This window comes from Coloeus monedula (assembly GCF_965178545.1).
Source record: "Coloeus monedula genome assembly, chromosome: 15".
NCBI classification, from domain to species: domain Eukaryota; kingdom Metazoa; phylum Chordata; class Aves; order Passeriformes; family Corvidae; genus Coloeus; species Coloeus monedula.
The window spans coordinates 16371615-16578402 of NC_138795.1; the positions used below are offsets into that span (position 1 = coordinate 16371615).

At 49.2% G+C, this 206788-nt stretch overlaps 10 protein-coding genes across 22 annotated transcripts; 5 read left to right on the plus strand and 5 right to left on the minus strand.

Moving 5' to 3' along the window:
- Positions 1–1393: 1393 nt before the first annotated feature.
- On the minus strand, positions 1394–7564 carry HBEGF (heparin binding EGF like growth factor). The gene is made up of 6 exons (XM_082291337.1): positions 7490–7564; positions 7071–7247; positions 4973–5150; positions 2944–3099; positions 2736–2828; positions 1394–1642 (listed from the first exon to the last, which is right to left on the minus strand). The coding sequence occupies exons 1-5, from the start codon at positions 7530–7532 to the stop codon at positions 2756–2758; spliced, it is 627 nt and encodes a 208-aa protein (XP_082147463.1). The 5' UTR covers positions 7533–7564; the 3' UTR covers positions 1394–1642; positions 2736–2755.
- Positions 7565–10321: 2757 nt separating this feature from the next.
- Positions 10322–22490, plus strand: SLC4A9 (solute carrier family 4 member 9; the record flags this gene model as incomplete). The annotated part of the gene is made up of 20 exons (XM_082291475.1): positions 10322–10590; positions 12159–12319; positions 12518–12667; positions 12783–12844; positions 12943–13100; positions 14764–14848; positions 15130–15284; positions 15879–15995; positions 16176–16350; positions 16589–16722; positions 16824–17095; positions 17750–17805; positions 17902–18084; positions 18230–18343; positions 18964–19125; positions 19278–19456; positions 19699–19771; positions 20678–20746; positions 21602–21775; positions 22167–22490. The coding sequence occupies 20 exons, from the start codon at positions 10322–10324 to the stop codon at positions 22488–22490; spliced, it is 3072 nt and encodes a 1023-aa protein (XP_082147601.1).
- Positions 22491–23200: 710 nt separating this feature from the next.
- Positions 23201–124528, plus strand: LOC309578709 (ankyrin repeat and KH domain-containing protein 1-like; the record flags this gene model as incomplete). Of its 13 annotated transcripts, none has more annotated exons than XM_082291509.1 (38): positions 23201–23555; positions 37992–38145; positions 43299–43322; positions 58022–58145; positions 58951–59098; positions 59971–60118; positions 61184–61417; positions 62940–63034; positions 65444–65681; positions 65882–66073; positions 67500–67609; positions 76048–76135; positions 76750–76877; positions 77038–77181; positions 77862–77964; positions 86465–87208; positions 93975–94120; positions 94233–94344; positions 95102–95247; positions 96716–96858; positions 97675–97888; positions 99109–99284; positions 100084–100246; positions 101330–101425; positions 101723–101839; positions 102856–103030; positions 103383–103836; positions 104267–104344; positions 106472–106618; positions 108049–108159; positions 109712–109861; positions 110166–111781; positions 116662–116856; positions 117951–118202; positions 119167–119342; positions 120267–120431; positions 123968–124141; positions 124312–124528. In XM_082291509.1, exons 1-38 carry the CDS (start codon positions 23277–23279, stop codon positions 124453–124455), a joined length of 8103 nt encoding a protein of 2700 aa, XP_082147635.1. In that variant the 5' UTR covers positions 23201–23276. The 13 variants fall into 13 exon arrangements, with proteins under 13 accessions (XP_082147635.1, XP_082147641.1, XP_082147630.1 ...); XM_082291515.1 differs by lacking the exon at positions 43299–43322 and adding an exon at positions 120869–120915 and having other exon boundaries at positions 57989–58145; positions 124312–124450; XM_082291504.1 differs by lacking the exon at positions 43299–43322 and having other exon boundaries at positions 57989–58145.
- A 695-nt stretch (positions 124529–125223) lies between these two features.
- On the minus strand, positions 125224–126873 carry SRA1 (steroid receptor RNA activator 1). The gene is made up of 5 exons (XM_082291359.1): positions 126817–126873; positions 126447–126572; positions 126024–126238; positions 125729–125837; positions 125224–125621 (listed from the first exon to the last, which is right to left on the minus strand). Exons 1-5 carry the CDS (start codon positions 126839–126841, stop codon positions 125389–125391), a joined length of 708 nt encoding a protein of 235 aa, XP_082147485.1. The 5' UTR covers positions 126842–126873; the 3' UTR covers positions 125224–125388.
- A 148-nt stretch (positions 126874–127021) lies between these two features.
- On the minus strand, positions 127022–131250 carry APBB3 (amyloid beta precursor protein binding family B member 3; the record flags this gene model as incomplete). The annotated part of the gene is made up of 13 exons (XM_082291604.1): positions 127022–127243; positions 127338–127520; positions 127647–127762; positions 127904–127987; positions 128131–128218; positions 128305–128419; positions 128502–128552; positions 128625–128752; positions 129103–129243; positions 129425–129482; positions 129742–129818; positions 130149–130339; positions 131202–131250. The coding sequence occupies 13 exons, from the start codon at positions 131248–131250 to the stop codon at positions 127022–127024; spliced, it is 1503 nt and encodes a 500-aa protein (XP_082147730.1).
- A 7237-nt stretch (positions 131251–138487) lies between these two features.
- Positions 138488–152998, minus strand: LOC309578513 (histidine--tRNA ligase, cytoplasmic-like). The gene is made up of 13 exons (XM_082291217.1): positions 152909–152998; positions 152126–152215; positions 150358–150477; positions 150081–150176; positions 149216–149341; positions 147106–147213; positions 145314–145412; positions 143042–143135; positions 142777–142904; positions 142450–142692; positions 141199–141315; positions 139686–139832; positions 138488–138997 (listed from the first exon to the last, which is right to left on the minus strand). The coding sequence occupies exons 1-13, from the start codon at positions 152984–152986 to the stop codon at positions 138938–138940; spliced, it is 1506 nt and encodes a 501-aa protein (XP_082147343.1). The 5' UTR covers positions 152987–152998; the 3' UTR covers positions 138488–138937.
- A 168-nt stretch (positions 152999–153166) lies between these two features.
- Positions 153167–158836, minus strand: LOC309578838 (histidine--tRNA ligase, cytoplasmic-like; the record flags this gene model as incomplete). Its single annotated transcript, XM_082291758.1, has 12 exons — positions 153167–153809; positions 154030–154176; positions 154489–154605; positions 155297–155539; positions 155624–155751; positions 155889–155982; positions 156294–156392; positions 156833–156940; positions 157095–157220; positions 158009–158104; positions 158427–158546; positions 158636–158836. 12 exons carry the CDS (start codon positions 158834–158836, stop codon positions 153753–153755), a joined length of 1536 nt encoding a protein of 511 aa, XP_082147884.1. The 3' UTR covers positions 153167–153752.
- An 85-nt stretch (positions 158837–158921) lies between these two features.
- ZMAT2 (zinc finger matrin-type 2) lies at positions 158922–168966 on the plus strand. The gene is made up of 6 exons (XM_082291262.1): positions 158922–158973; positions 162759–162852; positions 163315–163438; positions 164471–164544; positions 166519–166664; positions 168147–168966. The coding sequence occupies exons 1-6, from the start codon at positions 158956–158958 to the stop codon at positions 168288–168290; spliced, it is 600 nt and encodes a 199-aa protein (XP_082147388.1). The 5' UTR covers positions 158922–158955; the 3' UTR covers positions 168291–168966.
- Positions 168967–178871: 9905 nt separating this feature from the next.
- Positions 178872–183222, plus strand: LOC309578482 (protocadherin-10-like; the record flags this gene model as incomplete). Its single annotated transcript, XM_082291164.1, has 4 exons — positions 178872–181358; positions 182509–182567; positions 182672–182760; positions 182975–183222. The coding sequence occupies 4 exons, from the start codon at positions 178872–178874 to the stop codon at positions 183220–183222; spliced, it is 2883 nt and encodes a 960-aa protein (XP_082147290.1).
- Positions 183223–201515: 18293 nt separating this feature from the next.
- On the plus strand, positions 201516–204217 carry LOC309578484 (protocadherin alpha-6-like; the record flags this gene model as incomplete). Its single annotated transcript, XM_082291166.1, has 1 exon — positions 201516–204217. The coding sequence occupies one exon, from the start codon at positions 201516–201518 to the stop codon at positions 204087–204089; it is 2574 nt and encodes an 857-aa protein (XP_082147292.1). The 3' UTR covers positions 204090–204217.
- Between the last annotated feature and the right edge of the window lie 2571 nt (positions 204218–206788).

Here is a 206788-nt window from a genome sequence, read left to right on the forward strand (position 1 = left end):
CCCTCTCCCCTTGGCCGCAGCTGTGTCCATCAGCCCCATCACAGGAAGCACTGGAAAGCTCAGGTATTGCTGTTCCCCCTTCCCATAGCCCAGGCTTTGCCACCACAAAGCTCACCAGCTGCACAACCATGATGATCCCCCACACTTGCCTCCTATGCAAGCTTTATGCTCACTGACAGAGGAGTTTATTTCATACTTTATCAGAGCTCAAGTTTGGGCAAATTAGGCCAAAAAGCTCTGCAGATTCCTTACTACCTGGCTTTCATGCACACGGTAGAAGCTGGTGTGGAAAGCAGCTTTTCAGCTCTCCCCTTTGCTAACTGGAGTTTACAGATGCTGAGGGCAGGGGAGAGCAGGTTTCTCTCTGCCTCAAGGCTCTCTACCAGAGCCAGCAACTCCCCCGAGCTCACTTCCCCCAGGGGAGAGGAAAGAACTGATTAAGAGGTTATTTTTACTGCAAAAAAAGAATCATTCCTGACCCACTGTATGAAGTGATACTTGCTGGAATTACCTCAGCTCCAGGAACCTGCAACCACCCCAAGAACAGCTGGGATTCCTTTCAAGAGAGGTGGGAATCCACCTCTGGAAATTTTTTTTGCCAAATCATAGAACTATTGTAAGATTATTTGGGTGGAAGGGACATTTAAGACAATCCAGTCCACCTTCCAGGAGACCAGGTTGCTCAAAGCCAGATTCAGTCTGCCCTTGAACACCTCCAGGCATGGGGCAGCCACAGCTTCTCTGGGCCATATGTGCCAGTGTCTAAATTGCAAATGCTGGCTTAAAACCAGGGACCATTCCCATTTGAATGGATCAGTGGCCAGAGTGGCTTTATTCATACCGGAGGCAGCTTTGCTTGGTGAGCAGACCCACAAACATCACACCCCTCCCAAGCATCGGCTGGCAAGGATGAAGAAAATCTCCAAAACAATCCCCATGGGGCCAAGCCGGGATGGATCCTGCCCCCAACCCCTTACACCACCACTGCTCCCCAAGGGTGGCACAAGCTGATCCAGCAGCCCTGACCGCACATTCAGGGTCTGTGCTGCTGACGGTAGTACCCCACCAGCATGGAATTGGTGCTGAATGCAGCCTTCAGAGTTCCGACTCCTTTCCGCCTCCGTGATTAAATTAACAACCCAAGTGTTTGTTACAAAGTGTTATTTATTAGAATATTGCATTGCACTTAAAAAATAAGGGAGGTCTGACCCTGTCATCTTGACCTACATGAAGGATGCAGGGTCAGACCTACAATAAATATAAATACTATGTACAGTTTATCTAAAATAAATATATAATTTAAAATGAAAAATATCTTGTTAAATAGCTGTTACCCTCCCCCCCTCCTGCGGCGAAGGAAGCCCCGAGCCCGGTCTCCTCCCTTTCACAGCTTGTTCCTCGGCACACAATGCAGTGGACGGAGAGCCGCCGGAGAGGCCCTGTGCCCCCGGTCAGCACCGCTCCCGAGCCCGCTCCGTGCCGGAGATGCCCACGGAGCTACCGCGCTGCCGCCGCTGCCCGACCGGCCCCTCCGCGGGTGCCGTCCTGGTGCTCCGGCGAGCCCCCAGCGTGCCGCAGCCCCGTGCCGCTGGCGCCGCGGTCTCGCCTCTTCCAGGAGGTAGAAGTGCATTAGTGCCGACCCCTGCAAGAGAGAGGCGGGAGAGTCACACCACGATCCTGGGCTGCTCTTCTGCCACAGAGCAATCCCTGCACGGTGGGACAGAGGTGCCGTCTCACCCAGCCCGGCGGGAGAACCTCGTGCCCACCCAAGCCCCAGCGGCCACTCACCGCCTCTCGGGGCTGGACCCGGGAGAATGGGAGCCTAAATACCCCACCATGCTTCCCTTCCAGGGACCACAGCACTTTTTCCCCCGGACACATCCACCCCCGTAGTGCCCAGGGTAAAGGGGACAGTGAAGAAAGCGTTGTGCCAAGTTTCCTTCCCAAAAATTCAGCTCCTATGAACAGCTAAAATTCCCACCCCCAGCACTATGACGAACATGACAGAAATTCTCCAAAGGCATTACTTCATCTTCACAAAGAACAATGACTTTTCTTTTTTTTTGAAGAAGAGAAGTAACTGTAATATGCTGGACCACATCTAACGTCAGGATTTAGATCAGACCAGAGGAAGTCTGATATCTTTTCAGCACCCAGCCCTGCAGCCACCCCTAGGACAGAGCACACACCCCTACCCAGCCAGAGGAACATGGCATGGGCTGGCAGCAAGATTCCCCTGTGCCAAGCTGGTAGGCACTGCTCTGGTGCAAGTAATAAGAGTGGGAATGAAAAGGAAAGGGGCTTTTTACACATATATATAAATAGAGGCAATATCTAAGGAGGGGAAGTGACTCAGAGGGTCAGAGAGGGAGCAAAACAAGTGGGAAAAAAACCTAAACAAAACAGACACAGCTTCCCTACTATCAAACATGCCCAAAGCATGGAACACCAGCACAGAGCAGGGACTTGGGGTTAGAAAGAAGGAGATAGGAGTGATAGCAGTGTCAGAGGGACAGGGATTTCAACAGGAAGGGGAGAAAAGAGGGCTGGAGCTCCACAGCGCAGCCCAGGCTCTCTGGCCAAATCCAGCCAGCTGCTTCTCCAGGCTCAAGCTGCCTTCAGCTCCCGCCTAGCTCTGGCGCAGGATCCACACAGCAGTCCCAGCCAGCAAGAACAGCAGAGCCCTTGGATGTCCACCAGCCCCACTGCTGCCCCGTGCCCAGCCAGGGGCTCACCTCGCCAGCACCTGGCATCCTCAGTGATTCACAGTGATGCCCAGCTTGATTTTCTCTTCGTTTTCTACATCGTAGCCACCCCTCTTGTGACACCTGTGAGGCCAAGCAAAGGGATGCTCAGGGCATGGAGAAGTCCCTGCCACCCTCTCCTCTTGCACATGGTGTTCCCCGGGACACAGATCTGAGAGCTCAGTCCCATCCCACTCACCTGAGCATCAGCAGAGCTGCGATGATGACAAGACACAGGGAGGACAGGACAACAGCAACGACAGCCAGGGCTGTGGTGTGGTCGTACGCACTGGGTGGGTGCTCCACTGGCAGCAAGAGGCCGTGGCAGCGCTCTCCATGATACCCTGGCTGGCATCTGGGCAAGAAGAAAAGTCATAAAGGTCAGTGATGAGCAAGGACAGGAGGTCTTCGTGTCCCCCACACCCCATTGGAAGGCGATGCCTGTGTGCTCAGCCAGCCAGCAGACTGCTTGCTCCCCTTGGTCCCCATGCCCTTGAGCTGGGAGGTCTGGGGTCACCATCATCTCTATTGTACTGGTAAATTAGGCTTCTCCTGCACCAAGTGAAGACTCCTAGAAAGGTTGAGCTCTCCTCCAGTAGAAGGCACTGGGGTCAGTGCTCTTCCCAGCCACCCCAGGCAGACACAGGTTGGCCAGACCACCTCTGGAAATGGCAAGGGAGCAGTGAGGCAGCTGGCCCAGCATTTCCCATGGAGCAGGATGTCCCTGCACACCCTGCCAGCTGAGAGGTGTCCCATCCCTGGAGACTTGGGAGGTTGCTCATGTAACAGAAATAATGCTCCACATAGGCTGAGAGGCTTCCAGCCCTCCCTGAGCCACATCGCACTGATGCAACCAGATATATATATATCCCTCTATATCCAGCACCACTGACCCTCAGGCTGATCTCCAAGCCACACTCAGCCCAACCCTCCTCCTGGGCTCACAATGCCACATGCCAGCATCACCTCCCAGACACAGCAGCAAGGCTGGACACATGGCAAAGGTGCAGGACCCACTCCAACAGCATCCTCATTCCACCCTGTGCCCCAGGAAGCAACACTCCAGGAGACCCTGTGACAGAGGCACAGCCAGCCACCAAGAGCAGCCACAACCAAGTGACATCAGTGACCATGAGGCTTCTTTATCAGTGGAGACTGGGGAAGCTGGCCACTGTTACTAAAAGGCAGCTCCCAAAACCCTGCTGCTTGCCTGTGTCCCAGGTTCTCTCCCAGCCCCAGGGATCTGCTCAGGGGACACCTGGCTGTCCCAGTCCTAAGCAAGGGTGTTGCAACCCACATTGTGCTGGGTCACTAACCCAAACTGAGCCTGCAAAGATCTCCCCTCACTGGCAGTCCTGAGTCCCCCATGCAAGGGCCCAACTTCGTGACAGCTTCCACAGGGAGAAACTAGGGGGTTAGAGGAGCTCTGTGGAGCTTGATCCCTGCGGACTGCAGATCCTGTGGGCACCATAAGCCAGGGAGCTATTATCTTCCCTAGGCTCAAGGCTGGGTGGCTTAGAGGATTGATAGCGAAGAACAAAGCCTCTTACATATCTGCCAGCTCAAGTCCTGCCCACGTCAGCGGGGATCAAATATGCACCCCGGGGTATCTCCCGCAGTAGCAGTGCTGTATCCAGGTGCCCCAGCAGCAGGCAAACACTTTCTCCTCCACTTGCCTCATCTAGTCCCTGCTTGCTCTGCATCCTGGGGGGTGGGCAAGGAGGGGTACACAGCCCTGTCTTTCATCAGGCCGAAAGGACAGCTCAGGCATGGCTTTGGTAGCCTGTCCCCAAAGGTGCTGCCTCCCCTCTGCTTTGCTGGTAGCATGGCAGAGATGCTCCTCCCACCTGCACTGATGCACCCTGACAGATGCAGGAGCCCCGAGATGTCAGAGTGGGGTATATATAGGATGAGCTTTGCCACATCAGACCTGCAGAAGCCCTCAGCTGCCAGACCCCAGCCCTACACACCATTCTGCAGCCCCCAGCACAGCAGCTCGGCCAGAGCTCACCGTGCTGGCAGGGAATGCTGGCTCCAAGGCCGTAACAGGTTTTGGGGGAAGGGTGGACATTTCTCAAGAAGTACAAGGAAGAGGCCAAGTCAGAGTTGTCCCTGCTCGGATAGGGAACAAGCACTAAAAATATCTCTGCTTTTCCTCTGCCCAGCCTGGAGAATTGAAGGAACCGTGACTAAGGCTCCCCCCGCACAGGCACACGCCAGCAACTCACATGCAAGAGGGAGCTCCCAGCTCTCGGATGTACTTGCACTCGCCGTGAATACAGAAATCCTTGTACTTCCGCAGGCACGGGTCTCTCTTCTTCCCCAGGCCTTTGCCTTTTCTTCTTTTATTGCCGTTCCCTTTCTTCTTGGGAGTAACGAGGCCTTGAGGCTTTGACAGGAAGGCAACTGGAAAACAATTTGGGAAGGAGAGAACAGCAGTCAGATCAGCTCCACGTGCCAACCAAAGGGAAGACAGAGCCACATCCCAGGGCTGCCACAACTGCTCAGCCGTGGCTCCCACAGCCCTTTGTGCTGGGAGCTGCCCCCGAGCCCGGGGTGGGGGGGGCATTTTTTTCAGCTCCTCACAAATATCATGGCCTTTCCGATTCATAAGAACAATTCTCAAGGAAAGAAAGGAGTCGGGCAGGGGGAACAGAGCTTTATACATCTCAAATGCTGCTATTATATGCACCAGTTTCCACTGAATACAGAACATTGCTAATTGCCCCTTTATCTGGCCTTTATTTCCCTGACAAGCGCAGGCTTTTCTAAGACCCTATTCATGGCTCTGATGGACTCTCCTTCCCGTGGGCACAAGGATGCCTTGCTCACCCCAGGGCAGGATTAAAAGAGCAAGCCTGCCTTAAATTTTGGTTTTGCAGAGCCAAGGAGATGGTGAGGGCATCGTTCCCGTGAATTACAACGGGATGTTTTAATTGTGGTGCAATAACCAGCGGCTTTTGGTGCCAGGCCAATCCCCTGCTGGGTTGGTGGAAGCTGGAGCACCAAGCTCCTCACTCATACACAGCCCAACACCAGCAACGGTACTGGAATGGTTTTTAAGATGAGCAGATGCCCAAAAAAATCAGTTCCCAGCTTGATCTCACTAGGTGCTAAGGAGTTGGAGAGCACTCACTGCTCCAAGGGGGATTTTTTAGCCCCCCCGAGCTACAGCGCTCAGGAGCTCCAGTGAACTAAGCCCTGGGCTGCTCGGGGAGGAGAGTGCAGCAGAGTCCAACCTGGCAAGCTGTAACCTGCCCAGTTCCTTCCCAGCAAATCCTGACAGAACCAGCGCCTCTCATGCCGGCACACACCGGTTGCACACCTAGCAAAGTTATTTCGACATCCTCCACACTGCGCTGCACGCTCCACACCGGAGAAAACCGATACTCCAGGAAACTCTGTGGCTTGAAGAAACCCCCAGATGAGGCTGACAGCAGAGGCTGTTCCGTCCCCTGCGCCCCATCTCCCAGCCATAGCCAGCCGACACACACTGCTGCTTTCCCCGAGGGCTGAGTCCCCCGGTGCGAGTGGCTCAGCCCGGTTTTGCCAGCTTTTTGTCACAGTCTGCTGGCACAGCCAGAAAGCAAAGAAAAACACGGGAAAATGGGAGGGCGAGCTGCACGGGACAGAGCACGCTCCTGGTGCCAGGTACTGCCCTCGGCACGCCGCGTGTTCGAGGCACAGGTACATGTCACCACAGGTACATACATGGTCCCCCGAGCAACCCCCACGAGAGTCCCCGGGACACTCTCTGGTGCCAGCCCGGGGCAAGGAGCCCGGTGTGAGTGCTCGGGAGCCCCAGAGAGCGGCAGTGCCCCCACCGCCCCCGTGGCGGGGCCGCCGGCTGACGAGCCCTGCCGCGGAATGAGGAGCAGCCGCGCGTGGGCGGCGGTGACTCACGGCGGTCCCCGCGCCACGGCCACCGCCGGGAGGGCAGCGCGGCTGCCCGGACACGGCAACCCCGCCACGAGGGGCTCTGCCTCCTGCCGGCCAAGCAGCTGAGGCCCGGGACCCCCTGGAACCCGCCCTGCCGGGGACTTCAGAAACACGGACAGCCCCTGGCAGGAGCTCCACTGCTCCGTGCTGGTGCCCCACGGGCGAGTCCCACTCGGGTCTGCTGCCGCCGGGGCTCGGTACCTGGGGACTGCTCCTACCCACCACTGCAAGTCCCTCCGAGGCGGAGCCGGAGCTGCTGCTGGGGCACCCGCGGGACTGAGGCGAGCTCAGCCCGGCGCCTTCGCGACCTCTCCGGCTCCAACTGCCCCCAGCCCAGCCCGTCCCGCGACCCCGGCCCCGCCCTGGGACCCCTTATCCCGTCCATACCTCTCGGCAGCTCGCTGAAGTCGTTCCCCGAGGCCGCTCCGCCGCCCTCCTTCTCCGGGCTGCCGCCGAGCAGCGGGGCCGTGGCCGGGACCGGCACCCCGCCGCCGCCGCCCTTGTGCAGCACCTCGTTGTGCAGTTCGTCCCGGCGCAGCCCGCCCGCCGCCGCCGCCGAGCACACTGCGGAGAGAGCGGTCAGGAGCGGGGGCTGACGCTGCCCTACCCAGGACCGCCCCACGCGGGACAGGGGTCAACCTTCCCGTCCACCCATACCCAGGAGCAGGACCGCGTTGCCCGCGCCCAGGACCGGCCATGCCCGCGTTGCCCAAGACCATTCCCCCCACATGCTCGGGATCCTCCAGTCGAGCACGGCGCTGGGATGCGTTACCCGCAGCCGGGACCCTCCCCACGCCAGCCCGTACCTGCCGCCAGCAGCGCTTGGATCAGCACCGCCCGCCCGTCCATGACCCGCGGGCACACACGTCCAGCCACCACCGTGCTCCGCTCGGTCCCGCGACAGTGCCCGCTCTCCGGTAGGGCGGCCCCGCCGCGGGTAGAAAGCTGCGGGCGGCGGGGCGGGGCGGGGAGGGGCTGAGCGACCGCCCCGCCCCCGGGAGGGTTTCCCCGCCGCCCCGGGGCCGTCCCGCCGGCCGAGACCGGGACCGGGACCAGGGTCGGGGACCGTGACCTGGGCCCGGTGGGTTCTCCTCGCTCAGAGGGTGGGCCAGGGACTTAACAGCCACCGCCGCCCCGGTGCCGCTGCGGGATGGGCTGGGCGGTGAGAGCCTGAGGAGAAAAGGGTCTCTGCAGGGTGCAGAGGGCAGGAGATGGCCTGGGGAAAGTGTGGCCCCAGCCAGGGTGAGAAGAGGGGGATCCCGATGGTCCCCGTGGCCCCAGGCCCCGGCTGGCAGGTGCCCGAGGTGGCCCGAGGGTGCTGGGGGAGCGGGTGCACCTTGCAAGAGGAGCATCAGGTGAGAGGCAGGACCCCAGGAGTGAGGGCTGCACCTCTTCCTGGCCCTGGGGATGGGATGACCCTCAGAAAGGGGACAGACTGCCACCCGTGTGCCACTGCATCAGCGGTGGGACAGGGAGGTGGTGGCAGTCTGAGATGGCAGCAGAGACCCTTTCTGTCCCCAAGTCCCCCTTTGGGCCCCTATTGAGGTCCCTATGTGATTGGGTCACAGCCTCGTCTCACAATAACCCCCCCAGCCAGCCACTGTCCTTGTGCCTGTCTCAGCCTGCTGTGTTTGGGTACTGCCAGAACTTCCCCATCCCCTTCACCGTGCTGGCAACCGTGTGCTGTGTTTGGCCCCATCCTCAGCACAGGTGACAGCGCAAGAAATGTCACTGACGTCAGCGGTGGGCGAGTGCAGGGTCCTGCCCCAGCTCCCCTTTGGGCCAGCAGAGGCTCCTGGCTGGTTCCTCGAGGTCCTGAGCTCCCAGGCCCTGGCCGGTTTGGGCTCAGCTAGTCATGAGCAAATATTCCTGCCATTGTTGTTGCTGTCTCCAAGGAATATCACTGGATCTGGCACCCCCCCCCCCATCCTGCTCACGCCCTCCTTCTTGCTCAGACTTGACTTTTGCAATTGTTTACTGGTTGTTTTTCCTTCCGCCTCCTCTGGCCATCAGGAGCCCAAAGCCTTTGGCAGCGGAGCAAGGTGGTGGCACGGGCGAGGAGCGTGTCCCTGGGCAGTCCTGCACACTGGCTCCTGGGGAGGTCCTCGTGTTGAGATGGAATTTTTTGCCCCTGCCAGTCCCCCACCACGTCCCCAAGGCCAGGCTGGGTGTGCACAGGCAATGTGTGCGGGCAGCATTGCCAGCTGACCTGGCAGCTCGGGAGAGGGAGGTACCAGCTCACGTCAGCCAGGGAGGCTGTTGGCACAGAGGGTTGGCAGCGGGCAAGGGTGGGGGGGGGAGATACGTGCAGGCTGCTGATCCTGCCTGCCTCTGCTTCCTGCCTCTGCCTCCGGCTGCCTCTTCCCCTCTGCCTCCCACAGCCTCCCACGACCCCTGCCCATCTCCTGCAGCCCCTCACAGCCTCCCTGCCTGCACCTCCTGCCAGTTAAGCCCCATCTTATGCTGCTGAGGCAGCCCCCACAGGAAGGGGAGGTGAGCGCTCCTTATCGATGGGCCCTTCTGCCAGGGGCCTTCCCGTGGTCCCTACCCCAGCTAAGGGCACCCCTCCACACACCGTGGAACCCACTGGTATGGCAGAGCAAACAGCCTGGACACCCTGAGCCAGATCCTTGGCCTCAGTTCCTGCGAGGCAGGTACCAGGACCTCAGGAACCCACACTCGCACCCACACTTCCCCAAAACGTGAGTCTGCCGTGGTGGTGCCTGGCCCTGCTCCAGCTGTTCCTGGGGTGGATCCTGCCGGGTCCAGCGGGCTCCAGCACAGCCCGGCCGTGCCGCAGCCGCGGGTGTTTGCGGTCCCGCCGCCGTGTTTGCAGTGCACACAGCCCCGCGGTTTGTTGGCGGGGGGGCGAGGGGCCAAGCGCGGTGGAGGTGGCGGTGGGCACAGCGAGCACCGGCGCTGTTCTCTGCTGGCAGCGCTGTGCAGGCCCTGCCCTGTCCCTGTCCCTGGCCCTGGCAGGGTGCTGCAGCTGTGCCTACGTCCTTCCCCCTGCATCTGCTCACCTGCTGCAGCTCACACAGAAGCCTTCCAAACACCGTGCTGTGCCCACGGCAGGAGGGGTGGCACGGCTCATGGCAGCTCCTCCTGGGAAAGCGGATATGGGGACGTGCTCTGGGGAAGGATGTGGCACCGTTGAGCAAATCCAGAGTGGGGAAATGAGGGGCTGCCAGTGGTAGGGCTGACAGCAAGGGCCAGGACGGCGTCAGGGCTGTGGCCGTGCCACCCCTCCTGCCATGGGCACAGGCACAGACACCGATACTGCCACCAGCTATCCAGGGCTGGCCCTGCCACCCCTCACCAGTGCCTTGCAGGGTGCAAACAGGACTGGGAACACACTGGTCCCCATGAACATCCTTGTCCACACAGGTCACCTGCAGGAGGCAGGTGGGTGCCCTGGTGCCTGGCCCAGGTGGGCGGCTGGACGTGGCAGGACACAACCGTACTGGGACCTGTGGGGCTGACCCTGCTGTTTTGAGATGGTTGTTTTGGGCTTGGCTCCTGTGTATTGGTTTGTGGTCAGTTTAAACCAGTTCACAGGTTTTATAAGGTGTGGGATGAGTGGGATCCTGTGAGTGCCGGAGGGGAGCCCACGCCTGTGGCTGCCGGTGCCGGTGGCCATGAGAGCCCACGTGCCCGGGGCGGGTGGCACGGCTCTCCGGGCAGCAGACAACTGCTCACAGCCCAGACCAGAGTGCAGCAACCCTGGAGCTCCCTCACAGGCTTTCGGCTGCAGCATCTTCCCCTCCGGCACGGCCACAGCGGCCAGGAGAGCTGGTGCCGCCCTGCAGTGGGAGGAGAGGGGGGACGTCACCTGCCCGCCGCTCTTCATCCAGCTCAACCAGCTCCTCAGCAGCCCGGCGGGGCTGGAGTGGAGGGAGATGGCCAGGTAGGCACACCTGAGAGACAAGCTGCTGGGCCACGCTTTGGGAGCCCAGCCTTCCAGCTCAGCATGTCCCGAGGCTGGCGGTTCCTCAGCCTCAGCCCCAAGGCAGGGCTCTGCCCCCCAGTACCTGCGCTGGGCTGACTTAATCTCATGGGAGAGGGCAGGATGTCAGGCAGGCCAGGCACAGCGCCCTTCCTCCTGCTCCTCTCTGTCGCCTCTCCAAGGCTCCAGCGGCTGCGCCGGGGCTGGGATGTCCCCGTGCCCCATAGCACCCCTCCACCACCCGGCAGGGGCACGGGGACATGGGCCACGGGGGTCTGGGGACAGCAGTGGGTCTCCGCTCGGGGTCGGGGGGTCTGTGGGGACCAAAGCCGCCGGGCTGTGGCTCTCCCCGGCACCCAGCCCCGTTATCCCCGCACGGCTGCCCCTCGGCAGGAGCCTGCGGTGCCGGGGCACGCTCTGCCCGTGCAGCACGACGAGCACCCCGCGGCTGCGCGCCCACCCACGGGGACAAAGGGAAGCTCTGTCTGTGCCCGGCGTTAAAATATTTGGCATGGCCCGAGCGTGGAAACAGCTCAAGACGCTTCTGTTCTGACTCCAGCAAGCGCTGCTAATGGCAGGGCCACCCCCAGCCCCAGCACAGCTGGGGAAATGGATGGGCTGGGAGCAGCCCTGTGGAAAATGTCTGGGGGTGCTGGTGGGTGACAGATGGGACATCAGCCGGCACTGTGTGCTCAGAGCCCAGAAAGCCGAGTGTATCCTGGGCTGCACCACGGGCAGCAGGGTGAGGAGGGGGTGCTCCCTCTGTTCTGCTTTGTGTGACACCCCCCTGGGGCACCACATCCAGCTCCTGTTGAAGTGCATCCAAAGGAAACCATGGAAATGATTCGAAGGCTGGAACAGCTCTGTTGGGCAGCTCTGCTATGGAGACAGGATGAGAGAGGTGGGGTGTTGTTTAGCCTGGAGAAGACAAGGCTCAGGGGAGACCTTAGAGCCCCTTCCAGTGCCTAAAGGGGCTCTAAGAGAGATAGAGAGGGACTTTGGACAAGGGCCTGGAGTGACAGCACAAGCAGGAATGGCTTCCCACTGCCAGAGATCAGCATTATGTGGGATATTGGGAAGAAATTCTTCCCTGTGAGGGTGGTGAGGCCCTGGCACAGGGTGCCCAGAGAAGCTGTGTCTGCCCCATCTCTGGAAGTGTTTGAGGCCAGGTTGGATGGGACTTGGAGCAACGTGGGATAGTGGAAGGTGTCCCTGCCCATGGTGGAGGGGTTGGAATGAAATGAGCTTTAAGGTCCCTTCCAACCTGAGCCATCCTGACGTCTCATCACAGTTGGAATTCCCCTTATCAGATCTTAGCGAGGTGCGGGTCTGCAGGAATAGGGGCGTGACCACTTTGTCTGCCCAGCTACCCCTATGCTGTGAACCAGCTGCAGGCCCCTCTGAGCCACCCAAACTCCTCCCTGCCTATGCAAATCTCAAAATTGGACCCAGGCTCCAGCTCCCACTGCTTGGCATGGGGCGCAGCACCTACCCTTCTGCTTGCTGACCCCCCACATCTCCCTGGGCAGGTGGATAAAGTTCGAGGAGAAGGTGGAGGATGGCGGGGAGCGCTGGAGCACACCCCATGTCCCAGCTCTCTCCCTGCACAGCCTGTTCCAGCTGAGGACATGCCTGCAGAAGGGGACGATGCTCCTGGACCTGGATGCCACCAGTTTCAAGGAAATAATCGGTACATGGGTAATGCAAAGGTCATCTCCTGGGATGGGCTGGTCACCAGAGAGGGACAGGCCACCAGGAGATGCCTGTAGAACAGCACTGGTACCTGGGGGGCTTGTCTGCTTCTCCAGCTAAGGGGGTTTTCCCCTGGGTAGCTCCCCAATGGGCAGTGAACCAGGGGGACTCAGAGCTGTCCCTGTCCTTGATGCAGACAAAGCACTTTGTGGGCAGCCCGAGGAAGCAGAGCTGCAGCCTGCACTAAGGGAGCGCCTGGCAGCCCTCCTGCTCCTCCAGCCACAGCACCAGCCTACAAAATCCCTGCTGCAGCTCCTTGCCGAGCTTGGTCTCTCTCCCTGCCGAGGTAGGAAACCCCACTGTCCCACTAGGCATCCTCCCACTGCCTCCAGCCCGGGGCAGTACCCATGCTGGCCGTTCGCTTGCACATGGACTTTGCTGCTTCCTCTCTTTCTTTGCAGGGAAAGCCAAAGGCAGGTCTGAGCCCAGAACCCAAATCTCCAAAACGCCTCTTAAGGAGCAGGTACGGCAGCATGGAGCTGGGCTGGGAGCAGCTACTGCATCCTGAATACCCAGCCACGGCATCCTGAGTACCCAGCTGCTGCATCCTTTTCCTCTCAGCTGAGAAACAGATTTAAGAAGAAGGTCCTGCCGGGGGCCGAAGCAGCCCATGTTGCTGTGGGGGAAGTTGAATTCCTGGAAAAGCCCTTTGCTGCCTTCATTCGCCTCAGATGTGCGGTGTCCCTCGGCTCACTGGCCGAGGTTTCTCTTCCAAGCAGGTAACAGAGCACGGCCGGGGGCCCTGTGCTCCCCCCCCCCCCCCCATCCCTGTCTCTCCATTTCCTCCCACACCAGACAAGGCTTTGCCTGTCCAAAGCAAAGGGAATGGCACCCAGCGCCACATGCATTTCCAGAATCCTGTCTCACTGCTTCCCCTCCTGCTTTTCCCAGCTTCTTAGCAGCACTCCAGAACGGACTGAGTGTGGAGCATCTGTTAGGCAGCCTGGAAGGGACATCCCCTGTGTCATTCCCACTGGGCTCTGCATTCCCTGTCCTTAGTTGGTTCTGGATGCTCTCTGCTTACTGCCGGGAGCATGGGGGCTGGCGGCGGGGCGGGATGCAGGTTTTTAGAAGCCTCTTGCCCTCCCGCTGTTCTCCTGACGGGTGGGACGGGGTGGGGGGAGAGGAGCAGGGCAGGAGGTCCCCATGGTTTCCCGTGGCTGAGGAATGCATCGTCTGAAGCCGCGAGGGGAAATGGGCAGCGTGCCTTCAGCCGGGGACTTGCTCAGGCAGCGCGCAGAGGAAGCAGCCGGGGATCAGGAGGGACATTGCCACCTCCTGGTCAGTCTGCCCAGAGCAGCCGTCCTCCAGGAGCTGCGAGGAGCAGGACACACATCCACCTACCTGCTGCTCTCTCCTCCGCGGGAGTGGGGTGGCAAGTCCCCGTGAATGCCCCTGGGTCTCGAGGGTTTCATGATAACCCCTCGCCCCGTATTTTCCTCTCCCAAACCAGAGGGGGAGGGAGACTTTGTCCCTGCCCATCCCTTTGCCCAGGGTGCCATCCCCTTTGCTGGCCATGCCAGTCTGTTCCACAGGTGCAGCCACCACCTCAGGGTTGTCTCTCATCCAGATCCGTCTCTGGCGTCTTAAGGTTTTGCCATCGCCTTGCTGCAGATGCCCGGGTGAAAGCAATCCCATGTGGCAACTTGTGCCTTTGGAGCAGGCTCCAGATGCCTCCAGCATCAGGGGGTTCTGTCAAGTCCCACTTGCACTGCCAGAGGAGTTTCCCTGCCCCCTCTCTGGGGGTTTGCTCAGGCCATGGTCACTGGAACTCTTGACAACCTCAGGCTTTCAGGACTGTAACCATTTCTGCCAATTTTGGAAAGGCTTGGAGGACTCAGTTAAACATTTGTCTGGACTGTCCCTCTGGAGATTTTGCACCATCCTCTGAAGTGTGGGATTTTCACCTTATTTTATCAAGGGCTCTGAGCTCTCTTTCCAGTCTCCTCCCGTGTCCCCTGGGTCCTGTCAAACCTGCTGCCCGTGCTGCTGGCAAGCTCTCCTTCCCTAACACTCCAGCATCCTGCCTGCAAGCAACATTCCCAGGAAAATTATGCCACAGACACCCCCAGATGAGGATTTCTCCTCCTCTGTCCCAAAGACCTGTTCCCCCACACCTCCCAGTCTGGATTTCTGCAGACCCTTGTGATCCAGCCAGGGTCCTGGTGTCCCATGGTCTCTGTGAGGTTTCCATGCAGTGGCAGCAGACACTGCAGACGTGTCCTGTCTTCTGCCCCTGACAGCACTTTTAGGGTGGCAGAAGCCACCCAGGCTTGCCTAGCCACCATCCCCAGCATTGCCACATCCCTATGGTCCCCCCACCCAGAGAAGCATCCCCTGGGGAGGAGAGGCCTGCTCTGGAGATGTGCTGTCTTGCCACAGGTTCCTCTTCATCCTGCTGGGCCCCCCCAAAGTGAAAGCCTACCACGAGGTTGGCAGGGCCATGGCCACACTGCTGACAGATGAGGTGAGCCTGGTGCAGCACCCATGGATGGGATGGGCCTGGAATGGGGACACCAGGACTCCTCTCCTCTGCAGGCTGCAGTGGAGAGCAGAGGATGGGGCGAGCTGGTGGCCTCCCTTGCCCGGGATAAGAAAACAAAAGCTTGGGTGGGTTTGCAGGATGTAGGGCACCTGTTGCCCTGAAGTGGATGGGTTTGTTTCCTGGTGATGGCTGCAGGCCGGGAGGAAGGTTCCAAGTGGATTAACGCAGGGACATGGTGGCTAAACCACGGCATCTCCCCACAGCTCTTCCACAGGGTTGCCCGGCAGGCTCAGCACCGAGAGGACCTCATCACAGGGATAGCAGCGTTCCTGGATGAGCTGATTGTGCTTCCTCCTGGGAAATGGGACCTTAGCACCCGAATTCCTCCACCAAGCCATCTGCCATCTCCACGCAGGAGGTGGGCTGGAGGGAGGGTATCCCAACCCCTGCCAGCCCCTCTGCAGGGTCCTGCAGGGATACCTCTCCCTGTAACATTGGAACTTCCATCTCGGTGGGGATGAAGCTGCCCAGGAGCAGGGGTGTCCTCCCAGCCAAGCCCCTCCACCCGTCCCTGCTTTGGTCCCTGCTGCTGTTAGTCCTGCTGTCCCTGTTAGTCCTGCTGGCAGTGGATGGCAAATTCCCACCACATGTCCTCCAAAGGGAGCTGATGGGAACACTGGGATTCAGCACTTGGATGTGAAACTCATCCTCCGAGCAGGACACCCTAGGCTCTGCCCAGCTCCTCCACTAAAACTAGCCCTGCAAGGGCTGGCTCCAGGGCTTGCCAGAGGGAATCACGGTTGGGTTGGAAGAGACCTTTGATGATCATCATCTGCCATCTCTCCTCCTCTTCCTGATCATTCTCCTCTCCATTATCAGGGGACACACATGCCCTGTTTGCATCCCTGTCCTCTCTCCATTCTCCCTTTCCCTTCCTAGTGTCCCCTAAATGTGCCTGGGTCCTGAGGGTCCCAACCTGAAGCTTGTTGTCTCAGGCTCTGCTCTGCCACAGGACCGCTGTGGACCCACTGGACCAGCAGCCACATGGTAATGGGGACACGACAGCAGCTGGGGACAGAGCCAGCGCAGGGCACCCACACTCTGGGGAGGAGTTGGAGAGGACAGGCAGGTCAGTGTCTGGAAGGGCAGTGGGAGGTGCAGCAGGGTGCTGGACTTGGGGCAGGTCACTGATTCTCATGGGGCAACTGTGTCCAAGCCCCTCTGAGCCGCTGTATCCAGGGGAAGGGATTATCCCTTGCCGTGCATCTCTCCGGGTGGTTTGCTCTGAGATCTCCCTCCTCCACCCCAGGCTTTTTGGGGGGCTGCTGCGAGACATCCAGAGGAAGGCACCATGGTACGGCAGTGACTTCTCCGATGCCCTGCACCCTCAGTGCCTCTCAGCAGTGCTCTACATCTACCTGGCGACAGTCACCAATGCCATCACCTTCGGGGGCATGCTGGGGGACGCAACCGCCAACATGCAGGTCAGTGCAGCTGTAGGGTGCCTGGTACCAACCCTACTCAGCCCAGTCCAGAGGGCCCCTGGTTGCCCACCTCCTACCAGCATCCCCAGGACATCCTGAGCATCACCTCAATTCTGCCTCCTTCCCCCGTGGTCCCCAGTACTGACCCTGTATTCTTCTGTGCTGCTGTGGGGGAGAGGCCCACAAGCCTCCTCCCTGCCATGTGCCTGGCACCTGGCACCCATTCCCTGCATTTCAGGGGGTGCTGGAGAGCTTCCTGGGCACAGCCTTTGCTGGCTTCATCTTCTGCCTCTTTTCGGGCCAGCCCCTGACCATCCTGAGCAGCACCGGCCCCGTGCTCGTCTTTGAGCGCCTCCTCTTCTCCTTCAGCCAGTGAGTTCGCTGTCAGGGACAGATCCTCAGCCCACTGTCACAGGCCACCATCACTCCAGGCAGGTGTCATTGGCGAGGCTTTGAGTCACCCTTTCACCCAGGGACCACAGCCTGGACTATCTGGAGTTCCGCCTCTGGATTGGGCTCTGGGTGGCCTTTTTTGGTGTGGTGCTGGTGGCCACCGAGGCCAGTCACCTGGTGCGGTACTTCACCCGCTTTACCGAGGAAGGCTTCTGTGCACTCATCAGCCTGATATTCATCTATGACTCCCTGAAGAAGATGCTGAGCCTGGCAGATGCCTTCCCCATCAACTGGCAGTACCGGCTGGACAACGTCACCTCCTACAGCTGCACCTGCAACTTGTCCAGCCCCGGTGAGCCCAAGCAGCCGTGGGCGGGTTGCTGCTGCCCCAGGATCCCGCTGGGAACCTCCCCCCTCTTTGGATGGGGGAAGGCACTGGAGGATGAGGCTGCCTAATCCCATCCTCGCCTGCCTGACCACACTGCACCATCCTCCACTTCCCTCCATACAGTCTGTCCATCTATTCCTGCCTCCCAGAACTGCCCAGGAACCAGGCAGGGCAGTACAGGGAGCAAGGAGAGCCTTGGCCCATCTCCTACACCTCCAGAGGCTGGCTGGAAGGGGGCACCTGGATGGGTTTGCTCTGCCATTTCTCACCCAGTCTGTAAATCAGGGGGTCTTTTCTGGAGCTTAAAGACACAACCCTGGAAATTATACGACCCACACTGACCCCAAAGGGACCTACACCATGTGCCAAACATTAGTGCTGGCCAGCCTGGGGTCAATGGTGCCTCTGAGTGTCTGGTACTTTAGCCAAGCCCTTCACAGGGATAACCCCCCTTGGTGCTCCCTGGACATCAGCCAGAGCCAGGGCCTCAGAGGTTCCATGGGGCCCCATCCAGCACCCTGAGCCCTCAGGAAGAGCTTGGGGACCCAGCCTGATGGCAGCATCTTCCCAGTTATCCTGATGAAACCAGCACCAATCTGACCCCCTGTCGCTTTGCAGGTCACAGCTCTGCAGGGAATGACACGTCGCTGCCCTCACCCCTGGCCACCCGGCAGGTACAGCCCCTGCTCCCAGGCAGGCGGGTGAGGCGCTGGGGTGGGCCCAAGGTGTCCATGTGTGACCCTTCCTCACTGCCTACATTGTCCCTGCAGCCTCCTGCCACCCCAGAAGGGCTGAGCAGGAGCCAGTGCCTGGGTCGAGGTGGGCACCTCTTGGGTACCAGCTGCCATTACGTGCCTGATGTCACCCTCATCTCCTTTCTGCTCTTTGGGGGCACCTTCCTCTTCTGCACCGCACTCAAGCGCTTCAGGAGCAGCCGCTACTTCCCTGTGGGAGTGAGCATCTTTCAGCCACCCCAGTGACGTGGCCACCTATCCCACTGGTGTGGGGATGGCTCTGGGTGCTGCATCCCAAGGCTGCTCCTGGAGCAGCCCCCACCCCAGCCAGCCTGGGCTAAACCGTCTCCATCTCCATCTGCAGGTGCGGAAGCTGGTGAGCGACTTCGCTGTCATCCTGGCCATCCTCGCCTCCTGCGCTGTCGATGCTGTCCTGGGCCTGGAGACCCCCAAACTTCTTGTCCCCAGCGAGTTGAAGGTGCCAGCAGGGTGGGCACAGCACTGTCAGGGTTTGGGTCTGTGCCCACCACAGTAGCCCCTGAAGTCACTGTCCTTCTCATCACTGGCTCCAGCCCTTCGGGGTGCAGGCTGCACCCCAGCAAATGAGAAAGGGTTGAACACAGCTGATCCCATGCACTGTAAATAACCTGGCTCAGTCCTGGACTATACAGATCACACTGGAGCAAGAGCCACAAGCTCAGCTCTGGGCTTGGGCTTCTCGCCCTGGGTGTGGAGCTGGGCTGGCAGTGTCCCAGAACAGCTGGCGCTCAGCACCACCTCCTCAGGCTCACTGTCATCGCTGCCCAATGCCACCTCTTCCACCTGCTGTCACGGGCAAATGCCCAGCTCCTGGCTTGGGGTGTCCAAGAGCAACACCCTGCTCTGCCACAGCCAGGGTGTCCTGGTGGAGGGCTGGTGGGGCACTCTGCCCAGCTGCATCCCCAGGATGAGTGAGGATGCTCTTCCACTCCCGAGGTGGGGCATCCCTGGGTGCCTGTAGGGCTCCAGCCTGGGCACCTGGGGCTGGTCCCATCACCCAGCTGCACTGCACACCCCACAAATGGGTGGCAGCTGCCATGACCCTCCTGCTCTCCACAGCCCACAAACCCAGCACGGGGCTGGATTGTTTTCCCCTTCGGAGCCAACCCATGGTGGGTCTGCCTGGTGTCTGTGGTGCCTGCTGTCCTCGTCACCATCCTCATTTTCATGGACCAGCAGATCACAGCTGTCATTCTCAACCGCAGGGAGTACAAGCTGCAGGTGAGCAGAGGACAGGGAACAGGCAGCACCAGCCAATGCAGAGGACCCAGGTCCTGGCTGGGCCCCACAGAAGCAGCCAGGAGAGAGCAGAACCTCAAACTAGCCAGGAAAGTGGGAAGATGCCCCCAGCCCTGCTGCCTTCTCCCCTGCAGAAAGGAGCAGGCTTCCACCTGGACCTCCTCTGTGTCTCCCTCCTGATGGTCATCACCTCTGTCACCGGCCTCCCCTGGTATGTCTCAGCCACCGTCATCTCCCTGGCACACATGGAGAGCCTGAGGAAGGAGAGTGAAACCTCAGCCCCTGGCGAGCACCCCGAGTTCCTGGGCATCAGGTAAACAACAAGCCTGGGCCCCACTCTGGGGAACCCCTTGCCCATGGCTGTGGAGCCAGGGGACAGGGACATGCCCACGCTGTCCATCAGACCTGGCTTTGGGGATCTCCCCAGAGCTGACCCCTTTCCCTGTGGCCATCAAAACTGCAAAGTGCAGAGACCCTGGGGGCCAGCAGGGTAGGTAGGGGGGTGGGCTCCCAAGGGACCCCGGGCACCTGTGCCACCTGTGCTGCCACCCACAGGGAGCAGAGGCTGACAGGCCTGGCTGTCTTCATCCTGATGGGAGTCTCTGTCTTCATGGCCCCCGTGCTCAAGGTAGGAAGCCTGGCTGGGTTGGCCTCTTTTCCGAGGCGCGGGGTGGCCGTATCCTGCAAGGCTGGAGGTTCCTCACCCTGACCCGTCGAACCAGCACAGGAAGCCTGTCTGGCAGGCAGGGAGCTGTGCACTGTGTGGGTAGGGACTGGGCCAAGGGTTTGTCTCCAGTGCCACTGGAGGGCTGGGATACAAGGCACTGTGGCCCCATGTCACCTGTCCCTCCTCCCCATGTGTATCAGGGTCCTTGTGCTCTCCAAACACACCCCATCACTACCTCTCCACACTGCCACATGGATGACCTGGCTGCTGTTGGCTTTCACCGCTGCCACTGCCGTGCTAGGAGAAGCCCCTCCAGTGGCCCTGGATTACCTGTGGGCAGACAGGAGGTCTCTTTTTCTTGACCTCTTTCCTTACCTCTGAGGCTGGTCTTGTACAGCCTTTGATATGGGACCCTCCCAGCAGTCTCACCTCCAAACTGGATTTGACGGAAGAACTATTAGACGGATCAGGAATTGCTTGGATGTTCATGACCAGAGATTTACAGTCAGTAGCCCAATTCCAAACAGAAATTAGTAACAAGTGGTGTCTTCCAAGTGTTCCTACTGGACAAATACTATTTAATATCTTCATCAAAGGCATAGATAGCAGGATGGGCCACATTTGCAGATGGCACCAAGCTGAGGTGCAGTGACACACCTGGGGGATGAGATGCCATCCAAAGGGACCATGAAGGAGGACATGGGCTCATGTGAACCTCAAGTGGTTCAATAAGGCCAGGCTGGGCTGTTGGGAACAAAGGAGGCAAAGGCTGTGGACACACCTGCAGGCTTTTACAGGAGAGGACACTTAGCAGGCATGGAGCCCCAGGGAACAGCCCTGCTGATCCCCCATCCCACTGTCTTGCAGCATATCCCGATGCCGGTGCTTTATGGGGTGTTCCTGCACATGGGGGTGACGGCGCTGAACAGCATCCAGGTGAGGGAGGGCTGCACTGAGAGGGGGTGCTGGTGGGGGCTGGTTTGGGTTTGCTCAGCAACAGCTGCCACTGCACAGCAGAGCCTGGATTTTAGCTCTGTGTGGTGTACAGCCTGGCATGGAGCTGTCTGCCACCAGGACAAGGGGGGAGAGAGGGACCTTTCTAGAGCAAAGGAAAGGGAAAAGCAGGGGTCTGGGATGCTGAGAAGCAGGAGAAACTCGTGCACTGATGGCTCAGGTGGTTTGGGAAAAGTGGGACCAGTGGATAATACAGGGATTTCCTCACCTGGGAGCTGCAGGCAGAGCTGGGACATGACAATCATTTGGTTCCGGTATTGCTGCTCATGTGCCAGTTCTGTTCTTCTCCCAAGAAACCAACCGAGGGGGAAAAAATCCCCATTCCAGAATTATCTACACCACTTTTTACTCTAAATAGTACAGTCTCCTTGCAATTACCCTGCTCTGGATGACAGGTTGGGAACCTCCCACCCTCTCTCTGCTTGGGAAACCCGGAGTTGTGCTCTGGATGAGGCTGCAGCAGTTTCCTGTGAAGTGAGGGGGATCAAGGGGTGTTATCTCTCAATTAACCCTATAAGGGCAGCTAGAGTTCTTTCTAGAGGTCTGCCTGGAAAGCGCTCCCCTGGCCTGGGGTGACGGTGGTACCAGGACCCCTGGTCTTGCAGACAAATGCACTGGCTCAGGCATCAGCTGGGGGTCAGCACAGACAGCAGGAGGGCTGAACTGCAGAAATAATGGTGAAACCCCATCCTGCTGGCCCTAGTCCCAACAGGAAGGTGGGTGAGAGTTGCCCAGTAGTTGGACAGGTGTGACCCACTTGCCATCCTCTCGCTGCAGCTCACGGACCGTGTGCGGCTGCTCCTGATGCCAGCCAAGCACCAGCCAGACCTTGCCTACCTCCGCCATGTGCCCCTGCGCCGGGTGCATCTTTTCACCGTCATCCAGCTGCTCTGCCTGGCCCTGCTCTGGGTTCTCAAGTCCACCATGGCCGCTATTATTTTCCCAGTGATGGTATGGCACCCCTTGAATCAGCAGCACGGCTTTGGTGCTGGGCTGGGTGCTGCCCACCCTGAGCATCACCGGGCCGGCATGATCCTTTGGGAGCGGACATGAGCACTGGGGGAGGGGGGGTGCATGGAGGTGCTCAGACACCCAAGGGCTGGCAGAGGCTCTCTGGGGCCACTGCGGGGCTTTGCCACCAGCCTTCACACCCTGGGCTGGGGCCGTGGGGCTGTCACCAGAGGCTGAGTGTCACTGCTGGGCAAGTATGGTTCCCTGGGACAGAGCCGGAGAGGTGACAGGCCACCATGGCATCTCCTGGGGTGACAGAGGGCTGTGACAGAGAGATGCTGCCTGTCCCCCGGCCCCAGCGATGCTGACCCGTGCCTGGCCCCGGCCGCAGCTGCTGGCGCTGGTGGGGATCCGGAAAGGGCTGGAGCGCATCTTCTCCGCGCACGACCTGAGCTGGCTGGACGGGCCCCTGCCCGGGCCGGGGGCGGCGGGGACACACCCCCGGGAGCGGCCGGAGCAGGGGAGCAGAGCCGAGGAGGTCGGTGGTGTCCTGGGAGCCTCGCTCGGCCGCAGCTGCCCCGGGGGCCGAGCCGCTGGCGGAGCTGGCGCGGGAGCGCCCGGGGTGGGCGCGGAGCCAGCCCCGAAATCTCTACTCCCCCCACAGTGCGAGCCGATGCACCGCCCGGGACCTCAGATCAACCTCTCCGTGAACTAGGCCGGGGCGGGGGCCGGGGCTGTGCGGGGACATCGCCCCGGGCCGGGGGTCGCAGGGCCCGAGACCCCCGGGGGACCCGAAAGCCCCCGGCCCGCTGGGCCACGTGGCCGCGCGGTGACGTCACAGTGGGCGTGGCCGACGGAGCACAGAGCCAGGGCGCCCAGCCTATGGCGGCCTGCACCCGGGAGGGGGCGTGGCCAGGGGGAGGCGTGCCCTTCTCTTTGATTGGCAGCTCCACGACCCAATCACCGCTCGCGACAGGCAGGCGTGTGACGGTATCTCGCGCTGACGGAGCCCTTCAGAGGGGTTCGAAGGGGAGGCGGGCCCAGGGCACGCAGAAGCCAATCGGAAGACGCCAGACGCCGTGGGTTTGAGCGATGTGCCTTTGGACCAATCAAAACCGTGATTCCTGGATGCGCTTTGATCGACAGCCAGTTTGCCCTATCGGCGCCCGCAGCTCCGCCAAGGCACATGATTGATGTTCACGGGGACCAATCATATCCCGCAAAGTTGAGGAAGCGAGGTTGTGCGAGCGGGGCGGGGCGGCGCACTCTTACCGCCTCGGCGTGCGCTCTCAGGGCAGCATGCTGGGAGCGCGTGACGCGTCCCTGAGTGGCGGGCGCGGCAGCCAATAGCGCGCCGCCCCCGGCCCAGCGCGCCCAATAGGCGTGCGCGGAGCGGCGGGGGGGGGCGGCGCGGCGGCCGCGGCCGGGTAGGGTGTGAGAAGTTAGTGGCGCTGCCGCGGTGCCGTGAGGGGACGGAGACGGCCGGGCCCGGACCAGCGCGATGCTCACGGACGGCACCGCCGCCGCTGCCGCCGACGAGGAGATCGACTCGGTCGCGCCCCGCGCGCCGCCCGCCGCCGCCGAGCCGCCCGCCGCGGCCGGGCCCTCCCCGCTGGGCCTGCGGGCCGTGCGCCTCTTCGGGGAGGCCGGGCCCGGCGGGCCGGGAGGCCCCGGCGCGCCCGCGGCCGGTGAGGCCGCCCTCGACTTCAAGCTGGCGGCCGCCGTGCTGCGGAGCGGGGGCGGCGGCGGCTCCGGCAGCGACGAGGACGAGGTGTCCGAGGTGAGCGATCCTGGCCCGCCCTCCTTCCCCTCCGCCGCTTCCTGACAGGCCCGGCCGGGGCCCGCCCGCCCTCCCGCTCGCCGCGCCGGCCGCACCGCACCCGCTCGTCCCGGGCCTCCCGCCGCCATGGGCGGGTCCCGGCGGCCGCGCACGGCAGCGCGGCCCGGGGCCGTGGAGGAGGCAGCGAGGGCGGGGGTCTCGCCCCGCCGCGCCTCTCGGCGGCCCCGGGGACGGGCCGGGGGCGGCCGGGCCCTCTGCCCGCCGCGGCCGCGGAGCGGGATGAGGATGTGTCCTGACCTCAAGGAGCGGCTTCCACCTGGGAGCAGGTTTGGAGGGGGAGGCGAGATCCTGCACCCGACGGAGAACAAAGTGAAGCCGTCAGCCCCACTGTTCCTGCCCTGGACTCGGGGTTCCCAGACACGGATAAATTCCTGTAGATATATCTATACACACACGCTTTTATGCAACAGAAATATTTTGTACCCAACAAAATGGAAGAGGGTAATGGAGGTGTCTTCCTTTGATCTTCCAAACCTGCGGAGAGGTTAAAAGGGAGGGTGTGGAGGTGGGACGGGGGCCTTATCCCAACCCAAATGGAGCGTTGTTGGACCTGTAAACTGGCATCCAATGGTGCTTTATGTAGCCTAGGGAGAGAAGATAAATGAAGGCTTTTATCTGACACTGCTTCACCAAAGGGTGAATCTTCTTTCCTTAGTAGTTTCTTAGCAAAAGATGGGATCACAGCTGCATCACAGTCCTTACCTAGTTTTAGCAGAAAGCAGGAGAAAGTGGCTATTGCTTGCAGGCTTTTTGCAGTTCCTTTGGGCTTCTACAGGAGGAAGAGAATAGCCAAGGTGATGCATACCATTTTTAATTTGGAGGCCAAGCAAGTGTACTTCAGGATGTGTCCTTGTTCCTTTTGAAGAGATGGAAGGAGGGGAGCCTGCAGTCATCCTCCTGTGGCTAAATTTTTTGCCTTCTATTGATGACTGTCTTGTGTCCAGCCCTCCTGAAACCTGAACCAGGTCTTATCTGAATAAAAAAAGTGATGAAACTGATGCAGATCCACATTTGCATTTTGCTCATGGCCACCTAAGCTACATTAGAAGCGGTGCTAACAGCAGGTCGTTTAAGTAAACTCAAAATCTAATGATCAGGCAGATGAGCACTTGTATGTGAGCATTCCTTGTGCGATTGATGTCCTGGACAGACACGTTCAGTCCCATATGGAATTAGGTGTTCCAGTACATACCTGTTTTGGGGAGCTGGAAGACCTACCGTAGATAGAGTAGGACACAAGTAATTGATGAGTGTCTGCTCTCTAGGAGGTCTTTTATGTCACATTTTAATGTATCTTTGAAGATACAAAGCAGTAGCTACAGAACCTGGAAAATGATGGGAAGTGGGCTATATCAGGGTGTTTATGGCTCTTTACAAGGTGAGCAGAGTCCTACTTTAAAAGTTTATCCCTTTTGAACCCACCCCATTATTTAAGGGATGTGAAGATTGGACAGGTAGGGTGTTTACTAAGCACTCTTTTGACTAATAGCAAGTATTAAGAAAGACGGCCTATTATAAATAATGTGTCTGGGAGGTTGGCATTGAGGTCAAAAAAATAAAGGTTCCCAAACAGCTGTTAAATGTTTCAATGTTTCGTTGGAAAAACCTGGGGAAACGTTCATTGTTTAAAATATAGAACAGAAGATATCAATTGGAATTGAAATACTTGAAGTTTTCCAGCACACGCAGAGAGGAGGTGGGCTAATCTCAAAGCTGAAATTGCCTGGGGAGTTCTTCTGTCTTGTGTTTCTGGTTGTGGAGAGTTACCTGGGGAAGAAGCATGGGTGGGAAGAATGTGCCTAGGCTAGGCTACATGGCTGGGAGCACCAAGGGGGAATTCTTTTTTTTTTTTTTTTTTTTTTTTCTGAGGACTAAGGAAGCACCTGTTGTGAATGGTGGGGGTTTCTCTTTGTTTGTTTGTTTTGTTTTCTTTTTTGAGCAAAGAAAAGGCAGTTAAGGTCCAGGGATGGAACACTGCAATTCTTGAACAGCGCTGCTTTGAGAAGCTAGTCAGTCACTGTTTGGACTGTGGTCTTGTGCCATGAGTCACTGATTTGGGTGTATGCCTTCAGCTATTACCAGTGGGTGGAATTAGTGAGAACTAAAAGGGAGAATTAAAAATAAAAAAAAAAAAAAAAAGTGAGTTTTTGCCATGCTGCCTTGATCTGTACTCTCCTCTCTACTTTTGAAGCCATAAAAAGAATGGTACAATATTCTGTAGGCTCTGCTGCATGTCTGCAGTGGTATTTAGGTTTTGTGTCCTTGTATTAGTCCGAGTTTTAATATGCTAAAATAATTGGACTGGTCAAAATGGCAAAATAGTTAAAAAAGAAAATTACCAGGGAAGTGCAGGACAAAGGGTGTAATGAAGCATTTATCTAGAGAATGAAAAGAGAAATATATTTTAACCTAACCTTTTTGAAAATATATTTCATTTCTTAGATCAGATCTCCATGTACTTTACAGTGGAGAGTACTGTCCCCATTTTACAGGTGAAGAGGGTGTGCCCCATTTATCCTGGCCTGCAGAACTGGGAGAAAAATCTAAGTTTTCTGGTTTCCTAGCTCAGTGTCTGCCGATGGTAGTGACCAGGCTCTTGGTTGGGAAACCAAGGACTAAAGTGGATCCTGTACAAATGAGTTGTATCAGGTCCACAAGGTGAAAATTAAATGCAGCTGTGCAGAATATTTTCTAGAATTACCAGTTAAAATTATCACATGCAAATAGAAACAATTGCAAGCTGAAGCATGTCTTTTGGCATGGAGGGACGAGGCCAGGAGGTTTGCGCTATTCCTGTGTAAAGCAGGCTGCTGTGAATCTCCTGGGTGCTCGGAGAAACTTCCACCGCTGGTTGTAGCCTGAGAAATGAAGTGTTTTTGACCTCAGTGTAAATAGTTGCTTAGTTGCCTTCCAAGCCTGATCAGGGTGTGAACACAGCCTGCAACTTGTTTAGAGTGAAATTTTTGGTGTGACTTTAAGTGTATTATTACCACTCCTTGTGAATTTTGCTGGCACTTACAGTGGTGCCAAAGGCACGAGCATTGAACAGCCTCCTCCACCCTGGCTGGGAGTGCTGTAGGTCAAGGTGAAGGTGTGCAGGGAGGGCAGTGCTGAGTAGTGCATGTCCATGGGGTCTTTGGTGGCCACAGAACATGCAGGTCCTCCTCAAAACCCTCACAGCAGCAAAGTGTGGCAGGCAAGAGTTGAAGCAGGTGATAAATGTGGCTGTGTTAGTGCTTGGGCACGGTGCGTTTGCTGAGCTGTTGTAAATCAAGTAGGAGAAGCTGGCGGTGCCGACAGAAGTACCAGGGGATCTGGGAGCTTGGTTCAGTAAGTGGCCTTTGGCAGTGAGTGTACAAATGTAGCAAATCTCTCATATTCTGTAATTCAGGGGTTTGGAGGCCCTCAATGACAACTGGAGCTCAACCAGCCCTTGGCTATGGAGTCAGCTCAGCTCTCGGCTTCCCTCTCCTGAGCTGCCTCCACCAGCTTGCCTTACTTAAGCCTGTACCTATTGCATAAGCCTCTGGGGATATTTACATAAAGCATAATTAAAAATCAGACATAACATACCTCCTACAAGGAGTAGGATGAGTAGTTGAATGGCATGCACTCCACAGCAGTTCAGTATACCTGGAGATTTTTTCTGGGGCCCCCCTCGCTGCAGTCTGAAGTCTCTTAATTGTTAAACTGGGCTTGGAATTCAGAATAAATATGTAGTTCGTTTCAAATTAGCAGTGTTGTCTATTAAAGTCATTGCTGTATTGTTGAACCTTAACATGGATCTGCTTTGTAAATGCTGTGCACAATGCATCTTTTGACTTCTGAGGTTAATGTAATGCTCAGACATTTTAGTTTTCATTGTATTAGAAACAATGTAAATAGCAGCTTTTTCTTTACTGTAAGGAATAGAAATTCAAAAAGTGGATGCAAATTCAGGTAGATAGTATTAAGCAGAAAAGCCTTTTCTCTGAAAAATGTAGTTTTCAGTTTAGCAGTTGATATTTTTCTTTTGACAAGGTCTTTCAAAGTTGAGGAGGTAAGAGGTGGAAGAAAATGTAACATTTTCTTCCAGGAATAATTCACTGATTAGAAAACATCAAGGGATAACATGTTCAGGTTTCCAGAAGTATTGAGGTGACTCTTCAGGATGCAGAGAGCTGGTTAGTAGAGTGTTCATTTATTCCCAGTCTGATTAGGCATCTAGGTTTCAGAAAAATCATGGTACATATCTCAGTAACTTTGCAAGTCTGGGCTGTGCTAACCAGAAACAAGCAGTGTAATTATGGTTAATACTATTCAATAACATTTTACAATGAACTGGTTTCTAAGGTTTCTTGCAGAACTTGGGTCTCCCTTTAGTGCAGCTTGACCCAGTTGAGTACATGACCTAAAATAAATGTCAGCAACTGTTTTCTAATGATAGGTGTAGAAAGTAAAGATGTGAAATACTACTGTATAATTACATAAATATGCAGTGCAACCCCTTGGGAAGGAGAGATTTTCCAAATTTAGCAGAACATCTATATTTAGGTACAAATTTGCACATAGGTTTCACCAGTCAACTAGTTACAGTCTGGTGGGGGGTGGGAAGGGTTTGTTTGAGCGTTAATGGTGAATCATGGGTTTTTGTGTTCTGATTTAAATTGGGGCTACCCAGCTGCTCCCCCATGGGCTTGATATTGGGCTGCTCTCCTGTCTCCTTTCCTTGCCTTGAGGGATACTGAAATCCAGCTGCAAGGACAGCTGGATGGTGCCATTGGGACATTGTCCTCTGCTTGGAGCTCAAACCATCCCTACATTCACTTGACAGAAGGGTCAGTGTGAAGGGAAGGGAATACACAGGCACTCCTTTTTCTGTGCACACGTGTGGCCTGGCCTTTAAAACTGGGAGCAGCTCCAGGACTGAATTGGGGTGTTTGTTGGAGTTCACAGCTGGGGCTCGGACCCTGCAGGTGAGGAGGCTGCAGAGCTTCGATCTTAGTAGGTCATTTTGAGTTCTTGTACCATATATGAAGATTCCTTTAAAATATTAAGCTGTTATTGTGGAATAAAAGTGATTCTTGGATTTAAAACAGAGGCAAGTCTTGACTCATGGAAAAAGGAACTTTTCTTAGGTTTCTTTCCCACTGAAAACTTCACGAAGCAAGGAAAATAACTCCTGCATCTTGTTTGAGGACTCTTTGCAGCACTCTGTTTAAGTTAAGCTCTGAAGCCTCACTCTTCAGCAGGGTGCTTTCATTTGTCTTCTGCGGATGCTTTCTTGCCCAGCAGCCCCCCATGTGCCATGCAAACACCACCTAAAGGCCCCATGTGAACCTTATCTTCCTAGTGGGAATGGCCTTCTGCTGGAATGGGGTACTGTAAGCAAACTTCAGAAATCAGTGATTTGTGCAAGTACTTAGGTAAATTAGGAAGTTTTAACCACTGAGGCCAGGCACTGTTCATCTCAAATAGAAACTTTCTTGCTGATACCTCTATGACCTTGGTCTACGATAAACTAAAGATTAGTTTGACTTTGAAATGATACAAATGCTTCTTTTTTGTAGGAACAGACTGCAGTAACAAGGTTGCAACCTTTGTGTTATAAAACCATGCTGCCTCTGAGAAAGGGGGGTACAGGTGAATTAATGTTTGAATTTAGGGGTTCATTTAGTTAGGATGATATGCTGTAGTTCATAATATACACAGATATATATTGTAATAGAATACAGATAGTTTGGGGTTTTTTTTTTCCCCCCCAACAAGTAGTTCTCCCTTTTTGTTGTGAAAGTGCAGAGGTTTTATGTAGCCTATTTTTGGAGGAATGCTGAGCAAGTGAAATTTATGGAAATGCATCCTATTATAGGATAGTATCTTCTTTTTACTCTTGCAACTCATTGCTTAAGAATTTTTTTCTTATGTAATGTTGATTATTTGAAAGTTTTATAAAATACTAGAAAATTTTCTCAGTTTTTGCAGTATTGTGTATCTTCTGCTCAAGTCCAGGTAGAAAGCACTTATTATGATAAAACATAAATAAAAGAATTGCTCCTGTGCTTGATCCTGTTACTTCTTTCCTGCTTTTTGTGAGATGAGACCCCTTACTCATTTTTGTCCTTTGCTTTCAAGAGGGAGTCGAGATTTTTTTTCGGAAGTATTTTCATCTTTAGCTCTTCCAAAGCATCCCAGAATCTGTAGGAATAGTGCTGTAGGCTGAGAGGGATTGCTCACAGTTGAATTATGATGATGTGTTTGTCCGAATGCTGGTGGTAGCTGAGAAGAGACAAGTGTGGCTGGCCCTTCTGGCCAGGGGAGCTTTTCAGAGGTTCCAAGCTGCATACCCATCTTACAGGAAGAAAATATTCCCTAATAAAAAAAAAAAAAAAAAGAGAATGTTTTATGGACTGATGGACAGTGGGCCACCAGAAAGTCATCTCACGTATTTTTAACATTTCATGTTTTAGCATTAGGTTTTAGCTGGGTCCCTAAGTTATTCTCCCTTGCCTTCAGTAAAACATAGGGATTACTAATTAACTAAGATTTTCTTCTAGGAAAGTCCCTAAACCTGTTGAACTTTTCCCTTTCCAAAATCATGAATAAAACTAACAGTGTCACATGGCAGGTAGGTCGTAAGTCAGTCGTATTTCAGACCAAGGGAAGAGGGGAGATCAGTATTTGGGGCTGAATGATCTGCTTCCAAACTGATCATCGGTCATGGTGACTTCTGAGCATCACCTGTTTGTAGAGTTCCTCCACAGCCTGAAAGGGAGCCAGGGGAGAAGGGAGTCTCTCACATGAATGCTTGACATTTAGGATTTCTTAGGATAAATCCAACAGTTTAGATAAATGTCTCTCTTTTAATTGTTTTTATAAAATAGTTACATTTTAAAGCCCTTATAGTGCTACATATTGAATTTTCAGTGGATTATAGCTTAGGCAGGGCTCTCTGATAGTTTCTTTGAAATGACTAAGTGATGGCTCAGGAGTTACATTGGGGTTTGTGCTGCTTTGGCAGTAGAACAGCATGCACAGACCTGTTTATCCAGGCCTTGAAAAGAATAGCTGCCACTAGCTTGGGCTCTGAGAGGGGCAGAAAGCCCAGGATGATTTGCAGTTTGCTATAAGCCTCTAGATAACTTAATTAGTCACTTTAAATGTTGAGACTCCTCTGTCTGAAATGTATAGGTTGGCCTGGAATCAGATTATCAAATTACTATTGTATTCAAGATCCACTTGTGCGATTTTTTTGTCTGTTTAGGCCTTGTCCCCTTGGACTGAAAAGAGATCTTAAAAGGTCATTTCCAAGAAGGTGGCTCAGAATGCTTCCCATCTTGGTTGGGTGTGAGCTTTTACATCAGCAAACAAATGCATCTATTCTTCTGTCTTAAAAGTTGCCTTCACTTTGTTTTAGTGCCTGGGATTTAATACTTGAGCAAGGACACCATCCTGAAAGCCCTGGCTAAATTGATGCAACAATTCTGTTTTATATTCTAATAACTCAGAATACTGAGTTACGCCAGCTGTGAGGAAAGAAGAGGGGCTATTTCTGTGGGAATATTACATAGAAAAAAACAGGTGAGGAGGGAATTCCAGAGCACGTGGGGGAGATGGAGCACCGAAAACATGATTTAGAGTGGACTGAGATAGAATACAAGAAAATAAGGAGTGCTTAGTGCAAGTGGTGCTTATTTTAGTAAAGTTTCCTGGTCTCCATTCAAAGGTTTTCTTTGGTATAAAGTACAGGTCAAGAATTGGCACTTGATTTACTGGGATTGATGTGAATTTTGAATAAGCTTCAGTTGTCAGTTCCAGTTCTGTACATGACAGCTTGCTGCAAAAGATTGTTTTGTACATTGGGAAAATATAGTCATAATTATTTTTGTTTATCAGACATTTAATATGTGGTAGCTACAGGCTGGTTTTAACAGTTCTTTGGGTTTTTTCAGTAGTTACTGAGATGAGTAAAGCTTTCTTTTCTGCTCTACAGAAAACTTTGTAACACTGCCAGTTTCTCGTACCAAGAGGAGTCAACCTGTGTGTTCTGAGCCTTAATTCTGTGAGGGCTAACAGGGTGCAATCATGTTGCTTATTGTTGTGAAACAGTGTTTTAATAAAAATAAATTGTAGTGTTCCTGTTTCTGGAAGATCCATAGATCAGATGGCTCTTTCCAGAAGCATGTGATAAGGGGTAGTTTGTAGTATTCAGAACTACTTAAATAGCATAGTGTCAGTTGTTTGCTTAAGAGAGAAATCAGGTAAGTGGTTAAATTGACATGAACCTTTTGACAGGTGCTTGTCCAGGAATGTTTGCTTATGGTTCAGTACGAGTGCAAGAAAATTGAAAACCAGGGTCAGCAATCTCTGGAACGGAAGAGTAGTACTACAATACATTAATTCTGATTTATTGTTTTATCTGCATGTTTCAAAGAACAGCTGTAATTTTGAGAACTGACTGGTGACTTGGGGTGCCAGGCTTGAGACCCTGAGGTGGAGCAGCCATTAAGATGTCACTCCTTGCTCACTGCCTTCTGTTTCTCCCATCATTTTAGTCAGCTCGTGTGGTAATGCATCAAGAACATGGTGTTACACGTACAGATGTTGGATTCATGGCCTACACTGTGTGTGTGAGGGCCTTTCCTTGCCTGCAGCAAGAAATCTTGAGGTTGTGTCCACCTGTATTTACACTGTATCTATAGCAGCGTCTGCAACATGAACCTTTTCTGAAATGAGCTCACCACAGCCCAGATCCTATAGCTGCTCGTTTCATTAGCCGGTAATTGCTTAATATCTATGGGAATAAAGGCTGTCCTTTAGATAATCCTGCCTCCAGTCAGTCAGCTTTCTATTGCAATCAGAGCTAAACAGATTTGCACCCCTTCTCTCCCCATCCTCCCAATCTAATGCCCTGCCTACAGAACTGCTGCTGCAGGTGCTGAGCACTGACAGCTCCACTTAAAGGTGGAGCTGTGGTCAGATTTATGGCTTCACAGGGAGCTGAAGTGATCTAATGCCTTTCTGTTCCCAGAAGAATGATCTTCCAGCTTGTCAGACCCCTTTGTAAGTCCATGAAATTTAGTAAAGTGGTAGAAAAATTACTTGTTTCCTCCCCTGAGTTTTCTCCCTTTTTGATGTGTTAAAGCAACCTATGAAAGTGTCTGACAGCTGCCTGACTTGTCACAAGGTGAGCAGTGACTGGAAATGATGCTTCATGTACTTTATGCTCTCCATTGAGGTGGTGATGACCCCAAGCACGCTGTGCCCCCCTGGGCTTGCAGGATGCTGTGTAATCACAGCATTCATAGTGCTGGACAATACTCTCTTGGTGATTCACAGGTCACGACTGTCTTCATGGCTTCTGTCTTCTTGGGCTGGAACTTCTGTTTTTTAATGGAAGAAACTGTCTTCAGAAATTACAGCTCAAGCCAAACAGAGTGGGTATGGTTTTATATCATTAATTATGTCTGAATTGTTGTTCCCATTGATTCTATGTTGTTTCTAGGTACTGACTCTAGAGTACTTCCCTGAAATGTTTATTTTCTTTCTGTAGCTTTGAAGTGCCAAGAAAGGACAGTGTCCTGAGACCCCACTGAAAGGTTTTGTGAAAATACCCACATTAGTGTGTGGTTCTTCCTCTTGCTTTACTCCATCTCTTGAAACTGAAATGGTTGTGCAGGAAGGCACCTTAAGCAGGTGCAAAAATGTTTGGCTGGGCTGGCAGGGGAAGAATGTTGAAAAGTGCATCTTCTGGTAAATCAAAACCGGGCCTTTTGGTGGTGTTAAGTCCACACCAAGGTGGTAGTGCTGCACTTACTTGTTGCAGGGAGCATCTAAGAGTGTCCTGTCAGGGACAAAGTCCTTCACTTTACTTTCTCCTTGGAATAATTATGGTTTTGAAGCTGACATCCTTTATATGTGAAATTTAAAGGTGTTTGATGTCAAATTTGAAACACAAACTCATTTTCAGTCTTGACTTAGTGCTGTGTCCTATCACCATTCCTCAATACTTTTAGAGCAGGATTGCAAGTATTAATCCAATATTGACATTCAGTTTAATAAAGGACACGACACCATAAACTGTTAGAGGTTGGGTTTATCAGACAAATCCACACGAACTTTCTAGTGTGATTCTAATACAGCATCGCACATGTTGTTAATTATGGAATGAAAATGTCCAAATGGAATTGTTATAGAAATAATTAGGAAGGGTTTCCTAACACAAAAGAGAAATTCAGGTACTCATTTATTTGCATTAAAAATAGGAGTTCAGGAGTCCCAGTCGAGAGCTTGGGACTCCTTATTTGTTAACACTCCACGAACAGAGCAAAGAGTATTGTTACCCCAAAAAAGTGTTCATAGCTCAAGAGGTTCCTGGAAAATACAATTTCAAGGAAATAATTTCACAGCACCTTTCCTTTCCTATCAACACTTTTTGTAAAGATAGTGTTCCCAGGGGCACTAGTTTGGCACAAACAGAAGGTAGAATGATCTGTCTCTGCTGCTGCCCTTGCCTGCAGGAGGAGGAGAGAACAGTGCTGTACAGCTACCCAGGAAGCTTTTCCATCGTCTGTAGCCTGTCAGGAACAGGCTATTTGTGAGCAGGTCCAGGCTATTCTGGGAAAAGTACTTTGCAGTAGTGCAACATAAAGATGATCAGTTTAGATTTAATATTAGAAATGTGTTGTAACCCTGCATGTCATTGTCCATCTCACCAGAATTGCCAGTGTTAGTGGCGATGTTGGTGCCTGCAAAGTCCCTTTGCTACCCCTGACCTGCAGTAAACTCAGTCGTGGAATTAAGATATAGACACTGATGGAGTTGAGGCCACGTAGCTGCGATGTAGCTGCTCTGGAGGGAGGACCCAGGGGTGTAACTGGATCTGCAGAGCTGTGAGGCTGCTGCAGTCCTTGGCAGAACGTCAGGCAAGGTCCATCATTGCTGTGGAAGAGCACGAGACACACGGTGTGCTGAAGCCCTGCCCTCCGGCCCTGTGCAGCTTCTTGGGTTTTGACTGGGAAGGTGAAATTGTTTTGGCAGTTAGGATAATATCTTGAATCCATGTGTTCCTAATGAGCCTTCCCAAGTAAGATGCTTATTAGCTGCCCAAAGCAGCTCGCAAAATAATCCAAAAATAGCACAGTGACTGGTTACTCTATCACTTTGCTGCAGATCTGATTAGAATAGAGCAGAGTGCCTAAATTTTGCCACATGAACAGTGTATTATGTCTTCCAGGAATGCTAACATGAAATATGTTTGGGTTTTTTACTTGCTTGTTTTGATTATTAAATAAGTTTATTTTTTGTTTGAAAAGCCAAATTTGTTTGACATATTTGGGATAGTGTGATTTTTAAAACAATTTATTACTAATATGTGATCATTGTAGGTCACGTCCATTCACAAGAGGCATCTGATGAATTAGGTGATTTCTCACTCTGCTGTGAGTGATAAAATATCCAACTCTTCATTCTCTCTAGCTTTGTCTTAGTGTGTGAGAAACTGCATTGACTTACAGAAACGTCAGATGTTCTGACTTGAAAATACATTGAAGTTTGTTCTGGGAGACTGGCGGTGATGCAGCTATTTTAACATTTTGCATATGGATTTTCAGTATTTTCACACTGAAGTTATATTTGTATTGTGGGTATGTTATTAAGCTCTTACAAAAAATCAAAACAAAACCTAAAAATTGATGCTTAACATGTGCAGTAATAATGAAAGCATCTGCTTTCCTGTGATATAAAACTATGATGAAAATACTGTATATGAAGCAAGATTTTTTGTGAGATTTTAAATGTGCAAGGTCTCTGGAAGTACAGTTGCTGGTGTAAGGAAGAGCAGAAAGGCAGGAAGAGTTGAAAAGAGCAGACTGCACCAGTACTACCCAAGTTGTATTCTTAAGTACAAACTGTGTGTGTAATTCACTTTAATTAGTAGTGTTTGCACAGTCATTGTTAAAAAGACAGACTTGTTTAGAGGTTCCTGTAAGGAAAATGTATTCCCTGTTGGGGAGAGAGAGGTTCCTTGCAAGCTGAGTATTTGTGAATAGTGGATTAACACTGATTTAGGTTCAAGGGGTGCACTGTTGCCTGTAATATCCAGTAAACATATCCCAGTGAGCTTGGGCTGGTAGCAGTTGGGAAGAAAATGGTCCATATCTTTCCTAAAGTGTCAAAACCATGAAGTTTTAGAACTTGCAGCAGGGCAGCTTCTGGCAGGTTGCTGCAAGGCTGCTGTGCTTCCCTTTGCCTGAGGGTTGCCTGGCTCTTCCCAAGGCTGAACCCTGGGGCTTGCCAGGAGCCACTGAGTGTTTCTTCAGTGCTTGCTGTTCTCAAGTGCAGTTGCTTCAGTGGTAGGTGACTTTTTTGCTCCTTTTGGTGTGTCCTCAAAAGGGAGGACTGCTGTTAAATATAGTGATGTAGTTGACAAAGAAAGATGTCCATAAGCATCTAATAAAATTTTTGTATCTAGTTCTCAGCTGTATATAATGAATTTTCATGTACATACAGTGGGATTTTCTGCCCTTCACCAGATCACACAAACATGTTGTAATAGGAATAATATTTCCATCATATTAGTACCTTGTGTAGTCTTGTGGGAAAAAATGAAAAACCCTGAAGTACTCACGTAGGTAAGGGTGAATTTTCCTAGAAGTCAGTTTTGCATCAGAGCTCATGAAAGCAGGGAGTCTTTAAGCTGGCTATGGACTAACCTGGAATTTGAGTTCTGCTGAGGGGCATCTTACTGTAGGGATGCATTTTGCTGTGAGTTGTAAATAGCTCTTCTTTGTAGTACAAATGTGTATCACTGGTTTAGGTCGCTATTTTTCTGCTCGTTTAAATGTTCTCTTTCTTGCAATGACAGTTGTCTTGTTTTAGGACCGTTGCCCGGACTAACCTAGAAATCTTGCTTCTCTGAGCACCAAATCAGAGCCTGCTGCCTTACCTTTAATATTTGTGTGTGGTACACAAGACCTACTATCTGTAAGCTGGCCAGGATCACACATATCCACTGAGATGTGGACCTCATGGTTGGTGTTCCTAAAAAGTCATACTTGTTCCCTGATTCCCATTATATTCCAATGTTAGCATTTCACTGACATACAGGGCTGGCTTGGACACCAGGGGATAGTGTTACAGCCATTTACATATCAAAAAGGGGAAGAAATGAGCGAACCCAAGTTGCTCTTGAATAGCAGTGCTCTGTGCTGCTCCCAGATCCTGTTAACATTGTTCACACAATGGAGCGCTTAATGAATTTGCAGATGGCCTGATTTGATTCTTTTTTTTTTTTTTAAGTATACATTTTCCCTTTCCAGGGGAAACGAGACGGTAGTTTTCTGCTGGGGTGAGAAAAATAGGGGGAAGTATTTTGTGGAAAACTGAGAAAGGAAGATGAGGCTGGGGTATGAAGTGGGAGAGGGCAGTGGTGGCTGAGTAACAGGAATGTCTCATTTCTATGGCATATCTAAGGCACCAGTAGTGTTGGTACAGATAACCTCTAATTATGAAATAGTGTTTTTATCTTAAAATATTACTGAAAATAGAGGGAATTATGTCTGAACTTGGGAGATTCTGAAATGCAGCTCTGCTCTCATTAGAGTGTGAGTCAGGTATCCTCCTTGTTTACTCTGGCAAGCTGTCATAAAACTGCAGTGTGTTATGTTGAGTAATTCCATGGGCTTGTGTTTGGAGGTCACGTGGGGCACTGGTGGGACAGCATTATTGCTGCTCGGTTGGAATACCTGCCTGCTTAATCGTTCTGCAGATCTGTTCTTGTCCAGAAAGCAGTGCAGACTGGGGTAATACTGAGTGCCAGCTTGGAGACAGCTGTTTTGGGGTTGAGTTTTGGTCAACTCTTGTGTTCATGATCAAAACAAACAAAATCTTTGTGCTACCTCCATTGAAATTACTTTTAAAAGAGAGGTGAAAGGCATCTCGGGAAAACATTCCATCTTTCCCTGGCATTCAGGTAGGTTCAGCTGTACCAAAGTCATTACTGGTGGCTTTTATTAATAACGTGGTAGATGAGCTTCTGGTGACGAAGATGTTACAGCCTCTTGTGGCTGCCTGCTTGAGTTGTTAACTGTGCAAACATGCATAACACTTATTCAGTATTTAATCTGAGTTCACCTTGCTGTATTTAAGGTGTTTTAAACTGTAATTTTTTGCAGTATTTTTTTTTTTATGTAGGGTTTTAGGGGTTTTTTTTGTAATTTTTAACTACCTCTTGAGTGAGTTTACCAGATGTTTTTTGCAGGTTTGTTCTATGTTCTTGGCAGATAAAACACAATTATGATAGTACAGTTAGATTATTTCTGTGGTATTTTTTTGGTAATATTTTAGATTTACTTTAAAGCTTCAAAAATAGTAAAACTGTTTTTCTAACTTGGCAAACAGGTTGAATCATTTATTTTGGACCAAGAAGATCTTGATAACCCAGTACTTAAAACCACATCGGAGTTATTCTTATCGAGTGCTGCAGAAGGTGCGGACTTGAGAACTGTGGATCCAGAAACACAAGCAAGACTAGAAGCCTTACTGGAGGCAGCAGGTACTTTCTTTGTATAGTTTTTTTCTGAACCTGACTTGTACATGGATCTGGCAGCACATGAATTCTGACACTAGCAAAGTGTTCAGGAGTCTGGAAATTTACCATGATGAGCAGAGCACGGAAAACAAGCTCATAACTCTTACAACTCTTAAGTGTTGCAGGTTGCTTGGCCCACTCTTTCTGTACATACAAAGTTAGAAAAATAAATTAAATGGTATTTCATTGACTTGAGATTACGTATGTTACCAGAGGGAGGATTAATGGGGAGAGAATAGAAGGAAGTAGACTTGATAAAATGACTTTTTTTTTCCTGCGGCTTTGGTCAATATATAATTATTAATTCATTACTCCAGAAAAAATACTTTCTTCTTTTTTTTAATTTTCACAAAAACATTTTTGCATTCTGTAGTTCTGAGGTTATCAGTGTTGGAAAATACATATTAAACATTCCTGGTTTGGAACCAGACTTGATGAACATAGTTGCCTCTACATTTATTAGCTTAAGAGTGAAAGCTTGACTAATTCAAATCCTCCTATGATTTGTTACTGGGGTGTTTGCATTGGATTTGAAAATTATTTGTTAGTTTCAAAATTCCAAGGACAAAAAGATGTAAAACCCCTGCTTTGAAACAAATCCCATGTGATCATCATGGGTGTATACTCAGACTTGTAGTGGTGTGCTGAAATTGGAGTTTTCAGATGTTACTTTGGAACACTTAAAGAGCTGCATAAAATAGCTCTTATTTGCAGATGTTTAGATGCTAAGCTGTGTACAGTCTTAAAGGAGAACTTTATTCTGAGGAAGCAAAGGGGGCAGGGATTTGGGATTTGGGTTCTCTTTGCATTTTGGATTTGAAAAAACCCCAACGTAGAACACAGCATAGCTCTTGTCAGCAGGAAGTTGCAGCAGCCTATCTGCTGTAACTCTTGAGGACCAAACTTTGTTTTGCAGGGAAGACAGTCTGTTCCTGGGATACTCCATGCACTAAGGGAATTTGAATAATTTAGTCCTTTTTAAGCACTTTTAAAATTAAAAATTGGGTCTTCTCATGTACCTGGTGGCTGCTGTGTCCCAAAGCCTGTTTCTGGCTTTATAAATTGCCAGTGGATCTGGCTGGTTATGGGGCAGTGCATCTCCGAGGTGCTTAGAGCTGGGGCTGCAGTGCTCACAGGGATCTCACAGTATTTGACATATGCAGGAGGTTCCTTTGCTGCTTGTAACACCTGTGAGAATGCAGTCTGCAGATTTCTAAGCAGTAGTTGGGTATTTGTCCCCAAGATTAGATGATTTGTTTTTAAGCTGAAGTTTCCCTGCCTTGGTTTTCCCAAGTACACGGGGAGAATGGAAGGAATCTGGAAAGAAGCACAAATCAAAAAAAGAGTGCCTTTGTTTAAGGACTTTGTTTCCCTTTCTAAAAAGACTGGACAAAATTAATGCCACTTGATGAATGTGTGAGATCAAAAGAGTGAAAATACTCTGGGGAAAGTTCTCTAGTTAAGCTGTGCTTGTCTTTCCCACTGTGAATTGGAACACTAAAAATATCAGGTTAACCTAAAGAAGATGGCTGTGAATCTGGTAGTTCATTAATAAAGGCCATAATTTGACAGTGGGTGAAAAAGAAGTTAGTGTTTCTGGGAGATGTTCTATTATCTTCACTGGATTTATCTGCCTGGTTTTGCTGAAAATACCCTTTTTAACCCTAAGTGAGCTTCTCGGCTTCCATCGTGGCAGCCTAGTGTTGGGCCTTTGTATTCTTTTGCAGTTTGGCAAAAGCAGGTGGTTTCTGCTGTTGTTTTAGTCCCAGTTCAGTCCTCAGCATTAAGGACAGCTTGGAAAAGTAGATGACAGAGCTATGGCTCAAACATGAAGTTAATTTAAAGCCTTGTCTGTAGTTTCCAAGGGTAGCTTGGCCTTGGTTGTGATGGTCCCCCTCTCCTGTGATAGGCTTGATTCTGCCTTACAACCTAGAGGAAAATCAGTTTTGTATTTAGTGTCTTGGATTTCTTGGGGTTTCTCACATGCCAGATCTGTGGCTGTGTCATTAGGATCTTAATGAGTATGACTTGCAAAACTAGTTTTGCTCATTCTTCCTGAATCCTTTAGTGCTCAGATCTCACATGGACATGTCGTTTATTAGTCCTGCAAAGTAAGCTCCAGCGACTGCAGCCACATGGGATATTGTTCTTCAAAGTACTTGTGCAGAAGTGGTTTTCAGCTATTGTGTACTGTAGGATTTGGAGGAGTTGTGTTTTGTTTGTAAGTAGCTGTCTTGATTTGAGAGCTGCTGCGTACGCGAGTGTAGAAGCCAGAGGTTATTTGAACTGCTTGAAAATGTTTCTATGTATCTGTATATATATCTGTATTTACCCACCATGAGAGTGCTGGATATTTTTTCACTTGCTTGTTCAACTTGCTTATTCTTTTTCAAGGATTGTGGATGTTGAAGGTGACAGCCTTAAGCCAAATTTCTATAGCAAGAGGGTTGTTCTCACCCTTCTTGGCATAGCAGCAATTACACACATGTACATATCCATGTGCACCCAAACATAGATTTCTTGTGTTTGCCAGGTCCTCTGAAAACCTGCCTGATGAGCTTCAGTTTAGACAACCATACTTTATTCTGTGAAAGAACAGGCACTTTATTAATGAACAACTATCTTTAAACAACTGTCAGTGTTTGTATTATTTCACAAAAAATAGTTTTACAATCTGAAGACCAAGAGAGCATTGTAAATATGTTTCAACCTTCAGAAATAGAAGATAAATTAAAACAATTGAATCCTGTTGTTTGGCAAGTTTTAGCCTAAGCAAACCAAATCTTGCATATCTTCCTTCAGTTTAACTCCTATTAGCAGAGATGGGATATATAGGTAAAATAACCTATGGAATGAGAACCATCCTGTTTGGAGGTTGTTTCCATTTTTCAGGCTGTAACTAAACAGATTATTGGTATTCTGAGAGTGGAGTCCTGTTCTGCACTAGAAACATTTTTCTCCACTGTTAATTAGGGTACTGTTGATTTCTTAAAATACCAGCTTTGAAAAGTCATGATTCTTGTGTGGATCTTCAGTAAGAAAGTCCATTAAAAGCCCTTTTTAGGGACAGTAGTTGATAGCTGGAGATGAGAGCTCTTTGCTACTGGGAAGGAATGGTTAGAGTGTTGAAAGCTCTTGCTCTTCTTGGCTTCCTTGTGGGTCCTCAACATGTGTTGATAAAAGGGCAAAGTGGGGAAATTTTGACAGGTTAAACCCGTTTCATTTTCTGTTCCCAACTTGTATCGGCATCAGGAAGGGGAAATGACTCTCTTGTGTTGTGCAGTCCTCTTTCTGTGAGTTGTTTTGTAGGACAGAGAAAGGCGTGGTTCAGGCACGTGGCCAGATAAAAATCCTGGATGCCCATTTGGTGAATTCTGCACCAAAACCACAGAATTCTACAGAAAGCTGTGAAATGTCAAAATGTAAATCCCTGCAGTTATATTACCCTGTTGATAGTGTTTCAGCATGGTTTGGCAGAGTTTTCTGGGAAGTCACTTGAGGAAATAGCTTGAGTGCCTGTGTCCCTACCAGCAGAGATTTTAAGTGTGTTCAATCTGAACGTTGAAACACTTTGACAATAAAGCATCAAAAAAAGATGCAGAAGAAAGTGGTAAAGAAACTTTGGCCGCCTTTGGAGCACATGATGTTCCTGTTGAGTATCTACATAGGGAGGAGTTCTGTAAGCAGTGAGTTCTTCAGGGCTCCTACTATTGTTTGCAAAGAGGCTTGTGAGGAAAATATTTTGAGAGGGAGAATGTTGAGCCAAAGGTTTGTTTAGTGAAACATGCGAATAGTCCATCCTTATGTTCAAACAGGGAGCAGAGTTATGCACATCCTTCTTTTCTGTTGAAGTACAATATTAAGGTGGCTGGAGCCCCTCACATAAATGGTTTGGTGTTTTTGAGACTTTGAGGGATTAATTGTAGTGTAAATGGTGAAAGAGAAGTCGAGTTCTAATAATGTGTCTGTTAATACCTGTGAATTTCAATAGTTCATTCAGGCCTGAGGGCCTGATCCTGCTCTTTGGAAAGCTGGTATGGTGATGGGGAGGAGAGAATAGATTGTGTATTTTGTAACTGGGAAAGGCAAGAAGTGGAAGTGATCACCTCCTTAGTGGGAATATAGAACACAGATCAAAATATGAATGAGCCCAGATGAGATCTACCTGCTTTAGGATAAACTGAAAGGTTAGAGTAGATTCAGCAATAGTGAAATTGAGTGCTTTCCTCTGTGTATGCTATTTCTATCCCAAACCTGCTTTTTTTTATCCTTGGGATGTGATCAAATCCATTCATTATCACTAACAACAAGGGTTACCAGGGAGTGAGCTGTGGTCTAAAAGAACAGTGCCAGAGAGGCACAGCTTGCTTTCATCCTGCATCCGAGGGAGCCCTTGGAAAGTGTCAGAGACTGGGCTAGAGAAATTCTTTGATTGTGTTATTTGTGATGAATAAGATTCATGTGTGGACTTGGTGTTTCTTTTTGTAGGGCTGATGGGTAACTAAGCTGTGATTTAAATGAAGGTGGGCATTAGAAACTTAATGTCTGAAGGGTTGTCCAAGCTCTACTTGAAACTATAGAAGTGGAGGTCTGCAGAAAACAGATTCATGTTTGTCAATTTATTGGTTGCTCCTGTGTGCTTGTGGAATATAGCAAATGCATATCTAGATCTGTATTGGTGTTATGAAATAATAAAAAGAGAAGTAGGGTCTTTTTGGGGGGGAATCAGAGAGGATTGTTGGAATTTGAGCAGAGATGTAACTTTATTGTAAAAATGTCGCAATATCAAATTTGAAGTGTGTTTAGCCTCCTTCAACATGGCCAAAATCTTACCTTAGTCCAGTTATTGTGACAGATTGTAAACCAAGAAAGGTTTTTCACCATAATTTGATCTGATCTAAAATACTTGGTGTTGTATGGACATGGTGTACAGACCAAATACGAGAAACAGTTTTCCCTACGACAGTTGGAATAGGCTTCATGGTAGGTGTTTCTTTAGAGATAAAAACTGCACTGCCACTGAAATCACCCCTGTCATGCTAACTGGACAGCTTCATCCTTTTGAGATACTGGCACATTACAGTGACTTACTCACTTTCTTTCTTCACCATCTAAAGATTCAGAGTGGGAAGGAATATATGGTATGTGAAACATACAGATATGTTGTGCTTTTGAGTAAGTTGGATAAACTGAATTGTGTGCATGTAATTGAGTTATTAATATTATATTTCTCTGAGATTTTGCATGATTTAAATATTTTTTTTAGTCTACTAGGCTTTTAGATTAGAAAAAGTCTAGTCTAATCCTGCTCTTAGTCAACTTAACTTCCGTGCTTTGACAGTGTGTTAAATGTACCAGCTTCATATTTTTTAGCTGTTTTCCAGATGGATTTTGCTGTGAAGAACAGTCTCATTGTCATAACACTTAAATTGATGCCTTTAGGTATCAGATGGCTAAGTTACCTTACCAGCTCTGAAAGCTATACTTTTGGAGTTCTTTGGCAAAGATGATTTTAACCTTTCTTAGAGGGGATGGGGAGTGGGGAGAGATGAGAGAAAAATTACCAGTTTTATTTTGTGAAGTATAAAAATTGGCCAGGGTTCTCCTCAATCTCTCAAGTTGACTACGTATTTATATATATCTGTGTATGTATCTCAGAGGTATCATAAGTAATCAGCAAGTTCTTCATGATTTTACCGTAAACAATTTGTGCAATCCTCCTTTTATTCAGGATTTTTTCAGTCCTGAATATAGTTTGTATTAACTCAGCTTCTCCTTTCTATTTTCCTTCTGCTATATTTTATTTTTCATGCGATTTGGATTCTTTTGTAAGATAGAACACACTTTGCTCTCTTGTTCCAATATGGGGAACATATTCTCGCTGGTTAAAAACTATTTTCCATTCAGTATTGATTTCAGGACTTCTTCCTATTTTAGTGCTTGGAGCAGCCTCAGCCAAAAGGAATGTAGGGAGAGTTTGGGCAGGAGAAAAGCAGCAGTGCTTTGTTGACAGTCCTGGGTAGTGCCTGAATTGAGGCAGGATGTACCTGGTACAGAGTTGTTCTCTTTGGTTTCAGAATTGTTCTCTTTGGTCCCTGTCTCTGCTTCCTCTCTCAGCAGATGGCTCTGGTGTTGTGCTGTCCTTGGGATGGTGGGAGACAGGGGAGCAGAGTTGGGAACTGTGGGAAATGAAACTGTTACGCTCTCAGAAGTTTGAGTTCCCGAGAATGTAACTCTTCTAATGAAATGTGTCAGGAGAGAGTGAGAGAGTAGTGAGGAGGTAGACAAGCCTCAATCTCTTGCTTGTATTTCCTGCGAGAAGAGTCTTAGGAGTTTATTAAAAAACCTCAATTACACTGACTTGAAATCTATGTTTGCGTTTTTTATTGTTGTCTGCATTTGTCTGTCATGTCGTTTCCTTAGCACATGGTGATAAAATCAGAGTTTAAGAGTGTTCAAAAGAGAGTTTGAGCATTGGCTGGATGCCTTGGAGTGTGCAGATGATCAGATCTGAATCAATCTATCAGATTTCCCTTTTGGGTTTGGTTGTTTTTGTGGTTTTTTTTTTTTTTTTTTTTTTAGTGTTTTTTTTTTTGTTTGTTTGTTTTTGTTGGTTGGTTGGTTTTTTTTGTTTTGTTTTGTTTTGGGGTTTTTTTTGATGTTCTGTAGCTTAATATTCAAGCGTGGTGGCAGTAACCAGTGCCAGCCACTTAGCTTCATACTGGACTAACTGGTAAGTCAGGTTGATAGTCTGGATGTAGAGCCACCCCTCCTGGAGCTGATGGAAGTGTCCTGTGAGGACTCATTGCATTAGAGCAGGGCTGTTTGCTGCCAAAACCGCCTGGGTCGTGTGCTGTGAGTGTCTGGGGACACCTGAGAGGAGTTACTGGAGCTCTTGGTGTGGGCTATAACACAGCTATCTATAACACCTTTGACAGTTTTATACTCTTATCAAATATTTGGGGTCTTTTAAAGTGTCAGAAGTAACAGATTTACTGACTCATCAATACTTTGCAGAGTAACACATGAATCAGTTGGGTTTTTTAATTGTTTACTCACCTTTGACAAAATACTACTGTTGTATGTTTAGGAAGTAATTACAAGCAGGTTTCTAAGAAAATAAATGCCAATATAGTATATGCATAGCGTAAGTTATTAAGTTCTGCTTATTTCTAGAAAGTCAAGCTACTTTTCACCAGGTGAATGAAAAAATATGTAAAAATATACTGCCACTCATCTTTGATTCTGCTTGTGGAAACAAGTGGCTTTTTTTGCAATGGGGTACGAGCATCTTCATTTCCTGCTATAAATTATTTTGTGCTGTTTTACAGACCTTACTTCAAAAGCTAAGAACTTAAATCTCTAGATTTAGAATGAGTTGTAGTACATTAAACATCTTGCCCAAAAAGGCAGATTATATTCTTTGTGAATATGAATTATTTAAATACTTAAAGATTGAATACATACTAGAATATGTTAAAAAAAAATTATTGCATTGCATAAAGTTATCCTGCTTGTATCCATAAGGAAAGTAGTTGTTGTGGGAGCAAAATGCACAGGGCAGTTCTTCAGGGACTTTTCCCCCTGTGTAACAACGCTTGCCTCCAAACCAAGAATTGTTAACTTGGCATTTAGGCATCACTTTTCTCTCAAATTCTGTACAGCTTCTTTAAGGTTTTTTAAAAATCTGGCTGAAAAAAGTCTCAGTAGCTTCAGTTTTATCTTCTTCTCTTCCTTCTCCCCAGGCAAATTCAACTGTGCTTGTGCCATTCCTGACAGGTGGCTTTAGGAGCTGGTTAGACAGACTATCTCCAGTGCTGGAAGCTCCACAGCATGCCAAGCCCACTGCACTCCTTGGGATGAGAAGGTTTCTTGGACTGCCAGCCCTCAGGGTTATGTACTGAAATATGTAACTCAAGGGTGAAGGGAGCCCTGAGCTGCTTCCTTTGGAAGACCTTCGGGAGGGAAGGAAGAAAGATGTAGTAAAGCAGTTGATGGTTTTTAGTGGCTTTGTCTGCTTGTTTAAATGCATCTGTCTGGGTTCAGTGTTCCCTTTTCCAATGCAGCCATCCTTAGAGCTGGCTTACAGACTGATATCACCCTCAGTTATGGGGGTTTTTTTTAGTTTGGTTGGTTTTGGGTTTTTTTGCTAAATAACATCGAACCTTTCTCTGCCCTTATCTCATGTTCTTTAGACTTTCATCTGCTCTTGTTCTCCCCTGGAGTCTCTGTATGTGATCTCTGTTCTTCATAACTTTATGCCCCAAATGAGTCGTGTTACTGAAGTTGAGCTCTATTGATGCATGGAGAGAGGAGTGTTATTTCATCTGTCCTGCAAGCTGTGCTTTTGTTTATACATCTCCATTTGTTGTCTGCCTTTTGCCTTTGGTTTGCAAGTTGAATTTGACTTTAAATCTACCACTACTTTTCTGAAGTACTGTTACAAATTATTCCATGTTTGTGCATTTGATTATTCCTGTGTGTGCAGTTGGCTATTCCTGTGTATGTGTGTGTATATATATTTTTTTTCTGACACTCATGTTTGAATATGTCCTTTAAAAAAGCTTCTCAAGTCAGAATCATTATAAAGGCTAAAATTGTCTTTGCTTTCAAAGAATTAGTTGGCTATTGAGTAGCAGAGGAAGACCACAGTAAGCAAGAATGTTCTAACCAACCTGTCCTGACTTTGTCTAGTATTGCCAGAACCAAGTAAGCAGCATGCTTTGGAAGTCTCTGAAGGGAAAGTAGGAAGATTTGCTAATGAAAAGAGGATAAACTTGCACTGTGGCTGTGCTTTTGGCTGTTAGCCTTTGCCTATAGTGAGCACACCCAGTGCCTGATCCTCCCCAGCTGTAAAGACACAGCAAGAGGCAGAACAACTTTATTTTAGTCTTTACACAGATTAAGAGCAAAGACCTTTGCTTTAAAGAAGCAAAGAAGTTTGCTTTGGTAGAACCTCAGTTGGCTGGATTTTTCCATACTCACTATTGGAAGCAACTCCCTCCATTGGATTCATGCTTGTTACAGTTTCTCTCTGCATTGTTTTACTAAGTTTCTCATTGCATCTGAAGAAACTTAGTAAAACTTGTTCTCTGTGGTGCCACGTGTTGGATTCTCTGGTCTCTGATGGACAAAATCTCCCATCTGAAGCACCAGAGCTTCAGACACATCAACCTGGATGGAAGTTCATGTCTTCCCTATTGTTTTTAAAACTGCAAGAGGATGCTGCAAAAAAGAAAAGATGGGATGAGCCCCCTATGGCTGTTGTTGTAGAGGGTTAATAGCAGATGGGCGTGTTCTTTCTTCAAGTTGGGTCACGGTAAAATAAATTCCGTATTTTCTTTCTGAAGACTCTAAGTCTCCTGATTTTTGGTAGTTTGGTACTCCAATCTACCTTGGCATTCTCAAAGGTCTTACTTTCAGGATCTTTTGTTATGCAGCGTGTATGTCATGATGACAGTACGCTGAAAGGCTGTGGATCATTTTAGGCAGAGGAGAGGGTTTTATGAAGAGTTTCTCAGATGTTCAGTTTGAAACACGAATTTATACACTAGTCTGTGCTATACGCCATTAGTGTGGTGATTGTTTTTAAAAGAAATGCACTTGATCAGTCTCTGAAAATACTCAGTATTTTGGCTTGCTTTGCCATACATAATTGCTGTAAACTGGGGGCTAGAAGTCTGTGGGCTTCCGAGTTAAGTCAGTGATGTTACTGGCACTCAGCTTACTCTTAGATCTTTGCTTGAAAATGTAGTACTATTTTCAGATTTTTTTTTTTTTTTTACAGATAGTCGTTGAGTACTGTACTGAGTCAGAGTTGCTTGGTGATTCAGGAACAGCCCCTTGGGGCTCAGTTTCCCACTGACTGCCAGAAATTTTGAGAAGAGTTCAAGTGGGCTGTTTGCCTATAAATAGCACTCAAAGGTTACTTGAGTTCTTGCCTTCCTGCATCTCTGTTGTGCAGGGGGGTCATATCCTGGCGTCAGTCTCCATAGATACTTTCCCTTCATAAGCTTTAGGTTACTCAAAGAACAGAAAGTAATTCTGTCCTCTTCTCCTTGTCCCGCTGAATAGGTGGGAGTGGCTGTAAAGTAACTTGTTTTCAAGGGACAGAAGCCCTAAAGAGGACGAGACGTGGAATGCTGGGCTGAGTTAGAATGCTGGAAGTTAAGAACAGGAATTCTGTGCACCTTTCTCAGCGTGAATATTTTTTTTCTTCTCTTGATGTTTTCCAGGGATATGTGAGGTTTTTCTTTGCTTCTTACCCTCCCACTGTGGACAGTGTCATTTCCATGTTCCTCCTTTCCATGTTTCAGTAGCAGTCTTAGCTCTTTGACATATATCTTTCAGATTCTTGGAGCCAAGCAATTGTCAGACTTGAAATGAGGAAAATACTTCTCTCTGATAAGGCATGAAAGGAGGAGCCAGGAAATGAAGAATAATTGCCAACCATTAGCTTTGATATTTTCCTGTAAAATAATTACATGAACTGTGTACATTTTCCCATAGTTCATGCCACAAAGTAAAAAATTCATAGGTTTCTTTACAGAGGTCATAATCTCTGGTTCTGGATCATTTACCGAGTTGCCACCTTTCTAGTCGTGTGGGTAAATATTGTACACACTACAATCTTAGCTTAAAATAAATTCTCCAAGAGTGACTTGAGGGTCAAAAACTACTTTGTGTAACCACCCAGAAGCAATCAGATTCTTTCTCCTCAGTCTCTAGCCTGGACACTTCCTTGACATACAGGAGTGTCCGAGCTGATGCCCAAAGCTCAGAATTTGAGCGGAGCTCCTGTGATTCTGGCTGGGCTCTGGGTGGGTGACGGCAGCTCCCCGTGTCCCTTCAGTGCTGCGTGCCTGGCTCTGTGCTGCTGGATGTGCTGGGATGTGCTGGGATGTGTGTGCTCACACTCTGCTGGGCAGGCTGGGAGCAGGTGACTGCCCAGCTCGGGAGATGTGCTGACTCTGCTGTTCAACTGTGTCCAGTTCAAAGCCAGACAAAGCCAGGCGAACAATTCCGCCTGTGGCTGAAGTTTTCCCTTAGCTAATCACAGCGAGGCTGGCAAGCGTGATACAAGCAAAAGAGCATTTGTTTTAGGTTTATAAGTACAAATGGAGTTGGATACTCGCTGGTGCTGCAGCCCTGTGGAAGGTGTGGTGGGATTGTTGCAGGAAGAGATAGCGAGGGAGGAAAGAGAAGACTGGAAGAGAAAAGGCACTGGACACCCAAGTAGTTTGCTGTGGTTTTGCTGCTGTGGCAAATCATTCTGGGTGTGTATTGTTGGCTTTTATCTGTGCTAAGGGTGAAAAAAAAACAAACCTAAAAAAGAAATCCCTGACTTGGTCATTGAAAAAGATTTTTAAAATGAAGTGCTGAGCTCCAAGTTAACTGTGATATCCAGTAACTCCCATTTAATCCCAGCAGAGCACCAAAACAAATTCAGGTTTTTCAGAGTCACATAGGTGTTTATAAAGCACTGTTTGATCCCATTCTTTTCCTTTATAATTTGAATTAAAGTTAGTATTGTGTTTTAAATATTTTTCTCAAATCTTATATTTTCTTGCAGTCAAAAACAAGTTGGGAAGAAGGTCTTAGTTGACAATGGGTAAAAGTGCTTTTTTCATTTAAAAAAATAAAAACCAAACCAGAACAAACCCCAACAATTTACTGGAGCTGGCAGAAATAGCTGTTACTCTCAGACAGAACTGGCAGTTGTTTTCACTGTAATATTGCTTCTGTCCTAATTGTAGCTGCTGCTTTAAAACACAAGGTAACCCAAGAGTCAGAGTTCTCTTCCAGATGCTCACCTGCAGTGAGATGGGTAGAAAAGCTGCTTGCTGCTGCTGAAGTACATGTGTCATCATGATGCCAGAGTAATTCATGATGCTTCCATATAAACTACATGTAATATGTATGGGATCAAAGTGCATTTGGTTGAGTGATCAGCACAATTTTATGCACATCCATGATGAGAGTGTCTGGAAGTCGTGGTTCCTGTAAGGAATCAGCAGTGTTGAGGGCTGCATCTGGGAGCTTGTTGCCTTGTAGTAAGCCAAATGTTTCCTTGACAGAGATTCAATAGGAGCAAAATCTTGAAAAATTGAAAGATTGGATTTCTTTATAAAGATCCTGGATTAGGAAACAAACATTTGGAACAGACATTGTGAATGAGTGGCGGGGAAGGTCCGTGAGGTGGGTAGGGTGGTTTAGTGGCTGTTTGCTGTCATAGTCAGGCAGTAGTCTGCTGTCCTGCATGGTTTTCTCTTCTTTTACCAGTTCTGGTGGTGCCTACAAAGACCTTTTGCTGGTCAGACTTATCTTGCTGTGCTGAGAGAAAACTCCCTCTTCTTTCCGCCAGTGTGAGGGCAGTGGGGTTGCTGGGAATGCCTAGGGAAACACGGGGAGAGGAGGAGCACAAAGTCATTCTTCTGGAAGTGGCCAAAGGTTAGATTGGCACAGAAAAGCTCATGTTATTTTAGCTTTAGAAAAGGTAACTTAATGTTCATACCTGGGAGAAAATGGATTCCTAATGAAAGCTTGGGAAAAAATCAAACTGAAGGAAAAATTGAGAGTTCTGCCCTAGCAAAGTCTGGCATGGTCAGGATTTTAAATAAGATGAGGAGTATTGAGGAGGTAGTTATGTGGATAATTTTTCTGGTATTATTCTGTCCTATTTGGCCTCTCATATGGCAACAAATCTCTGCTACAATGTTTAAACCAATCCTTTATTTGAATATTCTAAACTAAAATATGTCTGATATTCCCTATCTGTCAAATACCTGTATTCTTCCTTGCATTCTGAAAACAAAGGAATGTGGTGGATTGGCTTGGTGGAGAGGAATTAGGTGAAATTGCAGACTCTTTGGGAAGATTGGGATTTTTCTAGAAACATCTGTAAATCTATGTAGAGCTGATTTTCATTGCTGAATTTGCTTACTGGGCTCCCAAGCTTTACTAAAAGTGGGAGTTGGTGGCTGAGGTAGTGAATTCCCTGACTAGGTAACCCTTATTGAAGTGACAGGAGACTAAATTGAAATCTAAATTTCTAGACTGAAACCTAATGAATCTTAACTTCTCAAAAGAAATGTTAATAAATATTGACTAGTTAATCAAGGATTCGTGTTTGTGTGTAATTTAAAATTAGTTTTCAGATTTTGAGATATTTGAGTACACTGATGTAAAAGGAGATGATCTCAAAAAGGAACCCTTGCCATCAAAATGTTACTGAAATAACAGTAAGAACTAATTGTAGCTGGAGAAGTACTTCCTGGCTTTTGATTCTGGAAAAGGAAAATCTCGCTGCTACAGCTGCCCTGCTGGAAAGTGGAGGGAATGTGATGGAGATGGCTGGCTCCTGTTCTGACAAGTGCATTGAAATGCAAGTGTAGTGTTGAGAGTTTGTAGTGTCAAGTAGGTGCAAATTAGGGGAAGTTTTCTCCAAAGGTGTGTGTATGTTGTAATGGCCTTTCAGGTTTTTTCCAGGCATCCCCTTTCACTTGTGAATGTTGCTGATGGATATTGTGGGTGATTTCCTATTATGTTTGAGAGTGTGGATTTGTGAAGAAGTGATATTTTGAGATTAAGACCATGAAATACAGTCCAGCAGAATAAATTTCTGCTGTTGCTTAGCAGATGATCTGAACGTGATTTTTCAGATTGCGCTAAATGTCATCTTTGAGTGTCAGTTTGCTGTCAGGAATATGATTTGTAGCAGTTGAGAACTCGGCTGCTCTTGAAGTCTATGTGGAGCTGTGATGGTGACACATGAAATATTGTAAAATGCTAATAAATAAAATAAACCCTCAAGCTGTAGCTCTTAATTTCGTGCTAAATGAATTTTATTTAGCATGTCCAAATACTAATTGAGAAGAAGAAAAATAAAAATTGCAGCCAGTGAGTTCTGTTTGTGCCATGCACTTGGTGAGACGGGAAAATAGTTTTATACTGAAAATTTGTATCGTGTGTATATAAAAGGATATGTTCTCGTGTGAAGAGCAGATACACCAGGGCTGGTGGAGGTGCACTGAGTTTTCATTGCACTGGAACTGTGCTGAGATCAAACCATAACTGTGATTTTCAGTGGTAGCGATTCCAAAGGCGTGTGCTTGGCTTGGAAAGACTGAAAGCCTCAGTGTAGTTTTTTTAGTGTTTTAGAAAACAAAGCTAAAATAATCCCTACTATATCAAATCTCTACTGTTCCATGTCTGGGAATAGTAGTGTTGAAATGACCCACTGAAAAATGGAGAAGCATTCTGGATAATGCTTTTCTCCAAAATAAAATGCTTACCCAGAAATCCCAAATGGCATTGCTCGGGGTATACTCTCACTTAAAACAGTTATTTTCCTTATACTACAAGTAGACTTTCCCTGTAACTCTGATGTTCTTTATGTGAATTAGGTTTTTTTAACAACACTTCATGTGAAAGTTTTTAAAAGCATATGAATTTTAGAAGATGAGTACACTAGAATGAATTATTAGTATTTTCTAATCTACTCAATATGTGGCTTTTGCTTTGAGGACTTTAGTCTGAGCAATCAGCATACAATAAGCTACATGTTAATATTTAAAATATATTCAAAAAATTGTAAATATATTTGTGTCCCTCATTCTGGTGCTGCAAATTAGATATCTGAATGCAGTGAAACTTGCAAATGACTATTCCTTTTCATTTGCTTGGCTTTGGACTGCTCTTTACAAGCAAAAGGAGGATGCTATTCTTTGGTTTACTGGCTGTGAAACTGATGTAATATGAAACTTGCGTTTGGGAAAATATTTAGACATCATCAGAGAGGAGTCGAGTGCACACTTTTTGTTAGTTACACGGGCAATTAGCCACCTGAGACCTTACAGAACAGCATGTGTTCAGTTCTGCTTGTTGCCTTCTTGTCTTGTAGTAGCTGTATGATGTGCTGGAGTTAACACTGTTCTGGTGGGGTTGCTGCTTGTTGGCACGAGGCTGTAGCAGTTGCTTTGGACAGAACTTGTCAATTCCTCTGAATGGAGATTCCAGTAAAGAACCTAAAACTAAGTTCCTCCCTGTCCTTCCTTGAACCCTCTTCACCTTGTTTGAGGTGCTACTTGTACACCAGGCTGATGAGAGCAGATTCCTGACATACTGTTAAAAAGATAAGAGATGCATTTCTGGGCCATGATTCTCATTTTGTGCTTCTTTTGGGCTTTTAAAGCTGTCCGCGTTTCTGTCACAACCTGTCTTTGGGGTGTGTAAGCCCTGAAGGACCCCCAGCTGATTCTGTATGAACTGAAGTTGAGTTAGACTTTATGATGAATGTGAGGACATAAATTGGACGTGTTACAAGTAAATGTCCTCCGGTGTGTGTTAGAACATGCAGCATGCTGGAACTGACAGGAAAAGCACCCAATCAGCACTGAATCTGCAGGGCTTTCTGAGGATTATTGGACATTAACTCTTGGATATGTTGAACTTTTTGGAGCAGTCTCCTTTGAAGTTCAAAGTATATGTTGATATCAGCTGTGTGTCCCATGAGGTGCTTAACTGTGTTTTCCAAAGACACAAACCTGTTGGTGTTTCATTTTTTTTTGAGGTGGTATCTGTATCTCTGACTTGTTAAACTCAGATCACACTGAGAAGTTACCAGATCATTTCAGTTTACCTTAAAACTCTAACCTTGGTAGTTACAAGGTGGAAATACCTTGATGAGTCCGAAAGTCAACAAGGAAATTGGAGTGGTGGTTATAGGAGTGTAGGTGTGTATCTGATGAGCAAACTTGTCCCTTGAGAGGTGAGTTCCTTGTTTTAATACACGTCTGTAATCAACGTCAGGCTAATTTAAATAGTTCAGTAATATGGCATTAAGGTGTGGAACATCTGGCCCCGAGTTCAGCCATCTCCCTCTTCCATTGTTGGGTAGTGCTGCTGGCCTTGTTCCCACTAGGGTTTGTGAACAGCTGGCACGTGGCTCCAGCAGCAGGTGTTCAGATGAAGAACTGCCCACTACAGAAGGTGTGAAAATGTGTCTGGCTCTGTGGGCCCTGCAGTGGCCCTGCTTTTTCCTGCAGAGGGTAAAGCAGGAGCATCACAGTGCAGGTGAAAGTCTCTCCACTCTTTATTCTTCCTGTTTTCTATTGTTCAGGAATATCCTGAAATAGTGACTTTCAGGGCCACTGTTCCTATGCTGATAGAAGGCACAGGCTTTGCAGTAATTCTATCCAAGCTATTTTTGGTTTCACCTTTTTGGTCTTTGCATGGCAGCTCATGTTGGATGAAGGCATTTCCTTTTGGCTCGCTTAAAAGCATACTCTTCATAATTTTAGTGGTAAGTTGTAACTTTGCATTAGAAACAACACCCTCTCCATACAATTAATGGCTGTGAACTGTTCTCAATAAAAAGCAGTGGATCCCATATTCTCTTTTCAGACTTAAACCTGCAACAGTGATCACTCCATGAAAAGATGGAAAGGATGGCCTCTGTAGAGGCTTGTGTAATATTCCAGGAAGTACAGAATGTCAGACCCTGGGTTAAATTCAGGTAGTATCAGATCAGTAACATATTAGAGAGACTGTAATAATGTGAGAAATTCTGATCACTTTTGTGCAAGGGTGCATAGAATGGTCCTGAGGATGCTTTCTGTATTTGTTGGATGGAAGGAGGCAAGAAGAATTTTGGCTCAGATCCTGCACATAAATAAGACTGCTGTGATCCCTGTGTGTGTGAGTGTGACACAAGAACAAGTGGTTTGGGCACAAAATTAAGTAAATTAGAGATTAAAAGACATATGAGCATTACAGCATAATCATCCTTAATCATAGCAAAATAAAAACTTCAAATTGTTATTATATAGTAAATTATTGAGTATGATGTGCAAAAGGGGAGTGAATGAATGGGTGTCTGCAGTGGTAATTCTTGTAGTCTGTCTCCCTTTGATCCAGCCAGCCAAACAAATGTCAGCTCTGATGTCTTCTGTGGCTGTTGATTAGTTTTGGCATGTGCAACATAAAAGTATGAAATTAAGAGCTGGGGATGGCACCTGGATTGAGCGCCAGCTGGTGAGGTAAATAAAAGGCACCTTCCACTTCCCCTCTGAAAGGCCTTGGTGTGGTTATAGCTTGGTGTTTGGAACAAAGTTGGAAACTGGAGTGAGCTGTAAGTGTGCTTTGACTGTCCAGAAGGAAGAGCCAGTGACCTGTGGTTGGTGAGTCCTCCCGGAGACCACCATTAATGGCTGTAATCCATGAAAACAGGTACTTCGGAATGGGAGAGCTGTAGTGTCAGTGTAGCGAGTTCGTTTGTCTTTACCAGGCACTGGAGATCTGTGGTGTGACTTCTGCCTTCAGAAATCCCAGGTATGAATGCCACAACAAACTGTTAAAACAGAAAGGGTATCAAGTGTAGGTGCTGCTTGTCCAGGCAACCTGTCAGTTCTACTGCCTTGGTGGGCTGAAATGATAGAGATGTCCACTGTAGTTGCAGACAGCCAGGTCACTTTGGCTTTTGGGTTGTATGGGGTTTTGGTGGTGGTGTTTTGGTAGTTTTTTGGGTTGGTTTCTTTTGGCTGGACCTCATATTTTCCACTTCTCTTGTCAACAGTAGAGCTGTTAACAGCTGTTAACTGTTGGACCCTTTTAAAGTGGACGGAAACTGCAGTTGTGATACTCCTTGTAAGCTGCATCTGTGCATTTTTAGCCTTAGCTCAGGGGTCCTGTGGATTTCTCTCAAGTACTTTTCCATGTTGTTTACCATGGTGTTCAGCTTTGGTTGCAGCAGTCCCAGACAAGGCCTCAGTGCTGAGTTGTGAAGACTTAATTCTTTCTTTCCTTCAGCAGTGCTTTATGTACACTACAAGGCAGCGTAAGCCAGCTCTGCCACCAGAAACAGCTAGTGTAAACATCTCAGCAGTTACTCTGTGAGCCATCCTGGGGAAGCAGAGCTGTATAAAAACTGTCACTTTTTTGGTGTGTTTGGTACTGAATTGATGTCTTGACCCAGCTTTGCAGTGACTGTCCCCCACTGTCCCACCTGCTCCAGCTGCAGTGATGTCAGGACTTCCAACCTTTATACACTACCAGGAAATTCAATTTACACGAGTACCTGAGGCGTGAGCTGTGGCACTTGAGGCTTGTTTATAACCTCGCTGTATTGAACAGCAATGGCCACAAGGGTGATGGCCTTGACAGTTTGGAGGTGGAAGGGAGCATGTGGCCAGTGGCCTCAAAGAGTCCATGGCCCCTCATTTTTGTGCTCAGATTGCTTTGAGCTAGCCAGCCTTCCAACCCAGACAGATGGAGCTGTGATTTCTGATTTCATTGTGGAGTGGGTAATTAGTTATAAATTGGTTTTCATAGCCCCTTGACAATACTGAAGGGATCCAGATGTAGAGTGTTGGAGCCGGGGAGGAGGTGTGCAAGTCTCTTAAGCAGCTCATTGAACCTCCAGCGCTCATTTCCATGGGCCAAGCAAACTGCTGCACCCCAGGGAAGGTGTCATCTCAATGGCAGGAGAGAGGCTCTCCATCATTTCCAGCAACACCACGTTCCAGTGCTGCCAGCTGGCACTTGGAGCACTGTGCCACCAGCCATGCAGGGTCATGTCACACAGTGTGCTTGGTGTGTGCTGGCACAAAGAGGTTTAGGGTGGAGAAATTTGCTAAGTATTGATTCTTACGTTATCGAGAAGCAAATTGGATGCTCTCAAACTGGGGAAATATGTTGTCTGAAGACAACATTCAAACTTAAAATACCATTTGGGTATTTATTCTGTAATAATTACAAGCTGGGTTGTGGGAAATGTGGTGTAAATCAAACCTGCAGAGATATGCACATACCAAATAGCAAATCTTCTGAGGGATAAGGTGCCTTGTTTCCAGAGGTTAGTATCTAATTTGACCCTTTTTAACAGTTAAGGGTCAAAAGGAATTGAAAAGTTACTGATTCATGACTGGTGAAGGTGACTGATCTATAAACCATTAACCATTTGCTTTTTGTAGCACACAAAATCAATTAATTTATGTTTGGGTTTTTTTGGGAGTGGCTGGGAGGTGCCATTTGTACATTTGTACATGAAGATACAAGCCCTGCCCACACTGCAGTGATTGCGTGTGTTAAATAGGCTGTGCTGAACTATGAGAAGTAAAGCCTGTGTGAAGTAAAACTTGAGCAAAGAAACTGTTATAAAAAAAGAAACTGTTAAGAAAGTTCCTTGAATCTAAGCATATCTACTATGTTATGTCTGCGAAGGAGAGGCATTGATTTCAAGTATACTTAAAATATTTGAAATTTCATTTTGTAACTTTTGTGGCTGTAGCTAGAACTGGGCGGTTTAAACCAATAAACTTTAAAGTTTTTTCCTACTCTTAAAAAAAAAAAAGATGTATTAGACCTCAGTGTGCTTTGTTTTGAGTGGGAAAGGGGTAATAAGTGTTTTAAGTTGAAAAATTCTTCACATTCAGAAAATATTAAATCAAGCCTGTTTCCCAAACTTCTGTTTTTGGGCTTGTTTTGGGGTTTATACTTATTTCCCCAATATGATGGTGTTGGGGTTTTTTTTAAGTTCTTCAAAGGTATGAGTTGAGACTTTGGGACAAGTAACAAAGCTGCCAGTTGAAAGTTGAAAGGGTTTTTACTGCTTTATTATAGTTAATTAACTATTCAGGTCTCAGGCAAATGTTAGCAGATAGTTTAGTTTTAAGTAGCTAATTACCTGGCATGTTTGCAAATGATCTTTAACTAATAGTGCATGTGGCCAAACTCTAAAACAGTGTCTTTGCATTTCTTTTGTGTGACTTTCATACTAACCTGACTGATGAACGAACGTGCACTGAAGGAATTGGTAAATTGTCCACTGCCGATGGCAAAGCCTTCGCAGATCCCGAGGTTCTCCGGAGACTGACGTCGTCCGTCAGCTGCGCGCTGGATGAGGCGGCCGCCGCGCTGACGCGGATGAGAGCCGAGAACAATCACAACAACGGACAGGTGGACAAGTACGTGCTGACCACCCCCAGTTCCCCAGCTACGGAATGTAATTTTATTTCAAATCCAGTTCATTTTATTGGTAGTGCTTAGTGATAGAGCCGCCGTACCTCGCAGAAGCAAAGGTGTTGCATCTGTAGGTGTAGCTACTGTCCCATCAGGTTATTGGCTTCACAGGGTAAGGGAAAAGTACAAAAAAAAGTTACTTTCTAACCTGCTGTTCTTTCTGTGTACCAGACAGTTGAGTTCTTATTCAAGAAAGGTTAAGTTCTTAGCTGTAGAAGAGTGGGTGATTGCTCTCTTAATTACAGAAGTTTGTCTGGTTGCAGCATTCGTATTAGTGGTCTCTGTGATACTTGGCTGCTGACTTTTTGGTTTTGTCTGTACTAGGAATTTGCCTTGGCACCTGCAGTCAGCAGTTTGTCATGGTCACAGCCTCTGTGTGTCTGGCATTCCCTGAAGTGGGAATAGCATCAGGGAGCTTTGCTCCTGTCTTGCAAACACCACAAAAACCAGCTTTGAGCACTCCTCTCTGCATCTGGTCTGTATTGAGAGCATATTATGAGTTAGCAACTGATGAGAACAAGCTAATTTAAACAATAAGGAAGGTGTCTATCTCCAATTCATCTGTGGAAATAATGTGTCTATATATATATATATATATACTTTAAAAAAAAAATCTATAAGGTGTATTTTCAAGTAAAGCTTAGCACTGAAGTCAAGAGCCTTTACTTAAAGGCTTCCTCCATGCCTAGGAAAGCTGCCCACCTATTGCAGGTATATTTTGAGCTCACTGTGTGGTAACTGATTTTGCAGTCGCAGTTTGGCAGAAGCATGCTCTGATGGGGATGTAAATGCTGTCCGGAAGCTGCTGGATGAAGGACGGAGCGTAAATGAACATACTGAAGAAGGAGAGAGTCTGCTTTGCTTGGCCTGCTCAGCAGGATATTATGAATTGGCACAAGTAAGTAACAAATATGGTTAGAACTAAACATTTGTGAAGCATTGTCTGAGGGGCTTCTTTAATAGGTAAACATTTTAGCTATTATGGTTATTATAATTTTATTATTTCAACAGAATATCAGTGAATACAACTTATTGTGGGTTTCCAGTTATTGTTTGGGTTTCTTTAATGGAGAATGCAGTCATATATGCCTTTAGGTTGAAGGGACTTGTCTGAGGAATGAATCCTATGTTTTGTGATGTATCTACTTTTCTGGCATTGTTCTAGATGCAGTCCAGCTGCTCTGCCAAGCAAGAGGATCTAACAGAGCAGCAAACCCAAATACTGCAATTGGTTACATTCTAAAAACTCATGTCTCAGTTGCACAGTCCTTTTGTTAAATCACATTTGTATCAACAGTGCATTAATTTCTGTTAATTTTGAGCTATACTGCTTCTGTATCTAAGAGCAGCTGCTTTGAGATGTTTAGGTGATAGTTCTCAGAAATGCCCAACTTCATGTTTTAGTGTCCAGACAGAGGACAGGGAGAGAACTTCTCACGAGTTTGACCTGTGGTTGCCCTGGTCATTATTGCCGGTGACAGTTTGTGTGCTGTCATTCTCGTCAGTGTGTTGCCCTGTGACTTTTGAAAATGTCAGTATTTCACTGGAACTTGCAGATATGAGCAAAAGCAGGAACCCAGGACTTGCCACAGCAGAGCCCAGTGCAGGCAGTAACTGTAAATGATCCTGGGGTTAGCACTGGGCTTCACAGCGGGGCTGGGCTGCGAGGGGCTGTCGCAGCTGGCTGGGGAACCAGTCTCACAAACCCCGCGGAAATAAAACCAAATGGTTTGTGTTACAATTTACTCACTGTAGTGAACGTTCCCCTAGGTGCTACTAGCCATGCACGCCAACGTTGAAGATCGAGGGAATAAAGGCGACATCACTCCCTTGATGGCAGCTGCCAGTGGAGGCTACGTGGATATCGTTAAACTCCTCCTTGTCCATTGTGCAGATGTCAATGCACAGTCCTCCACAGGTAACTGGGGAGCAAGAGCACAGTTAGTAAGGCTGGCACATAAGGCACACAGCTCTTCTGAACATCTGTGTTTTTGTCTAACACTTTCATTCACAAGAAAACGTGACAGGAACTGTTAGGAATAGACCAGATCCACAGCGAATGTGTTTGGAGTCTTAACTGGCCATTATTAAAGATGGGTTTTAATATAAATTCTGATAGAAAGCACTGTTTCTGTGAAAACCACTCTGGTGTTAGAGGGCAAGAAAAATACATGAAGCTTATCTTTTCTCATTGGTATAATCCAAAATTACCCAGTAAGATGACCATGGGATGCATCCCATCAAGACCGGTTATTTCTGTTTCTTTTTACCAAAGAGGAGTTAAAATTCTTTGAGTGCATTGAATGTTCTCTATGTTGCTGGTTCTTGAACACAGCTTAACTAACCTCACTGAGAGCATTTACCTGCAGTTGGATTCTGTTTATTAAGATAGAATTTAAACTTTGTTCAAATTTTCAAACAAGCTGTGTGTCCGAACTATGAGATATTCTTTCATCTTGCTGTTTAGCCCTGTTAAGCAAACTTACCTTAAAATTGACTGTAGCATTTAAAACATGAGCCATATGTGAGTGTCTGTCACTTACAGTACCAGAGTTTTAAATTATAAATTTGTTCTCAGCCAGCCAGTATAAGTTTTTCAGGAAATTACAGGATACAGTCTTAGGCAAAAAAAAGAAAGACAAAACAAAAAAACCCACCCCCCCAACTCTACCGTAAAAATTACTCATTGATCTCTTTGTGTGTCTTTATTTGATCTATTTTTGCGTGCTAAAGTAGGAAACGTAATATTCAAACTAAAAAAATCCTGATTTTTAATACTGGCTTAGCATTAAAACTTACATGTTACAGTTATGTTGGGATTTTATACCCAGCCTGGAATGATGGGCTGGAGTGACGTTGCTGTGAGGTGAAAGGCTGCTGCTGGTGATGTACCTGGTTTTGTTCTGAGCTGTTAACACTGATCTCCTTCCCCAAATTAGGAGAGGGTGATGGGAGGGGCTCTCATGCAAACTCTCCTCTGCAGGGAACACTGCTCTCACGTATGCCTGTGCTGGGGGCTTCGTGGACGTTGTGAAGGTGCTACTGAAAGCTGGTGCTAACATAGAAGACCACAATGAGAACGGACATACCCCCCTGATGGAAGCAGCCAGTGCAGGGCATGTCGAGGTTGCAAGAGTATTGCTGGAATATGGTGCAGGAATCAACACTCACTCCAACGAGTTCAAAGAAAGTGCACTTACACTCGCATGCTATAAAGGTATTGTCTCTTGCCTTGGTTTGTATTTTTGTTTAAATTTATTTGCTAGGATTTATCTGACTAAAACTTTCACCAATACTTTGAATATCTTCCTAAGAGTTTTGTAGTACTGGGTTTTGGTTTTAAACTCAATGTCAGGAAGTGCTCCTCTGTGGTATAGTGGTTTTAAGTCTCTGTTTGTGTCCAGATGTGGTGGATGTGTTTGACATGCTGCTGATGAAAACTTGTAACTGGCTATGTCCACAGTTATGCTTTGACACACCACCATTCTCTCCTTCCCACACTACCACATTCCCTGTTTCATTCCTGGTTCCCTCACCAGCTGTCTGTGAATTCTGGACACATCTCTGTTGGTTCTTCAAAAAAATGCAGATTTGGAATGTGTGTTTCTGTAATACCTGATGGGGTGACAATGCCTCCATTATTACTGGATTCTTTTCCTTCAGTGTAATTCGAGAGAATGTCTATGAATTCTAAAGTATTATGAACTTTTAGGGACTTCTGACTTAATTTTTTTTGCTATTTAAACTTCTGTGTAAAGTAGCAGTGTAATGGTAATCCACTGTGCTTCTGTAGTTGGTTTTCCAACCATTGTTTTTCTGCAAATAGAAACAAAGGATGTGGATTATTGTCATAGTAACTTTAGATGTTGCCTCTGTGGTTAGGATTGGAGGATACATGTTATGTATAACCTATCTGAGGACTTGCATCTGGATTTGTCATGGGTTTCCTGCAGCATATGGTAGTTCCTTACAGGGAAATTCCAGTAATAGTATCCCTGAATATGCTGAAGGGTCGTTCTTGTTTCTTGTGACCTAAAACTGAATTGAGTCATGTGCCTTGATTGACTAGAGATGTCCTGTATTATCTTTGACAACATGGTTGATTGTTTTCTTGTCAGTTTATGTAGGACTAAGTCTTGCCTTGGAGGAGAATGCTCATTAGGAGGCTAAAAGCTTAGAAGGGGCAAATTCTAAAGTGACAGACTGTAATAGAGTTGAAATCAAGTTTAGGTAAAGCTCAGTAGAAGCTTTAAAAATAGTGTCAGATAATATGATATAATGCATGTATCAGTTCTCAGAATTATGTCTGTGGGTGTTACCAAATAGCTTAAAGTTGAGTTCAGATCTACATGGACCCATCCCTAAAAGATAATTCCCCCAGCTGTATGCTGCCTTGGAACTCTTAAATGATCTGTCACTATACAGTCCAATAGGAATAAGCAGAGTTTTGTAGCTTGAAGTCACAAGGAAAGGTTCTTGTGTAAACCTGAATTAGACAGGTCTGTCTTCATCTCACAGCTGAGCAGAATCTTTGGGAAAGGCTGTCTGAAGGCTGCTGACTTGTTCACATTGGTATTTTTCTAAAGAGTACTTTAAAAGCCAAGGTTTGCCAATTATAACTTGTGAAGATTGTCATAGCAAACTGTGAAAATCTGAATGATTTCATTAAGTGTATTGTCTGTGCTACTACAAGTTGATGTTGTGAAATGCTTATTTATTTTGATCTGTTTCATTTGAAGGCCATTTAGATATGGTTCGTTTTTTGCTTGAAGCTGGAGCTGATCAAGAACACAAAACAGATGAGATGCACACGGCGCTGATGGAGGCCTGCATGGTAAATACCTTTGTTTGTACTGCTCCCTCTTCAGGGAGAGAGGAATGCAGGAGGTGATAAAATAGAGTGAGCCTTGGGTAACAAGCTGTTTGGGGGCTGCAAGAAAATGTGTGTGTTGTTATTGTAAGAAAGTGCTTGCTGTAGCTCCCAGCAGCTTCTCACTCTGACTGCTCAAAAGGAAAAAAATACTCTAATTTTTGGGGACTGATGTGTTGTTTTAAATGCTCCCTGTGTGAAGTGTAGGGGTGACTAATCTGCAGTGCAATACACTGGTTTGGGGGTTTGTTTTGGGTTTTTTTTATTGTGTTTTTTCCACCTTTGTTTTTATAAATAAAGTCTCTCCGAATATTGTGGAATGAGCCTTCCAGAAATGCACTGAGCTGGAAGTTACCCCGAAACATTGATTCATGCCTTACAATTGTCTGTTCATCACTGCAGGAAGTGTTTTACATGGAGGGATGACTTGCTCTCTTCTAGGTTTCTGTAAATGAGGTTGTGAGGTTTTTCTTTCGACCTACCATTTTATTTTGAAAAATAATGTAGTCCTTAGTTCTCTAGCAACTGTCCACATAATTTCAAAGCAGCCATTGAGGAAAAACTTCCCTATCCAAGAGCATCATCTTAATAAAGAGTGTGCTGTTGTGTGAAAGCATATCTGCAACCATTTCTGTTGTTGGGTGACCTTTTCTCTCTTCTTCAAGCTGGGGAACTTCTTTGGGGAAAGAACAGGGACCTTGTTTCCATAGGAAGCACAGCAAAAAGAGAGAAAATGAATTTTCTCCCAGTAGCCTGTAGTCCTTAGAAGATAGGCTGCAGTGTTCCTCCAGTCTGCTGGGAGCTGGAGGAATCAAGTGTTCTTTCAGTGCAGTTGTGAGGTGATGATGCAAGCGACCAAGGTCAGGTTGTAACGTGGGGAGCTGTGTCCAAGTCTTCTGATAGTTGGTAATAGTATCCTTGAATAGACTTCCTTATAGGAGAGCCTGGTGCCAGTAAGGAATTCAGAAGGACAGTGGGTGTATGCTGTCACCTAAAGGAAATTGCAGCATGACTGCAGACTAAAGGTTAATCAGTCCACTGTTCTGTTTAGGTTGGGTTTTTGTTCACTTTTTCTTAGTTTCTTGGTGAAACAATCCGAGGGCTGGCTTGACTTTGAGGCTGTGAAGCACCTCACTTGGAGGAGAGAGTTGTGATGTTTTCCTGCGTGTTTTCAGCTCTTAGGTGTTTCAGACTAGGTGTTCTGACATAAGAGTGTATTGACATTGGAAAGCAAAAGGAAGGAAGATGAGCCTTTGAAGTCCCAACTCCATAACAAGGAATTTGTTTCTTGTTATCATTTGGGTGCACCCTTGCACAAGGGAGCTGTTCCACCAAATTGTTGTGACTGTTCCCAGTCTTCATCTCTTTCCATCTAAGGAATGCAGCAGGTACAGGTTGCTGAGATGTCTGGTCTCTGATCACCAATTCTGTTGTAAGTGCCTCGGAGTTTGTTTTGGTCGGGCCAGTGCCACACTTAGGGTAATGCCTCTAATGAGGTGGCTGTTGCCTTTTAGCCAACCTCTCTGAGAACAACAGCCTGTTTAATGTGCACCCCTGATTGCTGTCCATCTCAGGTTACATACAACCTGCTTCATGGTCACCTTAAGCTTTCCGTTTTGCCAATGTTGTGACTCTACCAACTACAGCCTAGGTGAAATGTGGATTTTAGGTACTTGGTCTATTTCAAGTAACTGAGAAGTTTAACAATACTTTCTTCAGAAGCTGGCGGATGCATCTATGTGCTTTGATTGGTAAGGACTCAGACTGCTCTGGCAATCCTAATTCTCTTATTCTATGGCTTCACCCCATTTTCATGTCACCTTGAAGAGTTTTTCCAAGTCCTCTCTTCCTGTTACCTGCCTAATTGTTACCCACTTCAGTTTCTCTGCAGGTGTCTTTCCCAGGGTCTAGAAGTTGTCAGTTGGGGCTTTTTGGTTTTTTGTGTGTAGAAGTCATGAATCAACTACTACTACAAAGAATAAAATCTTTTTTTCTGATGCTTGTTTTGAGGTCTAGTCATGGAGTGGGTTTATTACTTATGACACTTGTTGGCTATCTCTAGTACTGTTGTGTCCCAAAGATTGTGCTGGGTATTTAAGTCTTATGCCATAATTCTTTTTCCCTCAAGAAATAGAAACACCAACATATATCTAGCTCTTTTTTCCTCATGCATTTAAACCTCACTTAGATGTAGGTGGAAACCTAAATGTTGGTTAGGTCCAAGTATTACCACAACTGTCATAATTAAACCATCATAAGTAAAAAGGCCCTGTCTTTGTAGGATCATTTTCAGACCTAGTATGATAGTGGTTGCAGCTACAGCATCAAGTGACTTCAATTCTGTCTGACTCCTGGGTTGCCCTTTGCTTGCAGGATGGCCACGTGGAGGTGGCACGCTTGCTGTTGGACAGTGGTGCCCAGGTGAACATGCCCGCGGATTCCTTCGAATCCCCGCTCACTCTGGCTGCTTGCGGCGGGCACGTGGAGTTGGCAGCGCTGCTGATCGAACGGGGAGCCAACCTGGAGGAGGTTAATGATGAAGGTTACACACCTCTGATGGAAGCTGCCCGGGAAGGCCACGAAGAGATGGTGGCCTTGCTGCTGGCACAAGGTGAGATCCCATGGTGATGGAGGGACACAGTGTGATCCATGACCAGGTGTCCTGTGCAGATTGCTCTGGTGGAGCTTGGGGCTGGCACTGCTCAGTACCCACCAAGCAGAGCTCAAACACCCAAACTGTGTGAGGGTGATGAGCATTCACCTTCCCAGCCGGTGTGTGGCCCGGTCAGTAATGGCTGTTTTGTTTCCCAGGGGCAAATATAAATGCACAGACAGAAGAAACGCAGGAAACAGCCCTTACCCTGGCGTGCTGTGGAGGCTTTTCTGAAGTCGCTGACTTCCTTATTAAGGCAGGAGCTGATATAGAGCTTGGTTGCTCAACACCTTTGATGGAAGCTGCTCAAGAGGGTCATCTTGAACTGGTGAAATACTTGCTGGCAGCAGGTATGTGTTCAGAGCAAGTGATTAAGCCCACAGATACCATAGACTTGATGTGTTCTGTATGATTTGGAAGATACCTGGGCTTTTGACAGTGGCAGTGGTGTAACAAGAAACAATATTCTCAGATAACTTAGCAAGAAGGAAAAAGCATATGTTGCACCTCAGTATTGTTTGATACTGTTAACAGAGGAAAGTGCCTCCTGGAGCACTGGATCCTGTTCCATATCTAGAAAGCATCCACATTCATTAGAAACATTGTTTCCAGCTATCTGCATCTAGGACAAAATTTTCATACAGATAATGCTTGGTTTTGCTTGCTACTGCAGCTTTGACTAAGCCTGGTTATCTGCATTCAGGCTCCCTGAATAACCAGTTCTTTAGGAATGGTGTGCTGGAAGTGGTGTGCAAGACAGATTCTGGAATGTGCTGAACTTCTGTGATGAATGAGCTTTACTACTACATAATACAGTAGTAAAAATTAAATCTTGCTGGAGTTTGGGGTGAAATGATGCTTCAATGTTCATCTTTCAGTTTATAAAGTTGGTAGAGTCTAAAGTGTTCTGCTTAAAATAATAAAGAAAAAGAAGCTGTATTTGGGATATCTTCCTTGTTGTGGAAGGTGATTTATTTGTATGCTCTTTTCTAAGAATAAGCATAAAATTGGGTGGATTTGTAATTTTAGAAAGTAAAGCTCCGTGCTCATCGAGGGACAGTAACAACTGTGCCACTTGGGGCATGTGACACCTGTCACCAGCTCCCTTGGAACATTCACTGCTTGCACTTCACTGCTGATAGTGTAGAAAGTTGATTAAGGAGCCTTGTTTTGGCGTCAGGGAGTCTCTAATTATACCTCACACCTTAAAAATAAGAAAATGGCGAATCACATTGGCATTTCTCTTTTTAAGAATTATGTGTTACGTATCAAGAGTCATGGGTAGTTTTCACAGAGCTGGTGTATATGAAGCTTTATATGAAAATTATTCCAACGAAATGGTTTTAAAGCAAAGGATTTTAAAGAGCAGGAAAGAAGGGAAGTTTGTAGAAGTGTATGGGTTTGTTGTATTAATACTAATTCAGTAATGTGCATTTTGTCTGGCTTCCCTTGGCATACAGCTCCAGGTCAAATGGACAGTCTGCACAACTGTCTGGATTCCCTTTTACTTGCTGTAACAACTGAAATCTTTCTTGCTGTAGAGGGACTGTAGGAATAAGTGAGCATGTAGGTTTAACTGCTTAGATTGTCAGTCATGCTTTTTCCAAGCCTTGGCTTACCCCCTCTCCTTCGAGTATTTTCACTATGAGAGCAATGCCCTTGGACTGTGGAGGCTGTTGGTCAGTAGGATACAGCTGTTGTCAGATTCTTAAGTTTATCTGATGTGAAATACTTTATAAGGACATGTGCAATAAGAAAAAAATGGTTTTTTTGTAGGAGCTAATGTTCATGCCACTACAGCAACGGGAGATACAGCTTTGACCTACGCCTGTGAAAATGGACACACAGATGTGGCAGATGTGTTGCTTCAGGCTGGTGCTGATCTGGTAAGGCTTCTGCTGCATCTTGTGGGCAAAGTGCTTTGGTTTCAAACTGTAAGGCAAAGCCTGTGTGCTTAGAGAACAGAGTGATGAGCTTAGGAATAGACATTTATGTATGGCTCTGAAAAGAGGCATGAAAGAAGCTTTAATAAAAAGCCTGCATATTCTCTTTGGTCTACAGAATGAAAGTTCTTACAGGTAGTCTGCTCTGAATTTAAAATGTTTTGGTATTAGGAACTACTGCTTCTCTGTGTCAGTGTTGGTCTGTGAACACTGTTAGTCTGTTAACTTTTGCAAACTACTACACAAAAACCCCAAACAAAGCAATGTCTTTTAAATGATCAACATAATCTGATCTTTCTAACTCTTGGGTTTAGCGCATTGCTTTCCCCATGTTTGTCTTCTGTAATGTAAACTAAGTTGTTTACATAATTGTCTTTTTTCATTATTATGTATCAGGAAACCCAGCACTGCCTTTTCACCAGCTACAGGGATGTAACATTTGACTTTTAATTACTAAAAGCAATTGATACTTTAGTCTTCCAAAGGTGTTTAGGAGCCTTGTGTCAAACAAGGCTCAAGCAGGAAAGATTGTTATTTTGGTTGCCTAGGAGGAGTATTCTCCTTTTCCCCCCCCCCCCCCCATATGTACTCACTGCTTCTGTGTTTTATTTTGCTTTGGGTGTGGGTTGGGATTTTGGTTGGATTTTCTGGAATTTTTGTTCCTTTTAAAAAACCAAGAATGCCAGAAAAGTTTCTCATTGAACCTGATAAATCAACATACTAATGAAGTTACTTTAATTTCAGTCATTAATGTAGTTTGTTTTTTTTTTTTATTTAGAAATACAAATAAACTAATGCTGTAATTGGGAATATATTTCCATTCTTTGAGATGTTGCTTTTTTTTTAGGTCTTATTAATTCTTCTGCGGTAATGTCAGTAATGTTCTGCTTTATTTGCTCTTATCAGGGAGGAAAGTCATATTAATGGGGAGGGTGATGGGATTTTTGGCATGCCTACTGCACTTAGCTCAATTCAGTGTTGGGTACCAAACATGAGCCACTCTCGTAGAGGCAGCATAGGTTTGGGGGGATTTACTGGATATTTAAAAAGAAATATTGAAGTACTTGGTTATATAAAGGTAAAACCCATGGAGTATCTCATTGCAGGGAGCAAAGCCTGAAATGGAAAAAAAAAAAAGTGCTTTGCATAAACTTTAAAACATGCAAGAGTTGCTGCTTAAATGACACTTCAAATTTTTGGAGTTGTGTCATTTTCCCCCCTCCCATCACTAAGGTGAGCAGTGCTTGTGGCCACCAGCATCAGCTTCTCAGTATTGCAGAGGACAATCTCAGTCCTTTCTAAAGTAAAGTTTTATTTCGCTGCGTTTTCTTGCACTACCAATGAAAATGTGGAACAGGCAAGGAAAATAGAGTAAGGAAGCAAAGGAAAATTGCTTTGAAAGGAATTCCTGCTATGTAAATCTGCCAGTTTTGAATTCTGATTATAAGTTAATTGGGAAATGCCTGCAGAATGGTAGCAATGCTGATGGCAGGTGCCTCTGGTTTGAAGCAGTTTCTGTTCAAACCCTTGTGTTGCTTTGCTTTATTCGAAGTTGGGAGGTGTTTTGAATAGATTTGTTATGTTTGTCATGGGCTGAGGGAGGGCTCTGAAGGGTGTTACCTCACTGCTGGGTATGAAAAAGCTTCCTTGGCAGTACCATGGGAGACTGTTCTTCTAGATTTCAATTTTCATTCAAATGAATTTAGATGTTTCCATCGAGTTGTCCCCGCAAGCTGGGAATTGAATGAAGATCTGGACTTAGACATGTAGCTGGTCTGTCTACATTTGTCCAGTTAATTTTGCTCTACTGCTGGTGTTCAGACACAGCAAAAGGAAGTACATCTGCTGTTGCTTTTCTTTCCTTCCTTTTTCATCCTGTGGCTTCTGTCTTTCCTGGGATTGCTTTCACTGATGCTTCATTGTTTTCCAGAAACTTTCATTATCCCTGAGGTTTAATTCAGAGTCACTGAGGAGCTGGACATGCAACATCTTACCCTGTTGGAAAGCAGTTCTTTTTGAGGAAGAGACTGGTTATGTCTTAAACAGTAAAATAAAACAGGAGCAGCCTGGTCTAGTGGAAGGTGTCCTGGTCCATGGCAGGGATGTTGGATGGGATGGTCTTTGAAGGTTCTGTCCAACCCAGACCATTCTGTGATTGTTTTATGTAAAGTGATTTTAGTCCCCAGTAGAGTTGTCTGAACTGGGAGTGATCATTGCCACCACATCTCAGCATGAAACAGCAAGTGAGAATGGGAACTGATGCTTTTCAGGGACTGATCCTCTGGACTAGATCTCAAATATGTAATTCAGTTCAGGAACCTCTGAAGATCTTGAGAGCTCTGTTAGATATGTTAAGCAATGTGGCTTTGTAACTACCAGGAGAATTTTTAAAAATGATGGCTGGGATGAACTTTTCAGTTTGTGGTTAATTTTTCCATAAAGCTCTGCAGTGACAAGTTGTACTAGAAATGAGCAGTGTCAGAGTGCTCATCTGTCTGCTGGAGAACTGCTCAATCCTCTATGGTACTTTGATGAATTTGTGACTAATTGTTCATGAAGTCTGGCTTGTTAACAATTCTTCTGTGCTTTTCTGATGCCCTTCTTTAAGGGATCTTTTCCATGTCCTTACAGAGTTGGCCTGTCAAAATCTGTAGCAAAACTAGCTGGCAGGCCTGCACCTTTTCTTGTTAATGTATGCATTTTGAAATCAGCTTGCTTTTGCCAAGTGTATGAATGACTGAATCTGAGGCACATCTGAAGCCTTCAGCCTGTGCTCCCATCTGTGCCATAGTTACATTCTAGTTCCCCCATCCCCTTCAGGAGCAGGAACTTCCAGTGTCTCAGCTTGAGCTCTTACCACTGGATCAAATTTAAATTTTACTTGTTTGCAACCTTTATGGGGACAGAACACCTAGATTTTCTGATCTGTGTAAGTAAAATTTTGGAGATTGAAACTCTGAAATACGAATTGATTAAAGCATTGTTTGAAAGCAGACATAGGGTTTAGTAACTTCAGGAAAAAATATCCATCACTTCAGTAATACATCTATTTACCAGTGTAGCAAGGATTGTCTGATTTCAAAGGTGAGAGGATCATTTTTCCTATAAGATTTCTTTTTTTTTTTTCTTTCCTATTTTTGCTTTGTGTCTTTCCCAGTAGTTACCTTCATCTCAAGGGTTGTGTAAGGTAAGACGTGGGAGGTACATGTATGTTCCCACAGGAACCGGGTTAAGGACTGTAAATCTCACAATGAGTATTGGTGATATTTAATGAGAGGTGATATCCTGCTTTTGAGCTGCTTACCTTTCAATAAACTAAAAGGACCTTTTTGGATGCCTGTTCCCATTTGATGTGGAATCACACCGGGATTAAAGGAGATTCTGGTGTCCCTTTTGAAGGCAGCACTGCTCTTGACAGGGTGGTTGCGTCTTTGTCTGTTTCAGTGGAGCTGAAAATGAAAGAGAGATGTTCTTTTTTGGACAGTGAGATCATCTCAGCTTTTCTCAGCTGGGAAATACAGAAAAGAGTTTTAAATTGAGATTTTTTAACCTGGATCCTCTTGCAGCTGTACATGAGGCTCTGCTACGTAGGAGTTGATCTAGTGATGAAGTTTACCTTTCTCCTACAAGATATATGGGAGCTCTTATGCAGAAATTGAGAAATGGAAGAGAACCCACGAGGAGAGCTTCATCCTTGTATTTTTCTCATTTTACACTGTCAGGGTGTCCACAAAACTCTTCAGTACTTGGTAAGATTCCACGTCTTGCTTTGCTTAGAAGACTAAAACTGGCTACCTGGCATCCACACAACTCTAATTGCAAAAAAACCCCCAAACATGCATGCCAGACTACCTCTTAATTCTTCTCCTATGACACAATGCTTTTACAGACATGTTTCTGTCATGGCAGGGATCATTGTTTTGCCTTCAGGGGATATCATCCCTCACAGTAACATGGCTCCTAAATTAAAAACTCACTTTCCTTGATGTGTGTGACACACTGTGGGTTTGATGCATTGTGTATGAGGCACCATTTAAACATCTACAAAAGCAGCCAGTCTTCTTGGATTTGAATTCAACAACTCTGGAGGTTGCTGTGTTGCTGTTACAGTGAGGAATCCGAGGTGCTGTTGTTTTTCCTTACTGGTTTTTGAACCATCAGGGGAAGGTCAGGGGTTTCTGGATTTTTTAGACTTGGCTCTTAGTCTTGTACAGATAAAGCATGGTAGGACATGTGAAGCTCATTTTTGTAGTCAACACTTTTTGGCTGTTGAAGTCTCTGGATAGTGCAAAGTACAATGAAATTCTTTGTTTTGCCAGTAGTGAACAAAAAATCAATCTTGTCTGTAACAAGATGCTGTGTCTGACCTTTGTGCTCTCTTTGTGGATCTGGATGGTTCATGGTAGGAGTCTGAACTCATGAGAGCTTCATTGCTTGGTCTTACCATTGTTCTTGCTTGCCTCATGCCAGCAAGCCAGTTTCCAGCTGGTGGATCTCATCCCATTTAAGTTCACGTTCCGGGTCTTCATGACCAGGAACATTTGTTTGTAGAACAAGAGCCGTGAGTTGTTCTTTTTCCTTCTGCAGGACAAACAGGAGGACTTTAAGAAGACAGTTTTGGAGGGCCTAGAGCCGGGCAGGCATCAGGTGAGGTTGGCCTTTGATGCTTGTAAGCTGCAGCCTCAGGACACATGCTAAGGACAAGCATGGCTTCAAGGCATCTCAGTCTCTTCAAAGATCTAGAGAGACTCACTGTATGGACTAGATGGGGCATTCTTGTCCTGTATTTTCCCTTCTGTTGGGTTTTCTAAAACTGGTTTTAAAAAATAATATCCCAACCTTCCCAAATGCAGCAGCTTGTCTCATTGATAGCAGCCCTCTTAAATCTGTTAGTTTCCTCTAAGGTCTTCCTTTTTCAGGTGTTTGCTTTAAACTAAAGGGCTAGTTGAGTTTTCAGGAAGGTTATTTGGGGCAGGTAGGTTGGTGACTGCTGGAATAGGAGTTCAGTCTTGAAAATCAGCAAAGTGTTAGGGCCTGTATTTTTTTGCCTGAAAAGCTTTCTGTAGATCATTTTGTTTAGAATAATACATAGATTTCTGTTAAATATTCACTGTTGACATGGATGAGGGGGGCTTGTTAAAGAACTGAAAAGTTGGACCTTTACTTTGAAAATACAGATTTTCTTCCTGAACTTTTAAATAACGAGACATTGGGGAAAAAAAAAACCTCAGAGAAACTATCCTAGTGATTAATATAACCATAAATATTTGTGAAGAAGAATTGTGTGGGGGAAAAGCCTCTATGTAGCTGATCTTGGAATTGCCTAAACCAGAGAACTCAAAAGGAAGAATTAAAAAATACCAGTGATTGTCATAAGGTGCTCCTGATGACTCTGCTTCTGCTCTGCTCTTGGAAGTATTGATTTGTCTAGAAAGGAAATAATTACTGCTGACTGGAATCTCATCTCCTTCTTGAGTCTCAGTGGAAAAGGTGCAGACAGTGTAAACTGCTGCCTGATTTGGGTAACACTCTCACTTTCCCTTCCTATCCGTTACCCAAACACACAGAAAATTCTTCTCAGGTGTTCTTTCTATCCCAGCAGAATTAGCAGGAGAGCACATCACCCAGGGGTTTAGAGAATGGATTTATTTCCAAATGTGGCAGAGGTGTTCTGCTTTCTTCCTCTTCCTGATTGCACTAACTACCATATTCCTCAGGGCTGGAGCAGTGACAAGAGACAGGATACTGTGGTGACTCCTACAGTGCAGAGAGGCAAGGGAATTGTGTTTGGAGACAACTTACTGGGTTTAGATCATACAAAATAAGCACTGGTGTGCACTTCATATAAATACAAGGGGAAAAGCACATTGGAAAAGTAATGGGGATGCTTTGGGACAACTTTCATTTTCTCTGTCCTGATTTTGATTATCTAATGCAGCTGAAAAAGAGATCAGATCTAGATATATATAGATATATATAATCTTTGAAATTTATGATTATTCTAGGTGAAAAGACAGGATGTGTGTAGACAAAGGCACTGTATTGTCTCAGCTTCTTATTTTGGCTTGTCCTAGATGTCTTCCCTTAAAGCTTGAGTTAATGCTGTCTGGTGGCCATTATTAGGGCTATAGAGAGTGCTGAAGTCAGAATTAATTTCATCTTAAAATAAAATATGCGTTTCCATCCTCCAATGTGAAAAATACCATCAAAATGCCATAAGTTTTGAAGATCTGCAGCAGGTGGGCACCCAAATGGTTTGGTTTGGCTGGACTGATGGTGTGCATGGTGCTGCAAGGATTGGAAGTGTGTAGTAGCTGAGGATCAAGTTCTGCCTGCTTGAGGAAGTGACAGTTGGTTAAACTGGGCAGAATCACTGCATTGCATTTAAATGAGGAAGCCTCCTGGCGTCCGTGTTTAAGACTTCCAACAGTGAAGTCTGTTAGGAAGGCAGAATGTTGCAAATAATTATACCTTACTGCCAGTTATCTGCTGTATCTCAGTGCAATATAGGAAGGTTTTTGCTACCTTGAATATAGCTAAGGTGACCTAAAATAAATTTTGCATCTTGCCATCTTTGCATCAGCGAGGATTTAGAACTGGGTGTGAGATAGTTCAGGCAGCAGTGTCCAGGTCCTGCTCAGAGCAGAGTGGTGGTTAGGAATTCTTTGCATCCACAGCTGCTTTGGGAGTGATGTGCTGGTGGAACCAGGGGTTTGCTGTGCTTCAGGCACACAGCAGCTTCTGGCTTTTTAGGATCTCTTGGCAGTGGCTGAGGAAGGAAAAACTATGCCAAATACCAGAGTAAGCGTCAGGGCTCAAGGGCACTCTGCCAATTCTTGCAATCGTAGGGCCACATGTTAACATAATTAGGTTTACAAGTCCTGCAATTCTGCCAGTTTCTGCCATGCAGACAGTCCAGAAGCAGGTATTTATTGACATCTAAGCAGTCATTGCCCTGTGGAGGGAATTTATTTAATAAACAAAAAAAGAAAAGAAAAAGATATGACTTCAGTAGTAAGTCTGTAGGGTTTTGTGTCTGCCTGCATATGATTGTGTGTTATACTACTGAATAAGTAAAGAAATCAGAGCACTACTGTGGGATTTAGCTGTGTGTTAAAGCAGTGGTGGACAGGAACACAGAGCTCTTGTGAAGGTTGAGGAGCAGAGCAGGAGAGGAGCAATGTAACCTCTTACAGTGAAGGATGGGCTTGGACTGGGGGCCAGTCTCCAACAGAAGATCCAGTCAAGAGGTTTCCTCTTCAAGTGTATGAACAAAAAACTAACTTAATGTACAGCTTGTAACCAAAGTAAGCCATATGTCAAAGGACATATGCAGTTTTCAGGAACACAGAAACTATGGGAAGGAATTGAGTTGTTCTGTCAAATCTCTTCTTGATTTGTAGCCATGTCATCCACTGTCAGTACTAAATGTTAACTTTTGCTATCAGGTATACATGAAATTATGAAGTAAAGAGTGAATTTAGAGCTTGGCTTCCCAGATATTTGATTAAAAACCACGCATTCCTAGTATATTATTGATCAGACTGAACATTATTTAAATAGGGTAATACTGAATGTAGAGTGCACATACAAATGCTCACAGGGAGATGATGTTCTCTCCCCTTTTTCTGCGGGTGGGTTGATATCATTGCTCAGCATTCTTTGTGGTATTGATCATGTCTACATAGCAGGCACATTGTCTAGTTCTGTAACTGCTCTAATACAGTTGGATTCAACCACATCTTTTCAGTATTCAGAAACTTTTTAGATTAGAAAATTGTTCTTGATCCTCATTCCCTTTTTGTTGGTTTGTATCATCCTTTTATTGTCTTTCTGCTTTATTCTCCAATCCTCTTAGAGACTTCTTGTGACCTGCAGTGATTTGTCTCATTCTTATTTCTGATCCTCTTCCTTATGTTTTATAAATGTTGTGTGCACTCGAGGCATTATTGCAGTTTTGAGGTCTGGCAGCACGTGGCAGCTCTCTGGACTGAGGCACTGCAGTTTGTGGTTATTGTGCACTTCCTGATGCTGGGTGACGTTTGTGTTCAATCTTCCACCCTTTCTGAGGAGGAAAGAAGATGTTACTGTTCTCATGTATGTTATGCATGTGAACACTAAAATAAAAAAGAGGGAGTGTAAGTATGGCAGCTTCCTGGTGTGATACCAATATGGATGTGGTCCTAATCATTTTTAACAGTGTAATTTGGTATTTTAGGTAACATGAAAATTGACTCCAGTCAGTTTATATTTATTACAGTCTGCTTGTGAGATAGATCTTCTACAAGATGGGTAATTCTGGTCCCACCACAAAATACTTCAGGAGCTGAAACAATGGTACAATTTTTTGCCCATTTATACACCTGTTATTTCTTCTCTAGGAGCATGAATCTGAAGGTGGGAGAACCCCACTAATGAAGGCTGCACGAGCTGGTCACTTATGCACCGTGCAATTCCTTATTAGCAAAGGTAAATGCTAGTTTACATAACTAATTAAAAAGCTTAAAATGCCACTTTACAGTGCCACGTGTTTGTGATCTATATTTAAAAGTATTCTGGTTATGTGGATATGAGCATTTGTCAAACACGTAAGGGTTTTTTGAATTTCATGTAGTTCATGATAGAATGAATTACAAAATATTTTGCTAGTTACTTTTCCTACTCTGTTGTGTAGATAGATTTGAAGTACAGCAGATATTTTCAGTTTCTTAAAAAAGCACTTCCTCCTTCAGAAAAGCACATCAAGTACTGTCTGAAACAGTAGCAACTGCACCATATAGTGATGTTGCTCAGAGCTCAGAGTGAACATTTGGAATTGTGCTTCTTACACCATGTGTTCCCTCACTTAACACTTAAAAGCCCACTGTTGCTGTTGCAACTGCCTTGTCTTTACAAGGTGAGGAGGAGGATGTGTGGAAGCCAATCAGTTAGTCAAAATCCCTTGCTTTTTCCCTAGAAGTGTGTAGGAAGTAATTGGATTACAAGAGTAAAGTTTGTCTCTGTTCCACAAAATACTGTACTTGTCGATACTTTCTTTTAGAAAGGATTTCTTTGTGTTTAATTCTAAGATCATTTCTTACTAGGTGCCAATGTGAACAGGGCTACAGCCAACAATGATCACACAGTGGTGTCCCTGGCCTGTGCTGGAGGTCACCTGGCTGTGGTTGAGCTTCTCCTGGCTCACGGGGCAGATCCTACTCATCGGCTCAAGGTATTTGCTTGCAGCTGTTATGTTTCATAGGTTCTGAAAGAACCACTTGGCTGGTTTTGGAGTAGTAAATTTAAATCATAGAATCATATCTTATGTGGGGATACTGCACCGGGGAGAAAAACTAATCTTCTGGCTTTTTGTTTCCAAAATCTCACTTCAGGATGGCTCAACAATGCTCATTGAAGCTGCCAAGGGAGGACACACAAATGTTGTTTCTTACTTGCTGGATTACCCAAACAATGTTCTGTCGGTTCCTGCAGCAGACTTGTCCCAGCTCACACCTCCATCTCAGGATCAGTCTCAGGTAAGGCATAAGGAGTTTTTTTTTTTAAATAGCACCATCAATGTTGGGAACAAACACTTGCTTAGTTGTTAATTTCAAAAAATGAACGTAAACAGTGGAAGGAATTTTAAAAACCCTGCACACATGAGAATGGTAGAGAGTGAGAGAACTGGTTGGTCCTAGCTACAGAGACCTGAAGAACACATGAGCTTTGTTCCCTTTTCTACTCCCTGGACAGGATAGTCCCAAACCTAGGATTTCAAAAGGATGTTGTTTTCTTTCCTGCATTTGCTCAGTATTTTGGTTCAACAGTTCTAAAGCCTTGTGGCTTTAGTAACACCCCTCACATGGTGTTACTGATTCTGTTTCTTATATAAAAGAAAATATATTGTGTAAATTCAGAGTTCTGCAGTCTGAAGAGGCAGTTTTCCAGGGGAGTTAGCTGACTAAAAGCCTAAAGCAATTAACAGTTTTCCAGTCAACACAGCCTGGGATCTCACACAGAGCAGCACAGTTAACTTTGACATATTATCCCAATAAAAAAGCACAGGACAGGTCATACCAAGAGGTAGCATAGAATACACAGTTTGGGAGGAGTGGGCTGGAGTGTGCTGTTGATCTGTACCTTTGTATTAACACCTGAAGATCTGCTCTGCCAGAAGGTGTTTTTACCTGAGCACGTGTCTGTGCCTTTGTTTAAGGTTCCCCGTGTCCCGGTGCATACGCTCGCTATGGTTGTACCTCCCCAGGAGCCTGACAGGACCCCTCAAGAGAACTCCCCACCTCTCTTGGGAGTGGTGAAAGGTCAGTATGTAGCCACTCAGAGAATATGTATGGTTTGGAAATGGATAGACTGGGGACCATTTTATTAGAGCTTATGCATAGTGTAGTCCATTTCATCAGTTCTTGAACATCTCTAATGAGGTATAATTTAAAACTATTTTATATAGTTCATAGTTTTTTCCTTATTTTCTTGCATTCTACAGTATAGCAACATTGGTTATTCTAATCTTATTATGCTTATTCTAATTTATTAGAATTATGCTTATTCAATTTTTTGTGGAAGGAAATGCTTATGGTAACTGCCATAGTGCAGACAGATAAAAAAGTTGATGTACTCTAGGTGTGGTGTTCACTTTTGAATATTGTACATTGGTCTTCTAGAATAGTTGCAGCTATTATCCATGAACTCGATGCAGCAACTTTTTCCTGTTCCTTCAGTAGCAATGCAAGCATGTTGGCCCTATAAAATACTGGTGCAGATCTACTTACAGGAGAGTTTTTGTTGTATTAGAAGTAGTTCTCTTGTAAGTAATCATAACATCAGAGTTTTTGCTTTGAACATGGTCAAACTGATTGGTTAAAACTCCTAGCAGTCATTAAATGGCAATTAAGGAGTTTGTTTCCAGCTGTGGATTCTGTAACAAAATCTTCGTATCTGCTAAGTCAGCTCAGAAAGAGAAGCAGATTCTCGAGTGCAAAGTTACGAACTGCAGCTCCTAATGATCTACAGTTTTGGATGGGGATCTTAAACATTACAGTATCCAAAGCTCTGTTAGCTAGATTGGCTTAAATCCTTTGTTTGAGGAAGCACTGAGCAATTCCAGAGCAAACAAACAACCATGAATCCCTTAGGGGCACAAATAAAGAGAGAAAAACATCGTGTACCTGCTGGTGCCTGAATGTGCAGCTGTGTCCCTCTCCATGCATATGCCATGTCTGTGACCTTTCAGATGCCCTTGCTGTCTCATTTCCTAGGATGTGCAACACTTGATACTTTGGATTTCATAAAAATGAATACCAAACAAATGAAAAGAATATACAACTTCTGGTTCAAATAACCCATCAAAAAGCTGTATACCAGCATGTGTGCCCTTCCAGTTCAATGCCTGTTAGCACTGCAGAGTGGGAGTGTTCTGGGAGCACATTTTGTGGTGCATGGGAATCAGTAAGGGATTAGTTGATGCTGAGTCAGAAGACTGAAGTTTAAAGCTAAAAGTTTCATGTTATTTAATTAAATTATGTAAGGCAAATAGTTGACTGTAGTTTAGGAAGCAGCTGTCATTACAAACACTGTATTGCCAATGTCAGCACATCCTTAGGTGTGTTTTTTGCAGTACCATGATGTTGGGACGGGCACAGGGAGATCTCATTGTTTGCAGGGGTTCAGGACATGCTTCATGCGTGTCAGCAAAACTCCTGCTGTGTTGCAGGAGATGCAGCAATCCCAAATGTGTCATCAGGCTGATGAAGCATTCCCAAAAACTGTGCAAAGCTCTTGTATCTGTCAGATCTTTAGGGGGGAAATGGTATTTTTGTGCTAAATGCTGTGTGCTCACTGGAGTGCAGAGTTGGTGTGCTGTGCTGAACTGCCATTTGTAACTTGCTACACACAAGTGGCTTTAATTCACCAGACTTCCATCACTAAACTTTGTGGGAGAGGAGGGGCAAAAGAGGGGGTGAGTTGAGGTGGTCGTTATTTCTGAGGCAAGAGAGCAGTCAAGTTCTTGCATAACAAAATTGTTTATCTGGGGGCAGAACAATTACTTGCCTTTGATTAGAAGTAGCCCCTGAGTTTTTGTATAAACTGTGAGCTACTGGGAGGCAGGAGAGCAGTACCTTGCCTTCTTAACCTTAGCACGGTAAGATTTTTTTACGGACCTGTGTTTTGCAAGAAATGCAATAATGACACTTTGTTTTCTGAAGAGTTCTTGGCAAGTCAAATGTAAAACTTGAACACATTTAAGTGTTTCTGTTACAATTCAGATATGACATGAGGTTTTTCAAGAGGAATTTATGGTCTAATTTTGAATTTTATTATTATTCTTAGTAAAGCATGAAGGCACATGGGATCATTACCATTTGAATAATTAGTCTGGGAAAGGATTTAATATCAGTGTTTAACAACTGAAAAGAGAATCATTTCAGAGGCAGCAGTGAATCCAGAGAGGCTTAGATAAAGGTGACACTCCAAGATGGTAATTTGGAAAGAACTGAAGAAAAATCAGGTAAAAAAAGGAACAGAATTAGTTATGGGACTGACCAGACCTCGGCTCCTACTTGCTTAGGAAGGATTCTTCTCAGTGCACTACATTTAGCATGTGTCTGCTGTGTCCATGTAAAAGAAATCCCAGTGCAGTTCAGCTCTTTTTGCTTCCACGGGGAGAGGCAGGAGTTGCCTTCCTTGGCAGATTCTACCAGCTGCTGCCCTTGCTGAGCAGGGGCAGGATTGCTCAGCAGCAGCAGTGGTGCAGCAGCTCAGCACAAAGAGCTTTTTGGGTACAAAACCCAAGTGTGCTGTTTCCACAGGCCCAAGGGTCCTTCCCAGGGGACCCCACAAGGGCTGTCCAGTGCGGGGCTGTGCTGCAGCTCCACGTGGCCCTGCACCTGCTTCCCTGGGAGAGGAGGAGCCCAGCCCAGGGAGCAGTCCAAAGGAATGCCACTGGATTTCTTCAGGAAACCAGCTCTTGATAATCTCATCTACTTTGTGAATGGTTCCTGCAGAGCCTTGTGCAATGTGCTGGGGAGTGCAGGGCTGGAGCACAGAGCACGTTCTAGATCGTCATCAAACACGCTGGGACAGCAAAGGATGCTCAGGGAGCCTGTGGAGGGTCGTTTCCTTAGTCAAAGTATTTTGACTAACATCAGCTGTTTACAAACATGTCAAAGTTCAAAGCAGTCTGTTTTGGGAGAATGAGGTACCAGGTTTTCAGTAAATTTTTCTCCAGATTTGTTTTACTTCATACTTATTCTGAAATTGTGCTTACAAATGAACTAATTGGCCTAAAGCGAGTACTTAAAACCTGTCAACATGCTGTCATTAGACTTTTCTACTGTCATTTTTAAGTGGGCAGTAACTTGCAGCGGGTTCTCATTTGGGGTGTGGGGTTTATTTAGAGTTCCACAAGACCCAGTAGACTTACTCAGGTGAAAGCTGCCCACATTTGCCTTTGATCCCTGTGAAGGAGACCAGAGTTCCCCTAAAGTTGACTGGTACTTTTGGAATCTATAAGCTTTCACAGCTAAATATTCAATATATGGTATCTCCTGGATCCCCATGCTAGATCTAACAATCTGATGGTGTGGAGAAGGGGAAGAAAAACAAACTCTATGTAACTTCAATGGCTACAAATTCAATAAATATTTTTTACTCTGATATCTGACTTCTATGCCTAATACTGAGTTATGTATCCCAGCAGAGATCTCATGCATTGTGTGATTTAATAAAAATAGGGGCCAGGTTTACAGTAAGTCTAGGAAGTTATATGACTTTCATGGAGGTAAAAGCATTAGTAAAGCAAACTGATATTCCAACTTTTCCAGCTTTTGCATTCTGATTTTTACCAGATTTTTCTACTGCACAGTTCCAGCTGCTTCATTGTTTAATGTGCTTCAACATCTTCTGACAACTCTTGCCATTTCCTCCTGGAAACTTCCTGCCTGGGTCAGCAGCTGGCCCAGGTGTCTGGGATGAGTTCCCAAGGGAGATTTCACCATCCGTGTGTCCTGACTTCTGAGCTTTACTAATACTTTCTTTGTAGACTCAAAGACTTTTTTCTGCAAATCCTCAGCAGTGCAGGCAGGTGATTTGACACCCAGACACGTGTAGGTCCCAGGAGCACAAATGTGTTAACAGTCTTTTCACGGTGGTTTGTGAAATTCTGCTCCTTTGAAGCTTCAGTCACCTGCTTGCCACCAACTAATTCAATTACATCTTAGCAATTTTCCAGTTATATACCATGAAGCCACCAGAGGAAACCTGGGAAGAAGACTAAGATTGGAAAGAACTCAAATTTTTGAATGGCTGAAAATTGAGTTCAGTTTGGCTTGGTTTCTTTCAGCTGTGTAGCCGTTGCCTGTTGGATAGCATTGCACCTATTCCCTGCAATTTTCCATAGAAACAGCTGCAGGTGTGATAAAGACTGGCAAAATTACTCCATGGTTCCAGGAGGGATACTGTGAACATACAAAGTCATCATTCAGCCTTCTACCAATTAACCTCTTCTTTATAAAGAAGAAATCAGTATGTATTAAAAACCACGTGGCAGATGAATTTGCTTGGGAAAAGCAGGCTTCTTTTGTTTTCCAAATCAGCAAGATTATGTAATATTGTACTTTGCATTTGTGTGTGTATGGAGCAACTGATTGTTTCTCCAGGTCCTTAGAGATGAATTTCTTACTTAAACACAGAATTTTCATGACAATTCAATATTGAGTTCATTTTATTCATGTTGATTAGGCTGGTGAGTTTTAGCAGACTGCAAATTGAACTCTCAACTTCTGAGTGAAATCAGATTTAAAAAAAAAAAAACCTCAAGTGCAAGAACAACGGACAAGCATTTCTGTTACAGAGCATACAAATGACATGGTGATTCATACAGATTTATGTAACAGGGTCTCCAGCAGAGAAGATGTATTTGAATGTACAAATGGGTATCACAGAGCTGACTTTTTTCTTACTGTCGTTTTTTTATGCTGGAAAAAATCTTTTGGACTTTACTGTTTGGATTTCAATCCACTTTTTTTTTTTCATTTAACAATGACAACAGAAATTAAGGAGCTGTCCACAAATCTCAGAATTTTGTCTAATAAAACATTAAGTATAATACAACTGAAAGGCATATAAATTAGTTCTTTCCAGGGAGAAGTGACATCCTATGGATTATCAGTCAGGGCTAGAAGAGCAAGTTCCTTGAGAATCATAACCACTCAGGAAATATGGTATGAGGCTTGTTTGTTGGCAGCAACTGTATAAATACTAAATGTGTTCTAAGCAAATTTAAATTAGAAGAGTTCAATTGCTTGAGAAAGCCACCCAAGGACTACAAAACTGAAGGCTATTTTTTGAGGTTCTTGCTCACAGTGTTTAGGGACTTTAAATGTCATTTGCAGCCATAAGCATTAAAACCTGATCATGATGTCCTCTCTGCATGTTTACTGGGTGCTCAAGAGACAGGAATGATGCCTGGGAGAGGCTCATTGTGGTGAATGGGCTGTTGCAACTCAGGTCTGTGGGAGATGGTCTTAAGTGTATGGGAGAAGTACAGGAAATTGCTATAGGAAACACCTGTCACTTCCTGGAGAGAAGTGGAGATCAGAGGAGTGGATGGGAAGCTGTGTTTGGGCAGAGTAGGTCTTACCCTGAGTCACACATGTTGGTCACAAACCTGGCTGAAGGTATGTGCATGCCCTGCAGGAATTGCGGTGAAGGCTGAGTTGTACAGGGTAGGGACCAGAACTTGGGGGAATGTGGAAATGCAAATCAAAGAGCAATTGGTCATACTGCTCACAAAATAACTGGGGAATCAGTCCCTTCTTTACTCTGTGGCTTTCCTAGCATGCCCAGTACCACTCTGGGTTTGCTGATCCATTTTTTTTCCTGTAATTGTGGTACTGGATAGCAGGTGGTATCTGTGTAGCAACATCTGGATTTCAGTCATCTTCAGTCTAAACAACTTAACTTTCATATTAAACAAGTCTTCTAAAAATGATGAAAACAGTTGCTTTAGAGGCCAGATTGACAGCTTAATGTTGCTAGGTGTAATTTGGTAGTAGGTTGATTGTGTAGATGACTGATGCTGCCCCCAAAAGATAAATGTACAAAATAAATGAAAAAAAAAAAAAGGTCGACGTGATTGTGATCAGGCCTGTGATTGGATTCTTAAGTCTTACTCTACTTACATATTTCAAAAGTGAAAGTATAAAGTATCTGTTCATAATTATGTACTAAAATGGGCACAGTATTTTTCAGGATATTGTAATATAGAGATTTGGATAAACCAGGAAATGCTACTTTTTAGTACATCCAATATTTGCATATTCAAAGCTGCCAACAGTGTAGCTATATACCCTTCTCCACCTCTGGTTTGACCTGACTCTTCTGGTGGACATGGCAGGTTTAGCAGATCTTTCTTCCTGCCCCTCGTCCTCTTCCAGTATCTCCATTTACAGGTTGCAACTGTTTTCTGGCATAGAAAGGGTGATCTGGAACCTGAAAAGTGGCCTGTCTATCTAATTAGCAGCTGATTAATGTAAATTTCTGTACTTGAGAGCCCAGCTGGTCTCCTAACACCTGTCTTCAGAAACTGTCCCACCTTTCCGTGATGATTCTCGGTTGGAGCTGCTGTCTGGTGCTGTCTGAGCCCAGCCCTGGCTCCTCAGCCCAGCCCAGCTCTCAAGGTGGGGTTGTGCTTCTGCTCTTTCCTTCCTTTTGTGCTCCTAAGAAAGCTTTCCCATGACAGGTTTGTTTTCTCCCCAGCACAGACTTAATTGAGAGGGACAACATTGATACTTTATTATTTGGGGGGCTCTTTGAACTGTAGCTTTTCTTTCCTAGAGTGATGGAAGGTGTCCAGAGCTGCTGGGTTGTGGGAATGCCTTCTGTTAGGTTGGGAATGATAGGTACAGGAACCTTAGGGATGATATTAAACAGAGCAGGGCAGAGGGTTCCCATCTCAGCTGAAGGCAGGGTTCATTTGCAGTTTGGTTATGATAGCAGTGAAGCACAGCTTCGTTTCAAAACAATGATATAGACAAGCCTTTCAGAGATTTTTGGTGAGTGCAAATTTCTCAAGAGTGTTCTCAAAAACCTGTAAGTTACACTTGTTAAAATTAAAGGATAAACCCTGAGTGTGTGACAAAGCCAAAGGGGCCACAGGTTAGAGCAGGCTCGAGCTAAACAGCCAGCACAGAGCCAGGAATTGCTGAACTTCCCCCAAATTCCTTATTGTCTGCTGAGAAATTGGCTGGGGACTCACTCATGGTTCAGAGCTAGGTAATAGCAGTGATGGGGAGAGGTGCTCAGCTGGAATTACTGACCTGCACAGAGTACAGAGCTGCGGAGGAAGTGTCCTGAAGGGTGGCTCCAGGGGCCACATGTGGGATGCTGGGCTGTTTCCTGGGATCAGTAAGATTCTTGTTGTTTCCCATCTAATTAGATACAGTTTGCTTTCACTCCTGTGAGTCTGCTGAAGGTATGCAGTGCAGAGTTGATCCAATTCTATTTTAATATTTGCTCTTTCTCTTTATAAGAGAAAAATCTCACATTTATTTGGTTTACAGTTAGTTCCTCCAAAAAAGATTCATTTCAAAGTGAAGTGTACACAACTCTTGTTTTGACAGCAATGCAAAATGAAGTTGTTTGTGAATTAGTGTATTGTGAAGGATGCCCCAGAGAGAAATAAATCTATGTTTCAGGAAACTTAATCCTTCCAGGGCTGGTGACTCCTCTACAACTTAGTTCTTGCATCCAGACTTTCACTTAACTGTGTGATGTTTTGCTAACTTTATTAAACCATGGCTCAAACTGTACATCATTTTAGTACCCCTTTTAATGATTAATTATGTGAGTCTGCTTTGTAAAACTTCAACTTTTTTTTTTTTGAAGGCTTCATATGTCAGTGTTTGGGTAAAGCGAATGAGTATTAGTGCAGAAAATTATTTAATCAAGCTAAAACCTTTCACATTTTTAATTAAAGTTCTGATACTGAAGTAATAATTGAAATCTCAGCACTTAATAGGTTCCTTTTAGTAAGATGTGACTTAGAGTTTCCCAGATGTGGCTTCGGGGAAAGTAGCCATGGTTTGCTTGAGGGCAGTCAGCACTTGGGGCAGGGCTGCCCGGCTTTGGTGGGCCTTGGTGAAGGTTATTTTTAAAGTCTTTATAATGAACAGTATTGTTCCTTTGTTATTGGAAGGGAAAGTGAGCAAGTTGTTCATTTGGTCCCAGAATTTTTAAAAAGGTGCTAAAACTTCACACTCCACTTGTAAGTACTAAGTTTGCAGTGGCAGGATTCTGCTTGTAATGTGAAGGTGAATGCTACAGTGTTTGGAGAAATCCTAGTTCAAAGTATCATCTTACTGTCAGGTTAGTCTGCTCTCAGCTATAGAGTCTTTCTGCTCGTAACCTTGCTGTTGGAAGTCAGCCTCTGGAAAATACTCTTATTTTAAGCTATGCAGAAGAACTTTGGGAACTCAGTAAATCATGTAAATTGCCTTGCTGTTCTTGCTGATTCCCCTTCCCAAGTGCATTGTCAAGTATGTCAGAAACTGTAAACTATAGCTGTGCTCTCAAAGGGTTATGAGGATCAATACTGAAAATTCCGGCTATCTGCTTTGTCCTTTCTTGTCTTAACATGGAGTGTAGGGTTTACCTTTCTGTGCTTTGACAGCTGTGCAGTGTTAGTTGTAAAGATTTTTTTTAAATTTTATTTTATTTTTTATTATTATTATTTTTGGTGGGTGAGAGGGGAGGTTTGGGGTATCTTCAGCATGGCATTTTTTCAAACATTTTTCATGTGCTTAGGTGCATCCAAGCAGAAGTCAAGTTCCCTGCAGGTAGCAGATAAGGACCTACTGCCACCTTTTCACCCATACCAGCCTTTGGAATGCATAGTAGAAGAGACTGAAGGCAAGCTGAATGAACTTGGACAGAGAATTAGTGCTATTGAAAAAGCACAACTTAAATCATTGGAATTAATTCAAGGTGAACCTTTAAATAAAGATAAAATTGAAGAACTTAAAAAGAACAGAGAAGAACAAGTACAGAAGAAGAAGAAAATATTGAAGGAGCTGCAGAAGGTGGAAAGGCAGTTGCAGATGAAAACCCAACAGCAGTTTACCAAAGAATATTTGGAGACCAAAGGTCAGACAGACACACCACCTGCCCTGCAGCAGCAGTGCTCACTTACAGGGGTCTTCCCAGAAGTGGAAGCCGATAAGGGTCTGCCAGAGGATAACTTTTCAGGGTTACCTCAGGTTGACACAATCTTGTCTAAAGATGATGAGCAACACCAGTCTCCACCACCTGCTGAACAAATAGAGTTTGTCCCTATCCAGCCTTTGCCAGCACCGCAATGTAATTTTTCTGGTAACTTAGGTTATAATGGGACAGAGTCTCTTGAACTTCAGAAAGCATTAGGGAATCAGCAGAATGTAGGACAGCAGCAGCAAATTGCTGGGCAGGGGCTCTTAGTTCAAGAACCAGACGGATTAATGGTTGCCACTCCAGCACAGACGCTTACCGACACTCTTGATGACCTAATAGCAGGTGGGTTAAGAAATATACCTATTTTTGCATTAATTTGTGTGCTCAGTTTCCCTCTCTCTCCTTCCCTCCAAATACGTCTTGGGGTTTTCCAGTTTGGGAATACTTGCTTAAGAATAAAGTTCCTGATTAGTGCTATTAATCCTAACAGTGACTTCCAATTCTAACATGATACTTTTAAATATCTTTTTTTCCAAAGTGCAAAACTTCCTGTACTGGACATCTATTTTAGCCCCTTTGGCCTCATCTGTTTCTGTGCTTCTTTAAAAAGCCTCATCATGAGTAATTAGTAGTGCCCATTAGGAAACCCAAAAGTGTGACAGATTTATATCTTCTGTAGAATTTTCTGTGCAGGCTTATCAGTGACTTTCTTCAATGTGGTAGCCATCTCTAGAAAAAGCCAAATTATTGTCACTTTTATGGACAAACACGTCCCTCTCCTTGCTGCTGGAGCTTAAGCACAGCCTGGAATCCACGCACAACCGCTCCGTTCTGTGATGGCTTGTGTTTGCAGAATCCCTGCTAAACCCCAAGCGTTGTACAGGAATATCTGCTCATTAGATGTTCCACATGGCAAAAACATGTCCTGTTAGCTGGATGAAAAGCAAAAACCCCAGCATCCTTCCACGTGTTGGTACGGTGTGAAGAGGAATGGGAATGCCCACACGTCAGGTTGTGTGAATCCCCTTGTGCAAAAACAGGGATCACTTTGGGTGACTTCATTTCGTGGACTTGACTAGGATTGAGGTTTGCTGCTGGAGGTATGTAGGATATAGCCAGTGTTGTTTGGTCTGTAGTTTCTTTTTATTCAGTGTTTTTCAACTTTTCTTTGTACCTTGTGCCTGTCCCCCTGCCCATTATTTTCCTGTCTGTCTCCCCTGCCCCTCCCGTTTCGTAGTCGCTGCCATGTCCTCTGAAGTTCACATCAAGGCTGTAGAAGTGTGCAGTGAGATCTTTGGCCAGCCATTCCTGGGAGCCTTTGGAATGGTAATTGCATCAAGCTCATGCAAGTCAAAACTACTTGTGACTTTGCAACCTCCCATGGAACCCAGAGTTGGTGGAGTAGTGGGGTGGTTGGATCAGCTCCCGTCCTCTCCTCAGTGTAATTCCAGTTGTTTTATAGAGCATTGGTCTTAGTTCTCCCTGTTCTGGCATGGCAAGCCTCCCTCCCTGCTCTGTGGTGCTCTTCAGAATACTCAGCCAACATTAAAACATTCTCAATTTTTATTACTCAGGATTTTAGTACTAGAGTGTGTAAGGAGGAAAATTTGAATGGGTAATGCAAAACATAATCAAAAAGGGATTAATCTTTGGAGTAGTTGTTGTTGCTGAGAGTTGAACGTGTCTGGCACAAAGCCATGGAGTCTGTACCCTCTCGTGGTCAACAGCTCATTCTACAGCCACAAACTCAGTGTCCCCACTGTGAAAAGTGCTGCAGTCCAGCTGAGTGTGAGAACTGTGCTGTGGGAAAAAAGATTGCAAACAACCAGAAAAACTATCATCTTAAAAATAACTTTTAAAAGTGAATAGGCATTGGTTTGTTTTTTGAAAGCAGCTACTGGTTTTGCTAAGTAATTAAAGGCATTTTTTGCTAAGACATGAGATTTACTTTTTTAAAAATCACTACAAATAGCACCTTCTTCTGCATTAGAAACTACATTTACAGAAATGCAACTTGAGGAGACTTTAGCTGTTGAGTTCCAGAGGCTTCTGCAAAAATGTATTGATGTTGCTTTATTGAAATATGTTTTCTTCTGAAATTCATAGTTTTCTTTCACTTCCCTCCAAAACAAATTGTCGGAAGATATTTTTCTCACTTTGTAAATCCAGACAGTGTAAAAGTGACCCCATGTAAATTATAATCCTACTATATCTCAGATTTATACCTGTGTAAAAACAAACTGTGAATTTATCTACTCATACTCCGAACTCTTTGATCCATATCTAAAATGCACTTTTTCCACAAACTTGCGCATTAGTCCTTAATTTTATAAAGACATTTTGAGCAATAAAAACTGTTACAAGATTTGATTTTTACATGCCTGCTGCAGATGCCAGGTAAAATGGTTCAGGGGCTTGTGCCTGGGAAGCCTGGCTCTTAGGGATCTTGTGTCCTGCACTCGGGGTGTCATTGAGGGGTCCCCTTGATCCCACTACTGGAGCTGCAGTGATGGTAGTGAGTGACTCTGGGTTTAGAAGAGGTATTAATATTTTTATTCCTGCTGAGTATTCCAGTTTTGATGGGGACTGCTTCAGAAGAACAGAAATTATTTTTCCCCCTGCCCTGAAATACCTTTTACTGTTGCTCTTACCAGTGGTGATATCCAGAGGAGGCCACAGAGATGCTCCAGGGGCTGGAACCTTTCTGCTCTGCAGCCAGGCTGGGAGATGGGGGTGTTCACCTGGAGAAGAGAAGGCTCAGGGGAGACCTCAGAGCCCCTGCCAGTGCCTAAAGGGGCTCCAAGTGAGGGACTTTGGACAAGGGCCTGGAGGGAGAGGACAAGAGGGAGTGGATTCCTGCTGCCAGAGGGCAGGGTTAGATGGGATACTGGGAAGAAATTCCTCCCTGTGAGGGTGATGAGGCCCTGAGGTTGCCCAGAGAAGCTGTGGCTGCCCCTGCATCTCTGGAAGTGTCCAAGGCCAGGTTGGACAGGGTTTGGAGCAACCTGGGACGGTGGAAGATGTCCCTGCCCGTGGCAGGGGGTGGAATGAGATGAGCTTTAAGGTTCCTTCCAACCCAAACCATGCTGGGATTCTATGATGTAGGAGGCAAATTTTTCCAAGGCTCAGTTATAAGTAAGAACTTCAATTTCTATGAAGCTACAAATTTGTATTTTGCTGACCAGTTTAACAGTGACAGTGTAGACAGATGGAGTATTTATCTTCTGCTGGGAGAATGCCTCAGGTGTGAGGTGTTCAGGTGGTGGATGTCAAGGTGCAAAGTGTCAGTGAGTCATGGCACACGTCCCCTCTTTCATAAAGCTACGCAGAAGTAACCGAGTACCTTTTGGAAGGACGGCTAAAACCTAAAAATGAAGCTGCTCTTTCCACTCCAGAATGTTTTTGTTGTAATGGAGTTTTATTTAGACACTCTGATGCAAAAATCTTGCACCTAGTAGTACATTACAGGTGTGACTTAGTCAGAATTTTAACCAGGTTTACAAAAGAGACAGAGACATGGTGCAGTTTAGAGTGGGAAAGCAATAAATTAATTTGGAACACAGCTATCATTTCTGTTGCTCAGTATCTATTTGGTTTCTTGGACCCTCTTGCATATTTGGAGTTTCATTTCAGTTCACCTTCTGCATTTACCATAGTAAATTTCTTAGTTGTAGTATCTGAATTGAGGCTTTTTTCTGATAGGGTATTAAAGATGAGGAACTTACTTTTCTGTGTTGCTGGGGTTTGTCTCTGGTTGGAATATTTACATTTCTCTTTGTTTTGCTCAGTGGTATTTCTAGTCAAGAGACTTGTGTGTGCTTTTCTGTCTCGCTCTCGTCCTGTGAGCTGATATTTCTAAACTGAAATTTCAGGTGTGTTCTGAGAAACTTTGTTCTGACATCTGGTTGTAGTTGGTGATACAGACTTATGGTATTTTAAGGTAAGGATTTGGAAGGTGACATCTGAGTTACTGTGTTGAGAATTGGTGTTTGGAGTAAAACTGGTTGCCAGGACAATCTATAGAGGGAGGAATGGTGGCCGATGAAAGGAGCTGCAGTTACCAATGTGCAAAAGCCTCTGCAGTAGCAGGTTACTGAGAAGCTGCCTGGTCAGGCTGAAAGGCTGCTCAGGCTTGAAAAAGGATGGTTCTCTCTGTCCTGAAAATCCCAGTTCCTTCGAGGAAAGGGGAACTCAAACCTAATTCCAGTATTCCTGACTGCCAATGCTCGTGTCATCACAGCGGTTGGGTAGCCACAGTTTCAGCCTACAGCTGAAATCTCATCCAGACCTGCTTGCTCCAGGTACTGTCAATGCTCCAGAGTTGTACTTGGATAAAATACCAAGTTCTTGCTTTCTTTTGTTTTACTCATGTTTCCTTTGATATTTTTTTGTAACTTTGAAAATAGTCATCCATGTCTTTAAAGACTAGCATTCAGCTTCCAACTCGTACTAAGACAGACCCTTTGGAACATTGCTAACCCTTTGTAGAACTTGGGAAACCTGGAGTTTGTCATGTGCAGGATAATTTTTTTCTAAATGCAAGTCTTTTGAGTATTGAAGTCTATGGACACGTCTAAAACCTCTGTCACAAAATTGGTATTTCCTTGGAGTCAAGGGCAAGCAGTGTCAGTGCTGCTTTCACTGCTAAGCTGTGGTACCACAGATGTTCCATGTTAATGCCACATTGGAACCATTGCTGCAAGGTCATTTTCCAGTTAAAAATCTGTATTTTGCTGTGTAACTTGAGCTGAGATAAATCAGCCCCATGAAATGGAGGCAGAAGTTCTCAGGCTTTTTTTGCTGCACAGAGCACAAATTATGCTGCTGCTCTATGGGCCCAGCTTGCCAGCCACACTGAAGAAGTAAAAAATAGCATTTAGAAAAATCCTGCCATTTTGTAAACTCAGCAGTTATAGAGGGGGTGATTAGTTGGTGGGTGTTGTAGGAATATTTGTTAGATTTTATTTTAAACCAGATTTTAGGGTATCAATGCAGGGTTTATGTTCATTTCTACTGCCTTTGGTGTTCTCTGTCATGTTTAACATTATTACTGTGCACATGAAGTGCTTAGTGCACACTCGTATGTTTCAAACACATGATGAAAATCTAAAGTATGTGAGAAATACTTTGATATTTTCAGTCATGGTTGTGAAATACAGAGAATTTGTGAAACCTGTGACAGCAATACTGAATATATTACTTTAAGACCCTTAAGCTGGCTCCAGTGGAGTCCTTCTGCACACCCTGCTCTGCATGCACAGCACATGCATGTGGGTTTGCGTTGTAGTTGCAAGATCAGAAGAAATTGAGCTGGTGTCTTCCACGAGGAAGGACCAGCTTGACTTAACATAAGTCCTTAACAGGGTGATATGGTGTCTGTATTTTGGAAGGAGTAATCTGTAGAAATCCAGTTATTATCTTGCACTTCAGTGCATTAAGCAAGAAAACAATCGTATTGCATTAATTAATGCTCATTTGCTGCTATAAGTGATAATCCATAGTGAGCAGATGAAGGTGGGAGGTTTTGTATTTGAAACTTTTAATACAAATCTGGTTTGCTCACGAAGGCTGTAACAGGAATTCAGATCTGGTACTTCATTGCTTAAATGTGGTGACCAAATGTTAATGCTGATTTTGCCTATGCACCAAGGAGAATGCTTTGCTTAAAAGTACAGCTGAAAATGGAACCTCCCCAAATTTCAGTGAACCTCCCTTGCCATGTTTCCAGAACCCAGTGACCCATATTCCCGTGCTTCAGTCTGTGTTTACTTTGTCAGGCACTGGCAGCTCTATAGGCTGAGTTAGTGGTATTAATGGTCATGTTGGGGCTTTTTCTATGACTTTTCTATCTACACCATTTTCCTGTAAGTAATTGCTGGTGTGTAATCTGTCAATGGAATGAGGAAGGTTGAGCTGGGAAAGGTTTGCAAAATTTTTTCTCTGAGTCATACACAGGTTTGAGTTCATCCTTCCTCTTCCCTAAACGCTTGGACAAAAGCAAAATGCTGCTGCTTGTTTCTTACCTGTAGCTGTCAGTGTTTTCCTTCAGTTGCTTCTTCCAGGAATACTGCTAAATACTGTGTGTTTTGGAATAACTAAAGCTCACTGCGTGTTCCAGCTGATGAGGCTGCACAATGGAGACGTTTGGCAATCCAGCAGTGACAATACTTGTCAAATCCAGCTGCTCTATGAGCAGAGATTACTGAAGCTAAAGCACACATGGAGCTAGTGTGTAGGTGTGTTAGACCTTTGTGGCAGGTAATCCCTGCTGATTACAGGGATCCGGGCTTTACTTAGACTCTCATCAGGTTCCAGAAGCAAGCAGGAGCCCTGGCCCTGCAGTGGATATGTCCAGGGAGATTTCTCTGCTTGTTGATTTAAAACTAGGTGGAAAAAAATCTGATGCTCAGTTGTTAATTTTTTTATTGTTATTTTTTTTAAAAAAAGCAGATAAAATTGTGTTCCTTGTGTCCCCGAGCAATGCTGGATCTTCAGGATGACATCTTTTACAGGCTGTGTATCAATCAGAATAAATTTTAGGGAGCACAGAGTTTTCAGCTTTCTTATTTTTGTTGACTGCCCCCTCCTGTCTGCTTCCCTTCCACTTTTCTGGGTTGGTTTAACTCTGAGACATGATTAATAGTGTGAATTGCTGTCAGTCATCTTGCTCTGAAAACTTTCTCTGGAGGCTAAGTGTGCACTAACCTTTATGTGAAAAATTTTGGGATTCCAGGATAAGACTATGTTTTTAACCATTAGGTTTGTGTGTTAGTGATAAACAATTTGCCTGCTTAAACTGAGCATATGATTGAACTCTTTTTAACAGTGAAGGTTACAATTAGAAAAGGGTAACTAATCACCTTCATAATTCACACTTGTAATGCATACAGACTAATTCATAAAATTGTTTTCTAACTTATCACAGTTTGGAGATGATGCTTACACTGTTTAACTGCCGGAAAGCTGCTTTTTGTTTTTAGGAACATTCAATTTGTTTCCCCCATTACTGTTTTGATGTTAGACCATTGCAGTTTTATGGGGCTTAATATTTTTCATATTAAATGGCACATTCCTGAGAGTGGATTAATAACCTGGTGTTTGTTTTCAGCTGTGAATAGCAGAGTGCCCAGCGGCTCCACAAGCTCCTCACACACTACCGAGTCTCCGACGCCCGAGCCCTGCCCGCAGGCAGCGAGCAGTGTGCCCTCGCAGTCCGTGCTCCCCATGTATCCATCAGTGGACATCGATGCACATGTGAGTAATCGATGTTAGCTTTGAGTGGATCTAGTACTGTTGAAGAAATACTAAAATCCTCTTTGTTTTTAATTTCTGAATACCTGCTTCTTTTTCTTTGCTATCTGCAAAGACTGAAAGTAATCACGACACTGCGCTGACCCTCGCGTGTGCGGGAGGGCACGAGGAACTTGTGTCTGTGCTGATCGCACGTGGTGCCAATATTGAACACAGAGACAAGAAGGGTAAGTGAAAGCCAGAACACAGTTTGACCATGAGCTACAGCTGGAAACAGTGAATTTCAAAATGGGAGCTTCATTCTTGCACTTCACATTGTAGCATTGGTCATACAAAGCCAGTGAGCTTCTGTCTGCACCTGAGTGGGATCTTAAGCAGATTTGTGAACCATGAGGTACTTCTGTCCTTATGACTTGTCCTCTACAAATGACCTCAGCAAGCTGGATAGAGGAGGTGATGGGGGTAACCATCCAATCTTGGCTGACAGAGCTGAAGGGTGGCAGTTGTCAAGTTGGGTATCGTTGTTCTCAGGGACAGAGTTCAGCAAAATCTCACATCTTTTAGAGCTGAGAGAACCAAACCACCATGCCACGTGCATTGGAGCTCATACTGACCACTGGCAATCAGCAACACACACAGGGCAGATGTGGTCACTGGTTGGACCTTTATTAAACAGTAATTAAGCAGAAAGCTGTGACTTCTCCAAGGAGAGGACTTGGTTGGAACTTAATCCAAACTGGTCACTTCAAGCACTGTTTAGATTTCTTTTGAAGAGCCTTTGGCTGGAATCAGAACCTCGATGTGACAGGGTTGGAAGAGAGTTGGGAAAGGCTCTGAGACTGTGGCATCCACCAGGAAACCCCCAGTCTGTGGGAGAGACATGATCAATAAGAAGTCATTGTGAATTAACCCATTTGTGAATTTCTGCTCCTTAATAACACGAGGTACTCAGGTTTGCTTTTTAATGCAATCTCATGTTACTAGGTTTTACGCCTTTGATTCTGGCTGCAACTGCTGGACATGTTGGTGTCGTGGAAATTCTTCTGGACAAAGGTGGGGATATAGAAGCACAGTCCGAGCGCACAAAGGATACTCCGCTTTCCTTGGCATGCTCCGGTGGACGCCAGGAGGTACAGATGTGTCCTCAAAGGGCTTGAGTTGTTACTTGAAGATAGGTTTTTTTGTTCAGTGTTGGGTTTCTTCTGTTGATGGTACATCTTAGTTTTTTTTCTGGAAGGTTTTTCACCTGTTTAAGTGTAGCTAATTTAAGGCTTTTTCCTCTTCCAAGAAAGAAAGAAGAAATGTCAGACTTGTTTCTTCTCTCCCTTGCCTATCCCAGTTTTGTTAGTTAATGGTCATGGTCACTTGTGATAACTTGTGGTATTTCTTCAGTCAGTGTATCCTCACAGGGTAGGTACCTCTGTGAAGGAGGCAGATATTTATTGAGTAACTTTATTCACTGAGAACTTCCCTTACCCATCTTCCCTGTTCTCAAGCCCAAAACAGCCAGTGCAGGCACACAAGGACAGAAACTAGGATTTTGTGTGGGCAGTACATGGTTTTAGTGATAATACACAGGGCTGATAAGTGCAGATGCAATGCAGGACACGTACCAGTCTTTTAAGGATGTTTCAGAGCTCTGTCAGATTTGGTGTGTGTGGTGTTGTCCAAATAAGATTTGTTAAATCCTTCCTATTTCAGTCATGTGCATAGTACCTTAGAAGATGGCATGGAGATGGCCAAGAGCTCTGGAGTAGATTAATATAAGGATTAAAATAATTGGCCAAAACTGGAAAGTTTCCACTTTGCTTTTCAATTGCAGATCTTTAACAGTAAAAGTGCTTCTCATAAAAAAAGGCAAGATCAGCGTGGCCTGTAGCAGTAGCATTATATATTGAACAGCTGAGGTCTTCTGTTCTTCCTCTTTATTTTTTTTCTTTATCCCAGAATCTACCTCTTATGTTTCTGGCTTAGCAAGACAACCTTTTTTCTGGCTTGTTTGGAAATCACCTAGCTTATGTTAATAGTAAAATTAGGCCCACTGAAGTACAGTACATCACCAAAATGTTTTCATTTTCTTCCCTGTTATTTCTCTTAAGCAACTTCTGGTAGAGGAGTCCTTCCTCATCCTGGTTCCATTAACATCAGTTGCTCTGATTTTTACCACAGGTTTTTTTGGAAAGTTGATATAATACAGCTGGTCAAACTTGGCTCAAGTGTAATTTGAATTCAAGTTGTCAGATGAGTTTTTCTGAAAGAGATGCTCAAACATTGTGAGACATTATGGGAGTGGGGCAGATCTCTTGTTTGCAAACTTAAGATTCCCAGGAAGAGCTTCACTTTAAGGCCTTGCAGTTTTATTTAGGTAAAATAATCTTTCTGGTGGACAACTGCTCAGCTGCTGTGGTCATGGGCTGTGGGGGCTGTACAGAGATAGGGAAAAGTCAAGCAGAAGAGGGTGGAGGTTTTCCTATGGAATCTTGTCTGTTGACACGGGAAACTGGTAGCACATTAGAAAGTTTGTGATAACATCCTTTCACTCCCTGGATAATAGCAAAGGCCACAATATGTGTGTTAATACATGTCCTGTCTTTTCAGGTTGTTGATTTGCTGCTGGCCCGGGGAGCAAATAAAGAACACAGGAACGTGTCTGATTACACGCCGTTAAGCCTTGCTGCATCTGGTGGCTACGTTAACATCATCAAGATTCTTCTCAATGCTGGGGCAGAAATCAATTCCAGGTAATGTACCATGTGACCAGCTGAGCTGCAGCATGGCACAGGCACTCCCTGTTGGCTCCATCCTGAGGCACAGGTTGGAATCTCAGGTGCTTTCAGATCTCCTTACAACAGTCTTTCTACACTGATGACATCTTTTATGTTCATGTTATCTTAGTGCTTCTAAATTGCCTTTGACTATCACAGACTTCACCTGACTTATACCTAAGTTTTAAGGGATTAGAGTTTGCAAATCTATTATTTCCCTTTTCCACCATTCTCAGGTCTGGAAGTCAAACTATTTCCAATAGAACCATGTCAAGGAGGCAGCCAAAGTGCTCAGGGCAGCTCTGTGTTTGAAGATGTCTTTTTCAGGCAGAGGAACAAATTTACACAGCAGTGTCTCTTAGGCCTGCTCTCTATTCATTTTAAGAAAACTTACGTATATTCTAACACTGGATAGAGCAAGAGAACTCTTAACTAGGGAAAGTTCAAGCTGCAGCTGTGCTAGAAGCATGTTTTTCTTTGAAAAAATCAGATGTAGCCTCAATTTTAGTATATGAAGCTTAAGGCTTATGTCTGCTTTGGCCATCAAAATGTCTAACAGCTGAGATGTATTTTCCTTGTTTATAAATTGCAATTGTCTGTTGCATACAGTTCCTCTGGTGGTTTCTCCTAATCAGTTAAAAATGCTACTATTTTAGGTCAGTGCCTATATTTTGTGTAGGTTACATGTTCCTTTCCAACTTACAACAAAATACGTTGTTGCTCTTGGATACACTTCTATTTCCCAGAGCTGTTCTTTGGCTGTGGGCACTGCAGTTTGTTTCTTTCCCTTAGGACTGGCAGTAAGCTGGGGATTTCTCCTCTGATGTTGGCTGCTATGAATGGCCACGTCCCTGCCGTGAAGCTGCTGCTTGATATGGGCTCTGATATTAACGCCCAAATCGAGACCAACCGCAACACAGCCCTCACCCTGGCCTGCTTCCAGGGCCGGGCAGAGGTGGTCAGTCTGCTTTTGGACAGGAAGGCCAATGTCGAGCACAGGGCAAAGGTAAGTGGGGGACTTGCCTTTCCTTATGACTTACTGCCTCTGAGTCATCCAGTTTCTTCAAATTTTCCTGTAGCTTTGAGCCTCTCTGGGCTCAGAGGAGTTATTACATCAGAGCACTTAAATGTTCTGAAATAAGTTTGGTTTCTTTTAAAAAATAAAAAAGCATCAGTGATGATGAATTTTTTTGCATTAGGGAAAAGCTGACTGGTCCTTCTGAGTTTATAATGAAACTTAGATTGACTCTTGTCTAGACTTTTTCAGGTTTAAACTTGACGTGATACTCAGTAACAGAAGAGATACAGATATTTTTACGTGCAAGTGAAGTCTAGGCAGGAACAGAATAGTGTTACTTGTGATTCTCATATAGAACAGACGTCTTGTCTACAACAGAAGTAGTGCAGTCAAACTTTGTAAAGCTTTTACATTGCTGTAGAACCCATGGCTTCAGTACTGTGACCTTCTGTGCCTCTGAAATGCTCCACAGGTCCCATCCTTTGGTGCTCTGGGACAGCTTTGTGTCTCCTGCCATAAAGCAAGCTTAAAGCTTGTGTAGACAGCCAGACTGATTTCCCCAGCACAAAGGAATTTTTGGTAACTCCTAAGGCTGCTGAAATAATTGCTGTGTCTGTCTACCCCGCCTGCTTCTGGAATGACTGTGGCTGGAGAAAAGGGGATATGGATAAAAGCCAGCTCTCAAATGGTCAGTTGGGCATGTTAGCAGCTGGTGTAAGTTTTTTTAACAGTCTGACCTGGCAACTAAGTTGGGCCCAGATCAGTCTCAGTGCCAAGGGAGGCTAGAGAAAAGCTATAAAGCCAGTTTCTGAGTATTTTTGTAGAAACACTTGTGTCTTCATTTGAATCTGTTCTAACCTCTGTTGTAGAGATCTTGTTATATACTTTGCATTCGCTGTTGAGACAGGTATCTGGTGGTTCTTAGTCAACCGTTTGCTTGGGTTTGTATAAATCAAAGCCCAAGAGTGTTTGGGTTTTGGGTTGGTTTTGTTTGGTTGGTTTGTGTGTGGGTGTTTTGTTTTGTTGTTGGGGTTTTTTTTGGTTGGGTTTTTGGGGGTTTTTTTGAGGAAGAAACTGCTTGAAGTTAGGCTCCTAAACTAAATATAAGCAGCTAAATAAAAATCTGATTTCCCTTTGTAGGAATCATTTATGTCTTATCTGAAGTATATTGTACAGATTTCACAGAGTAACTCGTTCTCTTTGCACAGACTGGTCTCACGCCTCTGATGGAAGCAGCTTCAGGAGGCTATGCAGAGGTTGGAAGGGTTCTCCTTGATAAAGGAGCAGATGTGAATGCCCCACCTGTGCCTTCCTCAAGAGATACGGCTTTAACAATTGCAGCAGATAAGGGTCACTACAAGTTCTGCGAGCTCCTCATTAATCGGTAAATCATTTCTTCTCATTAAGTGTTTAAGGCCAGAGTGGGTGGGGCTCTGAGCAACCTGATCTCATGAGTGGCATCCCTGTCCGTGGCAAGGGGGTTGGAACAAGATGAGCTTTCAGGTTCCTTCCAACCCAAAGAATCTGTGACTAATGATTAGTGGCACATTTGTTCCGTATCTGTACTCCTCTGTGGCAAGGGTGCTCTTGTTTACATTATCTTGTGCACCTGAGAGCAAAGGGAATGGGAAGCTTTGAAAGTAGGATGGTTAATCTGTTCCCTACTCTTCAGGGTTGTCCTGGAATATCTCGCTTTTGCAGTGTTAATTAAGCAAAGCAGGCAGCTGGGACCAGAGGCAGGCAGACAGTGTCTGGCTTGGACAGCTTGTTTGTGTATGAATCCAGCAGCTCCCATGTGAGTGCTTCCTCACTGTCACTTGGGGGGCAAAGCCTGGAAGTAGCTCTTGAGCTTTTCAAGCATAATCCAGTGTGCTGCTAAAATCTGAAGGGGCTGCTTTGTCCTGTGGGTAGTCACCACACTGCTAGTTTAAAGGTTGCTGGTTGCATATCTCTGGTGCAGTAGGTGACATGAAATGAATGTTCATTTCTGTCAAGGAGGTTTAAATAATCCCTGTGTCACTCCCTGCAAATGAAACAGCAAATTTCAGGGACAGAATTTCTCATATCTTGCCACTATATTTCAGTTATTAAAGTTCTATATCCAGTTGCACTCTGATGTTTTGTGGTCTTGCTCTCTGACTTCCACCTTTACTCATCCCATTTCACTTGGTTTGTGTTTTTAGAGGGGCACACATTGATGTTCGGAACAAGAAAGGAAACACCCCACTGTGGCTGGCAGCTAATGGTGGGCACTACGATGTGGTCCAGCTGCTTGTACAAGCAGGAGCAGATGTGGATGCTGCAGATAATCGGAAAATTACCCCTCTTATGTCAGCATTTCGCAAGGTAAGAGACCAAGTTCTTTTATGTTTTCAAAACAGTGCCTCTCGTTTGGTCTTGAATCTGAATGCTTGGTTTTGCAAGAATCAAATATAATGTGGCAAAATTACTACTTGGATAAAATATCTGCTTCAAAGTCATAATTACTGTACTTCACACAGATCCAGTTTCTGAGGCTTGAAGAACTTTCTTCCATACATGATGTTAGCTTTATAATTTCCGGTTGTACACTGTGCAAAAACTTTGACTGTTTGAGGTTTCCATATTTCTGCAGTCTGTACTGTTCATTTCAATCCTGCTTTTGAGATGAACACAATGCCAGTCTGCAATAAGCTGTCCTGATTCCTTTGTGCTTCTCTTGTTCTGTTCCTAATCTGTTGTGATGGGACACTGTGTAGTTGGCTCTTTTGTCACCCACTGCCTTTTCTTCTTGGCAGGAAGAACATTGCTTTGTGATGGTTCCATCAGTTGTGGTGTTGGATGCAAGGAGCATAGCTGTGACAGAGGAATTTATTAACTGTAGCTGCTTTGCCTTTAACAAAATGGCAAATAAGTGTGCAGCTTTTCTGACAAACAGTGCTGAGCTTGCCCCTGCTTTCTCACTGCCTGGCTTTCACCCAACTTCAGAAGCAATAGTTGGGTGCTTTGTGTGGTTGCACAGTGGCAGCAGAGGAATGTGCTTGCCAGGATAACATTCAGGTGGCTCAGTTCCCTGAGCTGACTTAGCTTGTAATTGAACAATCTAAGTTAGCTCCATGGGGTGAGTGGCAGGAAAGTGATTGGGTGACAGATGGTGTCTAAAGAGGGTTGTCTCATGTCTTGGCTGTTACTAAAACCATGAAGATCTGCCTCTTGTCCTTGTATTTTAAAACAAAAAATAACTTGTGGAAGAGCTTGTTGGTGGCTTTGCTACCTTGAAGCAGAGCAGTGGCTGTGCCGTCAGCACTGAGCAAGCCAAACAGCAGCTTACCAGAAATGTTCTTGGTAATTTTCAGTCCTTGCATTGAGCTAAGAGATATCACGCCTGTATTTTGATGATGAATGTTGACAATTATATACAAAAGATTCGAATTTTCTTTGCTGTTCTAGGGGCATGTGAAAGTAGTTCAGTTCCTGGTGAAAGAAGTTAACCAGTTTCCTTCAGACATTGAGTGCATGCGCTACATAGCGACCATCACGGACAAGGTGAGTTGGACCTGGGGAGAAGACCCTGGCCTGAATTTCCAGAAAAAATATCCATGGGAAATTCTTAAGTATTCAAAAACTGAACATACACGTTTGCTCATATATGTCTGATTTGGAGATTGGTGCATGTCTCCTTTTTAGTACAGCACTTAAAAAGGAAATCAACATTTAGATCCTATTCTGTGGAATAGTTTGTATGTTTATGAATGGAGAGGAGCTAATCTCATGTTTGTAGAGCAAGCCTCGCTCCTCAGTTGTTGTTTATTACTGTGGTAGTAAGACAAGTTTGCATTTCAGGACCTGTTGAAAAAGTGTCACCAGTGTGTGGAGACAATTGTGAAAGCTAAAGACCAGCAGGCTGCAGAAGCCAATAAAAATGCAACTATACTGCTGAAGGAGCTAGACCTGGAAAAGGTGAGTAGAGCATTGCTGTTGTGCAGCAGTGTTTGAACTGTGTGTGAATCTCTAGGCTGAATTTCCTTTGGTGCTTCTTGGGGCAGTCAGTCTTCATGCTTGGACTGTATGTGTGTTCCTTCCCCTAATCTATCACACAAGTGAGGCATGTAATGAAGGTGACGAATTAGAACTGACTTCTGCTTCAGCCACTTCATTGTCCTTTCTAGGAAAGCTTGCACTTACCAATAGTTCCCTTAGGCAGTAGTTCTCTGGGATCACCTCATCACAGAGGACGTGTGAGTAAGGGAGGTCTCCAGTCTCATGGTGTGGTACATGGTGTGTTTCTATGTGTGTAAATCATAGTCCATAAGCATTTTATGGACTTCTGCTCAGGGGAGTTGAGCAGATAGTGGAAAAAATCCCCTTCTCCCTTTGCTGAGAATACTGTAAATTGTTCTGGAGTACCACACTCTTGAGTGGGCTCTCATAAATGAGGTTTTTACAGTTTTTGACATGTTCCACATTAGTTTATTAAATTTTCCAGGTTGTGGACTTGTTAAACACACATCAGCTGCTGTGCACAAACAATGCAGCAGATGACTGATTCCATATATATTTTTTTAAATGGTTAAAGTTAAAGCCATATTATATTAAATACTCTTTTGAGTACTGACTTTTGAATCAAAGATGTATACATCACACCAGAAATATCACTGAGCTTATTAAATGTTTGTTTGAGAAAGGACTGAGAGGATGAGAGATTTTTCTGGTTTTTCAGTAAAACTGTATTTTTTTAATACTTCTATTTTGGCTGTTACTTTGTTATCTTCCTTAGAAGTTTTGGGACCAGCTAGTCCTGTTGTTGCATAAGGTCTGCCCAGTTTCTGTGTGATGAGTCAGTATGTGCTGAAGTCATTCTAGTTCATTGTGCTCTCCTTTCTCCTTCCCCCCAGACTTCGAGAGAAGATCTGAATAATAAGTATAATTTAGTCTGTGTGAAAATGTTTAAATATGGCTTCTTTTCTCCTACACAGTCAAGAGAGGAGAGCAGAAAACAAGCTCTTGCAGCCAAAAGGGAGAAAAGAAAGGAAAAGAGAAAGAAGAAGAAAGAGGAACAAAAAAGAAAACAAGAAGAAGATGAAGAAAACAAGCCTAAGGAAACTCTGGAACTGCAAGAAGATGACGATGAAGAAGAAAACGATGATGAAGGTAAAGAGCAACTGTTTCTATGAACAATGCAGTTGTGGGGGTGCTGCCTTCTAACCATCAAGGTAAAGGACTCTGTTTGAAAGCTGGTCTCTCCTATTTGACAGTGTTGCATGGCTGCTGCCCTGGTTTTTCCCTCCATAGTCAGAGCTCCTGGCAAAACTCCTTTGCTCATTTTTTCACCCCCTCCTTCATTCACAAAAGTCTTTCACTCTTGGAGGATTTACAGCTGAATGTGGTGCAAGTAGTCTGACAGCTCAGCAAGGAGCATAACTTCAGCTGTAGTGTGTTCAGTGAGGGCACTGATTTCTCTGTTTTGTGGGTTCTGATTGTATGTAAACTGCTTTTCTTTCAGTGGAGCAAGAAGTTCCTATAGAGCCTCCAAGTGCAACTACTACAACTACAATTGGAATTTCTGCAACTTCAACTACATTCACAAATGCCTTCGGGAAAAAGAGAGCTAATGTGGTGACTACCCCCAGCACAAATAGAAAAAATAAGAAAAATAAAACAAAAGAGACTCCTCAGAATATGCAGATAATTTTGCCAGATCAGCATATATCTCTAGCACAGCAAAAAGCAGATAAAAATAAAATAAATGGAGAGCCAAGAGGTGGTGGTGCGAGTGGGAACAGTGATTCAGATAACTTGGATAGCACAGATTGCAATAGTGAAAGCAGCAGTGGAGGGAAAAGCCAAGAGCTGAACTTCACGATGGATACGAACTCCTCGGAGCGGCGCTATGCCTCACTGCTCATCCCCTCTCAGGAAGAAAAAAACAGCACCTCGGCTTCCAAAACACCAACGAGGTGAGACTGCCCTGTTGCTTCCCTGTTGTTTTACAAGGTTCCACCTATGCCAGTGTAAATTTTCTGTAGCTTAAGCTCTACACCAACTGTACCCTCCCAGAGCCTAGAGAGACTGAGGCTGCTTTATTTGCCTAGCTGTGTTAAGTTTGTTGAACATAACCTCTTTAAAATCTTGTAAGAAGAAGATTTTTTGGCATTGTTGGCTAGTTTTTAATACTACTTGAGCAAAATGGCCTTTTCTCTTTGCACTTTTTAAGCATCCGTGTTGCATTGTCAGCTTTGTTAGAATAGATCTTAAAGGGAATATGCTGAGAATTTAATAAGGAAGTGCCAGCTTTACTTACCCACGTACAGAAGTGGTCTTGTTACCTTTTGATTATTTCATGGTTTCATCATTAACTCATTTGACTTGCAATCTCTTTCTTTTAAGGAGAGAAGAAGTTGATGACTCCGAGCATTTCACCTGCCAGGTTGATGGCCAGTTTGATATAACCTTGTCAAGCCAGAGGTGAGAGTCAGAACAACTCAGGGAATGTACAGGGGCCACATGAATGGTTCAAAAGGTCATTCAATTGCCTGGGAATGTGCTGATAACTTTTACAACACCACTTTCTGAACTGGTCTGAATCAGAAAGCTTAGATCCCATGTGGGTCTGTAGTCTTTGTTTTTACATCTAAGCAGTACAGTTCGGATCCCCCATAGTTTTGTTTTCTCTTTCCATTTTCTGCACTGGCAGGAGAGGGCATGGAGGTTGATCTGCAGGACACTGGGCTGACTGAGAGGCCAGCTTCAATAAGAACACAAGACATTGTGGCATTAAGAAGGGCAGTGAGGCAGGGCTGTTGTCGGACTGATTGAGGTGCTTGTCTGGGAGTGGAAGGAGAGTTAGGATTTTTTCTTTTTCCTATTTTTCCCCACATCCAAGTTAGATGCAGAACGAATGGATTCATCAGCCCTTGTGATTAGAGGGTGTGTGTTTTGGGCTCCCACTTAAGAGCATTAGAAATTGGAATTGGTCTCTGTTCTGTTCTACAAACATAAATTGTTTCTGCCTTGGACCTTTCATCCAAGGTTTGCTGCAAGAGCCTTGGGGTCCTGTGCAGTTCCCTGCAGCAGGACAAGCTAAATTCATCCTTCTGACTCCTTGTTGGAGGTGGTTCTTCTGTTAGATAAAGTACACTGAGGAAGCAAGACAGTATGTAAACATCAAAATGGGGCTGGTATATTTATGAACTTCTGCAGGTGGCTTCTCTGGCCTGTGCACTAGGCAGACTTTGTCTGAAAATTATTGCTAAGTTTGCTCTTTCTGAATTCCTTTTTAGTCACAGACATGCTGATGACAATGATGCTGTAATTGAAACTGCAACTCAGACTGCATAATGATGCTCTTCTGAAAAATACCTAGCTATTTTCAGATAAAGCAGGCAAAAGTTTTAATTCTACTCTGGAATTTATATTCCCCGGTGGACTTTTTTCTTTTCTTTCATATGCATTTTCTTGTTTTCTTTGCCTCATTCTTGCAGTTTCCTGAGGACAAGTTCTCCAGAGAACTTGCAGATGCCTTGGCTAGGTGTATTATCAGAGAGCTAGAACTTACTAAGCTAAAGAGAGAAAATGCTGCCATCTTAAAAACCTCATTGTTTAATCTTTGCTTTTCATGTAATCCCCATGCTTGGGTTACTGAGATGTGGTGACATCTCTGAAGTTTGTATGAAATGTAGTATAAACAGTCTGCCTGTGAGAAGACACAGCAAACATAAATGCTGTAAAGAATGGGGAATAAAGTGGATGAATAAAAACTTGAATATAATAGAGGAGTGCTGCTTACCAAGAGAGCTGAAGCAGGAGGACCTCTACATTTTTGAGCTATGCTGTAATTTGCTGGTGGAATCACACAAGGCCAGGTTGTCAGTGACTGGTGAAGACTGCTGCCTGTTTCAGTGCTGCAGAGGAACTTGTGAGCTCCCAGTGCTGCTGTTTCCACCTCCATACAGACCAGTTAGGCCAACAAGAGATTGTCTGCTCGCTCTCCCTCTTTTTCTCTCTCACCCAGACTTTATATATCAATATATGATTGCTGGAGAAGTATTAGCACAGGTAACAATATCTGGCACCTGCTTCCAAATGATGCTGCTGCAACATAAATATACCATTATGCTCAAATACCTGTGTCTCAGTTACCCGTTCATAAAGTGGGGGGTGAGGGCTAGAACCACTTTATAGGAATCTGTGACAGAGCTAAAACCCAGGCATTTTCAAGTATTTAATAAGAAAGAGATACTATTACCAAAGTACCTGTTCTTAAAAAGCTATTTAAGAAGGGAGAACACAGTATAGACACATAATCAGGAGATGCCCAAGTGGCTGTGTACCACCTATTAAAACTGTTTTATACTGATGTCCTTAGTGCTTCTGATATTACTTCATTCAGTTTAACACTCTGCTTTCTGAAGGAAGGGTATAGACTGGACTAAAAGGTAAAAAACAAAACCCTCCCCAAAGTCACCCAACAGTTGCTCATGGTAGAAAATAAGAATGGAAACAGTTCATGCTATTAGTTTTAAGCTGCAGGAATGTAAACTGTATGCTGACATTTTATTCTGTAATTTGTAATCAGCACATTTCTGTTCCCAGACTTGATGGTGAAGGTCACTCGAATTCTTTGTCGACTACTTATAAGGCTGTTTCCCTGCCTCTGACCTCTCCAAATGTGAAGCTGAATCTGACCAGTCCAAAAAGAGGCCAGAAAAGAGAAGAAGGCTGGAAAGAAGTGGTTAGAAGGTAAAGACTTTAATACTATGTTTTAAAACTGTCTGTGAGCTTTTTAGCTTGTAAATTATTCTCAAATACAAAATGTCCAGCAAGATTATATAACTGAAGAATTAACTTACAAGAAAATCCTACCCCACTTTCTCTGGCAGTGCTGGGGAAACCAGCTGCAGCCCTAATTTGTAGTAGCTCCTCACTAACTTAATGTGAACGTGACGTAAACATCGTATTTGGCATGGGAAAATAAAGCAAACCTGTGATTTTAGTGGAGTAAAGGATGTGGGGACAAGATAAAAGGAGAAGGGAGCAGAGGGAGTGAAAAGCCCCACAGCAGATGATTGCCCATGAACTAAAGGCAGAATGGATGTGAGTAGATGAGAGGCAAATGATCCCTTCAGGGCCAAAATTCATTGTGCTTTGGCCAGTGACCTTGATCACTGATTCAATGGAAAATTGTGTCACCTTAAAATGAGTGCTTAGAGATATACAGTTAGATTTAAAGATTTGCTGTAAAGCAGTCTTTTCCTTTGAAAATTTGTTTGGTTTTGGTGTATGGCCATTAACACCCCAGTATCTCTTCTGTAACCTTTGTGTTGTCTACTGATTCTAACTAGAGTGATTGTCTGGCTTTGCTTTTTTTGTTCTCTTTATCAAAAAGGAATACAGCACAAACATACAGGTGTCAGATGCTTTGGGTGCACTTAGGAAGCCCTCCTGCTTTTGTGTTCTGCAATGGCAATGACCAGATGTGCTCATTTTGGAGAATTTTAGGCTATGTGCAAAGAACATAATTGTACAGAGGGCTTAGTGCATTTGGATTAGTGGAAGCCACAGACTGTTCTTAATAAAGGTTTAAAAGGCAGTTTAATATGAAAATTTATGTATTTGACCCCTTAGAGTTGGTTTGGTCTCTGCCTTTTGATGTGGTCACCAATGGGCTCTCCACAGTGACGTGGCCTTGTTGGGTGTGTGGTGGCAGCCTGGCCCCCAGCTGGGGAGTGGTGCAGGCAGGAACCCCTCAGACAGCCCTGGCTGCCCTCTGACCTGGGGCTGCTCCTGCTCTCCAGGGGCTCTCGAGTCTCTTTGGCTCAGCCCAAATGTTCGCGTGGGTGTCGCCTGCTCTTGTGTTGGTCATGGCAGTGTTCTCGACATGGCATCCAGAACCTGCCCTATCCGCTTTGCTGAGGAATCAGGCCCTGTGCCATAAGGAATATTCCATACAGCGTTCTGCACCGGTGTTTGCTGTGCCCTGACTGATGGAAGTGTGTCCTGCCAAAGAGCGTTGTTGGTGACTGTAGATGCGCGGGTGCAGTGCCCTCCCTCTACTAAAGTCTCTCCTGGTGTCAACAAGAATTCTTCTTCCCTCTCCCTGTGAGTGACCCCCAGCTAGAAGAGATGTCTATCAAAGTAACCAATGCAAACATCCCTTCTGCCCCTGACAGGCAAGTGGGCAGAGTTTTGAAAGACCCTCCCCCCAGCAACACTCTGCAGCCAACACCAATTGAGCAATTTCAGCTGCAGAGAGGAGGGCGCTGCTGTTCTGGAGCAAAAAGGTACTTTTTGAGACACTTTTCTAGGTCAAAACCATCAGCCTTGGGAGGGAGGGAGGGAGGGAAATGGCTGTGGATGATGGGTGGGAGGGCATTGGGCACTGGGGTGGGCTCTCCTGGAAGAGAAATGCCTCTTTGAGTGGTTGCCAGAGGTCCCCAGTGGGCTGAGGTGGAAGCAGACCAAGGTACAGTCAGGAGCCTGTGAGCAATACAGGTGTTCTTGAAACTTAGGTGATGATGGAGCTCTGGTTTGGGGAGGGAGTGACTGTGATGTTTGTCTTGAGAGGGGAGCCTTGGAAGTGGAGGTGGGGAAAGAAACCCAAAGCATGAAACAGCCTTAGGATAGAGCTGGGCGCATGCACTGGGGGTTCTGGGGATGGGAAGGGCTGTAGTGTGCTGTCCTGGCTGGAATGGAGGAAAGAAAAAACACCTTGGTGAAAGCAACATAAGCTGTTGCTTTCAAACATTTCCACGTGTTTAGATGTTTAAAATAAAACAGGTTTCCTCAAAGTCCTGTTAAGTGACAAACAATTCCCTGAGGATCAAGTTACTTACTAGTTTCCAAGATTGGAATAGCTGGGTGAAGCTGGCAGCTTTTCCAGCGGGTGGTGGGGATCTGTACCACATTCAGAGGCACCTGCACCTGGGACTGCAATGGTTTCTCAAACCCCTTTGAATTCCCTGTAACTGTTCAGCATTGAGCCAGTGCACATCAGTAGCAACCCTCAAAGCAGCTTTGGGTGCAAGAAGTCCAACACACCTTAAAGTCTGGGGACAGTGGTGGCCCAGAGACCTCAGCTGAGGTCTGCCTGCAAACAGAGCTTGTGTTCAGACACTTCCCAATACTGTGTGCTTGCTCTGACCCACCAGTACCATGTGAATCAGGAAAACCCTGAACTGACTGACTTTGGTGGCAGTGTTGTGGCCTGACAGTGAGCCTGCTCCTGCAAGTTCAGGCTGCCATCACAGGGGCTTCCAGCGGCTCCCTAAATCTCAGCACTGCACATCTTCACCTGCTTTCACCCACCATTGTTTATCGGTGACACTGCACTTCCAGATCTTGAGGTCTGAAGGAGGTGGATACAAAAAGTTGTGGATGCAGGTGGTATTACAGAGCTGATCACTGGGAAAACACTGGAAAGCCACTTTCTCCTTGCTATAAACAGTCAAAGTAGCTAAGCCATGGGTTTTTATGTTAGAAGCAGCACTGCTTATGCAAATTCAGGTTGATAAGCTAAGGATTTGTCTCACTTTGGAGAGGTACCCAAGATAAAATAAAATCCAAAAGTGGTTCTGAAGTAGTGTGAGGCTCATATAGTTGTGTTACAATAGTGGTGGAATAAATGCTAGTGGAGAATCCTTGTCAGGTACTGAGGATGATGAGTACTTTGAGTGGGGGACTTTAAAAGGGGCTCCAAAGCGTGAAAAAAGGATCAGCAGAAAACCACTTACTGCCCTTAAGAATATTACTGCAGCCACTGTTAGACAGTAAAGGGGTTTTGTCTGTCTTTGAAGTCTGAATGCATTTCACAGATTTCTGATCTTTGTGATATAGGTCAAAGAAATTATCAGTCCCAGCTTCTGTCGTATCTAGAATAATGGGAAGAGGTGGGTGCAACATCACAGCAATTCAAGATGTCACTGGTGCCCACATTGATGTTGATAAGCAAAAAGATAAGAATGGAGAGAGAATGATCACTATAAGGTACAGTATCTGAAAATGAAAGTCTTGAGTTAGTCCACAGTGTCATTTATTGAAGAGTTTGTTTGCTTTCTACGGCAGGATCTATTTAGCTTCTTTGTTCTAGAATAGAACATACATTCCTGCTGCCAAGATATGCTGACAGTCGACTTCAGAAATAATCCTTAAGATACACAGAAGTCAAGGAATAACTTGCTGCACTGAACTTACAGTAGACTTACAGATCAGTGTAAGATTGAGGCTACGGAACGTTGCGCGAAGTGAGGTTTCCTTTAGCAAAAGATAAATCTGTTTGTGTTTACTCTAGGGGCGGTACAGAGTCCACGCGATACGCAGTGCAACTCATCAATGCCCTTATTCAAGATCCTGCCAAGGAACTGGAAGACTTGATTCCTAAAACTCATATAAGAACACCTGCTTCGAGTACCAAATCAATCCATGCAAACTTTTCATCTGGAGTCAGCACTGCGACTGCTTCCAACAAGAACTCGTTTCCTCTCGGAGCACCGCCCCTGGTCACATCGCAGTCATCAACACTATCTACTTTCCAGCCTCCTAACAAACTAAACAAGAATGTCCCAGCGAACGTGCGCTCATCTTTTCCGGTGTCTCTTCCTCTCGCTTATTCTCACCCTCATTTTGCCTTGCTGGCTGCCCAAACTATGCAACAGATCCGGCACCCTCGCTTACCTATGGCCCAATTTGGAGGAACCTTTTCACCTTCACCGAACACTTGGGGACCATTCCCGGTGAGACCAGTTAACCCTGGCAGCACAAACAGCTCTCCAAAGCATAATAGTTCGAGTCGTGTAGGTAGTCAGAATGGAAACGTTTTGCAGACGGAGTCTCCTGGATTAACAACGTCCAGTTGTCCCGTTACCGTCTCGTCTGTACCTGCTTCCACCCAGCCGCTGTGCGTGACCAGTAACCGGACTCCCTCCTCGGTCAGGAAGCAGCTCTTTGCCTGCGTCCCCAAGACGAGCGCTGCAGCAACAGCCATCTCAACTGTGACGAGCACCTGTAGCACTCTGCCCTCAGCTTCCTCTGCCCCCCCAAACAACGGGCAAGTGCCCACAGCGTTTCTGCCATCCACTGCTCCGCAAGCGCAGCATTCCGCCCTGAAAGCGGACTCGTTCTCGGCTGTCTCAGCACCCAAGGAGAAGGTGTCGACCCCCGAGCAGCCACCCACAAGCACGGGCACACCAGCTTCAGTCGCAAGCAGTTGCAGTGTGTCAGCCAGCAGCAGCTCAGGAGGCACCGAAACGCGCCCAGCGAGCAGCCCCGCACCGCTCAACAACGCCCAAGATGAAATACTGCCAACCAGCATGTCTGAGATCAGCCCTTCCATGTCGATGCCTTTTTCATCCAGCTCAGAAACTGCTCCTTTAAGTTTAGCATCGCCCAGGTCAGTTGTTGCAGATAATCAGGACAACAGTAACTTACCTCAAGTAGCTGTACCAGCACCTCGAGTTACTCACAGGATGCAGTCCAGAGGTTCTTTCTATTCAGTGGTACCAAATGCAAACCTCCATCAAGATCCTCAGTCTATTTTTGTTACGAATCAAGTTCCTTTAACACCTTCTCAAGGTCCACCTGCTGCAGTGCAGCTTTCGTCAGCCATGAACGTTATGAACGGTTCTCAGATGCACATTAACCCAGCAAACAAATCATTGCCTCCTGCCTTTGGGCCAGCAACGCTCTTCAATCACTTTAGTAGTCTTTTTGATAGCAACCAGGTGCCAGCTAACCAAGCATGGGGAGACTGTCCACTCTCTACCCGAGCAGCAGCTGACCCGTCTTTCACTGTTCAGTCTACCTTTCTGAGTAACTCTGTGCTAGGACATGTGGAAAACGTCCATCCCGACAACTCCAAGGCTCCTGGTTTCAGGCCACCTTCCCAACGGGTTTCAACTAGTCCTGTAGGTAAGTCATTAAGAGCATGCACTGGACAAAATTATTTCTTCAGCCATTGCACTTTGATCATCATAGTGGTGGAGAAGTAGTCAACAAATGACAGTTGGAGAATGCTCATGTACTGAGGATGGCCTGTTTTTTCCAAGTGCTTTTTAAAATGTTGGTGATTTTTTTTTCTTCAGCTCTTCTAGGCTGTCAGGTGTTGGGAAGATTGCAGGTGTTGCATTGCTTGTCCTCTGTGTGAGACAGGAATGTTCCCACCTGTTTGTAGCGTAGCATCGATTTTAGGGTTTGGGTTGGAATGGAACGCAGTGTGGGGTGACACCAAACCTGAGGACCCCTGGAGGTTCCAGCTGCAGCAGTGACTGCATGCAGGTGTTCCATATTGTATGAGATTCCAGCTTGACTCAGTGAGGGTGAACTCTCTGTGCCTTTTGATTCTTGATATGGCTCTGGGATTTTAATAAGCTTACTTCGTGGAGCTTACTGGTGTGCTGCTGCATGGGGTGGTTTATTCAGAAGTTCAGTATAGCAGTACTGGCACATCTGGATTTATTGGAATGGGTTAGGAACACTCACATTGAGCTCCCTGCCCTTGCTGTGCTCTGCCTGCAGGATTTTTGTCTTCTTAGTGCTCAAACTATGTTGCAAACAGCACTCATTTGGTTGGAAGGGACCCTCAAGAGATCTATTCTGTGCCACCCCTTTGTCCTTGCCATGATGACTGGAGTGCCTTGGAGCTGGGTGTCTGGAGAGCCTTGCTCTGGTGTCATCCTTACCCTCACAGTGTGTGTTGGGTATTTGGGCTAAAGCTTCAGGACTTGAATGCTGGGCTGGGACAAGTCAAGTAGTTCAACTTTCAGATTAAAGGAGAAGGGAGCATTTGGAAGATGTGATAGTAAGGAAAGAAGATCTTCAGCATTCCCTTTCCTCTCAGTTGCCTGACAAATGCGCAGGACTTCTACAAACCAGAGCACTTCTCTCTGACTGGCTTTAACCACAAAAGTGGGGGGTGTTTGCTATGACTGTAGTTTTCTTAATTGTTTCATTGGGGCTGTGTAGCTCTGCAAAATGAGGGCACACCTGGAACTCTGTGCCACGTCCAGTCTCAGCATAGCAAGCAGAACCAGATGTGTAAGATAAAGTAACTGGACCTTGTTCCTCAGAGACTGTTAATAAAGAGCTGACAGACCCCCAGCAGGCTCCAGAACCACTTGACAATGGCTCAGCTTTTCCTCTGCAGTGCTCTAAACTGGGGTTGGCTGTTGCTGAAATAATTCTTGGGGAAGGAAACTTACAGCAAATGGGATCTGCTGATTTCCCTGATGATGGCATCCTGCATGTGCAAACATGGCTGACTGGGACTTCCCACAGCACCAATTTTGCTGTTCCCTTATGTTAAGGTCATCTGCTTGTAATGGGGGAAAAATTCTTGTATTTCTACTTTATATATCCTTTCATACTTTATATATCTTTAAGTGACTGTAAGTATTTAAAAACCAGTGTAAATCTGTTTCTGCCTTTAGAAAGGTTAGGTAGATAGCCAAGGAGAGCTCGCACAGTTGACTTTGGGGGAGATATGTGTGAAGTTCAAAAATATTTGGACAGAACACACTTCTTCTGAGTTAGGATTTGATTAGGATATTGCAAAGTGAAGAAAAACTGTGAATAGGTAGTGTACTGCTAAAATTGTGCCTGGCAGGAGGCGACTGATTAGTTAGGTCCTTGGTTGATTTGTTTAATGTTATTTTATTTCATGCTATTTTTGATCACCTTTGTTTCAGAACCTAAATGTCCCAGGAGGAGAGGAGTTAGGGGAGCTTGAAGACAAGAGGGTGTTTGGAAGGTGTGATAGAGAGGAAATGAGTGAGTACAGTAGGTTGAGGACTTCTACTGCCTTCCCTCAGAGCCTAAGTGTGGTGTGTCCACCCCTCTCATTCACCAGCTTGTCCCAGGGGAATGGACCTTGTCCTGTGCTCAGCCCCGAGGTGGGTTGAACTGGGGACTTCCATGGCTGTTTCCATAGGGCTTGGTGACAGGGTTCGTGAGATTTTGAGAAGGGGGCAGAAGGGTCAGTCACTGCTCCTGCTCTGGCCAGCAGCAGCACAATGGACAGGGAGCAGCCAGGGCCTGGCCTGGCAGTTCCATGTGATAAGAGGGGTTGGTAATGGCCTCAGAGCAGGTGGACGCCCATCCTCTGATTTCAGCTGTGATTCTACACCTGAGGGGGCAGAGGTTTGCAATTTGTGCCTCTCTTGCACAGTGGGCCCAAGGCAAATTTTTCCACCAATCAACATTTCTAAGGGATCACCTCTAAATTGATTTGGTGAAGATTTAATGTAGTTTGGTTGTGCACTAAACCATCTTTTTCTTAACAAGTTCTCACCTCAGGGTGGAGTTTGGGTAGTCTGCTTTTCCTGTTCATGGGTAAGCTCAGCTGCAGCTTGAGTTTTCTCTGATTCACCAGTTCCTTTGAGGCACAGATGTCTCTGCAGATCTCCTCACTGGCTGTGGATCCCTTCTGGAAATGGCCTATTTGTCTCACATTTTTAGATCTCTTGTCCTGGCAGTTTGCAGTTGAGGGCAGGCTTAGCCCAGCCATGTGGGGAGGCTGTGGAGAAGACCAAAAAAAAAAAAAATCTACTTGTTATTCTGTCTTCTGCATTTTAAGGAGTTTGAGACCTTGCTTCTTAAAAGGGGTCACAAACTTGAAATATGCCAGCTTAGAAAGCAGCACATGAGTGGGGAACTGCAGGGAATGGCTGGACTCTGTTTCACAGAGTGACCAAGTGCTGTGGCCTTTTCTCTAAAGGTGCGGGTAATGTTGCAGTAACCAACATCTGCCTGGCATCTTTGATAGACTGAATTTTGAGCAGAGTTTGTGTGAGATCAATACACTCCTCTCAAAAGCTCAGTTATGCCTTCAGAGCACGATGAGGAGTTTGAGTTCATAGCCCAAGTAACTGCAGAGTATGGTATTGCAGAAGATTTTAGTATTAGGAAACCTGATTTTGTTGGTAAGTACACAAATAGGAAGCTCGTTATTGCACTTGGGATTTGGTAAGTTATTGTTCAGAGTAGCCATTTTTAATATCGAGCTAAGCTTTTCATCCACTTTTATGAAAGACAATGTTAAAAAGTGTTCTTTGTGACCTGACTCCTCTGGATTTGTGCATCTCTGGCTGTCATGCTCCCTTCAGCCCATGGAGCATATCCAGCAGTGCTGAAGTGGTCTTGACTGTCCAGTCATTGCACTTTACAAGCTGTGTATCCAAAAGCTGTGTGCCCATCATCCTACTGAGCCATCAAAAGACAGCTGGGCATTGCTCTCCTGCAGGAGAGCTGCTTTTGTCTCAATCCCTGCCTCTTTCTCTGTTTAGGAACCCAGCTGTGCCTGAGTGGCAGCAGCTCTGTTACCCTTCTGTCTGGGGCAGACTGGAGATCTTGTGTGGTTTGCCAGCCAGCTGGCAGTTTGTGTTTTGGTGCATGGTGGAATTGGTCCCCATAGGGGCCTTTTGGCTGCCACGTTTGTGGATTGGCCACAGTGTCCAGTCAGTGGCTCCACAGCAGATGCCCAGGGAGAGCCCTGGGCTGCAGGTGCCACCATCAGCTTGTGCCAGAGCTCTGTGCTGGAGCCCAGCTGCAACACCAGCCAAACTCAGGTCAACCACACTGCAGTCACAGGCACTGGCATCCTGCTCAGAGCCATGGAGTCTGTGCTGTGACAAACCCAGGGAGACTGTCCTCCCATGCTGGGGGTCCCTCGGCTGAGCACCCCATGTTCCAGCAGTGGGGGGGGAAGATGTGTTTCTCCTTGGCTATAAGGGGGACTTCTCTTTTTAACCTTCGGGCTAGTGAGAAAAATACCTCCTTCAAATCCAACAAATCACTTCTGTCCATGTGAGCAGGTTGGATCTGGCACTTCTGGAAGGAGTAAATCAGGTTGACTTGGTTGATAATACTGGGGGAGACGACCTGGCTTTCAGGAACTATCCAGGTACTGAAAGGTGCCCCTCTAGTTTCTGACCTAAGGCACTGCCTGGCAGCACTGCTGTTGGTGGTGGGGTGTATGTAGATACAACCTTCAACCTCACTCTGCAGCAATATAGGCTGGTCCTGGTTGTGGTCATTTTGAAATGTTTAAATGGTTTTGAAACTAATCTTGTTTAATAGGCCCTTGAAACTAAACCCTAAACTCAGGTGAACTTATGGCCATGCCCATTTCTGCTTTCAGGTAATAACTTGTGATAAGAGCTTTTACAACGTTTTGGAAAAGTACTTAAAAGCTTTGGCTTATTTAAAAAAAAAACTGTAATTCACCCTTGCTAGTAATTTTTGTGGGACTTTGAACTCTTTCTTCATCTCTCTCTCTTCCTCTCACACGTCCCTGGAGGAAGCAACCCCCTCCCCTGTGGTGCTGTGCCACGTCAGCCCTGTCTCTGTGGCCACAGCGTGCTCTGACTGATCTCTCCATGAAGGTACCTATGGGATGGCAAAGCCCATCCTGCAGAGAACTGCTTCCCTGGTGCTGGATTCCCCTGGGACTTTCACAGAGCCCTGTATCCCTGTTGGATTTGTTTGGCTTTTTATAAGCAAAGATCGTGGCCACTCCCAGCTTTCCTGCTCTGCCCTCCCTGCTAAGATCATTTTCTTTCAGTGACCAAAGGGATGGCTGTTTTTGTTAAAACTTGAGGCCAAACCAGAGAGCCTCCAGAAATGCCTCTGCGGTTTCTAAGGGAGAATCGTGCACCTGTAAAATGACCTTACCATGTGCAGATGCCCCCAAAGGTGATGAGATGCTTTAATTATATTTGGAGCACTAGCTTTCTCTGGTGCTTTGAAGCAGGTTCCCAAAGAGAGATATTTAATCAAATTTATGTTTATTTCAGGCTTACCCTCTCTAGATCCATCCAACAGCTCTACAACTTCTTCTTCAGGTCCTTTGACAGGCTTTTCAGCAAACATACAAGGAGCACGGGTTTACCTTCAAGGGCCAGCGCCTGTTGGGACTCCCAGCTTTAACAGACAGCATTTTTCACCACATCCTTGGACAAGCGCAACAAATTCATGTAGGAACTTCATGGGTCTGTCTTAGTTAACTATAAATTCATAGCTATTGTCTTTAGTAGATTTCTAACTTGAGGGGAACTTACCCAGTAATGCACAAAATGCTTTCCAATTGCTTTTAGCAGCTGTGAGGATGGCGTGCAAATCCCAAGCTGTGCTATTTTGTGGGGTTTTTTCCCATGCCACTAGTTCTGGTAGCATTACTAAAGGCACATTTGGGCAAAAAAATGAGTCATTGTAGGCTCTCGAGAGGAGAGGGCATGGAGCTGTGGGGGAGTGGAGGTGATTACACCAAGCTAAAGATTCCCCTCTAAGTAGTATGAGTGCAATATTAGGTGAAAATGTCATATTTGCCATGGTTTGAAGTTATACTTGCCTTTTTTCTTTTTTTTTTTTTTATTTTTTCTTTTTTTTTTTTTTTAATTGGGATCTGGAATTATACTTAAAATGTTCCAAAATCGTTAAGCATCATCCAAGGTAACAGTGGGTTTTCCTCCTAATGGAAAGAACATGGAAGTAGCTTTACAGAAAATATGGGTCTTTGATTCAGAATCTTAGCTAAAGAGGTTTTTCATGTCACTGCATGCAACTTCATTGCCACTCTGAGTTTAAGAATCAAAATGTTTAAATGAGTGCTCAAAGGAAGTTGGATTTCCCAAGGAGAGTCAGTGACACTTCTGACGTTGGCAGGACTTTATGCTCTTGGGTCACATCTGTGGCTTTGGGAAGCTGTCTGATTTCTCTTCTGCTGGAAGTGGTAGATACCAAAACCAGGCTGTTTCAATATTTATGGTATTTTGGCTGATGTTTTCACCTCTTCCTGAAACTCTTCCATGTTTCTTATTCTTTCTTGTAATTAATTTAGATACACTGCTATGTCATGAGAATGTCATGATTCTGATGGCTGAAAGCATTTGTGTTATAATGTTGATTTTAGAGTTAAACTAATTCCTAGACAGAATTTCTGTGAAAGACTTGAAGAATGCTTTCCAAAAAAGCCTTTAAAACATTTTATCATTTGCTTTGAGATAATATTGGGGAAATAAATGGGATGGCAATTATGCTTGCTATTTTGTGTGTAATTAAGCAAGAGAAATACTCTTTTCAGCAGGTGAATCTCCTATTCCATCAGTTTCCTCAGGATCATCTTCGCCCCTCTCAGCTGCTTCTGCACCTGCTAATTTGGGCCAGCCAAAAACGGGTAACACCAATCAAGATCGAAAGGTGCCCCCTCCCATCGGGACAGAGAGGCTCGCCAGAATCCGGCAGGGAGGCTCCGTCACCCCTACGCCCCTGGGAACCAACTTCACAGCTCCCGTGGGCCACAGCGGCATCTGGTCCTTCGGGGTGAACAGCGTGTCTGGTGAGTCCCTTGTACAGCTGCTGTGAAGAAACTGCCAGGGCCCCTGGCAAGGACTGCATTTGAAAGGAGGGCTGGAGAGGAGGAGGAATAAGGCTCCACAGTCTGTACTCCCTGTAGTACATCCTGAGGGGAGAGCTGGCGTCAGTGGGGGAGAGCACAGGTCAGTGGAAACGCTGTGGTTTCCCCTCCTGATGCTCGCCCGGCCTGGATCAGGTCACAGGGCACATGTGAGCCTGAAACGGTGCAGAGACCTCATATGGAGTCCTCTGAATGATCCAGAGCTTAGAGTAAACAATTTCTATCTGTTAAGGGGCCTGTTTCCAGGCCTGACTATTGGCTCTCTCTGTCCAGGTTTCTCTCTTGTTTTCCACTTATATTTTACAGTGTCAGCTGAGGTGCAGCTGATGCACTCAGGGACACAGAGCTGTGGATGCTGGGTTTTGCACTGATTTCCTTGTGACTCTTGAACAGTATGGGATAACTTCTGTTCCAGGCAGCCTTGGTTCCCAAAGAATTACTTTGAAACAGCTGAAGTTTTACATTCAGTTTCCTGGTAGTTGGATTTTGTGGAAAGGAGGAGGTGCAACGTTTGAGGTGTAGAGTGTTTCCATTGGTAACTTTCAATACAAATATTTGACTCCTGCATTTGTTATATGCTTCAGTGAAGCCCTCCACACTTTGGTTAACTTGTGTCTCAGCATTGCCATGTCTTTTCAAGAAAAGTTTGTATGTGCTTACAGGTAGTGTTGGGAGCTCTGCTGGATTTTAGGCATTTTGCAGTGGACATGTGGAACTCGCAGTTTGTGGTAGTCCCCATCTTCTCCACCCTTGTCTGGATACCTGAGATCCCTCTGTGGCTGTGTGTTCTCAGAGTGCCTTTGGGTGGACTTAGGTGTGTGCAGCTGCTGAGTTCTACTCGAGTGTCTGCAATGAATTTAATCAGCCATTTTTAATCTCTTTGCAGAAGGCTTGTCGGGTTGGTCTCAGCCTGTCATGGGAAGTCACCCAATGCATCAGCAGCTGTCGGACCCGGGCACGTTTTCTCAGCATCAGCCAATGGAGAGAGATGATTCTGGAATAGTGGCTCCCTCGAATATTTTCCACCAACCTATGCCAAATAGTTTTGTGGATTTTTCTAAAGTAAGTTACAGAGAGTTGGATTTATGAAATGATCCAGGCCTGACTTTGTTGCATCTCCTGTTCTGCCTGTTCACACTGTGTGTGCTTCTGCTGCCACTGCTCGTCACCCCAGTCCTGAACCTTTTTTCATCCCAGAACTGACCAGAAAAGATGCCCAAGCCTGGAGGCAGATCTAAACAAAGCCAGAGTTTGTAGGTTGCAGATATTCTCTGGTCAGCAGCTGAAGGCCTTCATCACTCTCCAGTGTTTTGTCTCTCTGAAGCTCAGTCGCCTGGAAATGTTTCACAAAGCTTGCTCAGCTCTTGAGGCTGATTACAAGTTTGTTTAATGCTTTCAGCACAAATCATGGCCCCAATACCACATACCTTCCTTACGGAAGTGGCAGGAGGAGAGGACTCCCAGCATATTCAGAAAGAGCCATAGCATGTGCTCTTGGCATCTGATGGCAAAGCAGCAGCCATTCACACATAGGAAAAGAATTCTCCTACTTGCAAAAAACTGCTCTGTAATTTGCTCTTTCTGAACAGGCAGAATTATTTTAGATGGCCATTAAGAATTAGAGAAAAATCTTCAACCCAGAGTGTGTTTGGCTCAGTGCAGCCCTGTGTGCACTGTGGCTGTCCTGAGCTGCAGAGAGGAGGGAGCACTGAGGTCACAGTGTTCAGCTGCTGGCCTGGTTTTGTGGGCTTATATGAAAACCCTGTGGGTGCTGCGGCCTCTGCTAGGTGTAAGTTCAGAAACATGGCTAAGCTGGCTGGAATCTCCAACTCTGAAGTCACTGTTCCATACTCTGCCCTGCTGTTCCCTCACAGTGCTGAGATTCCTGCCATTAGGGAAACATTACCTATGGAGGTGACCTGGCCCTGTCTGCTCCTGCAGCCACCCTTCCCCACATCCTTCACCAGTGCTCTCTTGTCCCCTCAGGGCCTGCCCATCTCCATGTACGGCGGCACTCTGATACCCTCACACCCCCAACTGGCAGATGGCCCAGGAGGGCCCCTCTTTAACGGGCTCCATACTCCAGATCCTGCCTGGAATCCCATGATCAAAGTTGTCCAGAACTCAACAGAATGTACTGATGCTCAGCAGGTAGTGTGGCTGCCTTTTCCCTCCTGTGCTTTCCTGGGGCTTTATCCGGTGCTGTGATACCCAGTTTTGGCTGGGTGACACGTTTGGATTTTTCAGTTCTTTGAAACTAGGATTGAAATTGTTTGCATGACTTTTCCCTACTCTGTGTGTGTGTGTTCATAAAATATCCACGGCATTATCAGTACCAAACCTTCCAGGTAAAACGAACAGCATTTCGAGACTGCTCAGCCAGGTAATGGACTGTTACAAGTGAGAGGGTTTGTATCCATCCTTGCAGGTTGTCAGTCAGACCTTGGCCAGAGCTGGAGAACTCCTGCCTTTGGACAGTCTGGTTGTATTTGGAGGGAAGCCTTATGCTCACCCTCAGTGGTAAAACACTGTTAAAGGAACCTTTATTTGTTTTTATAATAGATTTGTCTTTTTATTTCTTGCTGTAGATTTGGCCTGGCACCTGGGCACCTCACATTGGAAACATGCATCTCAAGTACGTCAACTGATTTAAGGGGGTCTGTCCTTTTTTAGCCTGGTTTGGGAATCTTTATGACCTTGAAGAACCCTGGGGATTTTTTTCATGTGCCTAACTAAGCGATTTTCTGTGGGCTGTAACAATGGAATCTCAATTGCCCGTTGTATAAGAACAAATTGACTTACCTATACAAACTGATTCTGTTCTCCAGTTAGTTTAGCCATTTCAAACTTAAAGATCAGACAAAACTAGTGCTTTTGGCTAAACACTACTGAATGCTCCTTGTATGCAGCAGAGTACTAGCTGATGACATGATTCCGACCTTTTAGGGTGGTAAATACCTGTATAATTGTTTACAGACTTAAAAGGAAAAGCTGAGTAAATTTCATGTCGTATAGTGGCTCTACTTTATGTAGCCTGTATTAATGTGAAATATTTACCTGAATACTCAATAAAAGGCAAACAGCATTTATAGGTTGTGTGTGAGAATTTTGGAAAGGGCTGTATGTTATTGTCCTCAGTAGCTGCTGCTGTGCCCAGTGATGCATCTCCCCAGGGTGACGTACTGAGCACGTGGGTGCAGTCAGGTCTGGGAGGGTTTGGAGCCACAGCTGTCTGCAGAGTCCTTGCCCCTGCCACTTGTGAGCCTTTTATTTGTGTGAACCTGCTTCTGTGTTCTGGTTTTTTCCTTCTGGATTAGTTCTGCTGCTTCTGGCACTTGCAGCAGGTGGTCACCTGAGAGATCAGGTTTTGATAGGTGAATGCAGGGTTCCTTCATCTGCCCAGAAGAGGATCTTAGAAAAGTGCTTCCCACTAGAGGAAAATGTAATAAATTCAGTTCTAAGCTTCTTGTAATGCTGTAAATCTGCTAAGAGCTCCTCAAGTCCTTTCTGTGAGGAAGAAGAGGATTTTTGCACGCTGCTTAAGATGAACATGAATTCCTGACCCAGTTCTCTACTTTCTGCACTTGGACTGTGCCTATTTCTGCTTTTGCTTCAGTGATGCAGTAACTACATGGAATGTTGGATCCATTCCTTAAGCAGAAAACTCCAGTGCACATAGTGTCTAATCTAATGGATCAGTCTCAGACTAGGTGGAGACTTCACCTTCTTCCACCTTATCCAGACAAATCCTTACATGCAGCAGCAGAGTTTCCCCAGTAAAAACATAAAGAAGTACTAAAAACTCAGACTGCACAAGCAGCATCCAAGTACCACAGGCAAATCAGCCTCGGAAGCACTACTGGATGGTATATTCAGATATTTTTCTTGGTCTTTGAGGATGAAATGCAAAAAAAATTTAACTGCTGCTGCCCCACTGGTAGTGCCAACACCAAAGGAGATACAAAGAATCAGTCACAGAAGGGTTTGTGTTGGAAGTGGCCTTAAAGATCACCCAGTCCAATTCCCTGCATGGGCCAGGGACACGTGTCAGCAGCAACTGTATTGAAAACAAGCAGTGCTGTGGTGCAGTAGGTGTGTGCTCTCAGGACGAGGTGCAGAGGAGGGATAGGGTGCCTGCTTCTATGGGTTCTTTGGCTGCAGCAAGCAGTGCCACCTCCTCCTGCCCCATCCTGGAGAGCCAGTGTCTCCCCATCCTGGCTGCAGCTCCAGGGCGGGGGGCACAGCCTCTACTCTGTGATACCAGGGGACAAGACCCAGGATGGGGATGGGGCTGTCCCTGGAACAGCCTTGGCCACGTGTAGGCAGCCTATGCATGGGTCCCTTGCTGGGTTCTCCCCTGTGCAGCTCCTTCCCTGGGGACACAGGCACTTGCTCTGGGCACCAGCTTCGAGTGGCCCCAGCAGCTTCCACTAAAGTGGAAAAGGGAACCCCAAAGTTTTGTAGGAAGATCCTGCTTGAAGTTCGGACCATCACTGCCCGACGGGTACTGGAGGGCAGAGGCAGGGACTTGTGCTTCTGGGGAGTGGGCTGGTGGCAGTGCCAGGGGGCTGGTGAGTGCAGTGCTGGTCCCTCAGGGCGGGCTGGCTGGATCCAGGGAAAGCACGGGGGCAATGCCAGAGTTCGTGCCCAGCCGAGTTCACCAGCCCAGGGTGGCAGGGCTCCCCCAGACCTGTCCTCTTTCCCCCTTCTGATGCCCTGGGTCAGCCATTGAGCAGGTCCTTTTCTTTGCTGTCTGTCCTTGGGGAAGCATGTGCCTCATTCCTGAGCTGGACATGTTTGGGCAGAGCCGCATGTGCCCGCCCTGCGGGCACTGGCTCCATTGTGTGCCTTCAATTAAGCTTCTCTGGGGTGAGAGAGCCCAGCCCGGTGCTGTGGGGCTGTGGCAGGCGCGGGCTGTGTAAGATGTTTGTGGTGCTGAGCTGGAGCTCCGGGCTCACCGGCGCCTTGGGCAGCAGCTCTGGGCTCCTGGAACCCTGGGCTGCACCCACTGCAGGGAACTGGCGCTCGGCTGCAGGGAGGGAGGGGCAGGGGATGGCAGGGCTGCAGACGTGGCACACAGGCTCTTGCGACCTCAGGCGTTGCTGGCAGGCAGTTGGAGCGTGGGGAGGAGGCAGTGTTTGCCCCAGGTGGACACTGCACACCCAGCAGGCTGGAGGAGGAGGCGTCCCATCGAACCCAGCTGTTGTCCTCTTGCAGGGAGCAGCAGGTGGCTGGCTGAGACGATGGGAACAGGGTCCCTAGGGTGCCCACAGTGGGATACCCACCCCTTGCTGCTCCACCCTGGAACAGGGCACCGCACTAAGCTGTTGCTGCCTGGCCAGCAGGCTGGGGCCTCGCTGTGTGCCCCAGGACTGGCCCTGCCCTCCAGGCAACACAGGAGTGGCCTGTGTTGGCCGCCATGGGTAGCCCTTTGGAGGCTGGACACCATGTGCTGCATCCTGCAGAGCTCCAGGAGCCTGAAGGGGAGGAGTAATGTGGGGAGTAGCTGCTGGGCAGGATGGGCATCACAGGTGCTGCCTTGTGGGAAGCCCCATGGTGGCTCCAGAGCCAGATGTGTCCATGAGCCATGGCCGAGCACTGGGTCCCACCCCCTGCTCTGGGCTGAGGTGCTCAGGGGCAGGGGTGGCCAGGGCCAGCAGTGCCTGACAGCCCCCCGCTTTTGGCAGGTACCCGCATCATCTGCGACCGCAAGTTCCTGCTGGAGTGCAAGAATTCACCCGTGGCCAGGACCCCTCCCTGCTGCCTGCCCCAGACCCCCGGTGTCACATCCCTGGCCCAGTCCAGCCTCGTCAAGCTGGAGGAGCTCAAGGAGCGGAATGAGAGCGAAGAGGCCATGCCAGGTGAGCAGCCCAGGGCCGCAGCCCCTGCCCGTGGACCACCTTCCAGGGGCATGGGACAAGGCAAGATCCCAACCTAGCCCCAGTTCCAGCTCCTGCCCCCTTTGCCTGCCCGTATCTGCCAAACCAGCCCCACCCTAACCCTGGTCCTGTATCCATCCATGCCCTTGCAGATCAAGACCAGTTTGAGATGGACATCTGAGTTTCCATCTCCCCGTCTCCAGGCCATGGCTGGGCCTGTTCCTGGGCCTCGTGGAGGTGCTGGCACCGTGACCAGCTGGCTGCAGCCCTCTCTGTTGCTGGGGATGGACGTGTGACACCTCAGGCTCTAGCACAAGTGGCTGGTGCAATTGCCTAGGAGCTCATGCTTGATCAATAAACACCGTGAAACCCCCGAGCTAACCTGGTGTGTGTCTTTGTCAGGGCTCAGCGGGGTCCTTGCCCCCAGGGAGGGACGGTGAGCAGCACCAGGAGGGTGCAGAGGGTGACACTCAGGTGGGGGGTGGTGAAGGCCTGGGGGTCTGTTCTCAGCTGTGGTGGAGGCAGCTGGTGAGGCTGCCCCGTGAACATGGGGGGAACAGCACAGTTAACACCTGACTGGGCATGTGTCTGTCCCTGGACCTCCCTGTCCCTGAGGTCACCCAGGTCTCTTGGGTTCCAGACTCAGGTCTGAGCTGTGCCAGAACAGCAGGAACCCAGATGGGCGCCGGGGCTGTGGCTGCAGCACAAACCCTGGTCATGCCAGGGGCTGCTGGCACATTGGCCTCCCCAGCCAGCCTGGACCCCTCCTGCAGCAGGGCTGGGCTATGGGGCTGCTGTAGGCCCCCCACTGCCAGATGAGGGGGCAAGCTTTGCCAGCCAGTGCAGCAAGGACACACAGTACTGCCTGCTCCAGCCAGCTGCTGCTGATCCTTCCCTTGACATCCTGTTGGGTAAGAGCACCCTGCCAAGGCCCGAGCCCCTTGGCCAAGCCTGATGAAGCAGCCATGGCCTCACCCAGCAATTCCATCTCCTGCTGACCCTGGGGAGACACAGGACCAGTCAGTGCCAGAACCTCAGGCAGACTGTGGGAGAGGGCAGGTTGGTGCTGTTTATTAAACATAATGAATCGCCACTAAAATGTCGCAATGATTAAAATCCCCTTTTCCTGGATGAGGATTGGGAGGCAGAGGGGGTGCCCAGACTCCCTCCAGCAGCAGTGGCCCTGGGCAGGGGCTGCCCCGGTCAGAGTCCACAGCCCCGTCCCTGTGTCAGGGCTCCTCCTGCCCCGGCTCGGTCGCAGTCTCGGTTGCGGGCTCAGCTGTGGGCTCGGATGCGGGCTCGGTGTCAGCGCTGCCGTCTGTTGTCTCTCCGGTGGGCAGGTCCCGCGTTTCAGCGATGAGGCGCTTGACGCCCACCATCCACTGGCTCACCTCGTTCACGTGGTCCACCATAAGCGAGCGGTGGATCTCATCAGCTGCATCCCAGTGCTGCTGCTGAAGCTCTGCCAGGACAGGGGACCCCATCAAGGGCACAGAATTCACTGTCGCGCAGGTGCCTCTGCCCCAGGGCCTGCTGCTGGTGCGGATGCAGCCCCCCTTCACCCCATACCTTGCACCAGGAGGCTCATCCTCTTCCTCACTGGTGCCGACAGCTTCCCCTGAGCCCATGCGTCCTCCAGCACTGTCAGCCGCCGCCCGATGTCATTGCACACTTGTTTCTGGAAGCAGAGATGAGCTGGGAGCGAGGGGATGTGCCCCCACCAGCTCTGGGGAGCCCCCGGGGCAGGGGCGGCTCTCTTCCCCCCTCAGGTCTCCTGGGAACAGGCAGCCCCCGCCTGGCTGCCCCGGCTGCCGCCCCTCCTGCACGGCGGGGTCAGAGGTGGCGGGAGGGGCCGCGACCTCACCTGCACCGTGGCCCGGCAGGCGTCCAGGGCTGCCCGCAGCGGGGCGAGGACGGTGTCGGCAGACACGCTGCACTCCTCCTGCTCCGGGCACGCCGCGCTCGGCCGGCCCTCGGCCCGCGGGGCAGCGCCGACAGCACCCTGCGGGGGCGGCCCCAGAGCCCGGGGGGGCGGCGCTGCGGGGTCGGAGGGGGCACTGGGCGGGTCCGGGGGGGCACCTGCGGGGCAGAGGCGGTGGTGCCGAGCTCGTCAGCTCGGAATCAGCTGGCACCGGGCCCCGCAGAAGGGGGGCCCAGAGCCCCGGCTCCGCTGACCCCAGCACCGCGGCTGGGGGGGCCGGGCCGCAGGTCCCCGCGGATCCAGGCGGGGAGCGGCCCCTGGGGCCGGGCAGGGTGGAGGGGCTGGCGGGGGCTCCGCGGTGCTGACCTGGGAGTGCCCCCGCAGGCGGGGGGACAGCCCGGCGGGTGAGCGGGGTCCGGCGGGAGCCCCCGGCTTGCGCCTGCAGCCCGTACGAGAACTGGGGGGGGTCGTTCCAGCCGCGCTCCTGGTTCCCTGCAGCGGTGAAGGGCGCGGTGAGACCGAGGGGCCCCCGCCCCGGGCGGGACCCCCGGCACGTCCCTCCCGGCGCTCCTCACACCCGGTACTGCCCTTGCATCCTCCGACACACGGGCCCCCGGCGGAGCCGATCCCCGGGCGCGGCCCCGCGGGTCCCTCCCGGGCAGAGCCGCACCGTCCCGCTACCGGGACCCCCCACCACGCACCGGAAGCGCCGCGCGCGCGCCCCGCGCCCCCTCACCCGGCTTCACGTAGGACTCCGCCATCCCGCCACGTCACGCCCGGGCCCGCCCCTTCCGGCCGCTGGGGCGGGGAGGGGCGGGGCCGGGCGCGTCCCCGCCCCGCCGGGGGCCGCGCTCGGGGCCGGAGGCGGGGCCGGGGCCGGGGTTGGGGTCCGGGGCTCCTCCCCGGCGGCCCCAGCCCCGGCCCCGGCCCGGCCCGGCCCGCTACGGGCTGTGCAGGAGGGCCCGCCGGAGGCGGAACACCTCCAGGAAGGAGAGGAGTCCCCGCTTGCGGGCCCCGGCCCCCGCCCCGCCGCCGCCCCCCCCCGCCTTGGCCGCCCCGCGGGCAGCGTCCCCCGCGGCCTCCGGCCCGACCCGGCCCCGGCCAGCCGCGCTCTTCGCCTTCGCCCCCGGTGCGGCGGCCACGAGGCACTTCTGGTACTGCACCTGCGGGGACACGAGAGGCAGCGCGGGGGGCACTCCGCACCGGGGTCACCCCCGCCCGCCCCAGGGCCGGGCGTCTCCACCCGCCGGTGCTCACCATGCAGGCGGCCTGCACTGCCTCCGAGATGGTGCCCGCGTCGGGCTCGCACCAGAAGGCCGCGCACTGGAAGCGTCGCCCCGTGTCCACGATGAGCGCGAAGGTGTGCGCGTCCCGGCCCACGCCCAGGAAGGTCACGTACCGCACCTGGCACTCCCAGATGTGCGCCGCCTCCTCGGGCTCCTGCGGGGACCCCGCGGGCCCATCCACCCCTGGCCGCCGCCCGGGCGGCCCTGCCGCGCCCCAGGTCCGCTGTCCGAGAGTCAGCGCCGTGCCCGCTCCGGCCACAGCCCCCTGTGCCCTCCCCACCTGCGCTGGGTGCACCCTCATGGCCGTGTCGGACACGTAGATGAGGGACGGCGTCCAGTTCTCCCGCCCAGGGCGCCTCGTCAGCTTCTCGATGGCCTCGTTCAACACATCCATCCCTGGGGAGAGGGACACCCCATCCCATCGGCCCCGGCTGCGGCCATGGTGTGGGCAGGGCTCCTCCAGGGCTGCCCGGCCGCCCCACTGCACGGGGGAGCTTTCTGGGCGTCCCCCAGCTACGGGGGAGCAGCGGCGCTTACCCATGGCCCTGGGCACGGGCAGGCTGCCGATGTACAGCGCCTCGTAGGTCTGCATCGACTGCCTCACCGCTTCTAGGATATCCACTGCCAGGACGGGAGAGGTGGGGCTACTGCTGTGTCCCCCCATACCCAAGGACCCCGGGGAAACAGCCGGACAAGCCAGAGGGTTCTGGCTCAAAGACGGACTGCGGGAAGGGGGAGCAGCCGGCAGTGCTTAGGGACAGTACCTTGCAGTGGCAGGTCCTCGGCGGAGATGGGCTCCAGCGTGGCGGCGCGTGGCAGCCTGCTGCTCGCTACGGCTCGCTCGGCCACGATCTGCAAGAGACGGAGGTCCCGGTGCCTCCCCTCACCCCCAAGACCCCCAGGCCATGCTCACACCCTCCGGGGCCCCTGCATCCCACCTTGGAGCACATCTCATGCAGAGCCTTGGCGATGCCCTTGGCAGGCACATTGCAGTGAAACACGTGACACTTGAGCACGCAGGTGTCCTTATCACTGGCCACAAAGGCAAAGTCTCTGCAAGGCCACGAGCAAGTCAGTGAGACCCCGACAGAGGCAGCCCCTGCCTGTACTTCCCCCCAGCCCCGTGTCCCCTTACCTGTCCCTGCAGCCGTGGCAGCAGTCGGGAGGGAGGAGAAGGGACAGGTCACTGCTGGGGTGCCTCCCCCCAAGTGGGCAAAGCCACTCCTCTGGCCCCTAGCTCTGCCCTAGCCCCTGGCACCTGCCGTTGTTGCAGCCAACACCCCAGACACGGATGTTGAGGATGGGCTGGCGATGGATGAGGCTGCGGTCGAGGGGGTCCACCAGGCTCATGGTGTCCTTCTTCAGAATCATCACTAGGTCCTGGCCCTGCAGAGGGGCAGTGGTTCCCTCAGCCTGGCAGACAGCCTGGGCATGCCCAGCACCCAGGCCCAGTGTAGGCAAACCCCTGTCCCCCCAGCCTACTCTGCCCCAACTGGGAGGGTCAGCCCTGTTCCTCCCCTGCCCTTCCCAGCTACCATTCCCATACTCACCCTGGCATCCTGGCACTGTTCCCAAGGAATAGCCCTGTCAGACCCACCTGCTCTACACCTGGGACCATTGGATGGATGCTCTGTGTGGAGAGTTGACTCTACCACCAGCACTGGTCCCTGCTCCCCTCCAGCACAGTCCAGTCTCAGCAAGGGACCCTGCCTGGCAGCACCATTCCAGGCTCTTACCTCACCCTGGTTCTCCGCAGAGCTCTGGCCCTTGCTGTTGGAGAGCTGCTGGATGCAGTTGTTGACGGCGATGCTGCTCTTGCCAGGTGCCAGGTCCTCCTCGGGGATCTCCACCCAGCCCAAAGAGCGCACAGCAAAGCACTGAGCAGAGACACAGGGAGCTCCAGTGCCACTGGCACAGCCACCTTCGCCCTGCACCCCTCACCGTGCCAGAGTGGTCACCCTTGCTCTGGCTCCCATCCACATCCCTGCCAGCTGCCACCCTCCTCCTCTTCTGCCAGCACAGCCCACGATGCAGCAGTGAAGCTGGCGGGTGCGGTACCTTGGAGCCGGGCTCTGCGCTGTGCTGGAAGTCATCTCCGTGCCAGGACAGTGAGTGCCTGCAGAAGGATGGGGCAGTGAGGGGAAGCTCCCTCTGCGTGCTCCTGCAGCACCCAGGGAAGCATCAGGATGCCCTGGAACCAGCAGACCCCCATGCCACCAGCTGGGAAGCATCCCTTGGGGGTGCCCAGCATGGTCCTGCTGGTTTCAGCATGGGTGGCTGCTCTGGGGGAGGAGCACAAGGGCCCAGCACCCAGCGCTGGTCAAGGATCAACGGTACCGCACAAACAAGCCAGCAAAGCACAAGCATAGCCCTACCTCCGGGACAGCGAAGCCATGGGGCTGGGAATGGGCCTGTCCTTTGCTGAGTGCTTTGCTGCAGGGGCCTGGCATTCCTGGGAGAGAAGAGGAAAGGGGTGACAGCTGCAAGAGAAGCAGTCTGGAGGCACCAGGTAGGAGCCCTCCCTCCCAGGACAGCAGCAAGCTTGTGAGCATCTTGGGTAGTCCAGGTGAATCCAACCAGGAGGAGCCCCAGGATGGGGCCCGCCAGAACCTTTCAAAGGGCTTAAACCCAGACATGAATGGGCTGAGCAGGACTTCAGGGTGACACAGACAGGGTGCTTCAAGGGGAGGCTGGACCAGTCATGCCCAGAGGGCCCTTCAGCAGGCTTCTGCCAGGGGTGGAATCCAACAACAGCCCTCACACCCCTGCCCACATTCCCTACCCTTCCCTGGAGCGTTTCCTCTCCATCAGCCTCTGTGTGCCCTCCCGGGCTAGTGGTGCGTGCAGGGTGCTGCCACTGTGTCGTGCCTGTTGGCACATGCCAGTAATAGGTACCCAGAGAGTCACAGATTTTCCTCCAGCCTGGGGGGAGGTCAGGGTCTGTCTCCAGGCTCTGGTCGCTCCAGAGGTTGTCTGTGCAGAGAGAGAGTGTGTGAGATACGGGGTGGGGAGGAAGATCCCCCAGCTGCCCTGAGGAGCCAACAGCTTTGCCCAGCAGCGAAAGGGTCCTGCGGTGGCCTCTGGGTGCGTGGCTGGGCGCATGGGCCAGGAGAGGAGCCTGGCGAGGGAACGTGGCACGATGCCAGCGAGGCTGCGGCGGTGGCAGACCCCAGTGCAGGGAACTGCCTCGCTGGCTCCTGGGGGGAGAGCGGAACCCCGGCGGGGCACAGAGGCCAAGGCCCACGGCCTCCAGCCCAGTGCTCCCCTGCCCCCGGCCGGGAAAGGCGCCGGGACAGACCCGGGCTCCGGGCAGACGATTGTGCCCGGGGGCTGCAGCCGGAGGGAGGGCAGCCGTGGCCCCCTCTCCCCCAGCCCTGCGCGGGCACCGACTCGAGCCCGTGGCGCAGCGCGGCCGAAGCGAGCCCGGGCCCGCGGGGGCGGCGCGCTCCGACCGGCCGGGGCTGTGGGGCTGGGCGGGGGTCCCGGGGCATGGAAGTCCCGGGCATGGGAGGGTGGGGGTGCTCTGGGGGTGGGGGGACCTGGATATGGAGCTGGCCCCGGAGTGGGTGGGCTCCCGGCGACCTTGGCGGGGGGGGGGAGCGGCGGGGCCGGGCCGGGCCCCGATCAGCACCGCGGACAGCGCCGGGCACGGCCGCCGCTCCCACCCTCGGGGCCCCGCCCCGCAACCCGACCCCGGCCCCGCAACCCGACCCCGGCCCCACAACCCGACCCCGGCCCCACAACCCGACCCCAGCCCCGCAACTCGTCCCCGGTCCTGCAACCCGCCCCTGACCCCTCAGGCTGTGCCCGCGCCCGCCCTGCCCGCCGCGCTGACCGTCGCAGTTGACCAGGACGATGGCCAGCATGTAGTCCTTGCCCAGCATGGCCCCGCCGCCCGCCCGGCGCGGCGCCCCCGCCGCCGCCTGCCCAGGCCCGGACCCGCGGCGGCTGCGGCGGGAGGGGTGGGGCCGGGGCGGGCCGGGGGCGGGGCTGGAGAGAGCCGGGGGGGCGCGGGGGGATCGCCCGGACGGAGCTGGGGAAGGGGCGGGGTTGTCCGGGGCCCTTGGGGTGTGTCTCGGGGCAGAAAATTGGACCCTGCGGAGGGAAGGGGCTTTTGGGGCTGGAAAGGAGGTTCCTGAGTGCGACAGACAGCAGAGCCAGGTCTGCCCCTTGTGCCCTCAGGTTCATTCCCTTCTCCTCCATCCACTCTTAGGGTTCCTCCATTCCCTTCCCTGTTCCCACAGATCACCATCATTCCTCTCCACCCACGCTTATCCCATGTTCATTCTCTATTCGTGCCCAGGTCTGCCCATTCCCTTCTGCCTGTGTCCAGCCCACACCAGTCAGTGCTGAAGGCATCCACATGTCCATGCTGGTCACCTTCCCCTTCTTTACATCTCCAGTTTGAGACTTTTTTCCATTCTACCCTGAGTGGACAATCCTGGCTAATGCTCAGCACACAGGAACAGAAGCTCTGGAGTCATTCGTTGTACACCTGAATTCCCCATGGAGCTCCTTGAATACTGCTCAGGACAAAGTCGTTCCAAGCTACAGTTGCCTGATGAAATATTCCAAGATGATGATGGCCCATGTGATGCAAGACTTGCAGCAAGATGGTTTGCTACAGGTGGCTTTTCCAGACAGTCCATCATGGCCTCTCCACATTTTCTTCTTCAGAGCCAGAAGCTGGTAGTCCTGCATACAGCCCTTGAGCCTCCCATGCCACCTCAACTGCCCTGCTCCTTTCCACACAGTCATCCACAGAGCTCACAGTTTTTGGAAGTGCAAAATGGATTTTCCATGCTTGGTCCCTCTCTTTACCTCTTTGCTTGGCCTCATTCACGCATTTCATGGGCTAACATGCCTCTGATTTTGTGAGACACCCTCCTCTCCTATTTGCATTTTAATCCTGCTCCTATGGCCTGAGAACAGTACCAGCTCCATAATCCAGCCTTGCAATTGTCCACAATAATTTCTGTCTCCTGGTGGCAGCTGCTTTTTTGGAGACAGGCTTTTTCTTCTGTGTCTGTCCAGAGCTAGTTGGATTTCTAACACTTGATTCAAGCACTTTGTGCTTGGGACATTATTTGCCCAACCCAGCCTGACAGAGAGAGCAGGGGAGGCTCGTGGCTCCCTGTGTTCAGATGTGTCTGAGGGGTCACAGGTCTCACCTTGACTTCTGCTTTCCCCAGACTTCCACCTTTTCCAGTTTGCAGGAGTGAGCTCACCCCTGCCAGGAACAAGCCTATTATGGTGACTAGCAGTGCTCTGGTATCCTCTGCTGCACGTCTCTCCTTGTCCTTAACACACATTTCACTTTCAAAAACCACACTCAGCCAATCAGACGGGAGGCAACAACCCCAACACAAACTGTTCCCACTCCTCTTCTGGCTCATCCAAGCCCACCAAGGTGAAGGCAACTCTCTCCTGGCAATGTCTTGAAGCTTAAGGGCGATGATGGCCCATGTGATGCAAGACTTACAGCAAGGGAGGAGAATCTGGGGATGGCGCAGAGCAGAACTTATGAACTGTATGAAATGTCATATGGGATGTTTCAGGGAACAGGCATGAAGGGGAAAGGGAGGGACTAGGGGAGGAAGAAAAGAGAGAAAATATTTTGGTGATGTGTAGGCAGTGGTAGATATGCCTGCCTGCCTCAGCAGCATGTTTCAGCACTGCAGTCTGTCCTACACCCTCACTAAATCATATTTCTTCTGTGCAGTGGTGCTGTTCAGAGCTGCCTGGGAAAGAGTGGTGAAGTTTTTGGTGGTTCATGAGAGGAAAAGGATAAGAAAAGTATAATGATAAGAATAAGGAAAGCCTATACCCATTATACTTCTCAGGGAAAGGTATGAGACATCTTGTAATTCTACAGCTTCCATAATTTTCTGGTGTTGGCCCTGAAGAGTGAGAGATCTGGGTTTGGTTTGGTTTGATTTGTGCTTGAGGCAGAAGTACGGTGGCAAGTGTCACTTTTGGTGCTGGGTTAGAAACCAAAGCTCTCTTCTTCTGGCCTGAATAATGAAATCCTGGAGAAGTGGAAAAGGATTTCTCCTTGTAGAGATTGAATTTTATCTTCCTAGTACAATCATCAGCTAGATCTCTTCACAATATAAGGGGGAGCTCTCAGCCCCTCTGACACTTCCCTCAAAAAGAGAAAAAACAACTCACAGGGCTTCCTTGGAGCAGTCTGGGTTCTCAGATCTGTCAATTGCAGATCAAAAGACACCTAAAGAGGCTCATTACGTGTCATGAAAGCACTGCATAGCTGAAATCAGATTCAGATCTCAGCAGGTCCAGCTCAGTTTTACCTAAGACAACAAAATAGATAACTTGACTCCTAACCAGATCTTTTGTATAGGCCATATTTCCAGGGAATAAACATACAAGGTTTCTCTCTGCACTGCTCCTGAGACAAAAGACAGAATCTCCTTCAAAGAAAATATCCATGTTCCATCAGGCAATTTTTTCCGGTGTGTGTCTTCATTCACTCTGGAGAAGGAGGTTTCTGGTTGTGACAGATCAATAATTTTCAGGTTATGAAAACCCTTCATAAAAGAAATCAAGTGATATCTTAGGCAGCAATTCTGCTTTTCCACCACCTTCCTCCCAGCTACTGGAAAACCAAGATCATGCTATGCAGCCCAGATTCAGTTATCTGTAGTTATCAAATATCCCTGTCCCAACACCCCACCTGGCAGAAAAAAAACACAGCTTAAGCTGTTTCTGTGCTTCCACCATCACTTATTTCCACCTCAGTTGTGCAAGTCAAGCAGAGAGGAAAGGAAGAGGCCACAAGATGAACTCAGACAGGTCCAAATCAACCCCCTAAACCTATGGAATCAAGACTTTGAAATGCAGAAAAAATCCCAGAGCATCACATTTGATGCGGTAACTCATTTGAAACTGTAATTCCAATAAGCCTTTTTTTTCCCTCTGTTTAACTGCCTGGTTTCTGTAAACAGCACTGATTTGCAGAGCTGCTGTGAGCTATTGGCACTATGGATTGAATTGGTACATACAGTTCCATCCCATATCCCAGAGAATTCTCTGGAGCACTGCCTCTTCCATAAGATTTTTTAAGAAATGCTGTTAATATCCTCTGATCATTTCACACCTCTCTTATAATACTGAGTGCAGAAGTATCCATAGTTTCAGTTTCTCAAGCTGCTTCACACACACTCAGATAACACATTTAAATTTTGCTGTCACCCACTACTAATTCATCTCAGAAAGCCTGGGGGGTGGGGATTGACAGTGAGGAAATCAATCCCCTGCCAGTTTGAAGCACACACACCCTGGAACACAAATAATTAATATGAGGAACCAGTACTTCTAACAGGAACTTAAAATCAGCAGCTAAAATGTTGAGTGTTAGTAAGAGTAAATGCTGCTCTTGGCTTCATCTAATTTCCTGGAGACAGTTCTGATTCTTCCCAGAACCAGCACCTCCATTGCAGCAGTACTGGTCCCTTTTTAATTAGTTCCACTGCCTAATAGTGATGATGAGTAAAGACTTGAGGTACATGCTAAAAAGTATAACGAGGAAACATATAAACCTTAAGCTATATAAATATATGGGGGGAAACATTGCACCAGCATCGAATTTCAACTACAGAAATACAGTTTGTCTTCATTTAAACCAGGTAAGAATTAGTGCCTGGTGTTATTACTTAACATTTTAATAAAGGCATTATTTGATTTTATTTTTCTAGGTTGAAGGCTATGCAATACACTTATATTCAGCAGTTTATGAAGAGGAAGCTCCACTGGCCTTATTGTGAAGGTAGAACATGGATTATCACCTACGCTTTCTCATGTTTAAGTATTTGCAAACAGTTAATCAGCCCACTGAGACAATGTCTGAAATTACAATTATTGTGTGGTTTCACATTTGTGTTGCACTAGGTTTGTTCTTTTTTCTTTGGTTACTACACGAGCCATCAAACAACAACAAAAAATCTGGGTTTGTTTCCATTTTAATGATGAAAGTTGGTTCTCCATTTACTAAAAAGGCTTAATTCTCATTTACTATCTGTGCTCCCAGTTTTAACCCTGTTGGAAGCTTTCATTTCAACAGCCTAAGGCTGACATGCACAACCTTTAGGAAAAGCATAACTGCAAACAGAAATGAATGTCTACAAATATAATTAAACATTCTAAATGAAAAAGATCAGCAAAGGTGTTTTTCAATGCTCTCCTTTGCTCTTTTCATCGTGCAATCATTAAGGTTGAAAAAGACCTCTGAAATCACCGCGTCCAACCTGTGACCAATCACCACCTCATCAGCCAAACTAGAGCACTGAGTGCTAGGTCCCGTTGTTTTGTGCACAGTTCCAGAGATGGTGATTTCACCCCTGCCCTGGGCAGCCTGTTCCAGTGCTTTTTCACCCTTTCCGTGAAAAAAAACTTCCTGATGTCCAATCTGAACCTTCACTGGTGCAGCTTGAGACCATTTCCTCTTATCCTGTCCCTTGTTCCCTGGGAGAAGAGCCTGATTTCCACTCTCCTGTCAGGGAGTTGAAGACAGTGAGGAGGTCCCCCCTGAGTCTCCTTTTCTCCAATTTGAGCCCGCCCAGCTCGCTCAGCTGCTCCTCGTAGGGCTGACACACAGACCCTTCCCCAACTCCGGTCCCTTCTCTGGACAACAGCCCCTCAATGTCTTTCTTGCCGTCCGGGGCTCAGAACTGGATGCAGCACTCGAGGTGTGGCCTCACCAGTACCCAGGACAGAGGGAAGTCACTGGCCTGGTCCTGCTGGCCACACTCTTGAAGGTACAGGCCAGGAGGCCAAGGGCACACGCTGGCTCACGTTCAGACACTGTGAACCAGCATTCCCAGGGCCTTTTCCAACAGGGCAGCTTTCCAGCCGCTCTGCCCCAAGCCTGTGCCGCTCCCTTGCACTGCCTTGCCTTGCCTTTCAACCACTCCCTTGCATTGCCTTTTGTACCCTGTCCCTCCCTTGCATTACCTTGATTATGCCTCCCTTGCCTTCCCCTCCCGAACCCTCCCTTGCCTTGCCTTACCAAGCTCTCACGTGCCTTGTCCACCATTCCCTTGCCTACCCCGTCCTTGCCTTCTCCTCCCATGCCTTGATTTGCCTTCCTGTACCATTCCCTCCCTTGCCTACCTGTTCCATGCCTTATTTTTCCGACCCCTTCCAGGCCTTGCCCGGAGGTACCCGAGTCCACGGGAGCGCTCCTGGACTCGCCCCTCGCTCGCCCGCCCTCCCGAGCACCTGCGGCCCCCACGGCCGCTGCCCCACGGACTCCGGGCCCCGCCAATCGCGGCCCGCCTTTCTTCGCCTCGTCCAATCACAGCCGCCCTTTCAATCAGGCCGCGGCCCCGCCAATCGCGGCCCGCCTTTCTTCGCCTCGTCCAATCACAGCCGCCCTTTCAATCAGGCCGCGGTCCCGCCAAACTCGGCCCGCCCGGCCTCGGCCCGGCCCCTCAGCCCGGCTCCGCCCCCCCGCTCGCCTGAGGCGCCTCTCCGGGAGACGGCGGAGCCGCAGCCTCGCTGTGGCAGCCCCCGGCAGGTGCTTTTGGGGCCCGGGAAGGGCCAGTGGGGTCTCCCCGTTCGGGTCCCGGCCCGGAGTTGTCCCGGGGGAAGGAGGGGACGGCGGGGAGAGGGCGCGATCGGCCCCCGGCGTGGCGGCGGCGGCGGCGGGAGCGGGACCTGAAGGGACAGCGGGGCGGGGGAAATGAGCGGGGAGGGAACAGGCGGGCTGGGATTGGCTGGGCCAGGCATGCCCTCGGCCTGTGATTGGCTGGGCCGGGCCGCGCCGCACGGCCAGGAGGGTATAAATACGATGCGCAGGGGGCGGCGGTGCCAATGCGGCGGCAGGGACGGGAGTGGCAGCGGCGGCGGCGGCGGCGGCAGCGGCAGCGCGGTGCGGAGAGTGCCGGTGAGCCCAGGCGGGACCCCCGCGCCTGCCTGGGCCTGACCCTGTCGGGGAAGCGGCTCCGTCCCGCCCGCTCCGCCCCGCGGAAGTCGGTCAGCGGTGGTGCCCGAGGCTGCTGCGCGGCTCGAGTGCGCGGCGGGGGCACCGCCGCTGCCCCGGGGGATGGGGATCCCGCGAGTAGGGGCGGAGGGATGCGGCCTCGCAGGGATCTAAAGTAATTTTAAAAATAAAGGCAATAAAGCTTTTTTAGTCTATTACTATTATTTTATTCTACTTTTATTTTCTCTTATTCGTTTATTCTTTATTCTATTATGCTATTTTGGTATTCCCATCATTTTTTCATTACAGTAATGGGTTATTGTGCTATTGAACTACTGTACTTCTATTCTATTCTGATTCTGTTATTAGATACCTAGTTTATTAAATAAAGGTTGTAGAGTTGGGGCTGAACCACCGACTGTGGGGCCAGAGGGGACATAAAATCCCTAGGGCTGGAGTAGGTGCCCTGTGACTGGAGCCGAACCCAAACCACTGTGGAGCTGAAATGGAACACTGGGGCTCTGGAGCTGAAATAAATCCCGTGGGCAAAGGGATGGAGGAGCTGCAGCTTGGGGACTGCAGGAGCTGCCTGGGGGGTTCCATCCCCCCGCAGTGAGACCAAGCACACTGGGGATGGCAGGGCAAGGGAGGAGAAGGGAGGCCTTGCCTACCCCCTTCCTTGCCTTACTTTTCTTTCCCTTGCCTTGCTCTGCTTCCGCCTCCTTGTTCTACCCTTGCCTAGCTCTTTCTTCCCTTGTTCTCCCTACCGTGCCCTTGTCTTGTCTTCCCTTTTATGCACAGAAAAGATGCATTGTTTCTTTATTCTTTATCCCTGTCTAACTCTTGTTTAGAGAGCCACAGGTTTAAAAACTGACCTGGTTTGGGCACATCAGGCAAAATGTGTGGCTCAGCAGGGAAGAGACCTGGGGGGCACCCCAAGCCACCCACAGGAGATTGGGGGACCTGTAACACCTGTGATTGGAACACCGCTCATGGAGCTCCACCGGGCTGTGGGGGCTCAGCTCCACACCTGTCACAGGGACTGGCAGTGCCAGGAGTAGCCAGAGGGAGCAGGAAACATCAGAGCTGCACAAACATCTACAATGACCTTTAAAAAACAGCTCTGGCTTAATGAGGCAGGTGAGCAAATCCCTGCCCTGAGCAGCAAGCAGAGACAGGAGGCACAGCAGGGGACAGACAGATTTATTATGTTTCTGGGAGCAGCGCCATTACATTTTGCTGGGGATAAGGTCACTCCCCTGCAGCCAGAGCAGAGAGATGGGCTGGGATGGTTATTCAAAGTGATGGGAACAAGAAGCTGCAGCCAAACCCCCAGGATCTGCTGCCAGCATGGGGCTCCATGGGTCGCTGCAGCAGACATGCGGCCGGCATCTGCCAGAGCCACTTCCACAACATCTTCCCAGCAACGTTCTCAAGGGCCAGGGCACGGCGCAGGAGTCAGTGCAGCCTCTTGGCTCCCACCAGGGAAGGAAGGGCATAAGACAAGAATAAATACAGCTTTCAAAGTCACCCCGACACCCCACCCACTGCTGCACAGCCTGGTGAAGGCGTTTACGGAAGGAAATCCATCAGCCAGAATCCAGCAAAGGAGTAGCTGCGTCCGAAGGCGTTTAACACTGACTCGTTCGTATCCTGATCTCCTCCACCAGGCTCTCCCTGCGAACATTGATCTACACAGGGGGAGCAAAAAGTTGCTTCAGTACAACTCCAACAGCTTGACATGCCTCCACAGCAGTGGCCCTGTGTCTCAGGAGGTCACACCAAGGTGGCACCAGACCCTCTACAGGGATCAAGCGGGCTGCAGCAGCCACAGAGCTCAACCTGAAAGAGCAGGTACCCACCAGCAACCCCAGTAAGCCCTCTCCTGCACAATGGTTGTGAGAATGATTCTCTTCCCACTCTTTCCTATTGGTTCCAAAGCCACTGATCTAGGTGATCTATGCAGTGATCTAGCCAGTGACCTCTGCACTGATTCCAGTGCTGCCAGTTTTGGGAATGTGTCCTGAGATAATAGGCACAAAGCAGCCCTGCAGTTCAGGGCTAACCAAGTTCTGTTCAGTCTCACTCATTGCAAGAGCACACCTCCAGGACCTTCACCGATGGTCCCATGTCATGGACTAAAAGCATAAGCAGCCATTGAATCACCCCTCCATGCTGCAGGCTCCTGAACTGAGGAGTTCAAGGAGGCTACATAATAGGAAACTCCCCAGAGCTTGAGACAACAGCATTTCATTACTCCAGGAAGCTGCATGGAGCAAGGAACTGCAATATTGTGTGTTACAGAAGTTGCTGGAAAGACCACTGGGTCTGGAGGGTCACATAGCCACCCCCACCATGGCAAGCTGCCACAGGCCATACCTCCTCCCTGGTTGCCACAATGCGCAGCTTGACAACTCCATCTTTGAGCTCCTGCTCACCCACGATGGCAACAAGAGGGATGCCTGTGTCCTCACAGTACTGCAGCTGATTCAGCAGCTTGGGGTTCTTCTTGTACAGCATCTCTGCCTGGGAGAAAGCCAAAGCACAACACCATCATCAAACTGGGATGTTTCACTGGACCCCTTCAACCAGGCATTGCTGGGCCAGTCTGGTGAGTGTGATGTTGTGTGGTGGGGAGAGGATGGACTCATGGAGAAGGCTGGGCACCAGGTTCAACAAGGCCAAGTGCTGGGTCCAGCACATGGGCCACAAAGCCCCATGAAACACTCCATGCTGGGGGCAGATAGGCTGAAAAGTGCCTCACGGAACAGGACCTGGGGGTGGTGGTTGACAGTGGCTGAACACAAGATCAGGTGTATGCAGGTGGACAAGAAGGCACCTGGCTTGTACCAGCATCAGTGTGTCCATCAGGACCAGGGCAGTGACAGTCCCTCTGTGCTGGGCACTGGTGAGGCCACACCTCAAATCCCATGTTCAGTTCTGGGCCCCTGAGGGCAAGAAAGACACTGAGGTGCTGGAGCATGTCCCAGGAAGGGAACAGAGCATGTCCAAGAAGGGAAAGGTCTGGAGCACAAGTCTGATGAGGAGCGGCTGAGTGAATTGGGAGGACTCAGCCTGGAGAAAAGGAGGCTCAGAGAGAACCTTCTCACTCTCCAAAACTCCTTGACAGGAGGGTGGAGCCAGGTGGGGGTCAGGCTCTTCACCCAAGTAACAAGTGACAGGAGAAGAGGAAATGGCCTCAAGTTGAACCAGGGAAGACTCAGGTTGGATATTAGGGAAAACTTCTTCCTCAAAAGGCCAGTCAGGCATTGGCACAGGCTGCCCAAGGTGGCAGCAGAGTCACCATCCCCAGAGGGATGTAACAGACACGTGGATGTGGCACTTGGGGACATGGCTTAGTGGTGGCCTTGGCAGCACTGGGTGAATGGTTGGACTCAAAGGTGTCAAGGGCTCTTTCCAACCTAAATGGGAAGGATTATTGCCAATGAGTAATAACACAACACAGCTCAAAGGTGCTGACAAGACACTGCTTATCCTGGGAATCACCAGGCCATTAACCCTAGTCCATGTCACCTGGGGTGTCCCTACATGGCCAGGAGCCTAGCAGAGCACCAGGCACTCCCCTCCCCTCACTGAGGCAGCCTGTCCGCAGCAGGCAGGGACCAGGGCCCTGCTGCCTGCTTTGGGAATCTGTCCTGAGGTAAGGCACAGAGCAGCCCTTGCAGTTATAGGGCTAACCAAGTGCTGCTGCCCAGCCCTTCGTGGAGAGCCCGTAATTTGGGACACTGGGAAGAGGAATGCTCCATTCAGGAAGGCAGTCTGCTCCCCACCTGCTCCCTGTAACTCCTTCCCAAAGCAAAGCCAGATCTGGTCCATTCCCAGACAGAGAGTGAACCAGGCAGCTCTCAACTTTGCCATCACCCAGTCATACCTTGATTCCACCATCCCACAGTTCAGAGATGAGCTTCAGTCGCTCTTCAAGGAGCTTCTTTTGGGCAGAGGCCACCAGCACCTGTGTCTCCGTTGTCCTGATCTTTTCCTCAGAGGCCTAGAGAGAGGACAAGACTCCAAAGATGCCACAGACATACTGATACACCTGAGATTCTATGAGCAGGATGGGTGACCACCCAGCTCCATCAATCTAGCAGTGAAGAGGACTGGGCTCAGAAGGATCAACAGCATAAATTCAGAGTCAGGGAGGTCCCACAGATCCCATCCTAGAGCAGAATCTCATTTTCTGCAGTTGTTCCATGATGTGTGCTTAACACAACCTCCCCTCTGTTTCTGCACACCCAAGGGCCTCCTAAATATCTGCTCCAAGCAGCTCAGGAGCAACACACCCAGGAGAAGGTAGACACGGACAGCTGTCTGCTCTACAGCTGAGCTCCTAACTATGGGTTAAACAGCAGCAAGCTAAATGCTCCACCAGCCCCTGTGGCAGATGCTGGATACTCCATGTGGCATTTTCCTGCTGCCTTGCTGAAGGGAGAAGCCTTTAAAAGGTCACCTGCAAAGGAACGAACCTGGCCAGGACTGGAGGTGGTGAGGGAGGAATTCAGTTTCTATTTAGAAATCCCAGCTGTGTCTGGCTGCCAAGAGAGAACCAACACCAGACTTCTGGGGGAGAGGAACATGTGGCCACATTTTGGGAGCTTACAAAGACCTATTTAACACCCATTGATTGGGATGGAGAACAGTACAACTCTGAGGAGGGGGAAGAGGAAAAAGCTATCTGGGAAACACCCCTAGAAGGCACTGCGCTTCCTGCCCTGGAAAATATGATCCCTGTCTGGTCTCTGTAGTGCCATAGGTGGGACAAATAGATGTGTGAGGCTGCTGCCTCCCTTGCAGAACAATGCTGCCTTGCCAACGAGGACATGGGCTCACATGGATGCCTAACGCAGGGGGAACACTAAGGTACCTGCCCCAGGTACCTGCTACTGCTGAGGATTGAAGTGCCCCCTCCAGCTGCAGCTGCAGAAGCCGTGTTTGAGGGCTGTGGAAAGAAGGGTCTTGTCTTCAGTGGGAGCCCCAGATATCTTCTGCCAGGCCAGAGAGAACTGGAGCTTATATCCTGGCTGGCTTCTCCAAATGCTGGGGCAAGGACCACTCTCTTCAGCAGCTGCTGGAGTGGGGGATTAACCATTAATTTGGTGCTTAGCTGAGCACCAAAGGCACCTACCTCGAGTCTCTGTTCCAGGATGGAGAAGATCCGCTCGATCCCAATGCTGACCCCCACACAGGGCACCTTCCGGCCCTTGGGATCAAACATCCCCACCAGCCCGTCATAGCGGCCGCCTCCGGCCACGCTCCCAACGCTGACCGCCTCCTCCACGTGCTCGTTCTCCTGATGCAGCAGCACAGCCTCAAAGATCACCCCTGTGTAATAGTCCAGGCCCCGTGCCAGGCTCAGGTCAAAGGAGATCTGCAGGGCACAAGGGAGGCCCCGTCACTGGGTGCTTGAGGACCCACGAGGGCAGCACCCCCTCCTGCCCCCACACCTCCTCACCTTCTCTGTGATGCCAAACAAGGTCAGGTACTCAAAGAGCAGCTTCATGTCCCCCAGCCCCTCCTTGGCCAGCTTGTTCTGGGACAGCTTTGGGTCCTGGAGAAGACGCTCAATCAGGTCCAGCCCACCTGTGGGGACCAGCCATGCCTCAGGAGCGTCAGGGCAGCAGCACCCGCCGGGGCAGCCCCGGCCAGCCGGGCGTGTGCCCTGCACCTTCCATCCCCAGCCCAGAACAAGGCCAAGGGCACGAGCCCGTGGTGCTCACCATGGAGCTGGACATACTCCCCAATGCGATCCGCAGCCTCGGGAGAGAGCCCCTTCTCTCCCACCATCTCGCTCCTCACTTCTTCCCATGGCACCTGGGAGGGGAGAGAAGGGCATCAGCCACTGCACAGGGACACGGGCTCTCCTCTGCACAGCAGAATCCTGTCATCATGGTTAGAAGGTGCATGGAGAAGTAGCAGCTCTCAGAGAACAGTCACGTGTGCATAACTCCATTTCTGGTACAGCCCGTTTGTAACCCAACCCTATAAAAATACTTTTTGTTTGACTTCTGGCCAGAATCGAGTATCAGCACTGTATAACCACCAAATCTGAGCCATCTTGCTGCTGGGGTTTCCCTGGTTAGGTACTTAATCATAAACACCATTCAAGAAAGTGTTGCTGGCCATGGAATCACCTGGAAAGGTGTGAGGTGTTGCTTGGGTAATGGAAAAAACCCAATGTAAGCAAAATATGCTGCCATGTTCCCAGTGACCAAGGGGTCAAAGAGAACCTGAGTCTTGATTACATCCAGCTCCACTGAGATAAATCACAAGGAAATGATCCTATCAGAAAGAAGCCCAGTGCTGCCTTCCCATTGCTTTTCCATGCATACACAGCCCCAAACCCCAAACTTTGGTCATGCCTCTGCAATGGATCTCTGCTAGAAGGGCTGTGAGTGAGACTTCCTCCAGTTGACTTCATTTGACAACCTGATGAGGCCCCCACAGGAAAATGGAGCTCACCTTTCAACAAAGAACCATGACCACATGAGACACAAGCTGCTGTGTTTAGCAGGGTTTAACATGAAGGTTAGGAGCACTCTTTGAAGCACAAAGCACATCGTGTCCTCCACACGAATCTGAACACACAGAAATTGAGCTCCAAATTCTACTTCAGATCCCAAACCAAGAAATCTGAAGCTTTAGATTGCACTTCATGTTACGGTTCCTTTTTCTTAGCTACTGAAGGAGGGCTGTACACACACTGAAGAGTCTGATCTCCAGCATCTTTATCTGACTAGGGCCTATAGCCAAGATAATCAGCTGCAAATAAAAAGTTGTCCCTGGACAACTGGCACCTTTCCCTCCTCCCTAAAGGCTACAAAATGGCCTGAATCCCTTGGAGACCCTCACAACAGCCAGTGCTCTTCCAAAGCAGGCAGCCTGTTGAGCCCAAAACCTGAGATTTCCTGCCTCATGTCTTAAAGGGGCAGCTGCACACTGAAGGGGCTGTTCTGTGTCACAGCAAACCTGGCTACGCCACACAAACAGCAATGGCTACACATAGCATGACTGATACAAGCACCTGTGCTACCAGCACAAGTCAGCAGAGCGTGGATGAAGCGAGCAGGGATCTCTTACTCATCACTTCCAATCCTCTTCTCTATTTCCAGGGAAAATATAGAAACCTCCTCCAATCCCACCTCACTTCTTATTGCTGTGTCCATCTCCTGAGGGTCCCACACACAGCCAGAGGCATGTGCTGTCCAGTCATACCTGGATCATGCTGGAACTGCCTGGCCAGCAACATGCACAGGCTGCAGGCTCTGCGTCCTCAGCAGGGATGCTGAACATCACATCAACCAAAAGAGAACAGCAGCACCCTGCAGGACAGCATTTATCAACAGGGTCCTGGACAACACGACTGTGTCAGCCTGCACACTTGTGGATTTCCATTTTGCTCTGCCCTGTCCCCTGCAAACTGCCTTACAGACTAGTACACACTGTCACTTGTAACTGCACTGCTCTACTCCTCTGCTCTCACAGAGACTTCATGCTTATGTCACACTTGCCTGGTACCTGAAGTCTGAAATTTTAATAAAGGTTTGACTGGATGATCTCTCAAGATCCCTTCCAATCTGGGCTGTTCTATAATTCCAGGACACAACTGTAATTCCTCACACCACCTGACTAAACCTGATGCATTCAAAAAGGCTTGTCAATGCCCTAGCCTAATTTGGTGCACGTTTTCATAAGCCTGGTTCATAAGCAGCAGCACCTTGAGCAGGTGAAGGTTTGGGATGTTCAACCTCCCATGTGAAGAGCAGTTTTCCCCTCCCACCTTTCGTTTCATCAGGACCTTATGGGATACTGGAGAAAAAAACAGAGGATCCACTTTTCCTCCATGAATGCTGTGTCCTGCATGAATCCCCTCCAGGGAAAGGTGGGAACAACTCGATGCTTATCAGCATTTTCCAGCCAATTCTCACAGACCATGGTTCATTCACTGAGACTCCAGCAGCAGCAGTTGCAGCCTGGGGCTCCAGCCCATACCTTATCCAGTTTGTCCACACTGGAGCAGATGGTTCGGAATTTGCTGTCCGGGACCCCACAAACTGCAAACATCCCATCAAGGATGCGCCGGTCGTTGACCTGGGGGAAAGAGAGCAGCACATCAGGAATTATGAACTCAACCAGATGCTTCAGCAGTGTCCTGCTTTGTCCCCCTGTAGTTTTAAGCAGGGAAGAGAATATAGGAGGTGTCTGTCAAGGGTTTTTTTTGCTATTTGCAATTTCTCTTTCCCGTTCTTGGGGAGCTTCCCAGAGCAGATCAAACAGCACAGCTGACATCTACCAAGCCTGGGCAGAGCCATCACATTTCCTTCTAGAGCCACAGACACCTCCACTCAACAGAGAAAAAAAAAACATCAGGGCCTATGAGTCCTTTCATGTGGACATGTGAAAACAGCTCAGGAACAGACCACAGCCAAGGACATGAATTCAGAGTACTACCCTACACTCTCAGCATAAGAGCAAAGGGACATCTGACCATGTTAAATCCTCGGTGAGGATTTTTTTTTGTTATGATAGTATAGTGAATTCTGTAGCTTAATTATGCTCTGTAAGAGCACATAATTGAGGCCAAAGGCTCAGCTGGATTCGACATTTCCACGGGTAGTGAGAACATCTAAAATTAGTCAGAAACAAAGAAATTGCACAGGAATTTGGAATCCTCCAGCATCCACATGAACCAGAACGTGCTTTGTAGGAGACAAGAATAACCACAGGCAGGTTACTCTGTTGCTCCCCACTGCAGGAGTGTGTTCATCCTCAAAGGCACCACTTTCACCACTGCCCAAACACCCAGTTCCTCCATCTCCCCCCAGACAGGTTCAAGGGGAAGTACCTGGATGCTGCCCCATGGGGCTGCAACAGGAACACAACATCCAGCCTGCAGTGCTCACCTCCCTGCAGTGCCCAGCAATGGCCCAGCTCCGGGTCCCTCACAGATCCCAGTGCCCTCCCATGCATCCAGCACTCCTACCCACTGCTCTCCTGCTCCTGTGCACCCTTCCCATCCTGCCTCACCTACACATCGAGCACCATTTGCTGCTGCTCCAAGGGAACAGAGGTGTCTGGAAGCAAACAGCAAGCTCAGCCTACAGTAGGGCATAGCTCTTGTTCTAGAAAATGCTTCAGCTCCAAAAAGGACTTGGTGGAAAGGCAGGACTCTGCAGGCAACACCACATACACTGAGCAGATGCCCCTGCTAAGGACACATCAGGAGCTGGGATAAGGGCAGGAATCCTGGACCAAAGCCTGTTTTACTGCAGGCAGTGAATATGACAATCACCTGCTTACATAGGCATTAGGAAGAAATTCTTTATTATAGGGGTGCTGAGGCCCTGGCACAGGTTGTCCAGAGAAGCTGTGACTGCCCCACTCCTGCAAGTGTTCAAGGCCAGGCTGGACAGGGCTTGGCACAACCTGGGATAGTGGAAGGTGTCCCTGCCCATGGCAGGGTAATGGAACCGGATTACACTTAAGGTCCCTTTCAACCCAGACAATTCTATTATTCTAGCTGGCTGCTGGAATTTTGCAAGGGACTGTGTCTAGTTCTGGAGAGAACACTGTTAGCTGCAGCCTCAGGAAAACTCCTGTCATTCCCAACTCAAAGCAAGTCCAGGTGGAGGTCCAATCTTTAGCACAAGAGGAAGCACATTTGCAGAGAGGTGGGATGAACTTCTGGGTCAGGCCTTAGAGCAGGCACAGGTACTCCTGTGTAGAACCACAGGACAATGACCACTGCTTCCCACCCTGGCACAGAGACCCCGCCCAATCTCACCTTGATGATGAAGTCCCCGAGCTGCAGGTCACTCAGGATCTCGTGCACGATCTTCAGGCACTCAGCATCGGGAATCATCGGGTCAAACTGCCCGGCAATGTCAAAGTCCTGGGAGCAGAGGAAAAGGCAGTGAGCAATTCAGCACCACAGCATGGCTGCAGCAAAATAGCTTCAACTGCTGGTAACAGCAGTTTGTATACAAAAACCAACAGAACTGGGATGTGAAGGAGCACTGTCCCTTACAGACTGGATGCAGAAGGGACAGGATGTGGATTAGGACCTCTACCACAGAAGGCAGCAGTGCTCTCACGTCCACTGCATTTCAAAGAGTTTGTACACTGTGAGCTGCTCCCCTGACCCAGCACTTGCTGTGTGACACTCTGAAACAGAGATCCTCAATAAACAACAAAAAGGAGGAGCAGCAGTAAATAAACAGAACAAAGGAACCAGAAAGGGGAGGAAAAAACTACTTCCCATTTGCTATGACCTAAATGCCAAATGTTTCACCTTGATTCTTAGGATGCTTTTTTTAATACACATGCCAATCAAGTTAATGATTAGGGAAGGCAGGAGAAGCAAAACCAAAGTTTCAACTGCTAAGACAGAAAAAGGAATCAGGAAGCCTAAGTAGTCCCCACCAGAGATTACCAGATGAACTAGCACAGAGAAGAACCAAAGCCCAACATCAAGATGCTTTATTAGGCTGGTAGCCCATGACTGGAAACAACATCAGTGTTCAGAGAGAAATAAAACACAGAAGCAACAAGAGAGCCCTACCCCAACTCCTGTTTAGGAATCCCCAGATGCAAAGTCTTCTGTGAGATTTTGGGTACAAGAATAATTTTTGTTATGTGGATATATTCGAACAAGGCTTCACCAAGCTCTCAAAAGAAACTGGGGCATTGGAGGAAGGAAGAGGTGGGATCACATAGGTAATTCCTGATCAGCTGAGTGCAAACAGGGCTGATGCAATCCCTGGGAAAGTTGGGTGAGGAAGTACAGGAAGTGTACAGGAAATCAGTAAAGTGCTGATATCGCTGTAAATGGCACAGATGAAATCTAACTGAAAAAAACCCAAGGGCTGGTGAATAATATTGAAGAAAAGCTGAAGGAAAAGGTGCAAGGCTGAGAAAAGAATGAAAACATCCCCAAGGAAAGAAGGTAAACAAAGGTAACAGAGCTTGATTTACATGGTCTAAGGAGGGGAAGATTTCTCTAAACATTTCCCAAATGTTTACCTGGAAAAGGAGAAGAATACTTATCAAGAGATGACAGCTACTGTTTAAAGAGCTGAACTCTTTAAACGAGAGGAAGGAAACCATCAGGTACAAGTAAGTTTAGCCTGGATATTAGAAGACCATTTCCAGCTATCCTAGGAGTGCTATCTTGGAGTAGCATATGAGACAGAAGGCAATGACCCCAAGTCATCTGAAAATGGAAATCACCAAGCCAAATCTGGAAGGTGTTCCCAGGGGTTGTATAATGAAGTAGGAATATTCTCAAACAAAAGAAATTGTTTGCAATATGAGTCCCTGGGGACTGTGTCAGTAGAGCAGAGCAAAGCTGTTCCTTGGGGCTACCATGAGAGAGCCACAAAGGAAATTACTTTGTTACTTGTTCTGTAACTTGGCCTCTGGGTTTTCCCTTCCATTGAAGTTAAAATTGACTAAACAGGAAACAGAAGTAGCGTATGGTACTGCCTTGCCTGGTTTGTATGTCCTGCTAACACACCTAGAGCTGTACTGTAGCCAGATTTGGGATCAGAAGGAAATTCTTCCCAGCCACCCATCTGGCAAGCACTGTGGGACGGAGCAAGGAGCTGCCCTCCCATACAGTGCAAAGGAGGTGATACCTGGGGGCTCTATGGCAAAGATCCACACCACGCCAGCACTGTGTCACAGCTGTCATGCCCACCCTCCCACTCTCCAGTTGTTTTTCACACTCATAAGGACACACTAAGGAGAAGATTAGTGGATCCTTCAGAGCTTTCTGAAGCCACAGGGAAGGGTAACCCAGCGTTCCATCCTGTATTCTGACAGTGCTTTGAGTCCACAGGTGCTGCCCAGCCCACAGCCTGTCCCAGCAGTTCCTTGTCCACAGCCAAACTCACACACTGGTAGAACTCGCGGTAGCGGCCCCTGGTCATGGCCGGGTTGTCCCTCCTGTACACCTTGGCAATGTGATAGCGCTTGATGTTGGTGATCTTGTTCATCGCCAGATAGCGAGCAAAGGGCACCTGACAGAGAGTTAAGGATGGGAACAAGAAGGGATCATCCCCCCCCCCCATTATCAGTCACAGGCAGTGCTGGATCCTCACTGTCTCCCCAGCCAGCACCCATGGGGCAAAGGACTGCTAAGAGACAGCTGGACTTATCACAGCTCCCCAAGGTCTCCACACGTGCTGCCTTTAAGTGTCCCCTCAGGCTTCTTCCAGCAGCAGCTCAGGCTGGATCTCAGTCTCACATGGGCTGTGTGCTGCAGCAGCCTGGTCTGGGAACCCTACTTGGGAGGAACCCCACTCAGTACAAATCTTCTTTACTTCCACACATGGGGCATGAAGCTGTGTCCGGGGAGGGTCAGGCTGGATATGAGGAAAAGGTTCTTCCCCCAAAGGGTTTTTGGGCACTGGCACAGGCTCCCCAAGGAAGTGGTCATGGCACCAAGTCTGACAGAGCTCAAGGAGCATGTGGAAAATGCTCTCAGGCACATGGCTGGAGTGTCCTGTGCAGGGTCAGGAGTTGGACTCGATGATCCTTGGGGTCACTTCCAACTCAGGATATTCCATGATTCTAAGCATTCCTTCACCAAACAGAAGCAATGCACAGTAAATAACTGAGCAAGGGTTCTGCACCCACTGAACCACACTGCCTGCTCATGCTCTCCCTCTCAGTTTGGGGTCCTCCCTCCCCCTCAGGATGGCACTGCCCCAAAAGGAGGACAGACAAGGCCCCTCAGCACCAGCTGTGGCAGGATACTGTCAGGTCATAGCGCAGGGACAGCAGCTCTCCTCCCTGATCTTTTAGATCATAGATGAGCTTCGAGTCTTCACCGTATTTCCCTGTCAGTGTCTCCTACAACAAAACAACACACGAACAAACAGCATCTTCAGTGACAGGGGATCAGCCCTAGAGCACACAGAAAACAAGGAGAGAAAGGGAGAATGCCTAGGAATGGAAGAAGGAAACTCAACCCTCAACACTTTCAACTGCAGGATCCTCAGCAGCTCAGCCAACCTGCTGTGTCCTCACCCACCTTCAGCTCGAACACGGGCGTGTCGATGACTTCGGCTCCGTGGCGCTTGAAGCACGAGATGATGGCGCTGAAGGCCCTCTCACGGATGGCCATTTGCTTGGGGCCGTAGTCCCGCGTGCCCTGGAGGGAGGCAAGGAAAGGAGCAAAGGACACTTTGGGTTAGAGGCATGCTGTGAGAAAGATGCCAGAAGCAATATGAAGAAGCTGCCATACTGCTAACAAAGGCAGAGAGACCAGGTCCAGACACCAGATATTGGTAAAAAGCAGCACTAAGAACATTGGAAAACATCAGGACACAGCTGAGACAGAGTCTGCCATGGCCTGCAGAGCAAAACCTAAATCAGGAGTTTCACAGTACAGGAAACAAAGGAGCTAAAACAGATCCAGCAGTCAGAGTTCAGTGCTTTTGAGCCTGACAGTGCAGCCAGGACCTGTCCACGGCTCTGATTCAGACCTACTGGCCAGACTCCTGCCCAATGAGCCACCCCAAAGGTGGAAACAGAGAACAGATGCTCTGAAACTGTAGAACAACCAGCAGCTCTGCAATTTCCAAACATAGAGAAAAATCATCTTTCAAAATGCAACACCAGTGAAACATCTGTCTATGATTCACAGGGGCATGCTCCCTTCCCATTTCTTTGGTGTTAAGGATCACTGAATTATTTCAATGACCACCTTAATGCTCTCAGTAAGATATAAATCATTGTCAGTTAGCTAGACCTCCAACTTCCACTTTCTAAGGCCTGGCAGTTAGGCAGGAGGAGGCACCCTCACCCACAGGTCACTCAGGTGGCCTTCAGCTGCCATTGACAAGCCTGAGATGGGCTGGAAACTCAATTGTGTTTCTCTGGCACTCAACAGGGCTGCAAAATCCCCTTCTCCACATTTTTAAGCAGCAAAATACCCTTCCACTTTCCAGGTGTCACACCACAATTACATTTAACAAAACAAATCATAAAGGAAATGGACAAAGCTGACAGTTTGGAGACATTTAAATATTGGGAATAAATTCTTCCCTGTGAGGTTGCCCAGAGAAGCTGTGGCTGCCCCTGGCAGTGCCCAAGGCCAGGCTGCACAGGGCTTGGAGCAACCTGGGATAGTGGAAGGTGTCCCTGCCCATGGCAGGGGTGGAATGAGATGAGCTTTAAGGTCCTTCCAACCCAAACCATGCCATGTTTCTATGATTTCCTATGTCAGTGGCATCACCACAGCCTGGTTTGTTTGTGAGCATATGTGTAACTGTCTCCACACCACAGCACAGAAGCAGCTGGTCTCTGATCAGCTGAAACATTCAGGTTACAAAGTATTTCAGCAGAAACTGCATTATGGACACTATTCTTAGGGGCCTGGAGACTGAAAAACTACTTGTGAAGGAAGGGTCCTTCCACAAGAGGACACAGAAGTTCCAGCAGCTGGCCAGACCTGCTCAGTAAATGGGATTACTCTGCCCCTCAGACTAAGAGCAGATATGAGACCTCCCACACTGGGCAGCTACAATAAAGCTTGATTAAAAGGGAATTTCCTGACCACACCAGCAGTAGTTGGAAAATCACAGAAGCACCCAGAAGTCTCTGAGGTAGTGGGTATCAGGCTTGAATGCTGTCAGGGCATGTTTTCATCCTTCTCCCCCTTGCTGCTAAAAGCGAAAGGGAAACAGAAATGTGAACAAAGACAGGTGTGGCCATGCTGGACTTCTGCCCACAGATGTGGGGGGTTGCTGGGTGCACATGCATGCAGAGGGGCACGGGAGTGTGCTGCGGGGAGTTACCTTCGGGGTCTTGAGCACAAACTTGTGTTTCCCCTCATCTTCCCCCAGCTGTGCCTTCATCTCCAGCAGCTTCGCCACTTCCTTTGCAATCTGGGGATGGAACAAGGAGGGAGCTGGGGGTAAGACCACCCACAGCCTTCCACAGTACCTTCAGCCTCAGCATTCCCAGTGCACCCGGGCTCCACAACCTCAATACACCCACTATTCCCAGTTTCTCAGCAACCAGAGGGACATTCCCTGCTCCTCTCCAGTACTTCCCACTTCTGATACCAGCACCCCTATCTCGGCAACGCAAACACTCCCACCATTTCCTGACTCCCACGACCCCATCACCATCCACAGATAGCTCCCCATTCCTATACCCACCACCACCAGCTCCTGCTACATGCACCTCAGCACTAGCGGCTTCCAGCATCCTCTTCCCAATCCTAACACTCCCAAGCATCCTTCCCTTCACTCTAACACCAGTATCGCCAGTTCCCACTACGAGTCCCCGCTGCACCCTCAGCCCCCCCACTTCCCAGCTCTGCACTCCCATCCTTCCCCTCTTCCCAGTGCCGCCAGCCGAGCCCAGTAACCTCTACACCAGTACTCCCAGTTCTCCACAGCACGCAACCCCACCCACCGCCCAGCAGCCCTCTCCCAGCCCAGCACCGGTGTCCCCAGTACCCCCAAGCCCCTCTTCCCCCATCCCAACACCGCCGGCGCCCCAGTTCTCATTCCCCGCCCCTCCCAGTCACACTGCTGCTCCCCCAGCACCCCATTCCCAGGAATACTCCACACCTCGTCAGGATCGGCCTTGTCCTGCTTGAGCCTCCGCACGGTGTCCGCCTGGGCCCGCACCGCCGCCTCCTCCGCCATGGCGGGTCCGCGCCCGCGCCGCGCATGCGCAGCTCCCGCGCCGCCGCCGCGCCCACACGCCGCCGCGGGACGAGGGCGGCGCATGCGCAGCGCCGCCACCGCGGGGAAATAGAAGTCGGAGGGTGCGGGTTGGGTTTATTGTTGTTTTGTTGTATTTTTTTTTTTTTTTTAATATAAAAATACAATTTCTCCACGCGCGCCCCTGCCTGCGCAGCTGCTCCAGCTGCTCGCTGTGCCCTCGGTGATGGGACAGGTGCTTCCTCCAGGGCAGTCCCGCAGCTCCGCGTCCGCCCGGCTGTGGATTGGGACCGGTCCTCGCAGCCCAGATAGGGGCGGGGGTGGCCTTCCACTGCCCCTCTGGCCACATGTCCTGAGCTTGCAGGTGCCCAACACACCACGGATTCGCCCTCCCAAATCTGGAGTTCTGCCTGATGGCTGCTTGAGCTGCACCACATCCATCTGTGCCTGTGCCACCACCACCTGCAGTGATGGAAGTGGCTGTACAGGTACAGGGACTGCAGTACTAGGAACACACAAACTTGACCCGTCCTTCAGAGAAGCTAACCAGAAGGTTAACTTGGTGACTGCACCGTCCATAGCTTTTAAAACCCTCTTACTCCTCTGTTCTCACTGCCTTAGCTGAGGCAACGGGCCTTAGGCTAGTGGATGTTACCCAGACCACAGCGGGCAGCGAATGGCTAAGGGTGCTGGAGGAGGGTTCCAGTTGTACAGCAGTTCAGCCAAGCAGCTCTGGCCAGAGAAGTCCTCAGGGCTCCAGCCTTCTCCGGATCTCATCAATAAGCTTTTCTCTGGGGATATCAACCTACAAAGCAAACAGAGAGGGGGAGGTAGCAGCATTAGAGAAGAGCACAGTTTAAGGACTAAGTGAAGATACTAATGCAGTTTGTGACTGGTTTTCTGGAGTCACCCAACAGATCTGTACTATGGCCTCCCAAAGGAATGCTGAGGGAAAGCCCAGAGCGCTTCAGTGATCTCCAGAGTTTGGAAGTACTTTAAAACTTGATGTAAAAAGGCATTCTCACCTGCTCTCTTGTTGCAACATCTCGCAGCTTGACGACTCCGTCTGCCAGCTCCTGCTCTCCCACAATGGCAGCAAGGGGGATCCCTGTGTCCTCACAATATTGCAGCTGCTTCAGCAATTTAGGATCCTTCTTGTACAGCATCTCTGCCTAGGAGGGAGTGGGAAGGGTGAATCACTACCCCAACTTCATTCTGACAAATACTGCAGTAAAGCACCAATACCAAACCCTGCAGCAATCAGTTGCTTTTACTGCTCTGGGCTGTTCTTCTCTGCCTGCCTAGATTTGAAGGCTGGACTTGATCCTGGAGGTCTTTTTCAACCCAAATGACTCTGTGGTCTCAGACAGGCCGAGATCTTGGAGAGACTCACAACTAATGGAGTTGGTCTTGCTGTACTACAGCTCCCTTCAGGCTCTCCCTCCCTCACCTGTGACACTGCCAAGCCCAAGTCCTTCCTTTACCTTGATCCCTGCATCCCACAGCTCGGAGATGAGCTTCAGTCTGGCATGAAGCAAGTGTTTCTGTGGTGTAGCCACCAGCACTTGTGTCTCAGTTGTTCGAAGTTTCTCCCCAGAAGCCTGGAGGGACAGACATGGGGCGCTCATGGGAGTGACTCTGTGATAAACTGCAGCTTGCAACACCTCACCTCATCTATCTCCAGACCTTAACTCAGTCAGTGACAACCTGGGCACCACTAATGAGCCCCCCAGAGATTCTGCATTGTGTCACACTACTTAATTGTGTGCTGCTGTTCCTAGGGGACCCTAGCCACCCTCCTGGATGGGACCAGGACAGCTTTCCAATGTCTCCTTTGATTCTTCAGGTATAAACACATAACCTCAGTTTCACTTGCTAGGAATCACAAGCTTGGAACCAAACACAGAATGATGAATCTCCACAGAAGCTTTCCTGGGGTTTATTAGAGTGAGTTCACAGCTGTTACCAAATTCATTGCCTCAGAATCCCCAGGACAGAAAACTTCAGAGGCAAGACACAAGAACAAAGTGACTGGGGAACAAGCTCAGAGCCAGGACTGCCTCTAACATTTCCTTGACATCTCCTAGGGAATGCTGCCCTCAGCTCCCCACGCCTGCATCCTGATGGGCTGTAGAAAAGGATTCTGTCTTATGTGCATGGACATTTAGGCATGGGAGGAGCCACCCTCTCCCCCAAAATTATTTCCCCTTGAGCACTGTGGAGCTGGAGACTTCTAATAAACAGTATTTTGCTTCCTAGAGCCTTCCCCAATGCACTGCCTGCATCACCTACCTCGAGTCTCTGTTCCAGGATGGAGAAGATCCGCTCGATCCCAATGCTGACCCCCACACAGGGCACCTTCCGGCCCTTGGGATCAAACATCCCCACCAGCCCGTCATAGCGGCCGCCTCCGGCCACGCTCCCAACGCTGACCGCCTCCTCCACGTGCTCGTTCTCCTGATGCAGCAGCACAGCCTCAAAGATCACCCCTGTGTAATAGTCCAGGCCCCGTGCCAGGCTCAGGTCAAAGGAGATCTGCAGGGCACAAGGGAGGCCCCGTCACTGGGTGCTCGAGGACCCACGAGGGCAGCACCCCCTCCTGCCCCCACACCTCCTCACCTTCTCTGTGATGCCAAACAAGGTCAGGTACTCAAAGAGCAGCTTCATGTCCCCCAGCCCCTCCTTGGCCAGCTTGTTCTGGGACAGCTTTGGGTCCTGGAGAAGACGCTCAATCAGGTCCAGCCCACCTGTGGGGACCAGCCATGCCTCAGGAGCGTCAGGGCAGCAGCACCCGCCGGGGCAGCCCCGGCCAGCCGGGCGTGTGCCCTGCACCTTCCATCCCCAGCCCAGAACAAGGCCAAGGGCACGAGCCCGTGGTGCTCACCATGGAGCTGGACATACTCCCCAATGCGATCCGCAGCCTCGGGAGAGAGCCCCTTCTCTCCCACCATCTCGCTCCTCACTTCTTCCCATGGCACCTGGGAGGGGAGAGAAGGGCATCCATCGCTGCAGGACATTCTCCCCACCCACTGCCTCCATCAGCCCACATATGCACAACTTGTGTGGAACAACAGTCAGCAATCTCACTAATCATGCCTCTGTCTCTCACAGGAATTTTTAACATGTCACCAGGCTTTATTCTTAACCAGGCCCAAGAACTCCTCAAATCCTTTCCACACACCATCTTAGCTCCTGTGAAACTCTTTGCAACAGGAACAGCCACAACACTGCCCAGCCTAAGACACCCACCCCAAGACCAGAAGTGTCTTCCCACGAGCCCAGTGCTGACCTTGTCCAGCTTGTCCACGGTGGAGCAGGCAGGTATGAACTTGCTCTCTGGAACACCACAGACAGCAAACACACCATTCAAAATCCGACGGTCGTTGACCTGGGAGAGGGAGAGGCACGCTTACCTTGGAGGCACCCCCTGATGTCATTCCTTTTGTCCCAGTGTGAGGGAAGCTGCAGCTGTTGGCATTTCCTCGTGCCTTTTCCCCAGCACCCAAATTCCATGGGAAGAGAAGGTGTGCAGATATGAAAACCATCCTGTGACTCTATGGATCTAGTCAGCTGCTGGAATTTTGCAGGGGACTGTCATTAGTCCTGGAGAGAACTCTGCTGACTGCAGCCTCGGGAAAACTCCTGGTATTCCCAGCTCAAGGCATGTCCAAGCTGAGGCCCAGCCTTTGCATACACACCATGAGGAGGCAGAGAGGTGGGATGAACTTCTGGGTCAGGCCTTAGAGCAGGCACAGGTACTCCTGTGTAGAACCACAGGACAATGACCACTGCTTCCCACCCTGGCACAGAGACCCCGCCCAATCTCACCTTGATGATGAAGTCCCCGAGCTGCAGGTCACTCAGGATCTCGTGCACGATCTTCAGGCACTCAGCATCGGGAATCATCGGGTCAAACTGCCCGGCAATGTCAAAGTCCTGGGAACAGAAGAAGTGATGGGAGCTCCTGGCAGAGCCGAGGGGCTTTGGCCAGGCACACCCTGCTGCTCTGCAGCAGCTGGAGGCACTCCAGCCAGGAAAACCCTGCAGGCTTTGTGGCCTTGGTGGCAGCACTGGCCACCACAACACTCACGCACTGGTAGAACTCGCGGTAGCGGCCCCGGGTTGTGGCTGGGTTGTCCCTCCTGTACACCTTGGCGACGTGGTAGCGCTTCATGTTGGTGACCTTGTTCATCGCCAGATAGCGAGCAAAGGGCACCTGGGCCCGAGGAGTTAAGGATGGGAACGTGGAGACTGTAGAAGCTGAGCCTCAAAGCCTCCCATCTCCCCTTCCCTTTGCCAGCCGCTTCCCAATTTTTTTCACAATCATGGTGACATTCTTGGGGTGTCCTGTGCAGGGTCATGAGTTAGACTTTGGTGATTCTCGTGGATCCCTTCCAACTTGTAATATTCTCTAACTCTACGGCCTCTGGGGAGATCCTTCCCCTGGCTGAGGATGAGTACAGTGAACCACCGGAGCTCCTTCAACACTGGGACAGCTCCATTTCCACCTTCAGACCCACAGTATGACAATATCACACGCACAAGGACCCTCTCTCATCGTTCCACCCTCTCACAGTGTGATCAGGGGGAGTTCAACATGTGGCACAGCCATATGGACATTGAAGGAAAGAGATGTGGAGGTTGAGAAGGCCTGGGATAGACACCTGCAGCAAACACCTTTCCAGATGGCTCTGGCAAGGTGGGATGGACACAGCAGCGGTGGGGCCTGTAACTGGAAGGAGATAAAACCAGTACAGTGGAGCATACTGGTGCATGTCCACAGCATGAAGGGACTTTGCTGTGGGTCCTGGCCTGGCTGGGGGATGGTGTGGTCAGGACAATGGCAGCCAGACCAGATGGGACTGGCCAAGGGGGCTGCCATCGCTCCAATGGACCCTGCAGGCAGGCCAGGGTAAAAGGGATCCCTCAAGGCAGAGGTGGCCACTCCTTTGGTCTGCTACCATCCCCTCAGGGTGCCACCATCCCCTTGGGAGCACAGGATACGGTGAGGTCATAGCGCAGGGCCAGCAGCTCCCCTCCCTGGTCCTGCAGCTCGTAGATGAGCTTCGTGTCCTCCCCATACTTCCCCATCAGCGTCTCCTGGGGAGGGGCAAAGGGGCTGGTGACCCGGGGGGCTCTGGGGTGAAGGGTCCCCTGAGACCCACAAACCGGGCATTACACACATCCCCCCTCCAGCCCCCTCGGACCTGAATCCACCTCCCCGTGCCCCCTAAAATGAGAACCAAGGGTGAATGTCCACCTGGCCATGCCCCACACAGGGAGAGCCCCCAAACCTGCCCTGAGGGCCCGGGGGAAGGGGGTGCCCCCCAGTCCCATAGGAGGGAGCAGAGGGGGACCCACAGCCCCTGGGGCGGGTCCCCATCCCACACCAAGGGGGAAGAGAGTTCCCGCCGCGCCTCACCCGCAGCTCGAGCACGGGGGTGTCGATGGCGGCCGCCCCGTGCCGCTTGAAGCACGACACCACGGCGCTCAGGAGCCGGTCACGGAGCGCCGTCTGCGCCGGTGGGTGGTCGCGGGTGCCCTGCCCCGGACAGAGAGCGGCCGTCAGCGGCGAGGGAGCGGGGGAACACGCGGTAAAGCACCGGCGCCGCCCCCGCTTCCCGCCCTTACCTTGGGCGTCTTCAGCACCCGCACCCGCTCGCCGCCCGCCGCCGCCGCCGCCCGCACCTGCCGGAATAGGGGTCCGCGGTCACCGGCCGGCGGCCAGGACCGGGCGAAGCTGCCCCGGCTCCCAGCGAGGCACAGCGGCCCGAGGCGCGGCCCCGTCGGTAGCCGGCGGGCGGCGGCGGCGATGGGCCCGAGCCGCAGCATGGCCGGCACCGGGACACCGGGAGCGCGCGCACGTGACGGCGGCGGGGCACGTGACCGGGCGGGCGTCCGCGCTTTACGGCGCCGCGCGACAGTTCCCGGTGCTGTGCCCTGAGCTCGCCATGGCGTCGGGCAGCGGGGTAGGTGCTGCTGCCGGGGCTGTCCTCCGGGTCGGGGCTGCCCACGGAGTGTGGGCTGCCGGCCGCTCGGCCGCCCCCGCTGCTCCTCCCGGGCTTGGCAGGGCCGGGGGCAGGGCCGCGCCGCGCTCGGAGCCGCTGCCAGGCCGCGGGATGAGGGATGTGGCGGGGCCGGGGGTGCCGCGGTGGGCAAGTGTGTGTGGGGTGGGAGGGGGCTTATCCCTGCTCTTTACACCTCTGTGAGTGGGCGGTGGGAGGTTTGGGTTCCCCTGAGAGGCCCCGATAGCTTCAGGGCTGGAAGTGGGGTGGTCCCACGGCGATCCCGCCCACCAGCGAAGTCGTGGAGTCGCCATCCCTGGAGGTGCTCGAGACACGGCGGAACGTGGCACTCAGCGCCCTGGTCTAGTTGACCCGGTGGTGTTGGGTCATAGGTTGGACTCGATGATCTCAGAGGACGTTTTCAAATCGCAGCGGTTCTCTGATCCTCCCATCCTAGGGCCAGACCTCCGCCTGTCCCAGCCACGGGGCATGAGGAGACTGAGCTGCCTCAGCCCCCGGGGTGGAGATGCCCACCCACCTCCAGCCCCCTGGGAGAGACCCCCACCAATCCCCAGGGGCTGGGCGATAGCTCATGGAGGTGGCTCCTTCCCTTCCCTCCCCAGGGAAAGGGTTGTCTTTTTCCTGTCGTGGTGGAGAAACCTCTTTCTGCAACTCCCTGACAGGAAGGTGCAGCTAGGTGGGGGTCGGGCTCTGCTCCCAGGCAACCAGTGACAGGATGAGAGGAAACAGCCTCAAAAGTTGCACTAGGGGAGGTTTAGGTTGGAAATCAGGAGGAGTTTTTTCCCAGAAAGCTTTGTCCAGCATTGGAAGGGGCTGTCCAGGGAGGTGCTGGAGTCACCATCCCTGGAGGTGTTTAAGGAATGACTGGGTGTGTCACTCAGTGCTCTGGGCTGAGTCACAAGGTGGGGATCTGTCGCTGCTTGGACTTGATGTTCTTGGAGGTCTTTTTCAATTTCAGTGATTCTGTGAATGCTAAAATGGGATGGGTAAGGTAGAGCTGCAGGTGTAGCCTGACTGGAGAGCCAGGCTGTTTGAACACCTCCAGTGACATCCCAAAGCTGTCAGCAGCACGGGGACTGTGTTCTTGAGGGGTTTTGGCCCATCTTTCCTTCCTTGAGGCCATTTACTGAGAAGTGAGGCACTGGCACTGCCCAGAGAAGCTGTGGCTGCCCCAGCCCTGGAAACGTTCAAGGCCAGGTTGAATGGGGCTTGGAGCAAACTGGGATAGTGAAAGGTGTCCCTACCCTTGACAGGGGGGTGGGACTGGATGATCTTCAAGGTTCCTTCTAATCCAAACCATTGCAGGATTCATTCCATGAAGTGAGCAATGCTGGGGGAGGTCAGGAGCAGGATGTCTGCCCGTGAAGGAGGTGGAGCCTGTGGTTTATTGCCAGCTGAGAATTCCTGTTGGATTGAGCCCAGCTGGAGACTCCTGTATCATTTAATAGGCTTTGCTGCTGATACTGGGCAGATCATTGGTGTCCCTCTCCAGAGGGAACAGGAGGCTTGTCACCCAAAACCAGCTCTGAGATAAAGACTTTGGGGCTTGCAGCCCCACTGCTTCCACCAGAGCAATTCAGAAACATCCCTTCAAATATTGTCCAACCAAGATTTTGTCACGCAGTTTAGTTTAATTTCTTTCCCCACGCCTGGATGAGGCAGATTGGTAAAAGAGCTGCAAAAGACTCTTTTCCTTTTATTACAACAGGAGAGAGAAGCAGCTAATAAACCTCCCCCTCTGCAGGCTCCCACCAGCTACGATTTGTGATAATGCCTGGCATGCAGGAGAGTCTGGAAAATACCCCCAAACGTTAATTTACACTCAGTGATATTTTCTTTTCTTTTGCTCAGGGTGGTTAATAAAACCTGTTACGACATCCTTAAAGTGCTTAAGAAGCTCTGGGAATAAATGAGAATTTTTCTACGCCTCCCCAAGGCATTTTCATCCCTATCAGTAGTTGTTCGTTCCATTTGAAGGATTGCCAGAGGAGAGAACTTTAAATGGCTGTGCTGCTGCTGTAGCTCCAAATGGGATTTGTGTCCTTTGGATTGTGATTGGATTCTCGATTTGGCTGAACGGAGAAGGCGGTGGGGTGTGGGGGGGGTCCTTCTCTCCCGGAGGTGTTTTTAAATACATCTTGTCCTTTCTTTAATGTGAAACTGAGAGGCTCTCCCTGCCGTGCTGAGGAAAATGCAGCTCTATCCAAAGGGGAGTTATCTGCTCAGGAAATTCACGAAGTGGCTGAGTGGAACCGTGACTGATCCCGAGTGCAGGGGCCTGAGCTGCAGATGGGGCAAACGCTGGGAAGAGCTTGAACTGGTTTGGTCAGAGTGGATGTGAGTGGAATAGGACTTCTTGCCCAATCACTTCTGCCCTCTGCATTGGGGACTGGGTGAAAAGCCACCCAAAAAAGTAGTCTTTGTATTCTTCAATGCCAGCTTCACCTGAATTCAGCCTATCTTCATGCACATGCTGTGTCCAGCTCCAGGCCCCAGGAAAGACATGGACCTGTTGGAGTGAGCCCAGAGGAGGCCATGGATATGCTCCAAGGGCTGCTATGGAGACTGGGGGTGTTCAGCCTGGGGAAGACTGAACACCAGTCTCTGTCCAGGGAGACCTTGGAGCCCCTTCTAGTGCCTAAAGGGGCTCCAAGTGAGCTGGAAAAGGACTTTGAACAAGGGCATGGAATGACAGGACAAGGGGGAATGGCTTCCCACTGCCAGAGGGCAGGGCTGGATGGGATATTGGGAAGGAATTGTTCCCTGTGAGGGTGGGCAGGCCCTGGCACAGGGTGCCCAAAGCAGCTGTGGCTGCCCCATCCCTGGAAGTGTTCAAGGCCAGGTTGGACGGGGCTTGGAGCAGCTTGGGATAGTGGAAGGTGTCCCTGCCCATGGCAGGGGGTGTGGAACAAGATGATCTTTAAGGTCCTTTCAACCCAAATCATTCCAGGATTCTATTAAAGTTCCTGTCCCTGCCAGATAGTTCTGTGGAGCTCCCAAAGGGCCAGCATGCCTTGGAGGTGTTTCTGCCCTCCCCTGTGTGAAGCTGTAGGAGCAGGACAGCAAAACCTGTGGATTTTGTACAGGTGCTTCCCTGGTACCTCCAAGCCCTGCCTTGACAGACAAGGTTTCAGAGCTTGTTCTGGTTTGCTTGTACATGTGCTCGCTTGGAAATCCCACACTGGTGCCTGTGATTTCCTGGCAAACTCGGCACTTTGATGCCTGTAACACACTGCTGAGAGCAGACAGGCACAGCCTTCCCTGCTCCTACAGTGTAATCAAACTCTCTGTAGCTCAGGCTGTGTTTTACAGCTTCCTTGTCTGGCATTGCAACTTGGGTTCTTTTGACTTCTGGAAGGAGGTGTAATCCTACTGCTGTGTTTGTCGGGGACTGCTTCCCAGGCCTTAGATCATTCAGCTGTTTCAATCCCATTCGAGTCTGCTTTTCAAGGCAAAAGCCTGGATGATCATCTCAGGAGTTGTTAAGATTAACTCATTTCTTCTTTCAGTGCTCTGAAATTATTCTAGTAGTAGCTAGAGGCATGCTGAGAGTGATTATCTTAAACCACATCCATAATTCCTAGATGGAAAACAGAGAATGTGGGGATATAATATAATTCTCCTAATTTACTGCACTGACCTCACAGGCCAAGTGATTCCACCTCTTTACCCCCTCAGAGGTGATCAGACTGTATAACAAATGTTAATGAACTTTGTTTCCCTCCCAGACCAAGAACCTGGACTTCCGCCGGAAGTGGGACAAGGATGAGTATGAGAAACTCGCAGAGAAGCGGCTCACGGAGGAGAGAGAAAAGAAAGATGGTGAGTAGTGTGCTGGCTGTGCTGGATTGGCAGTGAGGCTCCCAAACCCCTGGAGTTTGGGAGGGAGAGAGCCGTGAGAAGTCAAATCCCGAAGGGAAAGAGCTGGCTTGCTCCTATCCTAACTCCTGTGTTTGCCACTGAGTATAATTTTTTGACAAAAGAAGTTAGTGAGTATTTTCCAGGGCCTGACTCTTCTTTGGGGAAGGAGGGGAGCAATCAGCTGCTGGGAACAAGGAGATCTCAGAATATGACTGAGGTCAGAGCTGGAGATACCTCAGAGATGTACCTGGTTCTAATAGGAACCAGGAAACAGTGAGTAGGAAATTATATCCTTTACTGATTTAAAAACAAAGGCGCATTTTCTGCATGAATTAGGCAGTCCCAATTACCCAGCAGGCCCCTCTTCACCAAGGGGAACATGAAATCCAGCATGTCAAGCTTGACCTTTTGTTTGTGTTTTAGGCAAACCAGCTCAGCCCGTCAAAAGGGAACTTCTGCGGCACCGAGACTACAAAGTGGACCTGGAATCCAAGCTGGGGAAAACCATTGTCATCACCAAAACTACCCCTCAGTCAGAGATGGGAGGGTAGGCTGTGGTCTTGTTGAAGTCTCAGAGTCATGCTGGTTAGACTGGGAAGCTATGACACAGCAGGGACCCCTCACAGGGCACCAGGAGCTGGTGTCCTTTTCTATTTGGAGCCTGGGACGGTGGGGCTGCATTTTTCTGCACCTAAATTGTGTCTCCTGGGGTAACATATGGAAGACACCCAGCAGGCTGAGCCCCTTTGGACATTATTCCTTGGTGTCAGTGTTGCCCACCTGTAGGACCAACAGAGGCAGATCTCTGCTGCCTGCTTGGGTTTCTTTAGCCAGGCCTGCTTGCACTGAGACCAGGACTGCTGCTGATTTGGATATCTGTGCACCAGGAATGGGAAAAACATCTAGACAACTGTTCTTAGGAATGGTGTTGGGCCACTGTTTGTGTGGATCGTGTTCCACCAAAGTCTGAAAGGGTTCTGAGCTCACCTTAAGCCATCAAGAGCGTGAAAAGAATGTGTTGAGTTTGTGTCACCTCAGGAATGATTCTGTTAGTGTCTCCCTTGGCAGTAGTGCCAGGGAGATGTGCAGCCCTGGACAGCATCCAAGGATGGCAGTTCAGGCCCTGGCTGGACTTCTGCAGCAGCTCTTAAGATGGGCAGAAAGCACTACTGTGCTCATCAGGGACTTGCTCTGTGAGGTGATAGGGATGGTAGCACTTACCTTGCAGCCAGGTGAGAGGCTGTGGCATGGAAACCTGGGCTAGTGGCCAACCCTGCCTTGGGGGAGGGCAGGCTGTGTCATGAAGTCCATCCCACCCAATGGGGTGTGACTGGAAGGGGAAGATGCTGTGGCTGGTATCTTGCAGAGCAGCTCAGAATTTGATTTCTATCATATCAGAGGGGCATCAGCATAAGGGTTGGTACCTCCATGGCAGCCCTGATCATCGGGTGTGTCCTCACTGGGGCCCTCTTGTCTTGGAGAAGTGTCCAGGTGACATTCAGATTGTCTCAGGTAGCTGTTCTGTGGGTTGAGCTTTGTCTCATGCTTTGGGGTTCATTTTTCCTGTCTCTCCTGACAGGTATTACTGTAATGTATGTGACTGCGTGGTGAAAGATTCCATTAACTTCTTGGATCACATCAATGGCAAAAAACGTAAGGACCATTTCTTTGCCTCATTGGAGGGTTGGTTGAGTTGGAGGGACTGTTCCTTTTGTCACCCATATCTGAGGGCTGAACACTTATCCATGGATCAGGGAGCTTAGGAGATCAGGATGCAGAAGCTCATTATGAGAGCTGTGGAGGTGCTGCCCTGATCTCCTGACACCTTCCAGAGTGCTAGACCACTTTTGTGGAATAAGCCCAGCAGAAACACTGGTTGGTGTACTCTGGTTGGTGGACATATTTTCCCCACCCATCATGTGGCGTTTTCTCATGCTGTGAGAAACCCAGGGTCAGCAAATCCTAGAACAGTTTGGGTTGGAAGGAACTCTCAGAGGTCATCTAGTCCACCCCACAAATCATGATGTCTCCTCTGTAAATCTGGAGAGAGGCTTTTTACAGCACTGAAACTGTAAAGAAGTACTTAGATAAGTAAAAGGTCTGGGACTGGCCCATTTTTGGGTCAGAAACTTCTCTTTCTAGATATTGAGTATAAAGCTCAGAACTGGCTGGTGTCTGAGCTCCAGAGTATGGATCAGGCCTTGTGAGGATGGAGGCAGAGGATGAGTGAAGGCAGGAGTGGGGCAGTTTGACCCTGGAGCTGTGTCCAGCAGTGTGGTGGTGTCCTGTACCTCACTCTTCTTGTCTCCACTTTGTGATGATGCAGTTAAGTCAAGATAAGGACAAGGGGAAAGAACTCCCAGTTTATCAGTCCATTCTCTTAATGTGTTTAACCTGGAAAAGAGGGCTATACCCTTGTTGACCTGACTGTGGGTATTGCTTCTTGACATGTTCAGAGAGTGGGGAATGTACAGAAAGTAAAGGAGCAGCAGGACAAGCTGACACACTTTGCTCCTGCTCATGAAGGTGATTTTGGCTCCTTGTAGAAGTCAGAAAATGACCCCTTTACAAATAGGCAGAGATGAGTGTGCTCCAGTCTTGCACATGGGGCTGTTTGAGAATAGGTGGGTCAGAAGAAACCTGAGGACTGGTTTTCTGTAGCTCAGGAAAGAAAACACAGTGTTGTAATAACGTGTGCTTTTATGTGAATGGGGGGAAGGTGCTGATGTGCCTTGTTTGACACGTTGGGAGATTAGCAAGAAGTTCATTTGAGAGAATCTGGAATCAAAAATCCTGGCATGGCTGTGTGGATGGGCATGAGATGCAGGGTTGAGCTGGGGTTGGAAAGTGGCTGATTGCACAGTACCTTAGTATGAGTGTGTCTGGGAACTTTTAAACCAGCCCATAAATCTGGCTCAAACCTGCTTGTTCTTGGCAGCCCTTTTACTAATTTCTGGTGTGTAGTTTAATCTTCCAAGTGTTGCTGCATCCCTAGAACAAACCTGTGCACGGCTGCTGGAGTGAACAGGCTGTTTGGATCCACTCAGGAATGTGGGTTGGAGACATTTCTGGGGGTGGCCCCATCAGCACAGGCTTACCCACAAGTGAAAAACTGTGAATCTGCTCTAAAGAGCTACTGAATCAGAGGCCTGACTTTGTATTCTCTGCTTTAGCTAGGAATGTCCTGTGTAATCAGGATCTCTGAGTGCCACTCATGTCTTGTTTAGCATCACCCACAGCTGAGAGATGCCAGCCTGTCAGTTTTATTCTGGCTCCTTTTTCAACACTCCAACCCTTTTTTATTCCGCTGGTCCAAGATTTCCTGAAACATCAGAGCACCAACATGACAGGGAGCATCCAAATAAGGAACCTTTAAAGAATACTCTGTGTTCTTGTTACAAGCAGTGTTTGGATTGTTGTGGCCCTCTTGTATGGGTTATGGTATGCCCCTAAAGCCCACCTCTCCCACCTAAGAAATCCTTAGTCTGGCCCTGGAAGCTGCTTTGAGGGGATGGATGGCAGGCAGGAAGATGGTGCTGTGGTGTTTAAATCGGGATCAGGGATGGAGGCTTTGTGCAGAACACTGAAGTGTTGCTGAGCACTGCTGATTCCACTGCTGTTCTCCAGACCAGAGGAATCTGGGCATGTCCATGCGGGTGGAGCGTTCCACGCTGGACCAGGTGAAGAAACGCTTTGAGGTGAACAAGAAGAAGATGGAGGAGAAGCAGAAGGACTATGACTTTGAGGAGAGGATGAAGGAACTCCGTGAGGAGGTGAGTCTGGGCAACAACTGAGGAAGCAAAGCTCCCCAGAAACATGTTTGGGGCCAAATCAACCCTGCTTCCTAGTCTTGTTCCTCAGAAGTGTTGTTCTTGGTAGCGTGGGCTTCTCATCTGCTCCTGTGAGTGGGGTTTGTTTCTTTGCTTTTGAAAAGTTTGTATTCCTGTCCCTGGAAACGCTTTTCCCCTCTTTCTGTGTGAGGATATCTTTTGATGGTTCAGATTTCCACTGAGAACAGCATAAGCCCATTTTTTGTCTCCCACTAGTTGTGTTGGAACTTGTGTGGTCTGGTAGCAGGTCTGCATCTTCATCCATTATCTTTCACAGTTCTTAGGATTGCTGGAATCCCCCTCCACATGGCACTTGCTTCTGTGTGGCCTCTCCAAGTGTAGAAGGGCTTTGTGAGAGGTATGGTGTGGTGCGAGATGTGTGAGGAGATAATAAAAGCAGATTTCCCTCAAAACTGGGGCTTAGGTGTTAATAAACACGAAAATCAAGTTTATTTGAAGACCTAACAAACCCCTGGCAGCTGAGAAGCTTCTATGGGTGCTTCTCCTCTATCAGCAGCGACATAACCCAAGGTTACAAATTACTGCCTGTTGGAGTCTCCCTGCCCAAGCCCTGAGCTTTGCTTCACCACAGGGGAGCTTTTCAGGGTACTCACAGAGCAGCCCCTGCTCTGCTCTCAGGCAGGATGTGGTGCTGCTGAGCCCCATCCATTTAAGGGATAGGAGGGAGGTGCCCCAGTAGCAAAGGGAGTGCTGTGGGTTGAAAAGCTGCTGCCAGTCAATGGATGGCAAGAAGGAAATCAGCAGCAACTCCTGGTGTAGCTTTCTCCAGGGCACAGCTGTGTTCAGGAGCTGTGGCACAGCAGATGGTGATGAGAAGGGTGGGAGCAGTTGCTAAGTTGGGAGCTGAAGCCATCCTTCGGTGTCACCCAGTACAAACCTGGCTCTTTTCCAGGGCTCATGATCCTCATAGAGCAAAACACTTTGATTAGAGCAGCGCAAACTCTTTGATGCCAAAACCCCCCTCAAAGCTGCTCAGAGCTTCGGCTTCTGTTCCAGTGAGCAGCTGTCACTCAGCCAGGCTGAGAGCCAACAGGCATCACAGTCACTGGCATGAAGCGTTGGACAAGGGAATGGCCTCCTGCTTTTAAACCAGCTCCTTCTTGCCTCAGCTCTAATTCCAGGCAAAACTTGTGATGTTTGCTCAGAAGAGAGTTTCATAATGCTTCCTTTTGTCTATTTGTGTGTGTGGCTCTGCTCTTGGCCTGGGACATGGGGTGGTCTGGATTCACTGGTAAACTTCTTCCTTGAAGACTGCAGGCCAGGATTTCTGCTGTTCATTTATTTCCTCAGGCACAACTTGGCAGCTGTGGGCAGGATTTGTGTTAACTGTGCAGTACCTGGTGTCTCAAAACTCCTTCAGCTCAGGAGGTGCAAATTGTTTTGCTGTTGTGTCCCTTGCTGCAGGAGGAGAAGGCCAAAGCCTACAAGAAGGAGAAGCAGAGAGAGAAGAAGAGGCGGGCGGAGGAAGATCTGACCTTTGAAGAGGATGATGAAATGGCAGCTGTGATGGGTTTCTCTGGTTTTGGCTCAACCAAAAAGAACCACTGAGCAGCTCCGGACTCTCCTCTTTCCTAAACAGCTTGTTTTTACCCAGGGAACTCTGGATAACACTTCAAAGACTTGATTGAGGACTTGTATGTAAATCTCCCAGTAGAAGTTGGCTGGAAGAGTTGAAAAGCAATTCCATGCTCTACCTGTGCTGCAGATCAAGCTCTGCCTCTCATTAGCTTCCCTTCTCCTTCTGTGTCCTAGATCTGGCTGCTCAGCTGCTCTGTGGCCGTGTGTGTGCAGGGAAGTGCTCTGTTGGGTACATTTTTTTTGTCAATAAAGTGCAGCCATTCTGCACAGGTGGCCTGGTTCAGGACTAATCTAGTTGTCAGCCAGGCCCTACTTGTCACCCAGGCTGTGTTTGAGACGCTGGAGGGAGTCAGTTGCTTTTAGGCTCATAATGGAAGGAAAAGTGCCACAGTAAGCAGTGTGAGAGGTGCATCTTTATGGCTTGTGCTGAGCAGAGCTGGTGGCTGCATGGAGTCTGGATTGCTGAAACTTTCCTGTGTGTTTTATCTGCAAGGGAGACTTCCCTCATTTTCTTTGTGTTTGATCCCATAATTTCAGTATGTTTAAGGTAGGGGAGAAATTCCTCCCCATGACTGGTCTAGGATACAGCCAATGAAAGAAAGTTGTGTACAATTTGCCAGAAATAAATGGAACGTTTTAATTGGCCCTTTGGTGGGGATTTAATGCCTTCTTTATTTTGAGAACTTCTGTTTCCCACTGAGAAGAGCTGCTGGTGTCTCCCAGCAACACAGAGCTGGGGTAGCCTTCTGGGGACCCCAATGGTGGCAGAGGCAAGCTGTGTGCCCTCCTCTCCTGGCTCAGCTCCCAGCTGCCCTAGGCAGGCCACTGCCATCATTCTTAGCTTTTTTAAGTAATTCTGGAGATGGGTGTAAGAATATGGATGGGGAAGGGAGTTCAGGGCTGGGACCTTCCTTCCCATCAGGCAGTCCAAGACAGGCTGGGCTGCGTTCCAGATTTTACCAGTCTTAGTATATTAAGGGCCATTTTTTTCCTGTCTACTGGCTGTCAGTGTCTTTTCACCTCTGCCTCCCCCTAAATCCACTTCATTTCTGCTTTTATTTACCTCAGTCAAACCTTGTGTGACTCATTTCCATCTGCAGTTAGGATTTATATTTTGCATGGCTGGGTTTTCGTAGCTCTGTCTCGCTCTCCTCTCTCTTTTTATGTATATTGATGAAATCCTTGTGCTTGCCCTTCTCCGTGCTCGTATGAAATTTCCAGCCTGGGGAAGGCTGCAGTGTTTAGCCTGCTCTTTCTAATACATCTAGAACAAATCCTGTAATGTTGTGCTGCTGTTTTAATTCCTTAATCTTAGCCTGCTGACAGCTTCATTGCCTCAGGTCTTTCCGCTTCAATTCAGATTATAATCCCCGTTGAAGATGCTATTGAAATGATATATAGCCAGTCAGATACAGCTGTCCTTGGAGGTTTGACCCTTTTAACTTGGCAATCCTTTGACTTCGGCTCTCTGAGCACACGGGCTGGGAGGGCAACTTTCATTCCAGCCACGTTCCTAGCGCTGTTCAGGCTGCAGCACGTGGCTCTGGCTGAATGGGAGAGCGGAGACGCTCGCGCCTTTGTGCCCTCCGGGGTGCGAAAGGGATGCTGCCGTGGTTTCATACACATTAAAAGTTTAGGATGTTTCAGAGAAGATTTAACAGCAGCCATTTTATTCCAGCCACCAGCTTTGCAGACACCCAGCCCCTCAACGCAGCCGTTCAGTTGGTGCTGCTGAGAAGGGGGCAGAGGCTGCCCCATACCCCCCATCTTTTCTAGCTTGTGACCTTGGAGCCAGTGACCGCTGTCTTGGTTTTCCCACGGTGTATCCTGATATTCTTGTCCATCCTGGCACACCCAAGCGGTGAGGTGTGAAATGGGCAACCTCACAAAAACCTTCCTGGGGTAGTGGTGAGGTTTGCACGACCTCCTGCCACTTGGCCCTGCCCGTCCCTGCCTGCTGTTCCTGGTCCCTGCAAGAAAGGGAGGAAATCCCTCCACAGTGCAGTGCTTTCATTAATGAGATTCCTCTTTGGTGTAAAGCCTGTCCCCAAGCCCATCCCGAGGCCACCTGCACCCTGGGGGCCAAAGCCCCAGCTCCAGCTCCCCGTGCTGGGGCTGCTCACGCCAGGGGAGCGCAGCTCTTTGTCTCGGCAGCTTGCTGGGAGCAGTGGTGTGTGCGGCAGCAGATACAAGCTCCTGCTGGATTCCCAGCAGCGGGAGCTGCCTCTAGCCAAGGATGAAAAGCTGGTTTCATGGGAGGAAATAATATTTAGAGAAGAGACAGATAACATTCCCTGTACCAGCCATGTTAACCCTTTGCTCGCACCGCTGCTTAGCGAGGTGTTAACCCCTGGTGTTAACACCTGTTAACACTCAGTTAACGCTGAGGTGTTAACCTCAGTGCTGGAGCAGTGGTTCTCCATGACTCTTTGTTAGCACTCACCATCTCCATGTTGAATTTAAGGTGCTGGATGTGCCCGTATGGGTCAGGACTTGGGGTTTTACTTGGAGGTGGAGAACACCCAGCTCTGCAGCTCTCCTCCTCACCTGTGAACAGGGCCAGGGTGCTCTGCCCCTACTGGTTCTCATTAGCTCTTCCACGAATTAAAACTGGGATCTGGTGGAGTAAGGAGAGACATTTTGCATGGTTTGCTCATCCAGGCTGGGATGTCCTGCCTGCTCTCAACCTGAAAGTGCCTGGAGCCGCCTTGGTGCTTGTTCGCAGTGCCTGGGCAGAGGTGCAAGTTGCTTGTGACCTGTGGCTTGGAGGACCTGGAGGAAGGCTGGGGACTGTGCTCAGCTTGAACTGGCCTCCCTTGCCTCCATCCCACTAAATATTGATGGCAGTGTTTGGGTGTCACAGCAGACCCCAGAAAAAACACAAATCTCTCTTGCCACCTCCACTTCCTCTTTCCCAGACCTCTTCCCTGGCCTCATCCTGGGATGAAGGGCTGAGGCCTCATGGAGGGGCTGAGCACGAATACCCAGCTGCTCTTCTTTCTTCCCTTCCTGGGCACCCTGGCTTCTGGGCACTTCCTCAACCCTGCCCTCTCCTGCTGATCCACCTTGCCCTCACTCTCTACGCATCCTGCATGGGACTAGATGAGCAGCAGCAGCAGCATTCCCACCATCCCAGTAAAATGACTGGGACCAGGGACCTGAAGTGATTCCGGAGAAGGGGTCCCAGCCTGGCTCTGTGTGTTACCCTGTCTGGGCTAGCTGAATCATTCCCTTTGACTTTATTAGCAGAAAGACCTGGCTTTCCAGTGATTTACACCAGTTTTACATCCTGAAAGATTTAAACGCTTGGCAGGAGCTCCAGTCCTCCCACTGCTCAGGCCACAAGCTACTGCTGCCCCAGTTAGGCAGGCGTTCCTGCCATTTCCCGACATTAAAGCTAAACAACATCCATAGGCAACATCCCTGGAAGCCCTCCCTCCTGCCTGGATTTGACCTGGTGCAGTGGCACCAGGAGTCTGCCACCAACCCCTGCTCTGTTGAGGCTCCTGGCTCTCCCACACTCCCATCAGTCAACCTGCTGTGGCACCATCCCACACCACTCCAGAGCCAGTATTCCTGCACCCTCCCAGCTCTATGGACACTGAGAGCCACCTGGATCAGTCAATGCTAGGCCCAATCTGTATCTTGTCCTGCTTTCTTCATGTGGGGGGAACAAGGGCCCCCAGGGGAGAATCTGATCTGTGCAAGGGCAAAGGTTCAGCCCCTGGTGTTGCTGCAAAAGGGAATAGGAATCATAGGATCCTGGAATAGTTTGGGTTGGAAGGGACCTTGGAGATCAGCCAGTTCCACCCCCTGCCATGGGCAGGGACCCCTTCCACTAGACCAGATTGCTCCAAGCCCCATCCAACCTGGCCTTGAACCCTTCCAGGGATGGAGCAGCCACAGCTCCTCTGGGCATTGGTTCAGGAAGGGGTGGGAGGCAGAGATAAGGTGAGGTGAAGATTTGTAGAGGGGAAAATCCCTGGGCTGAGAGGTATTTGCTTCCCATCTGGAGCTTGGATGGGAAACTTGGATGCCTGTTTCAGCAAAAAGGATCGAGCTAGGAGCCACAGACACACACAGTGAAGTGGTGCTTGGCCTGGAGACCTCAGCAGGTTGGGCCATACTCCACACACTCAATTTCTGGGGCTGAGCCAGCTCAGGCCACAGATGGGACCAAGAGGGAACAAATAGGGCTCTTGAGTGTTCCAAACTGGGAGGAAGGCGACAACCCCAGTGCCACCCCCATCCCTGTCAGGTCTGTTGCTGCCTCCAGGTTGGAGGATTGCTGGATGGATGGTTTCTGCTGGGCTCGGTGTGGAGCTCCTGAGCACAAGGGAGGTTTTACTTTGTTGTAAGTGAAGTACAAAACCATCACCAGCCAGAGAACAAACAGCTCCAGGCTGGAGAGGGAGCAGGGAGAGGGAGATGGGGAGGAGCAGGAGGAGCATGGGGACAGGGCATCCACAGGAGGTTTTTCAGGGACTTGTGATCTCAGAGCAAATTTCTGCTGTTGGCTGCGCACCAGTGGCACCATTTCACCAACTCATGCGTGCCTCCCCATCGCCAGCTCCGCAGTGCTGAGCGCCTCGGGGGGGTCAGGGCCGCTCTGCGGAGGGCTGCGGGAATATGGTCCCTGCTCGGAGAGCGTGTGATCTGCCAGGCAGCCCGGGAGCCCCGGGGACACTGCCATGCCTTTGTTCCTCCTTCTCTTTCTTTTCCACCTTCAGATTTTTTTCCCTCTGCTTCCAGCTGCATATGCAGCACTCCCCCCCCCCCCTTTCCACCCACAGTTCCTGTCTTGATTTTCCTTCCCCTGTACAAATATGTGTTCCTTAGGCTCCTTCTCCTCCCTGCCCAGCTCCCCCCATCAGTGTTGCCTTCCCAAAGTTCTTTTTTTTCCCTTCTCCCTCTTTTCCCACAGGCCTGCTTCATTCCTTCTCCTTCCTGCTTCTCTCCCCTTCCCTCCAGCCTCTCGGGCTCCCGTTCCCTCACTCCATCTCCCCTTCTCTGACAGTTTGGGGGAAATCTGTCTGTGTCAACACACAAATTCCATTATTTATTGGCTGAGTGGAGCAGGGTCCTACACTTGTCTGTAATTGTCTCCAGATCAAAGCGGCTGCTGATGGCAGCTTTGCCTTCTCGCAGCAGAACACCACCCCCAGCTTCCAGCTCCCCATCCTCCCGGGGGAGTCGGGTGCGTGTGCGTTGACACCCTCGATGACTGATCTCTCAGACAGAGAGGAAAGAAGTAGGGCTGGTGGGGGAGAAAAGGGAGACCCGGAGGATCTGCAAAGCTCCCAGGAGAAGATGGGGATGGTGGGGTGTGTCTCAGGGGGACAAAGTCCCTGGCATGGACCAGGGGACAGTGGGAAGGTAGAGGTGGTCCCTATCCTGGGAATGGAGACACAGAAATGAAGTGAAAGAAGGGACAGGGAAGCAGGAAACATCCCCATATCTGCCCAGGACTGGAATAATTAGGATTTTAGAAATGGGGATAAAGGAGGACATGCCTTTTCCTGCAATTCCCTTCTGAAACCACCAACCTATCCCAGGGATGTGGGACTTCAATGTGAACTGCAGGCACAGAGTTTTTGTTTGGATGTTGATGCAAGATGCCTGAGGGGAGAGAAGTCATCCACTCTAACTTCTGCCCCTTGGCCTCCTCACTGGGGTCCCAGCTTCAACATGAGTAGAAGAGCTGCAGTGGTTTCTTTGCTGAGGGAGGTGAGATCAATCAGAGCCCCTCTTCCCAGGCCCAGTCTTCCCATTTTATCATGATACACTGGGGAGCTTGGGAGTCTTTTGTTCCATGTGGATCTGCAGACACCAAAAGACACAGACCCCTTCAAAAATCCTGACAGCTTGATCCCCTCTCACTGGCCAATACATGAAGCTGTCAGGCTCAGGCCATGGCTCTGCATTCCTTCTAACTGTCCAAAGCATTTCCTCCTGGTAACACCTCCCTGGCCCTACCATCATTTCTCCTCTGGTTTCTTTCTGCGCAGAGTTCAGGCAGTTTCACTTACACTTCTCCCTGTGAGGTATTGCTCCAAGCCTTAAATCAGTTTTTTAACCTTTCAGAACTTCAAGCACAGGTGTTGTGCGTAATATTCCAACACCAGTCACACTGGTGCCTGACAGAGGAGAGGTGTCACCTCCTCTCTCACAAAGCTTCTGCTCTTCCCCCATGCAATCATCACACTGTTGCCCACCTTTCTTTCCTGCTCACTGATCCCCATTCCTTAGTCCTTCCCAGCAGAAAGGAAACATTCCCTCAGGACATTTTAGGTAAACCTTCTAAGAGGATGCCCACAACAAAATGAGTAGTCCCAGCTCTCAGGATAATGGGGACACATCCCTTCGCTTTTGCTTTGGGTCCCGAGTGTCTTACTTCAAGTTGAACAAGACACCAGCCATGAGAACAGCTCCTTTGGCAGCTTGGGTTTGCAAGAAATTCCCCCCCTCCAGAGCAGGAGGAGTGACCTGGCTTCCTGAGCTGCCATTGAAGTCTGTGTCCTACAAGGAGTTAGAACTGCCTCCCCCAGAGGCTGAGCAGGACTGGGCCCCATGTCCTGAAAATGCTCAAAAGGTGGTGACAGCTACAGAGGTCTGCTCAGAGCTGAGCCTGCATTCAGCTTCCACCTATCCCAGGAGAAGGGACTGGGGGAGTTGTCCCCATGTGTGGCTGGCCAAGAGAGTCAAGTGCCTTCCACCAGTAGTGAGCCTTGAATTGGTCACCTCAGCTACATCTTCTCACCTACAAACCCCCTGGAACACATACCTGGTACAAAATTTCTTCCTGCACCGCTGCAGAGGAAGAGGAGGGTGCTAAGCAACTCCAGCACCTTGCAGAGCAAAGCCCATGGACAAGGACTTCCAGTAGGAATAGAGTCCCGGCATCCTTCGTTGCTCCATCCACCCCTGGGCATGGTGCCTGTGAAGAGAAGTGGCTCCTGACAAATCTGGGACCTGTGCTCTGGAAGCCTGGGCTCTCTGGGCAGCTCTTTCCCTTGCCTTGGTGACCTACTCACCTCTGCTCAGTGACTGGGACTTTCTGGGTTCACAAGGGTTTTATTCTCTTGGGACATCTGGAGGATCCTGGGGTATCCCTACTCAGAACTAGATTGTGCAGCTCAGAAGGATCCGCAGGATGACAATCCCCTCCCCAGTCTGGTCCCTGTGACAGTGTTTTACCACCCTCATGGTAAAGATTTTTCCTTAATAAGAATTTCCTTTCTACAGCTCATGCCCTTACTTTCTCATCCTGTCCCTGAAAGGAGATGGGCATGTGTCGTATCTTGCATCCCAGCACACAAGGGCAGGCAGAGTGCCCACCAGCCCTGATAAACACGCCAAAATGGCCACCATCCCCTTCAGGGCATGGGTTTTCCTCCCAAGGGAAGGCAGGGAACCAAAGCTTTGGAGCGGAAGAAGCACTGGTGAGGGCATCCTGCTGCAGAGAGCGTTGTGGCTTCACAGACCAAAACCCCAGCACCTGACCCTACAGAAGCAACCCCAGAGTGACTTCCCAGCTTCAGGGCCAGGGCTGCTCTCATTCCCACCAGGAGACCCCCCCCCCCTTCCACTGCGGTTGCCCTCTTGGGCACCACAAACTATAACTGCTCCCGCTTGGAGCGAGAAGGGAGCAGGGAAGACACATGCACGGCTGGGCAGACGGGCGCCCTGGGGAGCTGGGGGAAGGGCTGTGTGGTCTGGCAGGGACAGCGTTTCTTGCAGCCCCTTCTGCTGCCCCAGCACGCAGCAGGCAGGAAAATGGAGTGACAGTGGTGGCTGGGCAAGGTTTAGTGCCCACAGGCAGCTGAGTGATGGTCCCCCCCCAGTCCTTTGCTCTCTGCATGACTTTTCCAAGGCAGCTCAACCTGCGGCATCTCCTCCTACATCCCACCCTGATCTCTCCGTCTGGCCTTGCCAAGGCACATCAGTGCTGACCTGCGGCAACTGGCCACCCGCCCGCCTATGCCAAGACATCTCAGACAGACATACCCCCTTCTAGCTTCCAGCATTTTCCAAAAACAAGCTCCCAGCCGCATCCTGATTCCCTACCCAGAGAGAACAGGGCTGGCAGCTGAACACTCCTCTGCACCACAAGAGGGGCCTTAAAATCTACAGGATACAAAGCAGGGTGTTAGCGGTGCACTGTGCCCACTCCATCCCCCCCATCCTGCTGCTCACCCTCCTCTGCTCTGTTCCCCCAAAAAAGGCTCTTCTTTGGATTCCTCATCCCTCTGCAGCACCCCCAGCCTGTGCCATTTCCTTCAGGAAAGGGATCCTTGGAACAAGTCTGTGCTCCCTCTCAAGGCCAACCCCTCCTCCCCGCTGCGTTTGACCTTGGTCCCCTGGAATCATGGGGTCTGGGAGGGAAGCAGGAAGAGACTGCAAGGTCTGGGGAGATGAGGAAAAGGAACAGAATGGGGCTATCCTATGACCTCCGTTAGGGGAGGAAAGCAAGAGGGGACATGACACGGTTCCCCCACCCCCCCCCAAGGAAGCAGCGAGGAAGATGTTTGGGGGTGGGGGGTGCATTACCAAGCAGAGCTGAAGAAGGGCGGGAAGGACCGGGCAGGGAGTCGGGGAGTCTCGGATCTTGCCGGTGCACCTGGGGGAGAAGGAGGTGGTGGTGAATATTTTACTCTAAATCAAACAATAGGACCAGAGCCGCTCCAATGATTTTGCAGAATGCATTTGGTCGGAGACGGGGGAAGGACTGGAGGGAATGAAATAAGACCCCCAAAAATTTCTGTGTCCCGTCTCACCCCCACCCTCAATCCCCCTCTGGCCTGAGCAGCACTCGAGGCGGCTCCCGGAGGAGCGCTATCCACTCCATCCCACCTCCGGGGTCTCAGCCCCGGGAGGGCTGGGCGCTGATGGAAAGAGGGGCGGGGGGCGTGCGGCGGGGCGCAAATCGGGGATTGGGGGGGGATTAGAAAGAAACAGATCGGGGCGGGGGTGACAACGACGCCGCCAGGGGTGGTCTTGGCGTGGGAGATGGCGGGGGGGACAGGCTGGCAGTGACCGGCGCTGCCGATGCAGGCTGGGCTTCACTTACCGGGAGCCGTCCCGATTTCACCCGTGAGCGGCACGAGCCCACGCGTGCCCCAGGCGCTCCGATCCTTCCACCTGCCCGCCCCTGCCAGCCCTCCTTCCCCAACGGAGACCCCACGAGCGCGGCACGTCCCGCCTGGGTCTCGCTGCACTCCCAGGGACAAAATCCTTTTCCCAGCCCGACAAACCCCTTCAGCTCCGCCGCCTCCTGCCTCCTGCGGTCTCCCGGTCGCCCCTGGATCCTCCTTCCCACTCGGCTCCCCGTAGGGAGCAAGGTGGGGGGAGCGGTTGGGGCCGGCGGTTCCCTTCCCAACGGGGACCGGCAAGCAGAGACAAAGGCGGTGAAATATCAGTGCCCGGCTAACGCCGCTCCGAGCCCCTTCGAGCCTTTAACTAGATCGTTAGGGGATTATCCGCACCCTGAGCAGCCGCGGGGCGGGGGCAGCGGCCGCCCCGTCCCGTTACCGAGCGCCCCCGGGGACGGCGACGGTGGGAGACGACGCACGGAGCTGGCCGGGCGCGGCGGCGGCTGGAGACGGGTCTGCGGGGAGAACGGATCGGCCAGCGGAGGGACCGTGAGCGGTACCGGGGCGGGGAGGGAACGGGGGGGCGCAGGGGACGCCGTCTGTCGCGCTTTGGGGGCCGGCGGGGGACCCGCGGCTCGCTCTGCTCCCGCCTCCCCCTCGCCTTCCGCGGGGGGCGGAAAGTTTGTGCCCGCGCTGGGGGCACCGCTGGGGGTGTGGGGAGGCAGATCCTGGGGTATCTGGGCAGGATCGTGCCCCGAGAGCCCGAGGGGGCTGACACTGGGGTGCACGGTGGGGGAGCGGGATTTGGGACGCGGGGGTGTGGGCAAGCGGGGTGTCGGGGGTGGAAGCAGGCAGGGAAAGGGAAAGAGGGGGGGGTCTCTGTGCCTCCGCGCTGATGGGCTCAGCTTTATCCAGGGCTGTAATCCCCCTGCTCCTGTAATTAAAAACTCCGCATTACAAGGAAAACGGTGTGCAGGGAAATGTAATCAAGTCTGGAGGGGCTTAACCATCTGGTAAAGGTTAGGACCGGCACGGCGGGGGACGCGGCCGGGGGATTTGGCAGCAGCCGCGATCTGGGCTCCTCTTAATCTACCGCGGGGACGAACGCAGCATCTGCGGGGTAATACCGGTGCCCCGGGCAGCGATCGGTCTCGCTGGAGCTCCCACCGCCGTTAACGGGATCTCCCCGAAGGTGGTCCCCTCCCCAGGTGCGTCCGTCTCCGGTAAACAAATTCTGCTGCGGCCCCGGGACCCGGATTGCAGCCCCTTGCGGAGGCCAGCAAAGAAAGGGTTAAGTGACTGCCGGTGACCGCGGTTCGGCCCCCCAGCTCTGGGCAAGGCCCTCCTCCGCCGCCCCCCGGGAGCCCGAAACTCTTTGAAAGTGCAAGAGGCAAGCGAAGGCGAGGGAGGAGGCGGCGGCGCGGGTGCGACTCCCCGTCCCCGGGATTGCTGCGGGGCCATGGGGGCCGGAGCAGGCTCCGGGCGGGGGCAGCTCTTCCTCCGCTCCCTCCTCTTCCTCCTGTTGGCCGGGCCCCCGGCACGCCACCCGGCACGGGGGCAGCTGCGCTACGCCGTGCCAGAGGAGCTGGAGCACGGAGCCTTCGTGGCCAACCTGGGTGAGGACCTGGGACTGGATGTGTCCACCCTGTCGGCGCGGAGGTTCCGGATCGTGTCACGGGCCGGGGCCAGGCAGCACCTGGAGGTGAACCTGGAGAACGGGATCCTCTTTGTGAACGAGCGAATTGACCGGGAGGAGGTGTGCGAGGCCGGGGGGACCTGCCTGCTTCACCTGCAGCTCCTCGTCGAGAGCCCACTGGAGCTCTACCGCGTCGAGGTGGAGGTGCTGGACATCAACGACCATGCACCCACGTTCCCTTGGCAAGAGTATGTGCTGGAGGTGGCTGAGTCTGCCGTGCTTGGTGCCCGCTTCCCACTGGAGAGTGCCCAGGATCCTGACGTGGGTACCAACTCTGTGCACACCTACCGCCTCAGCCCCAATGGTTTCTTTTCACTTGAGGTGCAGACGCGCAGTGATGCCAGCAAGTTTGCAGAGCTGGTGTTGGAGCGTGCCCTCGACCGTGAGCAGCAACGTGTGCACCGGGTGCTGCTCACTGCTCTTGACGGCGGTGTCCCCGAACGCTCAGGCACAGCGCACATCCTCGTCACGGTGCTGGACGCGAACGACAACGTGCCTGCCTTTGACCAGCCCTCGTACGGTGTGAGCCTTCCTGAGGATGCTCCTGCTGGCACTCTGGTCATCCAGCTCAATGCCACTGACCTGGATGAGGGCCCTAATGGGGAGATTGAGTACTCCTTCAGTGGGCACGCACCACCACGTGTCCGGGAGCTCTTCCACATAGAGCCCCGGAGTGGGCAGGTGCTGCTGAAGGGCCGCCTGGACTATGAGCGGGCCAGCCTCCACGAGCTCTACGTGCAAGCCAAGGACCGCGGACCCTCAGCTGTGGCTGTGCACTGCAGGGTGCTTGTGCACCTCCTCGATGTCAATGACAATGCGCCAGAGGTGACCCTCACCTCTGTGTCCACACCTGTGCTGGAGGATGCACCCCCAGGCACCGTCATTGCTGTCATCAGTGTTCTGGACCGGGACTCTGGGGACAACGGGCGTGTGAGCTGTGAGGTTGGCCCCAATGTACCATTTGAGCTCCGCTCCTCTTTCCGGAACTACTACACACTGGTCACCACGCAAGCGCTGGACCGGGAGGTTGTGCCTGAGTACAACGTAAGCATCACAGCACGAGACATGGGCTCGCCTGCCCTGCTGACCCGCAGCACCCTCACCGTCCCAGTATCTGATGTGAACGACAACGCTCCGCGCTTCCTCCAGCCCTCCTACAGTGTCTATGTGATGGAGAACAACGCACCAGGTGCCTCCATCTGCTCTGTCAGTGCATTGGACCCTGACTGCCAACAAAACGCCTACCTGTCCTACTCCATTGCAGATGGGCACATCCATGGCATGCCTGTGGGCACCTACGTGTCCATCAACTCAGACAGTGGGCACATGTACGCCCTGCGCTCCCTTGACTATGAGCAGATCCGCAGCTTCCAGATCCAGGTGCAAGCACAGGATGCGGGGTTTCCCCCACTCAGTGCCAACGTCACCGTCCACATCTTTGTGTTGGACCAGAATGACAATGCTCCGGTTATCGTTTCTCCCATGCCACGCAATGGCTCTGTTGCCACCGAACTCGTGCCACGCTCAGCCAGGCCCGGCTACCTCGTGGGCACGGTGTCGGCAGTGGATGCAGATGCGGGGCTGAACTCTCGCCTCTCCTACCAGCTCCTCCAGGCTACTGACTTCACCCTCTTCAGCGTGGCGCCTGACACGGGTGAGCTGCGCACCCTCCGCTCCTTTCTGGAGCAGGATGCCAGCCAGCAGCAGCTGGTGGTGCAGGTGCGGGATGGTGGACAACCAGCCCTCTCTGCCACAGTGTCCCTCCTGCTTTCGGTGGTGGAGACCATGCCCCAGACTCTCTCCGACTTCAGCGAGTTCAGCCTCCCTCCAGAGGCGTCCTCATCTTCCCCACTCACCCTCTATCTCCTTGTCTCCCTGGGCTCCATCTCCTTCACTTTCCTTCTTGCCATCCTCATTCTCACAGCCATTCGCTGCCGTGGAGAGCGGCGTTCCCGCCAAGGGGACAGCTGCTCACCACCTCGCTGCCACTGCTGTCCTGGGTCCAGACCCTCCTCTGACGGCCTGAAGACTTCCAACCTGACGGCACAGCCCCCTGCAGGGACCACGGCTGCCACCTGCCTTGATGTGCCTGCGGGCGGCCCCCCAGGCTACTGCTACAAGGTCTGCCTTGGTCCTGAGTCTGCTCAGAGTGACTTCATGTTCCTCAAACCCTGCAGCCCCCCCCGGAACAACGAGAAGGATCCCGGGAAGCGGTCCTGGCCAGACCAGCATCTCCAGGTCTCCAAAGAGGTAACATAATGCCCAGCAGTGCTTACCAGTGCTCCGCGGGTGCCCCCAGCCCCCTCCCTCAGCCTCTGCCACGAGGGAAAGCAGGCAAGGCTTCTCCCAGAGAATAACCGGAGCCTTTGATCAGTGCGGGAATTAGGAGCAGTCAGGCAGCGGGATCTCCACTGAGCTTCCCGACGGGTCTAATTACCGGGGGAGCGTCAGGCTCGGCTGAGGCGAGAGGAAATCCCTTCTCACCGTCTTTTGTACCCATTAGAGGCAACAGAGATGCTCCAGTGCCCTAGGGGAGGTGGGATAGTGGGGGTGGCTTCTCCTTAGCCTGGGTAAGCAATTCACACTGGGGCAGTCTGAGCATCGCTGCTGCTCTGCTTCCCCTGTGCTGGCGGGGGCCGCAGTGTCCTGGGCCTGGCTGCTGCTCTGCACAGGCTGTGCCAGCAGGCAGGGAGTGGGGTCTTCAGGGCGGGATTTTGATGTCAACATTTGTTAGGTATTGAAATGAGGAATGTCTAATTTTCCCGATGAAAGACTCTCCAAAACACGATTACAAGGATGGAGAGTGATGAGGCGTCTAATCCACTTACGTTTGACTTTTAATAAACCAGCCCTTCCGAGGAGATCCCAAGACTCTCTGCCAAGAGAGTCTCTCCACGTGTCTCCTTGCACCCCTGGACTCTCTTCCCTAATGCTTAATTAGATTTTCCTGTAGTTTTTGCAGCCCTCCTGGGACATTGAGCATGCAGCCAATTTCTGCATCTCTCACCATTTGGTACCTCAGACCTGGGCTAAGTAAACATCACATATGCAAAAAAGGCATTCGAAAATTAGCAGGAATAGGAAAACCACCTGTCTCTCCCCAGAATGCCAGACTTAAAACTCCCAGAGGCAGAGGACAAGCCCCAAACCACCCCAGTATCTCAGGAGGGTGAGGAAGGTCCAGAAGGGAACAAGCTGACTCAAAGTTGTCTCAGGCTCCCCAAGAGGGGAATGTGCTGCTTGCTTCTCCACAAAGGGCACAGGGAAAGTGGAGATGTGGTCCTGCATCCCTGCCTGCTGAAGCCTTGTGCTGGCAGGGCTGGGCTGCTTGGCAAAGGGTCCCGGGGCTGATTGACAGAGAGTCCCAATAACCAGCCTTGCTCTTCCCTGTGTTTTCCAGGCCAAGCAGCCCAACACAGACTGGCTGCCTCCAAGCACACAGCGACCTGCCCTGAAAAGGTACCAAATCCAGCACTGGGGGAACAGAGGAAGCAGGTGGAAGGGGGGTATGGGAATGGGGAGGTTATCTCCAACACAGCTTTGTACCGGTCTCTTCTCTTTAGCTCCCAGAGCCTGGAAGATGTGGGGGAAATCCATAAAGCCCTTCAGAAGGAGCACGAGAGGCTGTGCACGCTGGTGACCCCTGTCTCTGGTTAGTATTGGGACACTGGGGCTGGGAAGACCAGACCCTCTGGTCACTTGTTGGAGGTGCAGTGGGGGGGTCACATCCCTGTTCCTAGCAGTGGTGAAGTTCTGTGGGTGGAAGGGGTGTCCAGGCACCAGAACGGAGGTTGGTGACACAGGACTTGCATCCTGGGGTGTGGATATGACCTGAGCCAATCTTACTGAGCTCATTTTTCCTCCAGAGTTTCAGAAAGTTTCATCAGGCCCCAACAGCATCTGGACACCCCAGTACAGCCCCTTGTACCCAGCCCTGGATTATCAGCACAACGTTTACATCCCTGGCACCCCCGCTCTGCTTTCCAGCAAGGATGGGCCCCTCTTCCCAGGCCGGGAGAACAAAAACAGCTTCTCCACCTTTGGCAAGAGGAAGAAGATGACAACTTACTGTGACATGCATGACAGTGTGGTTATCAACAACGACCTGAAATAGCCTGGATGGCTCTATCCTTGGAATCTCCTGCATTATTTCAGCTGCCAGGTCCACCTGCAGCACATGCCTCCATGTATGGACTGCTCAAGACTTTATGGGATGCTGGGAGAGTGGCTCAACAGAGCAAGGGGGAAGGATTTAAGGAGCAAGAGACTGAAAATTACAGGGATAGGGGGGTGGTGGCAGGGCGAATTTCTCCCATCTCATCTTGCAGAGCTGTGTTGGCAGCAGGTGCTGTTTGAGGTCCATATGACCAGATTTAAGCAAATCTGCCTTGAGTTTACCCATTCCCATGTCCCCTTAGGGACCATTCCTCTCTGTAAACATTGTCACTTCTTTGTCTTGTCTGGCTGTGTGAATGTACTGAGCTGCATGCCTGTATCTCTGTCCCAGTAGGCACGGAAAGTGTATGCAGACCCAGCCTGGTTCAGCCAAGCCTGACCTTACACACTGGGACAGTGACCATTGCTCTGTCCCTGAGATCCAGTGGGATGTGTTGCATGTCTAGAGCAGCAATTGGCATCTGTTTTCTCTGGGAAGTGAGTGCAAAACCCGGCCTTCATGAGTGCTTCTCTTCAGACCCTGACCCAACACTTGCAAGGCTGGACATAGCCAGGGTGCAGGACAGAGACAGCCTTTGTTCCAGGAGCACCGTGTGCACACACGGATCGGATGGCCAGAAGAGCTGCTAGCTTAAGTACCTGAGAGATGCACAAGGTGAGGCCCTGCTGGGTAGCTCTCTAGCCCAAGGCAACATCATGTGAATGAAAAACAGTTTCCCAACCATTGGAGTGACCCCAGCACAGGTGACAGTCTCTTCCCTCCTGCCCCTGCCCTCCCTCGGATCTCTGTTTTCCCCAAGTCCTGAATGCCTGGAGGACCCCCTGCACTGGGCACCCCACCTGCATAGGACAAACATCTCCAAGTCTGCCCTGTTTCTATTTGAGAACTTCTAGCTGGCAGTCAGGAGCTCTCAAGGGCAGGACTTCAGCCCCAGAACAGTCTCTCCCCTTCCTTGCACACCCTGCACCTGTCCACCAGTCTGTCTGTCACCATTGCCAATTGCTCTGGTCACGGGACAGTTCATTTTGAATCCATCTGTGCAGAACATGACAGCTCTTTCTAAACTGAGTTTGTTTCACTATGTCTGATTTGTACCAATAAATTGTATTTTAATAGCTCACCCTGGCTCCTGGCTGTCCCTGAGTTGCACACGACAGCAGGGACTGCTGCACAGCTCTCCCAACTCCAGGAAATACATCTGTCCTTCTGGCCTTCGGAGTTCTGGAGCAGAGAGCTCCTTTTATGCCGAGAGCTCATTTTATTCACTTCACCTGGATTTTGGGGGCTCAAGGTCCCCTTCCCTCCTCCCCTGGACTCAGGAGCACTTTGGGCTCATGGCCAGAAGGAGCTGGAGATGTCACACAGCTCCTTTCTCCGTGCTCCAGCTCAGGCAGGGGGGAATTTGCACCATGGTGTGGGCATACACGAGCTGCTGGGGAGAGGGGCTGGATGTGGCACGAACGGCATAACAGCTTGTGGCTGTTATGGTGCTTTCTCTGGTTAATTTACCCTTTCCCCTGGATACTAGGGACCAGCAGCTTGCCTCAGGAGCCACAGACACAGCCTGGGTGTGAGCCACATGTAGGGACCAGCTCCCTGGGAATAGTCAAGCCTGTATCTGTTGGTGGGATGTCTCTTGGCTTGAAGAGGGAAGTGTTTCCCCTTCAGATGAAGTCCTGAAGTGGCCAGGCCGTGGTTGTCCTTCTCATACCATGTACTCACTTGGTGACTGGCTTGGGGAAGCTGCAATGCGGCTTTTGGGATTAACCCAGAAAAGTCCTTGTCTACAAGTGGGCAGTGTGCTCTTCAGTGGAAGCCGGGGGTAGGGAGCACTCAAAGGGGCCTCGTGGGAGTCAGGGGCCCAGGAGGACGGTGCTTTGGACATGAAAGGGACCTGGCTGCTTCTGGTGACTTCAGTCCCAGCTCATATCTGCCTGACTGCGGGTAGATGAAATATTCCCTGTCCCAATTAGACGGTAGGATGAAGGATTTTGTGCTGCCAAGTGCATTCTTCAAGGGTCTCTAGAGAGCGTTAAGGGTAAGAAAGAACCCCAAACAGCTACTGCCTGAGACCTCTGTACAGCATTAGCCCGTTCCAGTGCTTCAAAAGAACAAGGGAATTATGTAAAGTGATACAATAAGATTAATAACAGCCTCAAGAAGTAATAAAAGCATCAAATGGACCTGACTCCCTGTAGGGTACAAGCATCTCCCCCTCCCGGATTAACTCTGGCAGTAACTTCCCTGCATTTTTAGGTGCTGGTCAGGCACTGGGGGAGGACTGGAGCCCCTCTGCAAAGAGCCCACGGGGGCTCAGCTGCAGCCCCTCTGCAGGAGGGCCAAGCTGCTCACTGTGTTCCAGCTCACACAGCAAAAGCACCCAGCACATCCTGTGCTTCATGGCATCCAAGATCTAAATAAACACATGCAAGTGGTGTTTTGTATCAGATTTTCCCCAAAGGGAAATTGATCTCAAAGTTGACCCCCAAAACCACAGGCTTTTGAAAGTGACATTTTGCATCTCTGTCTTTGGAAAATCATGGGGTCGAGCAATCAAGGGGACAGATTTGCCATCTCCCTGTCACTCTCCAGTGTATTTTCTTGGCATTTTAAAGTTCCTGCTACCAAGGCTTGCTGGTGCCCACTGAATTGCCTTCATCTCCTCTCCATTACTCCTGACCATCAGCCCATGGGATGAGATAGATACACACACACCTCTGTACTCCTTGCTGACCCCCAGGTTTGTATGGGTCAGGCGTCTTCCAAAAGGGATTTGAGCAACACAGCACCCAGCCCAGGCCCCAACACCGCACATTCCCTGAGTATCCACTTTTGCTTAGTTGAGGGAAAAGCTACACTGACAAGAGCTCAGTTTCAATCTTTCATTTCAATCACCATATTGATAAAAAGGACAATAAAAAGGGACTTGCTTTAGGGGAGAGAGGACTTGCATAAATGTAATTCAAGCACACTACTATCCCTCTTCAAAGGGCATGTCTGGTCAGAATCGTCCATCTAATAGATGAGATCTCCTTTGAAGATCTCCCACAGGGACAGGGTCTCATTAAAAATGCAAGGTCTTTGCCCTACAACTAGTTATTTTTACAACTCTCCCTGTGCTTACACTCCTGCACAGCTGATGAGCATTAGCTGGTTTCTGTAGCCTGGTAATGCACTGGGCATGAGAGCTCCTTTGGAGATCTGCTCAGCAGAACACTCTCTAGATGCCCCTCTCACATGTTCCAGCTCTCTCAGAGATCCAGAGGCAAATTTGGCTTTCAGGGACATGCCAGCCAGCTTGAGATTTGCTTCTAGGACAGTGGGAAAGCTGCCATGTGGTGCAGTTGGCTGCAAAAATGCTTCAGGCCATGCGAGGCAGGCACACAGCGCTTCTGGGCACCAGCACAAACAGGGGGTTTGTGCTCTTGCTGAATAGACTGCTCGGATGGAAACATTACTTGTATCTCTGTAATGACTTGAAAATGTATCCCAGAGAGACAAAATGAATCCAGAGGTAGAGAGAAAAGAGGCCAGAGGGAAAGACCCAGAAGGGCTGATGCTCAGTTCTACTCCCACCTGCCACGCACAGAACAAAAAGCAGCCAGCAAATTCCCCAGAAAGCCTCAGCATGGACACAGCACTCTGCATGCAGCTGGGTCAGGCTGGGTAGAGCCATGGATACAGGTGGGTCTCAGCTCCCAGAGGGCGTGGTATTGGCAGGACAGAGCTAAAATCCATGGACCAGTGGGAACCTCTGCATGGACCTTGGATCCAACCCAGTCTGTGGCACTCAGTGGTTAATTAGATCCTGCAAAGATGCTAGAAATTTCTCTCTTCTCTTCTCTTCTCTTCTCTTCTCTTCTCTTCTCTTCTCTTCTCTTCTCTTCTCTTCTCTTCTCTTCATAATGCCGGAACACACCTTAATTTATTTAAGACTGGGTCAAGATCCATTCGGATTTCTTTTCGAATTGCATCAGTGTCTTAAAAGTCTCCCTGAACCCCACCACACAGAACAGCCTGCTGTTCCTAGCTGGATCACTTCCTCCAGTTTCGTTTTTGATCTCAGCAGATGTTTTGTAGAAATAAATATCCTTTAGCTTCTGTCATAATAACTTAACCTCTGCCACACTCAAAAACGTCTGCATGATTGTCATGTGCTGATTTTCTCTGCTCCTTTGCACCTTTTCCTTTTTCACTGCTCTGAAAACATCAGTTGCCAACTCCTCCACAGAGATCAGATGCAGGAACAGGCCAGGACTGAGGGAAGCTTTTGCTTCCCAGTTAGCCTATAATGTGTTTTCAGTTTAAGCAGTGGAAATGTCACTGGCTCTGTTTTGCAGCATTCACTCAAGTGGAATTAATGCTTCTTGTTAGTGATAATATGACTTAATCAGCTTAATTACTTTGAGACATAAGTAGACACCTTTGTGTATTGAATAACTTATGACACACTGGACCAAAAAGCACGAATGAAGGCTTTGAAAATAAATTAAATATGACCCCTAGTGCAGTCTGCACTTTGACTAATGATTCGTCTCCCATGAAATTCAATGACTTACAAATCTTACATTTGAATAAATGATACATTTTTGCATGTTTTAAACAATAGCAGTGATTTTTATTTCAGCATTCGGAATTCAGAGTGCTTCTCCAGCGCCAGGAAGCAATGCAAACAAGTTCATGTTAAACGGATTGAAAAATAAAACATTTGTGCAGTCAACTATCAGGAATACATTCAGAGGATCTGCAGGCATTTCTGATGAGATATTTATTTTAATTCATTGCTAAGAATATCTGCAACAACAGGTGAAAAAAATGCATCAGAAGAAATTAAGAGAGAGTGAAGATTCCCAGAAGGATCACTAAAGTCTTCACATCCAATCCATCCATTTCAATAATGTCTACAAGAGAAAATATCATTAAATAGCTCCGGAATTGTCTTATCATACATTTTGCCTGCATAGAAAATAAATCATACAAAGGAAATAGAAGCAGGAAAAGCAATCATCAATCAAGAAAATGATTATGAGCATTGGTAGGATTTCTGATAGGCCAGGATGCAGAGACTCTGTGATAGCAGGCTACATGGGAAATAGAAAAATTGGGGTTAAACTGTTGCATGAACCCAGAGAAAAGATGAGCTGTCTGAATTTGTTCTGTTCTGCTGCAGTGAGTCACCCAATTTCTGTACCCAAATCTTCCTCTGAAAAGCACTGGAGTTCAGCACGGTGCAGACAATAACGCAGATCCCTACACAGGGACTTTTTCAACCCAAGTATATCTGAAATTCAGAGGTTAGCTTCAGCTGTAGCATCACAGGGGAGCCTGACTGGTTTGATGAATCTACTTTTTAGTCCATGTCCATATTTCTTGGTATTTTAGCTAACAGGAATTTTTTTTCATACTGCCAAGGGTGATGGCTGAGGGCTCTAGGATTAATTTATCACTGCTCTTGCTCTGCAGTTGTTCAGTCTCTATTGACTAAATCTCCAAAACTCCCCCAGAGTACAGATGGAACATGTCCACACAGGGATCTAAATATAAGGAGTTTAATCTAGGGTTGAATTCCACCTGTAGGATTCCATCTTGTCCCCACTTCCCTTCTTGATCTTCTTTTAATATCATTTAGAGGACACATGCCCAGCACCTCTCTGACACTGGCATTTTACCAGAGATCAGAAGAAAAGATTTGCCATTTGCTTTGAGTATCCCCTAACAGACCAAACTTCAGGAATGCAATCCTGAAATTATTTCCCCAAACCAAAATTTATTTTTTCCTCTTTCCAGGAAATGCAATGTTATAATCCATTTGCTTACCCAAACCACCTCTTCCTCTTAATCTCTCCCTGCAAAATAGTCTGACAGCTGCCCCAGAATGTAAGGAGATCATCAAAAGGATGATTGTCTGGGGCTGAATCCTCTTCCTATGTTCCCCAAGAGTCCTCTTGGCTCGTTGTGCCACATGACATGGGCCATTTAACTCCCTCAATGCCCGTCAGATGTCATACACCTTGTTGGTCGTGTTCCTTTGATATCTGAACAGACTCCTGCAGGCTCCTCCTGTCACTGCAGGGTCCACCCTCCGGCCTTTTTCTGCCTCTCTTTAGGTCCAAATGTTATATTTGCTGTAGCTTCGAGTGCGTTTCAATCAAATCTGACCCTGCTTTCAGCAGAAGCCTGACCCAGTCACGTCCAGGTATCCCTCTTTTGCTCCGCTTTTTCTGTGTATCCATAAAGATCCATGAAGATTCGGCTGCAAACTGCCAGATCCCTGGTGAAACGGTGCCCCCTCCATGTTCCCCACATGATGCACAGCGCCCAGCTGGGACGGGACCATCCTGTCTGCTGTGCTTGTGCCTCCTGTGCCCTGCTGTGCCCAGCGTCGTGGTGCCCAAAAACCAGGGTGGAACTACACAGCGAATCACAGCTGACCAGCAAGACACTCCAATCTGGCAAGGGAGAAGCTAGCAGTTTGCTCCTGCTCCTTCTCCCTTAGAGATGGGCAGGGACAAATTGCAGACTTTTTTTTTTTTTTTTAATGCTATCTCTTCTTTAAAATGAGAAAAAAATGAGTAAAAAACTTGGATGTGAGCTGCAGGGATGAATCACAACACAGAGCCTGGCAACACAGTGGGGACCCTCGTGTCACCCCCAAGCATCCCTGCCTTTTGCTGAAGGTATTAGGAAGGAAGCCACTGGGAGCCACTTCTGAAGGGCTTGATTCTGTTGGCAGGGAGAATTTTTTTCATAAAGGGGCCTCTATATGCAAATGGGAAATGGAGATGGAGGGGGAAATAAGCCCAGCAAAAAACCATGGAAGTTTTTGCTGCCTGCAAGTGGAATTCAATCGAAAAAGGGGGGAGGGAGAAGAAAGGAAATTGAAACAGCCTCCTCTCTGCACAGATTGCATTGCTGGAGAAGCTCTGAGTGTTGCAAGGCATAATAGTTGCCTGCTCAGAGGTTCCTTCCCGGGGGACTTTCCCTGGGATAGTTTCATACATTTATCCCTGACTCCTGGCATCTGCATAACACGCTCACAGAGAGAGTTATTAGTTTAATTTTCTTGTGAATTACAAGGGGGCAGAGAGAATTAGAAAAGACTTTTTTTTTTTTTTTATTATCATTACTTTTTGTTTTCCAGTTGAGAGATTGTAAATGAGGCTATTCATCCTGCTAACATCAGTAGGGACCCAAACCCAAGTCTTTCTGGGGTAATTGGTTTCTGATGAGCAATCACTTGTAAAACCAATAGCAAAGGCAAGAACTGAAATATAAATTCTCTCTTTACATGCTGAGCTTTTCATTAGGATTGTGTGTCTGGTTTCTTTCTGGGCTTCAGTAGAAAAGCCGTGAAGTGGTAAACAAGGCAGTGGACTAAGGCTGACAAGAAATTTGTATTAGCAAAAAATTGGGAAAACAGCATTGTCTGATATTCTCCAGAACAAATAAAGCAGCTCCAGATTCCCTCAAGCTGCAGCTTTCTGTGAGCCCTTCGGGACTGAAGCCCTGCACAGAGAGAAGAGACAGCAGATCTTCCTGTGGGGCAGACCTGAGTGTGCTTTTGACCAAAAGACACCAAAATGTTGAAGAAAGAAAAAAAAAATTAGAGGCCAGGGACAATTTTCCATGCTGCAAAGTATGACCAGGGTGGCTGATAGAAATTTGCAGCCCTTGATATCCTGCAGTTTGCAAAATATAGTGGACTGTGATGCCTGGATTTGTTGCAAGGCCTAATACTGTGAGTCGGGCTCCAGGGTTTTTTTTTCCTCCCAGTTACTAGTGAGGAATCTGCTAATCTGCACTGGCTTTTGTTTCCCTGATGAACCTCAGGGTGCTTAAGGCTTGATTTATTTACTTATTTTGGTGGCAAATTAAGCATCAGTCTGGATGCAGGTCTCAGTGCTTTCTAGGCTGGGGCTGTGGTGCTGTCATTCATTGGCTTAACTGGATTGCTTGCTGCTTTATGGGTTTTTTTCCAGTAAAACCTTTTGGCACACATACAGCTGGTTGTTGCCTTGAAGATGAGCAGAGAGCAGCAGGCTTGACAAAGGCAGGGAACATTATTAAGCTCGGGTACACAGAAAGGCCTCTGAAACAAGAATGATATGGACACATCTCTCTCAAAACAAACCAAGCAAAACCTTTCAAATAAATCCACTTTTTTCAGCTTTCAAATGCTGAAAGCTGATCCCAAGGAAACAAACAATAAAATCACTGATTGGATTCAGTCCTGAGGAACCTGCTCTGAGCAGAGGAATGACACACATGACACACTAAGTATTATCCAGAAATCTCTTCCAAACACAGCTATTCTGGGATTCAATGATGACAGTTTTTTGCTTTCATTAACCCAAAAGAGCCAAACACATTGCTGTGGCCACAGCAAGAAATGAGGCAATTTGGACACTTCCATATTTGCATCACATTTGCATACAACACACAGCCCAGGGCAATATTCCACATAGCTATCAAGCAAACTTTTTTGTTGTTTCTCTCAGTTGGAGCCAGGCTTCCCAGGAATCTCCCAAAGCCTGGATGTGCCCTGCACTAATCATGCCTCCCATTAGTTGCACACCCATCAGGCTCTGCTGGCTGACCCAAATTTTTGGCCTCCCACCTCAAATATAGGGCAACCTCGTAATTTTGGTACCGCTGGAGCAGAAGCAATTGTCTCAGTGACAATACCAGGATCCTTCACCTGAGCTTAAACACTGGAAGTTTTGGAAATAGAAAGGGAGGAGAGGAGAGGAGAGGAGAGGAGAGGAGAGGAGAGGAGAGGAGAGGAGAGGAGAGGAGAGGAGAGGAGAGGAGAGGAGAGGAGAGGAGAGGAGAGGAGAGGAGAGGAGAGGAGAGGAGAGGAGAGGAGAGGAGAGGAGAGGAGAGGAGAGGAGAGGAGAGGAGAGGAGAGGAGAGGAGAGGAGAGGAGAGGAGAGTTTTAGCTAAGACTGTAGTGTGACTTAAGACATGTGGAAGAGGGCCCACTGGTCATAGCAATTTTCCAAACTGCACAAGCCTCTGCAATCACTTATAATTCAGCTGTTTCTGTCTACAATACAGACAGAGGTTTGTACCACATTTGTACCTTAGAGAAAACTTCAATGTCTTTCTGTCAAACTGTACAAGGACAACCCTCAGAGCCTGGCCTGCATCACTACCGGTGCCGGTTTAGAAATCTGTACAGGTAGAAACACTCTGCAGATAATGAACATTTTTTCCTGCTTGGAATAACTGCTGCATGAGCCCTAGTTCCCCACCTCTTTCTCTCTTCCCCTAACATTTCCACGTGCCCTTTCTCTGGTGACAGCTGAAGTTCCCAGCTGAGTTCTCCCCTGCAAGTTCATCCAGCTGATCTTTCAGAGGATGGTTCCATTTGGTCTTTATGGATGTTTCTTCCCTCCAAGTGATGAATAGTACAGCTGAGCCTTTCATTCACAATGCAATTGTGATGGGAACAAAGGAAAAAATTGTAGGAAGTGAATCCTTCCAATTTTTGTTTGGTTTATTACAAGGTTCTACTTTGCACCACTGTTATTTTGGTGGTGCTTGTATTTCCCTTTTCTCGAGTTCATTAATGAGGAGGTCAGGACTAGAAATAAGCAAAACAGCATCACATCACTTCATTACATCATTCCCTTAAAATGTGTGTGTGACTTAAGAAGATTTACTTCCTGTGGTGACAATTTGCCAGTGGCACAAAGTGGTGAGTGACTGAAGAACGTTAAGCAATCCAGAAAACGATTTGTTGCTGTTGCAGGTTTTGCTCATTCTCTGCTTTTATTTTGTGACCTAGGAAAACTCATCGAAGATTTAAGTATTTGGGAGGTCTGTGAAAGTAAAAGGAGATGGCTTTCAGGACCTGCACAGCTGGTGTTCAGCAGAGTGAAAGAAAAGAACTACGGGTAGATATTTGTCTGATTTAACCAACCCTAAGAATTTCTGCCATTGGATAATATTTGTAGTTGTTATTATAGAAACAAGGAAGAAGGATGGACAAAACATTAAAAACTGGATTTAAAAGCTTCCATCTGACAAGGAAATCTGTACCAGTGTTGGAATTTCCCTGCCCTTCCTTTCTGGTGGACATTTCAGGGAACGTGAGGTATTAGGGGAACCTATGGATAACAAATGAAATTGCTCTGGGTTCAGGGTGCATGGTATTATATGGATTCTGCCTGAAACTGCAAAGAGCTCATTCTCTGACAGCCCACAACCCCCCTTTGCATCATCTTCTCTGGCCATCTTAACACAACCTCCTCAGCTTTTATACCCTGATTTCCCTTTCCACAGCATCATTTCATGCCACTCTTCCCTCTTGCTGTTGAGCAAAGAGGAAGGAACTATTTTTCCTGCAACCGCATCATTCTCTGACTTTATTTACAAAGGCTAAAATGACGAAAACTCCCCCCTGCACTAAATCTGTTTGGCGTGGTGAAGGCAAGGAAGTGGAATTATATTGCAAATGTCAAGGGCTATGAAAAATGTAACAGACTTTAATATTCTTCTGCTGTTATTGCTGAGAGCATCTCTCACCTGCATTCACAGAAAGTGAAGTGCCTTTTACCACCGAGCAGAAATGATTGCCTATTTTTATTTTAAAGCTACACTGTGGCATGCATCCTAATAATAAATGCATTTTCCCTCCAAACACTCTCTTTAGCAATTAACCTTCAGCTTCAAGACTTAATTTTAGTCTTGAGCCCTTAGGGTTAACCCCTACCTCAGCCTCCAATAAACTCCAGCCCCAAATATCCTGTTACCTACGTTTTAAAAGCGGTTCCTACATTCCTAATTATAACCATAGTCCCCGTCTTCTGTGATACCTGATGGTAACTGGTGCTGAGCCAGGCATTTGGATGCTGCTTTGAAGATGTAAAACATTAACTATGCCTCTCTCCATAGCTCACTTTCCCGTGGGGTTGTGTTTCAAGGTAAGTGGTTTGCATAAGATCCCTCAGAGACCTGCATTTAGTTTATTCAGTAGGATAAACAACCTGCTGCTTTTGTGCTTCTCCCTACAGAGCAAAGAAAAGCCCATTTTATACATTAAAATTGAACATAACACTGCTGAAAGGTCTGTGATGGCTTTTTCTGGAGCTCAGAGCATTTTATCTTGTTCCGGACGGGGTCTCACAGGGCTTATGCCCTGTACATCTTCTCATACATCCCCCTCCTTAAAGAACAAATACTCCTCTCTTAAGAACCTGTGTTCGTGAGGGAGAAGAGGTTACTGGCCCTCGGCTCTGCCTGTCTCACTGACCGTACTGCCCAAGGCTGGGGGAGTTCGTGTCGAGGGTTTTTTCATGATGTTGTTTTAATTTCACCTGGATACAGCAATCCCCACAGCTCCGGGAGGGGGAAGCTGCCTCTTCGCGGCCCAGTTAGCATAACCCTTGGAAGTAAAGGGCATAAGTCCCTGATGTTTTACCAGGAATCACGACGTGTCGCTCCCTGCCAGACACTGGCGAACCGGGCTGCTAACAGGAGCCTCTGCAGCAGCACCGGGGGGCCCCGTCCTTGCAGTGCCGGGGGAAAGTGGGGCGGCCCCGGCAGCACACAAGGGCGGCTCTCCGGGGCACGGGGCTGGGAGGGCCGAACCAAGGCTGGCATCAGGCCACGTTTCGTTATCAGACGTTTATACGCTGAATTAGGATGGGGGCACACACACACAAGAATTTCATCCTTTCCCTCCTTGTCGGGTCGGTGCTGGGAAGGCACAAAGAGGAACGGTGGAAGATAAATGAACAGTTTCCCCCCGCCGGGATTTGAGCAATCAGGAAATATAATCTGAGCTGGAAAGTGCCCCAGCATCTGTTGGGTTATTAATAAATTGTATGCAATCTGTCCGGGATGAAGCTCGGGACGGAGGGGAACCATCTGCTCCCGAGCGGCAGCTCTAATGGTGTCTGGAGAATGAACTTAGCAAATGAAAAGCAATGGGATCGGCCAGCCAGGCTCCCGGCGTGCCCGGTCTCCGCAGGACTTTTCCATAGTGGGACAACGCGGAGGTTCCCCCACCCCCGGGGCAGGACCCGCATGGATCCGCAAAGAATAGGGATTCAGGCCAGCGTGGGCATCATCTCTCCAAGCCTCGTAGGCTCGGCCAGCTCCCTGGGAACTCCCGCTCCTTATCGAGATCCTTTCCAAAGGGTCCTGCTCCACAGAAACCCCCGCTCCCAGGGGCTGCCTTGTGTCCCCACCCCTGGGCGAGGACACCGATCTCACCCGCTTTTCCTCTGGGTCGGTGCTAATTGCCGCACATAAATACCGTTCTCCACGTTTTATCCTCCACCTGTAACGGTGCCCCATGTGCTTTCTCGGAGGATTTTCAGCTCAGCTCCTCCCCGGGCTGAGCAGCGAAGGAGCGGGCACAGCAGACCACCTTCAGCCCACGGCCGGGGCTCGGTGCCGCCTGTCCCCCGGGAAAGCGGGGACTCCCCGGGCTACCGCGAATGTCTGGATGTCACTTATGTTAACTGAGCAAGGCTGGGAGCGTGGAGTGGTTATCGCATGAGCTCTCATCGCGGAATAAGCAGCCAAAATATTTCTAGCTGAAGGGCATCTCCGCCTGCCCGCAGTCTGTGTGGGCAGACATGCCTTCCCTAAGAGGGAGAATCCAGCAGCGGCCAGACGGCGGGCACCACGTCCCTAAAACCCTTAACACGTGAGAAAATCCTGGCTCCCACAAACCCCACATAGAAAAATTCTAGCCGAAATAAAGGGCACATGAGGACGACACCTCGACCGACAGGAGAGAGAGACAGCGAGGGAAGAGCCGCTGCCAGCGGGATCAGCCCGCGGGGGACGAGCGAGAGCCCGGACCCGCTCGGGGTGACAGCACCATCTCCTGCCGGTGAACGAGCACCGGAGCTGCCGCCGCCGCGATTCGAGCGGAGGCTGCCGGGAGCTTCCGGAGCAGGGAGGCGGAGGGAAGCGGAGGGAAGCGGAGGGAAGCGGAGGGAAGCGGAGGGAAGCGGAGGGAAGCGGGCTCCGCCCGCGCCTCGGAGCGCCCCGGGACCGAGAGGCTCCGTGCGCGCCCGGGACGGACGCGCTGCCTGGGGAGTGGCTTGGCAGTGGCTGCTATTTTTTTATTATTATTAAATCTTATTTTCTTTTGGTTTATATATTTTATTTACGCGCTTTCCGACTGGTGCCGCTCTTCTCTTCCTGCGGATTGCGGCATGGATACCCGGCCGAGCCGGGAGCCGGGCCGCTGCGGGGAGAATGAAGGAGCTGACAAGGCCCTGGGTCCCCCGGGAGAGCGGGACAGCTCAGGGCCGATCGTGGGTCCGGCCACCGGCCGAGCAGCAGCAGCGCCTGGGGGCGCGGCGACGAGCATCGCCGGCAGCTTCCTGAAGAAGATCGGGACTTCAGCTGTGCCAGCGTCCCGAAGACAGAGGTGGAAGGGAGCGGCTTTGTTGTCCATCCCCCGCTCTCTGAGCCTTGCCGCCTTCTATTCGGTGGTTGCTGGGGGTGATGTGCAGAAGCGAAGACTAAACGCCGCGGCGGTGTGTGCTCCAGCCGCTGTGCCACCAGGTCATCTCCTTCCTCGCCCCCCACCCGCATTGTCCAGGGAGGAGTGCCTCGCTGAAAGACCGATCGGACCCGTGTGAGCAGTTCTTCTCCCGGTGCTTAGGGTACTCTTGAACGATATAGGAGGCTGTTTTTAAAGCTTTCGGCCTCAGAAGGCTTTGAAACCAGACCCGGCTTTTCTGTGCCGTGCTCGAGCCGCTGAACTGCGCTGAAGAGGTGAGAAGGACACAAAGACAAATGCGACGATGCGACTTCGGAACTCGTTTGCCCTTCTGGAGGGGACGGGCTTTTCTTTCCGGATCCTCGTCGGCGGAGACAGTCTCCCTGAGCCGGCTGATGTGGAGCTGCTGTGCGGTACTTTCCATTTTGGGATGGTAGCGCTGCCAAGTGTCCTGTATGACGGGAGCGATTCTGTCGGAGCTGCTGTTTTTCTTTCCCCTGCCAATTCTCAGTTTCTTGTCTCCAAGTGTAACTGAAGTCATGGTCTAACTTCAGCGGGGGTCTAAACAGAGCATTCCGAACACCCCTCGAAAAGTCTGTGTGTCTCTCTGCTGTCTGAAGAAGAACAGCAGATGAACCTTTTGACTTGTGTTTGCCCCTGGGCTGCACTTGCTTTTCTAAGAGTCCAGCGATCAGTCCGTGAGCTCTGATGGATGAACTGAACTTGGGATGTCGAAACACGCGGTTATCATTTTTCAGGACTTTAACCAGGCTTTCATCTATTCCTGCCTAATGAAGGAGGCTCAAAGTAACGCTCAGGCACTTGATGGGCTTTCACGACCTTAAGATGAGTAGTTTATACCGATTTTTTTCTACATCACTCCTCACGTCTCGCTGCTTAGTCAGAAGCACTGGGAATGCTCTGAGACTGATCAAAGTTGAAATAGCTAAACCAAGCCTTCCACCAACTCGTGAGCTTTTTGCAGGATCATTTCAGCTTTTTTAAATGACCTTTGTGGGTTCTCGTTATAGGTGCAGGTGATATAAAAGGCACTTAGTTGTGCATCTGTGGTAGTAACGCTACACTACAATGCCTAAGGATTTGCCAATGTCACCCACTACCCCACTGCTACTCAGGTAGTAGCTGGATTTCATCAGTGTGAGAATCTCGCATGGACTGGATTCGAGTAAGCAAGAAACAGCTCTTCCTGTAGATGATCTTGGAGTCTTTGACTCTGTCTTTGCATATAGGAGCATTTTTATTTCTAGTTAAGCTCAGATGTCCGGCATTGTGGGACCATTTACTGAAGCTGCTACTTGCTGGATATGAAAACAATATAGACAGGTGTTCAGACCACAATAAAAAGGACACGGTGTCCTATGTCCTCGACGTCAGTGCTTGTCATCTCATTAACAGCTGTTTTACTGATTTAAAACATCCTACTACATTTTGCATACAGCAATCTTAACTCAGTGCGGCTCTTAAGATACTTGTAGATCGAATTTGCTGACATCGGCATTACATTTTCATCTCCATGAATACGGCATGAAATATTCCTCCAGAGAAGACCTACTTATTCCAGGTAAGTGAATTAATTTAGCAAGCAGGTAAGTAGGGGGGAAAACCCCAATCAACCAAAACAAACTCACCACGAAAATAAAAACAAAACCAGCTGAACGAACAACAAAACCAAATCAAAACATAACCAACCAAACAAAAAAACCCCCCAAAAAAACCCAAACAAACACCAAACCAACAAACCAAAAAAACCGAAGCCAAAGGCTAAAATCTGTCTGGCTTAAACCTCTTGTCTGGGACTCACATGGAGGAAATGTGGCTGATTTGTTGATAGAAGATCATCCCCAGCATCTCTTCCTGTCCACAAGTCAAGACAGTTATTTCCTTTTGCTACAGAAATTTTTAAAAAGTGCCAGAAGACTCCAGGAAACTCAAGAGGTCGTGAACATGTCTCCAGATCAACCTGACAAAAATCGAGCTGTTCAGGATCTTTCTCGCCAGTCCTCTGCTATCAAAAAGATCAATTCTGTTGTCTGCACCTGGAAAAAGTTAACAAATGCTGTTCTACTTGGTAGGATGGATTTGCCTGTGTCTGTTTACCTGTGGTCTATGGTAATGAGTGTGAAACTGCAAACCTAATCCCTGGAAGAGATAGACAAAACCCGTGTGGATGGTAGGAATGAGAAAAGGATGTGCTAATGGGTTTAATAAGCCCGAGTCCTCGGCAGCAGCAGTGCCTGCCAGAGGCTCCTTTTGCTGTTTACCGTGGGCTGCTCCACTCGAGAGAAGCACTGGAGGGGAAGACCACTCTTTATCTTCAAAGCCTAGTTCCACCAGGATTTGGAATGTGAAACATAAAACTCTCTGAATGTCTTCCTCGGGGAGAAAACCCTGTCACTGGTTGCGATACGAAAATGCAGGTAAGTTACAGAGATGCAGTAGGAAGAGTTCATCTTTGCATTGATGGCATAGGCCAGACAAAAATGGCATCAGGGATGGATCTGGAATCAAGACATCATTAATGTCCACAGAAAGCCTGATTGTCTTCAGTGGCAGGTTTCCATATGAATCGGAGGCACCACGGAGATCAGTAAAGCAGGAACACAAAAAGGTCAGTAGCACAATCGTATTTAATGATGTTTTGACCGTGGTTTGTGTACAGAAGCTACAGATGTAATGGCAGAAGTCATCCTTAGGCCTCCTGAGGGAAGAAGTGCTGTGGCTGCAGTGCCGCTGCCTGCGGGGCCCGGGGACAGGTGGTGAATGTGAACGAAGGCAGACGAGAGCTCTGTGGGCATGTGGAGGATTTTGCCCTGAAGCTTCAAATAGTGGTAGAAAATCCTCCCACAGCCACGCAACCGGCTTTGCCGGGGTGGAGATGGGGAGACTGTGACATCTTTTTTTCTTTCCCCGTTAATGAGGCATCTTGTTGTGGTGGGGGAATACCTGCGTAGTGTGGCAGTGATCCTTCTCTCTGAGTGGCAGGGAGTAGGGGTTGGGGATTTGTCACAGGGAGGCTGAATTTGAGTGGGGAAGAGTCTTCCCTGAGGAAAGGAGATGCTGTGTAGCACATGGGCCGTGTCACTGGTGACGAGCTGTAGAATGTTTGCCTAGTTGGAGACCTCTGCCCCTGCATACAGAGGTTCTTGCTGTATCCTGGCAGAGCGTGTCTGCCAGAAAGGAGAACCAAGAGCTTGCCATTCATCATGCGGGTGGAAAAGGAGGCTGGAAGAACTATATCAAGCTTTATAAATAGCATACAGGAGCTGTGGTGGTCCCGCGCTTTTTTCAGCATTCTTGGAGGATTGGTGTGCTGGGCTGTGATGAGTTTGAATCTCCAAAGGAAAGATTCAAACAATCCCCTGGTTTGTCTGGTGTAATTGAAGCCTTTTTGGTCAGATGTCAAAGTAGCCAGGGCTACATTTATCAGAGTGAGGTGGATTCTTTTCATTGAGATAACGGATTCAAGAATGTGTCCGTCTTCCAAAAGGGGAGGGAAGTGATGGAGAAGGGACAGGCTGTCTGTCTTGCATAAACTGCAGAAAAGCAGGAAGTTTGTTCCTCACCTGAAGAGATGAAAGTCGGCAGGAAAGAAGGAGGGGAGCTCTTGCCAAAAGAGTCCGCACTCCATGTCGAGAGTGATGTAATCATAAGAAAAATTAGTTGGTTAAAAAGATAAAGGAGAGCCAAAAAGAGAAGAAGAGAAGGAATCGAGGGAAAGGAAGACTATGAGAAGGAAGGAAGGAACAATGCAGAAAAAAATAAAGGAGGAGAGAAGAAGAATGAAGCAATAAATGGGAAGAGAGAGAGAAAGGAAGAAACCATAAACTACTTTAGTGACATGTCATTGTCGGTATCACTGTACACAGAAAGAAAGGAATGTGAGAAAGGAAGAAATAAAGGAGGCAAAAAAGATTACAAAGACAAGAAAATAGGAAGAAACATAGATTAGATTACAAGAGTGCACAAAATATACAGCAGAAGAATACAGGAATAAAGGAGAAAGCCAAGAAGGAATATATATCCGTAAATTAGCAAAGAAGAAAGGACGGGGAGAAGAAGACGAGATTACCAAAACGCACCGAAATTACCTCTAGATGCGGAATGGAGTTGGTCTCTGAAAACGTCCTCCTTGTTGATAGCACCGCATGCGGCGCTGATGTCCCGTAATTAGCGCTGATCGCTCCTGTTTTGATGATCTCCACCGCGGCGCCGGAGGGAAGTAACGATCAGCCAGGGTAGTAAGGAAGAGAGAAGGATCGAAAGAGAAGGGAAGGGGGAGTAAACGAGAGGGCATGGCACGGCGAGGACGAAAACGAGAGAAGAAAGGGAAGTAGGACAGAAAGAAAAAAAAAGAAGGAAAGGTAACTGATAAAATAGAGAAGGCTAAAGCAGGAAGAGAAAGGAAGAAAGAAGAAGAAGAAGGAAAGACAAAAGAGACAAAGGGAGAAAGAAATTGGACTGTGGTAGGAAGACACGGCAGAGGAGATGGGCATGACGGAGCGGAGGCGCGGGCGCTGTGGCGGAGCGTGTGAGGCGGCGGAGCAGCGCACGGTGTCGCTGCAGGCTCAGGAACGGCGTCTGGGCGGCTCCGCCCCGGTGCGGCGGAGAGCCCGGCTGTGAGCGCGGGGGGGCGGCGCGGGCCGGGCAGCAGAGCCGGTGCGTCCGGGCGGCGGCGGGGAGCCGTGCGGGGCCCGTGCCGGGGCCGGCAGCCACAGCGGCACAGGCGGCACAGGCGGCGATGGGGGAGCGTTGTTGTGCGGTGGTGCGGGTGCTGGTGCTGCAGGCGGCCTGGGCGCTGTCGGGCGGGCAGGTGCGGTACTCGGTGCCGGAGGAAGCCAAGGCCGGCACGGTGGTGGGCCGTCTGGCGCAGGACCTGGGCCTGGAGGCGGGCGAGGCGGAGGCGCGGCGGCTGCGGCTGGTGGCGCAGGGCCGGCGGGCGAGCGTGGAGGTGAGCGGGGCGAGCGGCGCGCTGCTGGTGAGCTCGCGGCTCGACCGGGAGGAGCTGTGCGGCAAGAGCGCGCCGTGCGCGCTGCGGCTGGAGGTGCTGGTGGAGCGGCCGCTGCGCGTCTTCCATGTGCAGCTGGAGGTCACCGACATCAACGACAATGCCCCCATCTTCCCCGCCGCCCGGAAAAACCTCAGCATCGCGGAATGGACCACTCTGCCGGGGTCTCGTTTCCCGCTGGAGGGCGCGTCGGATGCGGATATCGGAGCGAACGCGCAGCTCTCCTATACACTCAGTCCCAGTGAGCACTTTTCCTTGGATTTGCAAAAATCGAATGAGGGAAATATTGAACCCGAACTTGTTTTAACGAAGTCTCTGGACCGCGAGACGATTCCCGTTCACCGGTTGGTGCTGACGGCGAGTGACGGGGGCCGGCCGTCTCTGACGGGCACCATGGAGCTGGTGATCTCGGTGCTGGATGTGAACGATAACGCGCCTCAGTTCAACCAGACGGTGTATAAAGTGCAGCTGCCGGAGAGCGCTGAGGTGGGGACGCTGGTGACGCGGGTGAACGCCACGGATCCGGACGAGGGTATTAACAGTGAGGTGACCTATACCGTGACGAACTGCATTCCCCCGAGTGGAAGAGATGTGATTTCCATCAATCCGAATACCGGGGAAATTCACCTCGCAGCAGCCCTGGACTTCGAAGAAGTCAAGGTATTTAATTTTCGTATTGAAGCAAGAGATAAAGGGACACCCCCGCTGTCGGGCCACTGCAAGTTAGTACTGGAGGTGCTGGACGTGAACGACAACGCGCCAGAGGTGTGGGTGACGTCGCTGTCGGTGCCGGTGCCGGAGGACGCGTCGGTGGGGACGGTGGTGGCCCTGCTGAGCGTGTCGGACCGGGACTCGGGGGCGAACGGTCGCGTGCGGTGCTGGGTGTGGCCGGCGTCGCCGTTCGGTCTGGAGGCGACGTTCGCGGGCTCGTACTCGCTGGTGCTGCGCGAGGCGCTGGACCGGGAGCGGGTGTCGGAGTACGAGGTGGAGGTGCGTGCGGAGGACGGCGGGGCGCCGGCGCTGCGCGGCAGGCGCGGGCTGCGGGTGGCGGTGTCGGACGTGAACGACAACGCGCCGGCGTTCGCGCAGGCCGTGTACACGGTGCTGGCGCGGGAGAACAACGCGGCGGGCGCGGAGCTGGCGCGGCTGTGGGCGCGGGACCCGGACGAGGCGGGCAACGGGCGCGTGAGCTACTCGGTGTGGGAGGGCGGCGTGGGCGGCGGGTGGCGTCCGGCGTCGAGCTACGTGTCGGTGGACGCGGAGAGCGGGCGTCTGTGGGCGCTGCAGCCCTTGGACTACGAGGAGCTGCAGGTGCTGCAGTTCGAGGTGCGTGCGGTGGACGCGGGCGAGCCGCCGCTGTGCGGCAACGCCACGGTGCAGCTGTTCGTGCTGGACGAGAACGACAACGCGCCGGCGCTGCTGCCGCCTGCGGGCTCGGCGCCGGAGGCGGGCGGCGTGGCGGGCGAGGCGGCGGCGGCGGCGGCGGGCTCGGTGTCGGTGTCGGGCACGCTGTGGGCGTGGGCGGCGTGGGGGGCGCCGGCGGGGCAGGTGGTGGCGAAGATCCGCGCCGTGGACGCCGACTCGGGCTACAACGCGTGGCTGCGCTACGAGCTGTGGGAGCCGCGGGGCAAGGGCCCGTTCCGCGTGGGGCTCTACAGCGGCGAGGTGAGCACGGCGCGGGCGCTGGAGGAGGCGGACGGCCCTCGCCAGAGGCTGCTGATCGTGGTGCGCGACCACGGCGAGCCGGCGCGCTCGGCCACGGCCACGCTCAGCGTGTCGCTGGTGGAGGCCGCCGAGGCGGCGCTGGCCGCGGCCGCGGGATCGTCGTCGTCGTCGTCGTCGCGCTCGGCGGCGGGCGCGGAGATGGGCGCTGGTGCGGCGAGTGCGGCGACGAACGTGTGGCTGGTGGTGGCCATCTGCGCGGTGTCGAGCCTGTTCCTGCTGGCCGTGGTGCTGTACGGGGCGTCGCGCTGGGCGCCGCGGGCGGCCGTGCTGTCGGGGCCCGGGCCCACGACGCTCGTGTGCGCCAGCGAAGTGGGCAGCTGGTCGTACTCGCAGCGCCACAGCCGGAGCCTGTGCGTGGCGGACGGCGCGGGCAAGAGCGACCTCATGGTTTTCAGCCCCAACTTCCCTCCGCCGCCGCCCGGCCCCGCGGCCAAGGACACGCAGCCGGAGCCCTCCGCTCTCCTGGACACGGTCAGTGGCGTTCGCTTGCTCGTTTCTCACCCGTACCCAACCCTTCTGTCCCGCCACGTGTGCAGGCACTGCGGGAATCCAGGCTCAGTTCCCACGGCCCGAGAGCGATGAGTGCTTGACGGGTGCTTAAGGATATCAGTGGCACCTTTTGCATCCGCCCTTAGGGGGAATATAGAATTACTGCGGCAGCCCGGAGCAGTTATGGTCCGCAGCTGCAGTTTGCTGCTCTAGGTGTGAATTGTTCTGTCCTAGAGTGGAATCACTGCCGATTGCAATGAGAGGTGCCCCAAGGGGTCAGCTTTCGAAACAGTCTTGCCTTCTGGTGTGTAGCATTTCCACCCAAGCTTGCTCAAGGATCGAAAAAATGTAGGTTGTGATGTTTGCAGTCCCCCAGGCACTGTGTATTGCCTTATTGCCTTATTGACTGCTGACCGTGCTGGTTTTAGTCTGCTTTCTTATGAAAAATTCTTATCCTTCTCTAATTCTGCTCACGAGAAGATCTGATACAAGGTGACAACTGTATTTCATGGACAAAAGTTCACTATATTCTTTCTACCAGACTCATTAAGAAAGTGGAGAAGGTGTGGCTAACATTTACGTATTTCCGTGATCTTTTTCCACGTTATCATGTTGCTTTAACTGGTAGCATAAAATGTAGGGCCAGAGGAATATGGCACAAGGAAGGTGTGACAAGCAAGACTTTTTTTTCCTTTTCTTGCTGCCCCTATGCCTGGATTGTGGATTTGTGTTCCTGGCCTTAGAAATAGCATGAAATACATGGGCCCGTTTTGATGTTTTTTCAAAATTTACATCAATGGCAACATCGCTTCAAAAGCTCTGGAAATCTCTTCTGTAACGAAGAAACAAAGTAACAATGCCAAAAATGAAAGAACCACCATTCCCAGCCAAGTCTCAAATAACATGGTCCCTGTCATGTGTTACACTGGTGCTCTCACCGACAATTCGGTCTTTTTCTCAGAGCATGACATCAATGGCATCACCATGTAGAGTTGCTCCAGTATCACCTTTAGAAAGAGTTTTTCTCCCAGGTCTGCCACACTTCCATCTGACATAGCTGAAGCATTACAAGACATGAAATGTCAGCAGCAGAGGTTCTGCTGTAAACTGCGTTGATGATGCCGTCTCTGAGTGTTTTATGGTGCTGTCGTTGCTGAGAAGGATAAGCAAAAGCCATGTTGAGCCTGGGGATAGGAAAGGAAGCTGTGGTCTGTGACACTGAGTAGGGCCTGGCCATTTCCTGATTTGGAGGGTGATCTTGAGAAGTGGGAAAACATGTTTTTGGGGAAACTGCAAATCCATGGGAAGGCCATGGGTCATGACATAAGAAAAGAACATGAGATCATATATTTACCTTGAGAACATATCTCAGAGTGGTGAGTGGAGGATGCCTAGAGGACAGTGTGAGGCAGCATGGGAACAGAATGCTCTTGCCAAGGATCATTTCCTAGGCCCTAAGGGTTTGGAGTGGATGCCTTCCTGATCATGAGTCAGCGTGTGATACTGAAATGCTCACAGATGTTCCTTTGAGGTTCTCAGCATCTTTCATCAGAGACGGGCCCTTGTGGTGGTTCCTGCCTGACAGAGACCATGCCTTGGTAAGAGCTGGTGAGATGGAGAGTGCTGAATGTTGTCTTATGAGTTGCTTGTTTCAGAAATGGTGTTGTGGAAGGGGAACACTTCAAGCTGCTGTCCTTGTGTAGTGGTGGGCATTTATAGTCGTTTTCACAGCCACTGGTGTCACCATGATGGTTCCTTGCCCCTCCTCAGGTGGGATTTATAAGGACACGTGATGAGGTGGCTGTAATCTTTATGTGCTCAACCTCCCCTATTTGTGCACTGCACAGGTGGCCGCAGTAGAGGTGGTGTGTCCTGATGTCACACATGGCTCATTCTGATATTTGCAGGCACAAACCTGCACTTCAGCCCAGCTCTGCTTTCATGTGGTACAAATTCTCCCACTGAACTGACCATGTGAGTGCTTTTGTGCTTTGTTTTTTGCTGTGGTCCTCTTGATGATACAAAGATGTGTGGACTGGGATCACATCTGTCACAATTCTAACCACAGAATCTTCATGAAGTGTAAGTGCAGCTTTGTGGTGTTCCCGCCTGAGATTGCTGAAAAGGAGCAAAGCATTGGTGGTGAACAGGCAGCTGGGAAGAGCATGCCAGATGCTGTGTGGCTTTTCAGCCCTCAGTATGTTCTCTACACCAATCACGAGGGAAGGTGAGGATGTACAAAGAATTGAATCACATGCAGAGCAGAGTTTAGAGCTGGGTCATGTTGCTGGGTTCTAGCAGTGTTTGATATTTTGTCAGTGATCCTGCATGTGGCACTAAATAGGGCCTGGAGTCATGTGGTGGGGAGGGGGAGTTTAAGCGGGGGAGTGTGTTGCCTAAGGAAAATGTGGGTACTGGGTAGAACACAATCTATGTCATTGGGGAGGAGTTAAGGAGATCTTGTTTCACATGGAATGGGATAAAGGGTATCAGTAGAAAACCTTGAGAAAAGGCCCATGTGCAAAAGGCTGCTCTCCTGGGATCCTGTCAGGACCTCCAGTAGTTCTGCATATTCTTGTGCTCTGTTGTTCCCTGTGACATTGCTGCTTGTGGCATTACCTGCCTTTTATTGCTTGTATTTTGTGGGGGATGTTGTCGGTCAAACAGAAGGTTTTTCAAATTTGTATCATTCTGCCTGCCTTCTTGAAACATTTCCTCGGTTATTTCTCGGGTCTTGGTCTTGCTAGGGACAGGAAGTTGCTGGTAACATCAAGGGACACCGTCCCTTGAAA

What these genes read in the sequence shown, in the direction of transcription:
- ZMAT2 (XM_082291262.1), top strand. An exon ending in CCTCAGTCAGAGATGGGAGG is followed by an intron (nt 163,439 to 164,470) that starts GTAGGCTGTGGT and finishes CTCTCCTGACAG; the next exon opens with GTATTACTGTAATGTATGTG. An exon ending in TGAAGGAACTCCGTGAGGAG is followed by an intron (nt 166,665 to 168,146) that starts GTGAGTCTGGGC and finishes CCCTTGCTGCAG; the next exon opens with GAGGAGAAGGCCAAAGCCTA.
- LOC309578513 (XM_082291217.1), bottom strand. Translation starts at nt 152,986, where the DNA reads ATGGCGGAGGAGGCGGCGGTGCGGGCCCAGGCGGACACCGTGCGGAGG. An exon ending in TCGGGGACTTCATCATCAAG is followed by an intron (nt 145,413 to 147,105) that starts GTGAGATTGGGC and finishes TCTTTCCCCCAG; the next exon opens with GTCAACGACCGGCGCATCCT. An exon ending in GTGTGGACAAACTGGATAAG is followed by an intron (nt 143,136 to 145,313) that starts GTATGGGCTGGA and finishes CTCCCCTCCCAG; the next exon opens with GTGCCATGGGAAGAAGTGAG.
- HBEGF (XM_082291337.1), bottom strand. Translation starts at nt 7,532, where the DNA reads ATGGACGGGCGGGCGGTGCTGATCCAAGCGCTGCTGGCGGCAG. An exon ending in CTTCAGCGAGCTGCCGAGAG is followed by an intron (nt 5,151 to 7,070) that starts GTATGGACGGGA and finishes ATTGTTTTCCAG; the next exon opens with TTGCCTTCCTGTCAAAGCCT. An exon ending in GCAGCTCTGCTGATGCTCAG is followed by an intron (nt 2,829 to 2,943) that starts GTGAGTGGGATG and finishes TTGGCCTCACAG; the next exon opens with GTGTCACAAGAGGGGTGGCT.
- SRA1 (XM_082291359.1), bottom strand. Translation starts at nt 126,841, where the DNA reads ATGGCGGAGTCCTACGTGAAGCCGG. An exon ending in CCTGCCGGGCCACGGTGCAG is followed by an intron (nt 125,838 to 126,023) that starts GTGAGGTCGCGG and finishes CTCTGCTTCCAG; the next exon opens with AAACAAGTGTGCAATGACAT. An exon ending in GATGAGCCTCCTGGTGCAAG is followed by an intron (nt 125,622 to 125,728) that starts GTATGGGGTGAA and finishes CTGTCCTGGCAG; the next exon opens with AGCTTCAGCAGCAGCACTGG.